Source organism: Homo sapiens, chromosome 13, assembly GCF_000001405.40.
Source record: "Homo sapiens chromosome 13, GRCh38.p14 Primary Assembly".
NCBI lineage: Eukaryota > Metazoa > Chordata > Mammalia > Primates > Hominidae > Homo > Homo sapiens.
In genome coordinates, this window is record NC_000013.11 from 95416426 (window position 1) to 95655707 (window position 239282).

The 239282-nt window shown below is 41.7% G+C and overlaps 2 protein-coding genes and 2 long non-coding RNA genes across 34 annotated transcripts, besides 12 other annotated features; 1 reads left to right on the plus strand and 3 right to left on the minus strand.

Annotated features, from left to right (window-relative positions):
- CLDN10 (claudin 10) lies at positions 17330-163334 on the plus strand. 4 transcript variants are annotated; one of them, XM_047430765.1, is made up of 6 exons: positions 136295-139499; positions 141074-141199; positions 143707-143868; positions 143957-144038; positions 160806-160913; positions 161475-163334. In XM_047430765.1, exons 2-6 carry the CDS (start codon positions 141154-141156, stop codon positions 161587-161589), a joined length of 513 nt encoding a protein of 170 aa, XP_047286721.1. In that variant the 5' UTR covers positions 136295-139499; positions 141074-141153; the 3' UTR covers positions 161590-163334. The 4 variants fall into 4 exon arrangements, with proteins under 4 accessions (NP_878268.1, NP_001153572.1, XP_047286721.1 ...); NM_182848.4 differs by lacking the exons at positions 136295-139499; positions 141074-141199 and adding an exon at positions 17330-17622; NM_001160100.2 differs by lacking the exons at positions 136295-139499; positions 141074-141199 and adding an exon at positions 17330-17565.
- Positions 41206-41265: an enhancer, noted in NCBI's record as "active region_7877". NCBI's record gives its function as "activates an Ori minimal core promoter by ATAC-STARR-seq in GM12878 lymphoblastoid cells {active_cell/tissue: GM12878}" and the evidence as "EXISTENCE:reporter gene assay evidence [ECO:0000049][PMID:35858748]".
- Positions 55611-55750: a silencer, noted in NCBI's record as "silent region_5442". NCBI's record gives its function as "represses an Ori minimal core promoter by ATAC-STARR-seq in GM12878 lymphoblastoid cells {active_cell/tissue: GM12878}" and the evidence as "EXISTENCE:reporter gene assay evidence [ECO:0000049][PMID:35858748]".
- Positions 62183-62542: an enhancer, noted in NCBI's record as "active region_7878". NCBI's record gives its function as "activates an Ori minimal core promoter by ATAC-STARR-seq in GM12878 lymphoblastoid cells {active_cell/tissue: GM12878}" and the evidence as "EXISTENCE:reporter gene assay evidence [ECO:0000049][PMID:35858748]".
- CLDN10-AS1 (CLDN10 antisense RNA 1) lies at positions 63019-117485 on the minus strand. Its single transcript, NR_046533.1, has 4 exons — positions 117273-117485; positions 112067-112162; positions 80634-80700; positions 63019-63537 (listed from the first exon to the last, which is right to left on the minus strand). It is a non-coding gene; the product is annotated as a CLDN10 antisense RNA 1 (long non-coding RNA).
- Positions 63881-63960: an enhancer, noted in NCBI's record as "active region_7879". NCBI's record gives its function as "activates an Ori minimal core promoter by ATAC-STARR-seq in GM12878 lymphoblastoid cells {active_cell/tissue: GM12878}" and the evidence as "EXISTENCE:reporter gene assay evidence [ECO:0000049][PMID:35858748]".
- Positions 75771-76271: an enhancer, noted in NCBI's record as "H3K27ac hESC enhancer chr13:96144450-96144950 (GRCh37/hg19 assembly coordinates)". NCBI's record gives its function as "activates a minimal SCP1, AML or CMV promoter by ChIP-STARR-seq in naive H9 embryonic stem cells {active_cell/tissue: H9 hESC(naive)}" and the evidence as "EXISTENCE:reporter gene assay evidence [ECO:0000049][PMID:30033119]".
- Positions 118870-119164: an enhancer, noted in NCBI's record as "tiled region #5370; HepG2 Activating DNase unmatched - State 8:EnhW, and K562 Activating DNase matched - State 9:DNaseU". NCBI's record gives its function as "activates a minimal TATA promoter and a strong SV40 promoter by Sharpr-MPRA in HepG2 and K562 cells {active_cell/tissue: HepG2 | K562}" and the evidence as "EXISTENCE:reporter gene assay evidence [ECO:0000049][PMID:27701403]".
- DZIP1 (DAZ interacting zinc finger protein 1) lies at positions 161777-228281 on the minus strand. 28 transcript variants are annotated; one of them, XM_047430175.1, is made up of 23 exons: positions 227952-228281; positions 227176-227273; positions 226618-226832; positions 225569-225816; positions 224870-225430; positions 216809-216896; positions 213564-213688; positions 208343-208504; positions 205918-206055; positions 203460-203522; positions 195612-195752; positions 195020-195068; positions 193032-193088; positions 189578-189634; positions 182940-182999; positions 177519-177661; positions 173854-174016; positions 173378-173507; positions 172729-172782; positions 171114-171289; positions 169581-169711; positions 168311-168485; positions 161777-165888 (listed from the first exon to the last, which is right to left on the minus strand). In XM_047430175.1, exons 4-23 carry the CDS (start codon positions 225602-225604, stop codon positions 165809-165811), a joined length of 2589 nt encoding a protein of 862 aa, XP_047286131.1. In that variant the 5' UTR covers positions 225605-225816; positions 226618-226832; positions 227176-227273; positions 227952-228281; the 3' UTR covers positions 161777-165808. The 28 variants fall into 28 exon arrangements, 25 of the variants coding, with proteins under 25 accessions (XP_047286131.1, NP_945319.1, NP_055749.1 ...); NM_198968.4 differs by having other exon boundaries at positions 171114-171304; NM_014934.5 differs by lacking the exon at positions 193032-193088 and having other exon boundaries at positions 171114-171304.
- Positions 187750-188044: an enhancer, noted in NCBI's record as "tiled region #2339; HepG2 Activating DNase matched - State 5:Enh". NCBI's record gives its function as "activates a minimal TATA promoter and a strong SV40 promoter by Sharpr-MPRA in HepG2 cells {active_cell/tissue: HepG2}" and the evidence as "EXISTENCE:reporter gene assay evidence [ECO:0000049][PMID:27701403]".
- Positions 225426-226351: an enhancer, noted in NCBI's record as "H3K27ac-H3K4me1 hESC enhancer chr13:96294105-96295030 (GRCh37/hg19 assembly coordinates)". NCBI's record gives its function as "activates a minimal SCP1, AML or CMV promoter by ChIP-STARR-seq in naive and primed H9 embryonic stem cells {active_cell/tissue: H9 hESC(naive and primed)}" and the evidence as "EXISTENCE:reporter gene assay evidence [ECO:0000049][PMID:30033119]".
- Positions 227894-228003: a silencer, noted in NCBI's record as "silent region_5443". NCBI's record gives its function as "represses an Ori minimal core promoter by ATAC-STARR-seq in GM12878 lymphoblastoid cells {active_cell/tissue: GM12878}" and the evidence as "EXISTENCE:reporter gene assay evidence [ECO:0000049][PMID:35858748]".
- Positions 228064-228153: a silencer, noted in NCBI's record as "silent region_5444". NCBI's record gives its function as "represses an Ori minimal core promoter by ATAC-STARR-seq in GM12878 lymphoblastoid cells {active_cell/tissue: GM12878}" and the evidence as "EXISTENCE:reporter gene assay evidence [ECO:0000049][PMID:35858748]".
- Positions 228244-228353: a silencer, noted in NCBI's record as "silent region_5445". NCBI's record gives its function as "represses an Ori minimal core promoter by ATAC-STARR-seq in GM12878 lymphoblastoid cells {active_cell/tissue: GM12878}" and the evidence as "EXISTENCE:reporter gene assay evidence [ECO:0000049][PMID:35858748]".
- Positions 228444-228493: an enhancer, noted in NCBI's record as "active region_7880". NCBI's record gives its function as "activates an Ori minimal core promoter by ATAC-STARR-seq in GM12878 lymphoblastoid cells {active_cell/tissue: GM12878}" and the evidence as "EXISTENCE:reporter gene assay evidence [ECO:0000049][PMID:35858748]".
- Positions 232286-234186, minus strand: LOC124903194 (uncharacterized). The gene is made up of 2 exons (XR_007063840.1): positions 233639-234186; positions 232286-232409 (listed from the first exon to the last, which is right to left on the minus strand). It is a non-coding gene; the product is annotated as an uncharacterized LOC124903194 (long non-coding RNA).
- Positions 234187-239282: the final 5096 nt, after the last annotated feature.

Genomic DNA, 239282 nt, shown 5'->3' on the forward strand with positions numbered 1-239282 from the left:
TACCAGACGTGAGGTTAACATAGAAAGCTCAATAGCATCTCCTTACTTGAGTAATAATTAACTAGAAAATATTAAAAAGCTACAATTCATAATATTAATAAAAATCATAAAATATTTAGAAATTAACTCAAAAGACACAACAGCCCTCTCTATGAAGAAAACTATAATAAAAGACATAGAAGATCTGAACAAATGGAGAGACAGTTCATACTCAGAGTGATCACTTGCTGTTACAAAAATGTTAATCACCTTCTCATTAGTCAATAGATACAAGGCAATACTAATACAAATTCCACTACGGTGTTGTGAAGAATCAATAAACTTATTCTAAAATGTATGTAGGGCTGGGTGCAGTGGCTCATACCTATAATCCCAACACTCTGGGAGTCTGAGGCAGATTACTTGATTCCAGGAGTTTGAGACCAGCCTGGGCAACATAGTGAAACCTCATCTCTACTAAAAACTAAACCAGCCAGGCATGGTGGTGTGCGTCTCTACTCCCAGCTACTCGGGAGGCTGAGGTGGGAGGATCACCTGCGCTTGGGAGGTCGAGGCTACAGTGAGCCAAGATCATACCACTGCACTCCAGCCTGGGCAACCGGAGTCAGACCCTGTCTCAAAAAATAAAAATAATAGTAGATTAAATGTATCTCAGAAAATAAAGATTTACATAGTTAGTTTTGAGGGATCTTTTGAATAAATTCAAAATTAGATGTGAAAATGAATATTCATTTAAAATGAGAAAAGAAAGTACAAAATACTAGGAGCTTGGAAATTCAGGTCCCTTTCTTATGAGTTCTCTTTATGTAACTTACCAGATGTGCTTACTTAGAAATGCTGACTGACTGCAACTTACTTTTCTTTCTCCACCTAGAACATTCTATGACTCCCAACTACTTTCAGGGATCCCCAGATGTGTACAAATGAGGGACTTTGAAGCTTAAGCTTCTTACTCTTCATGACAAATCCACTTCTGATACACAAATAGCAAAATCAACCTTCAAGAAGGAGACTAGGGCTGTCTGGCCACCGAGGCAGGCTGTAGGTGTGCTGAACCCAAATTTCTTCACCATGGAGACCTAGGAGTTGCAACATTGGTGAGGGTTCTGGTCAATACAGGGTTAATTTTGCCCAGGCTCCAGAGACCACTGCTGAAGTGTGAAGGACATAGGGCTGAGGAGGCTGGAGAAAGAAGAATGAATCTGCACAGGACCCTGCTCCTCTCAGGGAAGCAGAGGGATCGTGGAATGCAGTCTTCACTCCTGCCCCTGGAAGACTGGGTGCTTTGCTTCTGAGGAGATAAAAGCCCATTTAGACAATTCTCAATACACATTGTTAATATTCTATGATTTCCTTTTTTCACAACATTTTATTTTTAAAATTTGCAAGCCAGAGAAGTTGAAAGTCATGTAAAGAATACCAGACACCTTCATCCAGATTCAACAATTATCCACAACATCTTGCCACCTTTGCTTTCTATGTACTTACTCTTCTGAACCATTTGAAAGTAAGCTGCAGTCCAGGTGTGATGGCTCACGTCTGTAATCCCAGCACTTTGGGAGACCAAGGCAGGTGGATCACCTAAGGTCAGGAGTTTGAGACTAGCCTGGCCAACATGATGAAACCCCATCTCTACTAAAAAATAAAAAAATTAAAAATTAGCTGGGTTTGGTGGCAAGTGCCTGTAGTCCCAGCTACTCGGGAGGCTGAGGCAGGAGAATTGCTTGAATCCAGGAGATGGAGGTTGCAGTGAGCCAAGATCACGCCACTGCACTCCAACCTGGGTGACAGAGTGAGACTCCATCTCAAATAAATAAATAAATAAATAAATAAATAGCAAACAGAAAGGATTTATCTACCAAATATTAGGACATATCAGGAAGCCAAAGTAATAAAAATAGTGTGGGACTGGCAGAAGAATGCAAAGATAGATTCACAGATATATATGAGAACTTAATATAGGATGAAAACTGCAATGAACCAATGAGAGAAGGAGGGATAGGTGGTGTGGATAAACTGGTTCGTTATGTGGAAACCAAAAAAACTGAATCCCTGTCTTACATTACACAAGGATGGACTCCAGATGGATTTAAGACCTAACTATGAAAAGTGTATTTCTACAATTGTGTCTGGAATGCGTGGAGCCAGCTATATTTTGGAATTCAAAAGTTTTCAAATTTTAGAAAGGTAAGACGGTATATATATTGTATAACACCCTCAACTGGGTCTAGGGTAGCATCCTATAATCAAAGTCCTATGTATTTCTGTAGTAAATGGAGTAAATAACTGAAATCGACTTGGCTTAGTTCCAGTTGAATTTTGCCACCAAATCAGTGTTGGGGCTGTGCTGGGTTTCTTTAGTTTTCCTCTCTAGCCCCACTTTGTCCTCTTCCCCACCTTGCTCCTTACCTGGAAGGCAACTTCTTTGGATGTCATCAATAGGCTTGCCCTCGGGTGGAAGATCAGGGTTAGGGAGGAGAGCAGGACTGACCCTGACCCTCCACTGAGGGATCCAGCTCCTATAAGGCAGTCTTTTCCACAAAACTTCTCTGTCACCCAGTTCTGGGAGCCACTCCCCTCCCTCTGTTCCTTCCAGTCTTGGGGTAACGACCTGCAGGCTGGTATTAACTCAAGGCACAGCACTATCTCACTCGGGTCCTCTACCCCAGTGGTTTTTAATTGAGAGCAATTTGGCAATATCTGGTGACATTTGTGGTTGCCATGCCTGAGGGGGTGGAAGAGTGCTACTAGCACATAGCAGATAGAGATCGGGGTGCTGATAAATATCCTACAATGCACAACTCCTCACAATAAAGAAATATCTGCCTCCAAATGTCAATAGTGCCAAGGTTGAGAAACCCTGCTCTCGGCCTGGCATGGTGGCTCAGCCCTGTAATCTCAGCATTTTGGGAGGCTGAGGTGGGTGGATCGCTTGAGCCCAGGAGACTGAGACCAGCTGGGCAATATGGTGAAACCCTGTCTCTATAAAAAATACAAAAATTAGCCGGGCATGGTGGTGCACACCTGCAGGACTAGCTACTCCAGAGGCTGAGGTGGGAGGATCACCTGAGCCCAGGGAGATTGAGGCTGCAGTGGGCCATGATCACTCGTGTTGCCCACTGCACTCAAGCCTGGGCAACAGAGTGAGACCTTGTCTCACCAAAAAAAAAAAAAAAAAATAGCTGGCCGGGTGCAGTGGCTCACACCTCTAATCCCAGCACTTTGGGAGGCTGAGGCAGGAGGATCGCTTGAGGCCAAGGGTTCAAGACCAGCCTGTGCAACATGGCAAAGCCTCATCTCTACAAAAACATATAAAAATTAGGTGGGCATGGTGGCGTACACGTGTAGTCCCAGTTACCCAGGAGGTGGAAGTGGAAAGATCATTTGAACGAAGGAGGTCGAGACTGCAGGGAGCTAGGATCACACCACTGCACTCTACAGCCTGGGTGGCAGAGAAAATCCCATCTCAAAAAAAAAAAAGGAAGGGAAGAAAATAGAAATGAGGAATGAAGACAAAAGGTAATAAATTAGACAGTGGCTTCATAGAGTACAAAGAAGATGTTGCATTGTGAACTGAAATATAGGATTAATTCAACCTTCTGCATCTAAAATCAGAACTAGACCAAGCGAGGTTGTGGTAACCCCAGCACTTTGGGAAGCCAAGGCAGGAGGATCGCTTGAGGCCAGGGGTTCAAGACCAGCCAGGGCAACATGGTGAGACCCTATCTCTAAAAAAGTAATAATAATAATACAGAAAAATTAGCCGGACATGGTGGCACAGAGCTGTAATTCTAGCTACTTGGGAGGCTGAGGCAGGAGGATTGCTTGAGCCCAGGAGATCGAGGCTGCAGTGAGCTGTGATTGTACAACTGCACTTCAGTCTGGGCAACTGAACCAGATCCTGTCTCTAAAATTTTTTTTGAAAAAATAATAAATGAATAATAAAATCAGAAATGAAAACAAGAAAAGAAAAGAAAAAAGGAAGGTGGAAAGAAGGAGGGATGGAGGGAAAGGAAACATTCATCTTAGCTTGGAAGATAGTTTGTACTAAAACTTAAAGGGAGGCATAGAACCTGCCTGGATCAGGGGAAGTTAGTTCTGGAGGCTGACTGTTAACTGGGTAATTTGGAGCTTGCCCTCTGTGCTAACTGCTGAATGTTGCAGAGAACATGAAGGCAAGAGTTCACTTCAGCTTGCAGGCAGGTGTCGGTGTGAGGGGAAGATAGGGTAGAAACAGAAAACGTGGTAGGCCTGTGACAAGAGGTGGTTATTATTTGCTTGCGAAACATACCAACTCTGTCTGTTTCCTCCACCCACTCCTACCTCAACAAAAGCTAAAAGCCGCGGGCCACTTACTTCCTCTGAGCCCAGGAGATTCCCAGGACATAGAGCCGTCAGTACGGAAGCCCAGCCAGCCTGGGCAGACTGAGACAGTCAGTCACTCGCATAGCAGTATCCTCATTTTTCTGGGAATATTAATAATAAGAGTGATCGATGACATCTATTTAGCACTTACTCTGTGCTCTACATGTATTATGTCATTGATCCTCACACCGACTAAGGAGGGAGGTATTTGTGATATAATAAAATTTATTAACCTAGAAGAGTTCACAGATGGCCCCTCCCTTCAAAGAACACCATCCCTAGAGTTTTGTGTTCTGGGCTTTAAAATATATACATATATTTAATTTTTTTTTTTTTGGAAACAGGGTTTTCCTCTGTTGCTCAGGCTGGAGTACAGTGGCCCAATCTTAGCTCACTGCAGCCTTGTCCTCCGGGGCTCAAGCAATCCTCCCACCTCAGTCTCCCGAGAAGCTGGGACCACAGGTGCACACCATCACGCCCAGATAATTTTTGTATTTTTTGTAGAGATGGATTTCGCCATGTTACTTAGGCTGTGTGTTCTGTGCTTTAAACTGTTTTTTTTTCCCCTAATATTTCTGTCCTTGCAGATTTAATTCCTCCCCTTTTATTTTTTTCCTATGATTAGTTACAATTGAGTCACCTCACTGCCCTGCATTTACCTTTTGAATTGCAGGAAGCTTTATAAAACATCAAAACATCTAAAATTTGATATGTCTTAGCAAATTTGACAATGGGTTGGTGAACAGTGTTTGGTGAATTATCCGAGATAAATCATCTCTTCTGTTCCCCCCACAGTAGGAGGTGAGCTAGGAAGGCAGTCCTTGCTCGAAACACTTGCAGGCTCACCCAGGTGATATTTCTCTCAGCTTTCTTTCTCAGGTGCTGATCTGAACCTTCACATAAGAAAGGAGACCCTAATATGTGTTTACATCTGAAAAAAAAATCAAAGTACTTTTCTGGCTAACAAAGTGAAAGACTATTAACTACTTATAGACAGAATTATTTATTTGATATTTGTTTCATTTTTTAGGTGTTTGGAAGTGTTTTTTGTTTTTTTGTTTGTTTGTTTGTTTTGAGACAGAGTCTCGCTCTGTCATCCAGGCTGGAGTGCAGTGGTGCTATCTCAGTTCACTGCAAGCTCCTAGTTTTGTTTTTGTTTTTGTTTTTGTTTTTGTTTTTGTTTTGAGATGGAGTCTTGTTCTGTCACCCAGGCTGGAGTGCAGTGGCATGATCGTGGCTCACTGCAACCTCCACCTCCCAGGTTCAAGCAATTCTCCTGCTTCAGCCTCCTGAGTAGCTGGGATTACAGGTGCCCGCCACCACACCCAGCTAATTATTTATTTTTAGTAGAGACAGGGTTTCACCATGTTGGCCAGTCTAGTCTCGAACTCCTGACCTCAGGTGATCTGCCTGCCTTGGCCTCCCAAAGTGCTGGGATTACAGGCATGAGCCACTGTGCCTGGCCTGGAATAATTTTTTTACTGTGCTCTGACTTAGCCCTGGAATCAAGCTATTGGTAAATGAGGTGGATGTTAGTGTTTCTAAATTTTAAGAAATTTATTTAAAAATCTCATTTGAACAATATAAGAAAATAGGTGGTTTTTCATTTTTAATTGCTGAGTTTTCATCTTAAATGAACCAAACATATCTTTTCTGGGAATTCAACTCACAGTGTGATGAAGAAAATGTAATGTACTAAAAGGAGGTTTATCAATCTTTTTTTTTCCCCCAAGAGAAAGCTCTTTCCACTGAAAATATATAACTACTTTCAAATGCAATTATATATGAATTGTGATTATGTAACAGCAAGATTTACAGAGAGATGAAATTCTGAGATTTCCCTTATTTGAGATCAATTCAGTTATTGTTACTTCTTAATATATTATTTGATTTTTAGAGATGTTTCTCTTACAACATTTGACCACTTCCCTTTCTGGCATAAGGTGGGTTACATATACTACCCAACTCTCCTGGAACAAAACACCTAAAAGTTGTGAGAAAAAGAAATTTGAAAAATATTTTTAAATGCTGAAAATTACCTGAGCAGGTAAGAAGAAAAAAGAGAAAGTCTTTACAGGCCAAAAAATACGGAGAAAATAAGGACAAAGCAGAAGACATGAAGGTAAGCCAATCTGAAACCAAAGGCTACTGGAGGGATCCCTGGTCACCGAGAGCTAGTGACCCGAGAGATCCCTGGCTGCCTACAGCTAGTGCATGCAAGACTGTGGACTAGATCAGAGAACCCTGCATAAAGCTGTTTCCCATCCCAAAGCAGTGGGAAAAATTAAAAAGTAATGCTTAGTCATCTCCATCATCATCACAACGCCGTGGATAATGGTAAAGAAATGTTCTGTCGCCTGGGCGCCTGGCTCACGCCTGTAATCCCAGCACTTTGGGAGGCCCAGGCGGGCAGATCACCTGAGGTCGGGAGTTTGAGACCAGCCTGACCAACATGGACAAACCCCGTCTCTACTAAAAATAGAGAAAAAAAAAAATTAGCCGGGTGTGGTGGCACATGCCTGTAATCCCAGCTACTCAGGAGGCTGAGGTAGGAGAATCGCTTGAACCTGGGAGGTGGAGGTTGCAGTGAGCCGAGATCACGCTATTGCACTCCAGCCTGGGCAAAAAGAGTGAAACTCCATCTGAAAAAAAAAAAAAAAAAAAAAGAAATCTTCTGTCTTGATGTCTTGATCTTGGATCTGAGTAGACGGGTGTGTTAGTCCATTTTCACACTGCTGATAAAGATATACCCGAGACTGGGTAATTTATAAAGAAAAAGAGGTTTAATGAACTCACAGTTCCACATGGGTGAGGAGTCCCCACAATCATGGCGGAAGGAGAAAGGCACATCTTACATGGCAGCAGGCAAGAGAGAATGAGAGCCAAGTGAAAAGGGAAATCTCTTATCAAACCATCAGATCCCGTGAGATTTATTCACTACCATGAGAACAGAAGGGGGGAAACTGCCTCCATGATTCAATTATTCCCCACTGAGTTCCCTCCCACAACACGTGGGAATTATGGGAGCTACAATTCAAGATGAGATTTGGGTGGGGAGACAGCCAAACCATATCAAGGGGTAAAAGCATAAGAATTCCTAAGAATTCCTTCCTTCCTTCCTTCCTTCCTTCCTTCCTTCCTTCCTTCCTTCCTTCCTTGTTCCTTCCATTCTTTTCTTTAAAGGCAGGGTCTTGCTGTATCACCCAGGCTGAAGTGCAATGGCATGATCACTGCAGTCACAACCTCTCCAGATCAAGTAATCCTCCTGCCTTGGCCTCCTGAGTAGCTGGGACTACAGGTGCACACCACCATGACTGGCTAATTTTTTTTTTCTTTTTTAGTAGAGACGAGGTCTTACTAGGTTGCCCAGACTGATCTCACACTCCTAGGTTCAAGTGATCCTCCCACTTTGGCCTCCCAAAGTGCTGGGATTACAGGTGTGGACCACCATGCCTGGCCTAGAATTTCGAAGAATTTCTAACCATAAACACTCACTCTGAATTAAAACCAGAATTCACAAGAGTTGAGTGGCTAGAAAAAGCTGAGAATTTAATTTAAAGTGGTCTTGGGTTGCTAGCTCCCCTAAATAACCAGGCAGAAGCAAATATAAATTTTATCTGGGAGAACAAATCTTCAACTCAGACCTCAAAATATTTCCACAAACACAATTGGAAGGAACATGAGCTTACAATCACAACTCACAAAGCATATGACTTAACAAACCACCAAGAGTAAGAGAATCAGTAGAAAAAATATAATAAATCCAAACTGAAGAAACAACAGATATAAAAATAATTAGATACAGACTATAAAATAAGTATGTTTAAACTTAAAAATAAAATGGGGCATTTCTGAATAGCATTTGAATTATGACTAAAGAATAAGAGGTTGAAAAAGAAGCAGGTAGACTTGAAAAAGAATAAAATAAAACCTCTGAAAATTTTTTAAAAAGATAGTAATAGAAGTTAGATATTCTGGATGGGTTAACAGCAGATTATACATAGATGTCTATGTATAGATTCATCTACACATGAGCTCATCTATACATAGACAAATATATCTGAAAACATTTCTAGAATGCTGCATAGAGAGATGAAAAATACTAAAGAGAGACTGAGATATAAGACAGACTAAAAAATAAAATTTTATCAGAGTTACAGAAAGAGATAAAGGATGGGGCAGAGGTAATATCCGGAGACAAAAGGGACTAGTTAGGTTTCAGAATTAACTAAAGATATGAATCATCAGATTCAAGAAGTTCAGTGAATCCCAAACAAGACTTTAAAAAAAAAATCTTTACTGCTGGGTGTGGTAGCTCACAACTGTAATCCCAGCACTTTGGGAGGCTGAGGCATGAAGATCACTTGATACCAAGAGATCAAGAGCAGCCTGAGCAATATGGTGAGATTTTTTGTCTCTACAAAGAAACCTAAAAATTAGCCAAATATACTGGTGCATACCTTTGGTCCCAGTTACTTAGGAGGCTGAGGTGGGAAGATACCTTGAGTCTAGGAGGCAGAGGTTAAAGTGAGCCAAGATCACACCACGGCACTCCAGCCCAGGCAAAAGAGTGAGATCCTATCTCAAAAAAAAAAAAAGAAAAAAAAAATCCACACTAAGAAAATCAAAGTGAAGCTGTCAAAACCAAAGGTAGAGAGAATATTATAACCAACTAAAAAGAAAAAAGTAGATAAACTTATAAAGAAATAACAAATCTTGGCCAGGCGCGGTGACTCATGCCTGTAATCCCAGCACTTTGGGAGGCCGAGGTGGGCAGATCACCTGAGGTCGGGAGTTTGAGACCAGCCTGACCAATATGGAGAAACCCCATCTCTACCAAAAATACAAAATTATCCGGGCGTGGTGATGCATGCCTGTAATCCCAGCTACTCGGGAGGCTGAGGCAGGAGAATCATTTGAATCCGGGAGATGGAGGTTGCGGTGAGCCGAGATCATGCCATTGCACTCCAGCCTTGGCAACAAGAGTGAAACTCCCTCTCAAAAAAAAAAAAAAAAAAAAAAAAGAAAGAAAGAAAGAAAAGAAAAGAAAAGAAAAAACAAATCTTGTTGTTGGCTTCTCAACAGCAACAGTTGCAGCCAAAAGTAAATGGCATTATGTTTTCGAAGTACTGAGCTAAAATAATTGTCTACTTTTAACTTTATACTGTTAAAGGGAAAAAATTATTCAATGATACTTGTTAAATATGGTAAGGCAGACTTTATTCAAGGAAAAGGGGGACTATTGCAATAGTTATAGACACCACTGCAATGGGATTTTGCAGTAGGGGAGAGAGAGATTGGGCCCAACTCTGAATACAGCATGGGCAAGTGAGAATTTATAGCCAAGGAGAGGGTAGGGGCTAGTAGATGGGAAATGACTAAGAGGAAACATCAGTGGAAAGGGGGATGCTGGCTAAGCCATTGTGACAAGATTCTTGCTGAAGGCAGGCTGGGGTGATGAGACACCACCTATGGGATGGTGGAGCATGAGGAACCCAATCTGATACAGAGGGTGATCAGATATCAAAGATGAGAGATTCTAGCTAAACTGACTTAGCAGAATTCCTTCCAAAATTAGACAATCCAGAGACAAACATGGAAGTCTAAAAGTCAAGGCCTACTTGAAAAAGACCTCAGGGCAGCCTGAATAAAGTTTTGTTAAAGAGAATCTTTGTTAATACCTAGCAAAATTACCTAACAAAAATAAGTCCTGAGTAAAGATTTATATCTATAGGTATAGATACATATTTCTATACATACACGCATATATACATACATATAGATATCTATCTCTCTGTATATACATATACATATATCTATAGCTATATATGCATATATAGATATTTGAGATAGGGTCTCACTCTGTCACACAGGCTGGAGTACAGTGGCGTGATGTTGGTTCACTGCAACATCTGCCTCCAGGGCTCAAGTGATCTTTCCGCCTCATTCTCCCGAGTAGCTGGTACTACAGACATGCATCACTGCACTTGGCTAATTTTTATATTTTTTGTAGAGATGGGACCTCACTATGTTGCCTAGGCTGATCTCAATCTCCTGAGCTTAAGCGATCTGCCTACCTCAGCCTTCCAAAATGTTGGGATTACAGGCAACAGCCGCAGTGCGTGGCCTGAGTAAAGATATTATCTGACAAACATGTTGCTCACTAAAGAAACTTCTCAAGAATGGACTTTAGGAAGAAGAAAAATAAACTGACAAGGAAGGTTTAAGATACAAAATAGAATCGCAAGCAAAAAAAAAAAAAGAAGATAAACGACAGTATGTAACTGTAATAACGTTTGTGGGGCTAACATTTATATCACTAAAAATCCAGTTTGTGGGTCTAAACGTCAAACAAGATAGAAGTAAAGTAATAACAGAAGTCAGAAGAGGAGTAGTTCATGTTGAAACATCTTAAGGTTCTCCGGGTATGGTGGCTTATGCCTATAATCCCAGCACTTTGGGAGGCCGAGGTGGGCAGATCACCTGAGGTCAGGAGTTCAAGACCAGCCTGACCAACATGGAGAAACTCCATCTCTACTAAAAATACAAAATTAGCCAGGCGTGGTGATGCATGCCTGTAATCCCAGCTACTCAGGAGGCTGAGGCAGGAGAATTGCTTGAACCTGGGAGGCGGAGGTTGCAGTGAGCCAAGATCACGCCATGGCACTCCAGCCTGGGCAACAACAGCAAAACTCCGTCTCAAAAAAAAAAAAAAAGGAAACATCTTAAGGTTCTTAAGACCATTCAGGAGGAGAATAAAGACACTGATTACTGTTTTTTTTTTAAATTATACTTTAAGTTCTGGAATACATGTGCAGAACTTGCAGGTTTGTTACATAGGTATACATGTGCCATGGTGGTTTGCTGCACCCATCAACCCATCATCTACATTGGGTATTTATCCTAATGCTATCCCTGCCCTAGCTTACCTTCCCACCCCCTGACAGTTCTCGGTGTGTGATGTTCCCCTCCCTGTGTCCATGTGTTCTCATTGTTCAACTCCCACTTATGAGTGAGAACATGTGGTGTTTGGTTTTCTGTTCCTGTGTTAATTCGCTGAGAATGATGGTTTCCAGCTTCATCCCTGTCCCTGCAAAGGACATGAACTCATCCTTCTTTATGGCTGCATAGTATTCCATGGTGTATACGTGCCACATTTTCTTTATCCAGTCTATCATTGATGGGCATTTAGGTTGGTTCCAAGCCTTTGCAATTGTGATATTGTGAATAGTGCTGTAATAAACATATGTATGCCTGTGTCTTTAGAGTAGAATGATTTATAATCCTTTGCGTATATACCCAGTAATGGGATTGCTGGGTGAAATTGTATTTCCTTGAGGAATTGCCACACTGTCTTCCACAATGGTTGAACTAATTTACACTCCTATTTCTCCACATCTTCTCCTGCATTTGTTGTTTCCTGGCTTTTTAATGATCACCATTCTAACTGGCAGGAGATGGTATCTCATTGTGGTTTTGATTTGCATTTCTCTAATGACCAGTGATGATGAGCATTTTTTCATATGACTTTTGGCCACATAAATGTCTTCTTTTGAGAAGGATCTGTTCATATCCTTCACCCACTTTTTGATGGGATTGTTTGTTTTTTTTTTTCTTGTAAATTTGTTTAAGTTCCTTGTAGATTCTGGATATTAGCCCTTTGTCAGATGGATAGATTGCAAAAGTTTTCTCCCATTCTGTAGGCTGCCTGTTCACTCTGATGATAGTTTCTTTTGCTGTGGAGAAGCTCTTTAGTTTAATTAGATCCCACTTGTCAATTTTGGTTTTTGTTGCCATTGCTTTTGGTGTTTTAGTCATGAAGTCTTTGTCCATGCCTATGTCCTGAATGGTGTTGCCTAGATTTTCTTCTAGGGTGTTTATGGTTTTAGGTCTTACATTTAATTATTTAATCCATCTTTAGTTAATTTTTGTATAAGGTGTAAGGAAGGGTTCCGGTTTCAGTTTTCTGCATATGGATAGCCAGTTTTCCGCATATGGATAGCCAGTTTTCCCAACACCATTTATTAAACAGGGAATCCTTTCCCCATTTCTTGTTTTTGTCAGGTTTGTCAAAGATCAGATGGTTGTAGATGTGTGGTGTTATTTCTGAGGCCTCTGTTCTGTTCCATTCGTCTGTATATCTGTTTTGGTACCAGTACCACAATATTTTGGTTACTGTAGCCTTGTAGTATAGTTTGAAATCAGGTAGCGTGATGCCTCCAGCTTTGTTCTTTTTGTTTAGGATTGTCTTGGCAGTACGGGCTCTTTTTTGGTTCCATATAAAATTTAAAGTAGCTTTTTCTAATTCTGTGAAGAAAGTCAGTGGTAGCTTGATGGGGATAGCATTGAATCTATAAATTACTTTGTGGAGTATGGCCATTTTCACGATATTGCTTCTTCCTATCCATGAGCATGGAATGTTCTTCCATTTGTTTGTGTCCTCTGTTATTTCCCTGAGCAGTGGTTTGTAGTTCTCCTTGAAGAGGTCCTTCACATCCCTTGTAAGTTGGATTCCTGGGTATTTTATTCTCTTTGTAGCAATTGTGAATGGGAGTTCACTCATGATTTGGCTCTTTGTTTGTCTGTTATTGGTGTACAGGAAAGCTTGTTATTTTTTGCACATTGATTTTGTATCCTGAGACTTTGCTGAAGTTGCTTATCAGCTTAAGGAGATTTTAGGCTGAGATGATGGGGTTTTCTAAATATACGATCATGTCATCTGCAAACAGGGACAATTTGACTTCCTCTCTTCCTATCTGAGTACCCTTTATTGCTTTCTCTTTCCTGATTGCCCTGGCCAGAACTTCCTATACTATGTTGAATGGGAGTGGTGAGAGAGGGCATCCTTGTCTTCTGCTGGTTTTCAAAGGCAATGCTTCCAGCTTTTGCCCATTCAGTATGATATTGGCTGTGGGTTTGTCATCAATAGATCTTATTATTTTGAGATACATTTCATCAGTGCCTAGTTTATTGAGAGTTTTTAGCATGAAGGGGTGTTGAATTTTATCAAAGGTCTTTTCTGCATCTATTGAGATGATTACTTTTTTTTTTTTTTTTTTTGACAAAGTCTTGCTCTCTCTCACCCAGGCTGGAGTGCAATGGCACAATCTCAGCTCACTGCAACCTCTGCCTCCCAGGTTCAAGTGATTTTTCCACCTCAGCCTCCTGAGCAGCTGGGATTACAGGCACATGCTATCATGCTCGGCTAATTTTTGTACTTTTGTAGAGAGGGGGTTTCACCATGTTGGCCAGGCTGGTCTCAAACCCCTGACCTCAGGTGATCCACCCACCTTGGCCTCCCAAAGTGCTGGGATTACAGGTGTAAGCCACCACACCTGGCCAATTACTTTTATATATTAAGCTAAATATACATTAAAGCTTTTATAGTAATCACTAAACAATGCAAATAAAGTGTAATTTCCAATTTAATGCAGCAGAAAAATTGAAATGTGAAAAAAGGTGTCAATTTAAAACAACTCAAGAAAGGAGAAAAACTATATGTATACTTATTGAGGGATCTGGCCAGCAGCCCGCAATGCAACAGGGCTCTCTCTTTGTTCCCAGGCAGATCGGCAGGTTGAGAAATAATAGACACACACAAGATAGTGAAAGCTGGATCCAGGGGGGTCACTGCCTTCTGGTCCCATGATGCCAACAATGCACTGGATATACCAGCATTTATTATTAAGTTTAGTGAGGGCGGGGGTAGGTTAGTGAGGGATTTAGGGTCATTTGATTATGAGGTGAGATGGTCACATGGGGATGAAGTAATTCTTTAACATAACATTTGTATGTAGAAGTACAGTACATTTGTATGTAGAAGTACAGTATACAGAGATAAGAATTTACAATATAGTGTGTGAGTCAGTAACTTCTAACAGAGCCTTAGAACAGAAACACGGTATTTCCATAACCTATGATTAGCAAGATATTAATCAGCAGTAACAATTGCAACAAAAGCTGGTTACAAACAATCCGTGGAAACAGGACGTGAAGCTAGACAACTGGTTAGACCAGAAATTCTCAGAAGGGAGTATGCTTTAACCCTAAAGAGGCCTAGAAGAGCTGTGGCAAGATGAGGGCGTTTATAGCCCTATCTTATCCATATGGACAGGCGCCCCCCATGAGTCCGTTTATAGGCTCCCCACAAGGGTCGCATTCCATTCCCAGAGCTATGAACATCTGCTTTTCTGGGATAGGAATCTTGGTGATGTGAAACCTCCCTGACTGCACGTCCATTCATAGGCTCTCTGCAGGGGGAAGCACATCACGCGCTGTTGGCTCGTTCTGGCAGTCCGACCTGGCATTGTCTTTACACAATCCTGCATGCAATTTTGTATTTACAATAATCAGGAGCATTTCATCTTTTATTCCATAGCAATAGTTTCAGGGGGTCTCCCTACATATAATCAAGAAAAAAACTGGACAAACTAAGTACAAAATAGATGTTAGAATGAGTCCTAACTTTAAGAATAAATATAACAAAAAAGTAACTATTTTTAGAGATTAAAGAATGTCACTAAAAGCATTAAAGATGGGTTAAATAAATGAAGAGATATAACGACGTTCATGAACAGGAAGACTTGATTTTATAAAGCTATCCATTTTCCTCAAACTGAATAAATAGCTGCAAAACAATTCCAGCAAACCTCCCAATCTATATGTATGTGTATGTGTCTAATTTGATAAACTGATTCTAAAACATATAAGGGCTGGGCACAGTGGCTCATGCCTGTAATCCTAGCACTTTGGGAGGCCTAGGCAGGTGGATCACCTGAGGTCAGGAGTTTGAGACCAGCCTGGTCAACATGGTGAAACCCTGTCTCTACTAAAATACAAAAATTAGCAGGGTGTGGTGGTGGGCGCCTATAGTCCTAGCTACTCCGGAGGCTGAGGCACAAGAATCACTTGAACCTGGGAGGCGGAGGTTGCAGTCAGCTGAGATCGCGCCATTGCACTCCAGCCTGGGCAACAGAATGAGACTTTGTCTTGAAATAAATAAAATAAAATAAAATAAATTATATAAGAAATAGCCAAGAGCTAAAAAAAAAAAAAATCCGAACATTCTTGAAAAAGAAGAGCAAGATAAGCAAGGTAAAACACTCACCAATAAGATTTGAGATATATTTATAAAATTAAAGGAGTTAAGAAAGTATTGTACTGGCCCAGGAACAGTCAAGCAGATAAATGGAGCAGAGTAAAGAATCCAAAAACAGATCATGTGAATATTGATGCCCAACATGTATGACAGAGGTAACATTGCAGATCAATAGAGAAACAAGGGACTACTCAATAAAACTGGAAAAGTGGGTTTCCACATTGCAAAATAACATAGGTCCCAAATCACAAGACACAGAAAAATCAATCTGGATGATTTAAAAACTTAAATACGTAAGTTAAAATTTTGAAGTTTTTTGAAGTAAAGGGGAAATATTTATTTTTTTTAGGTAGAGATTTCTTTTTCTTTTCTGTTTTTTTTTTTTTTTTTTTCGAGACAAGATCTCAGCTCTGTCACCTGGGTTGGAGTGTGTGGCGCAATCATGGCTCACTGAAGCCTTGACCTCACAGGCTCAAGGCATCCTCCTCCCACCTCAGCCTCCCAACTGGCTGGGACTACAGGCCTGCACCACAACACCCAGCTAATTTTTGTATTTTTTATAGAGCCAGTGTCTCAATATGTTGCCCAGTCTAGTCTCAAACCCCTGGCCTCAAGTGATCCTCCCACCTCGGCCTCCCAAAGTGCTGGGATTACAGCTGGGAGCCATCATGCCAGGCCCAAGATAGGGATTTCTTAATCAAGATCTCAAACCACAAATCGCTTGGTGAAACTTGATAAATTTAGCTATCTTAAAACCAAGACTCTTTCTCAAATGGCCACATAAAGACAAACCACAAACTGGGGGAAGATACCTGCAACATAAATAATCCACAAAAGATTACTATCTTGAGTATATAGATAACTAAAAATAAATTATAAAAAATCAAACAACTCAATAGATAAGTGAGCAAAAGTTGCATATTTCACTGTAGACAAAAACATAACCAATAAACACAAAAAAAGATGCTCAACCTCCTTAGTAATCAGAAAATATAAATTAGTAATCATAATGTGACACCTTTATACCCATCAGGCTGGCCAAAAGAAAAAATAATAATCTTGACAACCCCACAATACCAAGTGTTATGAAGTGGAACACGTAGGACTTACCCACTGCCAGTGGAACTCTAAATTGCTATAACTACTTAGTCAAACAATTTAGCATTATCTATAAAGTTAAAGATGACTGTTTCCTACACCCTAGCAAAATTCTGATTGTAGGATACGCCCTAGAGAAACTCTCACTCACGTGCACAAGAAGAAATGCACAAGAATGTTTATAGCTACGCCAATGGTTATTACGGAGAAAACGGAACAGCACGAATGTTCAGTCAGCTCCAGGAACATGAATAAATCATGTTCGTTAAATTGCATTTAATGAAATACTATATTCAGCTGTAATATTTAATGAATGACAGCTACATTCCTGAGCATGGATAAATCCCTCAAATACAGTGTTACATGAAAAAAATAGGTTATGGGAGAATTTCTACAATATGATTCAATTATGTAAAGATTCAAAAGCAAGCGAGACTAAAGCAACTGGTCAAATAAGCTTTAACTGTTACTGTATAATTTGTACTTTGTAATATCTGGTAGTCGCATGGTTCGTTAAGCTTCAGGCTAACAGAAAATTAAGCATTAACTATGGTGCCAAGTTAAAAAAAAGTCTGCGAAATCAAAACCCTTAAAATTCGTCTACGAAATTTTAATAAATATCCGTGTAGAAAATCAGAACGACTCTTTCAGGCCATCTTTAAAATGTCATTGGTAAACCATACTTGATCCTAAATTCCTGTACTTCCTCAGGCCATCCGAGCATGAAACGCTGTCACCTACCCACATCCGCTGGCTGTGACGCTTGTCAAAGTGTTCTCTATCGGCTGCATGCCTAGACCACCAAAGCGTTCTGACCGGACAGTGTCACTGGAGAAGGCGGCGCGACATGTCCAGGGCGCAGATCTGGGCTCTGGTGTCTGGTGTCGGAGGGTTTGGAGCTCTCGTTGCTGCTACCACGTCCAATGAGTGGAAAGTGACCACGCGAGCCTCCTCGGTGATAACAGCCACTTGGGTTTACCAGGGTCTGTGGATGAACTGCGCAGGTAACGCGTTGGGTTCTTTCCATTGCCGACCGCATTTTACTATCTTCAAAGTAGCAGGTAAATATAATGGCTTTGTTTGGGGTGGAGGTAAAATGTACTTTTCCCCCCGACTGTGCTGAAGTAGCTGTCTATGGCTGGCTGTTAACTCTCTGAAGACTGAGTGCTTAATCAAAGTGCCAAGATTTGCCTAGGAAGGATGGGGTGTATGAGTATTGGCTGAAAGAATGACATTTATCTTATTTGACAAAGGAGATGTAAGAATAACCTTACAGGGCTTTTGGAATACCCAGTGTGACTCCAAAGGGAAGAGTGGAAGTGACTGGATTGTTTTAAAAGTCAGTTTCAATTTGCCTTGAGTCATGGAGGAATCTTGATGGGTCAGCACCCCTATGTAGGAAATGCTCTCATTGATTTAAACTTGTCTCTCCCTCTCTTCCTCTCTCTCTCTCTCTCTGTCTCTCTCTCTCTATATATATATACACCCACAAACACACACACACACACACACAGAGGTATCTATATGTGTGTGTGTATATATATATGCACACGTGTGTATATATATATGCACACATGTGTGTATATATACATTCACATATATAACCCACACAGGTATCTATATGAATATATATACATATATTCATGCACACACATATGTAACACACATATATATGTAATATGCCATTGCTAGATTGGAACTGGCAAACGATGGCAAATTCAAACTGGCTTTTAAAACAATCCAACCACTTCCACTCTTTCCTTTGGAGTCACACTGAGCATTCCAAAAGGCCTGTAAGGTAATCCGTATGTCTCCTTACATCTACTTTATCCTAGATTCCTGATAACGAAGGAAGGAATTCTATTTTCAGAAGGGTTTCCACGTTTTTTTTAATGTTTGTCACAGCCTAGATATAAAACAAAACGAAACAAAAAACCATATTGAATGATAAAATAACAGCAAGAAAAATTTGAAAGCGGTTAAGTGAAAGAAAATGCTGTTTACTTTCCCCTTTGGTTACCTGATTTTATTTATCTAAGAATACATGGGGCAAGCTTTCATCGTTGTGCATATTAGAAACTCTATTACAAGTGTACGTATCTCAAAGAGGGAACATATATTTTTTAAGGACATTTTCATACTCCAGAATGCCTTCAGGGAAACAATTGTCATTTGCTTTCCTGTCATTATGAGAATTACTATCTGCCTCTGCTTTCTGCAAATTTGATACATTTACAAATCTGCCACAAATTGTGGGTTTATTACTTTAAAAATTGCTCTTTGTTTCTTGGTAAAATATAGACTTTTCACAGTCAAATAGTAAAACTGTACCTTGGCCCCAGTAAAGAAAATGAAATAAAATTTTAACTAGGAAGTTACTAAAGCATAATGTGTTAGGAGATTTTGTGTCAAGTATGCACATCATTAGTCTACAATGAGTGCCAGGGGATAAAGAGAGAATACTTAACTAAATCCAGGAGATTTCTAATGACAATCAAAAGAAATATTCAAGCGTGGATGCCTCACTTAGTCCCTGAAATAACATGGACTTTCCTAAGTACCCATTTGAGGACTCCATGCTATGTCTCTCTTCAGGGTCAATTTCTAAACTTATTTTGGGTATTTCAACACTGATCCTTCTAATATAGAACACTGCCCTAGAAACAGAGGAAAAGAAGAGTGTGTGTGGAGACCCTCTTGTCACTCTGCACCTCTTACAATCGTTCTTTCTCCAGGGGCCCCTCTTGGCCCTTTTTCACCTTAGGAATCAGGTAGAAGAGATGGCATATGGTAAGTCTGTTTGTTTTTAATTGGGTTCATTTTTTATTTGTTCAATTATTATATATATTTTTTGAGATGGGGTTTCTCTATGTTGCCAAGGCTGGTCTCGATCTCCTGAGCTCAAGAGAGTCACCTGTCTCTGACTCTCAAAATGCTGAGATTATAGGCCTGAGCCACCTTGCCCGGCCTCATCTTAAAAAAAAAAAAAAGAAAATTGTCTTAATATGTTTCATTCTGTATTTCTTAATGAAACCCAGTTATTGGGGAAAACATGTGTTCAACTTTAGCTTCAAAGTGGGTTAAAGAACCATGGTACCTTTTACATGACTTCAACTTGCTGCTTCCCCAAACACATCATCACAGAGTTAGGCATTTTATTATGGTCCAGATATCTCTCACCCTTAACACTTTCTTATTTTTTATTTATTGTTTTTGAGACAGAACCTTGCTTTGTTGCCAAGGTTGGAGTGCAGTGGTACAATCTCAGTTCACTGCAACCTCCACCTCCCGGGTTCAAGTGATCCTCCCACCTCAGCCTCCCAAGTAGCTGGGAGTACAAGTGCATGCCACAACACTTGGCTAATTTTTAAAGGTTTCTGTAGAGATCAGATCTCACTATGTTACCTAGGCTAGTGTTGAACTCCTGGGCTCAAGCAATCCTACTGCCTTGGCCTCTTAACGTGCTGGGATTATAAGCATGAGCCACCACGCCTGCCAAAACTTTATTTTTAAAGTTAACTTTGTTTATTGATTGTAAAAATAATTTATTCTATCTCCTGTATACCCTGCACATAGGAGGTAATTTGAAAATCTCACCCACTGACAATGCTTCCCTAAGAACAAGTACAATTAAATTAATATAATCTCTCTACCTTCTTCATCCTGAGTCAAAATCTTTATAAATGATACACTTTGCTGCAGAAATCTGTTTTCAATGTCAGAAACACTGATTCATATTTCCAAAGAAAACGGGGATTCACACATTTGGATTTCCTTTCCCATGGAGTCATTGCTGGTTGCTTTTCTTTTATTCCTATTTGAAAACATAACAATGAGGGAATCAGGAAAGCTATCTATGCCAATAATCTCTCCAACATCACAATAATTATAAATTGAGAAAAGAACTCAGAAGTCAATGAAGAATGAAAATGGTTATATCACCTTTTAAAATAATAAACTATTTAAGCCTATATTGTCAATTTGAGACAAATCTTCTTAGACTTAGGCCAGATTAAACCTCCTCTAAGAAAGAAAAGCAGAAAATCTGTCTAAGCTGTCTCGGTTGTATTTTTTTTTTCTTGCTGATTATATAACTTCATTGCTGGAGTCATACCTTCCCATAGCTAACCCTCTTGAATGCTCCAGTGTAGCCACAGCTTTTTAGGGCTTCATTTGGATTAATAGTGACTACATCCCTTAAAAATTTGATGTGAGCAAACACCTCTTTGGGTGAGCAGCATTTATAGCTATAGTAAAAAATACAGAGGCCACCTTCAACTGTCATTCTGTGAAATAAACCGTAGGAACACCTGCAATTCAATTCTTATTGGAGCCTGAAAGCTTGATTAAAATCCAAAGCCAATTCACTATCTTTAGACACTAAGTCTACCATAAGCTAGGTCTCGTTTTGTTGTGTTTTGTTTTTCTGTCATATCTACGTTAATAGGAATGCTTTCACTATGAAAGTAAAGCATCTCTCATCGTAGGGAGAAAAGCAGTTCTTTCTGAGGGGGAAGACTGAATCCAAGAAGCATGGCTGCAGTGAGGGATTGAAGGAAATCCTGATCACCTTGGGACAGGGGCTGGATCTGTCATGTTCCTGTCGTGCCCCTGGCACATGCTGGGTTCCGGATATATAGCTGCAAAATGACTGAATTAACCAAATAATGAGTGAGACTACAGATGGTTCGCGATGAGGGCAAAATTGTATTCCTGGAGGAAGGATGGAGTGTGCTGAATTGAGGAGCGAGTGAGGAAATGAGCGCAGGCAACCCAAAGGGAGGTCAGTGGATTATGACTCAGCAGACTGAGCCTTGCATTCTGGCTCCTTTATGACTTGCTGTGAGACCTTGACTTCAGCAATGACATCTTCTGTGCCTCATCCATAAATTAAGAGAACAGATCTCCAAGAGTTCCTTCAGGTATCTTTCAACCTAGAGTTCAATTCCAGAACTTCACAATGCTTCGCCACCTGGCAGTAGAAGTTTCCCAAAGAATTATAGCCATAAAAGTATCCTCTATTATAATTGTTATAGTTGCTCATGGGATTAAGGTCTTTTCTTCTGTTTTTAATTTTTGTTTTTTAAGACAGGGTCTCACTCTGTCACCCAGGCTGGAGTGCAGTGGCACGATCATGGCTCACTTCAGCCTTGACTTCCTGGGCCCAAGTGATCCTCCCATCTCAGCCTCCTGAGTAGCTGGGACTATAGGCACGTGCCACCATGCCCAGCTACTTTTGCTTATAAGTAATTATAATTTTGTTTATAATTTTATTTATAAACATAATTAGCTGGACATGGTAAAGACAGGGTCTTGTGATGTTGCCCAGGGTGGTCTCAAACTCCTGGGCTCCAGTGATCCTCCAGCCTAGGCCTCCCAGAGTGCTGGGATTACAGGCATGGGCCATCGTGCCCTGCCAAGGCCTTTTTTTCCCCCTTATCTGTTATCTTGACCAGCTTCCTGTGTTCCTGACTGTTTACAGTCTTCTCAGCATCTGGGTTGAGATAGGTTTAAATGACCTTAAATGACCACAAGACCCAAGTCAAAGTGCCAGGATTTCAGTGGAATGAAACCAAACAGGCATCTGGAAGCTGCAGTCAAATGATGCTGGCTGTCTGCAGCAGTGTGAGCCTTCTCTCCTCACTTTCCAGATGCTTCACCTCTCTCCCCACTCCCTTATTTGGCCATGCCATAAAAATGGGGGTAAAGAGGCCAGGCACGGTGGCTCACGCCTGTAATCCCAGCACTTTGGGAGGCCAAGGCAGGTGGATCACCTGAGGTCAGGAGTTCAAGAGCAGCCTGACCAACTTGGCGAAATCCTGTCTCTACTGAAAATACAAAAATTAGCCAGGCGTGGTGGCGGGTCCCTGTAGTCCCCGCTCTTTGGGAGGCTGAGGAAGGAGAATCACTTGAACCCAGGAAGCAGAGGTTGCAGTGAGCCAAGATCGAGCTGCACTCCAGCCTGGGTGACAGAGCAAGACTCCATCGCAAAAAAAAAAAAAAAAAAAAAAAGCGGAGGGTAAAGGAATAGCACTTGCTAGAGAAAGAGGGTTTTCTGTGGGGGTTTATTCACATCTAGGGAACAGCTGGGAGCCATCTGATGTCATCAATTTAGACTTCTTGCTAGTTGGAATGTATGCCTGTGTTAGTCCACTCAGGCTGCAATAACAAAATACCATAAACTGGGTAATTCACCAACATCAGAAACTTATTTCTCATAGTTCTGGAGGCTGTGAAGTCCTAAATCGAGACACTGGCAGATTCAGTGCGTGGTGAGGGCCCATAGACGGCACCTTCTCACTGCATCCTCACATGGTGGAAGGGGCAAGGCAGCTCTCTGAGGCCTCTTTTTTATGTTATTATTATTTTTTTTTTTGAGACTGAGTCTTGTTCTATTGCCCAGGTTGGAGTGCAGTAGTGCAATCTCAACCTCTGCCTCCCAGGTTAAGCGATTCTCCTGCTTCTGCCTCCCAAGTAGCGGGGACTACAGGCACCCACCAGCACACCCAGCTAATTTCTGTATTTTTAATAGAGACAGAGTTTTGCTGGGTTGTCCAGGTTGGTCTCAAAATCCTGTCCTCAAGTGATCTGCCTGCCTCAGCCTCCCAAAATGCTGGGATTACACGCATGAGCCACCATGCCCAGCCTCTGGGGCCTCTTTTATAACAGCACTAATCCTATTCATGAGGGCTCTGCCTTCCTGACCTAATCACCTCCCAAAGGGCTCCACCTACTAATACCATTATTTTGGGGGTTATGATTTCCACATATAAATTTAGGGGCACACAAAGAGTCACAACATAGCAGTGCCTTAGTCCGTGATTAAATAATAATAGTAAATAAATACCAAACAACAATAATGAATAAATGAAAACAAATTACCATGTCAATGAGGGAAAATTAGTAAGTTAGATGCCTCCAAAATATTAACCCTTTTTTTTTTTTGAGACAAAGTCTCGCTCTGTTGCCCAGGCTGGAGTGCAGTGGCGTGATCCCAACTCACCACAACCTCCGCCTCCCAGGTTCAAGCGATTCTCCTGCCTCAGCCTCCCAAGTAGCTGAGACTACAGGCTCGCGCCACCATGCCTGGCTAATTTTTGTATTTTTAGTAGAGGTGCGGTTTCACTATGTTGGCCAGGCTGGTCTCAAACTCCTGACCTCGTGATCCACCCACCTCAGCTTCCCAAAGTGCTGGGATTACAGGCGTGAGCCACCATGCCTGGCCAATATTAATACTTTTAACAGATAGCTGCACCCTTGGATAACACTTACCTTTCCATTCTCTAAGATCCTGATGCTGCTTTCTGAAACTAAGTTTCATTAAATAAACTTAAGGTTAAATTTAATTTCAGATTAGTTTTTATGCTATGTCCCAAATGCATATAAAATTATTTAAAAGTATACAGAGACTGGGAGTAGTGGCTCATGCTTATAGTCCCAGCACTTGGGGAGGCTGAAGCAGGAGGGTCACTTGAGCCAAGGAGTTCAAGACCAGCCTGGGCAACACAGGGAGACCTTGTCCCTACAAAAAAATTTAAAAATAGCCAAGCATGGCAGCACATGCCTGTAGTTCCAACTACTTGGGAGGCTGAGGTGAGAGGATTGCTTCAACTGGGGAGATTGAGACTGCAGTGAGCTGATATTGCACAGCTGCATTCCAGCCTGGGTGAAGTCCAAGAAGCATTCGACATGTTCCTGTTCCAACAAACAGAGGCATAATATTATATGTGTACTGACACAGTCATAACCCAAGGTAGGTGAATTGGACTTTCGCAGTAGAATCTAGACAGGTTGAGCCACTGTATAATTGTCTCTGTATCAATATGGTTGGAAGAAGGCACAATGCTGAAAAGTGCCCTAGCCTTACAGTGGTGAAGATGGCGCTGGAGCGGTCAGAATGACCTCAATTGCCATAGCAGCGGACGACTGGACTGGGGATCCTAAAGCAGTGTGCTGCAGGCTGTTCTTTCATGGAAGCATCAGAAACTTTTTAAGACATCCTGTCTTCATCCATAGTTCCTCTTTTAGGGGCCAGGACCTTATCTCATTTATCCTGGTCTCCCCCGTACCTACTGCTGTGTCTGGCTTAGAAGGCACTCAACGAAGTTGTGTGGATTGAATAAACGGAAGGAGAAATTGTTCATTGAGTTAAATTCTGACATTTGTATTGCAGAGGGAATCTCTTCTCATGTCACCAAGTTCTAGAAAAGGGAGAAAGTCCTAGGGAAGTGTTTAGAACAAGTAAAAGAGCCATGGATTTGTTTTTGTGGTCTTTTCTTTCCTTTTTGAGACAGGGTCTTGCTCTGTCTCCCAGGCTGGGGTGCAGTGGCGTGATCACAGCTTGACCTCCTGGGTTTAAGCAATCCTCCCATCTCATCGTCCTGAGTAGCTGGGACTACAGGTGCATGCCAACCATCCGGCTAATTTTCATCTCTTTGTGGAGACGGGAATCTCACTGTGTTGCCCAAGTTTATCTCAAACTCCTGGCTTCAAGCAATCCTGTCTCAGCCTCCCAAAGTGCTGGGATTATAAGCATGAGCCACCACACCTGGCCTGCCATGAATATTTTTTATGATGGTATCTAAAAAGCACAAACATTTAGAGTATTGCTTCTTGAAATGTGATCCACCAGCCAGCAGCATCTATATCTCCTGGGAGCTTGCTTGAAATGCAGAATCTCAGGCCCCACTACAGACCTATTGAATCAGAATCTGCAATTTTATAAGCTCTCCAGGTGTCTTCTATGCACATTAAATGTTTGAGAAATCTTTGCCTGGAGTTTGGCCTTAGGAATGTGATGGACCCAACATTTACTAAAGGGTCTTAATCCCTCTGAGCTTCAGTGTTCTTTCCTGTTAAATGGTGATTAAAGAAGACACATATGGCCAGGCATGGTGGCTCATGCCTGTAATCCTAGCACTTTGGGAGACAAGCCAGGTGGATCGCTTGAGCGCAGAAGTTTGAGACCAGCCTGGGCAACATGGTGAAACCCCGTCTCTACAAAAAGTACAAAAATTAGGTGGCCATGATGGTGGGCACCTATAGTCCCAGCTACTCAGGAGGCTGAGGTGGAAGGATCACCTGAGCCAGGGAGGTCAAGGCTGCAGTGAGCTGTGATTGAGCCATTTCACTCCAGCTTGGGTGACAGAGTGAGACCCTGTCTCAAAAAAGCAAAAAACAACAAATAACACAGGCAAAGTGTCTTATGTAGTACCAGACACAAGGCTCTCCATAAAGAGTGGCGATTATGTCCATGAATACCTCTTTCAGTGCCTTGAAAGGTCACATCTCTGCTGTAGGAAGGTGGCTATTACTCTGCTCTACCCATTTGTTTCCAACCAGGACTGCAGTAGCTGCCTCTTAGAATGCAAAGCCTGATAGAAGCATGCCTTTGCTCCTTTGCTGCGTGTCTTGTCATATTTTTCATGATGTAAAGGATATTGTGCTCATGATGTGAAGGATATTGGACTATAGTTTGCACTTAGGATTTGCTATTTTGTATAAGGCAAGACCACCTTGCATTTCGATGTCAGTTACTCATTAAAGATGTGGATCTATTCCTTGAGTCAATCACACGTTCTAATAGCTTGGAATGGGGAGAAAAGGCCCCCTTTGGGCTCCACAGGGGAAGGCAGGGCTCCTACAAGCTCAGGGTGTGTTTGGTATGCCGGGCAGCCAAAAAGAGCAAATGTTTACTTGAGTATTCTTAGTTCTGAGGGCAGGGAAAAACTTTGGGACAGACAGTTTAATATATGGGTTTGAATCATAGCTCCACATAGAGCTAACGATGCAAACTCGAGCACATTACTTAACTTCTCATAGACTCAATCTTCTCATTTGCAAATGGAGGTAATAATACGAATCAACTCATAGGGTTGTTGTCAGGGTTAAATGAAATGATAATGTAAAACGCTTTACATCATGAGCAGCTGTCACAATCATAAGTTAGCCGTCATGTTATTCATTGATGACTTTAACCATGTAGCATAAGGTCACTGGTTTTTAAATGAATGTATACAGTGTGTTTTACGAAGTGCTTTCACATACATTGTCATAGTTCTCCAGAAGACTGATACTCTAAAGTCTCCATTTTATATATAAAGCAGCTGAGGTTCACTGGGGACCATATTTCTAACTTCCTATGGGCTTCTGCAAATCTTTTTGGGGAAATGGCCAGCATTTGGTGCTAGCTCCCAAATTTGTGTTTAAGTCCCAGCTTGGCCATGTTTTGTGGACCTTAGGTGAATCCCTGGCATTTGCCCTTGTTTCCCTTTCTTAGCTGTAGGATAACGATGATAATGATGTTGTTGACAATGATGATGTCTAGTTACATGCTTCAAAAGCTGGTGGGGAAGGTCAAGGAAAAGAATCTTATTGTATGACGTAGACTAACCTGTGTTTAAAATGAACTGGGGATTTGTTTTAATCGGGTGTGGTAAGATGCACAGACATGGAAATAACTGTCAGGAAAGAAGTTTTATACTCGTCGATCCCGAGAAGCGGGAGACATGGCATGGCACGCGAGACCACGCAGGGAAGAACCACGGTCATTCAGGAGCTGGGTGGGAAACCATGTTCCTGAGTCCTTGTGATTTTTGTGGGAAGGAATAAGCCAGGCTGGGAAAACTAAGCAGGTTTAGGATTGGCTCATTTTAATACTTTCAGCAGGCTTTGGAGTGTAGGAGCCCCAAGTTGTCTGGTTGCCACCCTGGGGTGATTAGGGCAGGGAAATATCTGCTTAATGGGTAAACACTTGGGAAAGGAGGTAGTTGGGGGTGTGGTCTTTGGGCTGGTTGGTTTGCTTATGAAAGATGTGCTTGTGGGGGGTCATTTGCTATCTGTAATAACTGGCTAGCCCTCGGGTTGGAGGAGCAGTTTCCCCCAAGTCAGCAAGGCCCCAAGTGCCAGAGCATGGAGAATACAGAAAACAAGAAAACAGAGTTAATACAGCATAGATGCCAGAGCCCTTGGTGGTGTTTGGACTGTGGGACAGCAAGGCATGGATTTTGCTGTCCCCTACTCCTTTAAGACTTCATACTTATCTGATTTTCTCCTGGTGAACATGTAGTGTAGAAAAGGTTCAGGTTTATCTCTCACAAGGTTCATAGCTCCTCTCCCTGCTCATTGCCCATCTGGCTGTCTCCACCGCACAGCTTTCCTCGCGCCTCACAGACTAAATTGCATCCTAAAGGAGATGTAGTGAGGAACATCTTCTGAGCAAATGGTGTGCTGGGCTTAGTCATTTAAAACCTTCCTGCCCTTGTGCATGTTTAGGTAATGTACATTATAGAAAGCGCCACTGCTCCTAAATGAACTTGGGATAATTGGCTTGAATTGCAGAAGGCAGCAGGTCTACAATTAAGCTTTTGCCAGATTTTTGTGTGCATTGCAGGAAAAATTGATTACCAAAGGTTAATAATTTGGCAAATCATTCAGCAGATTCCTGGTGCAGAATATAGGCTCTGAGGACTCAGGGAGGAACAGGACAGGGGCAGTTCTTCAGATACATGCTGTTGGGAGTAAAGCAACCATTTGGCAATTAGCCCAGAATGCTAAATGTTATTGGACGGTTAAGTTCAGGGGGACACTGACTTCTCAAAGAGCTGAGGCTTGAACTGTCTTGAAAGATGGGCGAAGTTTCACAAGAAGTTTGCCAAGGAAAGGAGGGCATTTTAGGCTAAGGGACTCATCCAACCCAAAAATTATTAACTGCATGTTTCTGAGAAGAATGCCTGACATTTGAGCTCCCTCATCTATTTTTTGTTTTTGTTTAGTTTTGTTTTCATTGTTTTTTGTTTGTTTTGTTTTGTTGTTGGTGGTGGTGTTTTTACAGAGTCTCACTCTGTCACACAGGCTGGAGTGCAGTGGTGCTATCTCGGCTCACTACCACCTGCTCCTCCAGGGTTCAAGTGATTCTCGTGCCTCAGCACAGATGTGCATCACCATTCCTGGCTAATTTTTGTATTTTTAGTAGAGACAGCGTTTTACCATGTTGGCCAGGCTGGTCTCGAACTCCTGACCTCAGGTGATCCACCTGCCTCAGCCTCCCAAAGTGCTGGGATTACAGGCAGGAGCCGCCACGCCTGGCCTGAGCACTCCCATCTGTTAAATGGAAATGTTATCTACTTCAGAGGATGATGGTGACGACTGAATGCATGAATTTGCATACAGCATCTAGAGCAATGCCTGGGACATACAAGAAAGACCTAAAAAGCAGGAGGAAGGCAAGTGCATGCAGGAACAGGAAGCACATAATTGGAATGGCTGACACCTAAGATGTGCACAGAGCGGGGGAGAATATCTGGCTGCAGACGTCGATAACAAAAGCTCCCAAAGGGACCTTTAAGCCCTACAAAGGGATCCAGACTTTGTCTGGAAGAAGCTGAAAGCTATTGAAACATTTTAAGCAGAGAATACCCATGGGGCTTACACTTAACAAAGACCCTGCAGTATTTTGTGTTAGAATCTGAGCAAAGAGCATAGCAGCAGGAATACAAAGAAAGATATTTTGAGGCAGAATTGTTGAGTCTTGGTGACTTATGAGGAATGAGAGGGGTCAAGGATGTCTCCAAGGATTTCTGCCAGGAAACTTGATGGGCAGTGGGATAGAGAAAGCTGGTCCCAACGTAACCTCTAGTTCCTTCTCCTAGTATGGTGTTTTCCAATACGTACCAAGATCTCAGTCAGTCAGTTTCTTAACTTAATGGGGTTTGGCCTTGAAACACCAATTGTAGAGAGTGAGACAGATTAGTTTGACCGAGTTTAATTTTTTTTTAGCTGTGCTCTTTAGATGTCTAATACAAGAGGAAAATGTGACAGCTACAAAGATTAATGCAATTGTAGGTGACATTAGCGGCACAGGAATAACAAAGTTAGATGGGTAATAGTCCCCAACTACTTTGTAGTCAAATTGCATAGTTCTAGTCTTGCACACCGTATATTTTAAGGGACATGAACATAAACCAATTCATTGATTCTAGAGGAGGGTGACTAGGAGGATGAGAGGTTTTGAAATCACTTCACATGGCCATTTGTTTCACCTGGAAGAAATGGAAAAAAAATATATAGGGCACAGAGTGGGAGAAGATATTGGGTAGATGTTACTAGAGAGTCCGGTTTAGGATCACTTGGAAGAAGTCATTTCTATCAGAGTTGCTCCGCAATGGGACAGGCTGTCTCACAGAGACCTGGCTAGAAGTTCCCAGAGGAGGTCGAGGGGGTTCTGCTAAGAGGCTGTAGAACCCCTTCCTGCACTGGCTGGGAAGATAGATGAGGCAGTCTCTCAAGCAGTTTCCAGTATGAGAGGTCTGAGATTCTGTGCACATGTGCAAATAAACACAAATATTTAAAAATCTATGTCTTTGATTTGCATATTGACTTCAATAGTTTTGAACAACTGCCAAGCTCTGTGCTAGATAACTTGGAATACGGCAATAAAAATACCTCATCTCTGCCCTTAGATGTTCATAGCCTAGAAGGGATCATGAATTGAAGCAGTAAATGTTATATATGTTATGTTAATGACATTCTATTTAAACCTATATGTTAATCAATGTTAGAATTAATATAAGAAGGTTGGACGCAGTGGCTCACGCCTGTAATCCCAACACTTTGGGAGGCCAAGGCGGGAGGATCACCTGAGGTCAGGAGTCTGAGACTAGCCTGGCCAACATGGCAAAACTCCACCTCTACTAAAAATACAAAAATTAGCTGGGTGTGGAAGCAGGCACCTGTAATTCCAGCTATTTGGGAGGCTGAGGCAGGAGAATCGCTTGAACCCAGGAGGTAGAGGTTGCAGTGAACCGAGATTGTGCCACTGCACTCCAGCCTGGGCAACAGAGTGAGACTCTGTCTCAAAAAAAAAAAGAATTAATATAATTAATATAAGAAACACATAGCTCTCCATCTCTAATTGATATCTGGAAGGGTCCTAAGAAGCCCACAGTGTATGCCATCTAACCTTTTCTGGGAGAACGGACTACTACTTCTAAATCCAGGCACAGAGCCGAGTGATGGCGGGGGCAGGGGGATACAAGAGAACGAGTCCTGCCTTTAACTAAATTTCCTTGGGTTGATATTTCTAGTTTATACGCACCAAATATAGTCCATGCATAAAAACGACCCGCCATCCTACTGGGAGGCTGATTTTCTCCAGAACACAGAATGTGGACATTTGTGAGGTGGGCAGGGGAAAATGGAAGACAATTTTCTTCTTATCTTACTACGGCCATATGTTCTCCTTTATTTCCACCGGCAAGTCTTGAGCCAGTCATATGAGGGGATTTTAGCCTGCTCTGGAGGACTCCTACAAACGTCCCCACTAAACTGATTCTACTGCAGTGGCCGAGGTCCTTCCTTGACGCGGCGCCTGGTTCTGTGTTTGTGCCACTTTGCTCAGCCTTCCAGCTCCTGGTGGTCAGCTGCTGCCCACTCTCCTGTTTAAACCTGGACCGCAGACCTCTCACTTTTTTCCTCGCGGCTGATGTCTGGTTCCAGGTGGTAGATCTGTCTTACGACGGTCCCATACCCTAAATCCAGCATGCCTGGTGGCTCAGTTCTGACCCAGTGCCTGTCCTAAACATTATGTTCTGGACGCTATTGATCTGCCTGATCCCCAGGGCCTCTCCTTTGCCTCCCTGCTTCAGCTCCTTCACCAGGACTTGCTTTCTCTCACCCCACACCTTGGGAAGAACTGTCAAAGCATGGCTCCTAGCTGTGAGAATTTGGGGGAAAACGAGAAGGGGGAGTGCACATGCGTGTGTGTGTGTGTGTGTGTGTGTGTGTGTGTATCCATTTTTTCATCTGGAAAAATATGCATGTTATCCTAGTGGCTCCCTCTATTCCAGCTTCAAGTCTGGGGTGTCCGTGACAGCAGGTGTGGAGCCCGAGAAAGAGTGTCCTCCCCAGGAGTCTTCCCCTCCCACCTGCAGCATCAAAGCTGCCCTGCGGGGGTGCAGCTATGCCGCCTCTCCCTTGCCAGGCTCTTTCTGCCTCTGCTTCCTGTGCCTGCGGCGAGAGGTGGGGGTGATCTGCCATTGCACAGGTGCTAAGCTACCCAGCTTTTGCTCCAGTTCCATCCAGGATTATGAAATAAACTTAAACTAGACTGCCCACACCACACAGGCACACACATGCACACGCATACACCAGGCAGGTTCTACAGCTAACTACTCATACACACAATCTCTTATCACGCAGACACCTCAACACACTACACACACACACAGAAAAATACACACTCACCATACAGTCAGCACATACACATCACACATACATGTGGGCAACACACACATACACAAACATAGCCAGCCATTTGCCATGCAATCATACACACAGGCACACACAGATGTGCATTCACCATACAGGCAGGCACCCCACACACATATACACCCATTGACCCAAATACAACAATGCAAGCTCCACACATAACTACCTACATACACATACACCATGCACCTTGCAGACACCTCATACATGTCACACGCATAGTCATCGGAGGGAAAGAAAGACTTAGAGACCAAGATTTTCACAGACAGTGAGGAATGTGACCCCCCTGGACAGAAAGAGCTGGGGATGGCTGCTTACCCACACCATGCTCAGAAGTCATTCATATTGGGGCAGGGGTCAGCACAGAAAAGTTAGCTCCTGCCTCCCCAGATGCCTCTCATAGGCCTATGGGGGCACCTAGAAGTGACGTTCCATCACATCATCATCTTTGTCCACTAAGCCATAGTATTTTATTTTATTTTATTTTATTTTATTTTATTTTGAGGCAGATTCTCTCTCTCTCTCGCCCAGTTTGGAGTTCAGTGGCACGATCTCGGCTCACTGCAGCCTCCACCTCCCAGGTTCAAGTGATTCTCGGTCCTCAGCCTCCCAAGTAGCTGGGATTATAGGCGCATGCCACCACGCCCAGCTATTTTTGTATTTTTACTACAGATGGGGTTTCACCATGCTGGCCAGGCTTGTCCTGAACTCCTGACCTCAAGTAACCTGCCTCCCTCGGCTTCCCAAAGTGCTGAGATTATAGGCATGAACCACCGTGCCCCGTTCCACTAAGCCATACTCTAAATCACCTTACTTCCTTCCAGGTCTCCCAGCTTGGAGTCTGGCAAATTGTAAATACTCCATAATGATCCATTTCCCTCCTCCATTCCTTCCAGATCACAGACCTCAAAGCCTGATGTCCTGTTGGAATCCCAGGACTGCTGCTACTAGCTTTACTACCGACCTAGTGACTTAAACTCTGTCTGTGTTTCAGTTTTTTATTTTTATTTTTTTTCGAAACAGAATCTCGCTCTGTTGCCCAGGCTGGAGTGCAGTGGCGCAACCTCGGCTCACTGCAAACTTCATCTCCCAGGTTCAAGTGATTCTTCTGCCTCAGCCTCCCGAGTAGCTGGAATTACAGGCATGCACCACCACACCCAGCTAATTTTGTATTTTTAGTAGAGATGGGGTTTCACCATGTTGGCCAGACTGGTCTCGAACTCCTGACCTCAAGTGATCCTCCCACCTCAGCCTCCTAAAGTGCTGGGATTACAGGCATAAGCCACTGTGCCCTGCCACTCAGTTTTCTTTTTTTGTTGTTTTATTTTTTAGAGACAGGGTCCTGCTCTGGCATCTAGGCTGGCGTGCAGTGGTGTGATCATAGCTCACTGTAACATTGAACTCCTGGGCTCTAGGAATCCTCCTACTTTAGCCTCTGAGTAGCTGGGACTATAGGTGCACACCACCATGCTAGCTAATTTTTAAATTTTTTTTTTTTTTTTCTTTTTGAGGCAGAATCTTGCTCTGTCTCCCAGGCTGGAGTGCAGTGGCACAACCTCCGCTCACTGCAAGCTCCGCCTCCCGGGTTCACGCCATTCCCCTGCCTCAGCCTCCCGAGTAGCTGGGACTACAGGCGCCCGCCACCACGCCCGGCTGATTTTTTGTATTTTTAGTAGAGACGGGGTTTCACCGTGTTAGCCAGGATGGTCTCAATCCCCTGACCTTGTGATCCGCCTGCTCGGCCTCCCAAAGTGCTGGGATTACAGGCGTGAGCCACCACGCCCGGCCTTAAAATTTTTTTGTAGAGACAGGGTTCTCCCTATGTTGCCCAGGTAGGTCTTGAACTCCTGGCCTGAAGCAATTCTCCCACCTTGGCCTTCCAAAGTGCTGGGATTACAGGCATGAGCTACTGCACCTGGCCTTGTGTGTCAGTTTTCTTATCTGTAAAATGAAGATAATAACAGAATCTTCCTTATATGAAAGTTAATATATGAGTTAGCTTTTGTTGTTTGCTCCAACTCACAATTCTGGCTTTTCAAGACTGCTTTGAAACCAGACTTTGTTGTGTTTGTGTTAGCTAATCTCCCAGTTTGGCATCACCTAAAAACCTTCTGCACATTCCCTGGAGGTCTCTGTGAGAATCCTGCAGGGATTAAGAGCCCTTCCCTCTTTTTCTCGTGTTGCTCTGAGATGTCTGAATCCAGTAGGGTGGCAGCACATTTCTCTCTTCCTCTCTTTTCCCACAGCGCTGATCCCAGGCTTTCGCCAAGCTTCCTCCTTTTGAATTCCATGTTCTTTGCCATGTGTCTTCCTCACAGTCCGCTCTGATTTTCCTGCTACTCCATTCAGCTGGTCACCCAGGTTAGACATCCGCAGCACATAAGGCCCATCTGCTGCTTCTTCAGACTGCACGCCCAGCCAATGCAAAGTCCTGTCAAATCTGATGCTCACCCCTCCCATTCTCCCTGGAGGGAGCTTTGCTCTGTCTCTGGCTCAGGTTATCGTCTACCTGGGCTCAGCATCTAGGCTCTCCCTGCTGAGTTTAGATTGTGATCAAATAGTAAAAAGAAACATATTCACTGTTCTACTTGCTCGAATCAAGGCTACAGATGAAACCCCCAAAGGCAGAGCTTCCTCCAGTTCCTGGGCTCTGTTCAGCTGCGTTGAGAGCATTTACTCTGTGCATGCACCACTGTAACTATCACCTCACTTGGTTCCCAGAGTGACCTCTTGTGCTAGGAGCTTTACCCATGCCCGTTTTGCAGGTGAGGTAACTACACAGAGCTTGGAGAAGGGCCATAACTTGCTCAGTGTCATGGCTAAGGTAGTGGCCATGGCAGGATGCAAATGTGAGACTGTATAATTCTTGAGTCCTAAAGTCCTATCACTTATCCATCAAGGACTCTCAGAAATGGCCAATCCCCGGCAGGAAGAATGCATCAAAACAGTCCTGACTGTCCTTTTCAGTCCTCCTGCTTCAATCGAACTGGACTTTGAGATTAACTTCTCCCTTCTCTGTGCTTCTGCTCATGCCATTTGGGGCACACACCTTCTTTCATCACTCCGCATCTCTCTCTTCCTTCAAACTCCACCTCCAATGCCATTTGTTATTCAAAGCCTTTTTAATCTTCTAGCTAGAAGGGACTTTTGTCTTCATAGGTCTCCCTGGCACTTGGTACTTCTGTTTTGTTTTTAGAGATATGGTCTCGCTCTGTCACCCAGGCTAGGGTACAGTGGCACAGTCATAGCTCACAGCAGCCTCCAACTCCTGGGCTCAAGCTATCCTCCTGCCTCGGCCTCCCTAGTAGCTGGGACTACAGGTGCAAGCCTCCATGCACAGCTGGTACTTCTTTTCTTGTGGCTTTGCTACTCTGCCTTGCATTGTGGTTACTTGTGCACTTGCCCTTTGCCACCACTGCATTATAAGCCTTATGAAGACAGGGATCCAACAACTTCTTTCTATCCCTTGCCTGGAAGAGCACCCTGCATAAAATCCAGGCTGTATTCATGTATGTTGAGTTACTGCAGAACCATTTGTTGAGTTGAATGAGTGAGAGCAAGGAGCAGACCACAGGGCATGGAGACTTTCCAGGTTCACCTTCCTTGGTGCCGTTAGCAAGTCTATTGGAATGGTTATCAGCCCAACTTCAACCTTCTTGTCCAAAGCACAGTGTGATAGATGTTGCAAAGCATCCTGGCACACTTTTCAAAAGAGAAAGTATTTAATACACATCTCTTGCTCTTAGCGGCTCACCCTGGTTCTCAACAGGAGCCCCTTTTATCTCTAAGGTTCAAACACCATCTCTTTAATGATCTATTCTGGAATTTTCCTATCATTTGCTACCAAGCTATCAATGCTATTATCAAAGCTACCAATTGTTATCAATGGCAATTTCCGAAACATACCCTTTTGAAATTTGGGACATTTTCTTAACCCCTAATTTTCTCGCTGCTCACGTTTTCCTTCATTCTATGATCATGTCTGGTCCTTTCATATAGATATTCACATGAAAAATCTCAGGCACCCTTCAAAATGTTCCCTTTGGGTAGTAAGAAACAGCCCTCCCTGTATTGGAAAGGTACTGCTGAGAAAAATCATAATTTATTATTATTTTTATTTTTAAAAAGGCTCTGATTATTTGAACAGATTCCTTCCCTGAGGACTCACCCTCTGAGTGATTCTGGGCTGAGTCCCTCTCTCGATTATTAATGAATTTGAGATATGGATGTGGTTGTTGGTCTTGCCCATAAATTATCCAGTCATGCATGACCACAGTCAGCAGAAAAAGAACTTTCCAGCTCCTCAGCTGCTGGATTCAGAAAAGTGACTGGGTCGTGTGGACATTTCTATGAGGGCTCCAGTTTCTGAATGTTATGAGCAACTTAGTAAAAGTGCAAGGTAAACATAAAGTACCATTCACTGAGAGCAGACTAAATTATGAGCCATAACCTTCTCGAGATAGCCTGGTACCATTTGGGTTATCTCTTTTATAAAACGTGCTGAGGGTGATTGGTTTGGAAATAGTTGTTCTTTCATGTATCTTACTTTATTTTCCTTTGACTCAAATGGTTAAGATGAGAAGTGGAAATAATTTTCTAACAATAAATTATTTCCTATCTGAATTATTTTTCCTGTCAGGACTTTCTGTTACTTCCTCTGACTCCAACCATACACACACTCCCCAACTCAAACATTGCAAATATTGTGTTTCTTAAAATACTTGTAATTACCTTTTATTATTAACTTCAATGTACAGGTCTTGCCTTCCTATTTATAAACTTTGATTCTTCCCTTAATCAGCATGCAATGGTTTTTGGTTTTGTTTTGTTTTGTTTTTAAGTTTTATTTTTGTAAAAGTTATTGTCTGTACTATACCAACCTATGGGAACAAATGCTATTATCTTTACATTTATGTCCCAATTCACATGAAATCTAGGCAGAAACTCCAAACTTTTCCAGGAGTCCCCTCCCTAAACATCTCTTCCCTATCAATATTTGTAATTATCTCCTCTTCTCCTACCTGCTCTTGTCTGTCGGGAGAACCCACTATCTTGTCAGCAGGACTGGGCTGGGCTCTCATTCCACCAACAACCTCACCCACCAGTCTCAAACTCCATTAGCCTTACCTCTAAATAAACAAGCACAGAGGCTGGGCTGGTGGCTCAAGCCTGTAATCCCAGCACTTTGGGAGGCTGAGGCAGGTGGATCACCTGAAGTCAGGAGTTCCAGACCAGCCTGGCCAACATGGAGAAACCCCATCTCTACTAAAAATACAAAAACTTAGCGGGTTATGGTGGCACATGCCTGTAAACCCAGTTACTAGGGAGGCTCAGGCAGGAGACTCACTTGAACCCAGGAAGTGGAGATTGCAGTGAGCTAAGATTGCACCACTGCACTTCAGCCTGGGCAGCAGAGTGAGATCCATCTCAAAAAGAAAAAGAAAAAAAAAAAAGAGCAAGCACAGAGATTAAAAACTACGTGTTTTATGCTAACACTGCTTCTAGGAAAGGTCCATAGGCATGGCTGTCCCAGTAACATTTCTGTGTATGAGCTCTTCCCACTTGAGATTCTAGTGCCTCGCTGGGCACGGTGGCTTACACCTGTAATCCCAGCACTCTGGGAGGCCAAGGCGGGCGGATCACCTGAGGTTGGGAGTTCGGGATCTAGTGCCAACATTGCTCATCAATCTCATTCCCCTATGCTGGCTTCTGACAGCCCTGAATCTACCTTCTCTCTTTCTTACCCTCCAAGGGTCCCAAGCGTGGTAACAATTTCAATTTATCTTCGGACAAGTGTTTGCCAGAAGATCTACCCGCAACCAGGTTGACCAAGTCAGGATAATTTGAGTGCAGGTGTCCACTGGGCCAGGGCTGCACTTCTCCCCAGCCATTGAAAGAAGGCCAGGCCAGGAAAGGTGGCTCACACCTGTAATCCCAGCACTTTGGGAGGCTGAGGCGGGTGGATCACCTGAGGTCAGGAGTTCAAGACTAGCCTAGCCAATGTGGTGAAATCCCATCTCTGCTAAAAAATACAAAAAGTAGCCAGGTGTAGTAGTGCATGCCTGTAATCTCAGCTACTTGGGAGGCTGAGGCAGAAGAATCACTTGAACCTGGGAGGTGGAGGTTGCAGTGAGATTGCCCCACTGCACTCCAGCCTGGGTGAGCAAGACTGTCTCAAAATTGAAAGAGAGAGAGAGAGGAAGGAAGGGAAGGAAGGAAGGAAAGGAAGGAAAAGCAAGCCTGATGCTGAGACAGAACCACTGGTGCAGGCTCCCCTCCCCTCTCTCCCCACCCTGCTGTGGGGTTGTGGATTGCAGGGCGGGAAGCAAAGTGTCCTTTTTCTATACTCCAGCCTTGTCACAGAAGATTAGTGGAGAGGCAGTAGAGGGGATGAGGTGTGAGTGTGGAAGGATGAAGGGAGGGGTGTGGGATCCTTGTCAGGGTCCTGGGCCCTTTCAGAAAACTTCTTGACTCCTATGAAAATTCATGAATCTGAGGATATACTGAGGGCAAAGATGCTGTCCCACTTTATAGGCAGCTTCTGGTTTTTAAATGCAAATGAATATTTTGGGGGAGGTGTGGTGCCTATTTCCACCCCTTTACAATCAAGTTTGAGTCACAAGCCTGCAAGTCCAGTCAAAACAACATCTTGGCTGGGCGTGGTGGCTCATGCCTACAATCCCAGCACTTTGGGAGGCCAAGGGAGGAGGATCACTTGAGGCCACAAGTTGGAGACCAGCCTGGGCAACGTAGTGAGACCTCAGCATTTTAAAACTAGCTGGGTGTGGTGGAGTACAACTGTAATCCCAGCTACTCTGGAGACTGAGGTGGGAGGACTGCTTAAGCCCAGGGGTTAGAGGCTGCAGTGAGCCATGATCGCACCACTGGGATTACAGGCGAGCCACCATGCCCAGTCAAGGATTATTTTCTATAGCCTCTAATAGAAAAAAAAAAAAAAACTATTTTAAAATTCTCTTCCTGCAGCCTATTGGCCAGTGGCCACAGGATTCTGTTTAGCCAATATATACATATCCTGTCCAGTGGTGCAAAGTACAAAAAAGTGATTTTGTTAGGCTTTTCCCACAGAGGGTGTTTAATGTCTTCTTAAAGGTGTAAGGGAATTGTTCATGGTTTATTTCTTTGTGAAGTTTTTGATTGAATTAAAACACCAATATAAATTGGACTTAAACTGTCTAATGGCAAATTTTCTATAATAAACAAAATTCTAAAATCCTAGAGAACAGAAACTGTGGCTTATAGTTCTGCCTCCACTGCACAGTACTTACTTAGCTTCGTGCATGGTAAAAATAAGGGTTCTGTAAGTTCATTTGTTGGGTGAATGGATTTATTTATTCATGAATAAATTCTTTATTCATGAAAGAACTTATTTATTCACTCATTACATTTCTTCCTTTGTTTGCATTTTACCTTTCATTTTGTTTATTCTTTGGACTCAATAACACTTTTCATATCATTTTCAATAAGAGAGTTGAATAACTGTATATTGACCTGAATTGAAAAGAGAAATGGAAACAGAAAATCTTTAGCAAATTGAACTAAAAATCTCCCAGTGAGTTACAAATTAATCCAGTGAAATGTTCCGGATGTTTTGGATGAGGGAATTCTATTTCATACAGGTCACACTCCCTTACCAACCTCAGGCCTGGCTGAAGGAAGATTCTTCTAATCCAAAACATCCTGCAATTTTAATTTAATTATGAAACAGCATGTTGTGCTAGCTAAGTTAGACTTCAAGATGACTTAGCAGAAATCCCCTGGTTTGATAATAAATACAGATGCCATCCAGTGCAATAAAAATGACTGCATCAGGCCAGAGGCAGGTACAAAAAAGCTGAAAGAGGCTTTTATTTATTGTGATGCCAGAGGCAATAAAATTGTGTATCATTTGGGGTGAAACTTTTAATTTCATATCTTGTAGGTATTAAACTACACTTGCTATCTGCACATCCAAGTAAATCGTCTCCCATCTTTACTCCCTGTCTTTACTTTCACAAAAATCTTAATTCTGGGTTCTGCCAACGCTGCTTTCTTACCTATTCCTTGTCTGTTCCTTGTCTCCACAAATCTCCCAACCCCTTTCCCATATCTACTCTCCTATTCCACCCCACTTTTCTCTAAGGAACTCCAGGAAGCAGAGGTGAAACCCCTGTCCAAGAATATTCAAATATGTATTTATTCCTTCATGCAACAAAAATCAGCCTAGCATGGTGACTCACTCTTGTAATCTCAGCACTTTGAGAGGCTGAGGCAGGAGGATTGCTTAAGGCCAGGAGTTCAAGACCAGCTTGGGCAACATAATAAGACGCCTGTCTCCACAAAAAATTAAAAAAAAAATTAGCTGGTCATGATGGAGCACAGCTTAGTCTCAGTTACTTAAGAGGTTGAGATGGGAGGATTGCTTGAGCCTAGGAATTCAAGGCTGCAGTGAACTGTCATCATGCCACTACACTCCAGCTTGTGCTACAGAGGGAGACCCTGCACAAAACGAAACAAAACAAAATGAAACAAAAACAAAATGAAAACATTCATTAGGCATCTCCTATGCATAAGGCATTTTGCTTTGTTTGTAAAGACAGATCACAAAAAAGCAAGTTATTTTGTCTATTCTCCAAGGGAGATTTAAATTTGCAGGCAGGATTGAAGCAGAATGAGAAATAGGAAAAAGATGGAGCTGATATGTACAAATATGTAAGACAGATGGAGTCTCTGCCAGGCTGTAAATAGCATAGGTCCTAAACCAAACTCATCATGTTCCTCTGCAAAAGCACTTCCTCCCACAGCCTTCCTGTTGCGTCTCGGTCCCGCAAGTGTTCCTGTGATCCAGAAGCATTTTATTGCACCCATCTTCTGGTCACCTCTGTTGTTGTGTATGCATTTGCTTGTTTCTTTAGCAGGACTATGTCTTAACCCTGGCATATGGAGGCAGATCCAATTCCTAGTCCATCCACATCTCTGGAGATTATTCCAGTTTTCAGCATTAATAAGTTACTAAAAAAAAATTGTTGAGTTAAATTATGTTCTTACCATTGCACAAGCTTACAAAATCTGCTTCAGATCAAACAGCCATCTTCTACATTGCAGAGTTTGTTTCGTATGCAAATGGATCCTCTTTCGTTGAGAAGCCAGGTGTGTAGAAACTCAGGGAGGACCAAAGCAAGGTGCTGGGGCTCTGTGTTCTGTGCAGTCTTGGGAACTGACAGAGCAGTTGTGGTTATCTGTTTGACCTTGTACTTGGTGAATCACATACTGATGTAGGGGGATTCCCTGTTGCTACCACTATTTGTTCCATTCTCTAGTTTCCTACTCGAGTTTCAGATACTCTGCAACTAGAAATGACCTTAGTTCTTCCCAGTTATCAGATATTATTTTCTGACCCTCAGTTTCGCTGGGGATGCCACTAGCCTGGCATATGAATGGTTTTCAAATAAGAATCTCTTCCAAACAGAAGAGGCAGCCTGGGTATATAGTGATGGTTTCTGCCCTTTTTCTAGGGTGTACTCTCTTGAAGACCCTCTAGGAAGCCAAAACTGCACTGGGCATATCTGCAGCAATCTCTGTCATCTCATTAGGGTATGTTGAAAATAAGTCAACCTGTGAGTTAGCTATTGTCAGAAAATTGCTATGTAACCAACAACCACAGATCCTCATGGTCAACAACAATAATGAACATTCATTTCTTGTACCTGTGAAGTTCAGCTAATCTAGGCTGGACTTTGCTGATCTCAACTGGACTCAACTTATGCACCTGGGGTCTAATGGGGGTTGGCTGACCTTAGATGAGGTTGGCTGGGGTGACTTGGTTCTGCTCTACCTGTCTACCTCCTAGAACAGTAGGCTTGCCTGAGCATATACTTTTCATGGCAAAAACACAGCAAAACAAGCTCAATTACATGAGTGGTTGTGTAGACCTCTGATTGTATCATGTCTATGACATCCCATTGGTCAAAGCAAGTCATATGGCCAAACACAGAGTCAAGAGGTAGAGAAATAGCCTCCGTGTTTTTGTTGTTCTTGTTGTTTTGTTTTTTGAGACAAAGTGTTGCTCTGTGACCCAGGCTGGAGTGCAGTGGTGATCATGGCTGTATTAGTTCATTTTCACATTGCTATAAGGAAATACTTGAGACTGGGTAATTTATAAAGGAAAGAGGTTTAATCAACTCATGCTTCTGCATGGCTGGAAAGGCCTCAGGAAACTTACAGTCATGGTGGAAGGTGAAGGGGAAGCAAGCCACCTTCTTCACAGGCAGCAGGAAGGAGAAGTGATGAGTGAAGGGGGAAGAACCTCTTATAAAACTATCAGATCTTGTGAAAACTCACTATTACCAGAAGAGCATGGGGGAAACTGCTCCCATGATTCAATTACCTCCACCTGGTCTCTCCCTTGACACACAGGGATTATGGGGATTATGGGGATCACAATTCAAGATGAGATTTTGGGTGGGGACACAGCCAAACCACATCATTCTGCCCCAGCCCCTCCCAAATCTCATGTCCTCACATTTCAAAACATAATCATGCCTTTCCAATTGTCCCCCAAATTCTTAACTCATTCCAGTATTAACCCAAAAGTCCAAATCCAAAGTCTCATCTGAAACAAGTCAAGTACCTTCCACCTATGAGCCTGTAAAATCAAAAGCAAGTTAGTTACTTCTGAGATGCAATGGGAGTACAGCACTGGGTAAATACACCTGTTACAAATGGGAGAAATTGGCCAAAACAAAGGGGCTACAGACCCCATGCAAGTCCAAATTCAGTGGGGCAGTCATTAAATCTTAGAGCTCCAAAATATCTCCTTTGACGCCATGTCCTACATCCAGGTCACACTGATGCAAGAGGTGGTCTCCCATGGCCTTGGACAGCTCTGTTCCTGTGGCATTGCAGGGTACAACCCCACTCCTGGCTGCTTTCACAGGCTGGCGTTGAGTGTCTGCAACTTTTCCAGGTGCATGGTGTAAGCCGTCAGTAGATCTACCATTATGGGGTCTGGAGGACAGTGGCCCTCTTCTCACAGCTCCACTAGGCTATGCCCTAGTAGGGACTCTGTGTGGGGGCTCTGACCCCACCTTTCCCTTCCACACTACCCTACCAGAGGTTCTCCATGAGGGCTCCACCCCTGCCACAAACTTCTTCCTGGACATCTGGGCATTTCCATACATCCTCTGAAATCTAGGCAGAGGTTCTCAAACCTCAATTATTAACTTCTGTGCACCTGAAGGCCCAACACAATGTGTAAACTGCCAAGGCTTGGGACTTGCACCCTCTGAAACAATGGTCTGCGCTGTACATTGGCCCATTTTAGCCATGGCTAGGATGCAGGGCACCAAGTCCTGAGACTGGACAAAGTAGCAAGACCCTGGATCTGGCCCATGAAACCAGTTTTTCCTCCTAGGCCTCCAGGCCTGTGATGGAAGGGGCAGCCATGAAGACCTCTGACATGCCCTGGAGACATCTTCTCCATTGTCTTGGTGACTAACATTTGGTTCCTCATTACTTATGCAAATTTTTCCAGCCTGCTTGAATTTCTCCCCAGAAAATGGGGTTTTCTTTTATATTGCATTGTCAGGCTGCAAATTTTCTAAACTTTATGCTCTGCTTCCCATTTAAATATAAGTTACAATTCCAAATCATCTCTTTGTGAATGCATACAACTGAATGCTTTCAAGAGCACCCAAGTTACCTCTTGAACACTTTGCTTCTTAGAAATTTCTTCTGCCAGATACCCTAAATCATCTCTCTCAAGTTCAAATTTCCACAGATCTCTAGGGCAGGGGCAAAGTGCTTCCAGTCTCTTTGCTAAAGCACAGCAAGAGTCACCTTTATTCCAGTTCCCAAAAAGATCCTCATCTCCATCTGAGACCACCTCAGCCTGGACTTCATTGTCAATATCACTATCAGTATTTTGGTCAAAGTCATTCAACAAGTCTCTAGAAACTTTCAAACTTTTCCACATCTTCCTGTCTTCTTTTGAACCTTCCAAACTCTTCCAACCTCTGCCTGTTACCCAGTTCCAAAGTTGCTTCCACATTTACAGGTATCTTTATAGCAGCAACATACTCTCTGTGGTACCAATTGACTGTATTAGTCCATTCTCACATTGCTATAAGGAAATACCTGAGACTGGGTAATTTATAAAGGGAAGATGTTTAATTGACTCATGGTTCCTGTGGCTGGGAAGGCCTCAGCAAACTTACAATCATGGTAGAAGGCGAAAAAGCCACCTTCTTCACATGGCAAAAAGGAAAGAGCCCCTTATAAAACCATTAGATCTCATGAAAACTCACTCAATGCCACAAGAACAGCGTGGGGAAAACCACCCCCATGATTCAATTATCTCTACCTGATCTTTGCCGTGACATGTGAAGATTTTACGAGGATTATGGGGATTACAATTCAAGATGAGATATTGGGTGAGGACACAGCCAAACCATATCAATGGCTCACTGCAGCCTCAACCTCCTGGGTTCAAGCAATCCTCCCACCTGAGCCTCTCTCCTCTGGAGTAGCTGTGATTACAGGCACATACCACCGCACTCAGCTAAAATTTTAATTTTTAGCTGGGTGCGGTGGCTCACACCTGTAATCTCAGCATTTTGGGAGGCTGAGGCCGGCGGATTGCCTGAGGTCAGGGGTTCAAAACCAGTCTGGCCAACATGGTGAAACCCCATCTCTACTAAAAATACAAAAAAGTTAGCTGGATGTGGGTGGTGCACACCTGTAATCCCAGCTACTCCAGAGGCTGAGGCAGGGGAATTGCTTGAATCAGGGAGGTGGAGGTTGCAGTGAGCCGAGATCAGCTCACTGCACTCCAGCCTGGGTGACACAGCGAGACTCTGTCTCAAAAGAAGAAAAAATTATTTTTTAGAGACACAGTCTCCCTATGTTGCCCAGGCCGGTCTCAAACTCCAAAGCAATCCTCCCACCTCAGCCTCCTAAAGTGCTGGGATTACAGATGTGAGCCACCATGCCCAGCCTTGCATTCTGTGTTCTTAAATAATAGTGTGACCTTGAGTGGAGCTCAGCTAGAACACTCTAGTACTTCTACTCCACCCCATTCTATTGCTCTTTGATTTCTATCCCTCATAATGGAGTCATTCAGGAGAGGAAAGAACAGATACTTCTTGAGGCCTTTATTTATGCTAAAAGTCACTTTACCTTTTTCCTTTGCCTTTGATTCCTGTTCACTCCTGTCCTCAAGTTATTTGACTTTTTTTGTTCTATGGTGGTGTCTCCAGCATCCTACTTTAGAGAAAGAAGTTATTGGTCTTTCCCCTGTCCTATACCAGACCCCATTTTCATTAGCATGACTGTTTTCCTGACCTCGTCATGATTTGTGAATCCCAGAGTTCCCTTGGAGAACTGAATTATTCCAGGAAAACAACTTTGAGATAAAACAACTTCAGCTTCCTCAACCAAATTCCTGATGACAGTTCTGCTTTATAAATCAAAGCTACCACTTGATCCCACAAGTGCAAATGCTTTACCTGTGCACTTCTGTGAGACACAGAACAGCAGAACTTGTTCTTAATGAAACACTTGATCATGCACAGTGGCTCATGCCTGTAATCCTAATACTTTGGGAGGCCAATGCAGGAAGATCACTTGAGGCTAGGAGTTCAAGACCAACCTGGGCAACATAGCAAGACCCCATGTCTACAAAAAGTAAAAAAAAAAAATTAGCCAAGCACAATGGTGCCATCTGTAGTTCCAGCTCCTCAGGAGGCTGAGGTGGGAAGATCACTTGAGCCCAGGAGGTGAAAGCTGCAGTGAGTTATGACAGTGCCATTGCACTCCAGCCTGGGTGGCAGAGTGAGACCCTGTCTCAAAAATAAAAATAAACACTTTACATGCAGTAGTACTTAAACCCTATTGAAGAATTTTGTTGGGTAAAGCCTGTAAAATCCAGCTGTAATACCTCACTGAGTCCTGCATTAATTAATCATAATTAATAATAAATAACTCATGAGTTAACGATGGTCATTTGTATTTGTATGAATTATGATTTTACCTTTTTAAACATTGCCTTTCAATACTACATTGCTAAATCACATTCAGATTATAATCTTTATAGCCACTTTTACTTATTTTGTTCATTCTGCCTGTAAGGAAAGTTATTTAAATTTATTAAAACCAATATTGACTTCATGTCATCATTCTGTAAACATTTTTCAGAAGTAAATAACTTTCATAAGGACAAAGACTTGGGTATCAAAGGAAGCCAAGAGGCCCAGAATAAACATGTGGGCAGGACCTAGGGTGGGCACAGCCCTATCACACGGTTCCCTTTACAAGGGTGGTTGGGAGTCTCTCAGATGCTGGAAGTGAGGAAAAAGGAGTCAGGGCCTGGGGACCACTTGGCAGAGGAGTTAGTTTTTAGGCCAGAACACACAAACCTGTTTGAGGCATTAAGTATTTGGAGAAGAAGACAAAAAACAGAAATGGTAGCCAAGTTCCACCTCATTCTAAATAACAGCTGAGTTTTAGGTAGAAAAAAGGAAAGGAAGAATTTATAAAGGGAACTGGAAGCAACCAGAAATGGGGAAAATATAAACGACTCAAAAGATACTGTGATGCTATAATTCCACTACTAACAGTCCAGTTTCTGCAAGGTTCTTATCTGATTGGAAGAAGAAAAACAATCTACGGGCTCAGGGATACAAAAGAGTAATGCCTAATTTATGCCTTGTTCCCCTAATCAGTGGCTGTAAGCTGCTTGCCAAGGACTGAGGCCTTCAGAGCCTTTGTGTTTGCTATGTTGGTGCTTCTGAAATGTTTCTCATGTAAATCCTTGTCGACAGGGCAAGCCCTCTAACCAGGGACCCACATCTCTCTATAATAATATCCTTAAGGTTTTCTCTCCATTGTTTTGCCCATAAGAGCATTTGAGTTTGACTCTTAACTATCAATATCTAACTATCTACCTATCTATCATCTATCTATCTATACACATATATATGTATGTATATATATTTCTGTATATATACATATAGTTGAGTCAAAAGTGCAAATGCTTAATATATATATATATATATATATATATATATATATATATATTTGCCTTTTTTTTTTTTTTTTTTTTGAGACAGAGTCTCCCTCCTTTACCCAGACTGGAGTTAAGTAGCATGATCATGGCTCACTGTAGCCTGGGCCTCCTGGGCTCAGGTGATCCTCCCACCTGAGCCTTTTGAGTGGCTGGGTCTACAGGCATGTGCCACCACATCTGGCTAATTTTTGTATTTTTTGTAGAGATGGGTTTTCGCCATGCTGCTCAGGCTGGTCTTGAACTCCTGGAATCAAGCAATACTCCCACTTCAGGCTCCCAAAGTGCTGGAATTACAGGCATGAGCCACTGAGCCTGGCCTTAACTATACTTTAAAGCAGGTTTTGAAACTACTTACACAGGTTTAGCCATGTGACACTATTTACAGCAGTCAGTCAGAACTGAAGGAAGTTCACTCTCTGCCTCCACATGGACAACATCATCTCTTGGCAGTGACCCAATACACAGGCTAAGGACTTGCCTCTTTTTGTCTTTGGACAAAAAGAGTTGTCCAAACCCTCTTTTTTGGACAACTCAGCTAGGGCTATCATTTCTTTGTGCCATTTATGGGTTTATCTGAAATACACAGCTGCTGAAATTGTCTGAATTAAATTTCACTCTGTGATCAAACTTTTCTTTCATTTTCAAGGTTATTGGAGCAAGTTTATTCATTACACAAGGACATTAGTCATTTTTAACTTGGTATTATGAAGCTGTCTAATCTAACATTTATGTATACAACTGGCAAGCCTAATAGTCCCAAGACAGACCCATGATTTTTTTTAAATATATATATATATATTTATTATATTTTAAGTTCTAGGGTACATGTGCACAACGTGCAGGTTTGTTACATATGTATACATGTGCCATGCTGGTGTGCTGCACCCATTAACTCGTCATTTACATTAGGTTTATCTCCTAATGCTATCCCTCCCGCCTTCCCCCACCCCACAACAGGCCCCGGTGTGTGATGCTCCCCTTCCTTGTCCAAGTGTTCTCATTGTTCAATTCCCACCTATGAGTGAGAACATGCGGTGTTTGGTTTTTTGTCCTTGCGATAGTTTGCTGAGAATGATGGTTTCCAGCTTCATCCATGTCCCTAAAAAGGACATGAACTCATCATTTTTTATAGCTGCATAGTATTCCATGGTGTATATGTGCCACACTTTCTTAATCCAGTCTATGATTGTTGGACATTTGGGTTGGTTCCAAGTCTTTGCTATTGTGAGTAGTGCCGCAATAAACATACATGTGCATGTGTCTTTATAGCAGCATGATTGATATTCCTTTGGTGTATACCCAGTAATGGGATGGCTGGAGACCCGTGATTTTTATGGTCTTGGATGTTGTTCATGATGACAAGGGTGTACATGTCCCAGACGCCATGCTGCAGTGCTGCACATTTCAAAGATACTGTGTTTTTGCTTTTTTTTTTGAGACAGGGCCTCACTCTGTCACCCAGGCTAGAGTGCAGTGGCGTGATCTTGGCTCAGTGCAACCTCTGCCTCCCAGGCTCAAGTGATCCTCCCGCCTCAGCCTCCCAAGTAGCTGGAATTACAGGTGTGCAGCACATGGCTAATTTTTGTATTTTTTGTAGAGATGATGTTTCACCATGTTGCCCAGGCTGGTCTCAAACTCCTGACCTCAAGTCATCCGCCTACCTTGGCCTCCCAAAGTGCTAGGGTAACAGGTTGTATTAGTCCATTTTCACACTGCTGATAAAGGCATACCTGAGACTGGGAAGAAAATAAATTTAATGGACTCACAGTTCTACGTGACTGGGGAGGCCTCACAATCATGGCAGAAGGCAAAAGACACTTTTGCCTTTTGGTGGCAGAAAGAGAGAATGAGGCAGAAGCGAAAGTAGAAGCCCCTTATTAAACCATCAGATCTTGTGAGACCTATTCACAACCATTAAAACAGTATGGGGAAAACCGCCCCCATGATTCAATTATCTCCCACTGGGTCCCTCCCACAACACGTGGGAATTATGGCAGTACAATTCAACTTGAGATTTGGGTGGGGACACAGAGCCAAACCATATCACAGGTGTACCATGCCCCGCTGATACTGTGTTTTAAAACCCTCACTTATGGTAGTAGAATTATTATCTTAACTTTAGAGATGAAACAATAAGCAAAATGCTGAGACTTTAAGGTTAAGTAATTTGCTTACAATCACACAGCCAGGAAAGTTAAGTTTAAGTCTAGAGTACTTGCCCTAAAACTCCAAGCCATTCACTACAAAAATACTCACTGGCCACCTGGCAGGTGAATAACCATGCCAGCGGCAAAGGAGAAATACACACACTTCCTATCATTTAAGAGTTTTCATTCTACACTCCTCTTAGATCTTGGATAAGTCATTCATGCTGGCATTGTTTATGATAAAAGTAGATTTACAAAGATTTTCTCCACTAGATTCAAAAAGATATCTTTTCCTGTGGCAATCTCTGAGATCCATTCACCTTCGATACTCAGAGTCTTTCTTCGCTACTGTCATCTCATTATGTTTAGAGATCCTCTAGAATAGGTGCTGTTTATCTGGGAGTTAATGAACTTGGATTTTGTCAAATGTATTTTCTGTGTCTACTGAGATGATTGTGTGATTTTCTGTTTATTCTATCAATATAATGTATTCCATTAATTGATTTTCTAATATTAAACCAACCTGGAATCCCTGAGATAAATCCCATTTAGTCATGGTGTATGTTTATGTTTATTTATTTATTTTACTATTTTAAAAATATTTTTATGTTATATATATTTTACCACTATTTATTTACTTTACTATTAAAAATAGTGGTAAAATATATATAACATAAAATTTGCCATTTGAACCATTTTCAAGTGTAAAATTCTTTTTATATGTGTCTGGATTCGGTTTGCTATTACTTTATTGAGGATTTTACTATTCACTAAAATGTGGATATTAGTCTGTAGTTTTCTTTTTCTTTCTTTTTTTTGATGTTGTTGTCTGCTTTTGGTGTTGGGGTAATATTGGTCTCATAAAATGGATTGAGAAGTGTTTCCTCTCTTCTATTTTTTGGAAGCGCTTGTCTGATGTGTTGGGTAGAGCTTGATGATGATAGGCTTTGACTGTTAAAGTGAGGCTGCCTGGCTTTATAACAAGGCAGTGAGAACCCATTGGAGCTTGAACCAGAGAATGTGCATTTCAGTAATAATTTTGAAATAATAATTTAACAAATCACTACATGTAAATATATATGACAAAGTAAATGGGAACCCTCCTCATGAGATAAAGGAGAACTGAAATCATATAGTTTAGGAAGCAAATGAAAAAAAAATCATACAGCTTAGGAGGCAAGTGGAAATATATCTGTAATAGACAAGAAAGGAATAACTTGTCATTGATGCCTTAAAAATATAAGTTTAACGTCAAGGTAGGCAAAAAAAATAAAGCATTTACTTGTAAAAATTTTAGTATAGAAATAATGTACAAAAGTAGAGAAAATAGTATAATAATCCCCCATATTCTGATCTTGTATTCTTCAACAATTATCAACACATGACCAGTTTTGTTTCCTCTATACCCCCTCTACTTTTTTTTTTTTTTTTTTGAGACAGAGTCTCGCTCTGTCTCCCAGGCTGGAGTGCAGTGGCATGATCTCGGCTCACTGCAAGCTCCATCTCCTTGGTTCATGCCATTCTCCTGCCTCAGCCTCCCGAGTAGCTAGGACTACAGGCGCCTGCCACCATGCCCGTTTTTTTTTTTTGTATTTTTAGCAGAGATGGGGTTTCACCATGTTAGCCAGGATGGTTTTGATCTCCTGACTTCATGATCTGCCCACCTCAGCCTCCCAAAGTGCTGGGATTACAGGTGTGAGCCACCGCGCCCAGCCACCCCCTCTACTTTTAACCCATACTCCTACTCTTGATGAATTATTTTGAAGCAGATTCCAGATACTGAAATTATTTTATTCATAAATATTCCAGTATATATCTCTAAAATTTAAGGACTTTTAAAAGCATAGCCCTGTAAATGTCATTGCATCCAAAAAAAATCAACAATATTTCCATAACATCATCAAGTATCCAGGAAATGTTCCAAATATCCCTGATAGTCTCATACTTTTTTTAAAACTTGGTTTGTTCAAATAGGAATCCAAACTAAGGCTCTTCCATTGCATTTGGTGAATATGCCTTTTAAATATCTTTTAATCTATAAATTACCCCTCCCTCTATTGTTTTTTTTGGGGGGGGCAATTTATTTGTTGATGAGTAATACTTTCTGTTGGCCTATAAAATGTCCTATACTCTGCTTTTTGTTGATTTTATCCCTGTGGAGGTGTGGCTTAGCCAAGTTTCTCCAGAGAAACAGAATCAATAGAAGAAAGAGAGAGAAAGAAGGATTTATTACAAAGAATTGGGTCACATAATTATGGAGGCAAACAGGTCCCAAGATCTGCAGCCAACCACCTGGAGCCCCAAGAGAGTGTAATCTGAAAAACTGAGAAACAGCAGAGCTGATGGTGTGGTTCAGTCCACAGGCCAGCAGGCTCAAAACTCAGGAAGAGCTGATGTTTCAGTTCTGGTTCAAAGACAGGAAAAACGTTGATGCTCCCTCTGGAAGGCTGTCAGATGGGAAGAATTCTCTCTTAGTTAGGGTGGGTCAACCTTTTTGTTCTATTCAGGCCTTCAACTGTAGGATGAGGTCTACAATGATCCAAAAAGGGAGGAATCTGCTTTACTTAGTCTACCAATTTAAATATTAATCTCATCTAAAAACGCCCTCACAGAAACATCCAGAATAATGTCTGACCAAATATCTGGGCACACCATGGCCCAGTCAAGTTGACACACAAAATTTACTATCCTAGAGTGTATTTCCTATAAGTTTGTAGTTAGTAGTTAGGTCCTGATTAGATTCTGGATTCTTCCTGTTTTTGTTTGTTTGTTTGTTTGTTTGTTTGTTTTGGTAATTGTCTTACCTCTGGCCAATAGGCTCTGGTTCCTAAGTCTTTTTGGCATGCTTTTACCGTCTTTGACAGTTTCTTTGCTGGCTGATATGACAAGATGTTCCAAACTTATCCCTGATGTTGAATCGACCATTTCTCCAAAGAACCCTGTTCACTTTAACCAGAAATGGTATTTAGAGTGCATTAGGCCAGGCCAGATATGTGGCTCATGCCTTTAATCCCAACACTTTGGGAGGCTGAGGTGGGCAGATTGCTTGAGGTCACGAGTTTGAGGCCAGCCTGGCTAACATGGTGAAACCCCATCTCTACTAAAAATACAAAAATTAGCCAGGTATGGTGGCATACACTTGTAATCCCAGCTACTTGGGAGGTTGAGGTGGGAGGATCATTTGAACCCCAGAGGTGGAGGTTTCAGTGAGCCAAGATCACGCCACTGCACTCCACCCTGGGTGACAGAGTGAGACCCTGTCTCAAAAAAAAAAATGAAGAAAGAAAACGGCCTGGGTGCTAAGGACACACTTAGCTACTCTTAGTCAAGGTATCTAGGCCTTTTCAACAGACAGAGCTAAGAATAGTGTATTTTACCATAAAACACATCATGTGTTCTTATTAATATTTCCAATTCAAACTTAGGATAGAAGGTTTTTATTTAACTTCTTTGATTTGATATTTATATTTTTCTTGCACTGAAAACCTTAGCTCCTAATGAAATAATGTAATTTATTTTTCTACTAAATACATTATGATTTCATAATAATCATACCTTACTATCAGAAAATATCATATCAGAGAAAAAATTATTCTAAAAAGAGAATTATGGAAAACCACTTCAGATTTCTTTACAGTTTTTTGGTTTTGTTTTCTGTTTCTTTTTTTTTTTTTTCTTCCTCTGGCATTTACCCCACTAGGATTATGTGGTCTCATGACTGTAGTTTAAAAATAGAATCATTAAAAAAGTCTAGATTCAGCTGACATCCAGGTATTTTAGCCAACTATGAAGGCAGAAATGATGTGCCATGGAGAGATTATGATCTGAGTGATGTAGCCAACTATTAACCTAAGTTTCTGCGAATTCAGGGGATGTGGACAGCTATATTCCATATTTAACTTCACCTTCTATATTTAGTAGGAGCACATTGTTGCTACTGATCAGTTATTCAATGGGATGAGAGTTAAATTCACTCATGAAGCTTTTGTCTTTAGGAGGAAAATGTAAAGTTTTAGAGCCACAGAGGGTTACAGTGGTACTGAACCTTGAAGGCCACCTGGTTTAATCACCGTAGTCTACAGAGGAGGAAACTAAGATCCAGCAGTGTCTAGCAACTTACCTAAGATCTCACCACTAGTTAGTAGCAGGGATAGAACTGGAAAATAATCTGCTGTCTCCTTTCCATTGATCTGTGCTGTTCCCTTGCTCTCCTTGTGTAAATGCTGAAGCGGATCATCATGAGCCCAGGATGAGCAAGGGAGGCCCGTTCTGAAAGTTCAATCTCAAGACTGAACACACTCAAAAAATGCTTATGAGACATTTGGTGGGCTATTTGGTAAATATTGAGTAATTGGCTCTAAGTATATAACAAGACAGGCTTTATTGTCTTTTTAATTTTTTACTTGCCCAGGTGATAAATTGAATATGTATCTGGTATGATCTGAAAGCTGGAGACACTATGTCAAACATTTAAGACAATCTTCTCACCGTATTCTATTTTTAAAACAATACAACAGTACTTGAAAATAATTTCTAAAGTCTCGATTATAAATGTTGTCTGTGTTCATGTATCTCATTCAATAAACCACCACTACATACAATGTACTGGGCTACATGGACTTTTTCAACAACTAGAACCCTGCAAATATGGAACTAGGCTGCCCCATAAGTTAGTGAAGTGGAGAACTGACAACTAGTGGATTAGTGAATTCTTACCAGAAATATGCACAGGGAATTCCTACAGAGGTCAAAGGATGGGACTTGATGACATCTGGTGTCCTTGTCCTTTCTAATCCTAAGATTAGATTGTTTTTGTTTTGTTGTTTTGTTTTAGAGAGTCTTGCTATGTTAACTAGGCTGGACTTGAACCTTGAACTCCTGGGCTCAAAGGACCTCCCACCTCAGCCTTCCAAGCAGCTGGAACCATAGGTGCGCACCATCATGGCTGGCTGGATGAGAGACCTGTATTCTATAATTTGTGTGATGCCCCTATTAAAGTAGCTTGTTTGGGGAGCGAGTAGTAACCATTTACACAAAGAGATACAACATGTTCTTCTCTCCCCTTTTTCTTCTAAGTCAAAGTTCAGTCTCTATTTACAGCCAACCCCCGAAGGCTCAACATATCAGAGAATAAGGCATAGTGAGCCCTTAGGGAAAGTCTCCATGGAACTCTCATCTTAGGGACCCCTCTTCACGAATGAAAAGACATGCTTTGCGGGAATCACAGCAACTTCCTGCTGGCCGTGCACGTCCTGCCTATTTCTGTTCTCTTCTCTCCAGCTGTCTTCCATTTCAATCACACACTTGTCTCTGTTACTGATACCCCCTCCCACTCCGGGTTTATTAGTAGCTACGTTCTCAGCCCAACGGTGAAAGAGAAGCAAGTGGACAATTTTGGGACCTGGAAAGTTATTCATCCACAGCCGACGTGCTGGTTCACGTTAACGCCAGCCAACAAATGCATGAGCCCCTACTGCGGGCCCGGCTCTGAGATAGGTGCTGGGGAAAGTGAAGGAGACACAGTTCCTGCTCTTCCAGGCTAGAGGGGGAAAGGAGACGAGAAAGGAGAGGTTACAGGAAAGCCCGAGAGCATGAGCACGGAAAAGGGTAAAGTCCTAGCCTCACAGAGGATTAGAAGCCACTCTGAGCCAAATGATTTCACTGTGACCTGAAGGAAAAGGGGAGGAGAATTTCCAGGCAGGGGAAAGACAGATCCAAAGGTCCAGAACAACGGGAGTTCAGGGAATTCAAGGAACTGAAAGAGTAAGGCATGTTGGAGTGACTGTCTCGAGATGACTCAAGCGAGGAAGGCAGGAGTTAGACCACCAGTGGAGGGGCTTGTCACAGAACTCCAAGAAGTGCTCACCAGAACTTCAGCTCTGACTTATGGATATATATGTGTGTGTGTGTGTATATATATAACATACACACACATGTATATATACACACACACATATACACACACACACACACACACACATATATATATATATTTTTTTTTTTTTTTTTGAGATGGAGTCTTGCTCTGTCGCCCAGGCTGGAGGGCAGTGGTGTGATCTTCGCTCACTGCAACCTCCACCTCCAGGGTTCAAGTGATTCTCCTGCCTCAGCCTCCTAAATAGCTGGGATTACAGTCGCTCACCACCACACCTGGCTAATTTTGTATTTTTAGTAAAGACAGGGTTTCACCATGTTGGCCAGGCTGGCCTCGAACTCCTGACATCAGGTGATCCACCCTCATTGGCCTCCCAAAGTGTTGGGATTACAGGCATGAGCCACTGCACCTAACCTTTTTTTTCTCTTTTAAACAGAGACAGAGTCTCACTCTTGTCACCAGCCTGGAGTGCAGGGGCGCCATCACAGCTCACTGCAGCCTCAGCCTCTGGGGCTCAATCATCATGGCTCACTGCAGCCTCAGTCTTCCCGCCTCAGCCTCCCAAGTAGCTGGGACTACAAGGCGCATGCCACCACACTCAGCTATTTTTTTTTTTTTTTTTTTTTTTGGTAGAGATAGAGTCTGCTTTATTGCCCAGGCTGGTCTCGAACTCCTGCAGTCAAGCGATCCTCCAGCCTCAGCCTCTCAAAGTGTTGGGACTACAGGTGTCAGCCACTGTGCCCAGCCTATGGATATATTCTTCAGTGCTGAAGAAATTATTTCCCAGCCTGTTAAATGGCTTCTCAGTTTTGCTTTGAGTAATCAAAAACCACTATTTGCTGAGCACACTCTAGAAGCAGATATGGTAGTACTAGGCCATGGGAGAAAATCCAGTGATAGCAAGCAGCCCTCCCACTACAGAGCTCATAAAATGAGGTTCTTTCTTTTTCAAACTCCAGATACTGATAACAAATACATTCAAAAACCAACAGACAAAAAATAAAAGGCTAAAAGAAACTCATCATCAACTCCTTTAGACCAAATTTTAAAATATAGTGCGATAGGCCAGACACAGTGGCTCACATCTGTAATTCCAGCACTTTGGGAGGCCGAGGTGGGTAGATCACTTGAGGTCAGGAGTTTGAGACCAGTGTGTCCAACATGGCTCTACTTAAAATACAAAATTAGCCGGGTGTGGTAGTGTGTGCCTGTAATCCCAGGTACTTGGGAAGCTAAGGCAGGAGAATTGCTTAAACCCAGGAGGCAGAGGTTGCAGTGAGCCAAGATCACACCACTGCACTCCAGCCTGGGCAACAGAGCGAGACTCCGTCTCAAAAAAAAAAAAAAAAATAGAGTGGGATACTTGTCACTACAGGTAAAACAGAAACTCTAAGGCAAAAGGGAGCTGATTCCCGTAGCAAAATGTTTTTAATTTGAGAGTGTGGGATGAGAAACCCGGTTCTATGACCACAGAGTTCCACTTGGATGTCCCAACCATGGCTCCTAGAATCAGGTGCTCTCTGTCCTGGTGCAGTGGCTCACACCTGTAATCCCCGCACTTTGGGAGGCTGAGGCAGGATGATTGTTTGAGCCCAGGAGGTCAAGAGCAGCCTGGGCAACACAGGGAGACTTGTCAGTACAAATAATTTAAAAATTAGTTGGGTGTGGTGGCATGCACCTGTGGTCCCAGCTACTCAACAGGCTGAGGTAGAAGGATTGTTTAAGCCCAGGAGTTTGAGGCTGCAGTGAGCTACGATCGTACCACAGCACTTCAAGCTGGGTGACAGAGTGAAAACCTATCTCAAAAAAAAAAAAAAAAAAAAGGAGAGAGAGAGAGAATCAAGGGTCTCTCTTTGGGCATTGGGTTCCTCCCTAGAACTTCCGTGTGTATTACTAACAACACAATTGAGAGCACTAGGAAAAATAGCTAATGCATGCTGAGCTTAAGACCTAGGTGATGGGTTAATAGATGCAACAAACCACCATGGCACACATTTACCTGTGTAACAAACCTACACATCCTGCACATGTACCCCAGAACTAAAAATTAAAATTAAAAAAGAAATAACATGGTCTAACAAGGGCTGAGGAAGAGATGCGCCTCGGGTGCCTCAGGCAGCCTGCATGCCAAGTGATGAGGATGGGGGGCCAGGGAACAGCTCCGCCCTCGGCCGCTCACCACCCCAGGATCCTTCAGTCTAGGCTGAGTAGTAATAGCAAATCCCATTCACATCATATTTCATTAGGCTCTCACGTGCCTTATTCAGCTGACCTCTAATGAGAGCATGCATGAGAATCACCCAGAAGGGCTACGGGAACCGAGGGCTGAGGACCGGGTGCCGTCCCCAGAGCTCTGACTCGGCAGGTCAGGGCGGGACTGAGAATTGCATTTCTCACAGGTTCCTGGGCCCTGCTATGCTGCTGGTTCAGGGACCACATCTGGAGAATCACCGGTGAACTCATTTCACAGAAAACCTTCAAAGGCCAGCTCTGCCGCCAGGCTGTTAAGCTTCGGAGGGAACAAACCCCTGCCCTGAAGGGGCTCGCCCACAGTGAAGGAAACAGAAATAAAAAATAAAGTATTAGAATGTAATGCAATAGAACAGCGGTCCCCAACCTTTTTGGCACCAGGGACCGGTTTCGTGGAAGACAGTTTTTCCACGGACGGGGGTCGCAGGGTAGTTTCAGGATGATTCAAATGCATTATATTTATTGTGCAGGTTATTTGTATTATGATTACATTGCAATATATAATGAAATAATTATACAACTCACCATAACGTAGAATCAGTGGGAGCCCTGAGCTTGTTTTACTGAAACTAGACGGTCCCATCTGGGGGTGATGGGAGACAGTGACAGATCATCAAGAGTGACAGATCATCAGGCATTAGATTCTGATAAGGAGGAGGGAACCCAGATCCCTCGTATGTGCAGTTTGCAATAGGGTTCGTGCTCCTATGAGAATCTAATGCCCAGCTGATCTGACAGGAGGCGGAGCTCAGGTGGTGATGTGAGCCATGGGGAGCAGCTGCAGATACAGATGAAGCTTCACTCACCTGCCTGCCACTCACCTCCTGCTGTACGGCCTAGTTCCTAACAGGCCACAGACTGGTACCAGCCCATGGCCCAGGGGTTGGGGACCCCTGCAATAAAACAAAGTCTCAAATGGAGGTTAGAGGAGGCTGCTATGAGCACAGAGCGGAGAAATAGGCCCACCTCAGTCAGGGAAGATAAGAACAGGTTAGCCACGGCTTCTAGCAGGGAAGAGAGTAAGAGAACAAATCCAAGAAGAAGCTGTGTATTCAGAAACAGCAGGGAGGCCTGCAAGGGCAATGGCCCTGTCTCAGTGAAACTGGGGAGGAAACCCATATGTAGAAACGGATGGGGAGAAGAGAATGGAAAAGGCAAGTAGAGATTGATAAGTGCTCCAAGGAGGAGAGAGACCTGGTAAGATCTGCCTTTTGGGAAGCTCATTCCAGGGGGTAGGGTGGAGGAAGATGGGGGTGGGGCAGGCGTGGAGCCAGGCTGGAGGAGGCTGTTCTGTGCTGCAGGTGCCAGAGGGAGGCTTGAGCCCAGAAGAGGCGGTGGGTGGAGGGCCTGAGCCTAATGGGATCTCAGGGATCTGCCAGTATACGTCTCACATCTTGGTGGAGAGGAGGGTTCAAAACTTGCAGGTCTCTTGTGTTTTGGCTTCACAGACAGAGTGAATTGGCTCCTCTCTGCTAAGGAGTCAAGGACACACATGCTGGTGCCACACAGAGGAGGAAACCTATAAGCCAGGAAGTAGGAGCACACACCCAGTGCTGTCCCACAACTCGGATCAGAGGATCAGACGGCAGCAGCTCCCTGCCAGGGATTAAGAGCCCACCCCTGCCCCCTGCTGCCTGCTCCCTTGCACTCTACATATTTGTAGGGATGGGGTCAGGGGACATCCCTGTGATTATGGAAGCTCCCTGGTTGGGAGAAATAACCTTGGTTCAAAAGGGGAGCACCTGGTCCCCAGAGACTGTAACCAGCCCGGCCTCCTGGGGACCTGGGCAGATCTGCTGAGCCTGATCTCCGCTAAGTTCAAGAGAGGGGAGATGAGGCTCTGCAACCACCATCAGATGCCCCAGCCAATTCTCGGAGACAGAGAGAGCCAGGAGTTTTGCCAGCCCACCTCAGCTGTGCTGACTGAGCACTGGCCACCAGTGGGCTTCTCTGCTGCTCCCCAAGGGAGGGAAGTGGCCAGCAGGGTTTGAAAGAGTTTCAGTGCTGTTTGCCCCAATGGCCTCTGGGCCCCTGGTGAGGGTGACTGGCTTGGAGCTCCAGGAAGGTGGCAAGGGCTCCATTCCCACCTCATCCTCCAGCTGCCTTTCTCTGGGTGGCGTCTCAGTGAAGCCAGCCTGGGGTCTATCCTCATGTGCTCTCATGATCCCAAGCCCACCTGCATGGGTCGAGGGTCCCTGCATCTCTCTCTCTCTCTCTGTCTCTCTCTGTCCCTCTCTCTCCCTCTTTCCCTCTCTCTCTCTCTCTCCCTCACCCTCTCTCCCTGTCGGGACTTGAGCACCATGGCTCTGCTGTGATGAGCACCATGGCTCTGCTGTGATGTGACTTATGATTGATGCTGCCCCTGAGCGTGCTGGGTGGTCTTCTATGCTTGTCACAAATCTCTGCCATCTAATTCCACCCCCATCGCCCAGATTGCTTCCTTCCGTGTGCCACTCCCCTTCTGGGCACTTGTGGTGATAGGACATATGAGGGGAGGAGCTGGTTTGGGAGGCGCAAAGGCATGATAAACTCGATTTTGAATGTGTCAAATATGACTTACAGGCAGGTTGACAGGATAGAGATGGATTGTCGGCATTTGGTTAGACGTGTGTGGAGCTCAAGAGGGGAGCCTGAGCTGGTGTCTTAGTCTGTTCAGGCTGCTATAACAAAATGCCTTAGATCGGGTAACTCATAGACAACAGAAATGTATTTCCCACGGTTCTGGAGGGTGGGAAGTAAGTCCAAGGTCAAGGTGCTGATGGATTTGGTGTCCGGTGAGGGCTGCTTTCTGATTCACAGGTGAGTCTTCTCTCTGTGTCCTCACGTGGTGGCAGAAGTGAGGCAGCTCTCCGGAGCCTTCTGTATAAGGGCACTAATCCCATTAATGGGGGCTCCACCCTCAAGATCTAATCACCTCCCGAAGGCCCCACCTCCCAACGCCATCACCTTGGGCATTTGGATTTCAACGTGTGAATTTTGGAGGGACACAGATATTCAGACCATAGCAGCTGTGGGTGAAGATTCAAAGACTCAGAAACAGATGGGACCTCCCAGGCAGTGTGTGAAGGGCAAGGCTGGAACCCTGAACACCAGTGACAAGTAGGAGATGGAGAGAGAAAGGAGGATGCTACCATGTGGATGAAAAGGGGCTTTAACACATATTGCTCAGGTGGCCTCACTATGAAATAACAGGACAGATGAAGTCACTGAGTCTCGGGGGCACCTTCACAATCTCTCACAGCTGTTAGTGGCAGAGCCAGGTCTCCAAGTTCAGAATTTTTCTCCCTACATTTGTTCACTTATTCATTCAACAGTCACTGATTGTGCTCTTTTCTGTGTGTGTACAGGGTCTTGTGTTCATACCATGAGCAGCATAGCAGGGACCCAAGCAAGACTGGGAGGAGAGGCGGGATGCAGACAAGTTGGGAACCAGCCACGCCTCTCCTCCTAGCAGGGGAGTTGCTCTAATAGGTTTTAATTTTATTCAGCTTTGGTGAGGCCAATAGATCAGATGATGACTCTCACTGAAGAGAGAGTTTCTTACTCTCAGATCTAAGAGAAGTGGGCACGCCACGCCATGCAGGGACACCCGGGGCAGCACGAGGGCTGGTCAAGAGGCAGAGGGAGAAGAGAACGTGGCCAGAGCCCTTATTATGGTTTCCACAGGAAAGAGTGGGCAAGGCAGGGTTAGCTAGCTCAGGACTGGCTAGTTTAAATCATTTCAGCAGGCTCTGGGGCATACAGGCTGTTCCTATTTGTCAGATACCTGGTCCTGGGTGATTAGGGCAGGGGGATAGTGGCCTGGAGTGTGAGAGCCAGATAAGGGAATTGGTTGGGATGCGAGCTCTGGGTTGGTTTTCATTTGAAAAGCATATCACCCGGAGGACTCCTTCCAGGGGGAGGGGGACAGTGAGGGAGACATATTATTGGGTTGCACAGAGCAAGGTGTGTCCTGCAGATGCACGCGGGGCAGATGTTAAAGCATCAGGTTTACAGAAAGGAGAAACATGGTTAATACAGAAGCAGAAAAGGAATGCAAAACAGAGAACAACTGCAAAGGTGCACATGCGGAAACACAGGTTGATGTCCTGCCAACCCTACTGTGGATGGTCTGTGGACCAGCAGCACCTGGGACTTAGAGAGGCAGCGTCTCAACCCCTCACCCCAGACTGAACGAATCTGAATCTGCAACACCCTCAGGTAACCCATATGTATCTTAAGCCATGATAAGTACTGGCATCAGCTGCAGACAGGCCCGTGGACAGATGGAGGAGGAGGAGGAAAACGTGTGGTTCGTTAGGGAGGCTTCTTGGAGGAGTCCTCTAACAATGAAAGCCAGCTTTCATGTGAAAAGAAATGAGATCTTTTGCCTAAAACAGTGGTTCTCAAAATTGGCTGCAAATTGGAATCACCTGTTGTGTTTTAAAAAGCTCTGGAGGCCAGGCACAGTGGCTCATGCCTATAATTCCAGCACTTTGGGAGGCTGAGGCTGGCAGATCACTTGAGTCAGAAGTTCAAGACCAGCCTGGCCAACATGGCAAAACACCATATCAACTAAAATAGAAAAAAAAAATAGCTGGACATGGTGGTGCATGCCTGTAGTCCCAGCTACTTGGGAGGCTGAGGCATGAGAATCGCTTGAGCCCAGGGAGCTGAGGTTGCAGTGAGCCAAGATCGCACCACTGCACTCCAGCCTGGACAACAGAGTGAGACTCTGTCTCAAAAATAAATAAGCAAGTAAATAAATAAATATAAAAAGCACTGATCCCTGCTTCCAAACACTGGAGATTCAGATTTAATTGAGATAAGGCCAGGATGTAGAGCGTTTACAGAACTCCCCAGGTGATTTAAACATACAGCCATGTTAGAGAACCACTGGCCTTTGCCATACGGAAGATATAATGTGCTGTACCAGGACCAGAGAACAGAGAAACAGAGGAATCAGATGGTTTGAGAGCAAGACCAGGAGTGTGCAGGTCTGCCCGGTGGGTGGGGTGAACAGGGAGGGTGCGCCTAGGATCCTTCTCCCCTCCCATCCCCATTTGGCTTCCTGGGCCACGTTCCTCAGCGCTTCGTTGGTTCTTACCCGGATGCTTGTATTCTGCTTCCCCCTAGTGGTGACTTGCAGTATGGCACAGCTGTCGCTGGCGGTTTCATTAAGGTTCCGCGTTCATCACTAACTTGTGACAGTGAGTTACAGCCTGTGGTCTCGACAGGTGGGATCATCCTAAGAATCATGTCCTGTGAGCATCTTCGCCATGTGACTTCAGGAGTTGCTCCCTCACAAGGAGCCTCAGGGAGTTATAGGTCACTGGCCAAGCACTGCCCTGGCACAGGGCTGCAACTGCAGCCTAAGTGGCTTCCTGTGCGTAAGGTTTAAGGAACTTTCATTTTATTAGCCAGTGGTTAAGTGCCTGTGAGAGCAATCATCAGCAGGTGCAGTGGTAGAAGATAACAAGCTTCCTAATAAATAGTGGCCACCGGCCGGGTGCAGTGGCTCATGCCTGTAATCCCAGCACTTTGGGAGGCCGAGGCAGGCAGATCACGAGGTCAGGAGTTCAAGAACAGCCTGGTCAACATGGTGAAACCGTATCTCTACTAAAAATATAAAAATTAGCCGGGTGTGGTGGCGGGTGCCTGTAATCCCAACTACTTGGGAGGCTGAGGCAGGGAAAATTGCTTGAACCTGGGAGGCAGAGGTTGCAGTGACCTGAGATCACACCACTGCACTCCAGTCTGGGTGACAGAGCAAGACTCCATCTCGGGGGGAAAAAAAGTGGCCACCACTTAAATCTTTGTAGCAAGAATGGGTTTTACTTAATTATCACATTTCATTCCAATGACAAGCCTGAAGGTATTAGGATTGTCAAATATTTTTATTGCAAATATGCATTACTAAGGCTATTTTTTAAAAAATACTTCGCTATATAAAGTCATATTCTTCTCTGAGATGGACATTTAGCAAAAATAAAGTCACAGACTTAACATTATAGTCATGAATAAATGTTTTAAAATTATGAGGGAGAAAGAACATTAACTAGAGAAAATGTTGCTACATCACTTTCAAAATAAGCACATATTTTAAACAGACATGGTTTGCAGAAGAGGATTCTCATCTTACAGATAAGAAAACAAACCTGGAGACCTTAAGGAACTTGATCAAGGTCACATAGCCAGTGACAGATGCAGGGTTTGAACCCACATTGGCTGGACAGCACTGTCTGTATGTACAGCTCCTCCCACATCCCCTGCAAGAGTCCAGGGGTTCTCACCTGCTCAAGGGTTTGCAACAGAGACTTCACTTGAATCCCTGATTGAGTCTCTGGTTCCTCCAAGCTCCCCTAGTTCCTCTTTGTATTAGTCCATCTTCACACTGCTAATAAAGACATACCCAAGACTGGGGAATTTATAAAGGAAGGAGGTTTAATGGACTCACAGTTCCACATGGCTAGGGAGGCCTCACAATCATGGTGGAAGGTGAAGGAGGAACGTCACATCCTACATGGTGGCAGGGAAGAGAAAACTTGTGCGGGGGAGCTCCTTCTTATAGAACCATCAGATCTTGTGAGACTCACGATCACAAAAACAGCATGGGAATGACCCGCCCCCATGATTCAATTACCTCCCACCGGGTCCCTCCCACGACACATGGGAATTGTAGGAGCTATAATTCAAAATGAGATTTGAGTGGGGTCACAGCCAAACCATATCTCTCTTCTTTCCAGTTTCACATTGACTCAGACACTTCCTTCGGTAGAGCAGTCTCTGAAGGCCCTGTATTAGAGGAGAATGCCCTTGCCCAATCCTGGCAGAAAACCTCTCTCCACAGCTCACACCCAGAGCTGGGCTCAGGCCAGATGCGGAAGAGAGATAATGAGAGAAATAGGAAGCGTCTGAAGCTGGCAGCCATTGTGGTCCCCTGAGCTGGCTGGTTCCTTTTCTTCTCCCCTGAAGCTCCTGCCCACTGGGAGCCAGCTCCTGTCCACCCTACCCCAGTTTCAAGAGTTCCTAAAACTCTGGTGTGAACCAGAACCACTGGGAAACTTGTTAGAATGCAGATCCCTTGGCTCCACCCTCAAAAATTCTGATTCAGGATAATCAAAAACGGGACCCAGGAATTTGCATTTTAAGCAAACAACCCACGTGAATTCTGCTGCATGGGGTCCTCAGAACACACGTTGAGAAATATTCAATAGACACGCTATTCACATTCAAGAGTACCAATGAAGGCCCATAAGCTATGTTGAAATACTTAGAAGTTATCTATCAAGTGAATAAACTGTCAAATATATATACATAACTACATGGCAGGCTAGAATTCCTGGGCTCTATAGCCCAAGCCAGAAGGTAATGGGACAGCAAGAGCTAACCCCCAGCTGCCATCCTTCCCCTTTGTCTTCCCACTTTATGCCATGAGGAACTTGCTTCTTGAGCAAGAGGACACACCATCCATAAATTCAAGCACAGGCACTCTCCGTCCACCCTGTAACAGCTGCATCTTGACCACCTATTGGGCTAGAATGGACCCCAGAGAGGAAGCTGGCATTGACCCTGGAGGCAGAAAATTCCCAGGCACTCAGAGCATGGCCTAGATGGGGAAGAGTTTCCAGGAGGACGCATGCCCTTGACCTTGCAGACTCATAATTTTAAAACATTTATGACTAACTATAATGTTAAATCTGTGACTCAGTGCGGACCTTGCCTGCACTGAGGGGAAGGGCAGCAGAGGATGGCCGGGGCAGAACCCTCTAAGCTGACATTTCTCCAACATTCATGGGAATAGAAATTTCCTGGGATCTGAATCAGTAGGTCTAGGGCAGGGACCAAGATTCTGCGTTTCTAACAGCCTCCCAGGTAAAGCTGGTGAGGCTGGTCTTCAGACCACAGAATGAAGCAGCAAAGCTGTAAAGCAGGGGTCAGTACCAGGTAGTAAACTTTTAGTCTCTGAGGGCCATGTGGTTTCTGTGGCAATTATTCAACTCTGCTGTTGGGCATGAGAACAGCCACAGATGATATTTAAGAGAATGAGCATGGCTGTGTTCCAGGAAAACTTCATTTGTGAACACTGAAATTTGAATTTCAGATAATCTTCCTATGTTGCAAAATATTCTTCTTTTGGGTTCTTTCCATTATTTAAAAATGTAAAAACTCGATCAGGCACAGTAGCTCACGCCTGTAATCCCAGCATTTTGGGAAGCCGAAGTGAGTGGATCACCTGAGATCAGGAGTTGGAGACCAGCCTGAGCAACATGGCAAAACCCCATCTCTACTAAAAATACAAAATTAGCTGGGTGTGGTGGTGCATGTCTGTAATCCCAGTAACTTGGGAGGCTGAGGCAGGAGGATCACTTGAACCCAGGAGGCGGAGGTTGCAATGAGCAAAGATCGCACCACTACACTCCAGCCTGGGCGACAGAGTGAGACTCTGACTCAAAAAAGTAAAAACTCAATCATAACGTAACTTAATTGTACATGTAAAAATAAAAGAGTATAATTGGATTGTTTGTAACACTAAGGATAAATGCTTGAGGGGATGGATACCCCATGTTACATGATGTGCTTATTTCACATCGCATGCCTGTATCAAAACGTCCCATGTACCCCATAAATATATACACCTACTATGTACCCACAACAATTACAAATTTAAAAATTTACAAAAGATTTTTAAAATGTAAAAAACATTTTTTACATAGGCTATACAGAAACAGGTCTGGATGGGGAGGTTAGATTTGGCCCAAAGTCTGTAGTTTGTTGACCCCTTCTCTAATATATATGGCCCAAGTCAGGCGCCGTGCACAGCTGGGTCTAAGAGCTGTGCTGATCTACAAAGCCCACATGAAGCTGCTGTGGCAGAAAGGGTCTAGAGCCTCACTGAGTCATGTCTTTTGGGGATAGATGGGTCTTCTAGGTGCCCATCAAATCACACCTTCTCGGGCTGCCTTCAGTGCACACCTATGAGACCAATCTTGCTGATCCAGGGCAGGAAGTCTAGTCCAGATCCACCCTGCTGTGTTACCCAGGAGCTCAGATTCAGTCTCAGAACCATCTGGATTGTTTTATTCTCATGATGTACTTAATCCTGATTGAAGTATAAATGAATAAACTGGCTGGGCGCGGTGGCTCACGCCTGTAATCCCAGCACTTTGGGAGGCTGAGGTGGGTGGATCACCTGAGGTCAGGAGTTTGAGACCACCCTGGCCAACATGGTGAAACCCCCATCTCTACTAAAAATACAAAAAATTAGCTTGGCATGGTGGCGTGTGCCTGTAATCCCAGCTACTCCGGAGGCTAAGACAGGAGAATCTCTTGAACCCAGGAGGCAGAGGTTGCAATGAGCCAAGATCGTGCCACTGTACTCCAGCCTGGGCAACAAGAGCGAAACTCCATTTCAAAAATAAATAAATACATAAATAAGCCCATTAAACATCACGAATTTAATGTGAGGCCAACATTCTTACTGGTGAGAAATGATTCTCCATCGTTCTTGGGAGAAAGTGACGCTGCCCGTCCTCAGGCCTGGGAGCTGCTGAGGAGGGGAGAGTGAGGAGGTTGGTTTATGTAAAAGGTGTGGCACTGCCACTCTGTGCAGATTCCTGGAGGATTCACCTGACTACTTATTGATTTTTCATTGAACAGCTTTCTCCTCGTTCAGACTGTGGGCTCTCTGAGAAGATGGGGAAACATTATTTGGGAGATTTACCCTTAGGGTGAAAATTATCTAAGCTTATTTCTCAATTTCCCTCTCCTCCCCTCATTTCTCATCTCTAATTTTTTTTCTTTCTTTTTTATTAAAATTTTTTGTAGAGACATGGTCTCACTATGTTGCCCAGGCTGGTCTTCAACTACTGAGCTCAAGCAATCCTCCTGCTTTGGCCTCCCAAAGTGCTAGGATTATAGGCATGACCCACTGTGCCCGGCCTCTTAATTTTTTAAGCATCACAGGTTGTATCCCCAGAAACCAGACTCTAAAGAGGCATTTCATGAAGGCGTGCCTGTGGGAGGGACCACACCTGTGGAAGGTAGGGGACAGAAGCAGGAGTGGGCAGAGCAGTGACGTTGAGCTACAACCCAAGGCTGACAGTCTCAGCAAACCTCACCAAGAGCTCTGGAGTTAGGTGGACTTTTAGAAACATGCCAAGCATGGCTGAGCTGGCCAAGCCCTTATGCTCCACCATCCATTGGTCACTCGATATGAGCTTCCCCAGGCATGAGTGTGCTATGGTCTGAATATTTGTGTCCCTCCAAAACTCGTATGTTAAAATGCTAACCCCCAAGGTGATGGTATTGGGATGTGGGGCCTTTGGGAGGTGATTAGGTCACAAGGATGGAGCCCTCGGGATGGGATTAGTGCCCTTATAGAAGACACCCCAGAGAGGTCCCTCCCTTATCCCTTCCACCACATGAGGATACAGTAAGAAGACATTCTCTATCAGTTAGGAAGCCAACCCTCACCAGGCATCAAATTTGCTGGTGCCTTGACTTTGGCCTTCCCAGCCTCTAGAATTGTGAGAAATACATTTCTGTTGTTTTTGAACTACTTAGTCTCTGGTAGGATAGCAGCCCAAAAGGACAAAGATAGGGCATGTCCTTGGGTGAGGCAGCTCTCTGCAGCTCAGTCACTTTCTGAGAGGGCTAAGAGCTACAGGCTGACTGCAGCAGCACTTCTAGCAGCTGGGGCCTGATGTCCTTCACTGTCCTTTCTGGGCAGCATATCACAGTATCCACTGCACACCACTCGGCTATCATTCTGTTCAGATACTTCTTGACTGGTCTTTCTACTTCTAATTTGTTCCATGTAGAATCTATCCTAAACACTACTTCCCTAATCTTTCTTAAAGGAAAATATTGGTAAAATATTTCATAGTCTGTCATTATGAATAATTTTATATGTCATTCCCCTGAAAAGAGGTGTTACAAGGTCAAGTTTTTTCAGTTATGCAGGAAATGTAAGTGTGTAAAGAAGCAGGATGAGGCCAGGTGTGGTGGCTCACGCCTGTAATCCCAGCACATTGGGAGGCCAAGGTGGGCAGATCACTTGAGGTCAGGAGTTCAAGACCAGCCTGGCCAACATGGCGAAACCCCGTCTCTACTAAAAATACAAAAAAAAAAAAAAAAAACCCACAAAAATTAGCCAGGTGTGGTGGCAAGCACCTGTAGTTCCAGCTACTCGGGAGGCTGAGGCACAAGAATCGCTTGGACCCAGGAGGTGGAGGTTGGAATGAGCCAAGATTGTGCCACTGCACTCCAGCCTGGGTAACAAAGTGAGACCCTGTCTCAAAAAAAAAAAAAAAAAAAAAAAAAAAAAAGAAGCAGAGTGCAATACAACATGGTATGATGGGGTCTTATTTAGTTTGATTTAGTTTGCCTCCACTTCACCCCACTGGTGAGGGAGGGATTCCGCCCTAGAGTTGAGAGGATGGTTGAATGTACAACATCCAAGCCTAGACAGATGAGATGGGCAGCAGGTAATTAGTCACATATGCTCATGGCCCAGGGAAGGACGACACTGCCCCACAGAGAGCCACGTGGGGGTTGCAGCTGGGAACAGAGTGAACCACCAGGAAGCTGTGGGAGGCAGGCTTTGTAGTAACAAGAGGGCGAGGTGCCCCTGGTTCCTGTAAGAGGATGTGTTTGGTTTGCTTGGATAATTCTACAGGCTGACGGGGACCTGAAGCCTAGCACTGCGCCTGGTCCCTTTGATAAGGAGGGTTGCTTGGCTAGAGGACTTTATCCACCAGGAGCAGAGTGGGAGGAGAACTTGCAGTTAATCCATTTGAGCCTCTGTACCCTGATTTTACCAGCCTCCATGGTCAAGGCAGCACTTAGTTTTGAATCTTAATTTCAGGCCTTACACCACAGGTCTATGAGTCATTGGAGCTGAATTTCCTATCCAAAGGTATTCAAAATTATTTTCAAATCTGATCTGGCCAAACAGAATTCTACCATTCATCACTGCTGGTTTTCAAGCCCGGGCCCACTCCAGATTCCCTAGAATGGCACATCAGGGCATTCCTAATCAGGCCTAATCCATATCTCCTTTCTCATCATCCCTGCTAAATTTCAGCCTGAGTTTACACACATTCACTGGACAACTTGTGTTTTTGGCATACTCAGCTGTATGTTTTTCCTCACTCTATTTCCTCCAGATAAGGACTAGAAATTCTAGCCGTGCTTTGAGGCCAACTCAAATGTAACCTCCTCTGGGGTGACTTTCCTGGGCATTGCAGGATAAGTGCCTGGATGGCCTTGATAACCCAGCTCTTCCCCCATTTTTCACTTGTAGTTCTCAGAATAATGCTAGAATGTGCTGGAAACAACATTCTGAGATAAGGAAAAGCTGTCCAGAATATGCCAGATTCTGTTTCTGTTCCTCTTAGGACAAGATGTCCTCCAATGCTGTGGTCCAGTGATCCCAGTTTCCCCCCAGGGTATAAAACCCAGAGTGGAGTGCTTTCAGAGTGCCTCAGCTACAGTGCATTGTGGGGCATGTGCAGACAAGACTCCATCCATTCTGAGTAGCTTCCTGAGCCTTGCAGAATCAGCTCGCAATGGATGCTAGGCTTCTGTTGTGCCTTGCTGCCTATCTGTGATGAATAAAGTTGCTTTGCCTAACTTGTTCTGTGAGTGTTCTGTCTCCCTCAACTCCTGCAAGTGGTAGAAATTGCAGCCCAAGATGCAATAGGCGCATTTTGGGAGGCCGATGTGGGTGGATCACTTGAGGTCAGGAGTTTGAGACCAGCCTGGCCAACATGGCAAAACTCCGTCTCTACTAAAAATACAAAAATTAGCCAGGCATGGTGGCGTGCGCCTGTAGTCCCAGCTACTCTGGAGGCTGAGGCAGGATAATCACTTGAACCTGGGAGGTGGAGGTTACAGTGAGCCAAGATCGCACCACTGCACTCCAGCCTGGGCAACACAGTGAGACCCCATCTCAAAAAAAAAAAAAAAAAAAAAGATGCAATTGGCAGAAGTATCTGGACTCCTCTTCCTGGTGGTTGGTTGGCATAGTGATGATCTTTGCTATCCTCCATGTAGTAGGATCTCCCCTGGAATTGGTAACCAGAGTACAGTGAACCTGCCTCACAGGCATCTCAAACAGAATGAAAGGTGCCTTGCTTTTTATTCCTAAAGATTTTTCTTTTTCCATCCTGGCCATATGATTCAGTAGCCACATTTTAGCCTCTCAGTTGTGCATGTGCCTCCACCTGGCCACGTTGTGAGCTCTTTGGGGAGGCAGAACTACACTCTCCCTTTACCGCCTCAGTGTTCAACATGGTGCCTGATACTTGGGTGCTCAATCAATGAGTTGCACATGGAAAATTTAAAGAAATAAGGTTTTTGGTGGAGAAAAGAGGTGAAAAGTCATGGCCAAAATGAAGTGGAGATTTTGCTGTTGTCGCTGTGCTATCGTCTTTGTGTTGTGTTTCGCACGGATTTGAACTGTCCGTGTCCAGCCTGTTGCTCTTTAGCATGATTCTAACCTACACCTATGGGTGTTCTCTGCATCTATCTCCTGATTAAGCACATGCTATTCTCACAGGCAATTTGTTCTGGCAGCCTATGATGTCATTTCTAGGAGAACACTCTTGTCCAGTCTCTGCTATCCTAGCATCCTCTTGCTCAGAACTGAAGTTTCCCAAGAAGACTATCTCCTGTTTGCAGGACTTACTTTTCTATTTTTCCCTTAGAGGGTTACCTATGAAGAGAACTTTACACTGATATAAAGTCATCACAAAATCATTTTTGAATATTCAGTACAAATAATGCTGAAGACTGGCTAAAGAGTATGTTATCACTGCTCTAAGCTTTGCATTTGGGTTCATCTGTGGAAGCATAGTAATTCTTGAAATTTCCTCTGCACTTCTCTTAGTTTATCTCTTTCTGTCATGTAGAAGTTATTCATGTTCACATTTTATCTTCCCTCCTAGACCAGGAGTTTCATTAGGAAAAAAAGAAATTTTTCATTATAGAGAATTTGAAACATATACAAAAATAACAGAGAAGAGTATAAACTCTCACATACTTCATGAACTCATGGACAATGTTGTCACATCTGTACTCCCATTCCCTATGGTTCTAAGTTTTTCTAATTTTTTAATTTTTGAGATGAGATCTCACTCTGTTGCCCAGGGTGGAGTGCAGTGGCGTGATCATGGTTCACTGCAGCCTTGACCTCCCAGATTCAAATGACCCTCCCACCTCAGCTTCCCGAGTATCTAGGACTACAGGTGCACACCACCATGCCTGGCTAATTTTAAAAAATTTTTTTGTAGAGACAGGGTCTCACAGTGTTGCTCAAGCTGGTCTCGAACCCCTGGGCTCAAGTGATCCTCCTGTCTCAGCCTCCCAAAGTGCTAGGATTACAGGCATGAGCCACTGAGCCTGGCCTAATTTTTTTTCTTTTCTCTTTTTTTGAGATGGAGTCTCGCTCTGTCACCCAGGCTGGAGTGCAGTGGCGTGATCTCGACTCACCACAACCTCCACCTCCCGGGTTCAAGCAATTCTCTACCTCAGCCTCCCAAGGAGCTGGGATTACCAGCGCCTGCCACCATGTCCGGCTAATTTTTGTATTTTTAGTAGAGACAGGGTTTTACCGTCTTAGCCAGGCTGGTCTCAAACTCTTGACCTGGGTGACAGAGTGAGACCCCATCTCAAAAAAAAAAAAAAAAGAAAGATGCAATTGGTGGAAGTATCCACCCACCTCGGCCTCCCAATGTAATAGAATTACAGGTGTGAACCACCATGCCTGGCCTCAAATTTTTTTTTTAACAATTTTTTAACAATTTTTTTTCCATAAGTTATTGGGGTACAGGTGGTATTTGGTTACATGAGTAAATTCTTTAGTGGTGATTTGTGAGATTTTGGTGCATCCATCACCCGAGCAGTATACACTGCACCATATTTGTAGTCTTTTATCCCTTGCCCCCTCCCACTCTTCCCCCCAAGTCCCCAAAGTCCACTGTATCATTCTTATGCCTTTGCATCCTCATAGCTTAGCTCCCACATATCAGTGAGAACATATGATGTTTGGTTTTCCGTTCCTGAGTTCCTTCACTTAGAATAATAGTCTCCAGTCTTATCCAGGTCACTGCAAACACTGATAATTCATTTCTTTTTAGGTCTGCGTAGTATTCCATCATATATATATATATGCCACTATATATATACCACAATCTCTTCATCCACTTGTTGATTGATAGGCATTTGGGTTGGTTCCAGGATTTTGCAATTGTAAATTGTGCTGCTGTAAACATGCATATGCAAGTATCTTTTTGGTGTAATGATGTAATGACTTCTTTTCTTCTGGGTAGATACCCAGTAGTGGGATTGCTGGATCAAATCATAGTTCTACTTTTTGTTCTTTTTTTTTTTTTTTTTTTTGAAACGGAGTTTCTCTCGTCACCCAGGCTAGAGTGCAATGGCATGATCTCTGCTCACTGCAACCTCCGGCTCCTGGGTTCAAGTAATTCTCCTGCCTCAGCCTCCCGAGAAGCTGGGATTCAGGCACTCACCACCACGCCAGGCTAGTTTTACTTTTTAGTAGAAATGGGGTTTCACCATGTTGGCCAGGCTTGTCTTGAACTCCTGACCACAGGTGATCCACCTGCCTTGGCCTCCCAAAGTGCTGGGATTACAGATGTAAGCCACCACGCCCGACCCTACTTTTAGTTCTTTAAGGACTCTCTACACTGTTTTCCATAGTGGCTGTTTATACTGTTTTCCACTGTGGCTAGTTTACATTCCCACCAGCAATGCAGAAGGGTTCCCTGTTCACTGCACCCATGCCAACGTCTACTGGTTTTTTTTTTATTTTTTGATAATGGCCATTCTTGCAGAAGTGAGGTGGTATCGCATTGTGGTTTTGATTTGCATTTCCCTGATCATTGGTGATGTTGAGCATTCTTTCATATGTTTGTTGGCCATTTATATATCTTCTTTTGAGAGCTGTCTGTTCATGTCCTTGGGCCACTTTTTGATGGGATTTTTTTTCTTACTCATTTGAGCTTGTTGTATATTCTGGATATTAGTCCTTTGTCAGATGTATAGATTGTGAACATTTTCTCCCACTCTGTGGTTGTCTGTTTACTGTGCTGACTGTTCCTTTTACCATGCAAAAGTTCTTTAGTTTAATTAGGTCCTAGCTATTTATCTTTGTTTTTATTGCATTTGTTTTTGGGTTCTTGGTCATGAAATCCTTGCCTAAGCCAATGTCTAGAAAGGTTTTTCCAATGTTATCTTCTACAATATTTATAGTTTCAGGTCTTAGGTTTAAGTCCTTAATCCATCTTTAGTTGATTTTTGTTTAAGGTGAGAGATGAGGATCCAGTTTCATTTTCCTACATGTGGCTAGCCAATTATCCCAACACCATTTATTGAAAATGATGTCCTTTCCCCCAGTTTATGATTTTGTTTGCTTTGTTGAAGATCAGTTGGCTGTAAGTATTTGGGTTTATTTCTGGGTTCTCTATTCTGTTCCATTGGTCTGTGTGCCTATTTTTATACCAGTACCATGCTGTTTTGGTGACTATGGCTTTATAGTATAGTTTGAAATCAGGTAGTGTGATGCCTCTGGATTTGTTCTTTTTGCTTAGTCCTGGTTTGGCTATGTGGGCTCTGTTTTGGTTCCACATGAATTTTAGAATTGTTTTTTCCAACTCTGTGAAGAACGATGGTGGTATTTTGATGGGGATTGCATTGAATTTGTAGATTGCTTTTGGCAGTATGGTCATTTTCACAATATTAATTCTACCCATCCATGAGCATGGGATGTGTTTCCATTTGTTTGTGTCATCTATGACTTCTTTCAGCAGTGTTTTGTAGTTTTCCTTGAAGAGGCCTTTCGACTCTGTATCCCAGGGGTTTTGATAGGCTGTGTCATTATTGTCATTCAGTTCAAAGAATTTTTAAATTTCCATCTTGATTTTGTTTTTGACCCAGTGCTCATTCAGGAGCAGATTACTTAATTTCCATGTATTTGCATGGTTTTGAAGGTTCCTTTTGGAGTTGAATTCCAGTTTTATTCCACTATGGCCTGACAGAGTGCTTGATATAATTTCAATTTTCTAAATCTATTGAGGCTCATTTTGTGGCCTATCACATGGTCTATCTTGGAGAAAGTTCCATGCTCTGTTGAATAGAATGCAGTTGTTGGATGAAATGTTCTGTATATATCTGTTAAGTCCATTTGTTCCAAGGTATAGTTTAAATCCTTTGTTTCTTTATTGACTTTCTGTCTTGATGACCTGTCTAGTGCTGTTAGCAGAGTATTGAAGTCCTCCACTGCTATTGTGTTGCTGTTTATCTCATTTCTTAGGTCTAATAGTAATTGTTTTATAAATTTTGGAGCTCCAGTGTTAGGTGCATATATGTTTAGGATTGTGATAGCTTCCTGTTGAACAAGGTCTTTTTACCATTAATGTCCCTCTTTGTCTCTTCTAACTGCTATTGCTTTAAAGTTTGTTTTGTCTAATATAAGAATAACTACCCCTGCTCGCTTTTGGTGTCCATTGCATGAAATGCCTTTTTCCACCCCTTTACTTTAAGTTTATGTGAATCCTTATGTGTTAGGTGAGTCTTCTGAAGGCAACAGAGAGTTGGTTGGTGAGTTCTTATCCATTCTGTGGTTCTTCTTTTAAATGGAGCATTTAGACCATTTATATTCAATATTGTATTGAAATGTGAGGTCTTCCTCCTCAGGAACATTGATTATTCTTAGGTTTGGTCATTTAACATAATCCCAGACTTCTTGGAGGCTTTGTTCATATTTTATTATTCTTTTTTCTAGGTCTTTGTTGGATTGTGTTAATTTGAAGACCTTGTCTTCAAGCTCTGAATTTCTTTCTTCTGCTTGTTCAATTCTATTGCTGAGACTTTCCAAAGCACCTGACATTTCTAAAAGTATGTCCAAAATTTCCTGAATTTTTAAATTATTTTTTTCTGTAAGCTATCTATTTCCTTGAATATTTCTCCCTTTACTTCTTGTATCATTTTCTGGATACTTTTGCATTGGGCTTCTCCTTTCTCTGGTCCCTCCCTGATTAGCTTAATAACTAACCTCCTGAATTCTTTTTCAGGTAAATCCGGGATTTCTTCTTGGTTTGGATCCATTGCTGGTGAACTAGTGTGATTTTTTGGGGATACTGAACAGCCTTGTTTTGTCATATTACCAGGGTTGATTGTCTGGCTCCTTCTCACTTGGATAGGCTCTGTCAGAGGGAAGGTCTAGGGCTGAAGGCTGTTGTTCAGATTCTTTTGTCCCATGGGGTGTTCCCTTGATGTAGTACACCCCCCTTTTTCCTGTGGATGTGGCTTCCTGTGAGCCAAACTGCAGTGATTATTGTCTCTTTTCTGGGTCTAGCCACCCAGTGAGTCTAGCCAGCTCCAGGCTGGTACTGGAGGTTGTCTGCACAGAGTCCTGTGATGTGAACCGTCTGTGGGTCTCTCAGCCATGGATACCAGCACCTGTTCCAGTGGAGGTGGAGGAGGGTATAATGGACTCCGTGAGGGTCCTTAACTTCGGTGGTTTAATGCTCTATTTTTGTGCTGGTTGGCCTCCTGCCAGGAGGTGGTGCTTTCCAGAAAGCATCAGCTGTAGTCATGTGGAAAGGGACTGGTGGTGGGTGGGGCCCTAGAACTCCCAAGATTAAATGCCCTTTGTCTTTCCCTACCAGGGCGGGTAGGGAAGGACCATAAGGTGGGGGCGGGGCTGGGTGTGTCTGAGCTCAGACTCTCCTTGGGCAGGTCTTGCTTCAGCTGCTGTGGGGGATGGGGGTGGGATTCCTAGGTCACTGGAATTGTGTACCTAGGAGGATTATGGCTGCCTCTGTTGAGTCATACAGGTTGTCAGGGAAGTTGGGGAAGGCTGGCAATCACAGGCCTCACCCAGCTCCCACAGAAACCGAAGGGTCGGCCTCACTCCCACCGTGCCTCCCCCAACAGCCTCGAGTCTGTTTCCTGGTGGAGGGTGAGATGGGCTTGAAAACTTGCCCAAGGCTTTTTCCCTTCCAGCTGTGGAAGAAAAGGGCTTCAGTTCTTCCCCCTGCATGTGAAGTCTGCACACCAGATTCATGCTCTCCCCTAGGTTCTGGTCAGGAGGCTTCTTGCCCCTTTCAAATTGTTATAAAGTTCAGCTAGAGAATTCCTTCTCCCTATGGAGTTTTACCCCCTTCTCCTCTGGCCACCCTCCTGATGGATCCCTGTGGTGTCAGGCAGGAATGGGCTGCTTGGGGACCCAACGAGCTCCCAGGACCTTTCTGCTGCTTCCTCTACCCTTGTATTTTGCTCGGCTCAGCTCTCTAACTTGACTCAGCTTGAGGTAAAGTTGGAAACTTCTCCCAAAAACAGACCTTCCGCTTCCCCAGTGGTGATGTGTGTTTGGAAGAGGAGGGTCCCCCTTTCCCACTTCCGCAGTTGGGGCACTCACAGTATTTGGGGTGTCTCCTGTGTCCTGCAGGGGCAGTCCGCTTCCTTCAGAGGGTCTGCGGCTCCTCTCAGGATTGCTGGTTTGTTCTTGCAGTTGATCTGGAGGGTTATTCTCCAGCTGAGGGTAAGGGTCAGTGGACCCTGCAACTCTGCAGTTCCACCTCTGCCACCCCTGCCGCTACCGCCAAGCCAGTGACCTCAGGTACCTTCCCTGCCCCACCCACCCAGACGGGTGCCCCTTCCTTGCCAGCCCAGGTGCACCCACCTGGCCCTAATTTTTTTTTTATTGTGCTAAAAAATACATGTTATAACTTTGCATTTTAATCATGTTTAAGTATACAGTTCAGTGGTATTAAAGACATCCGCATTGTTATGCAACCATCACCACCACCCATCTCCAGAAAAGAGTTCTTACAAAACTAAAACTCTGGACCCATTAGATGGTAACTCCCCACTTCCCCTCCCCCAGTCTCTGGTAATCATCATTCTACTTTTTGTCTCTGTGAATCTGACACTCTAGATACCCTATATATTTGCCTACCCCCACTTTTTTTTTTTTTTTTTTGAGACACAGTCTCACTCTGTCACCTAGGCTGGAGTACAATGGCATGATCTTGGCTCCACTGCAACCTCCACCTTCCGGGTTCAAGAGATTCTCCTGTCTCAGTCTCCCGAGTAGCTGGAATTACAGGCACATGCCACCACGCCCAGCTAATTTTTGTATTTTTTGTAGAGATGGGGTTTCATCATGTTGGCCAGGCTGGTCTCAAACTTCTGGCCTCAAGTATTCAGCCCGCCTCAGCTTCCCAAAGTGCTGGGATTACAGGTGTGAGGCACCATGCCCGGCCATATTTGTCCTTTTGTGTCTGGCTTATTTCACTTAGCACGTTTTCAAGGTTCATCCACGTTGTGCATGTATCAAAATTGCTAATACTATTTTAAATCATGTTACACATATCATTTTCGCTCATTCATAAATATCTTACTATGTGTCTCTAAAAGATAAAGACGTTTTAACATAACCACAATACCAATGTCACACCTAAAAATAAACAATTAAAAAATAATAGGAAATAAAAAAGGTAGTAATTCCTTACTACCATCAAATACCCTTCCAGTGTTCAAATTTTGAATTGCCTCATAAAAGATAGATTCTCCACCGTTCTTGAGTACAGAATTCCTGTTTAATTTGTCCTGACAACCTTCCTCTCCCCATAGTAGCTGTCTTGCACACAAAAGATGCTGTCATACTACATTTCACCAATAGGTGGCACGAATAATCATGACATTTGCTAAATCCAGTTGGTATTTACACAAGAGGAAACATCATTTGCAGAAAGTTGGCAATTATAGGTAAATATACAAACACAGAAATTGAAAATAGCCTGTTTGCTCTATGTAACACGCATAAAACCTGAATACATCCCAATTCTAAGGGATAATTATTGATATCATTCAAACTTTCTATTTGTTTTAAGGAGAACATGGAAAACGTATTTCTTGGTGTTGACGTTTATCTCTACAATGTCAACATTTTTAGTGTTAAATAATTGAGGCCAGTTATGTTTATTTATTCTTCCGCTTAATAAAAGAAAAAGTAAATAGAATCTACTTGTACAATTGATTGCTGTGTTAAATGCCCGTTACAAATGTATTGTCTGAATTGTATTAAGTGTACTTATCTCTGAATAAAACAGTTGCTTTCCCAAACTTCCTCTAGCGTGTTCTGAAGAACAGAGAATCTTAGGATGGTAGATACGGACAGGGCCTTTAAGACCACCTAGTCTGGCCCCATCATCTGACAGATGAACAGACATGAAACCTCATCGTAAGATCACACAACACCTTGATGGCTTTTGTGTAATTTGTTATCTTTCTGCCAGCAATCTCACCTTCTCCCCTCCACCCCTACTCTTAAAAAACTAACTGCTTGGTAAAATTAATATTTCATTTTAAGGATGCAAAACCCAAATTGTGCAATTAATCCTCCCTTTCTTGTCCTTTCAATATAATTAATTAATTAATTAATTAATTTTTTTTTTTAGATGGAGTCTCTCTCTGTTGCCCAGGCTGGAGTGCAGTGGTGCAATCTCAGCTCACTGCAACCTCCACCTCCTGAGTTCAAGCGATGCTTCTGCCTCAACCTCCTGAGTAGCTGGGACCACAGGAACATGCCACAACCTCTGGCTAATTTTTGTATTTTTTTGTAGTGACGGGGTTTCATCATGTTGGCCAGGCTGGTCTCGAAGTCCTGACCTCAAGTGATCTGTCCGTCTTGGCTTCCCAAAGTGCTGGGATTACAGGCGTGAGCCACCGTGCCCTGCCCCTTTGCATATATTTAGCAAATATTTATTGGGTATTACCAGGACTAAACAAGATCTTGTTCCCTTGGTCAACTGAGCCTTTTATTTGAGTCCATGTCTTGTAATTTCCTAGAAAGAAATGAAGCTCGGCCAGGCGCGGTGGCTCAAGCCTGTAATCCCAGCACTTTGGGAGGCCGAGGTGGGTGGATCATGAGGTCAGGAGATCGAGGCCATCCTGGCTAACACAGTGAAACCCCGTCTCTACTAAAAATATAAAAATTTAGCCGGGCATAGTGGCGCGCGCCTGTAATCCCAGCTACTTGGGAGGCTGAGGCAGGAGAATGGTGTGAACCCGGGAGGCGGAGCTTGCAGTGAGCCGAGATTGCGCCACTGCACTCTAGCCTGGGCGACAGAGCCAGACTCCACCTCAAAAAAAAAAAAAAAGAAAAGAAAGAAAGAAAGAAAGAAATGAAGCTAACTTTAGGAAATCAGCCTGTAAGGAATTTCTAATGGGCAGTAAATATGACGCTTTTCAGCCCAGATAACATAATAATTCTGAGTCATTTTTTATCCTATCCTCCTATATTCAAATTAACATTTAATACTGGACTGTTCTTTCTGTTCTTAAAATCAGCTCCTCCAGCCAGGACAGGCCCTAAACTCTGCTCTTGAAAGTAGGTTCTCACCAAATTTATCCCAAGAACAACTTCCTTTTATCTTCCCCAGATGTTCCGGAATATTTGGGCTCTTTTCCCTGAAATGGCACTTCCCACATGTTGGATACGGCCCTTTGCCCTTTCTCAGGCTGTGTCTGCATTCTTCTCTCCTCTTTTCAACTACCAAACCCTCGCCTATACAACTTTATGGCTTCATTGGGCAGTTCATCCCACCTGGTAAATAAGCACACATTCACGTCTGACGCATATGCTTCACTTCCAGTAGTACCTTCCAGTGTGTTCTTTGAGATATTCATAAGTGGGGAGATATTCCATAGTCAAAAAGTTTGAGAAGCAATTGTTTAAACAAATTTAAATAGCTTCCTTTACTGCAGGACTTTTCAGAGTCTTTGATTTCAATAGGCATCATTGGTCCTTTAAGATAGGAAGATAGTACTGTATGGGGCATTTTCAAAATTGATTTGATTAAAAAGCACTACCCCTTGTCTTACTGTGCTCAGGCTGCGATTACAAAATACCATAGACTGGGTGGCTTAAACAGCAGACATTTACTTCTCATGGCTCTGGAGGCTGGGAAGTTCACGGTCAAGGGCCGGCAGATTGAGTTCCTGGAGAGGGCACTCCTCCTGGCCTGCAGATGGCTGCCATCTCACTGTGTGCTCATGTTCTGGAGAGTGACCCAGCCCTTGTCTCTTCCTCTTCTTGTAAGGGCACTAATCCCACCACGGGGGCCCCACCCTCATGACCTCATGTAAACCTAATTATTTCCTGAAGACTCCACCTCAAATGCCATCACATTGGGGGTTACAGCTTCAACATATGGATCTGAGGGGGACCCAAGCCTCCAGTACATGACACTCCTTTTGTTTTCCTCATTGCACCATCTGCTACTGGGTTCTGTGGAATGCACATAGGGACACACAAACTCCAGTGCAGGCTCTGGGTCTGAAAACAGACAACCTGAACTCAATCCCAGCTCCACCACTCCCTAGCTGTGGGACTTGGGTAAGTTTCTCAATCTCCCCAGGCCTGTTTTCCAGCTGGAAAACGAGGATAATAGTACCTACCTCATAGAGTTGTTGTGAAGACGAAATGCTTCTATACAGGGCAATACGGGGCCACACAAAGGAAGCACTAAAAAAAAAATGTCAGCTATAATCATGAAATGTCAGTATCAATAATTAACTATAATTAAACAATCTATTATATCGGTTATTAATAAACATATTATAGTGAATGAAACTTATTATGTGGCAATATTTAATTTATTTTGAGGCTGAATATTGAATTCTATGAAAGGATCATGGTCAAGCTTCTATTTTAGGCTCTTAGAGGACAATATAGCATTGAAAGAAAATCACAAGAGAAGCCATGGCAAGCATGAGCCAGGAATCAGAAGCAGTGTGGCTGGGCTTAAGGAAGAAGGGGCCACTGAGCTCAGTGCCAGGACTCTGTGCCAACCGCCACAGCCCTGACAGGAAGCAGAGCTGTTACTCTGCAAAGGACAGACCAGCCACACAAAGAGGGAGGCAGGCCTGCCCATCCTCCCGGCTTTGTGCAGATAGATTTGGACTCGTGGTAGTGTCATCTTTGAATGTGCATTGCAGTTTCACAACCATACCTACCTCACCAAATAATCCTAGAATAGTGAACTTCAACACAAATGTCCCCTGCAATTTCAGGGGCTTAAGTGGTCCCTTTATGTAACAGGCAAAGGATTAGGGCCAGCTGGGAAAATCCAAGTGTTTAAAACCTGTTCAGCACTTTTGCAGCCAAAGAGTAAGTTGCCAAACATTTTTCTCTCAAAAGAAAACAGGCCACTGAATACTAGAAAGGGGAATTCTGGAAGGAAAGAAAAAATCAAAGAAGAGAAGAGAAGTGAAGGGACATCTTGGGAAAAGTAAAATGATGTTGAACTTAAAGGTTTAGGACATTGAGAAGGTAAACTTGAACATTTTTCTTTAAAATAAAAACACAACAAAAAGAGAAACAATACAAGATGATTTTAAAAAGCAAACCAAGGGGAAATTTTTACAGTCTATTAATTTCTAGATGTAATAAAATTAAAACACAGATTCTTGCTTAACAGATCCCAGGAGCATTCAGAGTTATGGATCAGGTTCTTCCTGAGAGGGAATCTGAAGGTCAGTGTGTGACCTGAGGAAAGCACCTCCTTGGAGCTGCCAGGCAGCCCTCATCTCCCAGCATGACTATCCTGCCTTCTCACTACTGTTTCATTGAATCCTCCAGGGATCCACAACGCCAAACTCCAGATCCTCATTCCTTTAGATCCTTCTCCAGCAGCATCACAGTAGGAAACATTCCAAAGAGAATTTCAGTTTCCAGTACAACTACACACACAAGATGTCTATGGGCAAAATATTTTATGGGTGATATACTCTTTTTTCTTTTTTCTTTTTTTGAGACAGGGATTGCTCTGTTGCCCAGGCTGGAGTGCAGTGGTGCCATCACGGCTCAGTGCAGCCTCAACCTCCTGGGCTCAGGTAATCCTCCCACCTCAGCCTCCCGAGTAGCTGGGACTACAGGCACAAGCCACCACGCCTGGCTGATTTTTGTATTTTTAGTAGAGATGGGGTTTCACCATGTTTGCCAGGCTGGTCTCAAACTCCTGGCCTTAAGTGATCCACCCATCTCAGCCTCTGAAAATGCTGGGATTACAAGCATGAGCCATCGTGCCCAGCCTATTCCTCTCCTTTATAATTTTTAAATTGTGATAAAATTAAAATATGCACAACATAAACTTTACCACATTGACCATTTTTGAGTGTATAGCTCAATAGTGTTAACTACGTTCACATTGTTGCACAAGCAATTTCCAGAACTTTTTTATCTTGCAAAACTGAAACTCTGTACCCATTAAAGAACTCATTTCTGCCTCTGCCACTGCCGGGCAACCACCGTTCTATTTTCTGTCTCTATGAATTTGATGACTCTTGATACCTCGTATAAGTGGAATCGCACAGAATTTGTCCTTTTGTGACTGGCTTTTCACTTGGCATAATGTCTTCAATTTTCATCCATGTTGTAGCATGAGTCAGAGCTTCCTTGCTTTTCAAGACTGAATAACATTCCATCGTATGGATAGGCCACATCTTGTTTATCCATTAATCCGTCCATGCCAGGAATACGTTTTAAGAAGTCCATGAAAATGCTTGGAGTTGTGTTTAAAAGAGTTTTATAAGTCATGATTGGCAGCAATTATTAAGCACCCTTTTCTGATTAGCCAGCATTGAAAAGAGACAGGACTGGCCAGGCGCAGTGGCTTACATCTGTAATCCCAGCACTTTGAAAGGCTGAGGCAGGTGAATCACCTGAGGTCAGGAGTTCTAGACCACCCTAGCCAACATGGTGAAACCCCGTCTCTACTAAAATTACAAAAATTAGCTAGGCATGGTGGCAAGCGCTTGTAATCGCAGCTACTTGGGAGGCTGAGGCCGGAGAATCACTTGAACCCGGGAGGCAGAGTTTGCAGTGAGCCGAGATCACGCCACTGCACTCCAGCCTGGGCGACAAGAGTGAAACTCCATCTCAAAAAAAAGAAAAGAAAATAGACAGGACTAAGTGATTTGGATCTGCATGCTGACAGGCAGATAGACAGGCACCGGGGCAGACTGAGCGATCCAGACCTGACCAGCCCTGCTGCCAGTGGAGGTGGAAGGTTCCCAGGAAGGCCTGAGAGTCTGGGAGGGAAACTGCCTAAGGGGGTGATAAATGGAATCAGCAGCGGAGCCCCAACACTGACCCAGGCACTGACAAAGCAAGCCTGACACGTTGGGAAGGGATTTAGCACTAGAAAAAAGTTCCTTTATACCAAGGGTATCCGATCTTTTGGCTTCTCTGGGCCACATTGGAAGAATTGTCTTGGGCCACACATAAAATACATGAACACTAATGATACCTGATGAGCACAAAGAAAAAAAATACCACAAGAAAATTTCATAATGTTTTAAGGAAGTTTACAAATTTGTGTTGAGCCTCATTCAAAGCCATCCTTGGCCCACAGGCAGCCCATAGGCCATGGGTTGGACAAGCTTGCTCTATGTTAAATGTTCCCACCCACCTACCAATTCATGTAGTCTGCAAATACTTACTGACTGCCTGCTATGTGCCAGGCACTGTTCTAAAATTTGAGAATATATCCTCGAATAAAGCCCAAAGGCTCCCCATTCTCCTAGAGTCTACATTCCATTCTATTGAAGTGGAGAGACACACTCTAAACAGATAAATAAACAAGGCTGAGAGGTCAGTAAAACAGCATGTTGCATGCGAGTGAGGCGGGGTCTAAATAAGAATGGGAAGTTAGGGAAAGCATCTCTGGGAAGTACCTATTTAGCCTGAGGCCTCAATGCCTCAAAGGAGTTAGTCGCCATGCAATGATCCAGGAAGGAGAGTGCGCCTGGCAGAGGGAACAGCAAATGCCAAGAGTGAGCCTCAAATGGGAGACAACTCACTACATTTGAGGCCAGTGTTGGAGTAGAGTGAGGGTGGAGTGGGAGGATGGGAGAGGCCAGTTTATGCACAGCTTGTAGCTGAGTACAGAAGGATGTTTCAGGAATGTGTGGAGGAAGGTAAGGGAGGAGGTCTCTGGCAAGTGGAGGAAGGATGCACAGAAAGAAGCAATGCTTGTTGAGGAACAAGAAGCAATTGCTGTGAGTAGGGTCTGGCATGAGTGATGATCAGTGAATGACAAAGTTGGAGAGGTGGGTTGGGGCAAGCCTTTGAGACACCAATAAGAAGCTAATGAAGGGATTTCAACTTTATCCAGCTAACCACCAGAAACCATTAAAAGTTTTTAATTAGAGAAGTGACCTCATTTTCGTTTTAAAAATAAACTTGTTGCTGGGATGGATTTGAATGGAAGGGTGACACAATTCTCCTGGGAAACAAAGAAAATTGAACTGAGCAAAAGGAGTGGAAGAAGCAGAGAGGGCGCGGCATGTAAGGGATACCATCGAGGGCAGATCATTTTGGTCTTTTTAAAAAAATTTTTTTTAATTCTTAATTTTCTTTTTTTTTCTTTTTTACAGAGTATTACTCTGTCACCCAGGCTGGAGTGTAGTGGCATGATCTCAGCCACTGCAACCTCCACCTCCTGGGTTTAAGCGATTCTCCTGCCTCGGCCTTCCAAGTACCTGGGATTACAAGTTCATGCCACCACGCCTCGCTAATTTTTGTATTTTTAGTAGAGACAGGGATTCACCATGTGGATCAGGCTGTTCTTGAACTCCTGACCTCAACTGATCCACCCGACTTGGCCTCCTGAAGTGCTGGGATTACAGGCGTGAGCCACCACATCCAGCCCATTTTTTTTGTTTTTAGAGATAGAGATCTCACTCTGTCTCTCAGGCTGGAGTACAGTGGTGCGGTCGTAGCTCACTGCAGCTTTGACCTCCTGGGCACAAGAGACCTTCCTGCCTCAGCCTCCCAAGTAGCTGGGACTACAGGTGTGTGCCACCATGCCCAGCTTTTCTTGGTCTTGTTGTAAACTGACCTTTTTATCATTATGAAATGACTCTAATCATTTCTAGTAATTCTTCTTGTCTTGATGTCTTCATTGTCTGAAGTCAATACAGCTACCCCAGCCTTCTTGTGATTGGTGTTTGCATGGGTATCTTTTTCCATATTTCACTTTGAACTTGTCTGTTTCTTTATATTGCAAGTGCATTCTTTATAAACAGCTTATAATTGGGTCTTGCCTATTTTATCTTTTAAAAAAATCTAGTCTAATAATCTCTGCCTTTATTTGAAATGTTTGGTGGTCCATTTACATTTAATGTAATCACTGATATAGTTGGGTTCAAGTCTACATCCTGCTGGTGGGGGGTTTCTATTTGTTCCAGCTGCTTTTTGTTCTTCTTTTCTATCTTCTCTGTTTATTGAATAATTGTTAATATTTCATTCTATCTCCTTTATTGATCTTTTAGCTATACTTCTTGGCATTTTAAAATAGTTGTTCTAGGGATTACAATTTACACCCTTAACTTATCAGGGTCTACTTTGAATTCATAGCATCTAATATAAGAATTTTACAATAGTTGTGTTCCATTTATAACCACCCCAGCCCCCACACCCAATCCTTTAAGCTATAGTATTTTACTTCCGCACATGTTAAAAGGGATAGATTCACTTGGAAGCTTGTTAGATTTTAAAGGTGAGAAAAAGAAGTTTAGCTGAACTCCAAGCTTCCTGACTTGGGCATATAGTCTACAATTCATCTAGAAAAGAAATCACCAGTCTGGGAGTACAAATGAGATCATAATTGCAGTAACACTTCGAATCTTAATTTTTTTGTCCTCCCACCTGCTTAATTATAGGAAGTCTGGCCTTACTTGTGATTTCTCACCTCTCAAATGTCTGAGCAGCCTCAGGGAGTGGTTGTACAAACCTGTGAATCAGCCTAGTCACTCCTTCTCTAGAAAGTTTTCCCCACTTCAACTGTTGCCAGGACGTTTATGGTGAGGAACAGCTTGGGAGCATGTTTTTTCTTGTTGTTGTGTTTTGTTTTGTTCTGTGTGTTTGTTTTTTGAGACAGAGTCCCACTCTCTCACCCAAGCTAGAGTGCAGTGGCATGATCTCAGCTCACTGTAACCTCCACCTCCCAGGTTCATGCGATTCTCCTGCCTTAGCCTCCCGACTAGCTGGGATTGCAGGAGCCCGCCACCACACCTGGCTAATTTTTGTATTTTTTAGTACAGACAGGGTCTCACCATGTTGGCCAGGCTGGTCTTGAACACCTGACCTCAAGTGATCCGCCCGCCTCAGCCTCCCAAAGTGCTGGGACTACAGGCATGAGCCACTTTGCCCAACCGGCAGCATGTTTTAAGTGAGGGGGATGTGCACTCTCCCGATGCATTATGCTCACTCAGTAAAAAGGTCTTCAGCAAAGATGTCCTGTTTCTGGAGCATCTATCTCTTCTGATGGACACATTTGTATGGATGAATGAAAGGGATAGGAGTAAAACTTAAAGTCTCAACAGGTTCCCAGTGGCCACCCAAGCATACTGTTCTAACTGTTGGTTGGCTCTATCTTGTGGTAGGGTTAAATTTGCTCAAATGCTTCCTGTGTAGGTGAAGAGAAATGGATTCACAGATGGAGTCTGTCTTGGGCCTGTATTTTGGATATTTGCCCATTGGAGATATTTAATATATAGCTAAATATTTTGATCTCAAGACAGAAGCCAGAGGTGAATATGTAGATTTTCATAGAGGTGATAATATTAATAAAAGCCACAAGAGTGAATGTGTTTACCAAAGGAGAAAATGTAAAGAAAAAAACATTAGAGGGTCAAACACTAAACCATGGAAAGTGGCTAATATTGAGGGTTAAAAAGTATTGATAAAAATACAGGTACAATATTCAAAAGAATGCATTTTTATATAAAACCAAAGGGAAGGATGTTATATCAAGAGCTGTCCATAGGTTCCTCAAAAAATTAAAAATAAAACTACCGTATGATCTAGAAATTCCGCTTCTGGTTAAATACTCAAAAGAATGGAAAGCAAGATCTCAAAGAGATATTTGTACACCCATGTTTATAGCAGCACTGTTTATAAAAACTGAAACATGGAAGAAACCCAAGTGTCCGTGGGTGGATGAATGGATAAACAAAATGTCCTATATACTTACAATGGAATATTATTCAGCCTTAAAAGGGATGAAAGTTCTGACCCAAGCTACAGCATACATGAATCTTAAGGATGTAATACTAAATGAAATAAGTCAGTCACAAAGAAACAAATGCTGTATAATTCTACTTATATAAGGCACTTAGTCAAAATTATAGTGGCACAAAGTAGAATGGTGGCTGCTAGGGAGAAGGGGGAGGGAGAAATGGCGGGCTGTTGTTAATGGTACAGAGTTTCAGTTCTGCAAGTTGAAAAGAGTTCTGGGGACTGGTTGCACAAATGTGAATATACTTAACACTACTGAACTGTACACTTCAAAATGGTTACAATAATAAATTTTATGTTACCTGTATTTTATCAGAATTTTAAACATTGAAATGAAAAGGAGTAGTCATGGATACTACATGGAATTACAGGAAAATGCACACCTTAAAATATTTCCTGGATTTGGTCATTGAAAAGAGTTTGAAGTAGAGATTGTCGATAAAGCCAGCCAAGCAAGCAAATATCATCACTGAAGAAGTATGACAATTGAACCAGAAAGAGGACTACAGTGAGGTGAATAGTGTAAGTTACAGAAGACTATATATGGGCATATTTATGGACAGGAAAACAGGAATATTCTCTTCTGTCTGCCTACATTTTTTACTTCTGCAAGAAACATTAAGTCCTCTGCAAGAAACATTAATCACATTTACTAAAATATGAGATGACATTTACATATTCCTTAATTTTTTATTTTATTTTATTTTATTTTTTTGAGACAGAGTCTCACTCTGTCACCCAGGTGGAGTGCAGTGGCCTGATCTCAGCTCACTACAACCTCCACCTCCCAGGTTCAAGCCATTCTCCTGCCTCAGCCTCCTGAGTAGCTGGAATTACAAGCATGTGCCACCACGCCCAGCTAATTTTTATATTTTTAGTAGAGACAGGGTTTCACCACGTTGGTCAGGCTGGTCTAGAACTCCTGACCTCAGGTGATCTGCCTGCCTCAGCCTCCCAAAGTGCTGGGATTACAAGCATGAGCCACCACGCCTGGCAATTTTAAAATATTTTTTAATATTTTTATTTTTCCTTTTTATAGGGATATGATCTCACTATGTTGCCCGGGATGGTCTCAAACTCCTGAGCTCAAGTGATCCCCCCACCTCAGCCTCCCAAAGTGCTGGGATTACAGGCATAAGCCATCACACTGGCCAGCTTTGCATATTTTTAAAAAGCATTCATTTTGATTATCTGCGTAAGTCACTGTTGATTATTACACTGGAAATTCTCACTAATTTCAAGAAGTAGAAGGAGACGTCAGATTAAAGGTGGTGAAATTTACCTTGAGCTTTAACCCTGCTCTTCCCCCAACTCAAGAACGTTTAACTATTGAAGGTGGCAGGGAATTAGGGTAATAGCCAAAATTCACAAATGGATCAAAGGAATATTTTTTGCCAGTAGAGAAACTTTGGTGTTTTCAAAGGCAAATACATCTTTCTGTATTCATTCTTAATTCCCATGAAAAGGTGTGTTCCTTGGGATAATTCTAACACTATGTTGAGACTGCAAGTCCATGTGATAGGATGGTATCAGGTTCTGAGCGTCCACAGGGAGAAAACAAGGAATTTCCTAACTAAAAATATAAAATCAGATCTGGTTCTCTCTCTCTGGAAATTTAGCAGAACCCACTCATTTTTAAAGGCAGGTATTGTTGCAGCCCCATTGTTTACCCATTGCTCAAATGCAGAGAGCCACATTCCAGGGATGTCTTACAATGGGCACATGGGGACTTGAAGTCGTTGGCTGACTCACTTTCTTCAGTGCACAGCTCTGAGCTCTCATTCGTATAAGGACTATGGTCTTTGGAAGTTGATTTTGGTTTCAGCCCAGGCCAAGTCCCTTTGTGCCTTATCTGAAGGGTATTTTTGGCTCCAGGGTGGTTGTTGGCAGACAGTGAAGCAAATACAACTCAAAGCTCTCATCTCTGTCGAATCACTGCCATAACAGGTAAAATGAACTAAGGAGGCAGTGGGCAAAGCAGATGTTTACAAAGTGAGGGCTAATGCTTGAATAAACATAAAATAGACACATTTGTAATTTGGCTTGTGCCAAGACCCTTCCCTTTCTTTTTTTTTTTTTTTTTTTTTTTGAGACGGAGTCTCGCTCTGTCGTCCAGGCTGGAGTGCAATGGTGCAATCTCGGCTCACTGCAACCTCTGCCTCCCAGGTTCCAGTGATTCTCTTGCCTCAGCCTCCCAAGTATCTGGGATTACAGGTGCCTGCCACCACGCCCAGCTAGTTGAGATGGGGTTTCACCAGGTTGGCCAGGCTGGTCTTGAACTCCTGACCTCTGGTGATCCACCTGCCTCGACCTCCCAAAGTGCTGGGATTACAGGCGTGAGCCATTGCGCCTGGCTCCTTTCTGTCTTCAAAGGAGAACTAATTAATCCTTGATAGGGTAGGGTTAGGGAATTCAACCTCACTGCTTAATGCCCCACCTTAGGAATGTCTGCAGCTGCTGATGCTAGTGTGTGTGTGTGCCTGTGTGTGTGTGTCACATGGGATGGACTGGTGGAGAGATGTTCTCATCAGCCCTGTCTACACGAGAGCCCTGCCAAACAGCTGAAATTTAATTTCCATCCCTTCCCATGAGTCCCTTCTGCTACAGCAGCCTTCTCTTTCCAAACAGACACTGAACTATGATGGAGTTTTCTTAAGGACAGTCAGGCAGATCTCAAAAGAACAGCCAGTCAGTGCAGGAAGAACAAATGTGTAATTCCGCCCTTGAAGACGCAGGCATCCAAAAGGAAAGGTATCTCCATGGATGTTTATCTCTCCTTCTGATCTTTTTCATGCCCTCTACTGCCTCTCTTCTCAAGAGACTCCCCTCTGCCTCCCTCTGGGAGAAGTTCTGCCACCTCAGACCCACCTGGTGTCTGCAAACCCCAGAGATTCAAGCCTCAGGCCCTCACTGATGGTGGCCCTTCTCTGCTCAAGGTGGACCCGTTCCTGTCAGTCAGGACAACAGTTGGTGAACCAAGTATGGTTTGGTCTCTCCATCAACACTGTCTGATTTCTTTACTATTTTATCCAACTTGGTGAGAGTTGTAGTCTAGGGTCCATCAGCCTTCTGAGAAGACTAAAATTCTCTTTCTCCTCAAAAGGAAGGGGAGGGAAGAGGAGGGTTGCCACCCCACAAACTCCTAAAAGTGACCTACCTTCTTTTGCCCAGTTCAGCACTCACACCGATGCATGGGGGAGGGGTTTGGGGGCAGTAAAGCTCCCAAAATAGAGTTTCTCAGCAGGCCACGAGGAATTGGGGCCGGGCTGAACATAGAACCCTGGGTATTTAGATCCTTGTTTTCTCACTGTGGTCCTTGGATGATACCATCCTGTCACATGGACTTACAAAGTCTCAACATAGTGTTAAAATTATCCCAATCAGCACAACTTTTCATGGAAATTAAGAATAAATATAGAAAGATATACTTGCCTTTGAAAACATCCAAGTTTCTCCTTTGAGAAAAAAATATTCCTTTGATCGATTTGTGAATTTTGGCTATTATCCTAATTTCCTACCATCTTCAACAGATAAACATTTTTGAGTTGGGGGAAGAGTAGGGTTAAGGCTCGGGTAAATTCTACCAGCTTTATTCTGATGTCTCCTTCTACATCTATAAAGAATATGGTATAATGAGAAGCATGTGGTCTTGTGAAGTAATAAACCAGGGTTTGAATCCCACATCACCCACTAAGAAGGCATGACTTCATGTATGTTATTTGAACCTCTGAGTTTCAACTCCTTTGTTGGTAATTATTTTTTGTTTTTATTCTGAAGGACATAAACCTATTTCCTAGAGTGATTATAAAGACGATGTGGGGTCAGGTGCGGTGTTTCACTCCTATGTAATCCCAGCACCTTGGGAGGCTGAGTCAGGAGGATCACTTAAGCCCAGGAGTTCAAGACGCCCCTGGGCAACATAGTGACACCTGCAAAAAAAAAAATTTTTTTTTTTTTGAGACAGAGTTCTGCTCTTGTTGCCCAGCCTGGAGTGCAATGGTGCAATCTTGGTTAACCACAACCTCTGCCTCCTGGGTTCAAGCGATTCTCCTGCCTCAGCCTCCTGAGTAGCTGGGATTACAGGCATGCACCACCACGCCTGGCTAATTTTGTACTTTTAGTAAAGATGAGGTTTCTCCATGTTGGTTAGAGTGGTCTTGAACTCCCAACCTCAAGTGATCCACCTGCCTCGGCCTCCCAAAGTGCTGGGATTACAGGTGTGAGCCACCAAGCCTGGCCAAAAAACTTTTTTTAAATAGCCAGATGTGGTGTCGTATGCCGGTGGTCCCAGCTACTAGGGAGGCTGAGGTGAAAGGATCACTTGAGCCCAGGAGGTGGAGGCTGCAGTGAGCCATGATTGTACCACTGCACTCCAGCCTGGGTGACAGAGCATGACCCTGTCTTAAAAATAAATAAATAAAATAAATAAAAAATAAAGATGACATAAAATTATGTATGTAAAGCATCTGGCACACCCTGAACTAACATATATTCATTAGCTTCCTCTCCCACACCCTATCCTTCTATGCCATTCATTGCATTCCCTAAAACTACCTAATATAAGGTCACCATTAACATTCTTGTGGCCAGGTCCAGCAGCCTCTTCCTGACTCCTCTTCTCTGCATTAGTGTTGATAAGGCCACCTGTCTAAGAATGTTTCATCTTTGTCTTTCATGCTCTTACATTTTAGAGTCACAGAATACGGCCAAGTACATATTACTCCCTGCTTTGCATTATTTTCTGTATCATATGTACCCCTGTATTCTCAAGCTAACTATCCCAGCTACAGGGAAAATCAAGTCCAGGACAAACCATTGTCCAAACATACATCAAGCATCAATTAAGTGCTAGTAAAAAGGGACACAAGGTCAAAGAGGACATGGTTCTTGCCATGAGGTAAGGAAGGCGGACAACCGCCCAACTGTATGACCAGAACTGGGATTGAAATGGATACAGTCACCATAGAAGCAGAGAGGAGTGAGGGGAAGAGGGAGCGATATCTGGATCATTCTGGACATCATGGGAGACTTCCTTTTCGAGGTGATTGTTAACTGAATCCTGAAGGATGAGTAGGAATTAGGTAAGTAATGAAGTAGTTGGAGGAGCCGGGTAGTCTGGTGGGTTCCAGGCTGAAGCACAAAGAGCTGGTGGCTATGGAGGATTCATGAGCAATGGGACTGAGGAACTAGATGAGCGTTGTTTCATAAGGCCTTGTGGGTTGACAAGAAGAGTCTGAACTTTATCTGAAAATTCTAGAAAACTTTGAGGAAACCCCTGTTGGTTTGACATGATCAGCTGTGTGCTTTATCCATGTGAGTCTAATATGGGGCAGAGACTGGAGGATGGTGAGGCTGAAGATGTCCACTGCCTAGATGATTAGGCAGTTTTTGTGGAACTCAAGGAAAAAGGGATGAGAACTTGATGTAAGGCAGTAACAGAAGCAGTTGGGAACAGATACTAAAGATATTAAGCTGACTGGTCAGACATGGGAGATGAAAGAGATAGAGAAACTAGAGATGACTCCCAAGTTTCTGTTTTGGATAACTACTTAGACAATAACTAAGGTTTGTAATGTAGGAGAAAAGGCAAGTTTTGGAATAAGAGACTGTGAATATGGTATTGGACTGCTAGGTCTGTTTACAATGGCAAGTGTATGAAGACCAGCCCCTCCCTGTGGCCATAAAGATGGACCTATGCACTTTAACAGGAAATTGGCTGGGGGTCAGGTCTGACATCGAGGAAAATTGAGCATAATGAGATCACCCCTGAAATTCCTTAATTCAGAGGTGAGTGGCAGCAGTACCTGCAGGCAGTGCGAAAATTCATTAAAGAATTGTTTTGGATCTGCTCCAGTGAACAGAAACAAGTGACTGGGTGACATAGCAAAGCAACAATAATTTTAGCTTCATAAAAATGTTAGGTGTCAGACCGAATATAAGCAGATTTTTAACATCTTAAGTCAGCACTCATATAGTAAGAGCACTAAGCAACTCTGCTTTTCCCTACGGTGATTCCAGTCCCCTCTGGACTCATCTCTTTCCCATGAATTCCTAGGTGACTCACTCGCTCTTCTTGATGGTCATTGGTGGTTTCCTGCCACCATCGTCTTTGTCTCTACCTCCGACTCCTTACTTGTTTCTTCTGCCCCACTCCCAGAGATCTCCTTTCTCTTCCTCTCACACAGCTGCCACAATAGCACCCTGACTGTAAAATGCACAGCTTCCAGGTGTGCTGGTAAACATTTAAAAGGTGGTGGGTAGGATAGGCATGGGGAGCTGATTTGTAGCATTTGTCATTTTCTGTGGTGTAAATACTCCCAACTTGGCTGATTCTAAACTACCAAAACTACCAATGTGTTGTCATTCACTTCCCCAAATTGCAACGGGAAAGCTCTCTTGAGCTTTTGCAAGCAAGTTCCAGCACACCACAGCTTCTGAGACTGAGATGAGTCACATTTAATGTGGTGGTGTTCCTTCCCTTTCCCCAGAGGGACACCCTGGAATGATAGCGAGAGTCTGGCTTCCAGTGAAGAACACTTGACAAGGGAGAAAATCTGGACATTTCTGCCTTTGAGTTTTGCTTAGGCCAATCTTGCAATTCTCCCTCAATCCACGTGGTCACCATCTTCCCACCTAAAGAGCACTCACCTCCTTTGAGAAGCCTGTGCTTGTCCTGACCCCTCTGAGCACACTTTAAAGTTTATGAATTCATTCCTTCCTTTGCCATTTCCAGAAGGTCTTTGTATTTTGCACAAGGACTCTAGTTCTTTGTGCTGGCATCAATTAGAGACTGTTTGTTTTCTGTTTTCCCGGGTTAATGGTAAATGTTTTAAGGGTAAAGATCTTATCTTTACATAGCATTGATTTTTGAACATTTGATTACTTGCTTATTTATTAAGCCTTTGCTCATTTGCCTTACCATAATCTTTTCTATACCTTCATGTTTGAATTGTTTTTATGGCTTAAGTATATACATATAATATGTATACATAATTATATAAAATATGTATATTCTCTTTTATACACTATGAAAACAATTCTTGGAAGCACATAAAATGTCTTTGCACAATAAAGAAATATTTTAATATTGATAATTCATAAATTATATTGCTAGGAAATTAAGTGAAAATTTGTTGGAGTGAGTCTCCAATGAACCAGTAAGTCTACAATAAACCAGTTGGAAACTTACTCCATTACTGACTACCTTGCTATGTGAGACAAGTTATTCAGGCCTCAGTCCTCCAAGTATAAAACAAAGGTACTAAGAAAATGTTCAGGGTGTTGGAAACGCTCTGTCAGCCAAAAAAATGTAAAGCTCCTGAAATCTAATATAAAAGTACTCTATGAATATGATGTATTTGTCAGGCATAAGAATTTTCTAGAAAATAAAACATTTCATGACAGGGATCATTTTTTAAAGCTCAAGAATTCTTGGAACATCTACAGAATTAGGATTTGACAACCAGTTTTTCAAGAACTTGGTCCAATTTTTTCATACATCTGAAAGTCAGTCAACTGTAAGAACTCAAAATAGCAAGGAGTAAAGTGAGATACTGTAAATACAGATTAGTATCATTTATCCAAGCCATTGTGGGATTTTCTTTAGGTGAAAAAGCAAAACCTATGATAGAATGGCAGAGAACAAAAAAGGAAAGAGAAAAAAACCCTAAATCCTTGTTCTGTTAGTAAACAAACATAGGTTTGAAAGTCCTAAAACAAGGAAGACTTTCAAACCTATGTTTGTTTATTAACAGAACAAGTGTTGAGAAACTTGAGTGATGTGAAGGAAACTGGTTTCATACAAAAGTGTTTCTTTGTGAAAGAGTTTTCTGCAGTAGGCAGAGGTGAGAGAAAGAAGAGGAGAGGAAGCTTCTCCTTTGGTGTTTCAGACCTAGGCCAATGATAAAAGTAGGAAAAGTCATCTTAGACAAAGATTCTCTCTCCTTTTTTTTTTTGGTTTTTGTTTGTTTGTGTTCTGTTTGTATATCTGTTTTTGATGTTAATATGAGCAATGTGTTTGACCAACAAGGCTAAGACCAATGATAGAACTAGGAAAAGTCATCTTAGGCAAAGATTCTCTCTCCTTTTTTTTTTTTTTTTTTTTTGGTTTTTGTTTGTTTGTGTTCTGTTTGTATATCTTTTTTTTCTGACTTTTTTTCTCTTTTTATTATTATTATTATTGTACTTTAAGTTTTAGGGTACATGTGCACAATGTGCAGGTTAGTTACATTTGTATACATGTGCCATGTTGGTGTGCTGCACCCATTAACTCATCATTTAACATTAGGTATATCTCCTAATGCTATCCCCCCCCTCTCCCCCCACCCCACAACAGTCCCCAGAGTTTTTGATGTTAATATGAGCAATGTGTTTGACCAACAAGGCTAAGACCAATGATATAACTAGGAAAAGTCATCTCAGACAAAGATCGTCTCTCCTTTTTTTTTGGTTTTTGTTTGTTTGTGTTCTGTTTGTATATCTGTTTTTGATGTTAATATGAGCAATGTGTTTGACCAACAAGGCTAAGACCAATGATAGATCTAGGAAAAGTCATCTCAGACAAAGATCGTCTCTCCTTTTTTTTTGGTTTTTGTTTGTTTGTGTTCTGTTTGTATATCTGTTTTTGATGTTAATATGAGCAATGTGTTTGACCAACAAGGCTAGGACCAATGATATAACTAAGAAAAGTCATCTTAGATAAAGATTCTCTCTCCTTTTTTGTTGTTTTTGGTTTGTTTGTTTTGGGTTTGTGTATCTGTTTTCGATGTAAATGTGAGCAATGTGTTTTGCCAACAAGTCTAGGAAGGGAGAGATTGGAGAATAGGGGGATAGCGAGTGTTTTAACTTCCCTTGAGGGAGATGATTTCACCCAAGGACTGTATCTTAGTTTGTGCCACACAGGATGCTGTCCTGGGAATTTCCCAGGGGCCCAGAGCAGTATCAGCTGCAGCCCTGTGCCATGTCCCCCAGTCACCTGGTACTGTCTCCTCTCTGCCACCTCCACCACGCTGGCCATGCTTTCAATCAGGCTAGAGCACTGCACTTGTGTGTCCAGGCTTACAACCCTATAGGCTTCCTTAGGAAAATAGACTGAACCTGATTAGGGAAAAATCAGCTTTTCACCCACAGAAAGTGCCAGGTTTTGACTTTTGTTTTCACCAATACCTGGCACACAGTAAGAGTTTTATTTTATTTTTATTTATTTATTTTGAGACAGGGTCTCTCTCTGTTGCCCGGGCTGGAGTCCAGTGGCACAATCTTGACTCACTGCAGCCTCAACCTGCTGGGCACAAGTGATCCTCCCACCTCAGCCTCCTGAGTAGCTGGGACCACAGGAGCATGCCACCACACCCAGCTAATTTTTAAGTTTTTTGTGGAGCACAGAGTCTTACTATATTGCTGCCCAGGTTGGTCTTGATCTCCTGGGCTTAAGCGATCCTCCCACTTCTGCCTCACAAAGTGCTAGGATTACAGGCATGAGCCAACATGCCCAGTCCAATAAATGTTTTATTAGCTTGAATTTGGAACTTTCCTACCATTGTAGAATGGCCCTTAGAATCCATAGTCAAGAGCATTATTTATTATTTACTATTTACATATCCCCTGTCTGGCAGGCACTGTGCTGGGCAGGAGGCACTGTGATGAAGAAGAAATTTTATAGTTTACATAACAAGGGGCAGAATGTGTTCTATGCTAAAGATAAACTTATTTTCCAATTAACATAATGACTAAAAATCATCTCACTAGAGGGGTTTAAACTATAAATTCCTTCCATGTCATATTGTATGACACCCCTCTAACAAACGCTTCCAGCCCTTTCTTCTTTCACACCCTTCTTGCTCAACATCCTCTCTCCTTCTTGGCTTCTAGGTGTTAAAAGCAGTAAAATAGAGCATTTTCCCCTGAAATAAAAAATTATTTTTTTAAACTTAGAGAAACTGAGAAAATGAAAAGGCTGTAAAAGGGAAGACTCATGTATACAGAATGAGCTCTTATCATTCATTCATAGATACATATTGGATATATTCTACATTGATAAGCATTGGACTAGGGTTGAGATAGACCTTTTCTCATGGAATTTTCACTGTAATCTCTGTCTATAAAATCTGTGTCTATAGAGATAAACACAAAAACAAGTGTAGAAACAAATATATAATCTGACAGCTTTTCATGGGTGCCTTAAAGGAAATAAGCAGTGCTATATGATAGACAATCATGCAGTGAAGAGCTGGAGCCAGCTTGCATCAGCTCTCAATAACTGATTGTTATGCTTCAGAACTCTTCCAGCCTATTACCAGGCATGGTGGCTCATGCCTATAATCCCAGCAATTTAGGAGGCCAAGACGGGAGGATGGCTTAAGCTCAGGAATTCAAGACCAGCCTGGGCAACACAGAGAAACCTCATCTTTACAAAAAATTAAAAAATTAGCCAGGCATGGTGGTGCATGCCTGTAATCCCAGCTACTTCTGGAGGCTGACGCAGGAGGATGGCTTGAGCCTGGGAGGTGGAGGTTACAGTGAGCTGTGATTACACCACTGCACTCCAGCCTGGGTGACAGAGGAAGACCCTGTCTCAGAAAAGAAAAAAGGAAAGAGAAAAAACCTTCCAGCCTATTGACTTCAGACTGATAGCTAGAAATTAGCTGTGGTAGGAGAATTTACACCACAGAAATAAGCAAACGTTAACAATCAGGGATTCCCCCACCTACCCCACCCACCCCACCCTCAGGAGCCAGTTGCTAAATGTTTACCAGCAAACAACCAATAATGGTGGGTAGAGGAATTGGGCTACCTTTTATGTAGAGGGTGGGTGATACCCTTTCTATGGAGATAATATTTAAACAGACCCCAAGGTTTGAGAAGAGAGGAGTAAAAGTGTTTCAGACAAAAGGATCCCTAAGTGCAAAGTCATTAAGGCAGGTAGCCTCAAGGGTCTTCTAGCACTTGTCAGCAGGTGAGAGTAGCCGATGATGGGGATGAAAGCCAGATGAGGTCTGGATCAGGGAACATGGGGCTTTGTGGGTCAAGGTCATGCATTTAGGTGTTTAGTTAAGAGAAATGGAAAGCCCTTTAAGGGGTTGAAGCAGGTAGGGGTGTGTGTGACATGATTTGCTTTATAAGTTAAGAGGCTCACTCTGGTTACCAAGTAGGAGATGAATTTTAAGGTGACAAGGGCAAGCATGGAAGCCATTGCAGTATCTCAGTTGTGAGATGATGTCCCGCAGACTTGCATGGAGATGGCGCTGAAGATGGTAAAGAGGAGACAGATTTGAGATACACTATGGAAGGTGAACTTGCAGGAGACTTGGCTGCAACTTGCAATCATTATTAGATGGGGTCTTGCTATGTTGACCAACCTGGAGTACAGTGACTATTCACAGACTTGATCATAGCACACTATAGCCTTGAACTGCTGGGCTCAAGCAATCCTCCTATCTTAGCCTCCTGAGGAGCTGGGACTAGAGGCACTCAACCCACTGCACCTGGCTAATTACGTTTGTTGTTGTTGTTGTTGTTGTTGTTGTTGTTTTTTGAGACAGAGTCTCATTCTCTCACCCACGATGGAATGCAGTGGTACGATCTCAGCTCACTGCAACCTCCACTTCCTGGGTTCAAGCGATTCTCATGCCTCAGACTCCTGAGCAGCTGAAATTACATGCGTGCACCACCATGCCCGGCTAATTTTTTGTATTTTTAGTAGAGACGGGGTTTTGCCATGTTGGCCAGGCTGGTCTTGAATTCCTGACCTCAAATGATCTGCCTGCGTTGGCCTTAATTACTATTATTTTTAAGACAGAAAGATGTTACACTCAAGAACAGAATGGACTGCCTTTTGTGGCATGAATGTAAGTCTTTCCTACAGGTCCTTCCCCACTGTATGAAGTGAGGCTCTGAGTCAGGGGCCCTAACCAAGAGAAACTGTGGTCACTGAAAAGTCTTGGATTCACCTCAGAGCTCACCTTCTCTCTGTGCCATCATACAGCTAACTACCTCTTGATTAGATGCATGGGGGAGGCGGCTGACATAGTTCCAGCTTGGTTTGCTTGATGATGGCTTGTAGAACGCGAGCCCAGAGGAAGGCGCTTGACTGGTTTGGGAACAGAGAGTTTCTTTCTAGTCCTCTGCTGACCTTCTGCCTACTTGGCTCCAAACTGACAGGCAGGTAGATCACTTGAGGTCAGCAGTTTGAGACCAGCCTGGCCAACATGGTGAAACCCCATCTCTACTAAAAATACAAAAATGAGCTGGGCGTGATGGAGCATGCCTGTAATCCCAGCTACTCAGGAGGCTGAGGCAGGAGAATTGATTGAACCCCAGAGGCGGAGGTTGCAGTGAGCTGAGATTATACCACTGCACTCCAGCCTGGGTGATTGAGCAAGACTCTGTCTCCAAGAAAAAAAGAAAAAAAAAAAAGATGTCCTTTATAATTTCAAAATTACATGTGCTAAAATATTTAAGTAAATAATTGCTATGAATACAAATGTATACAAATGAAATAGTAGGAAGGAACTCCAGCTTCATAGTAATAGAATATTTCTCATCTGTATCGGTTGGCCAGTAGCCCAGAAGTTTGTACAGTATCATGACATTACATCCTACACCTTCAGGCAGATTAAATAGTATTATAAAATATAAGAAACAGCATTGAAGTCCAACTCTTTGAGAATTTTGAAGCTCATAGCTTGAGGCAGAATGGATCCACAGAGACCGAGCAGCATATTATGGTTTGTATTGACTGGAGGATTTGGATTCAGACTAAAAGACAACTTCAAATGAATGGCTGTGTTTTGAGAGCACATTGCTTTGTGAATGCTTTCAAGCTTTTTCTATTTTAACTTCCTCTGAAATCCAAGAGGATGTTTTTACCAAAAATATTTACAAGGAAATGGGAAATTTAAATGATCCCCAAAGGAAACCAATTTTTAAAAACCCTTAAAGACCTATTATTAGGCAAACAAAGATTATACAGAGATCCTTCTCCTGCTGCAAGTCTCAAGGACTTCTTCGGGGCAGCAGTGAAACCTGTCAGGCAGCTATGGAAAAGGCTTTGGATCTCTGTGTGTGCACAGAAGGGCACGGAGGGGAATCTCATCTTCTTAAGATCTTCATCTTTAATATAAGTTTCTGAATTCTTTGCTCTATAAACCAAAAATTTAATCAGAATGTGTGTGGGAGGGGAGAGTGTCTCCTACATCCAGGCGTATGAGATGATCTGAAAACCATGGGCAATATTTACCCATACAGACCATTGTGATGAAGCCATTCTCTAAGTTAATAGATTCTCTCCTTCCTTCCTTCCTTCCTTCCTTCCTTCCTTCCTTCCTTCCTTCCTTCCTTCCTCCCTCCCTCTCTCCCTTTTTTCTTTCTCTCTCCCTTTTTCATTCTTTCTCTTTCCTTCCCTGTCCTCCTCCCTCCCGCCCTCCCTCTCTTCCTTTCTCTTTCTTTCTCTCCCTTCCTCCCTTCTTTCCTTCTTTCCATCTCTTTCTGTTTTTTCATTCTTAAATTTTTCTCTTTCCTAACTTCCTTCCCTCTCTCCTTTCTTCTTTCTTCCTGACTTCCATGGCCATTTACTGAGCCCTTGCTTAGGAGCTGGCGATACAGACAAATAAGTCGGGGCAGCCATTGCCCTTGGGGAGCTCTTCCCACAGACAAACAATGGGAGTGTGTTGGGGTAGACACCCCCCGAACCTAGGGATCCGGTGGTGGGAGAAGGGTGCAATCCAGGAAGGAAAGTTGATGTTTGAATTAAATATTAAAAGCTAAACAAAAGCTTAGTTCCAAAGGGAACTAAGACACTGTAGTCCCAAACAATGAAACTGGCTTGAGTCAAGGATATGGATACACTTCCTATTCTTCAGAAAATTGTCAATGATGATTGTATCTTGACATCACACTTTAAAACATGCAGGGAGAATTTCCTGACAAGATTCTGAAGTATAGACACTCTGTCTTACCAATTGAGAGACTGAGGTCGGGCGCGGTGGCTCATGCCTCTAATCCCAGCACTTTGGGAGGCTGAGGCGGGTGGATCACCTGAGGTCAGGAGTTTGAGACCAGCCTGGTCAACATGGTGAAACCCCATCTACTAAAAATGCAAAAATTAGCCAGGCGTGGTGGCGGGTGCCTGTAATCCCAGCTACTCAGGAGGGTAAGGCAGGAGAATCACTTGAACCCAGGAGGCAGAGGTTGCAGTGAGCTGAGATCGCGCCATTGCACTCCAGCTGGACAACAAGAGCAAAACTCCACCTCAAAAAAAAAAAAAAAAAAAAAGAGAGATTGAGCATATGTTTGATAATCAACGAACAGTCCATTTTAAAAGTTAGACAGGACATATTCCTGAAGCCAGCCTTTCAGGGTTCAAATTCTTTTTCTTCCATTTTATAGTGATTAAGAAGTCTGGGACAAGCAACTTAACATTTCTTGGCTTTGATTTTCTCACCTGAAAAATGGTGATAATTACATTACCTGCCATAGGGTTGTGAGGTTAGAATGAGTGAATGCGTGTAAAGTGATTAGAAGCATGCCTAGCACATAGTTAGCACTCAGTGTTTAGTCGTTATTCTTTTTTATTATCATGTCCTCACAGAGAATCTTTATAGGCAGGGCCAAGATGTTACTCAAACTGTTTTGGGTCCACTTCAAGAAACCTAGAAAAACTGATGATCTAAGTCACAAAGTTCTGTTATAGATCATATCCACAATTATTTACATGAGAACATTTGCAAAACCTGGATTTACCAACTGCAGTCATTAAGAAAAAAAATCTATACATAAAAATGTCTGATTTTAGGCCAGGTGTGGTGGTTCACGCCTGTAATCCCAGCACTTTGGGAGGTGGAGGAAGGTGGATTGCTTGAGGTCAGGAGTTCAAGACGAGCCTGGCCAACATGGTGAAACCCCATCTCTACTAAAAATACAAAAATTAGCTGGGCATGGTGGTGGCGCATGCCTGTAATTCCAGCTATTCAGGAGGTTGAGACACAAAAATTGCTTGAACCTGGGAAACGGAGGTTGCAGTGAGCCAAGATTGCACCACTGCACTCCAGCCTGAGTGACAGAATGAGACTGTCTCAAAAAAAAAAAAATAAATAAATATAAAAGAAGTCTAATTTTAGAAAGTTCAACTTCCTGATGACTGCTCTAAGACAGAGTGGTTGCAACATGGACCCTAGGTAACTCAATGATGTGATCAGCGCTATAGAATATTGGCTGATGTTGGTCACAAAAGTATTTTGGTTTAGAGTGTGATCTTGTGTCATCTTTCTGACAATAATTAAATAACTGAATCAATTGTTGAGGCCTCCATGAGTATGTGACAGGTATCGGTAGAGCCATGTGACCTTGAGTAAATTGCTTAATCTCTCTGCACCTCAGTGTCCTGTAGGAGAGCTGTTCTGGGGTATCAAAGAGCACAACATACATCAGGTATTTAGTGTAGTGTCAGGCACATCATACAAGTTCATTAGAGCTTGGTGTATTAGTTAAGAATTGAATTTACTTGCAGATATAGAAAACACAGGTAACAGTGGCTTAAAGATCTGGGCTTTTTCTGTCACCAAACAAGAAGTGTGAAGGTTGGTGACCCTGAGCTGGACCAGAGACCTAAACAAGCAGATGGATGCAAGGTCTCTGTGACTCTCTGGGCCTTTCTCTCATGTCTGGTCACAAAAGGGCTGCCGCCGCCATTGCATCCATGCTTGCTGCTTTAGGCAGGAACATACAAATCTGAGGTCTGTTCATTTTAACAGAAAATTGGAAAGAATTGGTATGGAAGTGTTAGCTACAGTTAGCTAGAAGTTATACAGCAGTTGATCAACCTAGATCTTCATAATAGCCCTGGAGGTAGGAATGGGAGGTATTATTTCTATTTTACAGATGTAGAAACATTGGCCAGAGAGGTGAAGAAATTTTCACAATGCCATACAAGTAGTCAGTAAGTGGCAGACACAAATTTCTAACTCAGTCCTTGTTCAAGCTATTAGTTCCTAACTCTTAACAGTGCACCAAGCTGCCACAGGGCAAGTCTTTGCTGTAGACTCAAGGATGAGTTTTAAGACAACAAATAAAAGCATTAATGGAAGTCAGTATCATTAAATCTAAATTTAAATAATGTGCTCTAACATACTGGGAGCATCTCTGGGTCTAGGTAAAGAGGAAAGGGAGAGGAAAGCTTAACAACATAAGAAGTAAATGAGATTCAGACATGAAAATCATCCATGGAAATCACCCATGAAAATCAGATATGAAAAGCGTATGAAAATCTAAAGTGCAAAGAAAGAGTTGCTCATGCAATCAAAACTTTCTGTTTTTCTTTACAATGTTTGGGGAATATAGTGTGTGTGTGTGCACGTGCGTACGCGTGCATGTGTGTGTGTTTGTTCAGATGAACATGCGTATGCCTGTGCTCTAGTGAGTGCATTCACACCCATGATAATAGACCCCACCATATTAACCCTAACCCTAAACCTAATCAGAACTAATACCAGATTAATCTTTCTAGGTTATTAATAAAGGCTCTTGGTCTACGTAGATTGATTTTAAGCAAAACTTCCATATTAAAATAGGTTTCTTTTTCATATACATATACATTTGATATGATTTAAGACATTCTGCATAGAGATCTCAAATATTTATTTTAAATTTTATTTCTAGTTATTCACTATTTTTAGATGGAAAAAAGTTCCCATTTATTTATTTATTTATTTAGAGATGGAGTTTCACTCTTGTTGCCCAGGCTGGAGTGCAATGGCACAGTCTTGGCTCACTGCAACCTCTGCCTCCTGGGTTCAAGCAATCCTCCTGCCTCAGCCTCCCCAGTAGCTGGGATTACAGGTGCCGGCTTCCATGCCCTGCTACTTTTGTATTTTTATTAGAGATGGGATTTCACCATGTTGGTCAGGCTGGTCTCAAACTCCTGACCTCCGGTGATCCACCCGCCTCAGCCTCCTAAAGTGCTGGAATTACAGGCATGAGTTACAGCGCCTGGACAAGTTCATGTTTTAAATTGTTTGGATGAGGGCGGGCGTGGTGGCTCACACCTGTAATCCCAGCACATTGAAAGGCAGAGGCAGGTGGATCATGAGGTCAGGAGACCAAGACCATCCTCGCCAACATAGTGAACCCCATCTTTACTAAAAATACAAAAATTAGCTGGGCGTAGTGGCATGCGCCTGTAGTCCCAGCTAGTTAGGAGGCTGAGGCAGGAGAATCGCGGAGACTGCAGTGAGCCGAGATCACACCAATGCACTCCAGCCTGGGCGACAGAGCGAGACTCCTCAAAAAAAAAAAACAGCAAAATTGTTGGATGCATATACATAGAAATTCAATTAATTTTTATATGTTGGCTTTGGATTTAGCAAACTTGCTAAACTCTCATATTAATACTAATAATTTTTCTGTAGATTCTCTTGGATTTTGTATACATACAATCATATAAAATTTGTGAGTGACAATAATTTCATTTCTTCCTTCCCAGTTCTTATACCATTTGTTTCTTTTTCTTGCCTACAACACTGGCTAGGCCACAGTACAATTTGAAAAGAAGTGACAATAGTATGCATCCTTGTTTTGTTCCTGATTTCAAAAGAAAAACTTTCAATGTTTTATCAATAAGTATAAGGTTTGCTTTGGGGATGTGTATCTACTTTCATCAGATTCATAGAGTTCCTCTCTATTCCTTTTTTGATAAGATTTTTATAAATCATGAGTGGGAGTCAAATTTTATTCAATGCTTTTTTGACATCTATTGGGATGGTCATATTATTTCTCTCTTTTAATCTGTTACTGTGATGAATTACATTGGTTGATTTTCTAATATTAAACCAAACTCTGCGATGTCAAATAAAACCAGCCTGATAATTATGTTATCCTTTTTATATATTACTGGAATAAGTTTGCTAACACTTCATTTATAATTTTGCATCTATATTCATGAATGACAATTACACACTGTAATTTTCCTTTCTTTTATAATGTGTTTATTAGGATTTTGTATCAAAATATACCAGCTTCATATTCTCAGGAAGAATTTGTATAAGATTGATGTTATTTCTTCTTTAAATATTTGGTAGTTCTTACCAGTAAACCCATCTGGACCTAGAGGTTTTGTTTTTTGTTTTTAATGGAAAAGATTTAAATTGCCTCTCTCAGTTATGAATTGTTATAGGACTATTTCATTTTTCTATTTCTTCTTGTGTTCATTTTGGTATGTTGTAATTTGGTGAAGAGATTTGTTCATTTTTTTCTAAATTTTTATATTTATTGACCTTAAGTAATTCATGAATCTTGTTTCTTTCTTTAATGACTGCAGGATCTACACTGATGCCTCCTTTTTCTTTCATGATACCATTTGTTTGTGCTGCTTCTTTTCTTTTTCTTTTTTTACTCAGTCTCACCAGAAGTTTGTCTAATGTCTTCAAAGAAACAACTTTTAGCTTTCTTGATGTTCTCTGTTTCCTGTTTCATGAAGGCTTGCTTTACTATTTCTTTGGTTTTAATTTGCTATTCTTTTTCTGTTTATTTGAGATCATGCTTGGGTGATGAATTCTCATTCTTCTTTTTTAAAATACATTTTATGGTTATAACTTTCCTCTAAATACTGCTTCACTTGCATTCCACAAGTTTTAATGTCTTGTATTTCTATTATCATTCAGTATAAAATTTATTCTAAATTTTATAATTTCTTTTTTGACAACTGATTTTTATAACTTTTCAAATATGTAGGATTTCTATTACATTTTTCTTATAAATGTCTAGCTTGATTTTATTGCAGTCAGAAAACATACTCTGATTCCAACTCATTGAAATTTATTGAGATTTGTTTGTGACCTAGCTTACAAAGTAAATGTTCCATGGATGCTTGATTCAAAATGTGATTCTTGGGTGATGTATAGCCATCCAGAAGGTAGAGATTGCTGGTAGTGTTTCTCAAGCCTTATATATCTTTACTGATTTTTTAGATTGTACACTAAAACCCCCCATTATGGTTGTAGATTTATCTATCTCCTGTAGTACTTATGTCAATTTCACTTTATTTTTTGAGGCAATTTTATTAAGTATATACTAATTTAGAATTTTTATATATTACTAATGAATTGGGTTTTTTTACATCATTAAAAGTGACTCTCTTTAACTGTGTGATGATGCTTTTTGCCCTAAGTAGTTTGTCTAATATTAATAGACATCAGTCTTATTTTAGGTAGCATTCACATTATATATCTTTTTCATTTTTTATCTATCAACTTTTCTTTATCTTCATGTTTTTGTTTTGTCTCTTGGGTTTTGTTTTTTATTTTTTATTCAGCCTGAAAATCTTTGACTTTAGTTCTTTGCCCTTAGGAACATTTAGTTCATTTACATCTAATATATTTATGATAATAATTTGTATTTAAGTTTACTATGTTTTCACCCTCTTTTTGTCCCATACATTTTATACTCCTTTTCCACTCCTTTCTTTCCGTCTTTTGTATTAATTTGCTTATTATTCTATCTTTTTTTGTTAATTTATAATTTATACTCTTTTACTAGTCTCTTAGTTGTTCCCCTAGAGTACAACTGACTTATTGATTCTAATGCTATATGGTATTATCACTCTCACTCTGAACCAAAATAAAATCTCAGAACACTTTAATTTCATTTACTCTCAGCTTGACCTATATGCAATTCTTGTAATTTTAATTCTATATGTATTTTAAACCACATAAGGAATTGTTACTGTTGCTTAATGTTATTATCATCCGTTTAAGTTTACTCACACATTTGCTATTTTCATTGTCCTTCCTGCCTCTTCAATTTTACTTGTGGGATTATTTTCTTTTACCTGAAAAGATCAGGTAAATATTTGCCGTTTATTTCCTTTGATGTAGATCTACTGATAGCCAATTATCTCAACGTTCATTTGTCTGCAAATATTTTTTCATTTTATATGCGTTCTTCTTTTTTAGAGATAGGGTCTCACTACATGGCCCAGACTGTTTTCAGACTCATGGCCTTAAGTGATTCTCCTGCCTCAGCCTCCTGAGTAGCTGAGATTACAGGAGCAAGCCACCAATGCCCGGCTTATTTACATTTTTGAAAGATATGTTACGGCATGATTTCTTGACTTTGGCACGCTTTATATTTTTGGCCAGATAACTGTTGTTGGGGCTGTCTTGTGCATTGTAGGACATTAAGCAGTTTCCTTGACCTCTACACATGAGATGACCGTATCACTTCCCTTCTCAGTTGTGTCAACTAACAGTATCTCCTGGGGAGCAAAATTACCTTGGTTGGGAACAACTGGTCTACTGAATATAGAATTCTAATTTCATTTAACATATTTAAGATATAATTTCATTGTCCTCTGGCTTTCACTATTACCATTGAAAAGTAAGCTATATGTCCAACGTTTGGTCTTAGGTACTTTGACTGGCTTTTTTTTTTTTTTTGAGACAGAGTCTCACTCTGCTTTGACTGGCTTTTAACATTTTTATCTCTGATTTTGGTATTCTGTAGCATCACAATGATGGCTATAGTTGTGAATTTTTCTTTATTTAGTTTGGAATTTGTTGGGCTTCTTGAGTCTATGAATGAGGCCTTTCACACGTTTTGAAAAGCAGCCATTAACTCTGTTTTTCTATTTAATTATTTTGAGATATACGTCACATAAAATTTACCACTTTAAAGTGTTATTAGTCAGTGGCTTTTAGTATATTACTATGTTGTGCAACCAACATCATGGAATTGTGTAATATGTGGTCTTTGCGTCCGGGTTCTTTCAACTAATATAATGCTTTCAAAAGTCATTCATGTTGTAGCATGTAATTTCATTCCCTTTTCGGTTAAATGATATTCCATTGTATGGAAATACCACATGTTGTTTATCCATTCTTCAGTTTATAGAAATTTAGGTTATTTCCACCTTTGGGCTATTGTGAATAATACTGCTAAGAACATTCATATACAAGTTTTTGTGTGAACATACATTTTCAATTACCTTGGATATATACCAAGAAGATAATAATTGCTGAGTCATATAGTAATTCTAGGTTTAACTTTTTGAGAACCTGCCAGACTCTTTTCCACAGCGGCTGCATCATTTTACATTTTCACCAGCAATGTATGAGGGTTCTAATTTCTCCAAGCTCTCACCAACATTTGTTATTTTGTACTCTTTTATTTTTTATTTTATTTATTTATTTTTATTTTTTTTTTTGAGACAGAGTTTCACTCTTGTTGCCCAGGCTGGAGTGCAATGGCGAGATCTCGGCTCAACACAACCTCCACCCCCCGGGTTCAAGCAATTCTCCTGCCTCGGCCTCCTGAGTAGCTGGGATTACAGGCATGTGCCACAACGCCCTGCTAATTTTGTATTTTTAGTAGAGACGGGGTTTCTCCATGTTGGTCAGGCTGGTCTCGAACTCCCGACCTCAGGTGATTGCCCGCCTCGGCCTCCCAAAGTGCTGGGATTACAGGCATGAGCCACCACTCCTGGCCTATTTGTACTCTTTTAAATTAAAGCTATCTTAGTATGTTTGAAATGGTAACTCATTATTATTTTGATTTGCATTTTCCTAATGACTAATGATGTTGAACATCTTTTCATATGTTTATTGGCTATTTACATATCTTCTTTGGAGAAATGTCTATTCAAGTCCTTTGTCCATTACTAAATTGGGTTATTTGGGTTTTTATTATTGAGTTGTAAGAGTTCTTGATATATTCTGGACACTAGATCCTTATCATATTTGCAAATATCTTTTTCCCATTCTGTGGGTTGTCTACTAACCCCAAATGACATGTAAGTGAGTAACAAATAAATCTTCATTGTTTTTTCTTTTTGTTTTTGTGAGACAGAGTCTTGCTCTATCGCCCAGGCTGGAGTACAGTGGCGTAATCGTGGCTCACTGCAACCTCCACCTCCTGGTTCAAGCTGTTTTCATGCCTTAGCCTCCAAAGTAGCTGGGATTACAGGCGTGCACCACCGCGCCCAGCTGATTTTTGTATTTTTAGTAGAGACCAGGTTTTGCCATATTGGCCAAGCTGGCCTTGAACTCCTGGCCTCAAGTGATCCACCCACCTCAGCCTCCCAGAGTGCTGGGATTACAGGGATGAGCTACCATGCCCAGCCCAACTTTCACTGTTGTAAGCCACCGAGATTCTAGGGCTGTTATTGACTGCAGAATAACCTTATTAAAATTGACTAAACAACTTGCATCTAGCTTTGTGCGCCTGTACTTTCCCATGCAGTGAGGATTTCTCCTCACTGATTCTGGGTCTATAAATCCTCTTATTTGGATGTTGGATCTCCTGGATCGTTCTTCTATATTCCTTGTCTTTCTCTTCTACTTTCTAAGTCTCAATGTTTTCGCACTTCTCTCTGGAAGATATTGTTAACTTTGTCTTCTAAACCTTCCATTGTGTTTTTATCTCAACTATGGTTTTTTTAATTTCCGAGAGAGTGTTTGTGTGCATTCTCCGAATGTTCTTTAGCTGTGCTTATCTCATGGATGCAATATTTTCTTTTATTTCTGTGAAAATATTAATTATAATTGTTAGATTTTTTTTCTCCCCATCTAACGTTTTCTCCATGTTAGTTGTTACAAGTTACTTTGTTTGTTCATTTGACTTCCCTGTTGGAAATTTCTTCAACTGTCTGCCAGTCAGTTCTTCAGCATGGGAATTTAAGAATTCATTAGAAGCTCTGAGACTGTAGACGGACTTGTCCACTGAGAAGCTCACAGTGGACATTTGTAATGAGCCATTTTACTAGGGAAACTTCAATGTCAGTATCTTTAAGTTGTTCCTTATGAAACTGTCCATTCTCTAGAGATGGATCTCACAGTCAGTCTCTTGTATACGGAGTTTAGGCCTGGCTGCCAATGTTTTGTGTTTTGAGAACCAAATGTAGAAAAATGGCAAGAAGGGACCAGCCTGGACAACATGGTGAAACTCCGTCTCTATTAAAAATACAAAAATTAGACAGGCATGATGGTGGGCACCTGGAATCACAGCTACTCGGGAGGCTGAGGCAGGAGAATCACTTGAACCGGGAGGTGGAGGTTGCAGTGAACCAATGTTGCGTCACTGCACTCCAGCCTGGGCAATAAGAGTGAAATTCCATCTCAAATAAATAAATAAATAAATAAATAAATAAATAAACATGGCGAGAAGGAAAGGAGAGCTGTCTTAGCATTTAGTGTAAAATTTTTAGTTAATCACACTGTTTTAATAATGAAACTCCCTTCTTCATTTGGAACAGGTGTCCCCTAGTTCAACAACCAAAATTTCATCCACCCCAGAGAGTATACTTCCAGCTTTCTGTTCAGGTGAGGAGGGAGGATTTGCCCCCATTGAACAGAGCTGAGTATGAAATATGAGTGTCAAACTTCTAATTGGACTTTCAACAAATCCTCCTGTTTTAGACCCATTTTTGCCACCTTCTTCCAAAGCTTCCAGGGGCCTGCTAATTGTGGCAGTTCTGCGATATAATTTGGGTTGTTTCTTGGTTTTCCTTATTGCCAATTTAGGACCAAACCTCTCAGTTCTGTTAGGCAGCTTACTGTTCATGAATGCTATTTTCAACTTTCATAAAAGGAATGTTATGTTCTTGTTTGCTTCCTCTTTATTCTTGATGGTTTTCAACAATAATTTTTAAGAAATTCATTTACTGTCTTTTTAATAAAATTTCATGAGGAAACAAATACAAATGTGTGTGTCTCCCATCCTTAACCAGAAGTCCACCTTCTTCTCTCTTTAAAATTCTGATATAGAAAAAACAAAAACAGGCCAGGCACAGTGGCTCACGCCTGTAATCCCAGCACTTTGGGAGACTGAGGCGGGTGGATCACCTGAGGTCAGGAGTTCAAGACCAGCCTGGGAAACATGGTGGAACCTCAAGTCTACAAAAAAAAAAAATACAAAAATTAGCTGGGCATGATGGTGGGTGCCTGTAATCCCAGCTACTCAGGAGGCTGAGGCAGGAGAATCACTTGAATCAGGGAGCTGGAGGCTGCAGTGAGCTGAGATTGCACCATTGCACTCCAGCCTAAGCAACAGAGCAAGGCTCAGTCTCGAAAACAACAACAACAAAAATAAATAAATAAACAAAATTAAAAAACTCTGTGGCGAGTGTATATCATCTTATGGTGAAATATTCTATGCATCCAAAGGCAGAGTGTGTCAGCTATAGCCATTCATTCTAACAGGAGTGTGACATTTGTAGGGAAAAGTTTTTTGCTATTCGACTGCTATCATTGAATTGGATGTATGCTGAACCATTGACCACTAGGATTTGTGGCAACCTGGAGATTTCCTGATTCTAGGATCTGTGCTGTGATCTGACAGCATGTTTTCTGGCTACATCAAGTAGTTGTTTCTAGGCTTTGTTCAAATCTTTTTCCTTTCCCTGTGTGACTGGCTGTATCTGTCTCTATAATGCCACCATATACAAGTTGATATGGTTTGGCTGTGTCCTCACCCAATTCTCATCTTGAATTTTGGCTCCCATAATGCCCACGTGTTGTGGGAGGGACACAGTGGGAGATAATTGAATCATAGGGGTGGCTTCCCCTATACTGTTCTTGTGGTAGTGAATAAGTCTCATGAGATTTGATGGTTTTATAAGGGGTTTCCCCTTTCACTTGGTTCTCATTCTCTCTTGCCTGCCTCCATGTATGATGTGCCTTTTGCCTTCCACCATGAATGAGAGGCCTCCCCAGCCATGTGGAACTGAGAATCCATTAAACCTCTTTTTCTTTATAAATTACCCAGTCTCGAGTATGTCTTTATCAGCAGTGTGAAAACGGACTAATGCATAAGTGAATCATACATTTTGGTGTCAAATATTTCTTGCTTTTCCCATATAGTACAGCAAAGAAGGATATCAGCTAGAGGAAGCAAAGAACTGGATGGATGATCCAACCATCTGCCAAAAGATAAATTCAAATAAGGTATCAGCAACAAGTAAGATCAAACAGAAATAAACAAGATGATTCCTTCTCCTGAAAGACTGATAGCCATATTGAGTAAAGCTAAGGAAAGGGAGAATGTCATGTGTGGAGCTCATGGCAGCAGAAAAAAGTACAGACACCACGGCAAAGCCACTGAAGGAGATCTGACTGCATTAATGAGCCATTTTATTAAATGGGTAGTTGGCAAGAAAAAAAGTTTATTCAATAAGTTGGCAACACCAAGTTAAAGAGAGAAGTTAAGTAGGTCATTAAGACACCACAGTCACTAATATTTAGAGCTTGAACATAGTATGAATTGGTTGTCTACAGAGAGTTAGAAAAGGTGCCAAGACACATAACTGAGTGATGGCCAATCAAGGGTGTTTTGTTTCTTTCTGAAACAAAGCTGGGAACAATGTTTTTCTTGTTGTTGTTGTTGTTGTTTTTAATGTAGAACTGGTGGGGTCAGTAAGATATTGCTGCCCATGTCTAGTATTTTTTTTTTAATTTTTGTCTTAATATCATATGGAGGCATGCTGTTACCTATAAATTTACCTATAATTTCTAAATTTAAAAGGAATCCTCAAAATAATCAGAAGAAAATTCAACAGATACTATTGAGATCTCTTTTTGCTCTGTTGATCCATTTATTTCTTCAATCAGTAAGTTAGTGGTGCTTTCTTTTCCTTTGATTGGCAGGTGTTTCATCAGATCTTCTGGGATACTTCTAGTTAGGAGTAAGATTTCTAACTAATTAAAGTGAATAAACACATTTTTTTTCAAAATAATGTACCCTGTTACATAGAAAACAGGGCTTGAAAGGAATTGTTAAGAACCATTCGCCTTATTAATATGTTATTTTTTTGGTGCTGCCAAGGGCATTGGGAACTTCAGTCCTTTGCAGTAGAATTCTTAGCTTCTAGGTGAGCGTGCCTCTAGGCTGGAATAATTTAGTCACCTGGCTTTCCTGTAACTCTTATTATTTTTGGCTTCATGAGGTAGTATTCATACAGAAGTGGTCCTTTTCCATTCCCCAAAAGTCTTTTGTAGGACACTGATAATCTCTTTTCTTTCCCTACTTGTCTACATGAAGTGTGCAAAAATCTCTGGTCATATCCAGGATTTTTATACAAATAAGTAGGTTACAGTTAATATTCCAGTTTCGCTTTTTTTTCCCAAATAATTTAGGGTTTAAGATTGTTATTTCTTGGGTTATCAGGACATAGCTCTCCCTTGAAACTAGCTTATTAGATGTGAACAGTTGGTACTGCTTTTTAATAATTCTGGTGAGGAAAACATTGTAAATTATCCTAGAGTCAAATGTGATATAATTATTATAGAAGGTCACTTTCACTATTTAAAACATTGAGTTGATTATATTTAAATCAAAAAAGATATTAAAGGTGAATAAATTTCACATATTAAAACCTCAAACCACATGCATATAATGCTTTTTAGTGCCCACAAACACCAACCAGAAAGTGTGTGATTAGGTTCACTTTTTCAAGCACCTTTATTTGTTTCCTCTTGATTCACCTAATCACTTTGACAGGGGGGAAATGGGGAGGGGGAGCAGCTTCAAAAAGTTTCCACAGTGGACCATGAGTTATTTAAATCCATCTCACAGAATCCATTTCCCATGCACTGAAAGCCCTGTGACATTTCCAGAACTGCTGTTTACTTTGGGATGTGAGAGATGTTAAAATTCTTTGTGTTTAAACCACAACATTTGTGAGTGGCATGAGACGAAGACTCATGGCAGGTTGTAAGCGGTTGGGCAACCCCTACCGGAAGGAAACAGGCTATTGAATTACTGGACTCAAGAGCAGGCAAATCCATCTGGGGTGGCAAGCCCAGGAAAGGCTGCCAAGAAGGACTTAGAACCACTCTTCGCCCTTCCCTGCCTGAGTATACTCATCGAAAGGACCCTGTGTGTCTATCTTCATTAGGGCAAAGAGATCAAATCCCAAATTTCATAAAGGAGAATGTTAATGCTATGGTTACAAGCTTTTACACAAAGAAAAATACCTGCTACATAGACACTCAAGGAAAACATCTTGTGTTTATCAACTACCTTGTGCTTATATTTTTTATTGTTTTATCCATATGTTTTCCTAAAGTATGGCCCTGAAATTCACTGATCTTTACAATACCTTATTATAATAGGAACAGTCAAAGAATTATTTTCTTTCTTTACAAATAAAAAATAAAACATGAAACTCACTTACCTAAGTTCATATACTAAGATCCTTCCTAGAAACACCTCTAGCCCTTCAACCATATTAGACTCCAATGAGAAGAAACTGATCATCTTTCCTTTTTTTTTTTTTTTGAGATGGAGTCTCACTCTGTCACCCAGGCTGAGTGCAGCGGCACAATCTTGGCTCACTCAGCCTCCCGGGTTCAAGCGATTCTCCTGCCTCAGTCTCCCGAGTAGCTGGGACTACAGGCGTGTGCCACCACACCCGGCTTATTTTTTGTATTTTTAGTAAAGACGGGGTTTCACCATGTTAGCCAGGATGGTCTCGATCTCATGACCTCATGATCTGCCCGCCTCAGCCTCCCATAGTGCTGGGATTACCAGGCGTGAGCCACCACACCTGGATGATCATCTTTCTTAAATAACAAAATATGGTAGACTTTAAATTAGCATATAATGGCAGTAACATAATTTTTTATTTTGCATTTTCAAGGCCAACTTAATTTTCAAGTAAAGATTCCAATGCATTTGATTAGCAATATGAAAGTTATATCCCTGAAAGAGAAACAAATTGATTCATATTTTAAAGAAGCCATAGGGCATCAATTTTTCTAGTAGGCGGTCAAAAGTCATTATATCCTCATTATTAAACTCTTATCCAGATTACAGGATGTAAAATTTAAATTAAAAGAAGGAAACTTTTGGATGTTGATTGCTCAGTATTACCTTTTTTTTTGAGACAGGGTCTCACTCTGTCACCCAGACTGAAGTGCAGTGGTGCAATCTTGGCTCATTGCAACCTCCACCTCCTGGGTTCAAGCGATTCTTCTACCTCCCCTCTCAAGTAACTGAGACTACAGGCGCCCACCACCACGCCTGGCTAATTTTTTTTTTTTTTTTTGATATTTTTAGTGGAGACGGGGTTTCACTATGTTGGCCAGGCTGCTCTCGAACTCCTGATCTCCACCCATCTCAGCCTCCCAAAGTGCTGGGATTACAGGCATAAGCCACCGCTCCCGGCTAGTATTTACATTTTTAAAAAGATAAAGGAATAGATCTGCGCTTACACATGTGTTTGATTTTCCACAAAGGCACCAAAACAGTCCAACAGGAATTTAAACAAATGGTGCTAAAGTAGCCAGAGAGCCATATGGAAAAATGAATCTAACCTCTGATTCATACCAAACAAACAATAATTAGAGATGGATCATAGGCCACATAAAAAACAGCTAAAAGCAAAGGGTTTAAAATGAAAATATAGGAGAATATCATCATGACTTGGGGGTAGGCAAAGGTTTCATAAGATAGGTCATAAAAAAGCAATAACCATAAGAGAAAAAAATTTATATACATTAGACATCATCAACATTTAAAACTTCTGCTCATCAAAAGATGCCTTTGAGAAAATAGGCAAGCCATACACTGAGAGAACATATTCACTAAGAATGTATCTGATAACAGCCTGGTATAGAAACAGCTCTTACAAAAACAAAGAAACAACTCAATAGAAAAGGAGCAAAAAATTTGGACAGGCACTTCACAAAAGAAGGTATTTGAATGGGCAATAAGCACATGAAAAAGTGCTCAGCATCATGAAGTTATCAGGGAAATAAAAATTAAAATCACAATAAGATATCATTGAATACCTACAAGAATGGCTAAAACAAGAGACTGATAACATCTAACGTTGGCAAGAATGTAGAGTACCTGCAAGTTTCACACATGGTTAGTGGGAATATAAAATAGTACACTTTGAAAAATGGTGAGGTAATTTCTTATAAAACTAAACATACACTTACCCTCCCACCCAGTAATTCTGATCCTAGATATTTACCCATGATAACATGTTCACAAAAAAACTTGTACAAGAATGTTCATAGCAGCTTTATTTGCCCAAAACTGGGAATAGCTCACATGTTAATCTGCAGAAAAATGGATAAACAAACTGTGATAGCTTCAGATACTGGAACTCAATTCAGCAAAAAAAAAAAAAAAAAAAAAAGAAGACATGAACTGCTTATATGTGCAACAACATAGATGAGTCTTAAAACATACTGAAAGAAGCCTTATACAAAAGAGTACATGCTGTTTGATTGTATCTAGATAAAGTTCTAGAATAGATAAAACTAGTCTACTGTGGAAAACACAAGAAAAACGGGGGGAGTGGGATCGACTGGGAAGGAGTATGAGAGAACTTTCTAGAAAGATAGTGTTTGTTTCATTTACACAGATGTATGCATTTGTCAAAAGTTAGTGAATGTACACTTAAGATTTATAAATTTCATTGTATGTAATTTTTACATCAAAAGAAAAACTAAATATTAATATCTAGCTAGTGATATGCTTGCTGAAGGATTTAGGAGAAATTGTACTGAGGCCTGCAATTTATTTTTAAATATTCCAAAAAAAAAAAAAAGATTGATAGAGGGAGGGAGAGGGGGAAGAAGAGAGACAGAGCGAGAGAGCAAAGCAAATAAAATGTTTATGGTAGAATGTAGGTGTTGGGTATGATATATGGGGTGTTTACTGTAAAATTCAACATTGCTATATATTTTATAAAGTTTTATGAGAAAATGTTGGGGAAAACAAAAGTAGATTTTTAGAAGAAAGAACCAGTTTTCAATAATCTTTAGATATAACACTCCCCTAATACATTTCACAGAATTGTTTTCCAATGGGACTATTTGATAATAAATAACTAATTTGTTCAATCCATTAAAAAATAAATCACGCTGGTATCTTGAGTCTCTTCTAGTAATTGTACAGGTATAAGAAGGTGGAGGGGAAAACCTGTAGGTCAAATAAATTAGGAAGTATTTATTGAGCTTTTACTATCTGCCTACCCGGTGAGATACAGAGACATCCAAGACTTAGTTAGATCTTACCTGCAGGGGCCACACTCTCACTTGGCAGCCATGAAGAATGAAGCAAAGGTCAGGCCTGCGGGCAATGCAGGGTAAGGATAAGGACCCACATGCTCAGCAGTACCTTCAAGGCCCCAACCCTGCTTCTCCCCTCCACTCTGATCTTCTCTCTTTCTCCCACCACAGGTCCCTCTACCCAGACTCTACCCAGAGCTCTGTCTGCCAGGCTCTCCTCCCCGGCACCAGGCTTGAGTATTCCGCCTCACTCACCAAGCCTCAGCCCCCGCCCATTTCCTCAGGGACATGCTCCCTGACCCAGAGCAGAGATCACGTTCTTTGTTATACAGTTTCAGAGTACAGTAGTCCTTTATTAGAGAGCATTTGATTCAGTTTATAATTACATGGTCACTGAGGGATCGTTTGGGTAATGTGTGTCTCCCCTACTAGATTTTCAGCTCCATGAGAAAAAGAATTGTATTTCCTTTTTAATTCTCATTATATCCCCAGCAATTTAGCAGCATCTGCTATGTAGAAGGTTACATATGAAAACACACAGAAAGCATTGGGTGTCTTTTTTTTCCTTCAAATAGGAAAGAAAAAGAAGAAGAAAACATGGTTATAACCATATGAAGCTACTGCCAGGACGATATGTTAATAAAATAAATTTAAGAAAAGATTTGTTAAAATCAAAAGAGGAAAAATATTTGTAGAATTATAAAATCTTATGTGGTAAGGGATATTGTGGGTCATCTGGTCCACCTAAGCTTAACTATACTCCTGTCAAATGTATGAATATCTTTAGTAAATATCTTTTGTTATTTTACATTTTTAAAAATAACTTTTTATATCAAACCGTTAAAAATTCAAAAAAAAATCAATTCTCCATCTTCAGAAACTGATTGTTATATAAAGAATTTAGTATAATGCATGATTCACAGTGATAGTTATAATAACTACTACTAGTAGGAGTATTACCAGGAAACCTCTAAGTTGTAGTGCATCATTTTGATAAGAACATGTGTTTTGGATCATTTAAAAAAAGGGGATTAAATTATAACTCTGCCTCTAAATGGCAATACATCTTTGAGCAATTTTCCTAATATCTCCAAACTTCAGGGTTTTTTTTCTCCTGGCATTCAATAAACGGTAGCCAATCATGGTTATAATATAACAACAACAGTGAGGATGAATAAGAATCTGTGTTTATTCTCAAAGCGCTCACAGCTCAGCAGGGACATGGATACAAACTCCAATTCTGCGCAGTAAATGCAACAATGGAAGCACGCCACCAAGAATGAGAGAGTGACTCTCAGGCCTGGTCTATTGGGGGAGGAAAGAGTTTTTTTAAAAAGTAATTAAAAGGAATTCTCCAGGCTAATTAAGCAAAAAAGGCATCCTGGGTGGAAGAACACTGCCATGCATGCTTGCTATGATCCAGCAGAGTATTCCAAGGTGCAGCATGGCAGGTGATGGGCTGAAGATCCTAGGATACCTTTTGTGTCATGATAAGATACACAGATTTCATTCTGCAAGTAATGAGGAGCCCGTGAAGGGTTTTAAAGGGGTAAAGAAACAATCAGGCTTATCTTTTAGGAAAATCAGCTGGGGAGTCATATTAGAAGGGGTGAGCCCTGGGGCAGGAAGACCAGTCAGGCTAGTGGATGGAAGAGGTGATGAGGGTCTAAACTGGGAAGAGTAGTGTGGGCCTGGAGAGGTGAGAATGACTCATGGCAGTTCAGAAAGAGTGTCAACAAGATTGAGTGATGAGGAGTACAGAGGGAAGAGCGCCATCCAAGATGACTCAGGAACACTCATAACTTGCTTGGCAGACTGAGTGGGTAGACAAACAAATATGGTTCATGGTTCAGTGGAGAAAATACAGAAGGGAGCTGCGGGGGAGGTGGGGGTGAGAGGTTTAGTTGTAGACATAATTGAGGTCTCCATACCTGCGAGCCACCAGGAGAAAGGAGAAGATGTCCCATAGGCACATGGGACATCAGAAGAACTGATTCTGGGTCAGGGAATCCCATTATGGAGCCACCAGTTGGTTCAGGGAAAGACTGTGATGTGAAAAGGGGTAAGTGCCAAGTACAGAATGCTGGAGATACCAGCCCATGAGGAGACATGGAGACGAATCGTGGAACAGGCAGAGAAATCTAGGCAAGAATGGGGCTATGGAAGCCGAAAGAATAAAGTATTTCACAAAGAAGGAACTGAGCAACTATGAAAAAGGTGCAGAGAAAACAAACAAGATAAAGAATGGGGACTGTTCACTAAGTCAGGTAGCACAAAACCACTTGTCACTTTTGCCTATGGTGTTTCAGTGGAAAGGGAAAGGTAGGAAAGATGGCAGTGGATGGAGAAGTAGATGGGTGGTGGACAGAGAGACTGTGATACTGTAATAGACAAGTCTATTGAGATGGTCAGTTAAAGAAGAAAAATGAAGAATATGTTTTAAATGTCTCTCAAGATATCTTTAAATACATTTGTGTATTTTCCTAAATTTGAAAAAAAAAAAAGTCCTTAATATCTGCTTCATCTAAGCAGAAAGATCACCTGAGGTCAGGAGTTCAAGACCAACCTAGTCACATGGTGAAACTCCATCTCTACTAAAAATACAAAAATTAGCTAGCATGGTGACATACACCTGCAATCCCAGCTCCTCTGGAGGCTGAGGCAAGAGAATCGCTTGAACCCAGGAGGTGGAGGTTGCAGTAAGCCGAGATCACGCCACTGCACTCCAGCCCAGGCGACAGAGCAAGACTCTGTCTCAAAAAAAGAAAAAAGAAAAATCATCCAAGGGACAATTTATCCTTAACCATACAAAACTTACAGCCTCAAGAGGAAGATGAGCTTTGGCTACTGTTTTCTAGAGAAAATTGGTCCTAAAAATCATTACTTTGTAATGATTGTCACAATTTCTCAACACATCTTGATTAAAAGAAAACGATAGATTCCTAATTCAAGGCGCTTCATAGTGCCATCTATGCGTTGCAGTTACAAAATCTTCACCTTCTAGTTCTGTTAATACTGGCTTTGCAATGTCCTCACACCTGTTCTTTCTCGTCCTTTCCCACGGTCCTTACAATAAAACTGTTTATTTTTTAAAAACTGCATGCCTTTTTAAAAAAAAGTTCATATTGAAATGTCTTAACAATCTTTATCCAAAAGAGGGCGCAAATTTCTCATGAAATATAGTGCGGTATTTTACAAAATGTCTTTGCTGCTAGTGGTATTTAAATTTCACAGCTGCTGTAAGTTAATGCAGAAACACTATTCCTGCAGCATGTGCATGTGAATCCTGTCCTGTTGTGTGTGTGCTAATTAAGAGCCTTTTGCTTCTTTAGAAGAGTTTCAGAGCAGAGCTAAGGCTTGCTGAAGTAAAGAAGTAAGTTGAAGCTAACATTTTTTCTATTCTGGGTAGCCATATCAAATTAAGATAGAATATTTTAAAATTAAACATTAAGTGGGGGAAAAGAAAACCTCTCTGTTTACAATCTTCTAATTTTAGGATGTATTTCCATTCTACCACAGATTAAAGAATGCCTAATGAAGTTAATATAGTTCAGACTTTGTGTGGGGTTGGTTAATAGCTAATCAGTTTTGGGGGGGTTGTTGGTTATTTGTTTTGTTGCCAGAGCTGGAAACATTCATAATTCAATGAATACCCAGTATGCACGGCTCTTCTTGCGTACAGGAGGCAGTATGAATTGCGAACAGAGGGGATCAAGTGAATTCTGGTCTCAGCTATTACTGTAGCTTGAGTCCCACCATAATTTGTGTACGTTTTCTGATGGGGATGATATGCCAAAAAGGTGCTGAAGTAGAATTGGGTGTCATAAATATGAACTATGCAAATGGAAGGAAGTGCAAAGACGAAACCATTTTTTCAATGGTAGTAATATACCACAAGTTTCCCTTACTTAACAGAAATTCATTTAACCAAATTCTTTACTTGAAATATATAAATTAGGGTACCACTTCACTCCACAGAATGGCATTTCCAAATTTGAAGTCCTGTGCTTATTCTTGCTTCTGTAACTGGCTTGAATTCCAAATTCCAGGTTTTCCATCATAACTACCTGCCTGGTAATTTGCTGGGGTGCGGTAGCCATGAACACTCACCCACGAGTAACAAACACTCACCGGGGTAATTTGGATTGGCTTCCAGCCCCTAAAAGTGAAACCAATTATAAGTAGAGAATCCCTGAAACTTTATCTGCCAATTGATAAGCACTGGTGGCTATCAACTAGAACCCAAAACTACATCCTTCAGTGGCAACATACAAACAGCACTAAATGAGGGCAAATGCAGAGCTAAATTCATAGCCCTTTTTATGCACCAGTCTAAAACAACGTTGCCAAGAAGATCTGCAGAAATTTTTGGTAGAGAACCAACATGACAACAAGAGCCAAGCATTATTTCCAGCTTTCATTTGATTACAAATCTGTGACCCATTGACAAACTGTTTATTTCTTTTTTTTTTTTTTTTTTTTTTTTTTTTGAGACATGCAATGGCACAATCTTGGCTCACTGCAACCTCTGCTTCCTGGGTTGAGGCGATTCTCCTGCCTCAGCCTCCAGAGTAGCTGGCACCTTACAGGCGCCCACCACCACGCCTGGCTAGTTTTTTTGTATTTTTTGTAGAGACAGGGTTTCACTATATTGGCCAGGCTGGTCTTGAACCCCTGACCTCATGATCCACCCACCTTGGACTCCCAAAGTGCTGAGATTACAGGCATGAGCCACCACACCCAGCCAACAAACTGTTTCTATGAATTACCAACAAGCATTCATACCTCCTCTCCATATGTGATGATAGAGTGATATCAATTGATTCATCATATTGATTTCCTCTTGTCAGTGGCCAAACCTGCCTTCATCACGCACCCCATGCAGCTGCAAGGTCAATGTGTGTGTTCGCTCTGAAATCCTCACGCTGCATCTTGGCCAGCTTCCTCCTTTCCTGACCATAAGATCTGATCTCTTCTTCTATAGGGTAGAGCCTGGATCACATTTTCTTTTCTGAATTTCTGAGGCCATGACTCCTCCTCTTCCTCTGCCTATTGCTATAGCCAACACCGTTGTCCTGCTGTACCCGCTTATGGCAACAACCCTAATGCCTTAGATTCCATTCCTGTAGACTCCACAGAGAAGGCGATTTTTAAGTACTCAAGTTGTTTGATAATGCTGAACTTTGTAACATTTCTCTCTTTTTTTGAGATGGAGTCTCGCTCTGTCGCTCAGGCTGGAGTGCAGTGGCACAATCTCGGCTCACTGCAACCACCGCCTCCTGGGTTCAAGTGATTCTCTGGCCTCAGCCTCCCGAGTAGCTGGGTTTACAGGCACCCGCCATCATACCTGGCTAATTTTTGTATTTTTGTAGAGATGGGGTTTCACCATGTTGGCCAGGCTGCCCTTGAACTCCCGACCTCAGGTGATCCACCCACCTTGGCCTCCCAAAGTGCTGGGATTACAGGCGTGAGCCACCGTGCCCAGCTGAACTTTGTTACATTTCTAAAACATTTTATTGCTCTCCAAGAATAGAAACCAGATCAAATGTTTGAGGATAGCAATGTAAAAGTAGAGGGTACAAAGGAACCAAAGTCACTGGACTCTTAAAACAACACAGAAGAAAAAGTGAGGATGCTGGCATTACAATTGGATTGTGAATCTGTTTTCACCTTCAGTATTTATATTGAGACATGTGGGAATACAGTATTGTTTCAATATGCCTTCTCTCAAATGATCATTTTTTAGTTGGTACATGACTAAGAGGTTTGCTATATTCATTGGAGTAACATTCACGTTCTGAATTAATTTGCTTAGAAGATGAATCTGACTTTATAATAAAAATTTTAAAGGAGTCAATTAGAAAAGAGCAGCTGGAAGAAAGTTGTTGCATTATTTAAGGGCTTGAATAATATACAAAGGTAAGTTAGTAATAAAAAGTTAATTACAAGATGGCTTTATTTCTTATTGAAACTGTATTTTCTACCTTTCCAGAATATTGTCCTGAGAACACTTACATATTCCTTTTTTTTAGAAAAACTGTGGAATGAAGAAGGCACTCATTATTTTCAGCTCCCATAGTTATAATTCTGTTTCTATAGAAATTTGCAACATCCCATAGAGTACAGTATTTTATTCAGCTTTCAAAAGATAATCTTGACCCTTTAACACATGTTTACTTTTGGCTGGGCAAGGTGGCTCACGCCTGTAATATCAGCACTTTGGGAGGTCGAGGTGGGCAGATCACCTAAAGTCAGGAGTTCAAGACCAGCCTGGGCAACATGGTGAAGCCCCTTCTCTGCCAAAAATATAAAAATTAGCCTGACGTGGCCAGGCGCGGTGGCTCACGCCTGTAATTCCAGCACTTTGGGAGGCCGAGGTGGGTGGATCACCTGAGGTCAGGAGTTCAAGACCAGCCTGGCCAATATGATGAAATCCCGTCTCTACTAAAAATACAAAAATTAGCCGGGCATGGTGGTGCATGCCTGTAGTCCCAGCTACTTGGGAGGCTGAGGCAGAAGAATCGCTTGGACCCGGGAGATGGAGGTTACAGTGAGCTAAGATCACGCCACTGCACTCCAGCCTGGGCAACAGAGGGAGACTCTGTCTCAAAAATAAATAAATAAATAAATAAATAAATAAATAAATAAATATTAGCCTGGCATGGTGGCATGCGCCTGTAATCTCAGCTGCTTGGTGGGGGCTGAGGCAAGAGAATCGCTTGAGCCTGGGAGGTGGAGGTTGCAGTGAGCCAAGATAGCACCACTGCACACCAGCCTGGGCAGCAGAGCAGAGACAGACTCTGTCTCAAAAAAAAAGCTTACTTTTAAGAACTGCTTACATTAATTACAAAAGACCACTTTTTAGTTGTTAATATGCATTAGGTAACAAATACTTGGCATATATGCATTCTTTGAAAATATCAGACAAATAACTAAACAAAATTGCATGCTAGTTAGTGGCTCGGACTGGGAAATGAGAAGTGATGTTAATTCTTAACGTTGGCTACTTTTGTCACCTGTAAAATATGATCAAGCCTGTTAGTCTAACTTAATAGCTTGAGTAATTGATATAGGGAGTGAAGTTTTTTTGGGGGTTGGGGAGAGACATTGCTTTTTTCCACTGACACTGACGATACCAGTTTACTACTATGTGACACTTTTTGCTTGAACTAGAAGAGATAAGTAGTATTTTTCAAGTTTTGAGGTTTGGGTGTTCTGCTCTTGTGGACGTGTCATGTTTAATAAAGCTTGTTCACAACTACTGGCTTAGGAAGTGGCTTGCAGTTGACAAGTATGTGACTTGGAACACTGGGTGGAATGGCCACGTGGCCCAGTGGCCCAGGGCCCACACTGAGAATGCAGCAGCTGTGCATGCTAAATCTGGCTCTGTCATTAACCTGCCGAGGGACCTTCTACAAATGCTTAATTCCAACCATGAAAGCAAACATAGGCACCGATGCTTGAGAATAGTTGTAAAGGAAATCAGGCCTTGTGCAGAAAATAAACGGAACTCGTCTGCCTTTCCTTTCTAACACTTGTTGGAGGCAGGGAGGAATTCAGAATGACCAGGCTGCAAGTTACTGTTCTTTGCTTCTAATTAAGAGGCAACTATACGCAAGTGAGCATAATTAGGAGAAACTGGGGCAGCTGGGGCAAGTATGGGCAAAACTTAAGCCAACTTTGAAAACTAAAGGGCAAATCTCTGGAGTAGTGAGAAAGAGATTTCTCCCTGGTTCCCTCTCTTGCTAGCTGCATATGTGTACAATGACCCCATCACACTCTGCGTCTGAGCCTCCCTCTCTTTCTAGTTTTTTTCTGTTTCCCCTGTTCCTTCTTGTTTTTCCTTTGTTTGCACTGTCTGAAGGGGAGGAGGAGACAATATTCTCCCATTGCATTTTTTATTACTTCCTCTATCACTAGATCTAGGCAGAGCTTTTGAGACTTGTTTTGACACACTCACTTTTTTTCCACACTCACTTTTTAGACGGGAAAAATGGGCCCAATCAAATGTAAATGAACAGCAAGGTAGTGACAGCTAGAATAGATGGCAGGTCATTTAAATGCCAGTCCAGTGCTATTTCCATACATTGCACCCAAGTTTAATGATTAAGAACAAACAATAACACTCCCAAGGCTGAACTGACCTTATATTTTTCATATGTAAAAATGTATTCTATGTTTGTTACCTCACAACTATGTTAGTCCATTCTCACATAGCTATAAATATCTGAGACTGGGTAATTTATAAAGAGAAAAGGTTTAATTGCTAGGTTTTGCAGGCTGTACAGGAACATGATGCTGGCATCTACTTGGCTTCTGGGGAGGCCTCAGGAAACTCACAATCATTGCGGAAGATGAAGTGGAAGCTTGCATGTCACATGGTCACATGGCCAGAGCAAGAGCAAGAGAGCGAGGTGGGAAGTGCTACACATTTTTAAATGACCAGATCTCACGAGAACTCATTCACTATCACGGGAACAGCCCCAAGGGGATGGTGCTGAACCATTCGTGAGAAATCTACCCCCATGATCCAGTCACCTCCCATCAGGCCCCACCTCCAATACCGGGAATTACAATTCTACATGAGATGTGGTGCAGACAGATCCAAACCTTATCAGCAACCACAGGAGTTAGGGCAGGTGGAGGATGTGACAGCATTTAAACACCATTATTTCATGTACATGGAATTATTTGATGTAGAGTATGAATGTATGTACTTCGAAATTCAACATGATTTTGAAGTATATCCACAAGTACGGTTCATCTTTGGCCCAGTTTGGCCAGAAATAAAATACTGCACTGGAAATATGTATGCTACATTCACTAAATAATTTTAAAATGAGAGTTAAAGGTCATAATCATAGTTATGAACATAGATGCCAAAGCGGGTGAATCACTTGAGGTCAGGAGTTCAAGACCAGCCTGGCCAACATGATGAAACCCCATCTGTACTAAAAATACAAAAATTAGCTGGGCATGGTGGCGCACGCCTGTAGTTGCAGCTACTCGGGGGGCTGAGGCAGGAGAATCTCTTGAACCCAGGAGGCAGAAATTGCAGTGAGCCAAGATGGTGCCACTGCATTCCAGCCTGGGCAACAGAGCTAGACTCTGTCTAAAATAATAGGAATAATAATAACAATAATAAAGACATAGTTATGACCATAGCAAACAAATAATGGTAAAAACTCACACTCACATTTGTCCAGTGAGAGGTAAAGCAAACACCAGTATATATGGAGATGTAAAATCCACCCTTTAGGCTGGGCATGATGGCTCATGCCTGTAATCCCAGCACTTTGGGAGGCCAAGGCAGGTGGATCACCTGAGGTCAGGAGTTTGAGACCAGCCTGGCCAATGTGTTGAAACCCTGTCTCTACTAAAAATATAAAAATTAGCCAAGCATAGTGTCACATGCCTGTAACCCCAGCTACTCGGGAGGTTGAGGCATGAGAATTGCTTGAACCTGGGAGGCAGAGGTTACGGTGAGTCGAAATCGCACCCTTGCACTTCAGCCTGGGCGACAGAGCGAGACTCTGTCTCAAAAAATAAATAAATAAAATCCACCCTTTTGAGAAGTCTTCTGCCCTGAGACTGAGAGTCAGCCAGAGCTTTTCAGGTGCTAAGTAACAAAGAATGGTGCCATTTAAAATAGGTGGAAGTGTGGAGGTACATACCACTTAGGGCTTAGCTTGATTTTCCCTAAGCCAGTGAAATACAAGAGTCTTGAAAGTCAGAAGTAATTGGCTGTTAGGAAAAAGAGTAAAAGAAACTGGTGAGTCTAATCTGTGAGTGAAGTTACCATATACCTATTCCAGGTAGCAAAACAAACTAAAAGAAAAAAATACTGCATTTTCCAAAATTCATAAAATTTCCCAAATTCATAAAGTTTATGAATTTAGGAAAATGCAGTATGTTTTTCTATTAGTTTATTTTTTCTATTAGTTTGTTTATGAATTAGGAAAATTCATAAATTTCATTTCTAAAATTCATATTTAGGAAAATGCAGCATGTTTTTCTATTAGCTCATATTTTCTATTAGTTCATATATTTTTCTATTCCTTTCATATTAATATTGTGTGATTCCAAACTATCTGTAGAAAAATTGTATAGTGATAAACATTTATATACATATATGCAATCGATTGTAAAAGACAAAAAAGCAATTATTTGAGGATTAATTTAATTGTTTAAAATATAAACTGACAAAGCCTTATATTCATAAGATTTTAATTTGAAAGGATATGACATTCCTTCTTCATGTAAGAAGATTATACTCAAAAGAGCAAATACAAATTAGACATTTACAGTCTGTTTTTGAGAGTTCATGCTTAACATTCTACCAATCTTAATCATATATCCTTTTTTGACTAATAAAATTAAATTCAACAACATTTAGCAAATGCCTATAGTATACCCAGTTCTATAATATCTATTATTTAATTTGTTGGATCCTCTCAATCACATCTGGAAATTAATATGAAATAATAAAATTGTATTATTTGCTTTTCTCCTCTACAGTATATGAACTCTAGAAAGTCAAGAATAAACAGAGTATCATTCAGGTTGCTTAACCAAATTTCATTGGCTGCTTTATTTAGCATGTCAAAAAATTACAATATAATCTTTCACATGGTGTTTTGATTGGAAATAAAACATGGCTTAACTCTATAGGATTACATATATGGATGAATTGTACGGTGGGAGGCAGCTGACATAGGGCATGTTTGTTTGTCAGAAAGATTTATGCCAGAAATCCTAGAGGTGTGGCAGTTATGATAATACAGGCAAAACATGACATCAACTTTGTTCTTTAGATGTTTTTATTCATTCTTTACAAACCCTAAATCATAGAAACAGCTATTGCTTTGAACCACAAAGAGAGGTGTGTCTGTTATCAGTCTGCCATATTATCAGCATACAATTCCACTGTGATTTCCTTTCTTTTTATGTTACTATTCAGAAGTCATGTATAGAGATGACTGCATGAACCTGAATCACGAAGCCTCCTAGTAATACACTTGTAAATATTTTACTGGGGAGCATAAATATATCTTTGAGGAGAACCTAGATGAAATAGGGTAGTTTTCAACTTTTTTTTTTTTTGAGATGGACTCTTGCTCTTCTGCCCAAGCTGGAGTGCAGTGGTGCGATCTCAGCTCACTGCAACCTCCATCTCCCCGGTTCAAGCAATTCTCCTGCCTCAGCCTCCCGAGTAGCTGGGATTACAGGTGTGTGCCACCACACCCAGCTAGTTTTTTGTATTTTTAGTGAAAACAAGGTTTCACCGTGTTGGCCAAGCTGGTCTCAAACTCCTGACCTCAGGTGATCCACCTGCCTCAGCCTCCCAAAGGGCTAGGGTTGCAGGTGTGAGCCACTGTGCCTGGCTCAACTTTTAAATATTATTCAAATCTTGCTTCTAATTCAGATTTTTCTTCAGCATCAAACTCAGATAATTTTTCAGATTTATACATTTTTGAAAAATATTGATAACATGCAAAATGTTATTCCAATTGATATACTACTTCAGCATATACTTTATGACCTAATGTGCATTAAGAAGTCACTTTTGAGTCCAGGCACGGTGGCTCACACCTGTAATCCCAGCACTTTGGGAGGCCAAGGCAGGCAGATCACCTGAGTTAAAGAGTTCGAAACCAGCCTGACCAACATGGAGAAACCCTGTCTCCACTAAAAATACAAAATTACCCAGGCATGGTGGCACATGCCTGGTATCCCAGCTACTTGGGAGGCAGGAGAATCGCTTGAACCCGGAAGGTGGAGGTTGCGGTGAGCCGAGATCGCGCCTTTGCACTCCAGGCTGGGCAACAAGAGCAAAACTCCATCTCAAAACATAAAAGAAAAAAAGTAGTCACTTTTGGGTCCCAGTTTCCTCATTTGAAAAATTGAATTAGGTAACTTTTTTAAGGTCCTTTCTAACTTCAGCATTCTAGAAATAAAAATATATACCTTAGTTTGATGTCCTTTAAAATAACAATATTTTTTATGGCTATTTAAAAACCATTGGTTTTTAAATATTTTCACCAGAAAATGAAATAAACATGAGAAGGAGCGTCCACAGCACAGTAAATGATACTCACTGCAGAACGTCCCCAACTCAGGATGGCAGGGAAGAAGGGTGGGTGCTCACTGGCAGAACGTTCCCATTCAAGTCACTGGGCTAGCTCCGTTTGGCTGAGAGCACGGGCCAGAGCTCAAAGCACGCAGAAGACAGATTTAAGAATTCTCTAATGAAGTCTTCTTACTGTGTGTGTGGACTCAAAGAAAAATATTCCAGACCCAAACTAACACAGTGAGTGAGCCTTGCTCAGGATACCATTAAACAGCATATTATTGAACTTCAATTCACTTACTGCAAGATCTAGACATATACAGAAATGAAGTAAGGAAACTAGGTACCCTGTTCAAATAATTCTGATTATAAAAGCAATTTTCCTGAAAATAAAGTTAAATCAAGTTATTCAGAACTGTCTTAATGCATTTTGTGCATGTTTGTTCACACGCTGTAGATATTGACTGTACTCTGTACACAAAGAGTTGTCTTGGTGGGAAGCAACTTCTCACAAGGAGTGGAGACTCTAGAACTGAGCTGGCACATTGAAACCTCACCTCCACCACCTTCCAGAGCAAGTGACTTAATCTCTCTGTGGTTCAGTTTCCTCTTCTGTACAATGGGAATGAAAATAGTACCCCATTGCATGGAGTTTTTATTAAATAGTATCTATTGCATGGAATTGTTAAAAGGTACCAAGATCAGTGTTTATTAGATAGAAATAAGAGAATGCCTACATTTTGAAGAAAAAAAACTCTCAAAATGAAGCACTAGCTTATAGGTATGTTTTTGTAAGAACATGCATTTTTAACCCTGAAATAATTCATTTTAAACTTCCTCTGATTTTCCCCACAATGTGAGCCACGTGGTAACTTGGGACTTCTGAGTAGTTTGGAATAAACTTTGCACCTGCTGTATTGTGAGGACTAGAGAGAGGAGCAAGTATCTGCATTTGGTAACAGACACTAGACTGTATTGCTTCCCACTCCTTACACCTAGTCATTGAGAAAACTGAGGGCTATGGAAATCATTCACCCTGTCCTCAGTGTCCTCTGCTCAGCTTCTCGTCCCAGTGCTGTCTCCCCTTGATTTCCCACTTCTTCTCTTCTTTATCTTTATTTCTTGCCCCTTGCTTTTCTCTTTGCAGTTTCTGTTCCCCTTACTCTCTCTGCCTTATCATTGGTCACTTCTTTCATTTATTTTTACTTTTTTAGAGACAGGCAGGCTGGTCTTGAACTCCTAGCTCATGCTCCCAAAGAGCTGGGACTACAGGCGGCTGGCTAACTTTTTTTTTTTTTTTTTTTAAGAGATGGGGACTCTCCCTATGTTACTCAGGCTGGTCTGGAACTCCTAGGCTCAAGTGATCTTGCTGCCTCAGCCTCTGGAGGGGCTGGGAGAGATTACAGGCACCCAGCTGTTCACCCTTTTAAATTTAACTGTCCTCCAGTTTTATTTCTCACTTTCCTTTGCAAGCGCCTCACTCCCAACCACTTTTGCTCCCCGGGACTATCCTCTGCTCTGACTTCCTGGTTTCCCTCCCTCTGCCCTCACTCTGGGCACCAGCCCCTTCCATGTTGGCATTCGACTCCACACTTTCTGCTTTCCTACTTTGAGATTTGCAATACACTTCAGCCTTATTCACTTACTGCTGTTAGCCTAACCGATTAATACCATTTTTATGAAAAAATGTAATTGTATCTCTTTAAAGAGACACAAGGAAATGAGAGGCATGAATGAACTGAATAATATTCATTATTTACTAAGCATCCACTACATTCCTGTCCTTCATATACATTGTCTCTATTCTTCACAACGCCTTTGAAAGAAGCTGTCATTTAGTCCCACGTTATACTTGAAGAAGTGATGCTGAGTGAGATTAGGTGACCTGTCCAAGGTCATTCAGAGGTAGAATTTTATCTCACATCTTTCTGATTACATCATCTACCCTCTGTCCGCTATATCTCCCTGACTCTTAAGTGAATGAAAGTACCATGCCTTATCACATTTCTCCTAAACAGAAGGAATAAGTGACAATAAGTCTACATGTAGAGATTTTAGATTTTCTCCATGCACTGCCTCTCACATACACATCTATACAGACGCCACCTTTAAATTTAACAAAGGAGGGAGGCAGAAAGTGGGAATAAAACAGTAAAGACACCAAAGGAAAACTGCTACTCTCCTCTCCTTGATGTTATCTGTGAATGACTAAGTTCATTAGGAATCCTAGACTCAGGGGTTTTTGGAGTTGAAAGTGGTCTCGGAAGATATCCAGAATAACTCCTCTGTTTTACAAATGAGGGAGCTGTAACTCAGAGACATAAAATCACTTGCCCAAAACATATAAATTAACATACTGCCCCGACCTGGGTGGGAGGTTATATTGATATTCATCAAGTGCTTATGGACAAACAAAATGTACCCAACCTGTCTACAAGCCCTGGAATGTTCTAGCATCACAGAGTGAGAGTAATTCCAGGCTCGAAGGGTATTCCTGCTGGGGCCCAAACCTTACCCCTCCCCTTCAGGGGCTCAAGAGGAGTCTACTAAGATAATTTAGAATTGGGAATGAGTGTGTTTCAAATGAATGCATGAAAAACAAATCCACAAGGTATATGGCACTGACTTGTAATAGGCCCATAGAAATATTCTGATGGAGTACAACTTCACAGGTTGCCAAATGACAGAATAAGGCAACTGTTTTTATAGTTATAATTTGCAAAAAAAATTATAGATATATATTTATATATGAATGGTGATGCAATGGTGAGAATAACTGTTCATTCTGTAACTATTCCTATCACTCTGTAGCTTTCATGCTAAGTAGATTACAAATATCATTGGATTTGCATAAGCATTAAGATAAATGAAATGTTAGGGAAAATGGAAGGAAAAAGAACACAGATATGCTCTTTTAATATCTTGGTACCGGCATTAATGTCTTCTTTAATGTGATGTAACAATACTTGGCTCCTGGGCAGTTGTTTTTTTTAGTTAATACCGTATCATCAGGAATTCAGTTTCTTCCCACCTGATTAGCAGCACGCCACCTCACTGGAATCTAGGAAGGAGCTAATGTATACTGAAACCAAATCTGATGCTTAGAAAATCCTTGAGCTATTGAAAGGCACACCTGCGTTGCTTGGTAGGTGTACTGAATCTCAAGTAAGGAATTTCTGCAAATCTCCTGTTTAGTTGGCTAAACTGGTTTTCACTCCTATTGAACAACCCCAGGGTGGGGGGGATCCTCTATTTCTCTTTAATAACCATAATAAGCCAAAGAAATAATTTTCAATGCTAATTCCAGTGACTTAGACCTCAAAAGTAGAAAGGCTCAGAATATGTTTGAGGGCATTGTATGTCTTCGGGTCAAATTTATAGATCAGTTAGTAGTTTTCATATTGGAAAAGATCTATAGCTTTTTGTAAAGACTAAACTATTGTTAACTAAGATGTTACTTTGAATAATTTAGAGGAGGCAACCTTTTTTGATGTATTCACTTTTATATTTAAATTAAGAATAGTCTCTTATGAAATTTCAGTGAACTGAATCCTAAAGAAAATAAGGAAGCATTTATCAGTCGAAAGTACTCTGTAAATCGGCTTGCAGATTAACTGCAAAGGTTATTTGGGAACTGTATAATCTTAAAGCAAAACAAGACATTTATCCATTACTTCTTTTCAAAAATCTCTATTTGGTCCATTTTTATTTTCTGGACATTCTTTTTTTAGATTATATGCTACTCCATAATATCTTTAGAATTCTCCTGACAAAACTAGCTTGAGAAGCATAAGATATAAGACATTCTAAAATAAAAATGTTTGATTCATTACATAATATTATCTAGGTATTAAAGAAAGTTAACATTTTTCATTCTTTGGTCAGGAACTCATGGCCTCCAACATACAGCTTTCCACAGTAACTATGTAGTACATCCTAGGGAAGATAAAGAAAAGAGTTTAGGGTTGTCCAACCTCATAGAAAGGAGAAAGGAAAATTAACCAAGTCCACAGGCATGACGACCCTAGTCTGTTTTAGCTGCCAAAGGAACTAATAATGCTGCCATTTAAGTTTTAATTTATGGATTGTTTGTGGTGTTTCCCATCCCTTTTAAGTTGAAATTGTGTGTTGCAATCTCTACAGTAATAGAATATTTCTTTTTTCAAAGTATTCAACAATGAGTTTAATATTCTTTCTTCCTGTGATGCATACCACCATCCGTTATGCTAAATTAACTGTTTATACACACATACACAGAGCTCAACTGGTCAGAGCTGTGGTTCTCAGCCTGAGTCCACATTAGAAGTTTTGGAAATACTGCTACCAAGGCCACCCCCAGAGATTCTGGCTTCACTGGTGTGGCGATGCGGCAGAGAGAAGAGTGTTCCAAGCAGGAATTCAGAATTTGTTTCTTCCGGATGCTATGTTGCAACGGTAATCTGGGCTTATGGATTTTTGAAGTATAATGGGTAGAGCTACATTATGTGTTAAATAAACTTTGCAGACTGGTTTAAAACACCAAACCATTCTTCAAAGTTCTTTCTTTAAAACAAACAATGTGCCTTTGGATCCAAACAGTGGACTTCATAGCAACTAGGTGATAAATTAGGAAGTGCTTGAGTCTTAAAGGTCACAGCACTACACTTGTTTTGTGGCAAAAGTAAGTCAGGGTTTTGTCTAGTAAAAACAAAGAAATAATCAATTTAGTGAGTATCTACCATAGGCGAGCCACGGTAAACAAAGGGACTATCGAACAAGGCCAGGAAATAAAGTATTAAATTTGTGTAATTTGTAATTTTAGAAAAATCAGTAAGAAATGTTATGGTTAGTGGGTTTTGTGTTTTTCAAATAGTAATTGGATCAGAAATAGGCAGATTATTCAGGAAGGAATATGGCATAGAAATAATAGTGGAAATATGCTGGAGGGCAAAAAAACAGATGATAAAACACTTTAAAAAGGCAAGCCATACAAAAGAATAGAGGATGCTTTGTAGTCATTGCTCAAAGGTGACTGATTTGCATAGCAAGGAGAATGAGAAGGAAGAGGTTAGGAAGATACTTTTTTTTTTTTTTTTTTTTTTTTTTGTATTTTTAGTAGAGACGGGATTTCACCGTGTTAGCCAGGATAGTCTCGATCTCCTGACTTCATGATCCGCCCGCCTCGGCCTCCCAAAGTGCTGGGATTACAGGTGTGAGCCACTGCGCCCAGCCAGGGAGATACTTCTTAAACTCAGTTTTTAAGTTTAGTTTACCAGTGAACCTAACATGATACATCAGGACAAGCTGGGGTTCAGAGCAGAACAGTAGGGTAACCATGTCTGCATTGTCACCCTTGTACCCATTCACGAAAGCCATGGGACCATTAAGCACAGAGAAGCCCACTACCTGCCAGCCGCTGCACGGCTGCAACAAGAGTAGGACTTACTTCGTGTTCTCAGAGCACAGATTACAACATTCGGGTAGACATTGAAGAGAGACAGATTTGGGGCTCAATAGGAAGAAAAGCTTTTTTAAAGGGCTGTCAAAACAACATGAAGAAAAACAGAATAGATACGTTGCCATGCACTGAACTGCTGGTCCTGAAGGGTGGAGCATGGGCTAAACATTATCTCTAGAAATAGACAGGAACATTGTTTTGAGTGTGGAGCGTGTCCTGCTGGTCTACAGTGATTCTTCCAATCTAAGTTTTGATGATTCTATGTCCAGCTTCCTCTCTTCTCCAGTCACCTTGTCGCCTCTAATTTCACTGGGCACCCATTTGGTTAAAAAAAAAAAGTGACAAAGGGAAATTAAGAAATTCTTCACATTGAACCAGAGTGTTTCTGCCTAAAGATAGTGACACAGAGGGTTAGCACGAGATTTATCACAGCAGACTGATTGATAGGTTTTAGACCTTTCCTTACTTTTGGCAACAAGTGAAACCTGGAAGCTCATAACAAAACTGCAAGAACCTTTAAGTGGACAAATAATAACCCGTGTCCTTGTTCTCTCATTTATGCCCAGATTTGTGGCCTCAGGAGCCAGAAGTACACCTTGATCTTTATGTTTACCTTGAGACAGCAATGAAGGGATGAAGGAATGAATGAGTTTATATTTCAATTAGGCGTGAGAGATGGAGGTGGTTTAAAAAAAAATAAAAGACAAGATAGCAGTTTTGACTGGGATAACAGCATCCTTTCATAGAATAGCCTCTAGACCTGGAAGCTGGAAGGGACCTACAGGGAAAATGTGTTGAACAAATGCCCTCTGCGTAGTGCATTAGTATGAGTACACCAGCAAGATCAAGATCGTCAGGATGCCCCATCTGCTGCTATCTTGACTTTAGGCCTGTGCCACGCACCGTTTTGCCATGACTTTCCGCATAGCACCAGGCCAAAAAGAACTGCAGAGTTTTGAGGGCAAGGCCGGTTTCCAGCCCAGAATCTGCAATGATCCCTCCTTGACAAGTCAAACAGAGTCACCCAAACAAGCGTGGCACGCAAACCTTTAGAGTTCAGCAAACCGAGGGCTGAGTTACCAAACCGTGTCCTTTCAGGGCATGCAAAAGGCTTTTCCTGCTCTGCTTCTACAAGGTAGTCAGGAAGCCAAGCTATTTGCCTTGGGTAGGGCTGGGTGGGGGTGGTGAGGTGGGGGCGCAGCAGGTTGTCCACACCCGGTTGCCAGTCTGAACCTGAGCCGCTCCAACAAGCGAGCCCTTCTCCGCGGCCCTTTGGCTCAGGGGAGCGCAGGCCGGCCTTCCTCCCGCACGCGGGCGCGGGCCAGCTGCAGATGGAGAACCCGGGGGGCGACCGCGAGCCCTCTGAGGCCCCTCAAGGGACAGGGCATGGGTGTGAGGGGTCGCGTGCGCCCCCTGGCGCCGGGTCCGCTGGGCGGGGTGGTGGGCGGGGACGGTGGGCGGAGGCGGAGGCGGGAGGCGGAGCCCCGGGGTTGGGAGTGCGGGGGTCGCGGCGCAGAGTGGGAGCCGGAGAGCGAGCGCGGCTGCAGCCGGCGGCATGGCTAGCACGGCTTCGGAGATCATCGCCTTCATGGTCTCCATCTCAGGCTGGGTACTGGTGTCCTCCACGCTGCCCACCGACTACTGGAAGGTGTCTACCATCGACGGCACGGTCATCACAACCGCCACCTATTGGGCCAACCTGTGGAAGGCGTGCGTTACCGACTCCACGGGCGTCTCCAACTGCAAGGACTTCCCCTCCATGCTGGCGCTGGACGGTCTGCATCCCCGCGGCCCCCGCCCTCAGCCCTCCTTCCTTGATGGCCAGCCCGCTAGGCGCCCTCTCGCCCCCAATACCCCCAGCGGGACCCCTAGACTGGACTCCTCTGAGGCCCGACCCGTCTCTCCCAACAGGGCCTTAGGGAGCCAGGGACGCTCCTGGTGCCCGCCCTCTCCTGATGGCTGTCTCGCGGGGCGCCTGTTCGAGCCTGGGACCCCGGGAGGGGGGACACGCAGACAGGCCCGGGTTGGTGACTCCCAGGCGTCGGGGGATGGGGAAGCTTTGCGGTCCTGAGAGTCAAGGAAGCGGCTGCCCTCCCCCACCCCCCATATCTTGGGGACCGCTGGGACCCAGAGTTCATGCTGCAGGGGCTTGTCTCCTCCACCTCCCTCCCCTACGTTCCCCGAAGGCTGGGTTCTGATAAAAATGGTGTCATTGCAAGCCAAATCCGTTTGTCCTGACCTCCCTTGAGCCATTTCGTTGGTTCTTTTAAAAGTAGGCGGGGGTGGGGGTTGAGAGGTTGGAAGCGGGAAAACATATTGCAGAATTTGTTGTTGTTATTGTTTCCCTTTAAAGAGCTTCTACAAACTTGTCTGCCTAGGCAACACTACAAACACTTCCTCCGAGTTTTAGGAAAATAATAGCCCTTGCGGTGCCGCGATGAGTCCGCAGAGGGTAGGGAATCTTGGGCCGTGAGAGCGTGGCGCCGGGAGCTGACCAGTTCTGCATCCGAGTCCCCGGTGCCTGCTGCTGTCCTGGGTTGTTCCTTTGTGGAGGTTCACCTGCGTTGCTCTGGTTAGTCAGGCCTTATGCTGGTAGCAGCTGGTGGATATTCACACAGAACTCTGGCTCTGTTGAGTTTCAAGACAACAGCCGATGTCAGCCCGGTCCCATTGATTGCTCAAGTTCTAGGCCCGTTGCTTCCAGGATTTTACAGCAAACGAATCCTGGCAGAAACTTAAGAGGAGTTATTTACATTACATATTTCTAGATTTGAGGTGTTTTTTTCTTTTATTACCGCACTTGCAGGTTTTGTTTACATAGCTGGGTAAATGAAAGAAAATAGTTGATTCCTCTAAGATGGGGTTTGCCACGAAGAGCAAACTGTTGCTCAACGTGGTATTTGATGGAACCTCCGTATAAGGAATACGCATCTAGTTTTAGAAGGGTGGCGCCCGGGTCCGTGTCCTGTTCGGTAAAATAAGCAGCCGGAACAGTGTTTATTCCCCAGCATTACCGTTGAATTTCCTGTGGTTTGTAGAGCACGCATCCAGGTAGATGAACAGGCATTCTCTTGTTCCTGTGATTTATAGTCAGCAATGTGTTACTGTCCTCTGAACACTCTTCTGTTGTAACTCTATTGTTCTCTGAGATAGTGTGCCAGATAGGTACGCTTCCTTCTGTAGGACAGTTGGGGGACAAGGGAGAGAAGGAAATGAATGCTCTATGAATATTATTAAGTGCAGAATAATAAAGTTTTCTCCTACATGTCTGCAGTGAGAGTGGAGGTGGTACCATACCTGTTTGGGGGCAGATCGGGCCGGGAGTGAAGAGGAAGTAGGAATAGTTGTCCTGGTTAGCTGGGAGGAGAACAGAGAGGAGTGACATTTTTATGCCATCCAGCTTGCAAAATGGCCTTCCTGTGTGCTCATGTGACTAAAAAATGACTTTTAAAAACATAAATGGCATGACACTACCTACTGTTGTACAACACTTTAAAATCAATGTATTTTTCCAAGTCAGTACTTAATAGAAGTGACTTGACTCTGTGTAACTGCTGCATGGTATATTCATTAGACTGCATAAAATGGCTTAGTTAACCATAGATCCATTGTGGACATTGGACCTTTTCCAGCTTTTCTTTGTTGGTGGTGCTTTACTGAAAATCTTATATTCACCTCTTTGTATGTGTGTGTATTTCTGTAGACTCCATTCCACTGAGAAATGGTATCGTAAGAGCAGTAGAATACACGTGCATTTTAATATTCAGTTCATACTGTCAAATTACTTTCCACTGACAGTGTATGAGAATACCTGCTTCTCCACATTCTCACCACTCTGTGTTAATCCAGTTTTTTTTTTTTTTTTTTTTGAGACGGAGTTTTGCTCTTGTTGCCTAGGCTGGAGTGCAGTGGCACAATCTCAGCCGACTGCAACCTCCGCCTCCCAGGTACAAGTGATTCTCCTGTCTCAGCCTCCCAAGTAGCTGGGATTACAGGCATGTGCCACCATGCCCGGCTAATTTTTTTTGCATTTAGTAGAGACAGGGTTTCACCATGTTAGGCTGATCGCGAACTCCTGAACTCAGGTCATCCACCCTCCTCGGCCTCCCAAAGTGCCGGGATTACAGGTGTGCGCCACCGCGCCCAGCCATCTTATCATTTTAGTTGGCATTTCCCTTATTGCCGTGGTCAAAATCACTGGTTATAAAAATGGTCAAAACTCACTGACCGTTTTTTTTTCTCTTTTGTGAATTGGCATCCATATCTTAGGCCCATGGTTCTGTTGTTTCTTTGTGGTTTCGATGATTTGTCAGTCCTTGATTTGTTATGTAGGTTGCAATCTCACACCATTGTTCATCTTTTAAATTTATGATGCCTTTTCTCACACAGGACTTTGAAATTTGTAATAGAATCATATTTATCAGCCTGTTTTTTTGATGACTTTCCTTCTGTGGCTTAAGATGGCATTTCTTACCGCAAAACAAACTTACTTTTCTGTATCTCTCAGAATAACATCTTGGAGGGTTAAATCATGCAACTGTGTTTTCCTGTGGAGGGGAGTTGATTCCCCCACCTGCAAGTGGAAGCTTCCAGGGTAGGGGCCCTCTGTTTGTCCTCTACCTTGCATTCCCAGGTCAGCCACATCTGGTGGGTGCTGGTCCTGACATTGCCTTTGGAGAAAGTGGCCATGGTGGCCTGAGTGGAACAGCCCTCCCCTTAAACCCAGGTATGAGCTCTAGATTGGGAAGAGAATCCAGGAAGGGAGAGAGAAGGCTCGTGACTCTTGCCTATCTTGTGTTAGGTAGAAGAACTCTTGGAGTCAAACGACGAGGTCATTATTCTGAATTTCTTTTCTTTTTTTTTTTGAGACAAAGTTTCACTCTGTCCCCCAGGACAGAGTGCCATGGCATGATCTCTGCTCACTGCAACTTCCACCTCCCGGGTTCAAGCAATTCTCCTGCCTCAGCCTCCTGAGTAGCTGGGATTACAGGCACCCACTGCCACACCTGGCTGATTTTTGTATTTTTAGTAGAGACAGGGTTTCACCATGTTGGCCAGGCTGGTCTTGAACTCCTGACCTCAAGTGATCTGCCCGCCTCTGCCTCTCAAAGTGCTGGGATTACAGGCATGAGCCATGCGCCCAGCCCTAAATTTCTTATATAAAGAAATCTCTGATTCCCCTCCCCTAGGGGTATCATTGCCACTTGTTTTCCTTATAAGAAAAATGAGGCCTAGCAAAGCTATATGTCTAGATTTAACGTTATGCCATATTAAGAACCCAGCTCTAATTTCTGCTTAGAATCCATTGTAGTATTATAATATGACGGGATGCTTTGATGACTTTCTTACTGCTCAGCAGACATCCATATTATTCATCCTGTGAAGGAGGTGCTGCCATCCCTGTTTTACAGATGAGAGAACTGAGCCTCAAAGAGATTAGGTCCTATAACCAAGTACATACCTTGGGTAAATAGAAGCACCAGAGGTGAAACTCAGAGTTCCTGCCCTCCCCATACCACTGTTCTCTCAAAGGATTTGCAGAAGTACACAAAGCTACCAGGAAAAGAAAAGCACATTCTTTTTTCCCCCCTAAATCCATCAACTAGCACAGGTGCTATTAGCGAATTGTCTCCACCAAGTGGATGTTTTCGTTTTTTGCTGATTTGCAATTGAAAATAAAGTACACATAATTTGGAAAACACTTAACTTTTAAGGAACACCTTGAAGCTTTCCTCCAACAGAGTTCATTAATTTAAAGTCACTGTATTTTACTATTTGAAAATTTCACAGCTGAATGAGCTTGTGATTTCTGTTTATTGTTAACCCATACTCCTTTCAAAGTACCACTTGAACTTCAGCTGAGTATGATTTTCAGCCAGCTTGTTTTTAGTGTATGCCATCTATTTTTGCTAGTGGGAATGCTTGCCATTTCTCCCAGGAGAACTAACTATAAATTATACTTCAGAGAACTTCTAAATAAATATGTTCATGCCTCAGCACCTTAATGTGTTAATTAGCTATTAACAGTGTCAGTAAATTAGACCTGTCAAAAATAATGGCCTCCTTGACTAGGTTTTTACTAACACTTCTCCTGGTGGTGTTACTTGTAAGTTTTGCCCTCAGGAACTGTTAGAAAGCAAGGCTGTAGAGGTCTGCTTTGCAAAAGATGAACTCTGAAAGGGTTTGTTGGAATCATCTTGGCTCCAATCTGTGGGTGTTGTAAGGACTGGTAGCCTTAGAACACTGAGAATTTACAAATCTCAGGCTTACGAGCAACTCCATTACATTTATGGCTGGCAGGGGAGTTTATCCCCTGCTCTTTGCTCTCCATTTCAGAAAATCTGGCCAATGATCGTCCTTGTAAATTGCCTTCTTTGTGCATGCGCAAAATTAACAAGTTATGGCTGCTGTTCATGCTGGAGAAAGGTACCTCATTTTCCAAATCCGGGTTCTGGTTGGCACAAAAGAAGGACCTGACCAGATCAGAATCTGCCCTGCCCACTTCTCCTCTCATGCTTGTGTCAAGAGACCAAAGTGGGTCCTGCTGCCAATACCAGGGCTGGGACGGGGCATCTCAGAGTGAGAAACTCGGGAAAAATGTTATCAGTGGTGATTACATAAAGTTCAAAGACTACTGTTATTTTCCCTGTTGTATTAAGAATCGAATGGGTTGGCCTGGGATTCTACCCACTGTTTATCATCTGGGAAATGCATTCCGCGTTCTAAATGACCAGATTGTAGAATTTAACCTTTGGTAAATTCCCGACAACTTGCACTTTCTGTTAACAAAGCATGGAAGTAACTAAAGGCAATGCAAATTAGGGTACATGCTAATGTTTTCTGGGAGTATATATAAATGGATGAGTCCCCCATTTTTTTGTTTATTTAATGACTGCAGTCAGAGTCAGCTATAAAACCTCAAAACCATAGATTAAAATGAATTTCACAAAAAGAGCGAAACCACACTGTCCGAGTAGCCCTGGTGGCAAGTGATGAACCAGTTTGGGTTATCCTCACAGGCTCTCTTCAAACTTGCAAGGGACTGACAGGCTTCCCCTCTCTGTCTTGCCTCTACCTGCTGTCTGGGCTCTGGCTGGGGAGCTCGAGGACTGAAGTTTAAAATACAGCTGGTTCAGCATTTGGCAGCGGAGACCCAGATAGCCCTGCAGCACAATGATTGCTATGAAAGAAGCCTTCATTATCCTGTTTTGCTAAAAATAAGTTTGTTTTGCTGTTTTTGATAGCCACGGTGTTAGTGAAATTGTTTTCTGTATGGAAATATTTCACACTACACAATGGAAGGTCACTGTCCTTGCAGTCTGCATTTGTGGGAGTCTAAAGTGTTTACAATTAAGTAGAGCAGCTCCTGTTTGCTCTTCAAAAATGGGTCCAAGGAATAGGATTAAAACTTCAATTTCATTCTTTTCCAAAGAAACACAGACTGGGGCCAGGTGCAGTGGCTCATGCCTTTAAGCCCAGCATTTTGGGAGGCCAAGGCAAGAGGATCGCTTGAGGCCAGGAATTCGAGACTAATCTGGGCATTACAGCGAGACACTGTCTCTATAAAAATTTAAAAATTAGCCATAGGTGGGGGCAAGCGCCTATGGTTTCAGCTACTCAGAAGGCTAAGGCAGGAGGATCTCTTGAACCCAGGAATTTGAGGCTGCAGTGAGCTATGATTATGCCACTTCCCTCCAGCCTGGGTGGCAAAAGTGAGATCCTGTGTTAAAAAAAGAAAAGAAAAAAAGAAACTGAACTGGAGGCCACTAGTATGTACTCCCTAAATTCATGATTATCATGGTCTCGGAATTATTATTTATCATGGCTCTGCTTGAACACCAATAATAAATGACTTATCATATATTGACACATAAGAGGTTTTTTCCAGTTAAAAAGTTTAATTCCAAACGTAAACCTGATGTAGGTATATATGTTTATTTGCTTAGCAGATACTTACTTACACCCGGTATGTGCTACTATCACTATTTTAGATCGAAATATGGCATTGTTTCAGGCTGAAATGAAAATGGCTTATGTGGTAAAAGCTTATTAGTTTAAACCCTGTTAATGTAAAAACCTGGACAAAAGCCACACTGAAGTTTACCGTGTACCCTGGCTGTGCAAATAAAAATACATGACTAAGAACATGAATAGCACAGGAAGGATGAACAAACGAACTGACAGAACATACTCGTTAGGGTACTTTAAAGGCATTCATTTATAAAAGAACAGTTGACTTAATCACTATAAATTACTCTTCTACAAAATAGTGCTTTTTAAAACCCAGTTTTATTATATACACCCTGAAAACAATAGTACTTCACTAAAGTATTCCCTTAGACCCCCCATGGTTCATGATGATATTCCAGTTAGTCTGCTATTAATAAGCGTCCACTAATATTGGAAGGTTTGACCCTTTGGATCTCTTTCTGCCACCCAGTTATAAATCTTATCATTTGATAATGTCAAAACCATTAAAACACCCTTTTAAAGTCCAATGAGCGGAGGAGCTACAGAGTTGTGATGGTGGCAGATGATGTTTTTTCACAGTGAAAGGCACCTTTCACTGTGGAATTTCACTATATGGAATTCGTAGTCTGATTTGGGATGGAATCCATGTCTGCCACTTTCTAACTCACCTCTGGTAAGTCACATAACCTTTGTGTGCCTCAGTTTCCTCACTGGTGAATATGGAAATAACACTCAGATCTATCCTGAGGATTCCCCATAAACCGCACTTCACAGTGTGTGACCTAGAATAGGCACTCCCTGTAGATTAACTTGCTTTCCTTTCTTGCTTGTCTTGCCACATGTTTTCACCATCACAGTTATCTTTTTGGAAAACAAACATCCAGAATGACAACGTAAAATGAGGATTTCTCCCTGGACAGCCACATGCTTTATGTAACGTAAATGACCTACTCTAATTGCAGGTTATATACAGGCATGTAGAGGACTTATGATCGCTGCTGTCAGCCTGGGCTTCTTTGGTTCCATATTTGCGCTCTTTGGAATGAAGTGTACCAAAGTCGGAGGCTCCGATAAAGCCAAAGCTAAAATTGCTTGTTTGGCTGGGATTGTATTCATACTGTCAGGTAAATAGTAACTTTCTTCCAAACAAGGTACTTGATGATGTTAATGAAATCACACTAACCATAGTGCTTTCCCTCTAATATTTGTTAGGGCTGTGCTCAATGACTGGATGTTCCCTATATGCAAACAAAATCACAACGGAATTCTTTGATCCTCTCTTTGTTGAGCAAAAGTAAGTACTCTTCTCAGTCTGTTTCCAGCTCACAGGAAGTGTATATAAATTAATATTCTCAACCAAGAGACATGAATTTCCTATATGACTTTTGAAAGTAAGACATACTGATAAATGGTAACTGATGACATCATTCAAGATTAAATGTGTCATATGCCACATACGCAAAATATGCATTTAATTAGTTTGCTAGTGTTGCAGTGTCTTGTCTCGAAACAGTTCAAGGCATCAAATTTAGAACTATAAACTTCATCGTTTGCTGTACATCATGAAACTGAGGTCAAGTAGAGGAAACGTGAAAGGTGTCAGACGGAGAGGAAAGAATGATGCGGTGTGCGAATAGAAAATTAAAACCTTGCCTTGATTGTTGCCCACTCAAAATGATATTTGCCAGATGCTAGTTTCTGGGTCTTTTAAATTTGCTGTATTAACTACTGTCTTAACAAGCTCCTCCTAATAAACCTTTATAAAGAAACTGTATACGATGCAAGGTTTTTGAAAAATGCTGTAGGAGCACGGCACCTTTACCCAAATGTGGCTGGTCAGTCTTGCAGATGAATGCTTTGGAATTAACAGATCAGTTTGCTTGTTGGTGTTGTTTTTAAACTATGGGCTGTTGCTTTTTATAGTTTCCCTAGGCTTATTTCTTTGGATTGGGAAAACCCCAGGGATACCAAATCAGAATTAATATATTAAATATTTTGTCTTACCTAAGAATGTATCTACATCCCTCTTTAGGAAGCCTCACGTACGTGTGTGTGTATTGCTATCAATGAGGCTGGTAATTTTATTTTAGACTTCAGGTCAAATTTTATAGAATTTTTAAGAAGTATATTACTGAAATAGCTGGTCAGCTGGGCTTTACTTTTTTTCTGGTGGTTTTAGGAATCTTCAGGAAATTGATTTTCTAGTTCTGGCTTAAGTGTACCTTACGCATAAACAGTAAATGCTTATATCATGAAATAAAATGAAAATAATAGCTAGCGCATGTTGAGTCCCCACCAGGAGCCAAGCAGAGCACTGCAAATATTATTTTATTGTGTTATTTTATTTTATTCTTACAAACAACCTTATAAAGTAGGTCCTCTTGGTACTCTTTTTTTAAATTGAGGAAAGAGGCCAAGTGATGTGTTCAAGGGAACTTGGACCAAACTAGTAGGCTGATTGAACTGGGATTCAAACCAGGCAGTTGAACTTCAGAACACTGGCTCTTAAAAAGCATGATTTCTAATATTCCACTATTTTGTAATTTTTGTGACAATATGCTACATGTACTGTTCATCAAGAGGTTTCTTTCGTCCTTTTTTTTTTTTTTTTTAAGAGTTAGGGCCTCTTTCTGTCACTCAGGCTGGAGTGTGGTGGTGTGATCTTAGTTGACTGCAGCCTTGCGCTTCTGCACTCAAGTGATCCTCCCACCTCAGCCCCCCGAGTAGCTGGGACATATATGTGCCACCACAACCAGATAATTTTTTTTTTTTTTTTGAGATGGAGTTTTCGCTCTTGTTGCCCAAGCTGGAGTGCAGTGGTGCGATCTCGACTCACTGCAACCTCCATCTCCCAGGGTCAAGTGATTCTCTTGCCTCAGCCTCCTTAGTAGCTGGGATTACAGGCACGCACCACCATGCCCAGCTAATTTTTTTGTATTTTTAGTAGGGACAGGGCTTCACCATTTTGGCCAGGCTGGTCTCGAACTCCTGACCTCAGGTGATCCACCCGCCTCAGCCTCCCGAAGTGCTGGGATTACAGGTGTGAGCCACTGCGCCCGGCCCCGGATAATTTTTACATTTTTTAACGGAGACAGGTCTTGCTATGTTGCCCAGAGTTGTCTCCAGCTCCTGATCTTCAATGATCCTCCTCCCTCAGCCTCCCAAAGCACTGGGATTACAGGCATAAGCCACCATGCCCAGCCTTTTCTATACATTTAAAAATAGTTTTTATTCAGAAATGTTATTAAATGGGAAAGAAAAACAAATTTTATTAAATGGGTTTTAGACCTCAATATAACTTTTTTATCCCCTGCCTATAATACAAAAACATGTCCTAATTTATTAATTTTCTCCTACTTATCTTTCAAATGAGATTTGCACAGATGTACATGGCAGGAAACATTGAAATAAAAACCAAGGCTGTATTTCTGAAGCTTAGAAATATTTTAATGATATTTAAAAGAAATATTGTATTTAAATGATACATTTTTATTTTAGGGTTTGATATCATAAATATGCAGCAAACCTGTACTTCTCATGGTTTATTTTATTAAACACATTTCTCACTCTTCCGCATTATCTTTTCTATATTACTGGTTTTATTTTCCTGACAATTATTAAGGATATCTTTGTCTATATCTTAAAAATCATTGGACTCTTTCCTCAAATGGTCAAGGCTAATTTGTGTACAAACAATAACTTAAACCTATCTTTGCGTGACTGTTTTCTGTCCTTACTATAGCTCAGTCACCTAATTCAGTGTAGTGCCATTGGAATTTCTTATTCTCTTTTCAGATTTTGATTAAACTCAGTTCAGTAATTAGGTGCTATGAGAGGCTTTCCTCTTTTTCAACCTCTTGGTGCTACATTGGCTATTCCATTCTCATTAGCTTCTTGGAATTTCTCTTTCTGTCTCTGCCTACCCACTCTCTCTCTCTCTCTCTCTCTCTCTCTCTCTCTCTCTCTGTCTGTATTCTCATCTGTAAAACAAAGATAATAATAGCATACCTCTCACAGAATTGCTGTGAGAGTTAAGAGAGGAGAGAGAGAGAGAGAGAGAGAGAGATAGATGTGATTGGCACAGAGCAAACACCTTGTATTAGCTCTTATTGTGTTATATTAATTATTATTAAGATTGCTTTTTAATTCTGTATAGTATGTAAGATGTGGCTTATCTTTATAGATGCCTTTATTAGCTCTTTTCTGCAGTGGCTTAAAAATATAACACCTACAATTCACCAATTTACCTAATGTAATTAAAAGCACAAGAACCAGGGGTCATGAAAAACAGCAGTGCTTATCCATTGGTAATATTTACAAATAACAGGCCCTTTGCATCAAGGTCTATAGAAAATATAGACTATAAAAAACCTGATATTGAGAATGAGTTGACTTCTTGAGATTAGGACTTTCTCTCCTTCATCTCTGTTTTCCCTGCAGTGCCTTTCACAAAGAAAGGTCCTCCATGATTTCAACAAAATCCAGTTGGATCAAGGAATTATCAAGGCCTGAGAATTGTAGATACCATCAGATTCTAATTACCCACAATGATAGAAAAGGGGCATAAAAATGACATGACACCCACAAGAACTCAGACCTCATTTAAACAAAACACACTTGTATAAAAACTAATAAATTAACTAATATGACTTCACTTGGTTTCCGTTTATCAACACCTTCTAGTAGAGGGGATAAAAACTGGGAAGATGAATAAGCTATAAATTGGCTATCAGCACAAAATGAACTGATTTCCTAGCTCTCAAATGTCATCTTTAAAGCAATATTTTATTTTGGCTTATTCTAGGGATAGCACTTCTCTGGCTAGCATTTGCTGGAATTTGATAATTGATGCTTCTGGTTTTGTTTGTACATGAACTTAGAGAGGAATACGTTGTAGAATCAAAGCTTGTGGCAGGGCCAGTCCTAGATAGGCTGGGATGTGGAAGATGCCACTATAGGAATGTTCTATGTCTTTGGTGTCTTAATCAGCTGGCATAAGAATTAAGTTCCTTGAGGTCAGAAAACGTCTATGCAACTGTATCTTCTTTCCCTAGCACAGTACCTAGAAGTGAAATTCTTATGTGTAGACCTAGTCCTTTCAGAATTAGCAAAGAAAATTGTTGTCTCAGTGGATAGAGGGAGCCTCCCAGAGGATGGAGCAAGAAAGCTCTCTTCTTCCCATTATTATCTTACATTAATCTTACAAAAACTAGCTGCCACTAAATACCATCTCTCCCTGCAGGAGCATGTGTGTTTGGGCCCTTAGGAAGCGCAGTGAGAGACAGCGACTTGTCACATGTTCTAGTTTAAATTTCTGGTGAGCAAATACTTGCTCTCCAATACCCAACCCCTAAGGAAAAGAGTTTAGACCTCAGAGCATGGTTTTGTTGTTCTTGCTTTGCTGCTGCTCTTGTTTTTCCTTCAGATTTGTATGCCGTGTTAATTGGATCTTCTTTGTAGATTTCCAGGACAACTCTACATAAGGCACATCTTGGTTGCCCAAGTTAGGAAAACACAACTAAGCTCATGAACCAAGTTCCCTATACATTCCTGCTATATGCAAGGAACTCAACAGGAGCTTTGTTGATGAGGAAAAAATGAGTGGCTTCTAGCATGGACTTGGAGTAAAGATTGCAGCAGGCACATGGCAGGCAGTATTGCACTTTATGTTCAGTGGCTAGTTCCTCTAAAAGTCCTTCCTTTCCCACCACGTATCTGGGAAGATTTTTCTTCCGAGCTACAATCATTTGACAGAACTGCAATCTGTAAAGAGTTTCATCGTGTTCTGCTATTTCTCTATTTTTCCCTTTTGTTTTGCTTTTTTTCATTCGAGCTATGACTATGTTTGATGACTCCAGCATGAGCTCTTGCAGAGCCTTGAAAACTGTTTTTCAACTTTTCCCTTTAGGCTGTGTCAAACTAACTTCCTCCTTTTTATTAAAACAAAAACTAACAAATCTGAAAAAAAAAAAATCTCCTGCAAGCTTCTAGTAATGGGTACTCCTTAGCATGATTCACCATACCAGGATGTTGAAATTTAATTACGTTATTCCCACCATTGTTTTGTTATCCAAACCACTAACTTTCTGAATGTCCAGCTTTGTTTTCTTAGATAAACCATTGCAAGTAAGAATTGATCAACATTAAGAAACTTCTTTTCAAATCATGCAAAGTTATACGACTTAACTGATTGCTCTGGTTGAGGAAGTAGAACAGAATTGTTGTCTTAGACTTATTCTTTTTTTGTATATGACATTTACCGTTAATATTTTGGCCCAGCTATTTTTGTGTTGGGGTCTTATCATCCTCTAGGCTTATTTCCAGACTTTTCAAAATCATGTCGCACTTCTCATTCCTGGCATGTATTTGGTTTCTACTTTAGGATTTAAGCTTTATATAATAAAATATTTTCACCATTGTGGCTATTTAGTAGTTAGAAATAAACAACTACCTACTTTCTTTTTTTATTATTATTATTTAAGTTCTAGGGTACATGTGCCCCACATGCAGGTTTGTTACATAGGTATACATGTGCCATGTTGGCTGGCTGTACCCATCAACTCATCATTTACATTAGGTATTTCTCCTAATGCTATCCCTCCCCCAGCCCCCCACCCCCTGACAGGCCCCAGTGTGTGATGTTCCCCACCTTGTGTCCATGTGTTCTCATTGTTCAGTTCCCACCTATGAGTGAGAACATGTGGTGTTTGGTTTTCTGTCCTTGTGATAGTTTGCTGAGAATGATGGTTTCCAGCTTCATCCATATCCCTGCCAAGGACATGAACTCATCCTTTTTTATGGCTGCATAGTATTCCATGGTGTATATGTGCCACATTTTCTTAATCCAGTCCATCATTGATGGACATTTGGGTTTGTTCCAACTCTTTGCTATTGTGAATAGTGCCGCAATAAACATACATGTGCATGTGTCTTTATAGTAGCATGATTTATAATCCTTTGGGTATATACCCAGTAATGGGATCACTCAGTCAAATGCTATTTCTAGTTGTAGATCCTTGAGGAATTGCTACACTGTCTTCCACAATGTTTGAACTAATTTACACTCCCACCAACAGTGTAAAAGCATTCCTATTTCTCCACATCCTCCCCAGAATCTGTTGTTTCCTGTCTTTTTAATGATCGCCATTCTAACTGGCATGGATGGTATCTCATTGTGGTTTTGATTTGCATTTCTCTGATGAGCAGTGATGATGAGCATTTTTTCATGTGTCTGTTGGCTGCATAAATGTCTTCTTTTGAGAAGTGTCTGTTCATATCCTTTGCCCACTTTTTGATGGGGTTGTTTTTTTCTTGTAAATTTGTTTGAGTTCATTGTAGATTCTGGATATTAGCCCTTTGTCAGATGGGTAGATTGCAAAAATTTTCTCCCATTCTGTAGGTTGCTTGTTCACTCTGATGGCAGTTTCTTTTGCTGTGCAGAAGCTCTTTAGTTTAATTAGATCTCATTTGTCTATTTTGGCTTTTGTTGCCATTGCTTTTGGTGTTTTAGTCAGGAAGTCTTTGCCCATGCCTATGTCCTGAATGGTATTGCCTAGGTTTTCTTCTAGGGCTTTTATGGTTTTATGTCTTACATTTAATTCTTTAATCCATCTTGAGTTAATTTTTGTATAAGGTGTAAGGAAGGGATCCAGTTTCAGCTTTTACATATGGCTAGCCAGTTTTCCCAGCATCATTTATTAAATAGGGAATTCATTCCCCATTTCTTGTTTTTGTCAGGTTTGTTAAAGATCAGATGGTTGTAGATGTGTGGTGTTATTTCTGAGGCCTCTGTTCTGTTCCATTGGTCTATATATCTGTTTTGTTATTAGTACCCTGCTGTTTTGGTTACTGTAGCCTTGTAGTATAGTTTGAAGTCAGGTAGCGTGATGCCTCCAGCTTTGTTCTTTTTGCTTAGGATTGTCTTGGCTATGTGGGCTCTCTTTTGGTTTCATATGAATTTTAGAGTAGTTTTTTCCAATATTGTGAAGAAAGTCAATGGTAGCTTGATGGGGATGGCACTGAATCTATAAATTACCTTGGGCAGTATGGCCATTTTCACGATATTGATTCTTCCTATCCATGAGCATGGAGTGTTCTTCCATTTGTTCATGTCCTCTTTTATTTTGTTGAGCAGTGGTTTGTAGTTCTCCTTGAAGAGGTCCTTCACATCCCTTGTAAGTTGGATTCCTAGATATTGTATTCTCTTTGAAGCAATTGTGAATGGGAGTTCACTCATGATTTGGCTCTCTGTTTGTCTGTTATTGATGTATAGGAATGCTTGTGATTTTTGCACATTGATTTTGTATCCTGAAACTTGGCTGAAGTTGCTTATCAGCTTAAGGAGATTTGGGGCTAAGACGATGGAGTTTTCTGAATATACAATCATGTCATCTGCAAACAGGGACAATTTGACTTCCTCTTTTCCTAATTGAATACCCTTTATTTCTTTCTCTTGCCTGATTGCCCTGGCCAGAACTTCCAACACTATGTTGAATAGGAGTGGTGAGAGAGGGCATCCTTGTCTTGTGCCAGTTTTCAAAGGGAATGCTTCCAGGTTTGCCCATTCTGTATGATATTGGCTGTGGGTTTGTCATAAGTAGCTCTTATTATTTTGAGATGTGTTCCATCAATACGTAGTTTATTGAGAGTTTTTAGCATGAAGGGCTGTTGAATTTTGTCGAAGGCCTTTTTTGCATCTATTGGGATAATCATGTGGTTTTTGTCGTTGGTTCTGTTTATGTGATGGATTACGTTTATTGATTTGCATGTGAACAACTACCTACTTTCAGTCAAATTATCTCATTCTTGTTGTCAAGTTGAATGGACACTAGACAATGTAAGAAGTAAATTTCTAGGCTATACAGATTTTCCTGGGTGAGGTTGAAAAGAATATTGACCTCATCAGGTGACCTTGTCAAGATGTTTAATTTCTCTCTTCTATACTTATTATAATTTAATACATTATGGATGTTTGTTTATTTAAGTTTACTCCATTCATGAGTTATTTGGAGGATGAACTAATGTTGGTAGTGATCTCACATATTCTCAGATAGGAGATTCCAGATAAGTGCCAAGTGGTAAGAACAAAATAGAGTTCAACTGTTAAATATTAAGAAAGTGTTACTCAGTGGTTTCAGTTTGTTCAGAAATAGTGCAGGCCACCTCAGATCACCAGAATTACTTAGATGCTTTTGTTATGCTAGCATGACCTAAAAATCTGCTTGGGAACTAAATATTTGGCGCTCTCTTTTGTTTTTGCTGACCAGTGCATGACATCATGATTTCTGCCAGCGTGCCCTGCTTTCTGGTAATTCAGCTCTTACCCCCATTGCTCCTCTCCTTTTCACATCCTGGCTAACCTCTGATCAGCCTTCAGAACCTGCATTTTGGGTGGGGTGTCCCTGTTTTGGGTGCTCCCTTTCTACCTCGTGCTTCCATCCTAACCCTACTGGGTGGTTTGCACCTGCTTATTTATTGGTTGTTCTCCTAAACAAGACCACAAGCATCTAGAAGTCGAAACCATGTGTTACTCACTTTGGAATCTCTTGTAGAGGACCCATGCTCCATGATCCTTACAGCAAGGATGGTAAATCTGCAGTGGTGTAGGACTGTCTGTCTGTCTGCATATCTCCTAGAATGGTAAGACGGAGTGTGCTTGTGGTGATCGCTTAAAGGAACAGGGAGAGGCAGCATGGCACACTGTTCAAGAATAAGGACTCTGGATCCAGGCTGCCTGAGAGTAAACCCTCGCTCTGCCACTTTCTAGCTGTGTAACTTTGAAGAAGTTACTTACCCTTTCTGTGCCCAGTGCCCTTCATCCGTAGAATGAGGATAATACATACTAGGAGGCTGTTGTCAGGATTAAATGAGATAGTATACTTCAACTGTTTAGAATCATGCTAGTTCATAGTAAACACTTACTAAATGCTAGCTACTATTTTTAGGGATACTGACCCTAATGCACAGTATATTAATGTATAGTATATTACCTTATGTAATCTATTAAGGTTAGCCACAGAGAAATGTATGTTGAAATGTTGGAGACCTAGTAGAAGAGACAATTGTTTTAAGACACTTGGCTCTCAAGTAGAAGGCACGTTTGAAGGGGACCTAGCATGAAACTATAAGGCTTGGCTGGGTGCAGTGGCTCATGCCTGTAATCCCAGCACTTTGGGAGGCCAACGTGGGTGGATCATTTGAGGTCAGGAGTTCAAGGCCAGACTGGCCAACAAGGTGAAACCCTGACTCTATGAAAAATACAAAAATGAGCTGGGTGTGGTGGCAGGTGCTTGTAGTCCCAGCTACTCAAGAGGCTGAGGCAGGAGAATCACTTGAACCTGGGGGGTGGAGGTTGCAGTGAGCTGAGATCGCACCACTGCACTCCAGCCTGGGCAACAGAGGGAGTGAGACTCTGCCTCAAAAAATAAATAAATAGATATAAAATAAAATAAATAAGGCTTGTGTAATTTAAAAATTGTTGGTCACCTCTGTCATAGCATTGAGTTAGAGATAAGTAATAATTTAAAGTTGTCAACTGGATACTCTTGGTTCAATTCTAAAATGTGCTCAGGTAGGTTACTTGAAGACTGAATAAAATGTCAGATACGCCTTTTTTTTGAGACGGAGTCTTGCTCTGTCGCCCAGGCTGGAGTGCAGTGGTGAGATCTCGGCTCACTGCAAGCACCGCCTCCTGGGTTCACGCCATTCTCCTGCCTCAGTCTCCCAAGTAGCTGGGACTACAGGCGCCCGCCACCGCGCCCGGCTAATTTTTTATATTTTTAGTAGAGACGGGGTTTCACCGTGTTAGCCAGGATGGTCTCGATCTCCTAATGTCAGATTCACTTTTGATTGACCCAAGCTTCTTTTGCTGCAAGTCCATCTGTATATTTTTACCTCAACACAAAGCCACGTACACCCACATCCACACACGGATTCTTGACCCATGCTTACCAATACTGGCCATGCCCTAAGGCAGCTCAGGACAGTATTTGTTATTTTAGGAATTTCCCATCTTGAAGCACAGCCTTCTCTGTGATGTCAGTTTATTCAGACTTCAAAGTCTGCATGTAAACCTGTTATTGTGCCTACTGTAACTATTATGACTCGGTGCCTCATTTCTCACTTACGGCCAAGCAAACCCCCCAATTATCCACACACGAATGGAGATCAATGGCATGGATGGTGCTAAGCAACTGATTTGGTTTTGAATTGAACTATGTGACTTTTGGAACATGAGATGTTCCTTTTACATTACAGTTTACTTTGGCTAACAAAGATTAGCCAACATTAGATTTAGTCCTACTGTGGATGGTTTTTAAATTTCTGTGAATAATTTTCAAGAATTAGTACTTCTGTGTAGACACTCACTGATCACTTTACACACTATTAGAGAGGCAGGTGGTGGAGAGGAGAAGGGTGAGGTTTTGGAGTTTGACTCAGCTCAGATCCTGGCCCGGGCCAGAGTCCTGGCCCTTACTCTACTGTTATATTAGGTAGATTGCAGTTGTCTTGACTGGATAACAGAGGCAATATTTCCTGTTCTGAATGTTAAGAGGATTAGAGAAGATAACATATTGGGGAGATATTGGCCCAAAGATATGAAATTTCAGTTAGATAGGAGGAATAAAATATATACATAATTTAAAAATGTATATATATATACACACACACACACACACATATACGTGTGTATATATATATATATATATATATATAGACCAGTTTTATAACTATTTATAAATTCATTTCAGCATTCCTGATTGCCTAAATATGTTTCCTGAATTTACCTTTGGACAATTTGTAACATATTATGTTGGTGCAAAAGTAATTGCGTTTTTGTCATTGCTTTTAATAGCAAAAACTGCAATTACTTTTGCACAGACCTAATATATCTGCTTCCCTAATTAGTTAATGAGCTAAATAAAATCCTTGAAACATGTTCATTTTAGAAAATACAAAGAAAACGTCTAGAAAGCATCCACCACAGTGACACATGGTAGGTAATCAATCAATGTTACCTGTTATTAATATATACAATTTATAGAATTCTGAACTACCCTAATGAAAATCACAGTGCATGGAAGGATAATGGGCATATGTCTGTTATAATCTAGCCACAGAAAAGCAGTTTTTTTGTTTAGGTACCCCCTCCCAAATGTCTTTATTTTAGGTTTCCTAAATGTAAGAATTCTCTATGAAGTTTCCATATATAAGTAGACACTTATAACTTAAATTTTTCCATCCTACTTTAGCCACCATTTGGGAGGCACCTGTCACTATTTTGCAAGTCTTGTTGGATGCCTTGGGTAGGAAGTCCTTTGGCATCTGCCAGGCAGTGGGAGAGAACCCAGCAGAGGGGGAGGCTGAGCGTCTCATAAGAGAGACTGGACCATGGCAGCCTCAGAGAGATACGCAGGATCAGCGGGCACCCCACATAACTGGGGCCCCAAAAGAATGAGGCGTATTTTGGGGAAATGCTGATAATTGCTGTAGAATACTTATATAAAAATAAAATCAATTCATGCAGTTATATAGATCTTAGATTATAGATTATATTTAATATAAGACAATGCACTGAAGAAAAAGTTTTATGTTAGACCAATAGAATTCAATTTTGAAATGTTAACTTTGATAATATATGAGTGTACTTTCTGGATTTTAAACTTTGTAAAAAAACCTATGTAGTTATTTTAAGGTAATTGGAAAATGCATTTTGGCTGTTACTACTCTTGATTAAAATGAGGAGCAGGACAATATGTTTGAAAAAGACACAATATTGAAGGATGACAAAAGACCTGGCTCCTAGCTCTGTGACCTTCAGCAAGGTCGCTTCACTTCTCTGGGGATCTTAAAAGGATGAGGTGCTTTCGTTTGTTAAAACCGATCTTGCTTTGTTTTGGGAGTGGCTGCTCTTTCCTTTTTCAGCTCCAACATGCCCTGATTTTAATTGGTATCCTCACCTCTTTTTGTGCCGGAAGAAAAGGCAGCCCGAGGGCATTCAGAAAAAAATCCTGTGCCCTGAAGCTCTTGAGCCACTGAGAACTTAATGAGCCAGGGAGAGAGACAACTCCGATCTTTCTGAAATGACAACTAAAAATATGTTGCATTGATTGGGTTTTTTATAGTTATAAAATCTTTTACTTAAAGTGTACATAAAAGGATGATGGCATGACAATTAAGAGCTTCGGTTTGCAATCACAGTTATGGGTTTTAAATCCTGGGTCTACCATTTACTTGGCTGAGACATGAAGGAACAAGTAATTTAATCTCCCAGAGCCTTAGTTTCCTCATTTGTAAAATGAGGATAGTAATACCTATCTCCCAGGCTTGTGATGAAGATTGAATATGGTAATATTTGTGAAAAAATCTTAGCACACACCGAAAAGTCCTAGTACAATGAGCTGACAGTAATAGTAGCTATTGTTAGCTACTATGGACATTGACTTGAACCACATCTGAGCGTGTTTGGGAGAACCACGGTAATGTTTACTTTGCAAAAACATGCTCTTTTTATTGTTTGATCACACTTTACTGTAATTATCAGTTTAATGTCTGACTATCCCCACTAGACTATACAATCTGGATCTGTGAGCCAGGGCCATGTCCCTCTTATCTGCCCTGAACACCTGATTAGCACAATACCTGGCATGTCATTTCTGTGTAGGTAACCAGAGGAGGTTACACCAGCTCCCCATGGATGGCAAACCTAACTCAGAATAGGGATTTGGGTGCCAGGAAGACAAAAGCAGGAGGTGAAAGTAAGTTGTTCAGCATTCCATTTCCTTAGGATTACTCTAAATGGCTAAACTACAAGTTGAAGTATGAAATGCATCAGAATCAAGGTCTCCAGGTTGGTGTAGCCCTGGCCAGCTCAACATGAAATGAGAGCCATGGGCAACAGCCTACAGCACCACATACAGCTGGGTGGAGAGTGACTTCACCTTAGATCTTTATGGTTTCTTCTTTGAGAAAATAATAAGTGGTTATCTGTGTTTTAATTTCTGTTAGAAGTAAATTTGTTCCACATTCCTTGTTTCTAAAGCCACTCAGTGACTTTATTAATGTGTATTGAAGTTATACGCGCAGCTTTTGATTAGTCCATCACCAAGATCCTCTAAAAACAATGTTTTCCTCCATAAATGAAGTTCTGTCCTCAACCTGAAAGTCATGGATATGGATTGGTCCAGTGTCATGTAGATTTGCAACCTTTCAGAATAATGAAGAAACTTTGGTATTAGTCATAAAGAGGGCACACTCTGAGCAGGAAGGCTGGCCGAGGGCCAGGAGGATATTGTTCACAAAAGACCTGCAACAGAGAATCTGAAATTTGGATAATCTTACCAAGGTGTTGAAATCAGCTTCTTAGTGTTACCGAAAAGGAAGAAAGATTTCCAGACAGAGACTAAATAAGTCTCCTAATCAATGTGAAAGAATATGTGCCTTGGGAACAAACTGGAGTGGATATTATGTTCATCTCTTTCTCAACCCTGTCTTTCAATAACACACGTCAGTTTTTTTTGATATTTTTAAATTTATTTTTATTTTTATTTGTGTGTGTGTGTGTGTGTGTGTGTACCTCTAAGTTCTAGGGTACATGTGCACAACATGCAGGTTTGATACACAGGTTTACATGTGCCATGTTGGTTTGCTGTACCCATCAACTCGTCATTTACATTAGGTATTTCTCCTAATGCTATCCCTCCCTCCTCCCCCCACAACAGGCCCCCGTGTGTGATGTTCCCCACCCTGTGTCCAAGTGATCTCATTGTTTAATTCCCACTTGTGAGTGAGAACATGTGGTGTTTGGTTTTCTGTCCTTGTGATAGTTTGCTGAGAATAATGTTTTCCAGCTTCATCCATATCCCTGCAAAGGACATAAATTCATACTTTTTTATGGCTGTATAGTATTCCATGGTGTATATGTGCCACATTTTCTTAATCCAGTCCATCATTGATGGACATTTGGGTTGGTTCCAAGTCTTTGCTATTGTGAATAGTGCCGCAATAAACATATGAACACATGTCAATTTTTGCCAGATACACACGGAGAGGTGTGAATTAAAGTCACTGTTGAGTAAGTCTGTGATATGTGTCTTTCAATAGAAAGAAGGAAAAGTCTCTGAAAGAACAAACAAGAGCCCTCACATCCAAATTGTTAAAAAAAAAATGGGGTAGATGTATGGTTTCTGAAATCATCTCCAAATGGATACTGTCTATTAAATGTTTGTCTCCAACATAATTCACACTGAAATGCAAATGGAAATGATTTTTTCCTTGGAATAGAGTGAATATGTAGTGACTTAGATATTTTTCAAAAAGGGCCACGTGTGGTGGTTCACACCTGTAATCTCAGCCCTTTAGGAGGCTGAGGTGGGTGGATCACCTGAGGTCAGGAGTGCGAGACCAGCTTGGCCAACATGGGGAAACCCTGTCTCTACTGAAAATACAAAAATTAGCTGGGCATGGTGGCACACACCTGTAATCCCAGCTACTCGGGAGGCTGAGGCAGGAGAATCGCTTGAACTCGGGAGGTGGAGGTTGCAGTGAGCTAAGATTGCACCACTGCACTCCAGCCTGGGTGACACAGTGAGATTCCATCTCAAAAAAGAAAAAGATACATAAAAAAGGATATATTTAAAAAGATATTAAATATTAATATAAGCCAAACTCATGATTCCTAAATTTCTCCAGAAAGTTTCAATATGGCTTAACATAGACCCAATTCCTCATCCGCCTGGGTAATTTATCCTGTGATTTGTAGCAATACTGTGTCTGTGTTTGTAATGCTCCTTTCAGTGAACTCATTGTGCCAAGCTATGCTTATGATTTCTATCATCTTCATCCCCCAACTGGCCACTATTAATAATTAGATATTTATTTATTTGTAATCAACCATGGTATCTGGCACTGGCATTCTATTTTAGTGAAGCTCAATATTTTCAGAAAAATCTCAGACCATGTTTTCAGGGCATATTTACACTAAGAGTAATATTAAGGTATAGTTTCAGGAGAGAAGATAGCCTAACCTGTACTGGGAAAAAAACAGAGAAAAATAGAAAGCGTTATACAATTATAGTCATCCTATAATAATGTACTTCATGCAGAATTTTTCAGTTATGCTCATTCCTTTAGTTGTCTGCAGTAAAAAGGGTGCCAACAGACAGATCTGATGCCATCTTCTAGGATTTCCAGGTGTTTCAGGGGCCAAATGACATGCACCTCCAGTTTGGCAGGCATGCTGCTTGTTGTCTGTGCATAATCTCATTAAAACAACATAAAAGCAGGGCTGATTGCAGAAATCCGGGGCATCTTTTTCAGGTGTGTAACACAATATTTAATGAAAGTATCTTTTCTGAAACTCCCGGTCAGCACTCCTGATTTAGCCAGCTCTTTTTTCACCTGTGGACTTCGCTGCTCAGTTCGTGTGTGTGTGTAGACTGAGGGTGTTTTTCCTCGCTTATACAAACCCTCTGTCTCTGCCATTGCCCCTTAAGGGAACCCGCTGAAGTTTCTCAGATGCCAAAGCACAGTTAGTGCTCCAGGGCAGGAGGGGCTTCCCCCTAGTTATTCTGTTGCAGCTGTTCCTTGCCCCATCAGTCACCCTGATGTCCCAGGAAAGGCAACACAAGAGTGAGTAAAGAAAGGGTCACAGAGCAGCATTTCTTGTGCACGTAACTCCATCCCAAATGAAAATGCACAAGTGGGCCCCGTGTCCCTGATCAATGTGATATGTGTCTTAAAATACTGAGGTTCACTAAAATAGGATGCCAGTGCCAGGTACCATGCATGCTTGATTAAAAGCACGCCCTGCTTCCTGCTCCCCTGGCTAGTGATGGGCCCACCCTATTACACCACCCTGCCTGCGACTCAGACCACACCAGAAAGCCTGCCCATGTGCAGAGCCAGAGTTCAGAGATAGTGACACTTCAAGTAGGCAGGGGTGCAGCAAGGCTCAGGACGAACCCAGGCAGCACTGGGTGGCCTTGATCTGATACCGAAGCCTGGCCTCAGCTCTTGAACTTGGCTCCCCTGCACCCTGAGGAAGGAACTAACCCTGGGCCCTGTCTTGCCTTCTCCTGGACCTCTTACTTTCTTGCCTCATCTCCCCTATGGATTCTGTGCAATCAAAACAGACCCTCCGACCCTGGCTTTATTTTACACTGAAAAGCACCAAGATTTCTTTTGCCTTGCAATGGAAGTTTATGGGCCCCAAATAAGAGTTACTCTTTATAAAAACAAACAAACAAAAACCTAAAATCAACCTATTCTTCTGGAGAAAGCTAAACAAACATGAGAACACACATAGTCCCTGAAATTTTGGTGTACTTTTCTCATTCCTTGTTCTCTGGGTGAATATATCTCCCCTGAAAGGATTTCCTCTAGTCCGCTACTGCAAGTGATCTTGTTTTTTGTCCTCAGTAGCACTGTTCATACCTTTGTTTCGTGGCCTTCCCAGGGGAAGTACTGTCTTGTTTATCTTTGCATCTGCTCCTGCTGCGGTCATCGGCAGAGCACTGTCACCTGCCATATGGGAGATCCTTAATAGTAATTTATCACTAAATGATAGCTATTGATTCATTTCCCCACTAGACTGCAGCGATTAGTGACGATTTGCACATAGCACGTGCTTAATAAACATTTACTAAATTGAACTAACATGAAAGCAAAAGCAACCTTTTGTTTTCTAACTAACTACAGTCTGCCTAAATGATTTGCGCTGCAGAACAGAACAAATAGATGGAAAGCTTGGCAAGGTTAAGGCAGCGTGCAGAGGAAAGGTGCTGGCTGAGTCAGGAGACCCTGGCTGTGACTACTTTTGCTTTGACTTTGCCCCCGTGGATGCCCTCATCTCCTTTCAGGATGTTGGGATGGTCTAATGGCTATAAAAACACTTTGGGAAGAGTTTACAGCATTTTACAGACACAAGGTGTTATTATTTCCTTTACAATTTTCAATAGCAAAAAAACATAATAAGCATTTAGTAAATGTTGACTATCAGTGTTAAATACTGTTTACTCTCCAAATAAGTGAGCTGTAATACTTGTGTAATGCTTTCTCACAGGTATGAATTAGGAGCCGCTCTGTTTATTGGATGGGCAGGAGCCTCACTGTGCATAATTGGTGGTGTCATATTTTGCTTTTCAATATCTGACAACAACAAAACACCCAGGTATGAAAAAGAGACAAAAATGACCTGTTAAAAAGTAGAATGCTATCATAAATCATTACATGTGGAACAAATTACAGATAGTTCATATGATTCTTAGAAACTTCCAAAATCCGGAATTGGAAAAGGTTAGCAGTACAGTTAATTTTTTAAAGTTTTACCATTACTATATTCCAAAGAAAATTCTAACGTAGAAATAAGGGTCTGAATATGAGGACATGTTCTTCACGTTGGCCTCATCATAATTTTCCTCTAGGTAGGCAGGAATGTTGATGGCCTCTACTAAGTCTCCTAGCTTCCAGGAGGGTGAGTTTTAAAACATGGTTTTGTAAGAGGATAACTGAACAAATGACCAAGTCATGAGTTTCTTCTGCAGAGATTCTCCATCCCACTCAGAAATGACACTGAAAATACTTCTTGGGGCAAGAGGAGAGAAGAAAGCTATCTAAGAAAGAGGAAGATTTACATTTAGATATTGGCAGAGACAGGCCGAAACAGTTTCTTCCCATTTTTGTTTGCCCTATGTGTAGAATAGAATCTACCAAACTATGTTTTACCTTTCAGATACACATACAACGGGGCCACATCTGTCATGTCTTCTCGGACAAAGTATCATGGTGGAGAAGATTTTAAAACAACAAACCCTTCAAAACAGTTTGATAAAAATGCTTATGTCTAAAAGAGCTCGCTGGCAAGCTGCCTCTTGAGTTTGTTATAAAAGCGAACTGTTCACAAAATGATCCCATCAAGGCCCTCCCATAATTAACACTCAAAACTATTTTTAAAATATGCATTTGAAGCATCTGTTGATTGTATGGATGTAAGTGTTCTTACATAGTTAGTTATATACTAATCATTTTCTGTTGTGGCTTTCTATAAAAAATAAACAGTTTATTTACAGGATTTGTAAAATGTTTTCTACATTTATATAGAACATGAAAAGCATTTAGTACCAAAGGTTCAAGAAGTATTCGTACTCTAGCCTTTTTAATCATTCATAGATAGAAGTCTTTGTACCCACTCCTTATGTTTCTTTTCATTCATAAACAGGTGTATAAGGAACAATGTCTTATAAACAGCATGGGGGCAATCTGAGAATATTCCTCAAAAGGTGTCCAGGTTAAATAGACATGTTACTGGCTGCACACAGGCAAATTCTAGTTTGTTTTTTTTAAGTATTCTACAACATTTATTTAAAAAGGTAAATCTTTTTGTTGAAGCAGCAAGTTATCTGGTAGAACTTAACTTCTACAGGATCAGAGAGGATCTTGCTCATTCATGGCCATATCCACATGCCCATGGCCACTCAGTAGATTGTTGAAAAAGCAAAGCCACACCATTCTCTTTGATGTATGCAGAGAGTTACGTAGCAGGGGATGTTCTCTGATTTATTCCACTGGCACCATTAGTGAATATTTAGTTGTTTTCATAAACGATGCTGTGATGAAGACTCATGTACATATTTAGCAAATTTTGGTTTCTTACATGTGCCTGTCATGACTGTAATTCATTATGACTGCTCCAGGAAGGGCTAATGGGGCCAATATATTATTGCCTGTCATGTGGCACATCCATGTTAAGGGGCTGAGGCGTCCCTGGCACGGAATGCAGAGCCCTGAGCTAGGGCATCAGCAGAAGCTGAGATAGAGATATTGGTCATGGTTGACTGAGGAGCCAATTAAAACCTGTTTATGCCTAGTGTTCCATTATTGGAACACTAAGCATGTGGGAGTTATTTATATCCTACTGCTCAAGGTCATCGCCAAGGTGTGATTGGAAAAATTCAAAAAATTGCAACCTCAGGCATAAATGGGTTAAGGACATCCCAAGCCCAAGTGGTACGTGCCTCACTCAGAACTGACGGGCCGAGTTCTATCTAGGTGTGTCTTCCAGAACCTGTTTACGGCTAACTGGATAACTGAGAGACTTGTCATTTCTAAAGACATTTAAGTTGCTCCAGGGATTTCTGAAAAAAGACACAGGCTTCTTCCTAGAGCCAGCCCTATATAACATGCCCACAAGGGCAACAGTTATCACAGTTCATACACACCTTTCATGTCCTGTCTCACTCACTCCTCACAGCCATCCTAGGAGATACATATTGTTTTCATCCTGCATTTACAGAAAAAGAAATGAAAACAGAGAGCTTAAATAATTTGCCACAGTAATGTCGAAACTAGGCCTTTGAACCAAGGCAGTCTAGGGTAAAATATAGTTTCAAAGTATGAATAAGAATTGGTATTTGTGTTATCTTTGAGTAAGAAACTGTCCGATATGAATCACAACGTGGGTGAATGTAGTATTTTCCTGAAGTGTGAAAGACTTAAAAAAAAGAATCACATTGTTCAGAGGTGCTCAATGGAAAGAAAAGGAAATGAACAAGTTTGTTAAAAGATAAAAAATAAAAAAAATTCCATACCTTGATAATCCTTGAAATATCTTTTGCAGAAATACAAATCAACTGAAAGACATGAAGGTAGATTAGGTCCTACAGGCCAGTGTGGGACAGGGTTGTGTAGGTGTGCATTTCAAACACATTTATTATTCAGAAGTGGTGCAGATAACGCTTAGATTACACCGAAGAATTTAGGGAGGGTGGGGGATGAAGGTCTGTTAGTAACCAGAAACACATTAGTTGGGCATCAGTAAGGGGCAACATAAAGGAATGGTTCCCCTCAAAAACGAACAAACCAAATTTTATACAAAAAAATGAAATGCAGCAGGGCGCGATGGCTCACGCCTATAATCCCAGCACTTTGGGAGGACAAGACAGCGGATCATTTGAGGTCAGGAGTTCGAGACCAGTCTGGCCAACATGGTGAAACCTCATCTCTACTAAAAATACAAAAAATTAAGCCAGGCATGGTGGTGGGCACCTGTAATCCCAGCTACTTGGGAGGCTGAGGCAGGAAAATCGCTTGAATCTGGGAGGCGGAGGTTGTAGTGAGCCGAGATGGTGCCACTGCGCTCAAGCCTGGGCAACATAGTGAGACTCTGTCTCAAAAAAAAAAAAAAAAAAAGATACAACTAACCATGTAAGCTAAAGGAGGGGCTCTTAAAAGACACAGATATAGTGACTTAATTTAAATACTGGGTTTACTTAGCAAAAGTTCATTTCCCCAAGCTCTTCTGCTCAGGAATGAAAACATGGCAGACACAAAACATGGAATAGAGACCTGGCTTAAAGTCTCCCCTTGACACTTTGTACTTGTATGGCTTCTGGCAACTTACTTAATAACTCTGTTTCTCACACCTTTAGGATGAGGATTATAACAATAACTACATCGCAAAGTTGTTGTAATTAAATGAATTAGTGCGTGTTCAAAACCAAACCAGACCAAGTGGTTCAATAAATATCTGCTGAATAAATAAATGAATGAACAAAGTGGCACATGGGCCATCTTAGGCTTGGTGTAGTTTTGTAGATTGCCGTTCTCTGTCCTACCACATGAAACTTGGATTCGGCCTTCTGTTCTCTGTCCTACTACATGAAACTTGGATTCAGCCTTCACTAAAGCTTTTAGAAACATACATATAAAGTGAGTATATCTGCATGAAATGGCCCCTATAGGAAGTTGGAAGGATTCTTTTAGAGGGCAGGAATGGGCTACAAGTAAAAAGGATCCCAGGGTGGGTGGAAACAGATAAAGATTTGTTCTAACCATTAGGACAGAATGTCATATGGCATAGCAATCAAGGCCAGATTCTCCCTCTGTAAGACCCCTAATAAGTACAAATTTAACTCAGAATTCATCTCTAATAACACAGCCACAGTCACAGTGATGTAACAGAGGGCTTTACTGAAAAGGTTGACAAATGAAAAGAGATCTAAAACCCAACAAATCTTTTAGTTAAAAGGTTACTTGGAAACAGAATATAGTATAACCAAGTTATAAAAATGCAAAAAACAGCTTATAAGAACTTTCTTTCGACAATGTCATTGTTTAAGAATGTAACTAAATTACTTTTGAGGTATTTCATAATACATGTTGGGTATTTTAAATAGTAAAAAAAAACATACATATGTGAATTCAGTAATGGCTCAAATATTTTCTATTTAGTCTGATAAATTAATTGGCACTTAAAATAACTATACTTTATTCATAAAATATCCAAGATAAAGAATATGCTATATAAAATAACCAACCATTTAATAGTAACATGCTTACAGTGGCTCAAAGCTGAATGTGACAAATGTACTCCAGGAAAATGTATTTAACATTGGACCTAGCTATATTCTAATCCTAAACTTACTTTTTTGGGGTGTGGAGGGGTGGAGTCTTGCTATATTGCCCACGCTGGTCTTGAACTCCTGTGCTCAAGTTATCCTCCCACCTCAGCCTCCCAAGTAGCTGGGATTAAAGGTGAACACCACCACACTCGGATTAAACTTACTTCTATATGAAAAATAACCAGACTAACTTTTAAGGATTAGTGGTTCCACCAATTCAATTTTAAGACTACTAACAGAATTTTATAATATAAACGCCTACGATACGACAGCATACATAAGAAAAATATTTTTTAAAGTTTTAGTAATTCAAACCAAAACATGCTGTAAGTTTAAAAAAAATTCACTAAAAAATTAGTTGAAAAAAATACACTTAACACTAGAGTACCTTTCTGAAGAAAAAACTTTTTATGACTTCAATGACATGTTATTTTTAAGCAGCAGCGGAAGTCTTAAACACCTTTACATGCTTCGAAATACTGTTGATGATCTGATTTTCAATACTGTATTGGGTGCCATTAAAGAGACCATTGTTCTTTGAATCAGTCTCTGTGTTGCTGTGGGAAACACGGTAAGGCAGAAGCACTAGAATCATGGAGGCAAATTACTGAAACACTGTGATACTGAAATACTGCTGGCTTCTGGAATAATCTTCTGACATGTGGAATTAGACATCTGAAGTGTCGCTCCAATCAGTCACAGTTACTAAGCTGCTTTTTAATGTGCTTGATTCATTTTCTTGAAGTCCTGTAAGTGGTGGGTAGAGGCAGAAGAGAAGGCCTCAATGGTTAAACAAGCACATTGTCAAGTCTATAAAAATCCATAATTTCATATTGTCATTAATCACTCAGTGTCTAAATCTGTTCATGAATCCTCATCTCCCAACCCTCATGAGCTATGTATAGGACGCCACTTTAAAATCCAACTGTGAACTGGTCGCATCTCTAGGATACACTCAGGACCCTTGGATGCAAGCTTCTGCCCTGCAGCCTACAAACAGCAGGGACCACATCCTGCTTCCCACTCCTTCCCCAGCATTCAGCTCAGGGCCTGGATGTTGAAGGTGCTCAGTACATTTGTGTTGTAGTTACTGACTCTGAGTGAATAGATGGTAAAGAAAGAAGGATGAAATTAGCAAGCCAAGTAAAGTGTTAAAAACATATTTTCTAGGTAGATAGGATTAACAACGAAGTCAATTTTAAAATGCCATGATTTTGAGCCAGTGAAATAGAGTGCAGAGAATTCCACTCAAGTTTGACTCTAGAAATGTGTTCCTCCAGGGGCACAGGTTTATGATGTTGGAGGAAAGAGACAGGAGATGTCCTTAGGGCATCCTCTTGGCCCTGTAAAGAGTCACTCTAATGCCAACAGGTCTCCTGGTTTTCAATAATTAGAGTTGATGCTTAGCACAGATAACTGATGCCAGTTATGCAACAGCTATGTTATAACTGGACAATGTGAGAGAAAAGGTAGCGTGAAGGAGACAGGCAGCAACATCTTATCTTACAAAGGGGCGAGAGGCTGCTGAAAATGGAAAGAGCAAGGGTGGAGACATGCAGGTATTAACTTAAAATTACAGTCTGGGTGCAGTGGCTGACACCTGTAATCCCAACAGTTTGGGAGGCTGGGGTGGGAGGATCATTTGAGCCCAGGAGTTTGACACCAGCCTGGGCAAGCTGGTGAGACCCCATCTCTTAAAAAAAAAAAAAAAGTAATAAAATTATAAGTAGGAGTACAAAAACAGTGAAGAAGGCGTGAGAGGTGCGGTGGGTGGTGAAAATGAGCCAAGTCCCCATCTGTCTTTGCAGGACATCAACAGTTAATATCTAAAGTCAATGAATCAACAAAGAGTGGTTTAAGGCCATTACTGAGAGGCACAGAGCTACCACTAATGAAGGTGGTGCGATGGCATAGAGAAGCCTTCTGAACAACTCAGCTTTCAACATGTGCAAGAATTACTTTGACAAAAAAATTACAATTTTCTAATTTAAAAAAAAATTACTAAGTTATTGGGCTTATCTAGGCTCTAGATTGGGGGATATGAAAATCATTTCAAGTAATTATCTCATAGTATTTCATCCCACTGACTACACGGCTACAAGAGAAACCTCCCTTGGGAGAAAATGAAGAAAAATATTTAATAGGGAAACAGACTAATACAGAGAGACTGCCAGAAGAGTGGTCTCATTCAGGTATATGATCAGAAATTTTAATTCCTAAAAGGCATCTTCATGAAGAGAATACGTGTATAGACATTTTTAAAAATAATATAAAAGCTGGGCATGGTGGTGCACATCTGTAGTCACAGCTACTCAGGAGACTGAGGCAGAAGGATTGCTTGAGCCCAGGAGTTTGAATCCAGCCTAGGCAACATAGTGAGACCCCATATCCTAAAAAAAATAAAAAAATAATAATAATAAATTTTTTTTGAGACAGAGTCTCACTCTTTTGCCAGGCTGGAGTGCAGTGGCGTGATCTCAGCTCACTGCAACCTCCACTTCCCAGGTTCAAGCAATTCTCCTGCCTTAGCCTCCCAAGTAGCTAGGACTACAGGCGCGCACCACCATGCCCAACTAATTTTTGTATTTTTAGCAGAGACAGCGTTTCACCATGTTGGCCAGGATGGTCTCAATCTCTTGACCTCGTGATCTGCCCGCCTTGGCCTCCCAAAGTGCTGGGATTACAGGCGTGAGCCACTGCGCCTGGCCAAAAAAAAAAAAAAAATAAAAGAATACAAACAATTTGGGGGCCACGAGCGGTGGCCCATGCCTGTAATCCCAGCACTCTGGGAGGCCGAAGTGGGAGGACTGCCTCAGTTACTGGGGAGGCTGAGGTGGGAGGGCTGTTTGAGCCTAGAAGGTTAAGGTTGCAGTGAGCCATGATGGCCTGGGTGACAATAACACCGTTTCAAAAACAAAAAATAAAAATAAAAATAAATTAAAAATTTAAAGACTAAAGATTAGTCCTATAATTAAATAAAAATAACAAGTAAATATATATGAATCAGTGAGTTATGCATATCCAATCCTTATTTAAATAACATAAAGAAAGCACTGACAGCTTTTTTGTCTGATGATATACCAGCATAAGTTAATTAGATATTTATAAAGATGAAACACAACTAATAAGAAAATGGATCGAGCTTGTATTAGAGGGGAAAGCAGCAAACCTTCTCCCTTTGGCCCCTTAGGATTAAATGCGCCCCAGGCATTTAGCACATGAGCAAAATGTGGTTCATTTTTCGCAGGTGGAGGTTCCTTCTGTTCTTTCCCAGATTTTTTTCCCAAAGATATCTCTTCCTCTAGGGATGATATGTCCCAGTCTTCATCCTCCACATCCGCACACTAAAAGAAAGGCATGGAGAATAATTAATGTTGCTTAGAAAAAAATGGTGTCCCTCAATCATTTTATTGGTTAGACTGAGCATCTAACACTGAACCATAAGGAAAGAAGTGGGGAACTATTAATACTTCCAAATCTAGTCATTTCTGCAGGGCAATGAAATAGATTTGGAAGTTGGTATTTTGAAATCTGAATCATCTCTTTTTCGTTTCTGCCATGGAAATATATGTTTCCTACTCTACCAATCATGAATGTAGAAAATTCCAGAAATACTACACTGTAGCGGTATGAAACTCTAAAAGTCAGGGTGCTCCAGAGTAGGAGTGAGGCTTGCTCTTGCTTCTTACCTCTGTGATAATAATGACATCTAACTGTGGGTACATCAGACCAACCGAATAGCCCCCAACTGAAAGGTGCACACAGTTCTACCATGCCCTTCCTAAAGAAAGATGCTTTTGCTCTCTCTTGAATGTCATAGGACTTTCTGTCATTTTTGGCTTGTGTAACACAAATAGTATTAACTAATAAAAGTAATTTGACAAAATGCCCTGGACTGGAGGACCAGTCAACACAGATGAGCTGTGCCCAGAAATACAATGATAGAGCTCCATCCACAGAAACACCTCTGGCGTCCTGGCTGTTAGAACCACTGGGAAAATGTTTGGGCTTCTTCTCTAATGCAGACAGAGGAGCTTGGCCTCCACCCTCACTTCGGCTCCCAAGTGGAGCTAAACCCTCAAAAGTACCTAAGGTCTCATGCCAGGGTAGTGAAGAAGATCTGAAGGGCCCCAATTCTGGCCAGTCACAAATTTCTTTGTACAAACCATTTGATATCTGCAAGTATCAGATAATACATGTGACAGGATCTTGAAAACCTGTAAAGTGTCATGCTTATTATGTATTGTTACAGTTATCACTCCAATATCTTTGTCTATGGAATGGAAAGAAATGCAATACTGAGAACAAGAAAGGTGAAAATCTCAACCTCTACTCTACCAGCTAACTATCTGTTTTATATTTCACTACAAAAAGTGTGACCATTAAGGTGCTGTCCAAAGACAAATTTATGTATATCTAGCAAGTAAAAGTGATTTCACCTTTAGTTCTTGTAATTCTTCTTTTTTGATAAACATCTCAGGGACATTAGTTCCACCGACTGGTTTGTTCACATTTTTGCGATGTGGAAACATCTTTTCAACTTTTTCAGTAGGTGTTTTAACGGCGACTCCTATAAGATCAATAAAAATTAGGCAAGTTAAGTATTTAAAAATTTAATCTATCTTTAGTTCCAAAATAACCTTACAGGAAACTTTGAAAGAGTCTAAGCTTTGGAAGTAATTATGTATTATTAAAATAAAATCAGTTGATGTACTTTGGGGTTAGAAAATTTAACACACAATCCTTAAAAAAATCATAATCCTTCAGACTATGAGCTATATAACATTTTCATTTTATTTAGTTAATTAAAAAAAATAGAGACGAGGTCTTGCTATGCTGCCTAGGCTGGTCTTGAACTCCCGGGCTCAAGCAATCCTCCTGCCTCATCCTCCCAAAGTGCTGGGATTACAGGTGAGAGCGACTGTGCCTGGCCTAAAGTTTACATTTTAAATCAAAGAAAGAGGATCTCATTCAAGTGTGTGGTCAGAAATTAATTTCAGTGAGATAACCTGCATGAGTGGAATATTCATATGGGTATTTACAAAAACAATATGAATTTTTAAATGAATTATATTTTATCTAATTATATAAATACATAGTATATACCCATTATATACAATATAAATTACATCCAACAATATATTAAATATAATAAATTACACACAATATATTAAATATAATAAATTACACCTGATATGTTTAAAATATATAATTTTAAAATTGCATTAAGCTGAATTTTTTAAAAAAATAATGACCCATCAGCTCTACTTCTCGTCAGCAAATATTTGCAGTGACAGGCTAAGATCTTGTCTTCCTTTAGTATTACTCCAGCTCCAAGAGGCAGCACAGTGTATTAGAACAGCCATTCTCATAGTCACCCAGTGTCCTGGGTTGACTTGTGTCCCTCTAAATTCACATGTTGAATTTCTAAACCCCATTGCTTAGAATGTGACCTTATTTGGAGGCACAGTCTTTGCAAAGGAAATCAAGGTAAAGTGAGGTCATTAGGGTGGGCCCTAATCCAATGTCCTTATACAAACGAGACATCTGGACAGAGATGCACACAGAGGGAAGATGATGTGAGGATGCACAAGAAGACAAGTCAAGGACAGAGGCGCGGAACAGACCCTCCCTGGCAGCCCTCACAGGAACCAACAGCGCCAACACCTTGATCTTGTACTTCCAGCCTCCAGAACTGTGAGGCAAGAAGGTTGTGTTCCTTAAGCCACCCAGTTTATGGTACTGTTATAGCAGCCCTAGCAAACTAATACACCAGGTATCATTCCCAACTCCTTCCTCTCCTTCAACTGGAATGTGCTAAACCCTGCCCATTTTCCGTGGGTGCCTTTGGGATCCGCTGCATCTGTTCCTTGCACACCCTCCCAGCTCAGACTCCCAGTGCTCGGTACACACGGGTGAGGACAACTGTCCTAAATACAGTTTCCAGAGAGTTTTCCAAGGTAACAGCTCACCTGCGGGCTTGGGAGAATCATCAGTGTCCTCGATTTCGCTTCCCTCGGTCCCGTCCGCGTCACTTTTCACTGTGTTCTTCCCGAAGCTGCCCTTGTTTTGTGGTGGCGGCACAGGAAGTGGGCCTGGGGATGCGTATGCCCGGATGAGGTCGTCGTCCTCCTGCTCCTCCTCTGAACTAAAAGGAGGGGTCCTACACAAATCAACACCGAGATAGGGGCGCTGTTTTCGTAACGCTTTAGGATTTATAATATTAAGAGATGTGCCTCTTAAAGTGGTGGCACCTTTCTCAGGTAATTCTCAGTGGGCACAAGTGCCTTTGGGGCTATGGCCAAGATGGCGGCGAGGCCAGAGGTTATACCCACGGCTGTAGCATCCTCCCACGCCCAGATCTCTGCCAGCCACGGGGCATGTTTATCAAAATGGGCTGAAGCCGGGGCCTGTCTCCTCTAAACCCAAATGTGTATATATTCTTAATAATTTTGGTTTTCACACACCTAAGAAAAACATTTCCTCAGTAAAACCACTCCATGTTTTAAAATTGTGTCATTACTTACAGCTTCTTTATACTGCACCTTCTTGCAAAGAGCTTTTACATACACAATCTCATTTGTATTATCACATGAATTATTACCCCCATTTTAAGGTGAAATAGAAGTTCAAAGCAGTGTTCGTTCATTTAAATAATATTTATTGGGCACCTAAATTCCAGACAACGTGTCAGTCTTGTACATGTTGATTCATTCACACCACATCCCAAGAAATAATGCTCTTCCTATGAGATTACGTATAAGAAAAGTGCTTTTGAAGGGTGAATCATTGTTTATTGTCTCTAATACACAGTGCCTCAATGAAAAGATATTTATGTCATCAATATCTCCAGAATAAGGCAATGATGATTAAATTATTCATGATAAAATTAGTCTTACTCATAATTAGTAACAATATACCTACAATTTATTGAGTACCCACAAGTGCCAAGCACTGAGCCAAGCCCTCTTCATACATTCCCATTTAATTTGTAGAACTATCTCGTGAAAAAGGCAGCATTATTCCATATTACAGATAAGGAAATTGAGACTTAAAACATCCCATACTACAGATAAGAAAACAGGCTTAAAACAGTAATCAACTAAATCAGTAGCACACAGGTGATGAACAACTGGGCTAGGGTTTTTAGTATCCTAAGAGAACCTAAGACAGGAATATCTACTAGGGTCAGTATTAACTTCCACAAAAAACTGGAAACACTAAATTATTACATTTAAAACAAACTTACACTGTCATGAGCCTAGCCATAAAAACTCAACATCAGCCATTTAAGTTAAATGTACTTATTGAGAAATTACTCAACATTGTAGGGGGATGGACATAAGAATGACTCAGGTGTCTTGCTTCTTAATGGAGTCCACATGTGGTTAAGGGCTATTGACTTATGTAATAACTGATAAAGAAACAAAGACATGTCACAAATAACATATCACAAAGGAATGACAAATTATGATATTAAATAATTACGGCTTCATTCAACCATAATGAGCACGCTACTTTAAAATGAAAGGAATGTTCAGTGAAAATAATTTTTTAAATGACCCTCCCATCCCTGTCAATACTCACGTAATAGTTGAAGACTTTCTGGGAAAAGGATCTTCCATGACATTTTTCTTAATTCTAAAAAAACAACAGAAAAATATTTTTAAATTGCATAAGTTAATAATATAATTTCACATACATTTCTATGGAACTGGTGATTTTTGCTTTTGACATACACTAACGAGGAAGAGCAGCAACAAAAGTCACCCAGCGTCAGTTAGAGACTGGTAGGAATTACAAGTGTGATTCTCAGTTGGACCAAACACTGTTATGGACTCAATGTCTGTGTCCCCTCTGCCCCAAATACATATGCTAAAGACCTGACCCACAGTATGATGGCATCTGGGGGGCCTTTGGGAGGTGATTAAGTTTAGATGAGGTCATGTGGATGGGGGCCCCCATGATGGGATTGGTGCCTTATAAGAAGAGGAAGCGATGTATCTCCTTCAGAGGTATCTCCACCATCTGGAGGCATGGCAAGAAGGCAGTCGTCTGCAAGGCAGACAGCCTTCACCGGAACCTGACTATACTGGCATCCTGATCTTGGACTTTCAGCCTCCAAAATGGGGAGAAAATAAATTTCTGTGAAGCCACCCAGTCTATGGTATTTTGTTAAAGCAGCCTGAGCTAAGACAAACACTGATAAAATAAATCTGAGGGCTGAAATACTCACTTTGGAACAGATGTCCTATCAGTAGAAACAGCTTTTTGTCTAATCAGTTGTCTGTTTTTGGAAGGAAGTTGTATCATTTTGGGTACTTCTCCAGTTGAAAGGGTATCCATTTGAGAAACACTGCACTGATCTGGAATATAGTGTCATTCATGAGTCTCCATTACCTTTATGATCAGTAAGTGAAAAGCAAAGGTAAACGGTATAATACCCCCTATGCTGCTGTGGCAATGAACAATCCCATCTCTAGGGTTTAAAGCCAGACTCTAGGGTTGTTGTTTTGTTTTTACTGTAAAAACAAAATCCAAGACCCAGCATTTAATAGTACAAACAGTAAAAGAGTTGCCAGTGAAGTGGCGAAGTTTGTTAACCATTTAAAATTATAATAATTTGTTTAATGATATCTTGTGGTGAAAAAAGAAGAAAAAAAGAAAAAGTTGTTAAATTAAGCTCCCATTTGCAGTGGGTAACAAGCTTACCTGAAGAGAGTAGTGCTTTCTCCTCAATTTTACAGCTGACTTGATGTTCAAGGAATTCTCGAATTTGATGAAAGTTAGGTATTTCTCTTTCTTGCTTATGTCTTTCTGATTCCACACTTTTTAGTACTCTATGCAACTGATCACTTGAAATGCCACGTATATCCTGAAAGAATAAGATGTTAAGTTGGCCAGTTATCCTGGGAGGTTTCATTTCATGGGCATATATCAGCATTAACTGTGCCAACATTTCAATCCATCCTTACAGGGCTCCAGTTGTGTGTAGAGGGTAAGGGTGCCCCAACAAGTAACACACTGTCCCCAAAGGGGCCATGTGTTCAGTTGGGCACATAAGGCATGCATATGTTTATGACTGGCTGACCGACGAGGCTGTGTGTCATAAGGACCCAATGAGTCTACAAAGGCTAGAAGAATTCCAGGGAGGGAGGCCATCGAAGGCCCCAGTGGCCAGAGAAGGCTGAAAGGGGAGGCTGAGCTGTGGCCTGAAGGACAGGTGGAGTCAAACAAGTAAAAACAAGGAGAAATTTCCAGATGGGTAGGCATGAGATAGGGACACCTGTGAGAAAGGAAGCTGTCGAGGCAGAAACAGGTAAGGCACGTCCCACAGGCTAATGCTTAAAAAGACCTGGGTGATGAAACCAGCAGAAGAGACTAAATGCCAACCCAAAAGGCTGAAAGGTTATTCTACAAGGAACAATAGGTCATCAGAGCATCAGAGGTGACTTCTTTTTTTTTTTTTTTTTTTTTCCTGAGACAGAGTCTCGCCCTGTTGCCCAGGCTGGAGTGCAATGGCGCAATCTCAGTTCACTGCAACCTCCACCTCCCAGGTTCAAATGATTCTCTTGCCTCAGCCTTCCGAGTAGCTGGGATTACAGGCACCCGCCACCACGCCCAGCTAATTTTTGTATTTTTAGTAGAGATGGGGTTTCACCGTGTTGGCCAGGCTAGTCTCGAACTCCTGACCTCGTGATCCACCTGCCTTGGCCTCCCAAAGTGCTGGGATTACAGGCATGAGCCACCGTGCCCAGCTAGAGGTGACATTTAACTATGAAAATAGCATAATTAAAGAGACAATTTGAGAAAAGTCATCTAGATTTGATGAGAATCTAGACAGAAGAAAACTAGTTAAAGGGATATTTGTTGAATAACAGTGTCTCACACACACAGCTACCTCCCATCTTTGTTCCCATCCCCCTTGCTTCCCTCAGCCTTCCCAGTCCCAGGGAGTGGCCATACCACCCACCCAGTTGCCCAGGACAGAAATCTCCATCATCAAATTAAGTACCACCTCCAAGAAGAAGTTTTCTCTGACCTCAGTTATTCAATCAACCCCCTCCTCTACTTTTCCTTTATTTCACCTCATATAATCTAAATTAGAGAGCTCCCATTTGTCTGGGAAATCATTTGTTTCATGCCTGTCTTCCTATACCATGTAGCTGGAGGATAAGACCTAATACTGTACAAATGTCAATCCTTCCTACTTAATATACAAAATTTAAAACAATTTCAATCAGAATCCCAACAAGGGTTATTCTGGAAGTTGAAAAGTTATTCCTAAAGTTCATTGGAAAACAAAACATGGAAGAATTACCAATAAATTTTTGAAATAAGACTAATGAAGAAGGCATGGCCTATAAAAGATATTAAAACACAGGACAAAGCTACTACAATTAAATTAGTATGGTATGGGAAAAGGAACACACAAAAAAACAAGGTAAAACAGTTGAAAGTCCAAAAACAAATCCAAATGTATATAGGGATTTCTTATATGACAAAAATGTCCTTTTAAATAAATGGAGAAACTATGGATTATTCAACAAATGATATTGGGACACCTGATCCAACTGGAAATTAAGTTAGCTCTCCAAATCACTGTTTCAAAACCTAACTCTTAAAGCCCAGATAGACAAAAACAAAATAAGCAAAACAACAAACAAAAAACTAGGAAAACCTCTCCAAGCATTAGAGAAAAAAAAGAATGTTTTAATAATCTTAGGATAAATGAAAATGTCCCAATTAAAATTAAAACTCAAAAAACCACTTGCAAACAACCAATATGGAAAACTACAATTTTAAGAAACAATCTGCACAGGAACCACACACATTCCATGAATGTCTTTGATTTCCACTGCCCAAAGGGTGGTCAAAACCCACCTAAAAAGGGTCTATGTGGAAATTTAAAAAGACTGACTGAGTTGATGAAAGATGTGGAGCAACTGAACTCTCAAACACCGTTAGGGACAGTGTGAGTTGGTACAAGGACTTTGGAAAACTATTTGGCAACAGCTACTGTACTAAACATATGCCTACCCTTTGACTCAGCAATTTCATCCCTAGATATATATTCAAGAAAAAGAAATGCCCATGTTCACCAAAAGACATGTACAAGAATTAATAGCCAAGAAGAGCCCCAAAATAGACACACAAATGTCCATCAGCAGGGAAGAGATAAACTGTAGTATATTCACACAATAGAATGCTATAAGGTAATAAATAAGAACAAACTACTGCTACATGAAACAACAGGTATGAATCATATAGATAAAATCATTAAGCAAAAGAAGATATAAAATATTACACAGTGTATGACTCCACTTTTATGAGGTTCAAGAACAAGCAAAACTAAGTCAGAATACCCTTTCCCTCCGATTGGGAAGTAGGGGGTGATACTGACTAGCAGAAAGTAAAAGAGAGTCTTCCAGAGTGTTGGAAATGTTCAATCTCATCATTTGGGTGCTGGTTATAGATCATACACACACATCCATGTACATACAAATCCATCTATATAGATAAAATTATGCAAACATGTATACCCACAAATATAGCCACATACACACATACTTCTGAAAACATACACAATCATCTATATACATACATATACATAAATGTGTATACACATATCATATACACAAATGTGTATACACATACACAGATATCTGCATACACACATGGATACATACATGTATATATACATAGCTACATGCACACATACACACTATACACATCCACGTGTGTGCCCATGCATGCATATGTGCTCACAAGCTTTGCATATATGTGTATATATGCATATGTAGATGCACTTTTTTATAAACATATAAACTAATGAAGTTCAATTAAGATTTGTGTCTTTTATGTATGTCAATAAAACTATAAAAAGCAAAAAGAATCTATATATGATATACCAAAATTATTCAATCTGGCAACAATATGAAATCCAATCCATTCATCCATTCATTCAACATGTATTAATGAAGTGCTGGTTTTGTAATAGGCAATGATTTGAGGTTAATATCAGAATGTAAGCAGCACTGTGACTGCCTAGATACAAACCCTGGCTCCTTCATTACTAGCTGTGAGACATTAATCAAGTTACTTACCTTTTCTGTAAACTGTCAAGATACTAATGTCATTTATTTCAGAGATTTGTTTCTATGTTTAAATGAGTTAATATTTGTTAAGGTCGTAGAAATGTGCCAGGCACACAGTGAATGCTATTCAAGTGTTTGATAAATAAAGTAGGTCACATTAGCCTCTGTTCTCCAAACATGGACAGAATTGATGTGCTTTCTTCTCTTCCATGATCATTTCTAATTTAGAAAACAAAACACAGCAAAACTAACAAATATTCCAAAAATGAATGAACATACTGCATTAATCCCCAAGGTTTCCAGTTTCTCCATCAAGTTCTGCTCCACCATTGTTCTTAGTCCCTTAGTGAGGGAGGAGTTACTCTTCAAAGCTTTCCTTAAATGCATTTTGTTGTTATTTAATTTCTGTTCATTTTCCCTTCCTGAAATAAGGTTTTAAAAATGTGTTAAAAAAAGAATTAAGCAAATACATCAAAAATCTCTAAGCAGAAAATGGCAAACCACAGCTTTTAAGCAGCAAGTAAGTATTTGTGATGTTTTAAAGTTTTTGGATATTTTAGTCACTCAGCACAATACAGAATGCTTAAGTTATGCAGCTTTTAAAACTATTTTATGTCGGCTTCAAAACTTCAGTATTTTCAAAGACTGGATCACTTAATCAGATGACAACTATAGATATATATGTATCTATAGAAGCATGATGGAAAAAAAATTTATTTAGGAGTTTAATGTTTTATCACTAGAATTATATCACTATTTCCTGAAAAATTCATCTCCAAGCTCACTCAGTTAGAATTTATGTATCATCTTATGAAGAAAAAGCCCAATTTACTTTAAATAATTAAAACTTTTTGGCCAGGCTCAGTGGCTCACACCTGTAATCCCAGCACTTTCGGAGGTTAAGGTGAGTGGATCACTTGGACCCAGGAGTTTGAGATTAGCCTGAACAACATAGCGAGATCCCATTTCAATTTATTTTAAATATAAAAATTTTTTTTCAAAGTTTTTTAGTTACTAGAAGCTAAGTACATATAAAATTTCAAGATGTGAAAATCATTATCCCCTTCAAAATATTTACCAAAATGAAAAAGGATAACAAAAGTCTTAGCAAAAGTGTATTTTGTTTAAAACAACCTATAATTAAAAACAAAGAAACCAAAAACAATAGGACATATTCTCCTCACTTCCATCCCTATCCCTTTTTTATTCCCCACTTAAAAAAAAAAAGTCAAGTTCAAGACAGTTTGGAGAAGAATGATGGCATAACCTTTAAAAATCTGAGTCCTTATGTACAAAGGAACAGAAGACTTCATTAAAGAGATGCGACGTTTGGCAGTTCAGACCCTTACTGACTGTCAAAAGCCTGATCTGGGAGAAATGTGACAACTATACTACCATTTTGGAGTCTAATCTCCTAACAGGGGCATTTTGCCCACCAAAGGGTGGCATCAAATGCCATTTCCTAGGTGTAGGGCTCCAGGCCACCCGAGAGACTCTCCCTTCTGCTGCTGCCTCACCCATCTCAGCAGACAGGATTCTTAATACCCATACTACTTGGATTTGCAGGAGATCTTGAACAAAATGCCTTTTTGTTTAAGATGTTTTCTAAACACCAGTTCAATTCCCACATTAAAAAATATTTCTATTAAATAAATAGATGGTTTTATTGAAAGCAAAATTAGTCAAATTACTTTTGTGTACATTAAATAGAAGAACAAAATCCTGCACAAAAATACTATTCTATGTTTTGCTATTGCAGCTTGCTAAGCTGAAGTGATAAAACTGCATATAATTATATATTAAAAGTCAGAACTAATCTTAAATCTTATATTATCAGCAATCATGCTGCTGTTTAACCACCAATGTTTACAAATATTCTGAAACCACCAAAAAAAGCACTTCTATGAACAATCCATCAAAATCATAGCTGCAGCCACTATGTCACTGGCTTTGGCTTCTAGGTGGCCATCAAGTGTGCAACTGTCTAGGGCCAAAAATAAAAAGAGGCACCGAGAGAGCCTGGAAGTCTTGGTGCTACCATTGAAATAGACATACCCCCTACCCCAATTATGTGAAGACTCTTTTGGCCAATATCTCAGATAATGAAGGACGTACACAGAAGCGTTGCCTAAAAAGAGGCTCTGGGCCCTGTTTTCTCTGGGACTTGGGGCCACATACAGGGGCAAGCGATGCCTGGAATGACTTGGTTGCAGTTAGAAGAGCTGTAAAGCCTTTGCCGTTAGTTGTTGAATTCATTTGCTGATGTGTCTGTGATCATCCTCAGCTCTGATGACAGGTTCATTTTGATGACTGAGTTCCCCAAACTACTGCAGATTACGCATTTCCCCCTGTCCTCAAATTCACCTTATATACTGGTGCTTGCTTTGGGAAACCATTTATGAATAATTAGAGCACCCTTGGTAAAGATTCTTACAAGGGTGGGGCTGGCCAATGGAAGCAAGAGAAAGAATGTAGAGTAAGCAGGGAAAAATAAAGTTTTTATGTAGAAGTGGAATTAATCACTTGAAAATCAATCACAGCTGAGGATTTTAGTTAAAGCACATATTGCTCACCAAGACCAAGACAAAACTTTCTAAAGACTAGCATTTCCTTCAAATACAAATTTTCAAACACAAACAAGCAGACGCCCAGGCTAATGCACAACAGTCCATACATGGGATCAGTTTTATCAGACATACAACATCCCATTTATGGTAAACAAATAATTGTAGCAGGAAGCAAATGATTTTTAAAAATCCTTGAATTTCTGAGTTGGAAGGGAATTTATCTACCACCTAGTAATGATAGATTTTTGACATGAGTATACTAGAAACAGCAGTAACTTCCCCAAAGGCCATCCAGATGGTCCTGTAGAGGCCACATCAGCTTCCCTTTCTCCATTTGCTCTCTGCACTAAACTATGGACAGTAGAAAACCTGGATGTTGTCACTAATTAAACTCAACAACCTGAAGCAGGCTCTTAATCCCCCTATGTTTTCTTTCTGGAAAATAAAATGCCCTCTAAGATCCCTTCTGGCCCTCACATTCTAGCATCTATAAAACTGCAAGATCAACTATGCCTTTGCTCAAAAAGCAGGTACACAGAAATATGCATGAATTACTTCTTAGTAAAAGCCACAGTGTTTTTGCAAACCACTGCCAAAATTGAGCTTCTCAGGCACTTATCTGCAAAATGTTAGCACAAGCTGAGGAATTTATTGATGGCAATTAATCTGCTGCCAGTATGTTAACTCCACAGAGGTGCTGGAAGGAGGCAGTCACTGGTTTCTGCAGTGGTGCACGTGGACCCTGGGGTGTTTTCTATGGTCCTCAGCACTCTCCTGTCTACCATCAGAGCTGAACACATGGAGCATGACAAGAGTTATTTTCTTTTCCAGTCCAGCCCCCTAAATGTGGCAGCACCCAATGGTGGTGTTTGCTGTCAGTGATTCCAAACTACCATCTTACATTGACTGGAAGAACTCTAAAAGCACAGGCAGAGGGATGCAGTGAGTGAAATCTGGAACTGGAAGTTACAAGACCACTCTGGGTGATGGTGGACAATCATGATTCCTATAGGAACCCTCACTGAGTCGTTTTTCAAATGAGTGTGAACTACATGACCTGAAGTTCTATTTTGAAAGTACGCGACGTTTTCTATGAACCTCCTGACATGTCTCACAGATTCTTCAAGGAATATGGGATTTTATATCTTGGACATCAGTAAATGATATGTATGTAGGAGAGCGGAAGCATGTTACTTGCAAGCAAAATGATGTGTCATTATTCAGAACTCAAATAGGGTAAGATTTGTTCTTCCGTTTCTGGAAAACCAATAGGGATGGTTGAAAATCACTTAAAGACAATATTTTTTAAGCACTATTTCTCTTCAACCTATAGGGCTCAGAAGCTTAAACGCCTACATAAAGCAAAGAAGGCAATGTGGGGCAAAAGAGTTGAGGGGGATTATGGCAAACCGGAGGTTGCTTCCATAGCCAGTGATGGCGGCTCAGCCCTGCTAAATGTTGCTAAGTAGACCATGCGCCCAGGGTTTCCAGGGTATTGTATTGTGGCACAAAGCAAATAATTTTAAAAAAACAACAACCAGAATTTCTGAGTTGGAAGGGACTTTATCACCTAGTGATAGATAATTAAATTGTGTAGAGATTGCACTACAATTAAATATTGGCAACCTACTGTACAATAGTTGCTAATAGTGCAGCTTGAACAAGTCAGCGTCTGTGGAATCGATTCAGCCTGCAGGATCTCGTTTGATGCCTGGGCTGTGGTGGTCTTTAAGGTGCTGGAAGTGTCTGGGAATGACCCCTCCAGCAATTTATTTGTTTAGCAATGGAACAAGGCTGAGGACCCCATAAGAAGGTAACAATATCTTTTAAAGTTATGCTCATCAGAGTACCCCAAAATTTCCCTCAACAAGTTTTTATGGCTTTATGTAATTTAATGTACCTATAGTCACTCTTGTTTCTGAAAGAAGCAGGTTTCTAAACATTGGAACAGCAATTACAAAGAAATAAGGAGGAAATGAAGCAACTAAAACCAAACTCTTCAAAATCAGTGCCAAACATGAACAACTATTGGGACAGGAAGATATGCAATCCTAAACTAAATGGTCTGTCTAAAATATACAACATCAAGACAAATTACAAAGATACATGGAAGCAAAATAAACAAACCCTATAAAAATATCAAAAAGTTACTGATCATTAGCATAGCAAAATAAGACTTGAAAGTGTATATCATATAGGTATTATGAATATGCCTGATGTAGTCAATTCTCAATTTGTAGCCTTATAAAAATAAAAATAAAATGGTAAATGTCTAGAGAACAAGGGAAGAGTTATAATAAATACTGAATTTATATATTAGGATATATATCATTTGACTTCTTTTCCTGACAAAAATGACAAAACCAGAACCCATATAAGTATTGACAATTTGCTTTCTCCTAAAGAAGTGATATATGGTGAATTATTATTATTATTAATAGGAAAAAATTATGATAGATTGATTCAAATATAATTGTTTTCAAAATCTACAAATCTAGCATTAGAAAATGTTCCTCATAATTAAACCTTTCTTCATAGACTTTAAAAACTAATTGACAGAAAATAATTTTTAGGACTATCAAATGAAATGAGTAAGCAGTAATAATTATCTCCCAACACCTGTAACAGCTCCCAAATTCCACCATAAAAATACTGTTTTGCACATAAATATTCCACATCCAGAACTTAGACATGATGCTTTTCTTGCTATTAAAAATAATTTGGAAATAAGCACTTCACCAATTCATTTCAGATTAAGGGTATGATAAATCACCACTATGATACAAATATTTTCAGATCTTCTGGTACACAACACGTGTGTGTCTATATATCATCTCATCAGAAAAATCTGCATTAAAATAAAGACAAATTTTTTTTCAAGTTCTCTGACACAAAAAATTTCTTATTTTATCTGCTTGCATAAGAATACCACAAAGCAGGGGAAAACAGAACAGAATATTAGGGGAATAGGATAACAGGATACTCTATGTGGGTTGAAAGTAAAATCCAAATCTAAATGTCTTTCCTAATTTTGATGTAGTGGAATAAAAACCACTGGCTCATATTTTCCAGGCCTAGATTTTGGCATATAAATATAATCTGTGCAGGTAAACCTGATCAAGCCCTTTGTTACCTTTTTCTTCCTCTGAAAGTTCTTCTATTGGTTCCAGTATGTGCGACGAGAATGCCTGTTCTATTAACAAGGAAAAATAAGAACAGTACAAACAGGACAACAGCAAAGTTACATTAGTTTCCTTTCAAATGATTTTGAAAGATATCATTCCATGGTATTTTAGTCATGCCTGAATAGCAAGAATTTACTGAGGAAAAAACGTTGAGGCAATCAGTCATAGATGGTCACCTTTTCATCATATCTTCGATTTCTATGTACTTTCCATTAACTACACTCTACAGAAATTATAGTTTTAAATAATTAAGTTAAAGTTTCTCATTCATCAACCTAGTACACGGTAGCCTTTTAAGACACAAGGGCACAACTGCAAAAGATCTTCATTACTTATAAAGTATTTCAATCAAGTGGCTAAACAGAAAATTAATGAAAATATTTCAACTACAAAAACATTAAAAATTCCCAAGGTCCTGGGATTCCCACTTGTTCTGGGTGCTAACCCCACGGTTTTCAAGTGGTAAGACCCAGAATATAAAAGGGGAACGACAGGCGAGAGGTCAGCAGCAAGAATGAGAGCCATTCTTCGACACCTGCATGGATGCATTTCACGACCTAGTTCTGGGGCTGGAGAATGCCCTAGCCCCACAGCTGGGCAGATGAGGAAGGACTCTTCCCAATCTCACCCCAGAATGGCAACCGCACTCAGGGGAGATGAGGTCTTTGGGTGACTATTCCCAGAGAAATGTTATATGCATACACAAGGAAGCCTGCCAGCAGCAGGTATAAAACCAAGCCCTATCCTACCAACTGAAGGAAATTTCCTTCATGGTGAAGGTCAGGTTTTAGGTGAAGGTTTAATGATGGTGGTCAGGCATTAGATATGGGATGAAATGCAACCAGCAAAGTTGGTGCATGGTTCACTCACCTTCATCTTGGAGACTGATACAGTGCACTTCCCCCCACCAGCTCTCCACTTTTACCTCCAAGGGGGAGGTCATTTCATTCTACCACCAGACCTGGGAGTGGGTGATGAGCCAGGGTAAAAATGGCCAACAGTTACCGAGTGCTCACCAGGAGGCTGGGCAGGGATCCACATGTGTGGTATCTCAGATTTAATGCTTCTTACTTTAAAGGGTCTGGTTTTTTATTCATTAAAGTATTTCTAGTACTCTATTTCAGATAGACAAATGATAGAGAGAGAGAGAGATGATAGAGATAGATAGATAGATGATAGATAGATAGATAGATAGATAGATAGATAGATAGATAGACAGACAGACAGACAGACAGGCTTAGGTATATATAAATAGGTTCTTACAGCTTAGCCAGCAACCTAGTCAATGTATGTAACATTGGCTGTATGGGAGAAACGCATCTTAAACTACTTTCAAGTTAACTTCTGGAATACAGCCTATGACTGAGTAAAATCACCTAACTGCTGAAGTGTGGACATAGCCATGAAGAAGCATTTAAGTCCAGCAGGTACCACAACTGCTGACCACCAAAAATATGCTTTTCAAATTTGTTATAGAGCATCAAGATTTTTAAAAATTATACAAATAGGCTATATTACTAGTTTGAACTGCTGAAAACAGATTTAAGGAGGATAACTAATTTCAGATTTTAAAAAGTCACACTGTATTTTATTTACTTGTGATCAAAATAAGGTCACAAGGAAACTTTTAATAAAACTTTCATGAAATAATCTCACACATATTTATTATTTTATAACAGGGATACTCCTATGACTTATTTCTCTAGAGTCAGGATAAACTGCCAGGTTCTGATGTGTTTCCCTCTGTGTACAGAGGAAGAGTTCTGGTAGAAGGGGAGACTCCTGAACGTGGCTCCCATAACAAGGGCTGGGGAAGTGAGGCTGGCCAAACCCCAGCTCCCAAAACAAGCAGGCTGATGTCCCACATCAGGAGGGAAGGACCTGCCCTGCTTGTGCTTTGTAAGCCACCAGTCTAGACTTCAAACGTCCCAGATCCTGTCCTGAGCTGAGATGCAGGGTGACAGTCAAAACACTCAGAGGTCTGAGTCTCCCATGAACTTGTGGGAGGCTTTCAAAAAAATCCTTGTCAGTTTCCTGCCATTGTCTCCAGAAGAAAGGATCTTGGTCCTCTAACTAGCCCTGCCCTTTTGCCCCTAGCTGACTTTGGCTGGACTTCATCGTGCCTACCTTAGAAGCCAACACTGGCCAGAGCTTACTCAGTGGCTTGTACCTTTCTGGACCATCACAAAGGCCACTGCAGTAGCCACAGCTGTTCTCTGCACTTGGCAGGCAAAGCCCCTAAGCCCACAGCTTAGGGGTGGGCTGTGAATCCGGACTGCCTGCTTCCAAAGTCTGGGGACTTGTCCACAAAGTGATGATGCCTGCCTACTGGCACTCACTGGGCTTGTCTTTCTGACTTCTCCAAATGCCACCGCTGTCCACCCATTATCAGAGTTCACTGTGCTCTGACTTTCCTTGGTCCTGGCCCTGGTCCCCAGTCACCTGCTCAGCCTTTCTGCCAACTCCACCAAACCGCTGGTCTGTCCACTCTTTCTCCAGTCTCATCACCACAAAGCAGACTCCCGGGGAGGAATCTCAAGTGTAGGATCACCCACACCCACAACTGGTCTCCCCATCTCAGATGGGGAGCTTTGGAGACGCTCTGGTCAGGCCAAGCCTCCCATAGCCCAGCTCTCCAATTCTGCACACCCAGCCTCAGGAACACTCAGCGGCTACAAACTGCCCCAAGAACGACCCTGGACAGCTGCAGCCTGGCACTCAACAGCTGCCATGAACGCCCTCAACCAACCTCACTTCCCTCACATCTCCTCTTCTCTATGCATGGCCAAGTAATTACTCTAAACTGCTAATTCACATCTAGTGCTTTCCTGCCACCTTTTCCTTCTTACTGTTTGCTTTGCCTAGGATGCCATCCCGACATATTCACCTCCTACTCGGCTCAAATGGCCAAATGTCAGCTACGCCAGGAAGTCTTCCCAGAGTCTCCCAAATGGAGGAAATCTCTCCCCTGCCTGGATACCCATTTCATTTCTCAGTGGCTCTCACCTTGCACCATAATTATAAGCATGTGGTCTCCTTTATAAGCTGTAAGTTCCGTGGGGACAGGCTTCGTTTCTGATTCATTTCTATATCTCTGTCATGCAGGAGTGGTCCACAGTTGTCATTACCCAGTGGTCAGTGAAGGAAGGAAGGCAAGAGTGGCGGAACACCGCTGGAGAAACAGATAACTACATGTGGCATGTTAACTCCTGTCAAAGACATGTTCACTGAAGACTCTCCTGAGCTTTTCCAGGATGTATGTCCAGGAGATCCTGTTGGCACATCCAAACATTTCCCCTTGTGACTGCACATAAGCATGGTCACCTGACAGGGATCAGGCCCACTCTCCTTTAGAGGGTGGAATCCCACTGAACTGAGACTTCCTTTCAACAGTCCCCATCCCACTTCTGCAACACTATTTGGGCCAGTGGTGTCCAGAGGGGGAAGCCATCTTTCTTTCCATCAAGAGACACAATACACCAGAAGTCTAGAGCATACCACCTGTCATGTATTGGACAATAAACTATTGCTTGTGTTAATTTTCAGTATTTCAAGATGTAGAATACTTGCTTTGAGAACAAAACATAATAATAATTGTAAAGTCTAATAAAAATGTTTCTAAGTGGGAGCGGTGGGCTCACACCTGTGGTCCTAGCACTTTGGAAGGCTGAGGTGGGAGGATCATTTGAGTCCAGGTGTTTGAAACCAGCCTGGGCAACATAATGAAATGCCGTCTATATAATAAATCAAAAAATTAGTCAGGTATGGTGGTGCACCCCTGCAGTCTCAACTACGTGGGAGGATCACTTGAGCCCAGAAAGTTGAGGCTGCAGTGAGCTATGATCATATCACCACATTCCAGCCTGGGCGACAGAGAAATGCCCAGTCTCAAAAAAAAAAAAAAAAAAAAAAAAAAAAAGAGTTTCCAGTTTTTGTGGTCCTCACTGTAGCTATATACAATTAAAGTCATGCATACATAAGCCCCTCACAATTTATAGACCAAATTAAAGGAGGGCTTTACATGTAGATAGAACCTAGCAGGTGCCCACAGACTTTGGGAAAAGCGGTTATTTTGCATCCTCACTGCACTCGTCGCTCTAAAAGTGGGCCACATTATCAGCCCAGGCAACCTAAGCAATTGGTGTATGGGTCAGTTTAACAGCAACAAAGTATACTTTATTTTCTGGGCATCCTAATACCACCATTTAGTCACTACTCCATGAGCAAAGAGCAAAGTGGTCTCCAGTGGTGAAAATACTACAAAAATTTATTTGAGGTTTGTCCAGAAAAAAAATGCATACTGGGGATGGGAATCAAGCATGATTGTTTATCTTCTCCAGAACCCGTGTTTCATCCTATCAACTGCCTTAGGATCAGAACCTACTGCCTGTACCGTTTAGCTTGTGTAGCAGAGTTGAAAGCAGGGAGCCATCAGGGTTCCCATTTTACCTAGATCCTCCCAGGACAAACGTGCTGGCAATGTTGGCTCCTAGCAGCTCACAGTGGAGTCCCTTCCAGGCTGCTTTAGCTCACCCTCTCTTTGGGGCAGCCCCCATCAGATGACAAATCAGTGCAAGGGGCAATGGCCCACCCCTGCCTCAGTGGAGGACAAGCCAGAGCACTCATCCCAGCTCTGCAGCTCTGAAGCAGGGCTGGCTGAGGCCTCCACTGTGGCTGCGTCTAGGTTCAACGTTCCCTTCGCCCAACCCTGCTTCTCTCACAGGTGCTGTCCAAGGGCACCCCCACCTCCCACCTGTAAACTTCCGCATCAGTCTGTTTCCCAGGGGACCCGACCTACAATGGTAAGAAATTGTGAGATTTTTCATGGTAAAGAACCTCATCAAGCTTCGAGATGGAACAAAGGACAGAGAGTGAACAGGCGAATAAACATTACGCAATCCATGACTAACCTGCCCTGCCCCTGCCGCCCTGGGGAAGCTGGCCTGACGGGGTGGGGGACGTTGGCGGGCCCTGGCCAAGTCTCTTCCTAGCTCCTGCCCACTGAGATGCTCACAAATAAGCTTTGATCCCCATCCAAGGGCTGTAGGCCCTGTGCCAGGTCTGGCTGGCATTTAAAACTAGCATTTCAATCCCAGCAGATGCCAGGAAGGGGGCATGACTGATTCATGCAGCTCTGGGCTAGTGAGGGTAGGGTCCCCATGAACACATGCTTTAGAAATGATCGATTTGTCCGGACCCTTGAATCAACCCCAGACAGCTTTAATGTACCTACCAGGGTGTCCTTTAGTTAGCAACAAAAATATATGACAAAGAAACTAGGAACCTTGTGTGATGTCATACAGAAAGCTAACAATAACAAAGTGGAGGGGTGGGGAAGTAAAAGAAACTAAAATACACTGTTGAAGTACAAAAGAGAAATGGCCAGCAATGCTTTACAAAGGGACGCAACAGAGAGATTTTAGACCTGACATAAAATAATATGAATACAGAATGATTGCTAGATACTTTTCTTATATATTCAATATTAAAGCAAATTTATTTATGTCCAGTGTGCTTTTATCTGTTACTGGTCTAAAGGAAAAAACTGCATGCTCTGAACACTTGTAAATAAGAAGATCAATATGTGGAGAATTTACACATTACGTATTGTGATCACATACTCAAGACAACTGACCCACCTGAAATGATCTTCGGGAAAAAAATAAGGTGCAATAAACACTTCAAGAGTCAGTGATGAGTAAAAAGGATTATTACTAAAGTTCATGGTATACAGATCACAATATCTATGAAGACAAAAAGTGCCACCATACTGACCAGTTAGATCATGGATTTAAGTGTAATCTTTTTAAAAGACCAAAAATGAAAGAGTGAAATAATCCTTGGATTCCAGAGCAACTGTATGTGAGACTGGAAAAAGATGGCCCTTCTCCCGTCTTAATTCATTTGTAATATCCAACAGAGCACAGGAAAACATCACATTAAAGAACATACTATAAAAACTGTAAGCACTTTAACTGTATAAAAAGTGAAATACGGCTACAAATATTCAGCCCATCTATTGGATCATGTTAATAACAATTATCACCCTTTTGATCTGGTCCAAGAACTGAACCCTGGTAATGATTTCACCCAGTGGTTCCTACCTATTTCCTTTAGTTTCCATCACATGTCTTTTCTAGATTTTCCCAACCAGTCATTCAAACTGTTTGTTTAGAAAAGGTGACTTGCTGCCACATTGAAAGTTATAAAAACAACCACATACGCCCTGTGGCATGTGCTGGTTGGCTGGTCTGGTAGCAGGTCACCCTCATTCTTACCCAACACCTACTACTTTCCACAAAAATCATAAATAATCAAGACACTACCCAAAGTTAAAATCTCTACTTGTGAGTCTGGCAACCTTTTATACCTATATACACCTTTTATACTTTAAGACTTTGGGAGGTATGTCCAGTTTACAACAATATTACACATGAAGACTGCAGTTTTAATAACTGTTTTGCAATCACTAAAATGTTTCCTGTTTTATTATTAATTACCTCCACATAATCACTTTTGGTTAATAAGTTATCCAACTCAGGGTGGCAACTGCACATAAAACGCTGAGACTATTACTGAAACTTACCATGCACCATTGGCAGACTTGATTTAGTTTCCAAAGTGTGCAGGGCTGGGGCATTCACTGAAACAGCATAAAAAGGAAAAACTCAGAGGTTCCATAATTAAAGCATAAGCATCCGAACATGATGGTAGCCAAATATGCCGCAAACTAGTCAAGATACATACAGACCATAAGGAACAAATATTTCAAGTGACAAAGATATTACACAACTAACATAAACTTATATTCATAACAGCTTTATGGAGATATGTTCCCCTTTTAAAAATATACAATTCAGTGGGTTTTTAGCATATTCACAGGGCTGTGCAAACACAACCACTGTCTAATTCTCGAACATTTGCTTCATCACCTCCCTCAAAATACCCATGCCCCATACCCATCACACCTCATTTCTGCCCCTTCCCTATCCCCAGACAACAATTAATCTACTATCCATCTCTATGAATTTGCCTATTCTTGACATTTCATATAGTAAATGCAATCATACAGTATGTGGTCCCTTGCGTCTGGTTTTGCTCACTTAGCACAGTGTTATCAAGGTTCATCCATGCTGTAGCATGTATATAAATATCAGTATGTATTTTTATGGGCAAATAACATTCTGTGTTATAAACTGACCACATTTTATTTACCTTTTCATTAGGTGATGGACATATAAGTTGTTTCCACTGTTTAGCTGTTATGAATAATGCTGCAATGAACATTCATGCAAAATAAACCAGTTTTAAAAAGTACTCTAATCACTGGGCTGGAAGACATTATGTGAAGGTATTAATTTAGGCACAGCCTGTGGAAAGAGGTTTACCTAACTTAAGTAAGACTCAATCCTCTCTAATTTAAATTTCTACAGAAAATTAGATTCCACGGCCTTCTTCCAATATTTGACAATTCTTATCTGAAAGTCCTCTCTGGACTATTTATTTATCCAGTTTGTTTTCACTAAACAGTATGGTCTATTAGTTTACCGCTTCTTTCTTTTATCAAGACAGACTTTTAATTCTAATCTTACCCTAAAAAATACTGGCCACAAACCTCAGCTACTTTTTTATTTTATTTTTTTTTAAAAAACACAGTTTTACTCCCGTCGCCCAGGGTGGAGTGCAGTGGCATGATCTCAGCTCACTACAACCTTTGCCTCCTGGGCTCAAGCAACTCTCCTGCCTCAGCCTCCTGAGTAACTGGGACTACAGGCATGCGGCACCATGCTCAGCTAATTTTTGTATTTTTAGTAGAGACAGGGTTTCACCATGTTGGCTAGGCTGGTCTCAAACTGGTGACCTCAAGTGATCCACCTGCCTTGGTCTCCCAAAGTGCTAGGATTACAGGCATGAGCCACCATACCCGGCCATCAGCTACTTCTATAGGTATGCATTTTTTATCTTCACAATGGCTTCTAGTGAAAGTGTTCAATTCCTATTTGTAAATTGCTAACAAACTCTGGAAATACTGCCTTTGTACCCATTTGCAACTTGTATAATCTAGATCAAGTTTTGGCAAACTATAGCCCATGAGACATACCCAGTCCACTGCCTGTTTTTATTGGAATACAGCCAAGCTCCTTCACTTACGTGTTGTCTATGGCTGATTTTGCACTACAATGGCAGAGGTGAGTAGTTGCAAAATAGATCATCTAGCCTGTGAAGCCTAATGTAAATCACTGTCTGACTTTTTACAAGAAAAAAAAAAATACAGAATACTAACTATTCCTGATCTAGATATTTTTCCAGCTTACAGAATCAAAAGATCTGATGCTATTAAAATTGATCACAATTTGGTCTTTTCTCTAAACTACAGAATTCATTCCCTTATTATGAAAGGGTAGTAAATCAGTAAATGACTGACTAGTGTCTAAATCACCAAGGGTATAGACAGGTGGAATCAACAGGTTTGACCATATCTGCTTTATATTAGACATTACAAATCTTCATTTTACTGGCTATAGGTCTGATTTATTTATTGCATATCTCCTAAGCTGACTTTCACCTTGTGATTTACTTTCTGATCTTAAACTTTAGAATGTATGTTTTCTTTTAAGTGATGAAAACTTCCCTGCCATCATTAGAACCTTGGCTTTTAGATCCTTTTGTATGCTGGGAAGAGGAATGGGACAAGCCAGGGCCTCACTCGGAAGGGACCGCTACCTATGGGGCTATGGGCCTATTTTTTTAAATTATTTTTGGAATTTTCTAGAGCCAGTGGCATCCATATTTTTTTGACCACATTCCCCAATCAGTAAAAGTTCCCCCAGAAATACACATATTTATTTAAATGAATTTTATATATACTATAATACAAATGTGTACATTTTAAAACAAAAAATGAAAAAATTAAAAGGATGAGATTTATTAATATATAAAAAGAACCTCTAATAATTTTTTCCCACATTCCAATAGATAATTTTGCATACTCCATTTGGAGAAAACCACCCTAACTAAATATAGACTTGGGTTTTTTTTTTTTTTGGTTTTTTTTCCTGCATAGATATTTGAGTTTGGTCAGCTGCTGAAGATTGTTTGTTTGTTTGAATAATTTAGTACTTGACCTTTCTGTCCTTCTCTGAAATGTGTTTTTTTCCTTCATTTCATAAGATGTAAGTTCAGCATCTCTTCCTCTCTCAACCCTACTCTGGGCACTTAAACTCCTCTCCTCTCCTTAACTACTGCTTAACTTCTTCAGCTTCAAGAAGCCTCCAAGAAGACTGAGAGGTTAAAACCATCAGCATTTTCCAGCCAATAGTGCCAAATTCCAAAACACGCTCAAGAACGTCCTTTGGTCACTACACAGTGCTCTCGCAATCCCTGGGCCCATGAGCGTGGTGCTGTCTCTCTGTGCTCAGCCTCAGCCCATACTCCTCTCACAGTCAGATCCCTGTGCACATGGCACAGGTACCTGCCCTTACTCCTTCCTGAATGGAAGCAAAACTATCTCAGCTATTTAGCTAGTATTTTTAAACAACCATCTCTCAGTTTCTCAACTGTAAAGATTATGTCCTTTTGTTTTACTGCAGAATCTTGACAGCTCCGGGAGATAGAGCAGATGGCCAGGCTGACCACAAGTGGGGACAGACAGGCCACCTGTCAAAGCCTGCAGCAGTAAAAGTGTCAGCAGTTTCAAAGTGTGGTGACACCACACACAGTCACACAGTCGCATAGTGTATCACTTTGAGAAGTCTACAAGTATAAACTAAGGTGATGCCAAGGAATTTTTAGTCATCCCTTTTTAGACAAATTGTGAAATAATAGCTATAGCTAATCAAAATCACCACAACATCATGTGGATATTTGTAGTCTTGGGTTTTAGAACTAGGTCAAAACTAAGAATCAAAATAAATCATTATGTGATCTCTAAATACATTGGTTTTCAAAGAAAAGCCTCTAAAAATAGTAAGTAAAAGTTATGTTTTGGTTTAGCATTTTAAAGATACCTTTGGAGCCCTGCATCTATTATAGGAACTTACTAGGCACAGCTGGAGCAGCTGGCTGAGATTCAAAAGCCTGCCAGGCTAAAGGATTTCCTGAAATGACAGAAAAATAAATGAACAAAAAACATCACAAGCTATGGATTAAATTTTTGTAGCCCTTATACTAATTTGAGCCCCCATAAAAAACATAAATGAAATGTACCAATATATAGCACATCACCAGGAGAATAAATATGTGTAACATACATCTTTTTGAAGCTAAATTTTCCCCAGAATTACTTTTCAGTCAAATATTTATGATATCTAGTTAATTTTGCAAATATTCCTCCCTAACCTGAGCTCTTGTTATTTGAAGAGGAGTTAAAGGGAACAACAACCCTCTTTCCCGAACTCTTTATCTCAAAACAAGAGGGAGGAAACCCAGCTCATACACCCCAGTACCACCCCTAGTTGGCATCTCTCAAATAGACAAAGATTCCTCAACAACCTGAGACGTGCAGGAACCAGGACTGGAATCACTGGGAAGAAAACTAGGCAGAAGTAAGACCCTGAACCTATGGCTCCCAGTCTCCCTTCTGGTCTCTTTTTTTATTTCTTTTGCAAAGTCAGCTCTTGCCCTGGTCTTGACTGGTTTAGTGTGTGTGTGTGTGTGTGTGTGTGTGTGTGTGTGTGTGTGTGTGTGTGTGTGTGTGAGAGAGAGACAGAGAGAGAGAGACAGAGACAGACAGAGAGTTCTTGAATGATATGGAGACAGGCAGGCTATCACTGCCGCAGTCAGTAGGTTGTGCATATTCCCATTAAACTTAGAACAAACCTGTAACCCCCAAACAGCCACAGTTGAGAATAACGCAGCAAGCCTTTATAGCACTTTAGAATAATTAAGAGTTTTTTGGTTTTTTTTTTTTAAGAGATGTGGGTCTCACTCTGTCACCCAGGCTTGAGTGCAGTGGTGCAATCATAGCTCACTGCAGCCTTGAATTTCTGGGCTCGAGTGATTCTTCCATCCCAGCCTCCTGAGTAGCTGTGACTACAGGTGCCTGCTGCCATGCACAGCTCATTTTTTATTTTTAGAGAAGGGGGACTCGCTATGTTGCCCAGGCTAGTCTCGAACTCCTGGCCTCAGGTGATCTTCCTGCCTTGGCCTCCCAAAATGCGGGCATTACAAATGTGAGCAACTGTGCCTGGCCTACTAAGAGCTTAATATCAATAATAATGGCAAACTTAATGAGGGCTTAATAGGTATATTATCCCATTTAATCCTCATAACAAGCCTATGATATAGTTACTATTTGCTATGACTTGAATGTCCCCTCAGAAATGCAAGTTGAAATTTAACTGCCATTGTAACAATTACACGGCAACAGTGGCAGGAGTGGGTTAGTTATTGAGAGTGAGTTTCTGATTTAAAAAGATGCGTTTGACCCAATTTCCTTTCTCTGTCTCATGCATTAGCTGGCCAGGTGATGCCTTGCACCATAGGTTGACCCTCACCAGATGTCAGCACCATGCTCTCGGATTTCCCAGCCTCCAGAAACCTTGTTTCTTTATAAATACCAGTCTGTGGTATGCTATTATAGCAGAGAAAATAGACTGAAACACTATTCGTATTCCTGCTATAAAGCTGAGGAAACTGAGGCAGAGATTCACAAAGCTATGAAGTGCCAGAGATGGGAGTTGAACCCAGTCTGTCGACAGACCTTGTGCTTTTACATGCATAACTCTGTTTTACAGTGTATAAGTCAAGAGGTAAATGGCTCCTAAGCAGGTATTATGTGCCTAATAGTACTCTGATTAAAAAAATGAAACAACTACATGATAGTTTAGATTTTTTAAATTCTTCACCTTTCTGGGTTGTGGTAACAAATCTCTCAAATTAAAATAATAGAGGACAGATCTACGAAATCAATACAACAAGAAGAATGCCATCTTAGCACACATAAACAAGTGGGGCCCACATTCTTCTGAAGCCCAGTGCAATTGGGGAGGTTCCCCTTGCCGCCAGTACCGGGATCCCATCCACTTACCTTTGGGTTCACTGATACTGTTTAATGGATTACAGGTAAAGTCTTTAATCTGCAAAGAAATACAGTCTTCTAGTGATACATTTGAAATTAGATAGGGACACACACATGGGATAATGGACAGATAATGTTGTTAGTAAATTAACCTTTTCACTAAATTATCCAGGGACATAGGGCATGTGGTCTTTAAAAGCATAGAGGCAGAAGTTATTACCCAAACCTCACCATCACACAATATATTCATGTAAAAAACCTGTCCATGTACACCTTGAATCTAAAATAAAATAACAAAAAATCTTTTTAAAGTTGCATTTGTATTTGGCTGCTTCTCAGAGTAATTACTGAAAGAAATTCTTACTTACCTTCAAATCAAATTAATTTTGAACTTTAACTGTATAAATCTTCAACATATTACTTTTAAATACCTTTTAAAAATGTATTTTATTGCACTAACTTTTACAAGCAATCACAAGGGGAAAAATATTCCATCTTCCTCACCTTATACCACTTACAAATGCTCTAAAGTAAAAACACATGTTCTTAGATAGACTGCGTTGCTTAAAGAAGCACGGTGCCACACTGCCGCCAGACATACCTGCTGTCTCTGAGTTATAATCAGCTCATTCTGCTCCTGGAGTCTCTGCCCTAGCTCTTCTATCCTTTTCTTATAGAAAACATTGCTTGCATTTAGATCATCTATCATTGAGGTTCGAAGTTTCTCTATATGTGACAGGAGCTGAAAAAAAGTTAAGAAAGGCATCCATCTGTAAGCTGCATGTCAAATGTCTTCATTCTCCAGATTTCAGGTATACATGCTCTGCCTGTTTTGCTAGCCTGATGCTATCCGTGCGCATCAAGTCGTTGAATAAATCTTTGATCATGGTATATCCTGGCCCTGGCTGCTCTAGGTGCTTCATCTGTGTTCCCAAGGGAGCTCACGTCCCCAAATAGACAACACTGATAATGGGAGCAGCTTAGCCAACTACAGCACATAACACGAAATAACACATGATGAGCAACGATAAAGGATTCAGGCTTCTCCTGCAGAGTGGCTCTGACCCTTAGTACTAAATTTCTCCTGCAGTCCTGTCCTTCCGATGCCCACATGGGCCATCCTAGGCCAGAGAGCACATCTTAATGTTTTTGTTGTTGTTTTTTTTTGACATGGAGTCTCGCTCTGTCACCCAGGCTGGAGTGCAGTGGAGCAATCTCGGCTCACTGCAGCCTCTGCCTCCTGGCTTCAAGCAATTCTCCTGCCTCAGTCTCCTGAGTAGCTGGGATTACAGGCCCACACAACCATACCTGGCTAAATTTTGTATTTTTAGTAGAGGCGGGGTTTCACCATGTTAACCAGGCTGGTCTCGAAGTCCTGAACTCAGTCGATCCACCCGCCTTGGCCTCTCAAAGTGTTGGGATTACAGGTATGAGCCACCGTGCCCAGCCCCATCTTAATTATTTTATATTCCCAGAAACTAGCACAATCCCTGGCCCTCAGCAGGTTCTCTGAGAAATGTTTACTGATAGATGTTTACCGAGAAAAAGAGGGGGAATGGTGGGGATTAGAGGGAAAGAGGGAGGGAGGGAAAGAAAGGGAGAGATGCAGAGGACAGAGATACAGAGACACACAGACATATTCATCTTTAGAGATAATGTCATGGAAGATCATAGACTGGACAAAAAGAATTCAAGAAGAATTTGTTTTCAATAATTGAAGGAAAGGCGCTTAAAGCAATTTCAGTAGTTGTTTAAACACAGAAGGCTAAAAAGAAACAAAGGGGGGGCGGCTTGAGGCCAGGTGTGGTGGCTCGTGCATGTAATCCCAGCACTTTGGGAGGCTGAGGCAGGCAGATCACTTGAGGTCAGGAGTTTCAGACCAGCCTGGCCAACATGGCAAAACCCCATCTCTAATAAAAATACAAAAATCAGCTAGGTGTGGTGGCGGGCGCCTGTAATCCCATCTACTCAGGAGGCTGAGGCAGGAGAATTTTTGAACCCCGGAGGCAGAGGCTGCAGTGAGCCAAGATCATGTCTTTGCACTCCAGCCTGGGTGACAGAGCGAGATTCCGTCTCAAAAAAAAAAAAGGCTTCATAATTGGGGTGAAGAACATTCCAAGTCTATGTCCTGGAAGTGGTGACAGGGTATCCTGATCAAATAAAGGAGCAGGAAGTGTCCGTGCCTGAGATGAGTATATAAGGGCACCTAGACCAGCATTTCCTCATTTGCTTGCTTTTAGAAAATTAACACTCATTGTGTACTAGATGCACTTCATTTTGTTGAATCCACACCACAATGTTATGGACACATGTTTTGGCCCCATCGTACAGATAGGAAAACTCAAGTCTAGAAAGGTAAAGTCACTGGCTCTAATTGAGACAGCCGAAGGTGGGCAGAGCCCAGACTTAAACTTTCACATGCAAGTTTCAAAGTCAGTGCTCTTTCGGGAGGCCGAGGAGGGAGGATCACTGGAGTCCAGGAGTTGGAGTTCAGCGTGGGCAATGCAGTAAGACCCTGTCTCTACAAAAAGTTTTAAAAATTAAGCTAGGTGTGGTGGGGTTAGCCTGTAGTCCTAGTTCCTCGGGAGGCTGAGGTGGGAGGGTTGCTTGACCCCAGGAGGTTGGAGCTGCAGTGAGCTATGCTCAAGCCACTGCACTGTAGCCCCGGTGACAGAGTAAGACCCTGTCTCAAAAAAAAAAAAAAAAAAAAAAGCAGTGTCTTAGCATCCTGCACAGCCTTGCCTCTGAAATGCTCTGTGCTCCTATGAGGCTGGACAAACACTGGGTGGAACCAATCTAGAAAGATTTTCCGAGTGAAACCTAAAAAGAATCTTTCCTTTCCTAGTGGATACTAAGAACCTCCCCCAAGGAGGGCATTGTCAAGAGCTTTCACTACATCTTTACAGGCCCCTGGAAAAGTGGCCTCCAAAGCAGTCTGGGAAATGCTGAGCTGGAAAATAGAAGGAAAAGCCAGTATAAATGTCCAGGCTGCTGGATGGAGGTTTAGGATCTCGGCCTTGATCAACTACATGGGGAGTTGCTCCAGGCCCCAGGAAGAAAGGAGATGTGGGAATATCTAAGGGATAACATCATTCTTAATAGAAGAGTTAAGAATGAATCAGAAAGGCACGGAAAAGAGTACATGGAGAAAGGAATGGAGAGGGTCTAGGCAAACATAGCCAGAAATTATTTTGAAGTTTGCAGCTCATGAGCCCATTTTCTGTGATCCCATTTCAAGCACTATGCATTTTTCCCTACTGGCCCACATCACCCCATCCTCCCTTCCTTCATTATGTGACCATCTGACAACCTCCCAAGCTCTCAAGAGTCTTCTGTTGGGTAAAAAGGGCATGCCATCGCTTATCTGTGACTGCCTGTGAACTCCTACCAATGTTATTTAAAACAAAAAAAATTGCCAAGAATCTAAGTAAATCAATAGAAAGTTGGCAAATGCAACTTTCCCTAAACAGAGAAATACAATATGTGCATTGTGGGAACAGCAGGCACCAATCATGTGGAATAATTAATAGTTAGGTCTCAGGCAGAGATTACTAAACCTGATTGAATTCACCCCTCTGTTAGGGTTTAAGAGCAAAGAAGGGAGAGGTAAGCAGCTTCTAAACAAGTCAAACCAACAGACGAGGAAGGAGTGCAGCCTAGTGGTGGCACAAATCCGCCCCCACATACCTAGTATGTGAGGCATGCGCCCCACTCAGAACCAGGAAAGGCCTCACCTTCTTCCTCCATGACAACTGTCCGTCTTTCTCTCTATCACAACTCGCAATGACAAAGTATAAAAACTGTAACTCGCTTTCTATTCCAGCCAGAGGCCACTGAAATTCCCACAACTGTCTGAAACACAGACAGCTTTAAAGGAGCCAGGATTTTAAAAATGCCTTCCCACCCCCGATTAATAAAGAAACCTGAATTCTGTCCCTAAATACCAATGCTAGAAAGATGGCTTGAAGAATAAGAGTAGGGATTTTAATGATCTAAGAGCAGTGGTTCAAACCATAGATCCAAAACAGGATAGCCTGGGTGGCTTTTGGTTTGTTTATCTCCAAAATCCATGTGTTCCAGACTTATCTACTAAATCAAGATCTCAGGGAGTGGAGCTGGCCACCTGTACTTTGGAAAAGAGTCTCAGGTAATTCTGAGGTGCATCCCTGGTTAGGGATTACCATGTCAGAGCATCCAAAGAAAAGATCCTGCGTCCTTACAGAAAAGCAACCACTTGAAGCTGTCACTGCCTGTTTTCCTTCCCGGCTGGGAGCTTCACAGGTGAGTGCCTGGAGCTAGACAGGCCAGCAGTGTAGTATGCCCTGGAGTACACAGGGCCTGCATTCAAATACCAGTGACCGTGGGCAACACAGCATCTGTCTAAGCCCCTGTGTCCTCACCTGTAAAATGAGTGACAGCATCTACTTCACAGAACTCTTAGAAGGCTTAAGTATATGGCAACTACAAATATCCATTTATTTCTAAATGTTCCCATGAAACCAAAGTTGTGCTGGTTAAATCAGCTTTCAAAAAAAACACCCTGATGAGGAGAAATGTGCACAGCTGAGAGCCGATATGAGTCAGCTCCAGGACACCAGGACATGAACTGTAAGAACAGGCCACTTTTGCTTCAGTGTAATGTAGGGGGACAAAGGAGAACACTCCTTGCACAGTGGAGCCACCTGTGGTGCAGAGAAACTACCATCCACTGCTCCTGGGATCCTGCATCTTAGCTGCCATAGATAAAATATGCTGGGAGGTGAACGCCATCGTCCTAACTACATAGTCATTGCCACGGGGGAAGCTCCCTGGGTGCAGGGTGGAAACGTGGACTAGTGTCCTCCCTACAGCAGATGGTGCTTAGACCTCCAGACAACTCTGGTAACCCTGCTCTTCTGAACCCTACAATCAGCCTTTCTCCATCTATGAAAACAAGGCTGAATGATGCCCTAGCTAGCTACCTTCCACATTCATTCTGCAAGTGTGTAGTGAGTGCCAACCACATTTCAGACACATGAGTGGATGCTGGGCAGACAATGGAGAGCTAAATAGACAGAGCCCTTCACTCAGAGGGCCAATGACGTGATTGGAGAGATAGACAATAAACAAGGAAACAAATAAGCAAGTAAACTATTTAAAATAGTGCTCAGAACTCTGTTTGAGATATTATGGGAATAATAAAGAAAAGGGACTACCTACTTGGATAGAGTGACATCAGGTGACCAGGACCCAGAGGCCAGAGGCAATGGGGTAGGCAGGGTTCTCAGGGGGCCCTCAAGGTTGTACCCCTGGTGTACACCCCCTGTGTGATGCTGTCCCTTGGTCTGAGGAGAACCTCCATTGTGCTTCTCAACCACAGAATACGGCAAAGGTGAAGGGACTCTGGAGACGCAATAGCAGTCCCAAATCTGTGGACTTTGAGGTTATGAAAAGGAAGATTATCCTGTGTGGGCCTGTCTTATTCAGGTGAGCCCCCTGAAAGAAGTTCCAGGCCAGGCATGGTGGCTCACGCCTGTAATCCTTGCACTTTGGGAGGCCGAGGCGGGTAGATCACCTGAGGTCAGGAGTTCAAGACCAGCCAGGCCAACACAGTGAAACCCCATCTCTACTAAGAATACAAAAATTAGCTCAGCATGGTGGCACGTAATCCCAGCTACTCGGGAGGCTAAGGCAGGAGAATCGCTTGAACCCAGGAAGCGGAGGTTGCAGTGAGCCAAGATGGCATCACTGCACTCCAGCCCGTGCAACAGAGTGAGACTCTGTCTCACCCCAAAAAAAAAAGAAATAAGAAGTCCCAGGCCCTTCCTGAAGCGGGAGAATGAAAGCAAGAGAGACACACTCTAGCTGGCCTTGAAGTCAACAGCCATGCTGTGCACTGCTATGGAGAAGGAGTAGCCTCTGGAACCTGATAGTCTCAGCCCTTCAAATAACCACAAGGAACCTCAGACAGGAACACAGCCCAGATGACACTCTCAATGCAGCCTGTGAGTCCCTGAGCCCAGCCAAGCCCTGCCTGGACTCCTATCCCACGGACATTGAGAAGAGAAATACATGCCATCTTCACCCACTCAATTTGTGGTCATTTGCTACACAGAATAGAAAACTCATACTGAGGGGAAGGAGGTAGCCATGTGAAGAGCAAGTCGAAGGGCTTGCCAACAATGAAAACCAGGTATAAAAGAGGAAAAGGCCAGAATGTTCTAGAAATTAGCAGAAAGTCATCATAGCTGGAAAGAGGAGGTTCCGAAAGGCAGGGGGTGGGGCGGGGGGGTCAGGCTGAGGCTAGAATGGCGGCCAGCAGCCAGGTTATTTTGCTGGCTCTGTGGAGAGCAGACTAAGGAAGGGGAAGGCTGGAATTGAGGAGACCCACCCTGGGGCCCATTCAGAAATGGAGGCTTAGTTAATGCAGGGCAACAGGAAAGTACAGAAGAACTGGTTCCATAGAGTGGGCCCTGCAGACAGCCTGGACTCGGGGATTGAGAGAGAAAGGTGGAATCAAGATGAGCATCTGGAGGAACGAGGGTGCCATTTGCCAAGTCTGGGGAACAAACCCAAGAACTTCATCTTAGGCATGTCGCACTTGAGAAGCCCATGGAGATGTCGAGTACTGAGCTGGCTACCTGATCTGGAACTCAGAAGAGTTGTTTAGGCTGAAGATGTAAACATGGGCATGATCCACACACAGCCCTAATCCCACTTCAAGAAACTCTCTCTGTTCAGTCCCTAGGGCACTCTGCATTTATCCCATCCTGATTCCCATAGCTGTAGCCTCACTCCTACTCCCTTCTGTACTGTAAGCGGTCTGAGGGCAGGCATTGTTCCACATCTCTTTTTAGCCTTATAAAGTGTAGTACATAGCAGATGCTCAGTAAATATCTCCTAAATTGAACTGCCACATCAGTGATACAATTTTCAATATAAACTACTGTATATGTGTATATCTATAGATATGTGTATTGGGTGTATGTCTGTGTATTATCACTATAAAGTATTTGCATGATGAAATGATATTTTAAATGGAATAGAGGAAAAATAGTGCTTCCTACTTCCTTTTCTAGCAATGATACAATCTTAAAGGTAGATTAATATCTAACTTTCCCATCGAAGTTCCTCAAGAACTGCAGGTGTTTTGTGAAATATTTTTATTTTTTGTTTGCTTTAGTTTGGCTCTAGTATTGTTCCCAGTTTCTTTTTCTCTCCCCGTCTTCCTCAGTATTTGTTCCACTTTGGAGAAATATAAGCTGATAAATTTTTTGATCATCTGAACACACTTCATCCTTGCAATTATACACATACATATTATATGATCTTTTGTCGTTTAATATTCTACTAAGAAAGGTAATATTAGAAAATGTGCAAAAGAGGAAACATTTTTTCCATTCAGAAAAGATTTACAAGAAATACTAAGGTACAAAACACAATTTCAAGTGAAAAAATAAACAGAAGTTTTCCTATTTTAAGACCTTCTCAAATACATCTACTTTAGATGTTTTGCACTAGTGTAAACACATTTTAACACTTAAATTTCTGATGTACTCAGGTGAAAGAGAATCAGTGTCATAATTAAAGTTTGTTTTCATTAAAGCGATTTTAATGTAAACAGTTCTTGCCTTTTTAAAAAATTACTTACATTGCAGTTCTGTGATACAAAAAAATCAGAAACATGTATTTGACAATGAAGAAATGATTAAGTCACTTATGATACATCCAATAAGATCATCATGAAAGTCATTAAAAGTCATGATTTTGAAGAATACTTTAAAACTTAGGAAAGGTCTATGATATATAAAGTGAAAAGTGTACAAACCTACAAAACATAATTCGAATGTTGTAAAACTATGTATATATGAGGTTCTACACTTACAGAAATGCATACAAGAAAACTGAAGCAGTGGACAAGAAGGCTGCTGGAGCTGGCAAGGTCACCAAGTCTGCCCAGAAAGCTCTGAAGGCTAAATGAATATTATCCCTAATACCTGCCAACCTACTCTTAATCAGTGGTGGAAGAATGGTCTCAGAACTGCTTGTTTCAATTGGCCATTTAAGTTTAGTAGTAAAAGACTGGTTAATGATACCAATGCATCGTAAAACCTTCAGAAGGAAAGGAGAATGTTTTGTGGACCACTTTGGTTTTCTTTTTTGTGTGTGGCAGTTTTAAGTTATTAGTTTTTAAAATCAGTACTTTTTAATGGGAACAACTTGACCAAAAATTTGTCACAGAATTTTGAGACCCATTAAAAAAGTTTCATGAGAAAAAAAAAAAAGAAAACAAATTATAAGAAAGTAGTAGCAGTGGTTATTTTGGTGTTAGAATTATAGGTAATTTTAATTTTGCTACACATTTCTCCCCAAATGTTATTAAGTGGACAAATATTATGTTTATTAAAAAGGAAAGCAAATATTTCTTTAAAAAATGGCCCACTTTAGGCCACTGGTTTCTTAACCTTACCCGACCCTTCTCTTTCTTGTGTTCTTGATGAATAGCTTGAACTCGAGCTGTCCATTTGCTTTCCTACAAAAGAATAAAAGAATAATTTATGTACAACTGTAACAATGAGATCTATGCAATATGGGAGCTTCCTTTTTAGTGAATACCTATGAAACCCAACTATCTATCTGGTAAAATTTTAGCTAGTGAAACAGTTTGGCTCTCGGTCCCCACTCAAATCTCATGTGTTGAAGGAAGGGCCTGGTGGGAGATGATTGAATCATGGGGGTGGACTTCCCCCTTGCTGTTCTCATGATAGTGAGTTCTCACAAGATCTGGTTGTTTAGAAGTGTGTAGCACTTCCCTCTTCACTCTTTCCTGCTCCATCATCTTAAGACGTGCTTGGTTCCCCTTTGTCCTTCTGCCAATGATTATAAGTTTCCTGAGGCCTCTCCAGCCATGCCTCCTGTACAGCCTATGGAACTGTGAGTCAATTAAACCTCTTTTCTTTATAAATTACCCAGTCTTAGGTAATTCTTTACAGTAGTATTAGAACAGACTAATACAGCTGGTATTTTTTAGAATATACACAGTCAAAAATGCTTAAATACATTTGCATCTGGTTTTAATCTTTTACCATAAGGCAGGGGTCAGGAAAAATTTTTTAGTAAGGAGCTAACAGTAAATATCATAGGCTCTGGGGGCCAGACAACTTGGTCACAACACAACACAATACAGCTGTGTCATTCCACAACTGTATTGGGACAACAGCCATGGATAAGATGTAAATGAACTAGCACTCATAAAATGTTACTGGGACATAGCCAGTAACACTTTATTTGCAAAAGGAGGTGCTAGTTTGCCAACCTAAGAGGCCAAAAGGAAACACCAAGGTTTCTGAGGCCATGGGTTCTGAACTGACAACACAACTCACAGGACAGAAACAGAAGAAATTTAGGTGGGACCTTAGGATTTTAGAGCCACATCCTTCAGTTCATGAGCGACCAGCTGTAGTCTACAGCCTGCTGGAAGCAACTGTCAACAGTTCAGTTCAGGACACAGCTCCTGGTTTCCTACCATATACCAGGCACCTCACTGGATGGCCACTGGCAGGCTAAAAGAAGATAAAAAGACAGGCCCTGCTCTGCACGGGAGGCGAGTAGACACAGCCATGGAGAATCCACATATAATGTGTATGTCATCAGATCCCACTTAGGGACTACAGAAATGCTATAGCCTAGAGGCTCAGGAGAACTTTCTGAAAGCGGTACCTGCCCCCCTGGCTGAATACTAAAGAATGAGTAAAAGACAGGTCCCGAAAACTGGGAGCTGCAGGACAGGCAGGAAAGCAGCCAGAACCGAGGAAAAAGACAGAAGGGCATGTTCTGAGAGGCATGGGCTGCTGGGCCGCTGGAGTGCCAGGAAAGCAAAGAACAGAGAAAGATGGCCCAGGGCCCAGAATCCGAAGGACCCTGCGTGCTGGTAGGAAGTCCGGAATAAGGGTCACTGAAGGACTTCAGACAGGACAGGGACATGGTCAGCCTGACTGCAGTGGAGCAGGTAGATTTGGGTCAGGGAGGAAACATGTGAGCACTGAAGCAAGAAGCAGTGGTCCCTGTTTCCAAAGTCTACTTACCTTTTTTAGAATGACCCAGGCTTTTAAAAAAGAATCCTGAATTCATAAGCTCTCATCTCTATTTGCTTCCTAGTTTAAAAAAATTGTTCCCCTAAACCGCTGTCACTTCCAAATGAAAGTGATTATGTTTGATAAATGTAACAGATCATCAGCTGACCAGTTAGCAGTGTGTGTGTGTGTGTGTGTGTGTGTGTGTGTGTGTGTGTGTGTGTGTGTATTTATTTATTTATTTTTTGAGACTGAGTATCACTCTTGTTGCCCAGACTGGAGTGCAATGGCGTGATCTCAGCTCACTGCAACCTCTGCCTCTTGGGTTCAAGCAATTCTCCTGCCTCAGCCCTCCGAGAAGCTGGGATTACAGGCATCTGCTACCACGCCCAGTTAATTGAGCCGAGGTGGGCGGATCACCTGAGGTCAGGAGTTCAAGATCAGCCTGGCCAATATGGTGAAACCCCGTTTCTACTAAAAATACAGTTAGCAGTATATTTAAACTCTAAAATTAAATCTGGTGCTTCAATATGCCCTTCTACACCTTTTGAAATTGAGAGCTACATCTGAAAGATGAAAAATGAATAGCTAGGTTATACTAACCAATTCAAATTGACTTTATGGAGAGAAGAAACAAAACAGTTCTGCCAACTGTTGTGTATGCTATTTGCCAACAGCAAGCATGTAACAAACACCTCTTATGATTTAGGCATGCTGTAGGAGAAAAATAACAGCTAGTCACCTTCAGGGTTACTAAAAAAGACAAACACTTTTTCTGCAGATGACACTCACTGTAAATTACTTCACTAAGAAAAAGGAAGGCATCCACTGCAGCTGTCACCCACTTGCACGTACCTGACTATCAAGAAGCTGCATGACATTATGGAAATCCTGGGGATATGGAGAACGGTCTTCTTTAAACTCGTGTGCATCTTTTAATGTGCCTATGTTGGACTTGATCTGCATATTGGACTTCTGGATTTCTGACAGTTGCTATAAGATAAAATTCAAGCTCAGTACTACAGTTAGACTTTCATAAGATGGAAACAGAGAATAAAATCAGGGAGCACATAGCTGTGTTTTAAATCTGACTGCCCTCTTGGACGCTCCTGGACGCTCTTGGACGCTTCTCCTGCTTCTGCTTCCCTGTGGTTTTACTGGTTTGTTTCTACTGCTTGCTGGTCTTCCTATCAGAATATGTACAGGGTGAAAAAAGGGGAAGGAAAATCTAACTTTCTAATCTTAAACGAGTCTAATTTTTTTTTTTTTTTTGGAGACAGGGTCTCATTCTGTTGCCCAGGCTAGAGTGCAGTGATATGATCATGGCTCACTGCAGCCTCAACCCCCTGGGTTCAAGCAATCCTTCCACCTCAGCCTCCTAGGTAGCTGGGACTACAGGCGTGCACCACCACACCCAGATAATTTTTGTATTTTTTTTGTAGAGACAGGGTTTTGCCATGTTGCCCAGGCTGGTCTCAAACTCCTGGGCTCACACAACAATCTGCCTACCTCAGCCTCCCAAAGTGCTGGGATTACAGGTGTGAGCCACCAGGCCCAGCTGGGGCTTAAAATTTTTTATGGGCACTTAATAGGTACCAGAAACAGAAGAACTGAATGCACCTGGTTCTTAAGCTAGTTTAGTGAGAGGCCAACACTGTCCAGGGACCACATCAGTAAATCCACTGGGGACATAACGTTTTTAATTTTACCCTTTTCTTTTCATATTATTCCCAATGTTACTCATGGCAAAAACCCTCAGAAAACCACAGAAGGTAACACATTAACTTCAAAAACAAAAGTATGGGGGAGCGCACGTCTCCTCTCCTCAGTGTAGGCTGCTCATAGTGACTTCATTTCAGAAAGGACAGCAGGGAAAGGAGGAAAAAAGAGAAAATCTTCAGTGGAGAAACCTGACAAACACTACCACAGCCAGGTAGCCAAGGTCAATAGCAACAGTTATAAGTCATGCAGATTCGTAACACAAAGTCTCAGACAAAACATTCAACTCTACTGCTCCCACACAAAAATGCCACAGACAGAGCGTAAATTACCAAACATGGCTGTGTTTCAATAAAACTTCACTCATGACACTGAAATGTGAACTTTAATGAAATTTTCCTGTGTCACAAAATAGTCTTCTTTTTTTCCAATGTTTTAAAAATTTAAAAACTGGCTGGGCACAGTGGCCCACAAATGTAATCCCAGCACTTTGGGAGGCCCAAGTGGGAGGATCACTTGAGGCCAGGAGTTCGACACCATCCTGGCCAACATGGTGAAACCGTCTCTACTAAAAATACAAAAATTAGCTGGGTGTGGTGGCATGTGCCTGTAACGCCAGCTACTCAGGAGGCTGAAGCACGAGAATCACTTGAACCCAGGAGGCAGAGGTTGCAGTGAGCTGAGATTGTGCCACTACACTCCAGACTGGGCAACAGAGAGAGACTCTGTCTTGAAAAAAATAAAAAGTAAAAATGTAAAAACTATTCTTATGTCAGAGGCCATTCAAAAACAGGTGGTATGCTGGACTTGGTTCATGGGCCATTCGCCAAATCTCACGCTAGAGTTTAAAGAGTTTTAGGAAAGCCCTCAGGTGAATTCCAAAAATCTCTATTTTCGTTTATAAAACTTGTTGGCCCCTAGAGGGAGCTCAAGGACCTTCGCTCAGCTCCCTTCCTTTCTCCGTTTTCCCCAAAGAAGACTCAGGTCAAGTCTAACCAGGGAGCTTAGAATTCTTAGAAGGACACTGATTGATTGGCTGCTTTCTAAAGAAGCAGCTCAGGTATCATCTATGCATGAGGCTGGGGCTGTATGGACCAGGGCTGTTCCCACAAGGGAGAGGGGCTCACTTAGCCATAACTTGCTTGCTTTAGAGACCCCACCTGGGCCTGGGTTGAGGAGGGAGCCTGGCAAAGGTTCTTAGCCTTTCTGGGTCTGCTTCTTTCCCTTCCCACTGGACAATGGAAAGTTCCAAAACTCAGGGAGGAGTTTACAGTTCAAGGCTAACCTAACCAGATAAGAAAAGAGGGACCATCATAGAAGAGGGTCTTCTATATCTCACCACGAGTGTTCTGCACTGAAGTTTAAGGCCAAAGCTCCCATTCTCAGCAAAACATCTCTGACTCACTCTGTCTCCTCTATGCCTCCCTCAAGACTCTCAGGGAGAAGAATGTCTGCACGAGGGTAACATAAAGTAACTGCTGGATCCCCTGGCCTTAATGCCATCCTAACACCACCTCTCAAGGCAATCAATACCATAAGAACTTCTAGGTTTAATACTTACATATTCTAATGCTGAATTCTTCGAAGTTAATTCTTTAAATTCCTTCATAAACATCTCCTTGACTTTTTCCATTTCATCAACTAGTTTCTCCTTTTCTTCTTCTTTCCACCTGTCAAATAACTTCAAAAAGTCTTCCTCTTTTGTTTTCTGCATTTCATATTCCTGAAATTATTTTAATACACATCTTTAAAAGTTCTGGTCTGAAGAAAATAAGCAATATTTAAAATAAAAGTTCATAGCATCACTTCAAAAATGTTAGCTAGTATTGCTTATTTCAGTGAGGCTTGTAACAACATTTCCTATCATGGCAGGTCTGTGCACAATGATTTTTCTAAACTAAAGGCAGCACACAGAATCCTCTTGTCCTTACATCCCTTAAAATACCAACACAGACGCCCAAAGCCTCCAGCTTTTTGTGTTCTATGAACTTGTATAAAAGTCATGCCATAATATATAAAATGTAAATATACTTTAAAGAAAACATATATTGAGCAATAAAAGAACATTTGTTGGCACCATAACAATTTGGATAGTGTAACTTCATCCCACCCCCAGAAAATACAAATTCAGATTTACAGGAGCTAAATTCAAGGTCAGCACTTGATTTCTCAATGACCTTCAGGGTTTTTAAAATCTAAATTGAGAACTTGAACGACACTATATGCCAACTAGCCCTAACACACATATACAGAACTCTGTACCCAACAATAGCAGAATATACATTCTTCTCAAGTGCACATGGAATATTTACCAGGAAGACCTTTTTTTAAGTCCATAAAGTGTTTCTCAGATTTAAAAAGATCAAAATCATGCAAAGATTCTTCTCTGATCACAATAGAATTAAGCCAGAAATCAGTAACAGAAGGGAACTGGAAAAGTAGCAAATACGTGGAAAGTAAACAACGTGCTCTTAAACAACCAATGGGTTAAGGAAAAACTCACTAGGGAAATTGGAAGATACTGTGAGGTTAATGAAAATGAAAACACAACATACCAAGATTCATGAGATGCAGCCAAATCAGTGCTCAGAAATAAATTTACAGCTGTAAGAGCCTACATTTAAAAAGAAGAAAGGTCCAGGTGTGATGGCTATGCCTGTAGTCCCAACAGTTTGGGAGGCCACGGTGGAACGATCACTTGATCTCAGGAGTTTGAGACCATCCTGGGAAACATTGTGAGACCTCATCTCTACCAAAAATTAAAAAAAAAAAAAAATTAGCCAGGTATGGTGGTACGTGCCTGTAATCCCAGCTACTTAGGAGGCTGAGGTGGGAGGACCACTTGGACCTGGGAGGTCAAGGCTGCAGTGAGCTGTGATTGTGCCACTGCACTCCAGCCTGGGCAACAGAGAGAGAGTCTATCTCCAAAAAACAAATATAGAAGAAGAAGAAAAATCTTAAATAAATAACCTAGCTAGAAAAAGATGAACAAACCAAACTCAAAGGCAGCAGAAAGAAAAAAATTATGAAAATTAGAGCAAAGATAAAGCAAAGAACAGGAAAGCAACAGAGAGAATAGATGAAGCCAAAATTTGGTTCTTTACAAAGATCAACAAAACTGACAAACCTTCAGCCACCCCAAATAAGAAATGAAAGTGAGGACATGACTACCAATCTTGGAGAAATTAAAAGGATTGTAAGAGAATATAATGAACAATTGTACAGCAACAAATTGGATAATCTAGGTGAAATAGACAAATTCCTACACAAATGACCAGACTGACCCAATACAAAGGAAATTTCAATAGACTTTCAATAAATAAAGGGATAGAGTTAGTAATCAACAACCTCCTAAAAAGGAAAAGTCCCAGACCAGATGGCTTTACTGGTGAATTCTACCAACTATTTTAAAAAAATAACATAGAATCCATAAGAAACGACTAAAGTAATAAACAAATTCAGCAAAGTTGCACAGTACAAGGTCAACATGCAAAAAGCAGCTATATTTCTATATACCAGCAATGAACAATCCAAGAAAGAAATTAAGAAAACAATTCCATTTATAATAGCATCCCAAAGAATAAAATACCTAGAAATAAATGTAACCTAAAAGGTGAAAAAGACTTGTACACTGAAAATTTTTGTTGTAAAAATTGAAGAACACTTAAATAAATGGAAAGACATCCCATGTTCATGGATTGGTAGATTTAATATGGTTAAAATGGCAATACTCTCCTAAGCAATCAAGAGATTCAATGTAATCCCATTCCAATAACCTTCTTTGCAGAAATGGAAAAGCCAATCCTCAATTTCATATGCAACTGTAAGAGGCCACAAATAACCAAAACAATATTGAAAAAGAAAAACAAAGTTGGAAGATGCACACTTATCTATTTCAAAGCCTACTACAAAGCTACAGTAATCAAAGTTGTGTGATATTGGCATAAAGACAGACATACAGACTAGGGGAATGGAATTGAGAATCCAGAGATAAACCCAAACATCTATGGTCAACTGATCTTCAACAAGGATGTTAGGAACATTCAATGAAAAAAGAATAGTCTCTTGAAAAATTGGCACTGGGACAACTGGATAAACCACATGCAAAAGTATAAAGTTGGGCCCCTCTCTCAATCTACATGCAAAAATTAACTCAAAATAGACCAATGACCTAATAGAGCTAAAGTGATGAAACTATTAGTGTATATAAATAACTCATACAGCTCAACAAGAAAAAGGCAAACAACCCAATTAAAAAATGGGCAAAGGATTTGAATAGACATTTCTCCAACTAAGATATATACAAATGGAAAATAAACATGAAGAGATGTTCAATATCATTGGTTGTTAAGGAAATACAAATCAAACTCCGATGAGATACCACTTCCCACCCACCCAATAGGATGGCTTTAATTAAGAAAACAGAAAAGTATAACAAGTATTGGTGAGGATGTGGAGAAATAAGAACATTACTGGTGAAAATGTAAAATGGTACAGCTACTGTGGAAGACAGTTTGGTGGTTCCTGAGAAAGTTAAACATAAAATTACCATATGACTCAGCAATTCCATTCCTAAGTATATAATCAAGAAAAATGAAAACATATGTCCACATAGAAACTGCCACATGAATGTTTATAGTAGCATTATTCATTAGAGCCAAAAGGTGAAAATGAATCAAATGTCATTCAATGGATGACTGGATAAACAAATTGTCTATGCATACCTACATACAATGGAATATTAGCAAGACCGACAAAGTACTGATACATGTTACAACTTAGATGAACCTCAAGAACATCATGCTAAGTGAAAAAAGCCAGACACAAAAGGTCACACATTACTTTTTTTTTTTCAGATGGGGTCTCATTCTGTAGCCAAATGGGGTGCAGCGGTGTGAACACAGCTCACTGCAGCCTTGACCTCCTGGACTCAAGCCATCTTCCTCCCTCCTCAGCCTCCTGAGTAGCTGGGACCACAAGCGCATGCCACCACACTTAGCTAATTTTTTAATTTTTTGTAGAGACAGGGTCTCACCATGTTGCGCAGACTGGTCTTGAACTCCTGGGCTCGAGCAATCCTCCCATCTTGGCCTCCCAAAATACTGGGATTACAGTTGTGAGCCACCACACGTGGTGTACATATTTTTTTTTAAAAGATATATACTGAATAGGAAAATTCATAGACATAAAAAGATTCGTGGTTACCAGGAGATGAGGGTAGTAGGAGTGATTATTTAATGGGTATGGGTTATTTTTCTGGGGTGTTGAAAGTTTTGAAACTAGAGAGATGGTAGTTGCACAATATTGTGAATACACTAAACGCTACTGGATTGTACACTGTAAAATGACTGTCTAAAAGAGATGTTGGTATACCCTTGTTCATAGCAGCATCAGTCATAATAGTTAAGAAGTGGAAGCAACCCAAGTGTCCAATAACAGATGAATAAGCAAAATGTGGTATACATACATATACCATGAACTATCATTCAGCCTGAAAAAGGAAGGAAATTCTGGCACACACTACAACATAGATAAACTTTGAGGACATTATGCTGAGTAAAATAAGCCAATGATGACAAAAAGACAAATACTCTATGCTTCCATTCATATGAGGTATCTAGAGCAGGCAAAATCACAGAGAGGGAAAGTAGCTGGAAGGAGGGGGGAGTGGAGCACTGTTTAATGGGTAGAGTTTCAGTTTTTCAATACAAAACAGTTCTGGAGATTGGCTGTATAACAATGTGAATATACTCAACACTACCGAACTGTACACTTAAAAATAGTTAAAATCATAAATTTTACATTATAGGTATATTACAATTTAAAAAGAAAGAGAAAGAGTGAGCCCATGTGGAAGACAGAAGCCTCTGTCAATGATTCTGTGAAATGACTGCTGTTATCCCTAGAAAGTCACACTTGCTGTCCCCATGGGGGAAACAAGGAAGAGCCAAGCACACTGTCACTCCAACAGTCACAAGGAAATAAATGCTCTTTGATGGCCTTACTCTCTCCATTAGGTACACCAAGGTCAACCCTCTGTTGGATAAACAATGGCATACGTGGTACCCACGGTGTACCCACAGTGACCCACAGAAGTCAGAACTCAATGAATCATGGGCCTCTTTCCTCTTGGGCCCTTCATCACCCCGAGTATCTCTGAACAAGTCATTCCAAGCACCCAATGGGCTGACACAAGGGTCACATAGATGAGAAAAAAGAAAAAAGGAAACAGATCGGAAGCATGAGGGAGACTCAACCCTCTGTTGGTGGCTTTGAGTATGGAGGAAGAGGGTCAGGAGCCCAGGAGTATGGGGAGCCTCACAAGGAAATTAGGAGCAGCCCTCCCTCAATGGACAGCCTGGAAGAAAGTGTAGACCTCTGGTCTACACCTGCCAGGAACTGAACTCTGCCAGCAACCAAATAAGCAAGAAATATTCTGTTCTATAGCCTCTACCAAGGCACATGGTCCTCCTGACACCTTGACTTTAGCCCAGTGAGAATGAGAAGTGTCAGACTTCTGTTCTAAGCAAAATTTTAGAAAGTTAATTGTGTGTTATATGAATTCCACCCCAATTTTCTAAAAGGCTTTCAAAAAATAGAGAAATATATTTCCAGTGATGTGCTTTGTAGTAAGATACTAAAGAGTAGATTGGCAATAAAAAATGCAATCATCTTGTCAAATTCACAAACTCTTAAGTGTCCTCTGTTTATTAGAGTCCATGGCATAATTGAATTACATACAGTTAATTGTAATTAAAATACCACAGAATTCTGCCTGGTACCTTGGAGAATCTGACTGCACTGGCATGGTGTGCAGCCTCTAGCTCAGACCTGGTGAGCTGCAGCTCTTCCTTCAATACGACGATCTCACTCCGGAGCTTCTCAATCTGTGCATTTTTCTGATACTCTGTTGCAACAGAAAATCGTGTTAAAACACCATCTCTTACCAAATGTACCTGGAAACTTATGGGGTACAGTCCTGTTGATAACACGAAGGAAACTGTCCTCTTACTTGGGATACGATTACTTGTTTCATGCCACATGAGCCAATTTTTGCTCTTTAGTTTATTTGGAGCCCAGTGTATTTTGGGGCACTGAATTATTTTTTAGCAGATTCTTTCAGCCGCTGTGTTGAGGTTGGATTATCCTACATAGATACATGAGAGCCCTCTTCAGGGAGCAATAATGGTAACAAGGAATAATACAGGGTGCTTTGACCCAGTGGCACTCTGGGCTTTTCTTAGAGGTGCCTGTCTCAATCACAGAAGGCAAGCAACAGCTTCCTCTGCAGGCACCACCATACTGAAATCTCTGTGGTCACCATCCTTTAGGTGCCCGCTGAACTCTTCTGAGGACCCCATCAGTGCTAATACAAGCAGAGGACTTGGGGGGCATTCAAAATGCAAACTTGGGCCATAGTCTATCAACTGGGGTAGAAGTGAGGTACTGAAAAGTTGTAAAAGGAAGCAACAAGTGAAAGGAAGAATACTTATGTACATGTACTTACATGCAGATGTACACATGACTGAATGGATGTACATGTGTCTGTGAGTGTAGACATGAAAGGTATGGAAACCAAAGTAGAAAGTCAGAATCTCAAAGATGACCTGAAGAAATAATACTCGTTTCAGAGTCTGAAACCCTCTCTGAAACGAGTATGAGTTAGAATAAGATACTGAAACAGAAGAGAAAGAAGGTCAGTTTCACGCTGAAGAATGGTAGATTAATTAAAATATTTCATCTTTCCAAAATATTGCTAAATTTTATCAGTGATTCAAGACTTATTAATGAGATTATTATGCTGTTATTTTTGTTTCTACGAAGCTTAGCTATTTCCTAAGTAATCTATTTAACTGAAATGGGCAAGAATGGAAACAACCTGGCCCAAACTGGAGGGAAATGCAGGTACTGAGTATATAAGCCAAGTACCCACGTCTAGATACTGAGAACATTTAAGATCAGAATGAGGTCGGGCACAGTGGCTCACGCCTGTATTCCTAGCCCTTTGGTAGTCCAAGGGGGATGAATTACTTGAGGCCAGGAGTTCGAGACCAGCCTGGGCAACACAGCAAAACCCCAATCCCTACTAAGAAAAAAAAGAAATACAAAAACTAGCCAGGTGTGGTAGTGAGTGCCCGTAGTCCCAGCTACTTGGGAGGCTGAAGCAACGGAATCACTTGAACCCAGGAGAAGGAGGTTGCAGTGAGCCAAGATGGCACCACTGCACTCCAGCTTGGGCCACAGGGGGAGATTCCATCTCAAAAAAAAAAACAAAAAACGATAAAAATAAGAATTTCTGTGGGTTACTGTGGCAATCTGCAGGAAGCTTTGATCTGCCCATGGAGAAAGAGCCCTTACATTCTTTGCTTTTGAGAATACTTCAATGGCAGAAAACCTGGCTCCTTGGTAAGCCTCAGAGTCCCCTCCCCTCTCTTGCGTCTTCATTTTGCATACCATCTATATTGTCGGTGGTGCACACCCAAACACATCTTAGTATCTCCCACATCAAATGAAACAAAGTTGTCCCTGGGTCTCACATTTCTGTCCAGATGAAGCCTCATGTCTCTGCTTTCCTTCCCAATAAGTGTTATTGAAACCAATGTCTGGATACAGTAGGACCACTCCCTCATGATACTCAGCTCAGCTCAGGGGAATCAGACTTTTGTCCCCATCTGTCTACTGAAGCTGCTGTGCCAAGGTCACCAACAACCGTCTTGACAACAGCCGTCCATTGTCAGTCTTCATCTTACTCTGTACCTCAGCGGCATTTGATATGACTGACCACTGCCTCCTCTGTGAAATACTTTTCCCTTGGTTTCCATGACAACACACTCCCCAGGTTTCCCTCCAGCTTTGCTAGAGACTATTCCTCACTCTCTGCTGCTGCTCTTTCTGAGCTCCTAGCATTGGGAAGACCTTGGGGCTGACCTCATCACTTTCTATTCTCTATCTAGGTGACCTCAGCCAGACCAGCTCTACTCCAGTGATTCCCAGATTTAAATCTCCAGCCTGGGTCTCCACCTTAAGCTGCAGCCCTTCAGTACCCCCACCTGCATGTCTGTTGCACATGTGATGTAAACGCACCCATGGCAAGTACAAACTCTCAGCCCTCTTCCTCCTTGAAATTGCCTCCCGACCCTGGCCCTCCATCACAGAAAGCATCACCATTCACCCAAACATGGAGGACAGAAACCCAGGGTCCTCTGTAGCTTCTGGGTCCACAACTTATCTGTTACAACTTCACCTGCCCACCTGCCTGGGGACAAAGCTGGTCCAGGCCCCCGTCTCTCTCACCTCGGCTGCGATTGCAGCCTCCTCCCCTCACTCATCCACTGCTTCCACTGTCGCCCCAACAGTAGTCTCTATCCACAGCTAGAAGGGTCATGCTAAGGTACACATTAATTAGATCATGCCCTTCCCCTACCTAAAATCCTCCAGTGGCTCCACCTTACGCATATAAAAACTCCACATTCCAGCCCACGCCTTCACGGCTTCCTGTGATCAGGCCCCCAGCACTTCAGCCTCACCACACACCATCACCTCACCTATTCTATTCCATTCCACCAGCCCTTCTGTTCCTCAAACACATCATCCCAGCACACCTCACGTCCCTTACAGTCAGTGTTCCTTGGCCTGTGACACACTTTTCTGAGACTTTCACCCCACCTGGAGTCACTCTCTACCCCATTGTCCTGCGCTATGATCTTCATCGCATTTGCCACCATTTGAGAAGAATTACTCATTTGTCTGTTTAATTACTCATTTATCTGTTTAAATGTGTCTCCTCAACCCCCTTTAGAATGTAAAACTCGAGAGAGAGTGGGGCTTCTCCGTTCAGCTTGTGGCTGTATCTCCAGCACCTGGTGCACTGTATGCACCTCCTGAGGGCTCCATATTTACTTACTGAATTGACAGGGACCGTGATGCTTCTTTTAAGAGGACTGGGAAATGCACTGGACCAAGTCTCATTGCCAAAAGAAAAAGGGAGCAGGAAGAAAAGAGCTTTCAAACAGAACTCATTACTCACCAAAATGAGAATTTTCTTCAGTGTGGCGGCGTTGAATGTGACTTTGTAGAAAAGCTTGGTTCATAAAGGCCTTGTCACAAAAATGGCACTGAAAAGGAGAGAGCAACAAATCCAAGTGTCTGTAACGACTGTCGTCCCACTTAATTGCAATTAAAATTCAGGTACCTGGCCAGGCACTGTGGCTCACGCCTGTAATCCCAGCACTTTAGGAGGTCAAGGTAGGCAGATCACCCAAGGTTAGAAGTTTGAGACCAGCCTGGCCAACATGATGAAACCCCATCTCCACAAAAAAATACAAAATTAGGTATAGTGGCATGTGCCTGTAGTCCCAGCTACTAGGGAGACTGAGGGAAGAGAATCACTTGAACCCAGGAAGCAGATGCTGCAGTGAGCTGAGATTGCACCACTGCACTCCAGCCTGGACAACAGAGCGAGACTCCATCTCAAAAAAAAAAAAAAAAAAAAAAAATTCAGGTACCTGAAGCACTACCTCTTGGGCGCTTTCTCGCTGAACGATACCATCCTAGCAAGAGATACTGAAAGCATGACTAATAGACGAGACATGAAACCAGGCTGGGTGCAGTGGCTCATGCCTGTAATCCCAGCACGAGGCCGAAGGCAGTTGGGGGGTCACTTGAGCCAGGAGTTCGAGACCAGCCTGGGCAACATGGCGAGAGCCCATCTCTACAAAAAGTAAAAATATAAGTAAATAAATAAAAATAAAACCAGGGCATTCCTCCCAAACTGAAGACAAGGCAGTGAAAACTACCTCTTGACAGTTAAAGGAGCCCTTCTGCTGCTTTCTGGAGCCCCTGATGCTGCTCTTGTTAGACTGACAGCTTCCACTCTATCAACAACAACCTGCCCCTGCCACTCCAGCCACACCAGCCTTCTTTCTGTCCTGCAGCCATGCCAATCTCAGAGGCTTTGCATTCATTGTTGCCCCTGCCTGATCTTATCCAGACCCTCCTCCCATGGCTGGCACCTTCTCCTGACATTCAAGATGTCATTCATCAAGCATCTTCCACGCTGAGGATGACAGCATGTCCTCAACAAAATCCTCAAGATCCTCCTGCCTGTCACAGTCTCTGTCACATCACGTAGTCTTCTTTTCATCCTCATACATCTCACTGGCTAATATTTTCACGTTTGTGTACTTCACTTGTTTATTGTCTCTAGCCCAGTCCCTCCAGGTTTTAGAATATAGATTTCTGAGGGCAGGGCCTCTAGCTTTCTCCCCAGAACACAGGCTTAATATATGAATGAACAAAAGCTTGGAAGTATAACCTATTAAAATAAATTTTCTGAGAAAAAAGAAGTCAATTCCACGTATACCTCTGTTTTTCTACTTTTACACTGATTGAAATTTTAAGCAAAAATCCCATTTGTTCCATCTATATACTCACCCCTGGATTACTCTGAAGTAAATCCTGGATATTATATATTTCATTTGTAAATATTTCAGAATGTATCTCTAAAAGGAAGACAGGACTTTAACACAAATCATAATACCATTATTCCACCTTATAAAATATAAAAATTAAATCCTTTTTAAAAAACAAATATTCAACTATTTGGATAATTTTTAATTTTTATTAATTTGATTATTTTTCCCTAATATTTCACATATTGTCTTAGAAAAAACATTCGGTTTGTTTTGGAATAATTATTAATAACTGGATCCAAATAAGACCCTATCCCTATCCTGTAACTGATGGTTATGTCTCTTAACACTCTTTTAGTCTATAGGTTTCCCCTCCACCTCTTTTTTTTCCTTGCTATCCTTTTGCTGAAGGGGCTGAAGCTTGTCCTGCAGAGTTTCCCTCCATTTGGATTTTGCTCTTTTCATGCCCATTGTGTCACTGAACATGTTCTTTTGTTCACCATGCTGCCTTACTCTTAATCAGTGTAACTGCATCCAGACTTCAGGCTTTGGTTTCTAAAACTAACATTCTGCATATTTCCTTTTTTTTTTTTTTTTTTTTAAGTGTCTCCCTCTGTCACCCAGGCTGGAGTACAGTGGCGTAATCATGGCTCACTGCAGCTTTAACCTCCCAGGTTCAAGCGATTCTCCTGCCACAGCCTCCTGAGTAGCTGAGATTACAGGTGCCCGCCACCACTCCCAGCTAATTTTTGTATTTTTAGTAGAGATGGAGTTTCACCATGTTGGCCAGGCTGGGCACGAACTCTCAACCTCAAATGATCCACCCACCTTGGCCTCCCAAAGTGCTGGAATTACAGGTGTAACCCACGGTGCCCAGTCATATTCTGGTATATTTCTTGGTATTGCATCTCAGAGAATCCCTAAAGCATCTCTTCAACCTCCCGGGCTCATGACAGCTTTGGTTCACCTATAGAACTTTAGGGACCCCTCACACCAGCTCTGATGTAAGTCATATAGGCTCTCGGGCTGTGTACAGCACTGGAGAAAGGAAAGGAAGAGGAAGCTATGCCTCCCTCTCTCCCCACCCCACCCCAGAGTTCACATGTTGCCAGAAGGTGTTCTAACGATACTGTTCCTAACAGAGACAGAGACCATCCAGCCTTCAAACTGCAATACGGCCACTCTATCAGGGCAAGTAGAATGCTTCAGCAGGGCTGCCCATGTAAGTGTAAGATGAGAGAAATGCACAGTGATGATGGAGAGGATGCAAACACACCACCCTGTCAAAGGGAGGAGGGGAAAAAAAGGTAGGGAGGTAAGGAGGTAGGGAGGGAAAGAGGGAAGGAAAGAGGGAAGGTAGGAAGAAGGAAGGAAGGGAGGGAGGGAGGGAGGAAAAGGGAGGAAAAACATGGCATGCAAAAATAAAGCTTACTGCAGGGGATCTATAAATTAAGAAAGGAATCTAAAGATGTTCTTCACAATCTATTCACATCACAGAACATAAGAGTAGCATACATTCTATAAAAATGATATGATTTTTTAAAAAACCAGAATGAGTTTAAAAAGAAAGATAAAATACAAAAAAAAAAAAAAGATCTGAAACATCATTGCAGAACAAATAAATAAGAAAAAGCAAGGAATAGGGCCGGGTGCAGTGGCTCACGCCTGTAATCCCAGCACTTTGGGAGGCCAAGGTGGGTGGATCACCTGAGGTCAGGAGTTTGAGACCAGCCTGGCCAACTTGGCGAAACCCTGTCTCTACTAAAAATACAAAAATTAGCCAGATGTGGTAGCACATGCCTGTGATCCCAGCTACTCGGGAGGCTGAGGCCGGAGAATCGCTTGAACCTGGGAGGTGGAGGTTGCAGTGAGACAAGATTGCGCCACTGCACTCGGGGCCAGGGTGACAAAACAAGACCTTGACTCAAAAAAAAAAAAAAAAATAGAAAAAAAGAAAAGAGAAAGCAAGGAATAAAAGAGACACTGTTGAAAACTGAATTGCTCACTAAAGGAAAGGCTGACATAATTTATCACAGTGAATGTAGATTAGAAGGAAAGAATTAAAGCAATGAGAAAGAAACCAAAGAGTACGGAGAACTAATGGACAAAATCAATACTGCATAAAGGTAACTGGTTTCCCAGAAGTAGAGAAGCCAAAAATGAAACAAAATTTAAAGACTGAATACAAGAGTGTTTCTCTGAAGTGCAGTGAAAGCTGAATCTGCAGATTAAGAATTCACCAGGTTCCAGGGAAAACTGATACAGAACACTCAACACCAAGACATACCCTAGAAAGCTACTAGGCTTCAAGCAGAAAGAAGGGACTCTTCAGTCATGCAGGCAGAAAAAGCAAGTCACTCACAAGAAAAAAACTTTAGGCCACCCTCAAACTTCTCACAGCAACATTTACTGCCAGAAGACAAAGGAACCACATCAAAAAGTTCAGAGGGAAAGTGTGACTAAGAATATTCTTCATCCAATATGTCTTTCAAACTTGATAGAGTTGAAGAAATGCAGCACTCTTGGGCCTTCTGGGTAAGACAAATCATTTTGACAATCCTATGAATTAAGAGATAATTCAAAATGAGAAACTCAAGAATGGAGATGTTGAGGTGAAAGGATTTTGAATGAGCACATAAATATAAAACCAATGAAAAAAACAAGTAAGACATTATGGCTGAGTAAGAGAATGTGAATGTTACCAACCTGGATAGTGTAACTCTCCAAACTGGGAGAGAAGCCCTGACTCCAACTGTGACTGTGTTTGGAGATGAGGCCTTTAATGAGATAATTAAGGTTAAATAAGATCATAAGGCGGGGGGCCTAATCTGATAGGGTAAGTGTGGCACAGTGGCTCACACCTGTAGTCCCAGCTACTTGCAAGGCTGAGGCGGAAAGAATATTTGAGCCTAGGAGTTTAAGGCCAGCCTGGGCACATAGCAAGACCCCTTCACTTTAAAAAAAGAAAAAGAGAGAGACATTAGCGATCTCTCTCTCTCTCTCTCTCTCTCTCTCTCTCTCTCTCTCTCCAAACACAGAAAAGGCCATGTGATGAGGACATAGCAAGAAGGTGGCTGTTTACAAGCCAGGAAGAGAGGCCTCACCAGGAACCATCCCTGTTGACACCTTGATCTTCAACTTCCAGCCTCCAGAACTGTGAGAAAATACATTTCTGTTGTTTAAACCATCTAACCTGTGTTATTTTTATGGCAGCCTTGGCAGATTAGTACAGATCTATAAGTATAATATCATTTATAGAAAATTTTCAAACTTAAAAACACTGTCTTATGAATACATATGTTCATAAAAATATTTTATATGTTCATAAACATAAATAGGAAGGATATAGTCAAACAGATTTTCTCTGAGAATCGAGGAAGGGAAAATTATTTATTTCTAAGATGTTTAAAACTCTTTAAACATTTTGCTATCTTGGAAATATAGCAAAATGCTAACCTGAGTTCAATCTTTTTTTTTTTTTTTTTTTTTGAGATGGAGTTTTGCTCTTGTCACCCAGGATGGAGAGCAATGGCGTGATCCCAGCTCATTGCAACCTCCACCTCCTGGGTTTAAGTGATTCTCCTGCTTCAGCCTCCCAAGTAGCTGGGATTACAGGTATGCGCCACCACACCTGGCTAATTTTTGTATTTTTAGTAGAGATGGGGTTATACCATGTTGGCCAGGCTTCTCTTGAACTCCTGATCTCAGATGATCTGCCTGCCTTGGCCTCCCAAAGTGCTGGGATTACAGGTGTGAGCCACTGCGCCCAGCCTAACCTGAGTTAAATCTAAGAGGTGGGTATATGGTATGTCTTACATTAGTCTATGCACTTTTTTGTATGTTTATAATATTTCAGTACTAATTTTTATTTGAAAATCGATGAGATTTTTCTTTTAAAATCCCCCATATATGGGTATTCACTATATTGTTGTTTTAATTTTTCTGCATTTTAAATTTTTTAAATAAAATATTGAGGAAAAAGACCTTACACATTGCCATCACTACCCCCCTTATACACAACACACACACACACACACACACACACGCACACCCCATGGGGGAAAAAACCCATTAGGATGCGTGCGTGTGTGTGTCTGTCTGTCTGTGTCTTCAAGCCTTCAAGAACAGGCATCTTTAATTTTTTTTTGTCTCAGCTACTCAGTTCTTATGATTTCTTAAAGCAAAGGGAGTAGAGACAAAGAGAAGTGGTATGAGAATGAGAATGAGACCACAATTTCTCAAAGGTAAAACTGATAATGCGGTGGACCCAATCATTGTGTCAGAACAAGGAGTCTAGGCTTTGGATTTTCTGTATAGGGGAAGAAAGAAAAACTCACATGATAGCAGTCATATGATTGTTCACATTTTGTAGTAAGTCAGCTTTAGTATTTGTCATGCCACAAAACGTTTTTCCCTCATTCCCAGGTATTAGCTAAAACAATAACTAACTACATGCCAAGCACTGCTCTAAGCACAGTCTATGCACTAAGTCATTCAATCCCCATTAACAACTGCTATATGGTAGGTACAATTAATATTCCCATTTCACAGAGTAGAAACTGAGGCACAGGGAGGTTGAGCAACTTGCCAAGGTCTGGTAGCTGAAAAAGTAGTAGGTGTCACTCATTTGATAAATTGAGTCATTACCTTTTAATCATTACTTATCATTCACATTTGAAAATCTTCTCTTAGGCCAGGTGTGGTGGCTCACGTCTGTAATCCCAGCATTTTGGGAGGCTGAGGTGGGTGGATCACTTGAGGTCAGGAGTTTGAGACCAGCCTGGCCAACACGGTGAAACCTCGTCTCTACTAAAAATACAAAAATTAGCTGGGCATGGTGGTGCACACCTGTAGTCCCAGCTACTCAAGAAGCTGAGGTGGGAAAATCGCTTGAACGCGGGAGAAGGAGGCTGCAGTGAGCCAAGACCGCACCCCTGCACGCCAGCCTGGGCGACAGAGTGAGACTCCATCTCAAAAAAAAAAAAAAAAAGAGAGAGAGAGAGAAAGAGAAAGAAAGAAAATCTTCTCTTATAACAGCCATTTCTATAGTAACCCCAAAAAAGGAAAAAAAAGTTTATAAACATACAATTTCTGTATGTTAGAGGTTTTAACATTTCACTAGATGGCTGCTAAAGCTGGACTATAATAAATCTTTAAAAATGTTTAAATAGAATCCATTATATTCGTTGCACAAGAAAAAAACCATCTTAGCACTATTTGTAAATATTTAATTTTTAAGCAGCATTTATAAAACAAATAAGCAATTAGCAATGCCCAGTGTCATTTGAAGATTATACCTCAGGGTTGTCTACCCAAGACCAAACACTAAGTCCTTCTAATAATATTCCTAATTGTTCCCTTATCTTTTTTATTTTTATTTATTTTTTTTTTTTTGAGATAGATTCTCACTCTGTTGCCAGGCTGGAGTGCAGTGGCGCTATCTTGGCTCACTGCAACCTCCGCCTCCTGGGTTTAAGCGATTCTCCTGCCTCAGCCTCCCAAGTAGCTGGGACTACAGGCACATGCCACCAAGCCCAGCGAATTTTGGTATTTTTAGTAGACACGGGGTTTCACCATGTTAGCCAGGATGGTCTCGGGTCTCAATCTCCTGACCTCGTGATCCGCCCGCCTCGGCCTCCCAAAGTGCTGGGATTACAGGTGTGAGCCACTGCACCCGGCCACTGTTCCCCTATCTTAAGAACACTCAACACTCCTGCTGGGTCAGTCCTGAGCAATATTAACTGCACCATTTTCTCTGCCCTGCACCCAGTTCTCTCCAGCATTCATGCATCAGCTCCACTATTCCTAAATCCAGTGAGGCCTTTTAAGCCATAGTCAGCCGAAAGGACTAGAAAGTAAGGGCATGACATCAATCTTGTTAATCTGTTGCTTACTTCAATATCTTTCTCAATCATTGTTTATACCTTCTGCACTTCCTCCAACTAGTCAATAAAAAAAAAATACATTGGTTTATGTTATACTCAAAAATTGCAATATTTATCTTGGACTCAATGTCTAACCCAAAACAGTAGAAGATTAAGACCAGAAGATAAAAATATTTTATTCTTTAAATACTGTTATGTAAGTGAATGTTCTTGTTCTTAGAAAATATACACATCGAAATATTTAGGATCTGCAACTCACTGTGAAATGGTTCAAAAGTAATAATAATATGTATACAGAAATAGAGGGACTGTGGAAAATGTTAATAATGGGGGAATCTGGGTGAAGGGCGCATGAAAATTCCTTACAGTCTCCTGGCAACTTTTCTGTCAGTTTGAAAGTATTTCAAAATTTATAAAAATGAGAAAAAGACCCTACAAATTTAAACATTCTGCATCGTTTGGGGACTGGCTTCAACAGCAATTTGTATATGGTTTTTTCATGTTGAGGTTGATTCGGAGGAGGAAAGTGTTTCAACAACCAGCATTTAGATAACTTCCATAAAGCACCACAGACGACATTTGTTGTTTAATTATTAATCCCCTGATTGTCTGCAGAAGGTAATGAACCATGACATTTGTTGGTTAAATGACTGTTTTTGCTTAAATATACTGTGTCTTCTGATATACAATATAAATCTTTAAGAAGAAAGAGTGGTGATACGGGACAGGCCTATCAAATGGGAACTGAGTTGTTTACTGGATTATGAATCGTGCTCACACACAGCTGCCCACCTGGTAATAGTTGGCTTTGGCCTCGATCATCAGCTGCTGGGTGGAGATCATCTTCTTCCGGCGTTTGCACTCTTCCTTGAGCGTCTTGATCTCCCCCGCCTGCTTGGTGAGCAGCTTCTTGCTCTGCTCGCCGTCGCAGTGGCTCAGGCGCAGCCGCTCCTCCAGGGTGTGCAGCTGCGAGGTGAGGAACTCTTGTGAGTGCAGCAAGTACTCGATGGTGAACTGCGCCAGACGGATGAGCTTCAGCAGCACCGGGTCCACCCCCGACTGGCAGTGTGGGCACTTCTCGTCTTCCAGCTTGCAGAAGGTGATGTTCATGATGTTCTCCTGCAGCGTCAGCACGTCCACAGCCCCCGCCACCTTGTCCACGTCGATGGCGCTCAGCCGCCGCCAGTCCACACTCTCCAGCCGCGGCCTGAACTGGAAGAAGGGCAGGGGCCCCGAAGCCGCGCTGGGGGGCGCACAGGCCATGGAGGCCGCACCCGCGGCGGCGGCGGCCACAGCGACGTCGGGCCCCTCTGGGCCGCTGGCGAGCGGGTAGTAGACATGCTTCTGGAAGGGCTGCGGGGGGCACAAAGAGAGCGCGGCGGGAGGCGGGGATGGGGGGCGGGCAGGCTGGGGAGCTGGGGGTCCGGGGAAGCCCCGGTTCTCCCCAGCCCGGCATCCCCGTCGGGGGCGCCCCGGCCTCCCGCCTCTTACCATGCTTGAAAACCAATCCGCTGCCTCAGCTTGCATAGGAGGAGCCGGGCGGTCTTTACCCAGCCTGGGCCGCCTCCCGGGCCGCCGCCGCCACAGCCCTCAGGAGCGGGAGAAGGCCGGGTTCCTCGCTTCCGCGGCGGCGGCGGCCTAAGGTCTGGGCGTCCAGGACGTTGCTATAGCAGCGCCCAGGTCCGGACCTGGAGCAAAGGGCGCGTCTGCCCGCGCAGGGTCAGCGTGCACCCAGAACCCTGCGGGACCAGAGAAGACCTCTTGGACGAGCCCGAGTGGACACAGCCGTTCACCCGAAGAGGGTACCTCCTGGGTACCGGCTCCCCAGGGCGCCACCCTCCCTGGCGTTTGGGGCTGGACACTCCATGTCCCTAAGGCAGGCGTGGGGAGCCACATCCCTGGGAACCTTTGGTCTTAACTGCCATCCCCTGGTTATTTATTCACTGTAGCCCTGGCCTTAGGCTTTGAAATTAGAAATATCTATTCATTCCATCATTAATAGAAAAAGAAAAAAAAAGTAGTATCTATTCATCCTCATCTTTTACACACGATTTAGAAAACATTAAGCAATAAAATATATATAATTAAATGTGATAGAGGGGGACTCGCTGCAAAAGGGCATGAGGAAGCTTTTGGCATAACAGAAATGTTTTTCATTTTGATTGTGGTGTTGATTACCCAGCAATATACACTTGGCCAAATTCACCGAATTGTGTCCTTAAAGTTAAGGGTACATTTTTATTATATCTCAATAAAGTTGTTTTTTAAATGAAATTTGCAGTTAATCATATTTGATGGCAGGCTTTCTAGATTTCTGACACCCAAGTTGCTTTTTAAATGGAGTCTTTCTTCCTTTGTAGGTTAGCAGCCTAAATATAACATTTTGATAAAAGTACGAACCAAAGAACTCCCCAAAATATGTAATACTTCACCTGTCTTTCCAAAAGGATACATACTCAAAATGCTGAAGGTAGAAACAGATGGAGGGGGATTTTAGCCATCAGCTTTACCAACAAGTTTTACAGGGCCATGGTATTTACCTTACAAACTTGGGTCGGGGCTGCATTCTGGGCTTTGGAGAGGCTAAAATATTTCTAGCAGCGACTTGTAGACCTCAGGCCTCTCATTTCTATGGGTCTTCTGGGGGCCTCCAGTGGTTACCACAGAGATCAATAAGCTGAGGAAAAGCCAGACATTCCCCAATCCACCGGGGAATTCCTGCTTGGACCAGACATCAGGAATTTTTTTTTCTTTCCTAACATCCAAATATGTGAACAGAAGAAAGGAAAATACAATTCAGAGTAACTGGAAGCAAAGTTGTAATATCAAATATATTTAGCACTTTCAAGATATTGTTAACTAGAAATAAACCCATGCAAAAACATCCAGGAAATAAAACACGCACTTCATATGGTTTCAAATAAACCATATGTCCAAGTTAATTGGCCTTTATTCCCTGCAACCAGGCATAAAAAGTGCTAAAGACATAAATAGTTTCAAAGTTTGATTCTGTCACTTACTTGCTCCCTGATCTAGAACAAATTGTCAGCTCTAAGACTTAGCTTCCTCCATCTGTTTAAGAGCATCAAGACACCGACCTGGCAGGTCTGTAGATTCTGGACTCCATCCACTGGGCTGCAGGATCAGCGGGAACAAGAGCTGTGGTCTCTCTTGCTCAAGTATACGTCCCTAGAACCTAGCAGAGGACAGGCACGGAGAAGGCGTTCAGAATTTGCTGAATGGACACGTGAATGAAGAACGATCGAATGACTTAGGCGCTTAGTTAAGGAAACATCAGCTCCTGGCCCTTTATCCCTCCTATTTTTGCTGCCTCTGGCCTGTTAGAACGATTAACCCATGATCTGGGCCAAGGGCTTCAGAGCTGAACGTGGGGGTGGCCCGCGCGCCCCCGCTGAGATCTGGGCGCAGAGGCCTGCGGGCCCGAGGTACCCATCTCCGTTGGCCGCCACACTCCATCGTGGGGCGTCGTGCCGCTGACCACCCCTTTCCCCTTGCGTGGATCTCGGTCACAAGATGGCCGGAACAGGAAAGAAGGGGGCATGCTTTCCCGTTCCCTCCCTCCCCCATCCCGGGCAGGGCCCCCAGCCTTGCGCGGCGCCTCAAGTCCCAGGCGCATGGCACCGCCGGGCAGCCGAACCAGCAGACAAAAGCCGAGAGACGCGGGTTCCAGGGGAACCTCGGCGCCCTTCCTTGGAAGGCAAACAGGCAGTGGGGGCAGCGGCGGCTACTCCAGCTGGATCTGCAGAGGCTCGGCTCGCAGCCTGGAGAGGCAGGAGGGCCGGCTTCGCGGGTATCGGGATGCCCCGTCAGCCACCTCCTGTGGGCGCCTGGCGCATCCCCGGTCTCGGCTCACCCCAGCTGCGCGCTCCTGGGCGGGTGCCGGGCGCTGCAGGCGGGCGGGGGCGACACAGGGGACCCAGACCCCAGGGTCGCTGCTGACGCGGGCCGGGCCCGCGGAGGCCGAGGAGCAGCAAAGCGGAGAGAGGCAGGCCGGCTCCTTCTTGCAGGGCGCAGGATGAAACGTGTCTGGTCTGGGCAAGTTGTGGCGAGGCGGGTCGACTGGCGCCGCTCTAGGGCCTTCCAGACTCCGGACCACGGACGACTCAGGATACCCCACCCCCCTCCCGCCCCCTCCCCTCCGCGATCTCCCTCCGGCCTCTTCCCTCGGTGTCCCGGCTCCTCTGGCAACTGGGCGGGACCGCGAGCGTCTAGACCGCAGCGCTAAAATGCGCTCAGCCAATCCGGCAGCTGGCGCAGACACGTGGTTCGGGGGCGCGCTCCGTTGCTGGCCCTGGATGCTAACCCTAGGAAGGCTTTTCAAAGAGAAACCAGATTCGCTCCTACCCGGTTGTTGGTCTGGCCCTCAGCAAGCTAATTTCCCAGAGGAGCTTCAGGTGAATTATCTTCCAAAAAGAGATGCGTTTTAATCGCAGAAGTCTGCAGATGCGAAGGACCTTGAAAAGGCTATCTAATGTGGCCCTGCATTTGAGTGACGTGGAAAACCGAGATTAGGGACTTTTCACCAAAGCCCTCTAGGATTTAAACCCACGTAGGTTTCTGCGTCTCTTTCCGTTATGCCCACTTCAGGATGAAAGGCACGGATCTTTGTTGGTAGAAAGTTAGGCACTGAATTACAGGAGATGTGGGTCCGGAGTAGTGTGCTCATTTATGTAACCTAAAATTGGAACACGTGGGACAAAAGTCAGTATTTTTAAGTAACAAGTAATCCAGAACGTATGTATATACCATCATGAGAAATGAAGGCATCTTTTGCAAAACCTAAGTGTCTAATGCAGCTATATATATATATATATATAATATATATATATATGTTTTTAAATTAGAGAGGAGTAGCTGCAGAACTTTTACTGGACCAACATGCCGTTGTAAAAGTGCCTTTCCTTGTGCTTCTCCCTGACAGAATCAACTTTGTACCATACTTTAGCACAAGGCTTCAAACATAGCAACAGCTAAATATGTATTTATGTTGAATTCCTTGCTTTAGTTTTATTTGAAGCCATAAGGCCAAGATGACCATGATGGGATTTTAAATTGGTCTAATTTTAAAATTATTTTGAAAGAAAATTCAAGATCTCTATAAAAATCCTCTAAGTACTATGGGGAAAGATTTCTAGATAGAAATTTCAGACAATAGGCCGAGCGCAGTGGCTGACGCCTGTAATCCCAGCACTTTGGGAGTCCGAGGCGGGTGTATCACGAGGTCAGGAAATCGAGACCATCATGGCTAACACGGTGAAACGCCGTCTCTATTAAAAATACAAAAAATTAGCCGGGCATGGTGGTGGGCACCTGTAGTCCCAGCTACTCGGGAGGCTGAGGCAGGAGAATGGCGTGAACCTGGGAGGCGGAGCTTGCAGTGAGCCGAGATCGCGCCACTGCACTCCAGCCTGGGCGAGAGAGCGAGGCTCCGTTTCAAAAAAAAAAAAAAGAAAAAAGAAAAGAAAAGAAAAAGAAAGAAAGAAAAAAAAAGAAAGGAATTTCAGACAATATGAGATAGATAGGACCATTGCTCTGCAAAATCCGGTTTTTGCAAACTCGGTAGCTGTCTGTGTGTGTGTGTGAGAGAGAGAGAGAGATGATTGCTTAATTAATATTATTTGTTGACATACCATTTGAGTTACATGTATTTCCCATCCCCACTGTCAGTATATTACCCTACAGGTGTAGAATTGGAATAAGAAGAATCAATTGACTTTGGCATGACTTAGCAGCCATGATGCATTCTTGATCTATGCACAAACCACTTTTACCAATTGTATAATGGTATACATATTTTTAATGATTAAGGTATCTCTCTCGTCGGTCAGACTATAAGAACCTCAAGTATTCCAGCATTTTGAGCATTTAGTAAGTCCTCAAATAAATATTTGCTTTTTGAAGACAGAAATGATCCTAAAGAATGAAATAATAATACTGGTGAACATTAATCATTTTGTACAGTAAATAAACAAAAGCATTGTAGCTGAATTTATTTCAAATGATTGTTTCTGTTTCTCTCATTTGAAAATAGTTATTGATATTACCTGGCTAATGTCCTTTAGTATGAAGGCGATAAATAAAGAAGGGCAGAAATCACATGTGTTGTCTGATTCAATACATATTAATTATTTTGCCTCATATTCCCATTTCAGATACCTAACCTTGGTTTTATATACATGGTTTAAAGAATAATAGGCCAGGTGAGGTGGCTCAAACCTGTAATCCCAAAACTTTGGGAGGCCAAGGTGGGCAGATCACCTCAGGTCAACAGTTTGAGACCAGCCAGGGCAACATGGTGCAACCCCGTCTCTACTAAAAATACAAAAATTAGCCGGGCATGGTGGTGCACACCTGTAATTCCAGCTACTCAGGAGGCTGAGGCAGGAGAATCACTTGAACCTGGGAGGCAGAGACTGCAGTGAGCTGAGATCATACCACTGCACTCCAGCTTGGGCAACAGAGGGAGACTCTGTCTTGAAAAAGAAAAAAAAAAGAAAAAAAAAGGAAGCAAGTTTATTAAGAAAGTGAAGGAATAAAAAAAAAATGTACTCCATAGGCAGAACAGCCTGTACCACATTTTTTAAATCCAATCCACTGTTGACAGGCACTTTGATTGATTCCACGCCCTTGCTATAGTGAATAGTGCTGTGATGAACATATGGGTATATGTGTCTATTTGATAGAATGAATTATTTTCATTTGGGTATATACCAGGTAGTGGGATTGCTGGGTTGAATGGTAGCTCTGTTTTAAGTTATTTGAGAAATCTCCAAACTGCTTTCCACAGTGGCTGAACTAGTTTGTATTTCCACCAACAACGTATAAGCATTCCCTTTTCTCTGAAGCCTCGCCAACATCTGTTGTTTTTTGACTTTTTACTAATTGCCATTCTGACTGATGGAAAACGACATTAACAGACACTTCTCAAAGGAACACATACAAGCGGCCAACATACGTATGAAAAAATGCTCAACACCACGAATCATCAAAAAAATGCAAATCAAAACAATGAGAAACCATCTCATACCAGTCACTGTGAGATTTAACAGATTTTAGGGCTGGTTTATAGGGAGAAATGTATTTAGGGGCTTGCAGGGAATTTCTTTGTAATTTGTGAGGGAGGCCATCTGGGAAGGTGTATGGCCTTCTATTATTGTGGGAATCTGACTTATATATAAGGCTCTGGCATGGAATTGTGAAATTACAACCATCTGTTTGGAAACAAAATGGTAGGCAGTATTGCCCCAACTCAGTTGCCAAGCTCAAATCTCCTTTGGCATAGTGAGTTTGGGGTCCCAAGATTTTATTTTCTTTCACACTTGGAACCTGAAAGTCAGACCCACATACTAAGGATGGGAAGGCAGAATGATGTTGTAAAGGGGTCATATCAGTCTTGAACCACCTGCATCTAGACATCTCTTCCAGGTGAGAAACCTTTTCAAGACATTTATCTGGATATTCTCTTTTATGCAGAAAAATCGAATTTTAACTGCCATTAGAACCTCCCACATCTCATGATTGTTCTGTGGATTACAGGGAACTGTTCTTGTGATAATTCAACTTCAATTGCATTCACTGCCACTATAACAATTAAATTCCTGGGAGGGTTGGGCACAGTGATTCACGCCTGTAATGCCAGCACTTTGGGAGGTCGAGACAGGCGGATCACCTGCGGTGTGGAGTTTGAGACCAGCCTGGTCAACATGGTGAAACCTCATCTCTACTAAAAACACAAAAATTAGCCAGGCATGGTGTCCCATGCCTGTAGTCCCAGCTACTCAGGAGGCTGAGGGAGGAGAATCACTTGGACTCAGGAGACAGAGATTGCAGTGAGCCAAGATTGTAACACTGCATTCCAGCCTGGGTGACAGAGTGAGACTCCATCTCAAAAATAAATAGGTAAATAAATTCCTGTGAGAAAGATTCTAATTGACTTAGTCACATGCCCAACCAGTGGTTTGGCTAAACGCAGGGTGTAAATGACAGCTCCACCATAATTACTTGAAAAAGACTGTAGCAATCCTCAAAGGAAGGTACCTATATAGAGAAATATGAAAACAAGACAAATGCAATGTCCATTAAATCCAACTCCTTCGCTGCTTAGCACCCACACACACTCATATTCTTCTTTCTATTGATATGTCTTAGTCTGTTTTGTGGCACTACAACAAAGTACCTGAGACCGGGTAATTTATAAAAATGGAAATTTATTTTCTCATACTTCTGGGGGCTGGGAAGTCCAAGATCAAGGCTCTTGCAGGTTTGAGTTTCTGATGAGGGCCTTCTGGTAGCGTCCTCACATGGCAGAAAGCTGAAGGGCAAGAGAGAGTGAAAGAGCAAGTGAGCAGAACGCTTTATGAAGCCTCTTTTATAAGGGCTTTACTCCCATTAATGAGGGAGGCATCTTGATGGCCTAATTGCCTCTTAAAGGCCCCACCTCTTAATACCATCACATTGCCAACACCTGAATTTTGGAAGGGACACATTCGAACCACAGCATTCTGCTGTGGCCCCCAAAATTCATATCCTTCTCACATACAAAATACATGTCTTCCTTCCCAGTAGCCCCGAAAGTCTTAACTTATTCCAGTATCAGCTCAAAAGTCTAAAATTCAGAGTCTCATTTAAATCAGATATGGGTAAGAGTCAGTGTATGATTCATCCTGAGACAAATTCCCTCCAGCTTTGAATCTAAGAAATCAAACAAGCTAAGGGCTTTAAAAGTACAATGGTGTATTTAGGCATGGGATGAACATTCCCATTTCAAAAGAGAGAAATAGGGAAGCAGAAAGGAGTGACAGATTCCAAGCAACTCCAAAACTCGACAAGGCAAACACCACCAAATCTTGAGGCCTAAGAACAACCTTCCCTTACTTCATGTCCTGCCTTCTGAACACACTGGGGCAGAGGTTAAGGTCCCCAAGGCCCCAAGGTACCCCACCCCTGCAGCTTTGCTGGGCACAGCCCATGGAGCAGCTGTCACAGGTTGGTGTTGGGTACCTGTGGCTCTCACAGGTTGGCATTGCATGCTGGCATTTCTATAGGTCTGGGGTCTCTGGGGCAGAGACCCTACCCCCATGGCTTCACTAAGGCCTGCTCTAGTGGGGATTCTCTGCAGTGTCCCTGCCCCCAGAGCAAGTCTCTGCTTGGGCCCCAACAGTGTCTGAGATATCCTTTGAATTCTAGGTGGAGGCCAATAATGCTTCCACAGCTCTTGCACTCTGCAAGCCTGCAGAATTAGCACCACCTGGATGCAGCCAAGGTGTGTATGGCTATGCCTTCCAAGATGGTGGCCTGAGCCACACCTGGGCCTGCTTGAGCTACAGCTGGGAAAGCTGAGGCGTGCTACCCCAAAATGCGGAATGCAGAGACCCAAGGCAGCCCTGGGCAGTGAGCCCCAAGGTTCCATGAACCCCTGAGCCATGCAAAACTACTCTTCTCTCAAGGCCCTGGCACTCTGGGCCTGAAATGGGCATGGCAGCCTCAAAGATCTCTGAATTGCCTTTGGGGTCACTCTCCCATTGTCTTGATGAATATCACCTGGCTTCCTTGTATCCATAGTAATCTCCATATCAACAGTCATTTGGCCACTCTCGGTTTTCTCCCCAACACATTTTTTAAATCTTTATATGCCCAGGCTGTGAATTTTCCAAATCTTTACATTCTGCTTCTCTTTTAATTATAAATTTTATCTTTAAGTCATTTCTCTCCTCTTGCATTTTAATAGAAGCAGTTAAGAGAAGCACTACAACTCTTTCAATATTTTGCTGCTTAGTGTTCTCTGAGCCAGGTGGATGCCTCTCTTCCTCCATGCATCCTTTCTCCACCTCCCAGGAATGGCCAGGTGTCCCCACTGGCTCCTGGGCCAGGAGGCATCCAAGGTTCTGTGAAGCTGCTGAAGGAGCCTGTCTTTGTTTGTGCTGCTATGATATAAAATTTATTTTCTCTCAGTTCTGGAGGCTGGGAAGTTCAAGATCAAGGTGCCGCCGTGTTCCATTTTCTGGTGAAGGTCCAATCTCTGCTTCCAAGATGAAGCCTTGATGCTGAATCCTTGTAGGGGAAAAACACTGCATCTTCCCATGGTAGAAAAGCTGGAAGGACAAGAGAACCAAATGCTTTGTGAAGCCTCCTTATAAGGGCCTTAATCCCATTCATAAAAGGAGGAGCCCTTATGGCCAAATCACCTCTTACAGGCCCCATCTCTTAATACTATTACATTGGTAACACCTGAATTTTGGAGGCGGCCTATTCAAATCATAGTAACAAACAATTCAAAAAATATCCTGTTAATAAAAAGTAAATAACTTATGCAGACTTGCCCTATGCTACACTGAGAGGTTACCCAGCAGCACCTCCCACTATCATGACACAATGCCAGGAAGACTTGTGAAATGGCAATTTCTGGATTACGTCTATTTTTACCTCTAGTTCCTTTTTAATTATGTCTTGTTTCTTAAATCTATAGCCTCGGTGGTAAATGAAGCCACGTTAACACACCCTACAAGCAATAGAAAAGCAAAAAGGAAAAGATGGAAAAAAACATTTTTTACATTTCGTGGCCCATTAAGAAATCAAGGCAGTTGCAGTAATTCAGATGGCCATAAAAGAGGGTCCTGCATATACTCAGATAATGCATTGCATAAAATCACCACATCTAAGGGGATGGCATTCATCATTGACATATGTTAAATTATGAAACTAACAACAATGACAGAGAAGAAAAATGGAAAGAACCTAGGTAATTAATGACATTATTGAGCAGAAGATCATATTGTGCCTGAAGTCTGTCCTACGTATGGACTTCCAGTGAAGTGAGATAATAAACTACTTTATTGTTTAATCCAATCTGAGGAATAAGAAACACTTACAAACATGGAAAATATTAACACAGCTATATCAATAATCATTTTAAATATGAATGGTCCAATACATAAACCAATTAAAAGACAGATTAAATACAAGATCCAACAAAATGTTATGTATAAGAAATCCACTTCATATATGAAGACTCAGATAGATTAAAAGCTAAGGGATGGAAACAGATATACTGTGCTAACACTAATAAAAAGAAATCTGGAGTGGATACATTAATTTCAGAGAAAGCAGACTTCAGAACAAGGAAAATTATCAGGGATAAAGAGGGGTACCACATAATAATAAAGGGATCAATATTTGTAAAAGACATAACAATCTTAATATCTATGTATATGAGAACAGAATGTCAAATACCTGAGGATGGTTAGAATTGCAAGAGAAATAGACAAAATCACTGCTATAGTTGGAGACTTCAACACCTTCCTTTTAACAACTGATAAATCAAGCAGGAAGAAAATCAGTAATGTCATAATTGACCTGAAAGGCACTATCGACCAACTTGATCTAATTGATGTTTATAGGATATTCCATCTAATAACAGCAGATCACATATTCTTTGCAAATTCACATGGAATGTTCACCATGATAGACATTATGGGCCATCGAACACATCTTAACAAAAGTAAAAGAATAGAAATCATACAAAGTATGTTGTCAGACTACAATGGAATTAAACTAGAAATCAATAGCAGAAAAATAACTGGTAAATCCCCAGATATTTGGAAATTAAACAATATACTTCTATATAATACATAGATCAAAGAAGAAATCTCAAGAAGAATTTGCAAATATTTTGAACTAAATGAAAATACAACTTATCAAAATTTGTGCAATGCAACATAAGCAGGGCTTAGAGGGAAATTGGCAAAAATGGCCAGGTGGCAGTCTCAACTTCCAGTCCAATTGAATCATTAATGTCTTCCCTTGAACTGGCTCAGGGCTGGAAAATAGGTTAAAAAAACAACAACAACCAAACTTACCTTTCAAGGAAGTTGGCTCAGTCCTGGCATTTGCGGTGGGGTGGGATGGGAGGGTCAAATATTAGATAACCTACAGTTTGATTAAATATCACATTTTGGAGTCCTGTGATTAATTTGTCACAGCCAGATATTCATGAAAGTCAGACTAGGTTTTGGAATCTGATTACAATGGCCATGTTCCTATCTGTTAGCATAACCAAGATCAGTTTATCTTTGATGGTTAATAACTTCCAAATGGGCACAGGCACTCTGAACTCCTCCCATCCCTTTGAGATCTGGGAGCCCATTTCAGTGGCAGCTCCTGCAGCCAGCATTTCAAGTCCAGAGGAGGCTTTTTGTAAAGAGCTGTCTGCTCCCTCTGGGGTAGATACAGAATTAGTTCACTACGCTTCCATGCTGCTTTCCTCTGATGTGCCTTCCTGCTCTGCAGAGTTTAGAAAGGTAAAAACCATGCTTCTGGACTCCTTTCCAGCTCATATTCTGGAAACAAATTGGTTTCTGCCAATTAGATCTACTCTTGAATGATTTGAAAGGCAGAAGTGAGAAAGAGGCTATTTTCCTGCTGGGTTGGCTGGTATGCTGGGTTACGAGGATGAGTATCATAGGCAAAGGCAGCAGCTGAACTCAGCGTGTCTGGTCACAACTTTCAAGGGTGTCAAGTGGCTGCTGAGACAGAAGTGGCTGCACTGACTTTTTTTATTGGAGGGTAGAACTCCTGAATGTAACACTTCCAATGCTGCCCTCCCCACCCCACGTTCCAGCTTCTCTAGCCCTTTAGAAGACTGTGCAAGCATCTAATTCTATGCAGGTTCCTTGCTGCTTACAATACCCAGAGGGGTTTCCATTTCCTACACTAAAACCATACTGATACCCCTTACCAACCTATATTTTTTATAACTAAGATAAAAGTTTCTATCAAAGATGTGGTGAGGAGGGGTCTAGACTGGATGAGCATAATCTATCTAATTTTTTATTCCCTTTTCCTGAAATTTTAATATTACTTCCTTTATACTTGTTAAGGGATTTCCGATTTGGGGGATTTCTGACTTTGTGGGACAAAGTTCAGTGTATCTTTGCATTGAATAGTCTTTCTCCAACTTGTTAGCACCCTGAATACCTAATTTCTGGGAGGTGCCCATATCTGTACATTTGATCTGATTCAAAATATGGACCATGTTCCTTGACCTAATAGCCTTAAAATCTATTCCCACAAATATTCTCTCAAGGTTTGAGGATATAAATTAGGAAGTTCCCAGAACTTCTAGATTTCTAACTCTTCTGTAGCAATATTTAACATCACCCCACCAAACCTCACCAGGCCATGCTAATTTTGCATTCTGGTTGCTGTACTGACAGTGTGGCTTGGCTCTTCAAAGAGAAAATATTAGTTCTCACGTGCAAAGGTGGCAAAGCTTCCTTAACCAAAGAAGGTGGAGGATAAACTTGAGGATAGTTTGAGGACTTCAGATCCTCTATGTCAGTTGTTATAAAACTTAAGACTTGTTAAAACACAGAAAGATGTTCTCACCCTTAAAGTCTCTGATTTAGTAGGTTTGGGATGAGGTCAGAAAATCTGCATTTCTAACAAATTCCCAGGAAATGCTATGCCATTGTTCTGGGGATCACACTTGAAGACTCACTGCACTAAGTTTTCCTGACTCTCTTAGATGTTGCCATTTCCACTTCTGTCAGGATCCACTGTGTTCTGATTAGTTCTCCAACTTTTTCATCAGAAAGACTTAGAAAGACCAGGCGCAGTGGCTCACGTCCGTAATCCCAGCACTTCGGGAGGCCGAGGTGGGTGGATCACCTGAGGTCAGGAATTCGAGACCAGCCTAGCTAACGTGGTGAAACTCCCCGTCTCTAAAAAAAAAAAAAAAAAAAAAAAAAAAACCTGGGAGTGGTGGCCCGCCTGTGATCCCAGCTACTTGGGAGGCTAAGGCACAAGAATTGCTTGAACCCAGGAGGAGGAGGTTGCAGCGAAGCCGAGATTGCACCATTGCACCCCAGCCTGGGTGACAAAGTGAGACTCTATCTCAAAAAAAATATTTATATATATATACACATATATATATAATATGTTATATATATAAAACATTTCAAATATGAAACTTCCCTTATTCTCCCTTATCCCCTTACACAGAGGTAAGTGCTATTCACTACAGATTTGTCTTGCTTATTCTTGAACTTCATGTAAATGGAATTATACGGTACCCAGTCTTTTGTGTTTGCCCTTTAGTAATCATATAAATGAATACATCACAGATTTTTCATTTTTTTAATCCACTCTGTTGATGGACACATGAGGTGTTTTCAGTTCATAGCTATTAAGGCTGCTATGAACATTACTGTACAAGGCTTTTTGTGGACATTTGATTTTATTTCTCCAAGATTAATAATACCTAGGAGTGGAGTAACTAGGTCATAGAGTAGATATGTGTTTAACATTTTAATATATTACCAGTTTTTCAAAGTGGTTGCACCATTTTATACTCTCACCAGCAATGTATGAGAATTCCATTTGCTTCACACGCTTACGACACCTGATGTTGTCAATTTTTTTCATTATAAGACATTCTGGTGGGTAGGTAATGGTATCTCTATGGGTTAATTTGCATTCCCCTGATGACAAATAATATTGAGCACATTTTCATCTGTTTATTGCCCGTTCAACCCATTCCTTTATGATTACTTATATTTGAATGAGTGCATTTTTCTTAAAACTGCTTTTGGAGGAAGTTTGCATTGTTTAAAGATAAACATAGGCAAATTATAATTTTAAAGTGTTTATTTGAATAGATAGTGATTCATGAATTGGGGAGCTCCAGAGGCAAGTAGTTTGGGGTGCTCCAAAGAAGGGTAGGTGGAGAAGGATGTTATAAGGGGAAAGTAGAAGCAAGGCAAAGAAAAATATCGGTTGGTTTAAGACGAGTAGTAGCCTTATTTGGATCATTCTAGCGGGAAGTCCCAAATTAGAGGTTAATTGGTGGTTTCTGATTGGTTAAACTTATTTCATTTTACTGCTTCCACTGAGTTGAGTTTCAGTTTCTGTAGGTAGTGCTGGAACCTCCTCCTTCTAATGGCCTTCCAATTAATGATTTTTCTTTTTTTTTGAGACAGAGTCTTGCTCTGTCACCGAGACGGGTGTTCAGTGGCACAATCTTGGCTAACTGCAACCTCCACCTCCTGCCTCCCAGGTTCAAGCAATTCTCCTATCTCAGCCTTTCAAGTAGCTGGGATTACAGGTGCGCACCCACCATGCCCAGCTAATTTTTGTATTTTTAGTAGAGACAGGGTCTCACCAGGAGAACTCCTGACCTCAAATAATC

Excerpts from the sequence above, each read along its gene's own strand:
- CLDN10 (NM_006984.5), top strand. The coding sequence starts at position 136,329 with ATGGCTAGCACGGCTTCGGAGATCATCGCCTTCATGGTCTCCATCTCA. Across the intron at positions 136,549-143,706 it reads CTCCATGCTGGCGCTGGACG|GTTATATACAGGCATGTAGA; the intron begins GTCTGCATCCCC and ends CTCTAATTGCAG. Across the intron at positions 143,869-143,956 it reads GATTGTATTCATACTGTCAG|GGCTGTGCTCAATGACTGGA; the intron begins GTAAATAGTAAC and ends AATATTTGTTAG.
- DZIP1 (XM_006719916.1), bottom strand. The coding sequence starts at position 225,604 with ATGCAAGCTGAGGCAGCGGATTGGTTTTCAAGCATGGTAAGAGGCGGG. Across the intron at positions 213,689-216,808 it reads TGAAGAAAATTCTCATTTTG|AGTATCAGAAAAATGCACAG; the intron begins GTGAGTAATGAG and ends CTGTTGCAACAG. Across the intron at positions 174,017-177,518 it reads AAACCTTGGGGATTAATGCA|GATATACGTGGCATTTCAAG; the intron begins GTATGTTCATTC and ends TTATTCTTTCAG.